At 40.6% G+C, this 248,244-nt stretch overlaps 3 protein-coding genes and 1 non-coding gene across 8 annotated transcripts; 2 read left to right on the forward strand and 2 right to left on the reverse strand.

Moving 5' to 3' along the window:
* Positions 1-1,251: 1,251 nt before the first annotated feature.
* LOC120889828 (equatorin) lies at positions 1,252-26,733 on the reverse strand. The gene is made up of 9 exons (XM_078047727.1): positions 26,386-26,733; positions 23,418-23,567; positions 17,445-17,639; positions 13,998-14,084; positions 12,173-12,226; positions 11,475-11,519; positions 10,465-10,524; positions 8,035-8,188; positions 1,252-3,705 (listed from the first exon to the last, which is right to left on the reverse strand). The coding sequence occupies exons 3-9, from the start codon at positions 17,581-17,583 to the stop codon at positions 3,414-3,416; spliced, it is 831 nt and encodes a 276-aa protein (XP_077903853.1). The 5' UTR covers positions 17,584-17,639; positions 23,418-23,567; positions 26,386-26,733; the 3' UTR covers positions 1,252-3,413.
* A 17,110-nt stretch (positions 26,734-43,843) lies between these two features.
* Positions 43,844-230,742, reverse strand: Mob3b (MOB kinase activator 3B). 5 transcript variants are annotated; one of them, XM_021732350.3, is made up of 4 exons: positions 230,514-230,742; positions 162,406-163,021; positions 73,275-73,477; positions 43,844-45,698 (listed from the first exon to the last, which is right to left on the reverse strand). In XM_021732350.3, exons 2-4 carry the CDS (start codon positions 162,821-162,823, stop codon positions 45,669-45,671), a joined length of 651 nt encoding a protein of 216 aa, XP_021588025.1. In that variant the 5' UTR covers positions 162,824-163,021; positions 230,514-230,742; the 3' UTR covers positions 43,844-45,668. The 5 variants fall into 5 exon arrangements, with proteins under 5 accessions (XP_021588025.1, XP_005334251.2, XP_077903855.1 ...); XM_005334194.5 differs by having other exon boundaries at positions 230,501-230,742; XM_078047729.1 differs by lacking the exon at positions 230,514-230,742 and adding an exon at positions 230,102-230,239.
* Positions 158,839-158,911, forward strand: Trnae-uuc (transfer RNA glutamic acid (anticodon UUC)). The gene has a single exon. It is a non-coding gene; the product is annotated as a tRNA-Glu (tRNA).
* On the forward strand, positions 224,568-225,167 carry Ifnk (interferon kappa). The gene has a single exon (XM_040283807.1). It carries the CDS (start codon positions 224,568-224,570, stop codon positions 225,165-225,167), a length of 600 nt encoding a protein of 199 aa, XP_040139741.1.
* Positions 230,743-248,244: the final 17,502 nt, after the last annotated feature.

The following is a 248,244-nucleotide window of genomic DNA, read 5'->3' on the forward strand; positions in this document are numbered from 1 at the left end:
GGAGAACAAAAGAAGGCATGGACATATAATAAGGGCAGAACACCTCCCCTCTTGGGATAGCATGATACCAGCTATGGCCCCCCCCTTCCCTTTTCCCTCCCGGGAGAAGTCTAAGTTATCCCTTTTTTAGTAAACCCTGCTACATATGCTTGCCTTGGCGTGCTTCTCTAATGTTCAAACTTCAACACGTGGGGAAGCAGGATTCGTCACTGGTAACCGGTGGTATCACAATGATGGGAGCTGCTTTGTGGAAAAAGAATGATACTGAGCTGAATATACTGTAGTGATACTGCATAAGGCACTAGAAGTCCATGCTCTCCTGATCAGCACATGTACACAAAAAGCCAAATTATTGCATTCACTAGAGCTTTACAGTTGTCACAAGGAAAACAAGTACACATCTATACTGACTCCAAATATGCCTTTATGATAGTATACACACATAGAACTACTTGGAAGGAGAAAAGGTTATTAACTTCAGGAAATAAGGACATCAAACATCTGATGGAAATTCTGGCTCTAATAAAGGCAACTGCTTTCCCATCCCAATGGGCTATTAGGTACTGCCCACGACACCAAAATGGTGATCCCCACATGACTAGAGAAAATCAGAATTCCGATAGAACTGCTAAAGAAGTCCAAGAATGTGTCTTCACTGATATGAATTCACACTTAACTGTGGAAAATTAATAACCACAGGATCAGTTTAGTCCCTGAAGGTCTGGCATATTCAATTTTAAAACACCTTCATGAAGGGACAGATTATGGCAGAAATGTACTGATGGATTTAATAGGGCCTTATTTGAAAGGTCCACACCTATAAGATCCTTGCTTAGCATCTAGATGGCCATCTTAAGTGACAGCCACCATTTTAAGGAAAAAGTTTCACTTTCCCACCCAAGGGCATTTCTGAGAAAGGCTCACCACTCCCTCATAAAACCCAACCCCTAACCACAGGCATTAGGACTTGCCCTGCTCTTTGATTCCTGAGCCTCCCGCATATTTGTCATCTTTGACAAATAAATTCTTGTTTGTATGTCTGCCTGGTCTCCATCTTTCATTTCTTGCTTACCTCTGTCTCGTTCCTTACTTTCTCTTCAACATCTGCACGAGACAGTTGATAAGGTCACGCAATGATATCATTTATGTGCTAAAAATAATCCAAAGACTGAACACATCTCATATCGGAAGTAGATGGAATAGTGAATATGATATAAAGGGTTATGTCCCTTTGAACGCAGGCAAATAGACTTTGAGTCTTTTAAAAATTTTATTAGTATTTATGGATACATTATCAGGCAGGGTACAAGCATATCCTATTAAAACTAAGACGACAACTAAGGAGATTAAATTTTTGCTCAAGTAAATCATTCCCAGGTTTGGACTTCCCAAGCTAATTCAAAGTAAAAATGGACCATCGTTTGCCTCTAAAGTCACCCCAAAAGTGAGTAAAGGTTTACAAATAACTTGGAAACAATATTCATTATGGAGACTGTAATCCACAGAGAAAAACAGAAAAAGGACTTGGTCTAAACTTTGTCAATAGACTCATTTAAAATGGGATAAGGTTTTACCTATTTCTTTGTTCCAAATTAAGGCAGCACACTGATGTGGGCCTAAACTAAGCCCTTTAAAATTCTGTATATGAGTTCTTTTCTAACCTTTATGGTAGGTGCCTCATCTTTTAAGTTAGAAAATGAATCTGGGATTAAACAATATGTAGGACGGCTGGGGCAGATATTAATGACCTCACGTCACTTTGGTCTTTCAAGATTTGCCCACCTAATGGATCAGCCATTCTGCCCCTTCCATCCTGGAGGCAAGCTTGTAGGAGTAAAGCCTTGGGGTCCATCGCTCTAGAGTCAAGTGAGCTCTGCCAATGGAAAGTACATCTGCCCCTTTTCTCCATATCCTGCCTGGAACTACACCTTGGCAGAGAATCTTAAAATACATATTCAAAGAACAATATAATTAAGATAAGTGATGATGAGTATATTGCTAACTTAAAGGAATCTGATGATTCCTTGGTAAAAGAATGATAAAGTTGTGGACAGGGATGCTGGAAAATTGTGAATACATTCTGTTGCTTATACATTGATATTTCATCCTAAGTAGAAATGAGCATTGATAAAATTAGATGACAGGCCACTTGACTACCAAAGACTTTAGAATATGAAACTCCTTTTCTACAAGGAGTAGACTTGTTTTCAAATTTATTTTCTTAGATGCCATCTGAGAACAGATCCATCCTTGAAGAATGTTTAACACCCCTAATAATAATAATGGGAGCCTACATAAGGATTTATTGTATTATACTACAAAAAGTATGCAAATGAATGCCTCGTACAGAACCACCCTTTCCCTAAGGAAAAATAAATGAGAACAAAAATTATGTATTTCACCATGTCAAAGCCTTCTATTCCAAAAATCTCCATTCCTCTGCATTTCAGCAGGAAGTAACCAGAATTGAGTCAAAGGCCTACTTTCCATAGAAATGTAATGAAGGATCTACAGTGGGAAATCATAACAGTGATCACTCCTTTGGGAATTGTCCTTGACAGTTACTTTTGCTTACTCTCTCTGATTTTTTTTTTGCAAGGTTATCTTCCCCTCTTTAATTCTTTTGACATCTCATCCTTTTCCCCTGGCACTCTAAATTCTAAAGAATAACCCCAACTAAATGAGGTTAAGATGTTAACTACTATATAATCTTGTTTTTAGATTTACAGAGACCAGAACATCTGGTTACCTTCAGATAATAGGAAAATATACAATGCCACTCCTGGTTCTTTTAATTCTATGCATCAACTAAAGCAAAGCATATATACACGGTTATAAGGACTAATTTGCATAAAAGAAATATTTGTCTAAAAAGAGTTGTAAGAATTAGCCCCTAGGAGTTTGAGGTCCTTTGCAATGTTTCAGAGAAGAAGGAAAAAGAGAACACATGCCCTGGATAATAAAAACCTCACTCAGGCTGGGGTTGTAACTCTATGGTAGAGCACTTGCTTAGCACAAGTGAGGCACTAGGTTTGATCCTCAACATCACATAAAAATAAATAAAGGTATTGTGCCCATTTACAACTAAGAATAGTTTTTAAAAAAGGACCTCACTCAACATTTCTGCCCCTGCCTGCCTTTTCCTTCTTATAAAAGTACTTTATTCCCTGGATCCCCTAAGATGGAGCTTTGAGGACAGTAGGCCCCACCATCTTTCAAAGTGCTGGACATCTAGTAAACCTGATTCATTTCAACCAACTCTCACCAAATAAAAATTGGTTTTCAAGTGGTGAGCAGCCCAGATCTCAGTCTGATAAAATGGAAAAACAAATTAAATGTCTCAGCAATTTCAAAATGATGACATTAATGTGAGACACAAAGATCTTTTTTTATGACAAAAGAATTAAAGTTATCTATTTCTCTTCATGGCTGTCCTCACACAACTCTTCACGGTTAATTAGTAAACATGATGCCTCAATTAAGCCTGCATCTTTTGAGCATGTGGAAACCTCATCTGTTACGGTTTTAGATTTTGATATCCTTGTTCTTGATGGTTTCAGCTCTGGAGAAGTGGCATACAAATATGTGCTGCTGTCTTCTGCACTCTTAGAAAAAGATGTATCTGATACACCTTCTGACGGATGAAAGTAAGATAGGGTTGCCAGCTCTGGGTTGATGGAGTATTGACTGTCATAAGTTTTATAACTGAAAAAAAAAAAAGAACAGATAACAAAAATTGTGTTTAAGTGTGCACATGTGTAACTAATTCAATATAATTCAATTATATTTTATTTATAAGAAATAAAATATAATTGAATTGTAATATAATTGTCCAATGTACTAGATCATTAATAACAGTATGTAAATGATATAGCTTTTCTTTAATACTAATCTTATTATATTTAAAGCCTATGTAGATGAAGCATTTTTAAACCTTAAGACTAGAATGTAGGGACTGGGGATGTGGCTCAAGCGGTAGTGCGCTCGCCTGGCACGCGTGCGGCCCGGATTCGATTCTCAGCACCACATACAAAGATGTTGTGTCCGCCTATAACTAAAAAATAAATATTAAAATTCTCTCTCTCCCTCTCTCATTCTCTCTTAAAAAAAAAAGACTAGAATGTAGAAACCTATTTACTGAAACAATGAAGTTTAATAAGATGGAAATGGTGCTGTGTGCTTGCAATTCCAGCTATTTGGGAGGCTGAGGCAGGAGGATAACAAGTTTGGAGCCAGCAAGACTCTGTTCCAAAATACAAAATAAAAATGGCTGGGGTATGGCTCAGTGGTAAAGTGCCCCTGGGTTGAATTACCAGTACAACTAAATAAAAGAAAAAATGTGTTTTTTTTAATTAAAGAGTAATAAGAAACATGTAAAATGACATGGAATTAGAGGGACTAAATACTTAGCATCAGAGTTTTAATGGACTAAAGAAATATATGTGAAAGACCTAAGCAACCACATTTTACTTGGGACCTCATTTTTCTCTGAAACTTAACCCCTGACCTATGCAGTCCTAAAGTCAGGAAATACCACAGAAAGCTCTGTGCAAACAGTTCTGTCTCGAAAAAAGCCACAGACAGTGACTGCCTAAGATAGGCCAAGATATCGAAATATCTGAAATTCCAGACGCCCCCCCCCACCTAGGTGGGGTGACCAATATCTAAACCAGAAGCCCTTCAGCTTGGCATGTACCCCCTTGGGACACCCTCATGGTTTAAACCAATCATTTTTAAGAGCATCAACCCCTTGAACTAACCAATAATCCTTTCCAGCTTCTTTCCCGCCACTTGGTACGCTAATCATGTTTTAGAGTTGTTTTATGATTTTCCAGGCGGTGTGTGATGATTTGCTAAGAGATGCTCTGATGTATGTAAAGTCCCTGCCTTCCCCAAAGAGTGTATAAAACTGCTGCAAACCCTGGCCTCTCAGCATCACCAGCTGTTGTGTGCGAGGAGGACCGAGCTAGCTCACAATAAACACCTCTTTGCTGCTTACATGGATCTTGGCATGGAAAAGACCACCAGAGGGGTCCTGAATGCGAGCATATCATCTTTCCCTTTCTTCCGTGGTGAAGAGGATGCGGAGCAATTTTGGGCAATCATCCCAGGTAGGCTGGTGAGTAAACATAACACTATCCAGGAGAGAGATTAAACTCTTTGGGCTGTCAGAGTAATGGGGGGTTTTGATTCTTCCAGTTGTATAAATCACTAGTGGAGAAGGGCCAATACTGAAGTCTAGGGTTCTCGTCTTGTCAGGGGGCCCTATCTCCCTGAGGGGCAAGATCACGGTGGTGTCAGGATGTTGGGCTCCCCCTGGAGTTCCCACTGCTGGTCTTTCCAGTGCCCCGGCTGCTCTGCTCTTCCTGCTCCTCCCTCTGCACCCCCCTCATCGGGCTGGTTGTGGGGGCACATAGGGAGGGGGCGCAGATTCCGAGAGAAGCGGGTCCTTGCCCCCTTGGAGGACTGGATACAGGGGGGCTGACGGTTGGATAGGTACCGGGGTTCGTGGCCTAGAATCAACCTCTTTTGCCACAAATATGTCGGCCTCATGTGCCACATGTAAAAAGGGAGTTAGCCCAATTAGGGGGGGTCCTCGAGTAAGTCCATCCACCCTAAGATGTAAGGGATCTGTTATGGATGTCCCTCTCTTCTCAGGCGAAAAATCATGTTCTTCACTCGAAGGACTGCACTTTTGTCAAAGGTCCCCTCTGGTGGCCACCCTACCCCAAAGTAACTAGCTTTCTTTCCTTTATCTCTAGTCCCAAATTATGTCCTCTTTCCCTAACTTCTGTGAAATGGTCAGTCAGTACGGTCAAAGGAGTAGTCTGAGTTTGTCCCATGTCTAAGTGGAAAGAGAAAACAGCTACAACTATTCCTCAAATCAAGATTATAACAGACAGATAGACAGCAAATGCCTCGCATAGCGTTTCAAAGAGGATTTCAGAAGGCAGAGTAGATCTTCCACTGGACTCCCCTGGTGGCTTATGACCTGCAAGAATTCTGAGGGGGATTAGTTCCCTTGCCAGGGTGTCAAGGTGGAGGCAGACAGGACAATAGAAACAGACACAGGTAACACAGGGCTGTGTGGATTGCTAAACTGAGACTAAAAGCGGAGGCAGATGGAGGATCTGTCAGCTACAAAATACAGACACCTTTAGTAAAGGGTGATCCACTCAGAATCCAGAAAGGGCTAAGGACGTCTCCCACAATCCCCTGTCAGCGGCCCTATAGTGCGTCCACCAGGACCTTTTGCCGACCAGAAAATACAGAACCTAAAACTGCAGGCAACCAGAGTACAGAAAATTACACATCGGCAATGCCTTAATTTACTGGCTGGGTTTTCATCACCTGTCGATCAAGACGTCTGGGTAGGCTTATAAGGGGGATCCTGGACGAGCCCCCAATGATATGCTTGAGTTCTGGACCCCCGCAAAAGACCACCAGAGACCAAGATCCATGTAAGCAGCAAAGAGGTGTTTATTGCGAGCTAGCTCAGTCCTCCACACACACAACAGCTGGTGATGCTGAGAGGCCCTGAGCCCAGGGTTTGCAGCAATTTTATACACTCTTTGGGGAAGGCAGGGACTTTACATACATCATAGCATCTCTTAGCAAATCATCACACACTGCGGGAAAATGATAAAACAACTCTAAAACATGATTAGCCTATCAAGTGGCGGGAAAGAAGCTGGAAAGGATTATTGGTTAGTTCAAGGGGCTGATGCTCTTAAAAATGATTGGTTTAAACCATGAGGGTGTCCCAAGGGGGGGGGGGTACATGCCAAGCTGAAGGGCTTCTGGTTTAGATATTGGTCACCCCACCTAGGTGGGGTGGGGGGGCGTCTGGAATTTCAGATATTTCGATATCTTGGTCTATCTTAGGCAGTCACTGTCTGGGGCTTTTTTTTGAGAGAACTGTTTGCACAGAGCTTTCTGTGGTATTTCCTGACTTTAGGACTGCAGTAGGTCAGGGGTTAAGTTTCAGAGCAAAATGAGGTCCCAAGTAAAATGAGGTTGCTTAGGTCTTTCAATATGATTTGTTAAAAATACAACAATCAAAAGAATTACTGTAAACTGTGAACATGAAGCAGTTCTATTAGGATTTTTGAAAATAATCGGTCACACTGTATAAATGAAAATTTAAAAAACAAGCCCCTTATTCAGGTTTCAGTTGATTTTTTTTTTTAAATTTTAGTTGTAGAAGGACACAACATCTTTATTTATTTATTTTTATATGGAGCTAGAATCAAACCCAGTGCCCTAGGCTTTCAAGGCAAGTGCTCTGCCACTGAGCTGCAACTCCAGCCCCAGGTTTTAGTTGATTTTTTTTTTTATGAGAAAGAACAAATGGATAAACTTCAAAGTATAAATGAGACAGAGGATCTGCTTTTCCTAAGAGTATCAGGCAAGGCTTGCTTTGGTGAAAAATGTAATACCCTAAGAAGATCTGCTATTAAGGGAAAATATATATTCCTTGTAAGTTCCTTGCTTAGCTTCTGGGTGGTCATTTTAAGTGATAGCTGCTATTTTAAGAAAAATTTCCCTTTCCCGCCCAAAGGGACTTTCTGAGAAAGGCTCACCACTCCTTCATATCAACCCCACCCTTAACCTCCTATATTATGACCCACCTGGCTCTCCTCCCTGAATGTGCCCCATAAAAGTCCCAGAACTCAAGCCTGTGTTGCCTCTCTCCATCTATGGAGAGATGACCTTTATTTGTCAGCTCTGATAAATTCTCCTATGTATCTCTGCCTGGTCTCCGTCTTTCATTTCTTGCTCGCCCATCTCTCAGTTCCTTGCTTTCTTTTCATCCCTATTGCTGACGATTTAAAATATTGGGGAAAAGTTCAAGTAGGATGATGCCTGAGATGGCCCCATGCTCCTTGGAAATAGAGGAAATGGAGTCACACTGAAAGACTGACAGCTCCATTATTCAGGCATTACAATCTGCTAACAATTTACCCAGGACAGGAGGGACTGAGCTTGACAGCATGCATCGGTTATAAACACTGCAGAGGTTGGTGGGCTTACCTTAGCTGCTTCAGTTTGTATAGTGTGGCACTACAGAATGCCAAGAGAGCGACAAATAGGAAAAGGGTCATCAATGAGATACCCAGCATTAATTTGATCTTGATATCCTCTAGATCATCTGTTTTGCTTATTTTTGTAGTGTTGACATCAGATTCTGACAGGAAAGAAAAAAAAGGCAATGGAGAAGAGTGGATTCTTGATGTTTTCCTGGAGATTGAGGATGGTAGAAGATGCAGAGAAGCCCCACGCCCGCCTCAGTGTCCACTGCTCATTCTCCTACCACAGGCAATGCAGAGAGAGGGCTACTTCCCACGCCAAGCACTCCTTCCTCTTTACCCTTCACAGCACTCTTGGAGGAGCTGTCCTTAGCTCCATTTTACAGGATCTCAGCAGTTCATGAATTTTCCCCTTGCACACAGCTAGTAAGTGGCAGAGTCTGACTTTAAACCCAGGTTACCAGATGTCAAAATGTGTATGTAGCAGACTTTCTCCCTGACTTTCCTAGAAACCAGTTAAAGTAATTGATCATCTCTGTAGAGGTGACTATTAATATGATCAATGTACACACAAGGCACCAGTGTTTCAGAAGAGAAGGGTGATGTTCTGATGTTGCAACATGTACTGGTTGTTCTTTGAAATAAAAGGATGGTGTGTGCAAGCTCTCTCCATGAGGTTAAAGGGCTAAGCTTGCCTTTAATTACTGAGATGACTAAATCTAGTGTACTTGACATTGCATCGAGAAATGCAAACATTTTTTAACTCTTAAAAATAAGTTAAATCAAAAAGTGATGCCTGGATCCAGAGACATGAAGAAAGTTATTAAAACTAGTAATAAAAAATGACTCTTTACTGACAGATCTGACCTTTTCCTGAATATTCATCTGACTTAATAAACTTGGTTATCACTTCCTTTTTTCACAGTTCCTCCCACCCCCATTCCAAATGGTCCAAAGATCTTTCTTTTATGTAATAGTTCATAAGCAATAACAAATTCCCATGTCTGAGCTCTGATAAAACTTAAAATGGTCAAAGTGTGATCTTCTTCCCTGTGGAAGGAGATGTAGAGAGCAGTCAAGGGCTGTTAGCTGACTCTGAGACCAATTGTTTGGAGAATAATCCAACAAATTGTTAAAATGGAAAATTCTCCTAAGTTGCTTTTCTGCCTCCTTAAAGAGTCATTCTAAAGAGGCTTGTTCATAGTGCATTTATCAAGGTCATGGTCAGAACCAGAGAAGAGTTTGGAATTCCTAATCACTGAAATAGCCAGTTATAGGTATGGGCAGGTTTTTGCTCTAAGTCTCAGTTTCTTTCTCTATAAAATGGAGATAAATCCAACTTCATGGAGTTGCTGTGAGGATTGACATAATAATGCAACTAAAGTAACAGAATACTCTTTGTGTGCTCAGCAAATGACAGAAAATCAATCAAGCCACATTTAATCACTTCAGTTAAAGAAACAATAAAGCATTTCTAAAATGACCCAGCATTAGTGATCCCTGTGGATAGCATTTCAAAACAAAAAAGACTCACTCCATTTTCTTGAAGCACCACAAGGCAAATGGCGACATTCTTCAAATAATTCAGTACAGAACTGGGGTGACAGGTCTTGGATATATCACCAGATATATTTCTTTTTCCATCATTTTTTGTAGGACAGGCATTTGGGGGAAAATTAACACATTGCTTTTTCATGAAAGTGTCCATTCAAATTAGGAGTTGTTTTTAAAATGCAATTACTCCATTAAGGTAAAGTGTATTCAGCAACAGGAACTCACATTCATTACTGGTGAGAGTGTGCCATAGTACAGCCACTCTGGAGGACAGTTTGGTAGTTTCTTAAAAAGCTAACGTGTGTATTATATTTTAATGATGGGCACATGAAATTATGCATTTTTCAAAACCCAAAGAACTGTAAAATACAAAGTGTGAACCTTAATGTAAACAATGGACTTTAGCCAATCATACTCTTATTTCATAAATTTTAACAAATGTGACACACCCATGCAAGATGTTAATAATAGGGGAAAATAAAGAGGCGTAGGATGTGGGACCCCTATGTACTTTAAATTTTTCCCTAATCCTAAAATTCCTCCGCAATTAAAGCTTTTCTTTTTCTTTCTTTCTTTTCTTTCTTTCTTTTTTTTTTTTTTTAAAAAGACTGCCTTCTCTGTATTTCCACTCACCTACCACTCTATTTTGTTTCTCTGGGTCAGGAATAGAAGCTATGAAGCATTCGTCTGCAAATTGGTAACTGAAGAAGAATATTCAGGAATCATTACTCTTCTAAAACAGGAAATGTCCTCTTTCATGTGATGTTGGCCACCAGGAAACCTTCCTGCCTGCACTACACTTTACTAGGAAAATGGTATCACCAAGGGACAATAAACATGTGAGTATTTATGTATCTATTAACTGAAGTACTCTTCTTACCTGGAATTGGTTGAAATAATTGATCTCTATCATCCATGCTCACTGTTGTTCCATTTATAGCTGTTAAAACAATAAATTGATGGTCATGGCAAATAACATTCTCTAGGTAAAATTAATATATGTGTATGATCATGTGTTTACAGAGGGTGTAGGTCCTGTTCTCAATATTCATGGTAATTATGTTCTGCACAGTAAACAGCAGAATAACTCTGGCTTGAAGAAAGCTTACCCACTACATACATTTTCTCCATTAGACACATCACTGCCTTCTTGCATTAAAGAAAATTAACCAGCTAGTTTAACACCACACTTGGGGGCCAGCTGAAGGGATGACTGAGTGTACTTATCAGGACATTAAAAATATATGAAGTTCTGCTGATGTCTAAATGGCCTTGAAGATGCTGAAAGCATTGATTTTGAGTGACAAAGGTATCATGGTGAGTAGATGATACAGAGTATAAATACAGAATGCACAAACAGTGAGGATTGACTGAATATTGTATATATTTCACCTTTAGCATGCATGTATATCTGTGTGGTACATGTATATATACATAACTACATGTACACATACATACATTTATTTATACATACATGCATATACTGATTTGGACAGGTGTGCATATATATTTATGATACATATAAATTTTGTGCATGTATATATCTTGATAAATATTTTGCATGTTTACAAGCATCTCTGTATGTTTATGTGCACCCTGTTGCAAACACTAGAGGGCCTATATTGTGTAAGAACCTTATTTAAAAGTTTTAATCATGAATTAAATTGAATAACTAGATTTTAACATCTACATGAGAATAAGCCTTTGGGGGAGTGGATTAAAAACTCTCTTTAGCACCTCTCTGGGTTTGTTTGGCATCTGCTATTACAAATGGCAACAAAATATTGACTTATTCTTATCACTGTACGTATTTAGACTAATCATGGCTTTCTAATACAAGATTTTAGAGAACCAAATCTTTTTTCCCAGCTGCCTATGATATGAATTTACCTCTAGCTAACATTGTCCAAAAATCTGGAACATTTGGAGTTGTTTCTGTAGGGAAAAAAATGACAAGTAAGAATACATTGTCTTAAATTAGACACCTAGTTCAAGACTTTAGAGTAGACCTATCCTGTATTGTTATTATTTTACAAATATTTCTTAAGGAACAATAATCTTGGCAGAAAAGTAAAGTAGTGGTGTTGATTTTATAAACTTTCACTCACAATCCCTTTTCCTTTAATAATTTAGGAAGCCTGTATCACTGACTCTATCATATATATATTATTCCTCAAGCAGGTAAATTTTTACATTATTATTAAGTTACATTTAAATATATCTAATACATTGATATGTATATAAATAAAAACTCAGATATATATGTAAATATTTTAAGTTGGTAAATGTTTTCTTTTATACAATATAAATATACGTTCATTTAGCAGTATGTAATTTATGTAGATACAAACATAACACTTTTTGAAAATAAAATTTATAAAAATCCCAGTACCTACTCCTTGCCAGAAATATCTGAAATTTGATTCAAGACATTTACCACTTAAAAGATTTTATAGTGACTTTAAAATGTAGTAGTATAAATTCTTTAAGCATATTATTCCTTTACATAATGCTCAGAGTGGTGAATATTATAATTTTAAATCATACGACATGATCCAGATATGAATACAATATAGTAGTTTTAATACTTGGCCTTTTGCGACGAAAGTGTTTTTCTTCAGTTGTTATCCTGGAAATTTTACCTAGGAAGAGAGATAAAGAATTATCAATATATGAAAATATTGGATAAACATCTACGATATTAAACATATTTTGAAGCAAAAATACAACACAGATAAGGAGAGAGAAGAGATGGAAGAGAAAGATGAAGTTTTCCTGAAATAACTTACAGAGGAGAAAGGACCAGGCACTGAAGAATAAGATTTGGGGATGATGGGCTGTCTGAGGTGAGGTTAACATGCCTATAACTTGAGAGAGAGGAAAAGTAGGGCACAGGGGGCCAGGCTCCTCTGGAGGTCTGGGAGATCACTGGCTAAGACACTTGGTTTCAAAGGTCAAGGCACAACCTTAAAATGACAGCTGCAGTCCAGAGCAGCCTGGTTGTTGTTCAATGTGATGACATGAAGAGGAGGCACCAAGAGTGTCCTTGTCAATTGGAAACAGTTTGGAATGTAAGGATTTGGGATTGCACATTGGATGGGCAGGCCTCATTCAGCACCCATCTCAGTCTATAATGTGTCTGTCTGGAGGTACATCACTGAGACAGGTGTGGGAACAATTGAGACTGGAGGCCCATTTCCCCCATGTAGTTGGCAATCCTAGTTAACTGCTGAATGCAGGAGCCAGTGCAAGTTCCACATGGAGTTCAGACCTTCCCAGGAGTGGGGAGTTGAACACAGAGGCAGAATAAATCCAGACTGAGCCCACAAACCCCTTTCAGGTATCTTGCTGACAAGGAAGGATGCAAAGGGAAACCCATTACTAGAGTTGATGCTGACTCAGGGGAGACTCAAATGAATGGTAAGGAATCTTTAAACTCTGCTAGACAATCATTTTCTTCTTGGGAGAGGAGCATCTGCTGGCACCAGCTCATTCCCTTTCTCTGCCAGCATTGGGGACTCTACTTCAGCCAGTGATCTTCAAAGTTATCAGGGACATCTCCATTGCCTCCAGGGACTCTCCTCTAGGGCATCCCTCCCATGACAGAGTGTCTCCTCTGTCACAATCCCCTTGAACACTGCAGGAATTCCTTATCCCTATCCAACTTTTGTGACAGTCCCTTGGGGGCCTGGATTGTGGGGATACAATTTAGTTTTGGATAGCTTTTTCTTGTTGCCTGTGGCTCTCAGTAGCACACATCCTGAGGGGTTGTGAGGTACCTGCACTGCTTGAGAGCTGGGTATCTGGTTCTTATCCCACATACTTCAAGATGTTTGCTATGCACAAGCCAGATTCCTATAAGGGAGTATCTAATTAATGTTTGCCTAAGATATGTCACTGTCTCACAAAGAATTTGGAAATTGCTCAGAAATATTCCATGATTGCCAATGCCTAATTATAATTGGGCATTTTTCAGTCTGGGTTTTCCCAGTGTTGAAACTGCCATAGCTAGGATCCTTCTCTCCTCTCTGTTGAAAGCTTTTGAAGGTCTACAAAGTAGAAAGGAGCAAAAATGTAGGTTGAAGAAAGTTGCATCATTTCCTAGAATCCTCAATTCAGTTATTTGATTTGCCTTTCCCTGCAGACCCAAAATATGAGGTTTAGAATTGTAAGAGCATCTCTGCCTTTTGAAATTTTCAGGGCAATGGACCTGAGCCTCAAGGGTATAGAGTGGGAGGAAGAATGAGAAAAACCTAAAGGATAACCCAGAAGTAGCTGGATCCCTGCATCATAGCATCTACTTTAGCGGGAGAATTTTAGTCTGTTTAGGAACAAAGACTTCTTTCCTACACACCAGTGTCTTGTAGTGCTTTAAGAGCTTTCACATGTTTAACAGTGCCTTTCAGGACTTACGGTGCTTTACGGCAAATCTCAGACCGGTTGTTGCTGTGACATTTATTTCAGATTCTGTACCATTTGGATTTTTTGTGGTGAACACGTCTGAAAACATAAAATCAAAAGTCTTCAGCAAACAGATAAGTCACTTATTCATTAAATTTTTTCTCACAGGAATTTTTTCTTTAAAAAAATTATAAAATATTTGAGTCATTTTTCATCTTCAAGAAAGATAGTAAGAAAGGAAGGAAGGATGGATGAGGGGAGGAATACACAGGGCACAGTAATACACTGCAGGAATCCCAGCTACTTGGGAGACTGAGGTGTGAGAATTACATTTTGAAGTCAACATGTGCTACTTAATGAGATCATGTTTCAACATAAATCAAACAGGAATGGAAAATGAGCTCAGTGATAGAGCACCTGCTTCACATTTACAAGGCCCTGCGTTCAATCCCAAGAATTACAAAAAACAAAAACAAAATGAAAGTGGGCCAGGGTCAAACAGAAAATTCATAAAAAAAAAAGTCAAACTAGTATGCTTAAGCTGAACGTCTTTAAGAAACAATTATTGAGGAAATTCTTGGGAAAAAATATGTTGTTACAGAAGAGATGCCAAAATAAATTTGTACACCTGCAATATAATCATTATTTGTACTGATATTATCAAAAAACAAGGAAGAAACATTCATTTGTATCTTCTGTGAGACTATAAAACACTTTAGCTTAAAAACCAAGTGGATCAACAACAAATAAGGTCTCCCACATATACTTCCGTTTCCCCATGAACATAAAGAATGCTATCCTAAGTGTCATTGTCAGGTTGGTTACAGTTCAAAGCTCATGAACATATTCACTCAACCAAGGGGTAAAAAGAATTTAGGGCAAAATTGCAAACTGAACATATATAAACATGTGATTCTTCTTTCCAAAATATCATGGATGACAGAAATTTTGAGCACACATAAATACATGTGTATGTTTAATATTTACATAATGTATTAATTTCTTTAAGCACATAACATTAAAAAGATAGTACCATTAACATACATAATTTGTTATAAAATTTCTGAGGTAGATCTATGGGGAAAAATCACAGGCCAACATTCATATTATGAGTTAGAAAAATTTAAAAATTGAAATACTTTGGTATTTTTGTGCAGAGAATTCAGATAAAGAACAATAAATAGAGCAACAATGGACCCAATTTCACATGACCATGGGATCATATTAAATATGAGACTCACATAAGGAGAGAATCAGTGTTAGATAATTAGCTCTTCTCTTTGAAAAGTATGTCTTAACATATATTATGCCATATTAAAAAATTATTAGATTTAAGTTAAAAACAAAAGTTGGAAATTATTATAAAAAGTTAGGAAAATATAACATCTTTGATTGGATAAAGCCTGTCGCAGCAAGACAGAAAATGCAGGAATTATAAGGGAATTAACAGAATTGATTTTATAAAACTCAAAATTTTCCCTATGATACTCAATTTTGAAGATAAGCAGTAGACTGGGAGAAAATTGTTAATACTTATATCATAGAAACAAGGTTAATATACTATATATTGAAAGAGCCCTTGCAAATCAATAAAGATCCATACTAAGAAAAATGGACAAAATACTAACAGGTTAAGTCACAGATGTGTAAATTTAAAATACCCACTAAGGATTAAGGAAAATACCAATCACACAAATAATTAGAGTGCAAATTACAAAAGCAAAGAAAATATATTTGTCACTTATCACAGTCAAATATTATAATTGATGCTCTTCATTGTGGAGAATTTTGGGGATGTAAACTGGTGAATAATTTTTTGCAGAGCAATTTGGGGTAAATACCAATATTTAAAAGATAAGACATTTATATTCAACAATTTCAGTATATAGCTTTTAGCCAAAGAGAATTATAATCAAGAATATTAGGGGGGAATTGAACATAATCTAAGTGTTCTCTAATGAGATAATTGATATATTAATGAACATCATTTTATTGAATACTGTGTATCCATTAAAAATAATGAGGTAGATGTTAAAAGAGCCAAAACTTATTAAAATAAAAAAAGTACTTTGAATAAGCTCATTTGTGTTTTGTGTATATTATGTATAAAATTTCAGAGTTTTTAAAATCAAAGTAATTGTCAATTAGTTGCCAATTGTCAAATTGATTTATAGATCCTGTTTGGTACAAAAAGAGGTACATCCTGAAGAGGATGTATTTGAACTTTTCTGTTCTGCATATCTATATGCAGAGGTGTTCCAGAGGTCACCTAGAACTACTCCTGCCTCTGTTCCTGCTATCACACCTCTGTGATTAGGGATGTATTTTCACCTACAGAAGAGGGATACTGATTAATAAAAGAGAAAACAATAATACAACTTATTGATTATAATTTCGAAAGCACTGGAATGTATATACAAACACACACACACACACACACACACACACATATATCTTCATTATTTTTTCTGTTGTTCTTTGGTTCATGTTAATAAGGATCCCATAATAATTAAATTTGATCTTAGTCTTTAGTTTTAGTAATAATTTCTTATGAACTTTTTTACTTTTTAGAATAGTACACCTCGTAACGAATTTCGGAAAGGAAATCCATATAAAGGAATAGTGAATTATAAAACTGAATTTCAGTGGAACTTTCAAACATCTAGAGTAATGTTGTTATAGGTTGAATTGTGTCCACCCTTCCCAGCCCCTCCGAAAACAGCTTATGTTGAAGTCTTAACTCCTGGTACCTCACAATGTGGCCTTATTTGGAAACAGCTTTGTTGCAGATGTAATTAAGATGAAGACAACTGCAGTAGCGTGAGCTCTTACTCAGATGGCTGATGTCCTTACAAGGAGGAGGAAGTGTGGACACAGAGGCACAGGAAGAACACCCTGTGAAGAGGGTAAGGCAGAGACTGAAGAGAGACTTCCTGCCACAAGCCAAGGCACACCTGGGCTGCAGAAGCTGGAAGAAAGGAAGGATCCTCCCCCTCATGGCTTTGGGGAGAGCCTTTACTTGATCCACTAATATTTGGATTTTGGACTTCCAGCCTCCAGAACTGTGAGAGAAGAGATTTCCACTGTTTTGAGCCTATGAGTACTCACTGTGGTACTTTGTTTCACAAGCCTTATGGAACCAACACTCCCCTTTGGATACATTTTGCTTAACTAACCATCAAATGAGGTAAGTAGCCACAATGCTGTGATGAACCACAGTCATTAGAATAATCTCCAGGAGAACCCTGCTAAAGTTTCAACATCTCAGGAAATAAACTGTAGGAAAATAAGGATTTCATTTTACATGCTGAAAAGTTATATGGTAAATCAGAATTTAAGAAGTAGGCAACCAAAAGATTATGGGCATTTAGAAAAGAGAGTTAAGGTAAATCAAAGCTGTTAAAATCTATTGTTGTTGCAGCTTTTTTTTATACAATGCTATTAACTTAAAAGTCTTACATTGTTTTATATCTTTGTAATAATTGCCAGTTTTCTCATTAGCAGGAGTAGTATCCATATGTATTTCTTCTTCATGTTGTATAAAAGGAATACTTTCAGCATTGTTTCCTTCATCACTTATGGAAATATTATTATCCATATTTTCATCTTCTTTATAATAATAATCTCCATCAGAAGAATTCACTTCAGGAAGCTCTAAAAAACATACAAAACGCCATGGATCAGAAATATGTTGCTTTCCTTTGCAACTTTCTGCTTTCCACCTCAATGTTTCATAAACAATTTGAGTAAGTGATTTAAAATCTAAGTAATGCCATGTCCCCCAATAAACTTTACACCATCCTGTACAAAGCTGCCACATACCAGTGTTCCATGGTCAAGGATCATCCTTCACATTTACCATTCTGTAATATTTGAAAGGTCTACTCACCTTCCATGTTCATTTTTAGGTTGCTAATCCCTGAGGGAAAAAACCCAGATAAAAAAATAAAAAATATAAAACTCATTGGGAAATTGTTGTGATTTATCCAGCGATCTGTGACTTCTCCTCAGATCTTCCTTCCTGTGTCACAGGAGGTCTTAAGACTAAGTAGGACATTATGATATCACTGCCCGTGGGAGTCAGAATGCTGGGGAGCGTTCCCCAGAGCTTTGTGACTCCATCTCCATACTATTTCATCTTTGGCACTAAAATGGGTTTTAGTATTTTTTTCTAAATAAACCATTATGAGAGTTTCTCTGAAAGTTAATAAATAATGGTTTCAAGAAATAATGTTAATTATTGGTTTCTGAGTTTTAAAGAATCATTGATATTCTATGTAGTAAAACTAAAAGCGACCATTTTGGTTTTAATACAATTACAATATGTTCTTTGGGGTAAGTGCAATCAAAATATGTGCTAAAAACTAGTCAGAGAAAGCAAGATTCAATCCAAATGCCCTGCAAGTTCTGGTTTATGGATTGTTTAACTATAATTCTTGGAGAAAATTTTATGGAACTCTCATTTTGGGATTCTAAAACCTAGATCCTATATAAAATATCTTTGTTTTGTTTCATATATTTCTATTCACAAGGTCCATGTTTTACTTCACATACCAGATTGAAAAATGAATATAAAGTTTAAGTGGTCATAAGAGTACTCAGGAATAAATAGTAATATTTCATGGATTATTGATATAATATTACCATAGATTATTCATATACTATCTGAAGTAATAAGCCATAAAGACAGGAAAGTAAATGGACTCAATTTTTTCTTCATGGTATTAAAGGCTCACCTACTTTCCCATCTCAGTTTTAGCTATAGTTCTTCATAGCCTCTCAACACTAAGAGACAGTGGTAATCAAAATACCACAAGCATCAGGAAAGTGCAGGATGACTGTGAAAGGACTTAAAGTTTTCCAGTGCAGAGAAAGCTCACAAATTAAGTCCAACCTTTGGTTCTATCCTGAACATGACCTTGAGAAATGGACTCAACAGAGTTCAATTGCCTAAGGCGAGGAAGAAGCAGAGAAGACTCACCAAACGGAAAAGATGTCAGGCTAGCAAGCCTCAGCATGGGAGCCTTAGTCAACCAAAGGCAAGTGGACCCATATATAGCACTGGTTTTCTTTTGGACCCATTAGCTCATTGTCAAGCGAAAGCTGGGAGGGGGGAAAGAATGTGAATGAATAAAGAGCTGACAGATCTTTGGAGGCCTTTCCTTTGGTATCTTTCTAACAGTCTGCAACATAAGAGAGAAACCTGAAGCAAGCATACCCCATGGGGCTACAAACCACCACAGGGCTTTGGAGGACACAGCCATGAGGAAGCTTGGTAAAGCACCGAATTTCACAGGAGGAGGAGTGGCGTCTCATGGAACCACTAGCTGGACCTGGATGATACCCAGGAGACAGAGCTAGCCAGAGACATCTCAACCACTGTGTGCCCCAAATCTGTCAAGGATGTGCCCCAAATCTGTCAATGAGTGCTCAGTTCAGGAAGCGCTCAAGTGCCAAAAGTCAGCTTTGCATTTTTGAACACAAAAGAGAATTTTCTCGTTTCACCATATATTCCTCTCTCTGCTGAGTCCTCTTCTAGTCCCAGGACAGTTATTTTTATTTGCTGATATGACAAATGCTCTCCACAAGGTAATTGCCTTGGTAGAGCCCAACTGTGCTAGACTTATTTTAAAAATAACGTTAGATTTCATGAAACTATTTCAGTTAATTTGAATATGGATTCTAATTTTCCTCTGTGCATTGATTCGTCCTCCTTCTGAAATGTCTCAATAGTATGCTCCCAAATTCCTGTGTTGAAGCTCGAACCCCCATACTTCAAAATGTGGCCATGCTTGGAGATGTGGTTGCTTCGGATACAATTTGTTAAGATGGGATTATCCTTCAGTAGTATGGGGCCCTAAAACATAAGTGGTGTTCTTATGAACCGTGTGATTTGCACAGAGGGACACACAAAGAAAATGAGATGTCATGTGAAAATAAAATAAAGACAGAGACGAGGGGATGCAGCAGAAGCCAAGGAAAACCAGGTGGCCAGCAAGCCACCAGAAGGTGGAAGAGGCCTGGGACAGGTGCTTCTTCTCAGTCTTCAGAGGAAACCCACCTGCAGACACTTGATCTAGGACTTCAGGCCTCCCAAACCATGAGATGATACATTGGTGCAGGTTAAGACACTCAGTTTGTGGAACTTTTCTCTGGCCGCTCTAACCTACTAATACAATATAGAAACGTTTTTACTTACTGGGAAGAGATTATGGAAACAAAAATTGAATGTTTCCTCCCTGAAGGTTATAATTTTGGGCTGTAATTAGTTTTTCAATAAAAGTAGATAGTCTATTACTCAATATGTTAGAAACTTCCCTTTACAGGAGTGTGTTCATTTTCTTTATATTAAATAATATTTTAATTCTTTAACAAAAACCTTAAGAAGCCTTCATTGTTAGTGCCAAGAATGTTATTGGATTATATTATCTATGACTTGATTATTTTATGTATGATTTCATGTTTCTTGACCACATCTGTATTATAAACTCCCTCTTATTTTTGTATCTTCTTCTACAAGATCATTGGGTTCAGAGTAAGATGGCTTATATTTGAGTTCAGCTCCATTACCTTTATCCATACGATCATGAGCTAATTATCTTTTCTCTGACTCTGAATTTGCTAAACTGGAAATTTGGAAAATTAAATTTCACAGAAAGTAGATTCTTTAAATAAATCTATTGGGTTGAATATCTATTGGGTTGAACCTATCTGAATTTGCCAAGTACATATGGACTAAGAGTGGCCAGATTTTCATTTCTTTTGGGTTGAATTTACTTACTGAACTTTCCATGTATGTAATGATTAGGAGTGGTAAGATTTTCACATATCCTTTTTTAAAAAATATATGTATACTGAGGATTGAATTCAGGGGTGCTGTACCACTGATCTACATATCCAGCTGTTTTAAAAGTTTTCAGTTTTGAGCCAGGTTCTCACTAAATTATTGAGGATAGCCCTGCAACCATCCACTGACTCTAAAAACAGATTCCAAGATGGCCCCTCATGATCCCCTCCTAGTTACTCTTGCTTTTGTGATAATTTCCTCTTTGTAAGCATGAGTGAAACATGTAACTTGCTTCTAACCACTAGAGCATGGCAACAGTGATGGGATGCCACTTTTATGACTGCATCAAACCGGATTGTAACTTGCATTTTATAAATGGATTATCCCCTTTGCTGACTTTGGTCAAGTAAGCTGCTATTTGGGCAGATCCATGTGGCAAGACAAAGAGTGTTCCCCAGAGCCATTAGCTAATAAGCAGCTGAGGTTCTCAGTCCAATAGCCCTCCAGGAACTGAATCCTGCCAACAGCTACATGGGTTTAGAAATGAATCCTTTCCCAGATGATACCTTCATTGTAGCCCTTGTAAGAGATCCTGAAACAGGGTACACCTACATCATGGCCAGCTTCCTCAATTCCAAAAGCTATGAGATACTAAATCTGTATTGTTTTAGGCCAATAAATCTATTATGACTTATTACATAGCCATACAGAACTGAAACCCACCTGCAGACACTCAAAGATGGATGTAAATAGGGCCTACAGTGGTCAAAGTCAAGGGAGTGCATTAGGTGCTCTAATAAATACAAATTTCTAAATCTCACTCTCTGGATTCTGATTTAGTAATTCTTGAGCAAGGCCCAGCAACCTGCTATCACCAGCCACCTGTGGGCTGTGTGTGGACTGTCACAGTAGCCTCCTGAGGGGATAAGTGGCATTGGGAACTTCCTGTGGCACCCCCCACAGGGATTGACCACCTGATGCAGGTGAACTTCTCCTTCAAGGTCTGCCAAAGATCCCACACAGCACCTGAGATGGGTTTGATCTGCCAAGATGTCAGTCAACCTGCTGACTGCAAGACTTTATGAAGCAAGACTCCATCCTTGAATCCTTATCCCTGTCTTTGGTGGATCCCCTTAAATAAACCACCAGAGCTATTTTCCCTTTGTCTAGTTCCAGAACCCATGTGGACTAGATACATAAGGGGCTTCATTTCCTGTAAATATATTTTTGAGTATTTGTGCTTTGTTATTTGCTAATTATCTGAGATTGTAAGTTTTAGGATGGCTTGTATTCCCATGGGAAGAAAGAACCCTGCAAAGAGACGCCGGCTATTGTTCCCTCCAAAAACCTACCTCTTTAACTAGCACCCCTGGGATTTTGAGACAGGTAGCCAGCCCTCTCACTGCATCTTGAGAAAAATTCATATAATTATTATGGTTATACTATATGGAATTTGACTGTTTATAAACAAATATTTTTTAAAAACAAAGAATATCATTTGGGATCCATCCATACATGAGGGTAAGATTCATTATTCCTGATTCTTCAGAAATCCAATGAAGATTATTATTTAAGTCAGCCTTTGTACTGCTGTGACCAAAAGACCTGACAAGAACAATTTCAGAGGAGGAAAAGTTCACTTGGGGTCTCATGCTTTCAGAGTTTCTCAGTTCACAGATGGCTGGCTCTACTGCTCTGGGTCAAAGGTGTGGCAGAATATCATGGTGAAAGTGTGTCAGGGGAAGGTAGTGGCTCTGGACATGGCCACCAGGAAGCAGAGAGAGAGACTCCACTTGCCAGGTACAAAATACATACTCTAAAGGCACACCCCCAATGACCCACAGCTACACCCTACCTGCCTATAGCTACCACCCAGTTAATCCCTATCAGTGATCAACATACTGATTAGGTTAAGGCTGTCACAATCTAATAATTTCACCTCTAAACCCTGTTGCATTGTCTGACACATGAGTTTTGGGGAACACCTTACTTTAAACCATAACAATGGTATTCCCAAAGTGTGTTCCATCAACTGTAGTAAAAAGCTTCCACAATTAGCTAGTTTGGAAAACACTTCCCTTGACATATGACAGTAATGGTGCATGTTAGAGCCCACAAAGTTTCAAAAGTTCTCTAGTAGGAAATCTTTTTCTAATGTTTTGCGAAAAATGTTACAAGCTTATTTGACCATAAAAATTGTGAAATCTGTGGAATTCTAACATTTGCAGGTGGATTATTATAACTGACCAAGAGCCTAGAAAGAGTGCTCAGCCACAGCAGGGGCGAAAATGTTAACTGAGTCAGGTTGGATTTTTCCACGTTTTCCAGTTTTGAATATTTGCACAACCAGATCTGAGGAGAAAAATCTTTACTTTCTCTCCTCAATATCTAATAGTCTTCCCTGGAAGGCAATAGTCTAGCCAGGAACAAGACTGTTTTGTGGGGCCCTTGGGTGACATGAACCCCTCTGATAGGGACCAAAGGGGCAAGAGCTCCCCTGGACTCTTGACTGTATGGAGCGTGTAGGGGCTGAGCTTCCCTCCTGCCTTGCTTGGTTAGCAACCTCTGCAACGGGAGCAATGAGCCCACATGTTCCTCTCCCTCAATGATTTTAAGTTTCAGTAACTGTTTTTTATCAGACTCACCCTTTTTTTATACTGTGAAGGAGGGATTCACTACGCCTTGTGAATTTTCCTCATCTTTGCTTCCCAAGCTTTGTGGGCTTTTGAGGGATAATTTATTTTATGATCTTCATGGTGTAAGAAGCTCTGTCATCAGCTTAACAAGCAAACAAGCTGAAAGGAAGAATAATCTGTTGTCGCGACCCCTTGCCCGCAAGGAAGACGCAACTCGGGAATCTTCTTTCAGCGGTTTATTCAGGCCCTTGATATTTCTTCTACTCATCCCTCGGATGCCCCTCCCAGCCTTAATAAAGCATCTCAAGCCCCAATGCGAAGCTGCCACGTGGAACTTTCTCATAGGGTGCTGAAAAACCATGCGCCAACTCTCCCAAATAAGGAGTTGTTTGTCACATACCACAGCGGAGCCAGCGCCATCTTGTAATGGCGACCATAATCTGCATAAGCAGCAGAGGCGGCTCACCACAGTTCCCCCTTTCTGTTTTTTTAAAACAATACAGGTGAGAGTAGAGGTCCTATCCCACTGTGCAGAATGGCTGCATAGTATGGCTCAGCCCTAAGGAGGGCCCTTCCCCAGATCTGACTCCATATCAGCCGACGCCTTTTTTTGTGGGGGGGGGGGCGTGGACACGTCAAACCCGCCTGCAATAGGACATGCTCTCCTTGAGGTCCCGGTCCACTGCGGGATCACTCAAGTGCAGTGCCTTGCCTCGCATCCTGTATCGTGACGATGGTGAACAAAAGGGAGTAGCTGGGACTACCTCTGTAGGACAACCACAATTAAGTTGGTGACACCCTGAGAGAAAGGCACGGGCTTTAAAGCCATAGCTAAAGACCAGTGTGGAAACTCTTCTGCGTGCAATGGCAACAAGACCTGCAGAGTGCAAGGGCTTTCCAGCACTAGAAGAAAGACAAAAGAAGGACATGTCGAACCCAGTGCAATGTTAGAATAACTTGGGGTGCAACGACCATGTCAAAGGCACTAGTGTGGAAACCCATCTGCGTGCAATGGTAGCAAGACCGGCAGAGTGCAAGGGCTTTCCAACACTAAAAGAATAACGAGGAAAGACATGTCAATCCCAGTGCAATGTTATAATAACTTGGGGTGCAATGGCCATGTCAAAGATTTACTGTTTAAGATGTGCAAGCCAGACTTGAGGTGAGTTGCCATTTTCTAAAGCTGCAAGAGCTTGTATGATCATAGCCTTATCGTGAGCACTGCGGGCCTTGAGGCGACAGAGAAGCCACAAACAAAGAATCACACCAAAGCAACACATAGTACCAAAAATGCCTACTCCCACCCACTCCTTAAAAAAGGAAAAAGTAGAAGATATCCAATTAGTGAATTGACCCAAAGTCACGGGATCAACACGGGTGTTATTCAAGACAGCTATCTGAGTCAGTTGAGACTGGATCATGTCTTCCGCCGCCATGGACCAATTCCAGGCCAAATAGTCACCGATGATGCGGGAAGCATTCCTGGAATCATTAAATCTGACAGAGGTTATACACAAATGCGCACGTTGATCAACACAACCCAAAAGTACCAGGTCAGACAATTTTTTTAGCTGAGCTTGACGTATATCTATTCTTTGGTTAGCAGCTAAAATCCCTGACAAAATATGTTGATTAATTTTGTTTTGAGATTCGAGTATGGTGGAAGTTTGTTGAACAACTTCATTAATGGTGGCAGCAGTTTGTACCTGACTGGCCATGGCTACTCCGGCCGTAACTGCTGCAGCAGCAGACACTGCTACGGCTGTCACTATAGCTGCTGTGATTTTGAGCAGCCTGTTCTACTGCACCCTCTAACATGAATGCTCTCCAATCTAGATATTTTCCCGGGGAGACACAGGCTCGGACTAAGCCAGCCCAATTTGAAGGAGTCATACAGAATCTAGTTAGGCCCTCCACCTGAGTAAGAGTGAAAGCAGCGTCTATACCATAAGTACAGATGGATTCAGCCAAAGTCTTAATTATTTTAAAATCTAAAGGCTCATGGTACCTTCTCCTATTATTGTCCTGAAAAACTGGGTATGCTAGTCCCATGTCTGTATTAACTGTTCTCCAAACTTGAGAATGAAAAGTCCTCCCGGAGCCTTGGACTCCACCCACATACAGGGGCGGAACTACTGGAGGCGCCGGGAAGGGTGGAGCAGCATCAAGTACTGGCTCCTCCTCTAGATTTTCCACCTCGCCAGAACTAGATTTATTACCCTTCTCACAGCAGGCTTTTACATCTGTTGCTTCCCGTTTTTTCTTTTTTATCTTAGTCTTACGTAATTGTTGTAATAACTTGTCCAATTCCTCAGAACTGTCTGAGCTACTTGTGTCCTTGGGAGTTTTTAACTCAGTCAAGTCCGGATAGAGCCTTCTCCTCTGTTTAACTTCAGACTCCCTTGTCTGTTCACCACTCTTACTCCTAATACTTTCTGCTACCTCGCTATGTGACCCCTCCGATTTTTCTTCATGCAATTGCTCAAGATCGGCCTGACCCTCGCTCACAGCTTTCTGGCATTTACCATCCATTATACACCCCCTCACTAATTTCCAAAGCAGAATGGTACCGCCCTTTAAAGTTCCTTGTTTGTAAGCGAAATGCAGATCTTTCCCTAATTTGTCCCAACTGGGAATCGTGAGACTCCCTGAAAAAGCAAACCAAGGAGCTACAGAGTCAGTCTCTTCTAAAAACCTCTGTAATGTGCTCCACTTCACTTTAAGTCCCTTGGAACGCAGTAAGCCTTCCAAGGCCAGCAAAATTGGGCTTGAGGAAGTAGCACCCATACTGTTCCAAGCAGTGTAAAGAAAGTGAAAGTACAAACCCCGTTCTCTCCTTATTTACAGAGGAGCGTCTTATTTTATTATTTTTCCCCGCTCTCTCTTTATCTACAGAGGAGCGTCTTATTTATTATTTTTTCCCGCTCTCTCTTTAATTACCGAGGAGTGCCCCACTTTGATCGCGGATCCCACTTACCTGGGACTAACTGGTGCACCACCCCTGACTGCTGAAAGTTCTGGTTCCCGGGTTTCGGCACCACTTGTCGCGACCCCTTGCCCGCAAGGAAGACGCAACTCGGGAATCTTCTTTCAGCGGTTTATTCAGGCCCTTAATATTTCTTCTACTCATCCCTCGGATGCCCCTCCCAGCCTTAATAAAGCATCTCAAGCCCCAATGCAAAGCTGCCACGTGGAACTTTCTCATAGGGTGCTGAAAAACCATGCGCCAACTCTCCCAAATAAGGAGTTGTTTGTCACAAACCACAGCGGAGCCAGCGCCATCTTGTAATGGCGACCATAGTCTGCATAAGCGGCAGAGGCGGCTCACCACAATCTGTGTGTGTGTGTGTGTGTGTGTGTGTGTGTGTGTGTGTGTATAACACAGTGATTAAGAAGCTCTGGAGATAAACTGTTAGGGTATGTATCCCAGCTTCACCACTAACCAGCTACATGACCTTGGGTAAGACTCTTACCCGAACCCTCAATATCCTCACCTGTAAAATGGAAATAGTAACAGGACCTGCTTCCTAGGATTGTGACGAGAATTAGTTTATATACTCTAAATAAAATGCATGATGCATAGCTCTACATGAGGACAGGGATTTCCCCTGTGTGAGCTACCACTGTCCCAGCATGCAATCAGGACCCAGGTTCTACTTTCACAGACTAGTGAAAGTAGAACCTGGGTCCTGATTGCATGCTGATTGCTAGTGTCACCAATACTTCCCTCCATAAATGTTACAAAGATGGGATGAGACATAATACATCCAGAGTCAAGCACAGTGCTTGGCACCAAATTAATCCTCAGTAAATAAATTCTGAGCCTTTCTTTCCCCTAAAATGCCTTTCTAATTCCTAATGAGGCACTTAGCATACTCATCTGCTCTGTTCCAAGTCCTTTCTTCTTCTTTTCCCCACATTTTTTAATGGTACATTAGAGTTGTACATAATGCTGGGATTTGTTGTGACATATTCATACATATACACAATATAACAATATAATTTGACCAATATCACTCCCCAGAATTTCCCCTAGTTCTCCCACCTCCCACTTCTTGGACCCTTTCCTCTATTGGTCTCCTTTTGATTTTTTTGAGATTCCCACATCTCCCCCAACTTTCTTTTCCTTTTTCCTCTCTAACTTTCACATAAGAGAGAAAAATATGACCTTTGGCCTTCTGAATTTGGCTTATTTTGCTTAGCATAATGATCTTAAATTTCATCCATTTTCCTGCAAATAGCATGATTTCATTTTTCTTTATTGTTGAATAGAACTCCAGTGTGTACACACACACACACACACACACACACACACATCACATCACATTTTCTTTATCATCCATGGACACCTAGGATGATTCCTTAGTTTGGCTATTGTGAATTTTGCTTCTATAAACATGGATATACATGTATCCCTGTAGTAAGATGATTCTTTTTAATTTTTTTTTCAAATATTATTTTTCAGTTGTAGTTGGACACAATGTCTTTATTGTATTTCTATGTGGTGCTGAGGATAGAACCCAGGGCCTCATATGTGCTAGGCGAGTGCTCCACCGCTGAGCCACAACCCCAGCCCCAAGATGATTTTAATTCTTCAGGATAAATACCGAGTGCATCAATATTTAGCTGCATCATATTGTCTTTCTTGCCTAGGCTTTTGAGGAAATGCCATATTTTTTTCCATACTGGCTATACTAACTCACAATCCCATCAACAGTGTAAAAGAATTCATTTTCTCTACATCCTCTCCAGCTTTTATTATTATTTGTATTCTTGAAGACTCCCATTCTGACTGGTGTGAGATGAAATTTCACTGTAGTTTTGATTTACATTCCCCTAATTGTTAATGATATCGAACATTTTTTTTTCATGCATTTGTTGGCATTTGTATTTCTTCTTTTGCCCATTTATTAATTAGATTTTGGGTTTAAAGATTTTTTGAGTTCTTTATTTTTTTATATTAATAAAAAGTAGCTAGCAAAAATTTTCTCCCATTCTTCACATTCCTGATTGTTTCCTTTGCTGTGTAGAAGCTTTCTAATTTTATGCCATCCCACTTATTAACTCTTGGCATTATTTCCTGAGCTGTAGGGGTCCTATTGAGAAAGTCATTGCCTGTGCCTATATAATGGAGTGTTGACCTTGTTTTCTTCTAGAAGTTGCATAGTTTCTGGTCTTATTCCTAGGTCTTTGATCCATTTTTAGTCTGATCTTTGTGCAAGGTGACAAATAGGGTCTAGTTTCATTCTTTTACATTCCCAGCACCATTTGTTTAAAAGGCTGGTTTTCTCCAATGTACATTGGCATTTTTGTCAAGGATCAGACTGTAGTTATATGGGTTTGTTTTTTTTATTCTGCACCATTGGTCTATGTGTCTGTTTTTATGCTGTACCATGCAGTTTTTTGTTACAAAAGCTCTTTAGTATAATTTGATGTCAGGTGTTATGATACTTCCAGCATCACTTTTTTGGGGGGGGGCTTGGAATTGCTGTGGCTATTCTGATCTTTTATTCTTCCAGATGAATTTTAGGACTATTTTCTTCTGGTTCTGTGAAGAATGTCATTGTTATTTTGATAGGGATTTAATTGAATATGTATATTGCTTTTGGTAGCATGGCCATTTTTACAATATTAATTCTGCCTATCCATGAACAATATTAATTTTGTCTATCCTTCTTTCTACTGAGATCTTTTCATTTTCTGAGTTCTTCAATTTTTTTCTTCAGTGTTCTATAGTTTTTATTGTAAGAGACATTTCTCCTCTTTGATTAGATTATTCACAGTTTTTATTTTTATTTTTTTAGGCTATTGTGAATGGAATTGTTTTCCTGATTTATTTCTCAACAGATTCATTGTTTGTTTTTATTATAAGAGATATTTCTCCTCCTTGGTTAGATTATTCCTAGTTTTTATTTTTTTAGGCTCTTGTGAATGGAATTGTCTTCCTGATTTCTTTCTCAATAGATTCATTGTTGGTATATAGAAAAGCTAATTTTTTGTATGTTGATTTTATAACCTGCTACATTGCTAAGTTTGTTTCTAAGTTCTAGCAATCTTTTGGTGGAGTTTTTTGGATTTTCTAGGTATAGGTATATCATCTGCAAATAGTATAATTTGACTTCTTCTTTCCCTGTTTTCATACACTTTTATTTCCTTCTCTTGCCTAATTGCTCTAGCTAGAATTTCTAGCATTATATTCAACAGAGTGGTTAAAGTGGACATCCTTGCCTTGTTCCAGATTTTAAAGTAAATGCTTTCAGTTTTTCCCCATCTGCTATGAGATTGGCTTTGGGTTTTTTCACATATAGCCTTTATGATGTTAAGGTAGGTTCTTTCTATCCCTAGTCTCTTCAGTGTTTTTATCATGATTGGGTGCTGAATTTTGTCAAAGGCCTTCTTTCATGTATTAGATGACTAAGTGATTTTTGTCTTTAATTCTGTTTGTGTAATGAATCACATTTATTGATTTGTGTATGTTGAACCATCCTTGCATTTCTGGAATAAAACCAACTTGATTGTGATATACACTATTCTTAATATATGGTTGAAAACAATTTGCTAATATTTTATAAAGATTTTTGCATCTACTCATCAGGAATATTGGTCTCTAGTTTTCTTTCCTTGAGGTGTCCTTTTCTGGTTTTGCTGTGTGATTCTGGCTTCATAGAACAAATTGGGAAATGTTCCATCCATTTTTATTTCATAGAATAATTTGAAGAGTTTTGGCATCCGTTCTTTCAAGGTTTGATAGAGTTCATCTGAGAATTCATCCTGGCCTCTTCTTTGTTGAAAGACTCTTTATTACTGCTTCTATCTCATTACAAGTATTAGTCTATTTTTTTAATGTCTTCTTGATTGAGTTTTGAAGACTGTATTTTTGTAGAAATGTATCAATTTCTTTAGGTTTTCCAATTTATTGGAGTGTAAGTTTTCAAAATAGTCCCTATTGATCCACTGAATTTCTTTGATGTCTGTAGTGATTTCTCTTTTTTCATATCTAATTTTATTAATTTGTGTATTCTATCTTTTGTATTGTGGTTAGTTTGGCCAAGAACTTATCAATCTTATTTATCTTTTCAGAGACACAAGTCTTCATGTCATTAATTTTTTGTATTGTTTTTTATTCTCAAGCTCATTGATTTGGGTTCTGATCTTAATTATATCCTTCTTTCTACTGAATTGGTTTGTTCTTCTCTTTCAAGGGCCTTGAGATTCATCATCATGTTATTTATTTGGGATCTTTCTGATTTCCTTATGCAAGCACTCATACCTCTAAACTTTTTTCTTGGAACTGCCTTCAAAGTGTCCCAGAAGTTCTTGTATGTTGTATCACTATCCTCATTTAAATCTAAGAATTTTAAAATTTCTCCATTGATTTATTCTGTCACTAATCATTTAAAAGTGTATTGTTTAATCTCTATATGTTTATATAATTTCTGTAGGGTTTTGTTGTGTTGATTTCTGATTTTATTCCATTGTGATCTGATAAGATGCAAGGAATTATGCCCTTTATTTTCTGTATTGGCTAAGGTTGCTTTTTGGCCTAAAACATGGTGTGTTTTGAAGAAGGTTCATGAACTACTTAGAAGAAAGTGTATTTGGCTATAGTTCAACGAAACATTCTATAGATGTCTGTTAAGTCCATTTGATTTATAATTACAAATTTTGGGGGCCCAAAGAGTCTTACTGAGTTTATGTCTGGAGGACCTGTCTATCTAATGGTAAGAGAACTGTGTTGAAGTCACCTGGAGTCTACTTGAGGCTTCACTTTGAGTAGTGTCTCTTTTATGTAATTAGTTACACCCACATTTGGATCATAAATATTTGTTATTGCTCTATCTTCTTGTTGGATTGTTCTCTTTATGAGTGAGAGTTGACATTCTTTGTCTCTTCTGGTAAATTATGAGTTGAAGTGTGCTTTGTCAGATATGAGAGTACTACTTTTGTTTGTTTTAGAGCTCCATTCATGTGGTATATCAATTTCTATACTTTCGGTTTCAGCCTGTGGCTGCCTTTGCCTGTAAGGTACAGTTCTTGCAAACAACATATAGTTGGGACATGTTTTTTTATTCATTCTGAGAATCTGTCTTTTAATTGGAGAGATGAGACCATTTACATTCAATGTTATAGAGAGATGTTTATTAATTTCTGCCATTTTGATTTATTGATGTTTAATTTGGTCCCATTTCTCATTTTCTTAGCTCCTCTTCAAATGACATTTGTTATTTCTGAGCTCTTGAATTTGAATTTGAGCTCTTTCATGTCGAGTATTTCTTTAAGTTCTGTAGTCCTGTTTTAGTAGTCATGAAGTATTTTGGCTTCTGCTTATCTTGGAAGATTTTTATTTCTTATTCAATTTTTAAGAATATCTTTGCAGGATATAGCAATCTTGGTTGAGTTATCCTTTGAAGACTTAGGATACATCATTCTAAGCTCTCCTTACTTTTAGAGTTTGTGCTAAGAAATTGGAAGTGATTCTGATTAGCTTGCCTCTAACTATGACTTGATGTTTTTCTCTTGAGGCTTCTAAAATTCTAACTGTGTTTTGTATATTGACATTTTAATTATAATGTGACATAAAGAGGTTCTTGTAAATGGTGTTCTGAATGCTTCCTGTATCCATCTCATTCTCACAGTTTGGAAAATTTTCTGATAATATTTCCCTGAGGAAGTTATCCATTTCATTAGCCTGCATCTCCCAACCCTCTTCAATTGCAATGATTGTCAAATTTGGTCTATTAATATTGTCCCAGAGTTCTTTTATATTCTTGTCATGGTTACTTGTTTTATTTAAAGTCTGACTGTTCAAGACTGACCAGTTGTCTTTCAGCTCTAAGATTCTGTCTATAGCATGATGTAATCTATTAGAGAGACTTTCAACTAAATATTTATTTGATTTATTGTCTTTAATTACCATAATTTTTGTTTGATTCTTTTTCAATATTTCTATCTCCTTATTGAATTTCTCATTCATATCCTGTAGTGATTTCTTCATTCGTTCAATTGTTTTTTCTGTTCTATTGGAAATTAATTGATCAATTTTATAATCATTCTTTTGAATTATTTATCTGTTATTTCATCCACTTCAACATCTTTTGGGTCAGTGGCTGGTGAATTATGAACTTTAGGAGGTGTCATGTTACCTTGTTTTTTCATGTTTTGTATCCCTGTGTTGAGTTTCATGCATCTGTTGGGAGAGGGATTTCTCTTCCACTCATGTGTGGCCCTGTTTAGGGCAGAGTCTTCATTTGCCAATATGTCTTAGCGTGATCTAGATTGAGATCCCTTTGTGTTAATTCTCTCTGTTTTTGCTAAAACAGTGGATGCCATGGGTAGAACCTGAGGCCCCACCCCTAACCATTTCTATTTGGGGTCTGGTTTTTAATTTGTGTTTTTCTCTTTTCTATTCTTTATATTACAGTATACTAAAGATTGAGTCTCACCACTTTGTGGAGCAAGGTGTGCTATATTTTGGTTGCGTTGATCTCAACAACAGAGTTAGTACCTTATAAACTTTTCCTGTCTCTAAAGGTTCCCAGAACCTCATAGTAGGGGGAACCAAATAATAGCAACAAACAATGCAAACAATATATAGTTTTAAAGTAAATACTTGGTTCCTACTATGACATCTACAATGCTAATTACCACAAAAAACAGAAGTTTTAGGTTCAACAATTGCCAACAGCAAAAATAATAAGTAACCATAAACTGGATCCTACATTAAAGTCAACAACAGGTGTCAATGCTGTCATCTACAGCAGCAATAATTGCAACAGTATAAATGATGGGAACAGGAGTTGTATAAATGCATCAGTTCCAAAAAATGATAAAAATGCAGTTAATTAAAAGAAAATAAAATGTGATAGGAGTTTATAATTTCAAAAAGTGAACAGAGACTGCAGAAGAGAGGTATTAGGTGATAGTTTGAAGAAAGGAGGAGAAAATAGGAAAAAAAAGGGAGAGAGAAAGAGAGAAAGAACCAGGATATCTGGCTATTAGCAGGAGAAGAAAAGAGAGTGAGACAAGAGAAATAAATAAATAAAAACCAAACCAAACAACCCAAAATACACAAACTAAAAACCCTAACTCTCAAACAACAAGGAAAAATAACATCATTAAAAAAATGCTATACATGAGAAAAAAGAAAAAATACGTATATGTCCATGAACCAATCAGCACAGCAAGAAAACACACACACACACACACACACACACACACACACACACACAGAAAAAGATTCTTAATGAATGAAGGAATCATTTCCACTGAGGTGGTCAAAAATAGTACAGGAGAATGGATTGTCATAGTCTATGCCCAAATGTCTTTCTTCCGGTTTCCTCTTGGGTTATGTACTAAGGAGGGGGGGGCAGTTTAGGGAAATGGTAACCACTTCTTTTTGTGTTGCTCACCAGGATGCCCCAGTGTAGTGGCCCAAGGCTGAAGGTGGTTGAAATGTTTCAGTTTCCCTTATCATCAGTATGAGGTAGGATGGGATGACAGGTACTGTCAATTGGGATTTTGTCTTCGCAGACTAGATCTATGCACTTCCAGGGTGGGGCTGTTACAGAGTTCTGTGAGAGGAGTTCTGTGGCTGGAGTTTAGTCTAGTCAGCCTTTGGGACTTAGTTGAGTGGTGTCAGAGAGATGAGATCAATATACCCCCAGGGCCTGGCAGTTGCTGAGCTCAGTCAGAAGTCTGAATCTCTTGAGCCTCATGGAACAGGGGAGCCAATCCTTCACACATACTGCTGCCCATAAACAAGGCCTTTTCAGTCTTATTCCCTGAATATATTCACACTTACCGGTTCAGATTCCTAGACTTCTTTGGCTGGTCACATGAGCCAAGACTCAGAAAAGCAAGCTGGGTTCCCCTTCACCTTTCTGACTGAAATCCCCTTGGGTACAATCTTCTCTGTTCCTTTTTCACTCCCATTCTGCTAGGTACACCCTGGGCCACAGGACAGGTACTTGCCTATCAATGTTTGTTCTGATCTTCTTGCTCCCTTGCAGCTACAGCATGGCCGCCTCAAGATGGCTCCCGTCTTAGCTCTCGGCAGCCAGCTGAGAAACAGAGCACTTTTCAAATACTAGTTGGCGATGCAGCCTCTGGATCAGCTAAGTTCAGGCTGCTTTTCTGATCTCAGTTTCTTCCTCCCTCTGTGGTGAACCAGCACCACTACCACTGTCACAATTGCCTTGGCTCCAATGTACACTTTCTTCTTTATTTAGTGTACCCAAATTTCTGAGTCTCCAAGACACTCTGACTGTCCAATAATAAATTTTAGTGAAATCCATCTTTCACCCACCTCGATGGGAAGCAGTACTCCTGCTGCTTAAATCCTGAGCCACAGAGTGACTGGGAATGCAGGCTTCTTCTAGCCTGCATCTCGAATCTCCCCTAGACTTTCTAAAGCAGTAACTCTGGAATGCATAAGCAGCAAGGATGTTTATTTTAAAATTACTCATCTTTCTGTCCTTTTTACAACAGGTGAGGGGCTTGAGTACCTTCCTGTCATATTTCTCCATCCAAGTGACACAGAAGTTTTTTGAAGTCACTTAGGAGAGATAATTTGAATTCCAATTAAATATTATGAGACCAAAGGCTTACCTTCTTATGAATGCAGACAGGACAGGGAAATGATTGGTTTATGATTCTTAGGGTCTTCTGGAGTTGGATTTTTTTTTTAATTTCAAACCTGTAAGATCACAGGGTTTTTCTGAATTCATGGTCCAGATTATTTCCTGCTAGTGCTTATACTAACACTATACTTCATGCCATCTGTACAATCTCATGCTGAAATTGGGTTTGTACTACAAATTGCTCCTTAGACGTGTGAGGTGAAGCTTACTTTTTTGAATGAATTTTCCTTACTTTCATGCAGCATTTGCTTATCTAATGATTTAATATATTATGTATATATGTGATTTTATGATATGATTTGTGTTTATTGACTTAAATCATTATATGTTATATTCTATCCGTTATCTGTTCATCTCTTGATGAATGCTTCCTCCTTTGATGTTCTGTGGTTGAATTCTTTTGTGAATAATATCAATGAAGCCCTAGGAATGGACATATTTATTTCATCCAGCATATTTATTTTCATCACAGCATATTTATTTCATCTAGCCTTAAAACCTAAGCTTGAATTGCTTCCTGACATATTAAAGATCTCCCATTGGAACCAGGAACCAGAGAACATTTATGGTCTGCGTAACTTCCAGTGACCTCAAAGGAAGTTTGAGTGAATCAAATTGCTGCTTTTAGCATATGATGAATCCCTATTTATTTCTGAATTAAGTAAATGGAATATATGCAATAATAATCTTACTGCCTCTCAGTTACATATTTCTGATGGTTCATGTACCCACATATATTATAACTGAAGAAGTAATGCCACTTAATTTCTTTAGTGGAAGAGGAAAATTAGCAAAAATTAACTGTGATAGTTTTTCAAATTATTGATTATAAAGATAACATCTCGTGCTTTGGGTATTTCTTTTTATTAATTTTTAAGAGCCTGCTTGGATTCCTGTGAGTGAAATGTATGTTTCGCTTACATTTTAGAGGCAAGGAGCAAGACCCAGAAATTTCTTATGTACCTTTCAAATTGTCATAGCAATACCTTGAACCCACCTTGGGAGATTCTTTATAGACTTTTTAAATTGGTTTCCACCTCCTGCTCACCTGGGAACCCCCCTTTAGCCTTTAGTCTTCCCCTCACATCACCAATGAACAAGTCATTCTGACAAAATTGGTTTCCCTATCTGATCCATTTTCCCATCTTATTTTTGATTCAGGGTCTCCTTTATAGTCTTGAATACCTGTTGTATGAAAAAAATGTACACTCTGATCTCAGATGGACTGATCATAGAAATGCCAATGCAACCATAGAACGTATGACCAGGAAAGAGCCTGAAGACTGGATCGCTAACGACATGGAGTGTGTGTCCAGAGAGGGGACCAGTCTGAAAGAGTGTCCATGCCAAATGGGTGAAGGTATCCCTTGTAGTGTTAAGAATGTGGGTACTTGAGGCTGGGGATGTAGCTCCGTGGTAGTGCACTTGCCTACCATGTGGAAGGCCCCGGGTTCAATCCCCAGCCCTGAAAACAGAAAAAGAATGTGACTCCTCTGGAGAATTGTGTGAATCAAATCCTGCTTCATCATTTTCTTGCTTGTGACCTTAGATGAATTTCTTAGTAACCTTGACTATAAGGCGAGGATATGCATGGAGAAGCAAATTCATGTCACTGCCACAACCATGCTTAGTGTGTACTTGGTTTATAAAAAGCACTCGATAGCACTTAGTTGATATATAACTTTGGTGTTACAGCATCAAATTGATGTCATCATTATTATATATATTGTTTTGGATTAATCTTTCTCTAGTAGATCTTAATTAGGCATTTATCTCCCATGGGAATTTATTTATCTGCCAAATGTTTGTTGAGTATGTACTATGTGACAGACTATATTCCAGGTGATACATATCTATACACAATATAGCGATCCCGGATGTCATGGAGTTTATATTCTAGTGGGAGGAGGTAGTGTACAACAAATCTAATTTAAAAAATGGTATAAGTGTTGTGGGGGAAAAGTGAAGGAATGCGAAGAAAGGGGGATGGTGAGTGCTGCAAGGTGTGATCAGCAGAGTTGTCACTGAGAAGGTGGCATCTTAGAGAGCTTGAAGGCGAGACATTAGAGAAGGGGATTTGGGGGATAAATGTCCAAGGCAAGTGAGTGACCAGTGTGTGTGCCCAGCCTGACTGAGCCCAGCAAGGAGGGCTCAGGTTGAAGAAGTGAGTAGGGGGCAGCTGGAGCCCAGGCTTATAGTCTGAGTGAAAGGGGGTCATATTGCAGGGTTTGGAGGATGGGCTGCATTTGGATTCACAGACAGGTAAGGAACTGTGGTTGTCGGCTTTTGGTTTCTGTGATCAAAATACCTGACAAAGACATCTTAGAGCAAGCTTATTTGGTTCCTAATTTCAGGGGTTAAGTCCACAGTCGGCCAGGCCCATTGCTCTGGGTCTAAGATAAGGCAGAACATCATGGCAGAAAGGCTGGCAGAGAAAAGCTCCTGGGTAGGGCAGCCAGAAAACAGAGGGCAGGGGAGAAGGGCCAGAGGGAAAATGAACCCTTCCAGGGCACTTCACAGTGACCCACCTCCTCCAGCCATGCCTCACCTACCTACAGTTACCAAAGCCTGTATTTCCAGTGGCTCTGGAGGCTGAGACAGGAGAATCAGGAGTTCAAAATCAGCCTCAGCAACAGTGAGGTGCTAAGCAACTCAGCGAGGCCCTGTCTCTAAAATAAAATACAAAACAGGGCTGGGGATGTGGCCCAGTGGTTGAGTATCCCTGAGTTCACTCCCTGGTACCAAAAAAAAAAAAAAAAAAAAAAAAAAAAAAAGTCAGTCCATTCAAACCAGGATGGACTGATAAGATTACAGCTCTCACAATCCAGTCATTCTACCTCTGAATATTTCTTCATTAACACAGGAACTTGGGGATGGGGGGCACCTATATCCAGAGCATAACAGAAACTCAGCTCCTTATTTTCCAGCCAATGTGACCTTCTCCAACTTGACTTTATCCTGACTAAAAGTTCTAAGCATAACAAGGTTTTGCCTTCATATAGACTCATGTGGACCAAATATCTCTGTTGTACCTTTACATAATTATACTCCTGATCAAGACGGTCCTAAGTGAAATTGGGTATGGTAGTGTATGCTGTAATCCCAGTGGCTCAGAGGCTGAGGCAGGAGGATCACAAGTTCAAAGACAACCTCAGCAACTTAGTGAGGTCCTAAGCAACTTAGCAAGAGGCTGTCTCAAAATAAAAAAATAAAAAGGGCTGGGGATTTGGCTCAGTGATTAAGTACACCTGGGTTCAATCTCTGGTACAAAAAAAAAAAAAAAGAAAAGAAAAAGAAAAAGAAAAGAAAAGGAAGAGCCCTAAGTGAGATAGTTTAATTTTAGATAAATAAATCAGAATCTGTCAGTTCACTAAAGGCTTCTGCCACCTGTGAATATCAGCTATCAAGAAGTTTTTGGCAATACAAAATGCAAAGACATATATCATAGAATGATATGCACAGTTGTGGGGAATGTGGAATGTTATCCCAATAAACACAGAATCTTATTCATACTCATTGTCCTGTATGTTCTATATATTTCTTGAAAATGTGTAGATTGTTCTCAATTGCTGATTTGATAATATGTGAAGACAGATCTCAAACATATGATATCATCTGCTGTAGAACAGATATTAAACTTAGTCTAATAGCCACATATAAAAACAAAGTTTAATTAGGTTGACTTCCTAATTTAGCTTTTTTTTTTTCTTGTACTAGAGATTGAATTCAAAGGCACTAAACCACTGAGCCACTTCCCCAGCACCCCCCGTCTTTTTTGTATTTTTTATTTAGAGACAGGATCTCACTGAGTTGCATAGGGCCTCACTAAATTGCTGAGGCTGGCTTTGAACTTGCGATCCTCCTGCCTTAGCCTCCTGAGTTACTGGGATTACAGGCATATGCCACTGAGCTGGCTTCATTTAGCTTTTAATCTATTAAATACTAGAAATTTTTGCTTGGTTTTGTCTTCATGAAAACTCAATAAGATGATGAATGCAACATTAAAACAATGAGCTGTTTTTAACTAAAACATCTCATTTTAGTTAAAACCATGAGATGTTTTAGTTAAAACATCATATTCTACCAAAATCTGTTTAGTGAAAGTAAACCTAGATAAAATATATAAATAATACTCCCACTTCTTTTCAATGACATTTATTTATCATTTGGGTCAATATAGTGAAGAAGCTTATTTGAAAGTAGAGTTGAAGGTTTAACATTTATGATAATTAAAAGACTAGACAGATTTAATTACCACTTTAATTTCTACAAAGGCACTGAGTTTCTATGGGAGTATTGATTTTTGTTGGGTGGTTTGAATTTATTTTCTTCTATGGCTTTTTCATTTGTCATCATTAATACAGTGTTGTTGCTAGAAAAAAAATTAAGAATATGGCAGATATTCAATGGGGGTGAGTTCAAAAATTAATAGGTGATCTTTGCAGACAGGCTGTAATATGGGTTGCAACTTGAGATGTAAATGAGAGCAAACTCGTAGTGAAAGGAGAAACACTAACTGCCAGTCAGCCTCACAGCTGGGAGACAAGTACAGGTGGGACTGGGCTAAATTGAAGAGCATATATGCTGTCTCAGTGATTCAGCCACCTTTCAGCCAATTTCTGTCCCATGAGAAAAAAAGCTTGGTATTGCCAAATCTGATTTTACAAGAGAAGCCCAAATTTCTGATTTTTTACATGTCAAATTTCCCAGTTTTTAAATGGCAACAAACTTAAAAATAAACACTTTTTTTCCCAGACATATATAAAAAAGATACAAGAAAACTCTGGAATCAGAACACAAGAAGCTAGTATGACAGGCTTAATTGTTTTGATAAGAAATGGACTCTGCTTCTCCCTATGTTAGACAAATCCTTATATCCCTGAAAAAATATATATATTTACTACCAGTTTTTCAAATATGTTTCCTTATTCTCCTAAACTAAGTTATTATATGAACAAATCTATAATCCCGGTGTACAGTTCAGGCATGGGACAATCAAACTACCTAAAAAACAAGTAACATACTGGCCAGCCAGAGATTAAAAATAGAGTTTGCATGCCCCGATCAATGAACTTTTTCTATGATCTGGTTTTATTATCTTTATATACTGGGTTATCATCAAATTAATATTAAATCCTACTACAAGAAAAAAAGTATGTCTAACACAATCTGTTGAGAAACTAAACTATATGCTTGATGCCTCTTAGAAAATTCTATAATAGGATAAAGATACTTCTGCTAAATACAAATATGTACATATGTGTTTTCAAATAAATTTTGAATTATGTTTTGTAGAATTTTTACTTTTCCTCTTATTCAACTATTCCAGGACAGTTTTAAGATGAAGAAATTAAATAAAATAGATATTAATTAAATATTATTAAATAAAATAAATAAGTCAAGCATTAAAGAAAGGCAGACCAGATGATGGTTACATGTCTTTTATTTATGACATTTGAATTTCTAAGCCCACATAGAACTGATTTTATAAATATCCTTTAGTTTTATCTTGCTTTTCTAATTGATTTAATTGTGTTAGTCTATCTTTCTTATAGCCAAACCCTTAACTTAATAACAAATGGAACTAAAAATATAGTCAACATTTTTTTTTTCCAGAAGTAGGTAAAAAAGATACAAGAAAACTCTGGAATCAGTACACAAGAAGCTGGTATGACAGATTAATTGTTTGATTAGAACTGGACTCTTCCCTCTATATTATACAAATCCTTACATAATGTCACTGAAAATTCTTACCCAGAGTTAATACCTGCCCAGAAGGAAAGAGTCTATTATAAAAGTGTTTTGCTGATATATTTTTTTAAAGCAGGAAAGCAATCATTATTTCAAAACACACTTTGTTTGGCTAATTCTAAGAATCACCAGTTTCTTCAAACCAAAGTGATCACAGCAAGAGGAACAACGCTATTATCCAGATGACATCTCCCTCTCCCCTTATTAATTGTGCCTTTCTACCATTTCTTGAAGACATGGCCATACTTTTCCTACAACTTTTTTTTTTCCCTTACAGCATGATACTCATCGAGTATGGAAGAGACACCAGGTTAGAGACCATAGGAAGTGATGTGCTTCTATCACTGATAGATTGGCATAAACCACCACAAAGAGATGAGTGGAACTCTAGTTCCTTCATGTTTTCCCTGTTAAAGAGGCGATTGAAAACAACAACCCAACCCAAGCAGTGTAATCTAATGTTAAAAATAGGAAGAAAGAAAATTCAGGGAGGATAGCCAAAATGGTTGGTTATAACATAGGGAAGAGTTTTGTATGGATACTTAATTTCTTTTAAAATTCTATAAGTGTATAAAAAGAAAGTCAGGACTTAACAAAGACACAACAGAGTTTCTAGAAGGCATGAACTAATTTCTTATCAGGTTTATTATAGTTGGTGGCATTCATAATGCAAACTTGGGAAGAGCTTTGGGAAGCTTTCTTAGTTGAACAATAGAAATGGGTACCAACAGGTCAGCCAAGAAGGTGCTGTCGTTGGGAGAACTCTAAAGGAAACAAGATTGAAGGACCATTGGAAACAATCTTGAAAAACTTCACAGATGTGCAAAGGAAGTTCTCTTTATTATGTAATTACTAATGCTGAACTGTCCCTGGATTTTTTAAAGATGGGACACAGAAAAGATGTGCTGAAATTCAAACAGTACTTTGCTGGAATCAAAGTGGAAGGATTTCAGATATTGTGGAGTTTCAGTAGGTTCTACCAGAGGATGCTGCAGAGTTTCTATGCCTGGAGATCTGTGAGAGGAGAACAGATTTTCAATGGGAATGTCACTGACATGGCCTGGGAGGTAGAAGGAATGGATTAAGAAATCTCTCAAAGCTCCTCCCATTCATCCTGAATCTAAGACTCTGGGTCCTAAGAAATCAGAAAATACTCAGGGAAGAAAAAATTGACAACCCAAGGAGCAGGAATGACTCTAGATGAGTGTTTCTTAATCTACTTTTTTTTCCCCCCATTATTTTTCTACTGAGGAACTTTTTTGGCATTTTACTCCTACTCATGTCCTCCCACCCCTTATTCCATCCTTCATAAGATTTTAATACCACATAAATACTTCGTATCTGATTATGTGCTGTGGTACTTTGGAGGGCTACAACATATTATAAGATCTAAGATTCTCCCTCCGAGAAACATTTGGAAATCCCTCTCAACAAGAAGGTTCTCTGAATAAACCATGGGTCTGAGTGGGAGGTCACTAAGGACAGGAGGATACAATGTTACACGTATTTCAACTCTGGCTATATGACCATACAAATTCTCATCAGCCAGGATGCCCACATATTGCCCACATGACAGGCCACTGTCCTGTTTCTCTTCCTTCTGTTAAATGGAAAGATGTGAATCTTTTGCCACTGGTATATCATCTAACTGCAGTGGGTACTCTCTTTGGGGATCATGGACTCTGGTTATTAAGAAATGGATGCTTACATGTATAGCTTCACCCTCTATAAAAACTAGGCTTAGTGAATTTCAGAGCTTAATAATGAATCATAGACGTTGATAACGGTTGGACCAGATAGATAGTACCTGCAGCCGCTGATCCTTCTTAATATTATGAAGAGATGTTAGACATGTGCTTCCTGATGTGATATAATAGGAAGAAACAACCTGACTTACATAGTATTCTTGCAAAAAAAAAAAAAAAAGAGCATAATCAGGAAACCAACCAAACAAAATCCTCCAGATTGTGGGACTTCCACGAGTAAAGTGGCTCGAATTCTTTAATAATGTCAGTCAGCTGGGTACAGTGGTGCATGCCTGCAATCTCAGCAAGTTGCAAGGCTGGCATGGGAGAATCACAATTTCAAGGTCAGCCTCAGCAATTTAACAAGACCCCGTCTCAACATAAAAAGATTTTAAATATGAACTGAGGATGTTGTTCAGTGGTAAAGTGTCCCTGGGTTCAACACCCAGTAGGAAAAATGATAATAATGTTCATAATGATGATGATGTCAGAGTCATGAACTGATGGACACACTGCACCATATACACATAACACAACACAGTGCCCCACAAACACACCTCACCACACGTATGCACAAAAGGGAAACTCTGGTCCATTATCTAGAGAGAAAAGCAATAAAAGGCAAAGTGTTATTCTTGATTGAATCCTAGATTTAAAAAAATAAACCATAAAGAATATTTTGAGTCAATTGAAGAATTTCAAACAGGGATTGTGTTGATGTTCAGTTTCTTGGAGGTGATAATGACACTGAAGATGATCAGGGCAAGGGTCATATTAAGAGGAGCTTGATGAAGAATCTTAAAGTTTTATGATGTCTACATCTTATTTTCAAATGATTGAGCACTCAGAACATGTATTTATGGTAAGAAAGAAAATGGAGCAAAATGTTAATTGATGCATTTAAGGGCATAAGGATGGATACTCATTATTATCTTTTAACTTTGAAATTTTCACTCCCCCTACTCCCACCCAAGTGGGAAAACAAGGAGGAGAGGGGACCAGGTTGGGAGAAAGAAGCAGGGTTGCCTGTCTCTGACCCCGAGGAATGGAGAAATCTGAGCCTTCCAGAAGCTCAGATTCTCCATTTGCAGTAAGAGATTTGTGGAAGACAAAATCAGGCCAAAGAGTTAAATTTTTTTTTCTATGAAGACTTTCCTTAGAATTTGCCAAACAAAGTTCTGTGGGAATAGGAACATCCTGTAATTAAAAAAATACAAGAGCAGTTTTTACTCTAGAAGAGTTGATTAGTGCAATTAGCAACATAGCCATGAGGAGAATGTTTCAAGAAGTACAAAAAATGTTTGGATGTTTAAATTTATTTCATACAGTTAGTAGACAACAACTTTATTAATGACAAATGTCTTCAGATTCTAGCCTTCCATTACACATTTCAGGAATTAGGGGCTCTTGTTTCCTCTGTATCCTTAAGACAGTTTCCCTCCACCCCAGTTAAAAGTTAGAATGAGAAGAATTTTTGCCTATCTTGGCCTCTCAAAGTTACTTAAGAGAAAAAAGAAAGTTTATTGTTGACCAGCGTGAACAACATGGAGAGAGGTAGCAGCATTTGGGTTCCATGAGACAATGTTTATAAGATAGGAAGCAAGGATCTGTGGTTGGGTCAGTGTCGAAGGCCACTGTGCACACAGTCAGCCCTTTCTTGGTTTGGACAGAAATTTCATGCCCTCTAGGCTTTTGTGACAGCCACAAATGATGTTAACACATTATGTATAATAAAAGGAAACCAGAGTCGCTCATTTCTCTTTTAATTGTTATTATATTAAGTGTGCTAATACATTCTTATCTACTTCCCTCCACCAACAGATAATTCATTACACTCAAATATCACTGGAAGTATTATTACCCCCTCGTCACAGGCTGGGCTGACAGGACCACAGTTTTTGTGAATGAATCAGAGAAGTCAACATTTCATCAATTACAACTATGTTAGGTTTCAAAAGGCAGGGCACAGTGCAGACGGTGTTATTCTGTCTACTGAAAGAGAAAAATTGGGGGAAAAATGGAATAATGCAGTTAGCTCCAGCTCTACTGCCACCTTGGTAACTGGGCACAATCAATGGGACTTTCCAGAAGTTAATTTTGTGCCATAACATAACATGGCAGAGGAGAAAGACTGGTTGAGTTTCAAGCTCAGAGAGCCAGTGAGTAAGGTGACAAATCAACAGAGAAGGGTGTATCATTGACATACACCAAATAACCAATTGTCCAGCCAGGACTCCCTGCTCTTTACAGAACAAACACTGCACTATTGTGGCTCAGGGATCTTACTGACCATTCTTGGTCATTTGTAACTTTCTTTCATTTCTCTTTTCTGGGAAACAGGAAAGAATATCAATAGGAGAGTCAAGGAATGATGCTTACTAAAAAAAAAAAAAGTACATTCTGATCAGGGCAAACTGGTAACTTGTTAGCTTTCTGCGAGTGGCCAGTCTCTTCCCTGGAGTTAGATTGTGAAGACCCTGTTTGGAACAGAGACAAGCCAGGCCCTGGAGTGGTCCCTGATAGAACTGCTTCTTAGGGAAATGGCATGGATGCTGCCAGATGGGCTTCAGATCTCACAGCTCCACAGCCCTGCAGAATGTGAAGCCACAGGATCAGAGTGGGAGCTTTCGGAGACCCAAAAGGAAGGCTTGTTATAGAAAAACTTGCTGTGTATCCAAAGTTCCCAAATTTACTTGGTACTTAAGAAAGCAAATGACCGAAAAGTCAACCGGCTGACAAGACAGGTAAGTGGAAAGGTCCTAATAAACATCTCAGTCTTAAAACCTGAATTCCAGTAAAGCTTAGGCGGCAGGTCACAGGCAGAACCATGACATGCACGGAAGTGCAGAGGCCCCTCCTGGACGATTCCTGAGCCGGAAGGGTCAAGGGCTGGTCCTTCTTCCATGTTGTGGTCTTCTGGTCCACAGGTCTGGTCTAGCAGCACTCAGAGGGTTAAGAGCACATGAAGTGAGTGGGGAACGTGTCTCTCAGGGGTCACTGATCGACTCCACCTCTTCTGCTCCGGGAAGTAGGTGCACCATTTCATCCAGGGAGGTCCGCTTTCTGTCCACCTGGGGCTCCAGGAGGAAACGGCTTTCCTTTCTTCCGAAGGACGAGATGGAGCATTAGTGACACATCCTGCTCGTCATCTCTTTCTGGAAAGCAAGGAAAGAAGGGTGGTTAGAAGAAACTATAAGCACAGCAATGATGGGATGAGGATTCTGAACTCTCAGGACCTGCAGGTTGCAAGCATGGCCCATGAATAAGGTTCAGCATGAGGATGTGTTCCATTCAGTCCACAGACTTATTTATTTATGTATTTTCTTTAATTAAGGTACTGTTTAAAGAGTTTTACTGTCTTGCCAAAAATCCAAGTTGCTTGCTTTTTCTGAAACTTTGAAAGATCTGGAGCCACTGAGAAGCTGGAGTTGAAGAATGTCTGTCCTCTTCAGACAGAAAAAAATGCTCTCCAGATTGCCCCAGTCCTCCCCCACATTCTCAGTTGTGTCCCCAAGGGAAGTATCACTTGCCAACCGATATGATAAGTGGATTTGGACAGCTATTGTTAGAGAACAACTTCTCTTTAGCTAAGTTTCAGTCAAAGTTGGAAAAATGAATAATTTCAATATGTAGAAGTCAATAAAAAGCAGGAGAGAGGACATTCTTCATGGAAATGAAGACTGTACCAAAAGTGTCTGACGTGCAGTCACCTGACATTCACCCATAGACATCGTGAACCTGGCCTTTGCGGACATTCACGGATCCCAAATGTGCTATCCTTTCTCTTCCTCTGGGATTCTGCATGGGCTGAACCCCTTGCCTATGACCAGTTCCTGCCACATCCCACCTACCCCTCTTTAACTTGGTTAATTGACATTCATTTTCCCAACTCAGAAAAGATGACTTCCACCTTCCTGAAAGAACTTCTGGCACTCGATACCAACCACAGGGGAAACATCCATTCCCTCCACCTGTGCACACCTGGTCCTTGCATAGGGTGTACTGTTTGGAACCTTTGTGAGTGTGTGTGGGTTCTGGGCATGTCTGTGGGCCCTACTGGACTGCACATTAATAAGGGTCCAGAAGAGGAAACACTTCTCATATCACAACACATGCTTCCACCTTTGTATCCCCCACCCCTAGCACAAGACTGGGCACCAGCTAGGGACTCCTCTTTCATCTCCAAGGATAGTGTGGGTAGCAAGCTGAAAATGAGCTCTGTGCCATTCAACATTTCAGGAGGACAAGGACAATGTTATTTTAATTAGATGAGTGAGTGGTTTCCAAGTTGCATCCAATCACCTTGGCCTACAAAGCAGGCAACATCTGAATCAAAGGAGCTCGACATGGAAGGGCCCAGGTGCTCAGAGAGAGTTATGTTCTAAAACCATACAAATGTGTTGGTTAAAGAAACAATATACAGCGCAGAATCTAGGCACTTTTGCATCCCTATAATACTATTAAATCTGGAAAATGACATACAAATGCATATATTGAAAAATTAAGCAACCATTTACTTATACATATTACTCATATTGCGTAGATGCCTGGGAGACAAGACTGCTGTATTCATGGAGCTGCAATCCATTGAGGAGAAAGAGGTGTGGATCACAAGCCAAAGCACCATGACATCAATGTAAGAATTTATCAGAGGAGAGGCTATGAAGCACAGAGCTACCAAGCTCACCTGGATTTCAGTCCTATTTCTGTCACACACTGCCCACCTGTGTGATCTCCCCAAACCTCCAGATCTTAATGCCCGGTTTTAGGCACACTTTCTCTAACCCCAGAGATGGGGCATATTCCCCTCTTCCACCCTTTCATAGCACCCGTCTTCACAATTGGACTCATCTATTATTTTCCTTCCTCCTCTTGGATTCATCCTTTGTAAAATCCTGTGGATCTGAGAGAAAAGGTTGTGTCTGTTGTTTGCTGTTGCATTCCCAGAGCTTGGCAATATTTTGTTTGATCAAGGAGTGAACAGATCTTCTATGTCCTCATCTGTAATGCAGAGAGTAATACTGACTTGAAAAGGTCACAGCAAGGTCAAGTGTATTAACATATGCTCAAAATACCTTAATTCTTTTTCTGATCTCTTCCTACAGAAAGATGTGGTTCAGAAGCATGAACATGGAGGCAGTCTTTCTTGCTGTGGGGAGGAGGCCTTGGAGACTTCTCTGATTACCACTAGAGAGATGCAAACTTTAGAAGGGAGGACCAATGGGGGTGGAGAGATGATACCTGAGTAAGTATCTGGTGTTGTTATGGTTGAAGCAGAGGGAGCTGTGACCATAGCAGGATGTGGATAGGTGAGTGCATAACTGTGCAAAAGAAAGACCCATGCTTCTGGTGAGAGGAATAGATAAACACCATGGCAACTCTGCAACAAATTTGCTGTTCCTTTTTAAGAGGCTCTTGTGGGTTTTTTTTTTTTGTTGTTGTTGTTTGTTTGTTTTTTGAGAAATAGGGCCTCACTAAGTTTCTAGGCTGGCCTCAAACTTATGATCCCTCCTGGCTCTGCCTCCCAAGTCTCTGGGATTATAGGCATGTGCCACCCCACTTGGCAATTGAATTGAAATGTCAGGTGTGTTAACTTTTGATGAAAAAGACAGGAAAAATAAGGTGGGAATGTAACAAGGGTATGTGTGTACATTTGAAAGAAAAATAAAGGAAGATAGTAAATATGGGATGGACACAATTTTAGCTTTATATCAAATATTATAATTATTCGCAATGGGTTAGCACTTTCAGAAAGAAAGACACTAGTGTTTGTTAAACACCCATAAAGTGCCAGGTGCTTTGGGGTGGTTATGTCTTTGCATCTGTATAACCTTAAGAATGAATTATGATCTTCATTTGGCAGAAGAGTCCTGGTCTCTGGGCAGGATGATTTGCTGAAGATAAATAGGAAAACTGCAGAGACGAAACAGGAGCAGTTGCATCCATTAAACAGAGGCATCTGCGTATCAGTCCCAGTGACTGCTGTTCCGCAGGTGTTATGTCACGTAACCCTGACTCTGACACATGAAAGATGTGCCATCTCTATGGAATTATGAGGAGGCAAGTTCAGGGAAGGAGAGTAAATTATCAAAGTCACACAGAATATGGCAGGTGTGGGATTTAAATTTAGGCCTATCTGGCTGCAAAGGTCAGCTCTTTCTACTATGCAATTTTAGTTTAAAGTTTTTCAGACATTCTTAAAAATATGTATTCAAGAGCTGTTGATGTATAAATTAATGACAGGTAGCTGTAAATCATTTTCTGAAGTTTGAAGATGCCAGAAATATTTTTTTTCTCCACCTGGACTTATGCCAATTTGAATCATAAATTGCAATGAAGAAATACTAAAACAATTGTGCCACTGAAAAACTGTGGATACTAAAAATATGAAAGTATTTTTTTTTTTTTTAAGATGGGTGAAGGTGAACAAACAGTTTCAGAGAGGATCTAGACTTATCCAAGGTCACTGAGTTAGTTTGTGAAAACTTAGGATTGAGGCTTTCCTCACAGTGTGCTGCCTCAACATGAAGAAGAAAAAACAAAAATAAAAACAAAACCCTGTTTCCTGGGATGGCTGTTAAACTTTACAGGGAAAGAATGGTGGGAACGGCAGATCAGAAACTTGACATTTCAATTGGACCCCCTTCAAAAATCTACAAGTCCCCAAGTTGTATTCTAGCACTTGTCCACTGGATGGCGCCAATCCGCCGTTTAAATAAAGCTAGTCTGCGGTGTGGGCTGCGGGGGCGGGGGAATCCAGCGGCCGTCCCCATCAGAGCCCTCCTGCAGGCGTCCAGCAGGGCCAAACGCATTCCTTCCTCCAGGGGACAGAGGTTCAAACTACTTCTAAGTAGAGCGCTAAGACGATTTTGCCATTGTTGGAGTCATAGAACGCCAGAAGTATTAAGACAGACCACTGAAAGAATTCCAAAAGGTGCTTTTGATTTCCGCAGATGATGAGAATTTTCGGAGAAATGTTCATAGAGCCTTACTCGACTAGTATATCAAGATTTTTTTTTCTTTTAAACACCAGTTTTTTTTTTTTTTTTTTCAGTGTGTCCAGGAATAAAGCAGAGGTTTGGTTGAGCCACTCAGTATGGTTTGGTACCTGGTTCTCCACTGCCAACAGCTTGACAAAGGCTGTGGGTAGCCAGGTCCCTCCACCCTCTGCTGACCTGCTAATCCCCATCATTCACCACCCCAGCCAGGCCAACAGGGCTTCTAGCAGTTTCTGGGAGGCTGTTTCTTCTCCCTGGTAAATCCTTTCTGCTTTTCTATGCCTGGCAAATGTTCATATCCTTCAAGTTTCAACTTCAGCTCCCAGAAAGCTACTAATGCCCCTTGTGGGTTGCCCCAAGGCCTTGCTCACATGCCTTACATCACTTTCTATTAGAGTGGGAATTCATTTCATTTTTGCCTCAGTCCTAGAAAACTCTTAAAACTCTTTGTTTTATATTAATGTATGATGAGGGATATTTCTTTCCAAGTCACCTGCAGCATAGATGGTTTGAGGGATCCAGCTATTTTAGGGACAAAATAGAAATTATGGGTCTAACATGAGTTTTTTTTTTTCCCTGTCTAAATGTAATTATGCACGTTTTCTATTTCTGATGTTTTGAGTTTTGCATAGTCTCTGCATTTTTATTTTAATACTCATACTTTTTTCTAAAAAAAACAAGTTATAGTAATTTAGAGAGAAATGAACACGGAAGTAGGTGCAGACTCCAGATTGAATCATATTTGGTTTTAGAAATGAAGTTACAGTGACCTTTGCCCCTAGCTTTTGTGGGGAACTTCTTCAATGTATATAACCTCTTTTTAAATTGAAACTGTTCTCCATTTGTTAGCCATTTCAAGAAGTCTTGGTATCCACAGACCAAACTTCCGGGAACTCTATGAGTCAGATGTTACTCTTATCTCTCAGCTTACCTATTTTTATAACTAAAGCAGAATAAATGGTCAAAAGAAATGCAATCACTTGAATGAACAATTTCTGACCCAGTCAAGACTACAAAGAAGACAACTCTTAACTCCTATTTTACAGCACTATGCCATTGCACATTTTATCAATCTATTTTTTACGTAAAATGCATATAGAAAAAATATTTACTAGGTGTTGGCCATCATGCCAGCATAACAATTTCAATAGGTTGACTTTAAGCATTATGAAACAGGTTCTGAAAAACTGACATCGCCATAGTAGACTCATAGACCACTGCTCAGGCAGGGAGGAAACAGGGACATCATCTAGTCCAATGCCTTCACTTTAGAGATGCAGAAACTCAGATTGTCAGAGAGCAAGTGTCCTCCCCACTCTGTGGATCTGGAAGAGGAAACCTGTGTCAAGGAGTCCTCAGATTGGGCTTGGTATGCTTCTGTTAAAACCCAGTGTCACAGGATGGCACCCCTTAGCCTAACCTGCTGTCAGGGCTCTCCACGACTTTCCTGTTAATTCCCAACTGCAGCATCCACTGCATTTCCTGAGCGGGGCTCCTCATACCCAGCCTCACCCCTGCACTCCCCATCACTCCTCCTCTCTTGACGCACCCATAGCCATTCCCCTACGGATGCTTTCACTTGTGCCTTTCTTCCCAGAACATCCTTCTCTCAACTCCATCACCCTTCAGTTCTCTCAGTCTGTTGTCACCTCCTCAGGGACATCTCTTACCCTACGTCACTCCCCTACCATCTGCAATAGGTCTCAGACGCTCCTTGTCCAGTTTCCCTTCATGCTTGTAGCACCTTCCAAATCATTCTGTGACCATTTATTACTTTTGTTCTAGCATGAGGCTACTCTCAAAGAGATGGATCAGATCTCATTTTCGCTTGAACCTTGGTACAAAGCACATATCAGGTGCTTTGAAAATATTTATTAGACTACAATTAATTGAAAAGCAATAATCAGGCCAAATAACATGAGAAGTGGGGGTGGGGGGTGCAACATGCACTGAGTACCTCCCAAGGTAGAGGGATTTACACTTAACTCTGTGCACTTCTTTCTCACCCTGCGGACAAACTAATTTACAGATGAGGAGTCACAGGCTCAGAGAATTGGGATATTGAGTCACTTTCCCAAGTTCACCTGACTTGTAAGTACAAGAATAAGGACCTGAACCCAGACCTTGTTGAATCCAAAACAAGCAAACAAATAAAAACCATGCTGTTCCCACTACTTGGTGAGGGGAGGAATAGTATCTTAAAAAAATATATATATATATAAATACTAGTGCTGCAACAACAGCATCTTGAGACCCATGTCTTCCTTTTGTTCACCCATTTTCTACTAATTCTCAGAAACAATAAGGAGAAAATGACTATGTACTTGAGCTCCTCCCCTCATCAGCCCCCTCCCCTCACTAAAAATCTCATGGCTTAAAATAGGTAGTGAAAAGTATACAACATAATGCTAGATTTGGATCTAATAGGGGTACAGGACACACATTCTATCTCTATCTGTATCTGTATCTCCATTTCAAAGAAAAAGGAGACAGAAAACAGGAGAGTTTCACTGCCCGGAGCACTTTCCCAATCAACACATTTTAAGGGTTATGCAAGATGATGGCTGCTGAAAACAGTGAAATTGAGTCCACCAGTAAAAGCTGTGGAGGCAGCAGCACAGCCTCTGGGGATCCCTTCCCAGACCCCATGCTGGAGTCTGGTCTCCTCTCTTCTCCCCTCTTCACCTCTGTTCTCCTCTCCTCTCCTCTCCTCAGGCCCATGCTCCACTAGAAAGAGATGGATCTAGAATGGGCTTGCACAGAAGCTAAGGGTGGACATTTCTGCTGGGCTGGATGTGTATCACCAACATCCTATAACTGGGAAGGTTAGGCACTTTGTCTGTAGAGGCCAGGTCAGAAAGATGGTGTTAGGTGGTGCCTTTCACCTTACATTCAGACTCTCCATATTGTATTCATATTATATCTATTTGTTTCTTGAACTATGAGCTATGTTTTTCCCCTCTTCCAGAAGTGTATGGAATAAAAATGTTGGCCATCTCAAAAATCCCATTTCTCCCACAGGGGTCCTCCTTTCCTCCATTCTGAAGAGCTGTGCTGGTGAGATCTTTGCCAAGGTTTCACCCATCCTCCCTGCCCACCCTGTCTCCTGCCAACACCCATCTCTCCCTCAGGCCAGATTTCTACACTCAAATTCACATGGGTATTTTGCTCTTTTCTCCATCTCCAGATCTAACCCCTTACGCAAAAGCAAGTCCTTTGGTCCGGGCAGTGTTCTTGAAGGAGTGATGAGGAAGAGAACTAAGAAATGTGGATTGTCCTCAGCAAGGAATGCTGGGGAACTCGGCTGGTCTGAGATAATTCCTGTCAGCAGACAGCAGCAAGGATCAGTGAGGTTCCTTCTGTCATCATGGCCCCAGGAGAGGCATGGTGATGCTGATGTCAAGGGTATTCCAGCATTGGGCCAGCATGGTCTGAGGGACTGTGAAATCAGAAGAAGTAGCTATAAAAATAAAAATCAACTGATCTCTCTTCCTCTAGCTAAAGGACTCAGAAGTTCCCACCACAACGCACAACCATGCCATGATACCAGTGTGTGGCCCAGGTGGAGAAGACGACTCTAAATCCTGCTGGTATCTTCAACCGTGCTGCCTAGAAAGATGAGGCTGAAGATACAAAGAGGTTTAATCTGGTCCTTACATCTCCATCTCGTCCCAGATAAAGTACCAGCAACTTCATGTGACCTTTATAATGTTAGGACCTGCCTCCCTCCCTTGGGCAGCCCAGAACCCAACCAGCTTCTGTATGTTTCTGTACTGTTCTGCATGGAGTGACCAGAACACTCCACAGCTCACACTTTTATGTCTATAAAGCCACCTAGCAATTTCAAGGAAGGGCACAGGACTCTAGTGTGAGGAAAGAGAAAGAAAAGCCCAGTAGCTGGTTGCTAAGGACATAGCCTGGCAGCTGGCCCTCCCTCAGACAGGGGCACAGTGCATTGCAAGGGAGATCCAGGACAATTATCGGGCTGTTTGCTGTAGGGAAATCCCTAGAAAAACAAAAGAAGGAAAAAAGTTAAGAAAAACAAACAAGCAAAATATAAAACATCCCAAACAACTCTTTGGCCCGTTCCCTGTGGGGAAGCTGGAACTGTTGACGGGTAGAGATGGTCTGTGAGCAGCTCTCTCGTGGCCTTGGGGCTCAGGGAAGCTTTGTCACAGGGCCACAGCTGTCCAAATTAGGATGACTTCCACTCTCAGTGGTGAGGGATTCCCCTCTCATTTTCTAGAATCCAAAGAGCTTATTGAATCAGAGGTGGTAATGCTGGCCTTCTCCTAAATACCTTGACAATTCCAGGGACAGGAATCTTCCCACCCCAACTCTTGTGAATGTGCAGGGAACCCCACCGGTGGGGCCTCCTGGGCAGGACCTTCTAAGGAGTCTTCAGTTCCATCGGGGCAGTATGAGGATGCAGCCTGGCTACACAGAATGCTCTCCTGTACCATTCCTAGCTGCTTCCCAGGATCCCGTGGGGGGAATGCTGCAGGTGGGGAGCTCTGTGTGCCGCCAGGGAGAATCTTCATGACCCACACTCGCCCTGGACTCAGAGCTCTTCACTGTGGCCCTGGGGCCTCTGAAGCAAGGAGCATCTAGCTCCTCTGCAGCTGTCAAGAGGGCAGGGCCTCTCAGCTGGAAGCTTCTGTTCAGAGGAGGCCAAACTGACCATCGAGTTAAGAGCACATTCCTTGCCAGGGGTCAGGAATGAGGCCTTAACATTATTTTCAAAACTATTTTTGTCATTTAGTTGTCATTTGGCAGGAACTGAGGAAGAATTCCAGTAGGAGACTGACCGTAGTGACCCTAAATTGTTGGAACAAGGCTTTATACATACATACATACATACATACATGTGTGCACACACACATTTAAAAGTAGCTTGATACATGGCTGGATGGAAGAACGAATAAAGTAGTAGCAGGCCACAGGAGAGTGAGCAAGATAGAGCCATGATAACAGAACCCTAACTGATAAACAAAAGTGTCTTCCTCTCCTCATAGAGAACTGTCATTCCCTGTGTCTCTCCTGTGTGCCAGGCACTGTGTTTGGTGTCGCACATTCATTATTCTTCCAATCAGTCCTTATAGCAGTCCTGGGTGGCAAGAGGTCTTGTCCTTACTCTAGAGAGGGGGATCTGAGGGTAAGCACCTTGGCCAAGGTCACATAAGTAGTCGTTAGGGTCACCAGGATTGAAACTTGCCCATCTGTATCCCAAGGCATCCTGCTGAACACCTTCATTTGTATCTTCACATCTCTCAGCTGGGTGTCTGAGCCAGCAGCCCCGCCACACCCACACGGGCCACAGACATGGGGAGGTGCAAGCAGTAATGGGGACATGCTGCAGGGAGGTCCACAGGCAGGGATACTGTCTTTCCTCGCTGGCTAGCAAGGAAAGTCTGAACTTGAAAAGGAAGGCAGGGCGGCCAGATTAAAAAAAAAAAATTAAAGTTCTCCAAACTCTATAAATAAATGTGAGCTCCAGCTAGCACATAGGAAATGAAAATGTTCTTTCTGCTGTCTTTTAGGAATGTGGGTGGCAAATAAGCCAAATGAAATAAAAATAGAAACACTCCAGGCCAGACCTCCCTAAACTGGAAAGAACAATATTTATTTGATTAATTCTGTTCCTAAACAGAAGCCCACATTACTGACACGAAGGGTGTTTCCACAATGTGTGTGTGTGTGTGTGTGTGTGTGTGTGTGCATGCTCGCACATGCACGTGCCAACAAATATGCAGGCTCTCAAGTACATGTATACATGTGAATGGATAAACACATACCCGCCACCCACGGAGAATATTTATCCATACTGGTGTAAGAATCAAACTGCTCTTTTTCCAAACCCTACGAACATTAGAAATAAGTCACCAGAGGGTAAACATATCCAGCCTCTGGATTTGCACTGGTTCATAGAAGGCAGAGCTGCACATTTCTTAAGTCCTCTCATTGAACCACGAGAGATGAGTGACAGACAGGTGGGGCTGCCTCCGTGCCTGAGGAGAGCCAGAGTGTGAGTCAAAACTGCTTCTCAAAATCCCCTCCCTGGAGCCCTGCAGGGACCTCATGCTTTTGAGCACCCTGACTGGCTCTGCAGATAGACCCACTGTGCCTTGCCATGCTGGTGCCCTGTTACCCCGACTAGGACAGTACAGTGGTGCAACATGATTTCTGCATCAAGTGATGCGACCTGTGACCCAGCATGGTAGCCCTCTCTGACTTTCACTGCTGCTTTCTCCCACTAACACCCAGCTGGCCTCATTAGCCCCCTAGGAGGTCTGGGCAGTTATAAGGGTCTAGCCCCTCACTCCCACAACTGCATTCATCAGCACAGCTGGATGGGTGGCTGGCAGAAGCTCCTTGTGCCCTTATTTGGGGATGAGCCACATCTTCTCTGAGGGACGGAAGATCTAAACATGGCCCACTACCCACCTGTGCCTGACTCTTTGAAAGCTGGGTGTGGGAGGGCAGGGTAAGGAATCCTGACCTTGACTTTCATCAGGGATAGGCAGAGGTGAGGCTACAGGACCAGGCTTTCACCAAATGTCAGACAAGCTGAATGGGCCTAGCTTTAATGATATTTAAGAAGCCCTGAAGAAACATGATTTGTCATTTTGGCGGTTTTCTGAATTTCAGGGCATGGGTTCCTGAAGGAAGAATTTACCTCCCCCTGGGAAAACAAAGAATCCCATAGAAGCTGCCAGCTCTGCTGAACTTCACTGTGGGGCAGAGCTGCCATCACTTCATAAGACCTCTATTGTGTGTCTGATGAAAACATATGGGGAATTTTCATCCTCAGTGAGCCTGGAATTTAGGAAGTTTTGTCATTTCTTAGAAGGCTCATTACTTTGATAGAAACAAAGTATTACTTTGATGAAGTAAATAGACCTGGAATAAACTGGAAATTTTGTTTTAATAAAATCAGATCCATAGATGCTTCTCGACTTGCAATGGGATTATGTCCCGATAAAGCCATCACAAGTTGAAAACAGTGTAAGTCGAAATGCATCTAATACTCTAACCTACCAACCGACCGTCCCAGCTGAGCAGCACAGAGCCCTGCAGAGTGAGGTCGGTTCCCCCAAGCATTGACACGGCTGACGGGAGCTGAGGCCCACGGCTGCAATATGGCATCTTGACAGAGCATCTTAGCACATTGCTAGCCTGGGAAAAGGTCAAATCTCAAAATCCAAAGTGTGGTTTCTACTAAATGTGTGTGTTACTTTTGCATTATCATAAAGAAAAAAAAATGAAAAATAAAAAGTTGGACCATCATAAATTGAGCCGTTATAAGTTGAGCTGTTGTAGTTATTTGAATACCACCAGCTGAAATGTTCTCCAGCTCCCAGAGAGAAAAAAATCGAGGCTCCTCAGAGCTTGAGCAGCTGAATCACGATTTTGTGTCCTACTTCAGCACTGACTCTCCTCTCTGTGAGGTGGCCAATGGTGTTCCCCCTGCAGAGAAGCTGAAACTTGGTTTGGTGACTTGCCCAAGGTTATGTGATTAATACTTGGCAGAGAAAGAACCTGAACCAGGACTACCATTCAGATCTTGTCAACAGGCCTTGGAATCCTGTTTTCCCTAATTTATATCAGGGACCAGAAAAGTACAGCTCATGAGACAAATCCAGGCTTTACCTGTTTTCATGTGACTTATAAACTAGGAATGGTGATTGCATTTTCAAACAGTTGAAAAAAAAATCAAAAGACTATTTCTGACATGTGCATATCATATGAAATTAAAATTTCAATGTCCATAAACAAATCTTACAGGAACACAGTCACATCCAAGGGCTCTGTATTGTTTGTGAATGCTCCCATACCTCAACAACAGAGCTGAGGAGTGGTGACGGAGACCATATGGCTCATATGCCCAAACTTTCAGCACTGGGCCCTCTTCAGAAAATGTTTGCTGAGCCTTGCCTGCACCAGGCCAACACCACAACCAGAGGGGCTCTATAAAGTCCACATGGTTACAAATGGATGCCCAATCTTTCTTTCCAAAATTGATCTGGCAATAAAAAGCCCATTATTTCTCCTATCTCAGGAGACCAGTCATGCCACACCAGTAAGTTCCTACACACCTGAGGCAAGAAAGGAGAGAGCTCAGCATGCCTGCAGTCCTTGACAGGTAGATGCCTAAGGGTTCAGAGGAAGCGAGAGGGGAAAGTCCTTGTATTTCCTTATTCTCAGACTCATGAATATGAAACACGAAAATGATATGAGCTGTACCTTTAAGAAATCTGCCTACCAGGCTAAAGTGATTTTTACCTAGTGGAGTTCCTTATTCATTTGTTCTTCTGATATCTTACTATGAAAATGGAATTTTAGAATTTTTAGCAATAGGGAACATTATGGGCTATTGTGATTATTCTGTGTTTTACTCTCAATAGAAAAGGGAGATTGCCTAATGTATTGGTAGGTAGCAGTTTGTAGCAGCACTACCTCAGTCCAAAAGAAATAAAAGATGTCCTTTTTCTTTGCATACTTTTGGTTCCCAGTTCTGGCCTCAATTGTATCTCCTAAGACCTGCTCATATGAGAGAAAGAGGAACAATAAAAATAAAAATTACAGGCCTCAAGAAGGAAAGATCTAGAGCTGGATCTTAGTAATGGTTGCACAACAAGGTTAGTAAAATTAATACCACTGACCTGTGCATGTTACATAGTTGATAAATTTTATCTTATATATATTTTATCACAATTAAAAAACATTTTGAAAGCTTCATAGCTATCGATTTTGGAAAAAATTAAATCTTCAAAAAGGAAAATTTTTACATACAATTCCATTAGCAAAATTTTTTTTAAAAAGTTCTCAGAGAAGGAGTTTTGGAAGATTTGAAAATTTATTTGTATAAAATGAACACTACGCATATGTGCTTGTGACAGTATGCCCTTATGCATGTACATGTGTATACCAGAAAATATCCATTTCCAACTAATTTAATTCCCTCTGTTCCTGCTGCCTGTCTTGGAATTAAAAATGTTTTCTAAAACTCTTCCATTTAGAATGATCTCTATCAGTGCAAAATGCCAAGTACCCTTTCACCAGCAACAGAAACCAAAATAGAATAACTACGTTTGAGAACTGCTTAGAACTGCGCCATCATACACCAGTGACACCACAGGCAACCAGCACAATCCCTGAGCACCTCCTGAGAGTCCCCTGTAGTGCACAGAGGCAGGCTGTTAAAAGAGTGAGTTCCAAAGAAAGAAAAAAACCACAATAGAAAACCTTAAGCTGAAAATGGAGTTCAGCCATGGGCAGGAGTGCCAACCTTAATGAGAAGTCTTCATCTTTAATCACTGGGCTGTAAAGCTAAAGCTGAATGTGCATGTGGTCAAACATCATAACCATTTCCCGTCAATTTGCCAAGTTTTCCAAAGATCCATAGGTTAAAACCTCTCAGCGTGTGCTGCGAGCACCCTGGTGCTTTCCACCAGCTCCTCAGAGCGCGGGGGTGTGGGGTTGGTTCTGAAGACTCTTCTGTGTGGAGCGCACACAATAGCAACAGCTGCTCACTGCCCGGGCCTGGCAGCGACGGGGTCAACACTCTCAATGCCAACTGGCAGTGACACTGGTCTTGTCAAGTGAAGCTGATGACAAAGGAACAGCCATGCTCTGTATCCCTTGGTGCCTTCAGCAAGACAGTCACTGCAGACCAGCAGTACCACTCCAGTACAAGGCAACATGCTATGAAGTTGACACTAACTCCATCAAATGACCTGTCTTGTCTGCTTCATCCAAGCCCTATGCAACCCAGTTGTCCCCTCGGTTCCCAGCAGACACACAAATACTTCACTTCATCTGCTTGCAAATTCTGGATTTTCAAGATCAAGAAAATTTCTTAAAACAGTACTGTAAGTGTAGACACTGTACATGTGTAGCCAGGTTGTAATGGGCCAGAACCTGTCTTGCTTCCCACGGGCTCCATCTGAGGGCAAATGGATAACTCCTGAGCAAATCTGCACTCCAGGAAGGAACATTTTATGCCTGAGATTTGGAAATAAAATAATTGCTCTAATTAATTGCCACCACTTAAAATTCTTCACCTAAAATGTTCTAATTGCCTTTGGTTTGGAAACACTGGGTGTCCATGTCCACAATGAAACCATTAGCTGGAGATGCATGGTGGATGCTCCCTGAGGGTCTGACCTGTTAAGTCATATTCATTATCTATCTGGCTTCTGTAGGCGAAGGGTTTGGGTCTTTGGATTCACAGCCATTAAATGTGCTGAGGGCAGGGGTCATCATGTCTTTTGAGCGGCCTCAGCACTTGGCGCCAGCTCTTTACACACCATTATCTCATTTGAGTCCCTCAACCATGAGCAACGCATTGGCTCAGCTGAAGTGACTTGACCATGGTCTCACAGCTAGACACTGCTGAGAGAGGGACAGAACCTCTGTTTTTGGACCTGGAGGCCCCTGGAAATCATCTAGCTGTTTTAGTCATCAGAACCCATTGGGGTAAGTATGTCCCTGAGGGAAAATCCTCTTCAGATGTATTTCATTAGCAGAGTATTGAATTTAAATAACTCAATAATTAAATAAATGAATTTAAAGTGGCATTTATAGAATTGTGTATAGATTTGACTCGTAGAATTGTGTGTAGATTATGTTCTGCCTGTGGGTGGCCCTTAAGATTCACATGTAGGAACCGAATACCCAATGTCATAGTATTAAGAAGTAACTTTTGGGAAGTGATTAAGTTATGAGGGCTTTGCTCTTACAAAAAAAAAAAAAAAAAGTTCCAGAAATTCCCCTGGCCTTCTACCACGTGAGGATGCAGCTAGCATGAGCCATTTTAGAAGCGGATAGATAGCAAGCTGTTATGGCTTGGATGTGAGGTGTCCCCCACAAGCTCATGTGTGAGACAATGCAAGAGGTTTGGAAGAGAAATAACAGAATTATGGATGCCTTAAACCAATCCTTGAATTAATTCCCATGATGGGATTAATTGAGTGGTAACTGAAGGCAGGTGGGTTGTGACTGGAGGAAGTGGGACATATCGGGGTGTGGATTTGAGGTATATATTTGTATCTGTCAAGTGTACTCTTTCTCTCTGCTCTCTGATCATCATGCGAGCTGCTTCCCTCCACCACACTCTTCTATCAAGATGTTCTGCCTCCCCTGGAGCCCCAGAGAATGGAGCTTGCTGTCTGTGGATTGGATTGAGAGCTCTAGAACCACGAGCCCCCAAATAAACTTTTCCTCCTCTACAGTTGTGCTGCTCAGGACTTTTAGTCACAGCAGCTAAAAAGCTGACTAACACAAGCCTTTACCAGACACAGAATCTGCCAGGGCAGGGATCTCAGACTCCTAAGCCTCCAGAGCAGTGAACAATAAATTTCTTTTGTCTCTAAATTTCCCAGCCTAAGATCTCTTGTTCTAGCAGCCTGAAAACACTAAGACTGGCCACTTTTGGGGTCTGAAGTAAAAATGAACTTGCTTAATTCCAGGTTCTATAAAGCTATGTGACATTGGACAAATGACATCACCTCCTTATCTGATTTCCTTCCTTTCTGAAACGGAGTATTTCAGAAATAAAAAGAGTATTTATCTCACAGAATTGTGTGCAGATTAATGGGTAATACATAAATATATTTCCTGTAGTACCTGGCTTATAGCTTTACTCAAAAATTCTCCATTATTATATCAAGGATTAAACAGAGCTAATAGAAAACATTTAGTGAGCTGGGCACAGTGGCGCATGCCTGTAATTCCAGTGGCTTTGGAGGCTGAGGCAGGAGGATCATGAGTTCAAAGCCAACGTCAGCAAAACAGTGAGTCACTAAGCAACTCAGTGAGACCCTGTAATATTTGTATTTTGTAAATAAAATACAAAATAGGGCTGGGGATGTGGCTCAGTGGTCGAGTACTCCTGAGTTTAATCTAAGTACAAAAAAAAAAAGAAAAGAAAACATTTAATGAGGTCTGGAGTCTAAGGTATGGTGATGATAGCTGCCCACAGGGGTTGAGAGAAACATCATTATGGTCTAGACAAGGTGCTGGGTGTAAGGTTGACTCGTGGGGAAGGACTAGGGTGGGAAAGAAATTCTGAGCTTAGAAATAAAAGGAGAGGGCTACATGCATCTAAAAAAAAAAAAAATCAAAGTGAAGAGGTCACCCTCTGGCTCAGGAATCTTGTTGACCTCTAATTCTTCCCAGACATTTGAGAACAGAAAATTTGGTATTAGTTTCAAAATGCGATGCCTGGATTACCAGCATCCGAATTACCTGGGTGCCTATTAAAAATGCAGATCCATGAGCCACATACTGAGGCATCATAGGTAGTGGCACAGCCCATGCATCCAGGTCCCTCACAAGCTCCCCAGATGTGTACAGGAAGGAGTCAGTCAAACCGCTCATCTCTACAGGAAAAAGTTTGAAAAGCCCCACAGTGTCCATGAGAACCATCTGGAGAGCTTTATGTTATCTTGGAGATTCTGATTTAGGGCTGGGATAGAGCCTGAGAATTGGTATACCTGAAATTGCCTCAGGTGATGTGAAGCAAGGAGAGAGAGAAACTGACTTGTAAACACCTGTTTGCATACCTGGAACAGCTATGGTGTATGGGGACTTAGGTCACGGGCCTGGGAGACAGATGCATTTCTCAGTCATGGCATCCATTGGGGCCAGTAAGAAGGCTGAGAGATGAGCGGTTTGACTGACTCCTCTGGGCACCCTCTGAAGAACCCCACACAGGCCTTTCCATCCAGCTGCTTTGGAGCCTGATGTTTAGGTCTGCTGCTTTTAACTTTAAAATTTATAGTAAGAGACTGACAAAGAGCTAAACGAAAAGTTTCCTGCCAGTGGGTTCCTCATGTCTTTCTCTGTGACGTGGATCACTTTTTGGTTATTATAACCAACTGAAATGCAGATATTCTAATGGACCCTTAGAGATGAATGGCTACTTTTTTTAGTTTTGTCTTACTAATTACCCAGGCAGCAAGGAAGTCAAAAGTTTTCAGCAAAGACTTGTCAAAACATTGATCTTCTGAATACTGAAGGTGTTTTAAAAATATGTTGGGGGCATTTCCTAAGAATACTTTTTAAAATAAAATTTATTGAGGTATATTTTGTCTTCAGTAATATGCTTTTATTTAAATGCACATTTTGATGAGTTTTGACAGATGTTTGGTCCCATGTAACTAACACCATAATTAAGGTACAGTGTTTCTATCACTCCTGAAGATTCTCCCTTGCCCCTTTTGCAGTCAAGCCCCTTGACCTGTCTGGGGCCCCTGCCAACCACTGATCTGCTTTCTGACACACTGGATTAGACTGTTCTAGAATTTGACATAAACAGAATCAAACTGTATGGGCCTTTTGCAACTGGTATCTTTTACTCAGTACAATATTTTTAAGAACTCTCCATAGCATGAATTATCAGTGAAATAATATTTTGGTTGCTTCTTTCATGTACCGGGCGTAAGTGTACGAGGGCCACAGGATCCTACTTCAATGGAAAGAGCAGGTTTCTGGAGTGGGCAGCAGGTTACAGTGAATTGAAAGGGAAGTGAGAAAGCAGAGACAACTGGCTAGATTGGCTTCTTCCCAGGAAGGGGAAGAAACAGAGATCACAATGAGGTAATGGGAGTTTTCACTGAGGCTGGGGATTTCTAAGTGAATAGATAAGGGTGGAAAGTATGCTTTACCATTTCGGACACTAGTCCATAAAAGATGATGGCTTCCATCTTGGTTACCCTCTCTGGAATCAGGGCATCCAGGGAGTGAGCAGGGAACTAACTTGTAGAGTGAAGATTAGTCATCCCCAAGGAAGGGGCAGGTAAGCTGAGACCTGCAGAATTGGCAGGACTTAGAGAACACGGAGGTGGAGTGTTTTGTATACAGAATGGCTTGGAGGTGACAACACATGGCCCATCATTCAAAGAATGCTGGCAAGTTCCTTTTGGAATAGACTATATCTCTTTTCATTTAAATCTACCTGCATGCATTTATTTTTATTTGTTTTTCCAGTTAGATTCATGCTCTAATTGGAATCTATTAGCACTAACATGGTGGAGCTAGTATTGATTCGTACTCTGTCCCACTACTACATATAGCTGTACCTTTGCCAATGGCTTGCATATCTGACCTTCATACATAAGATTACATCATGAGAAAAGGTTCTAAGACCATACAAGTGGCCATGTGAGACCCTAGATGGGAGCTTGACTGTAATCTTATCCTCATGCCTTTATCTTGGTGGGACAGATGGGTGATGAGAGAAGAAATAGTGTTACATTTCAATAAGTAAATCCTTCCTTCCTTCAAGCCAAAAGTTAATACTCATTTGATGGTTTTTGGAGCCAGAGAATCTGGTCTTATCTGGCCGGGAAATTTGAACTAGTCTAGACCACACATAGCAGCCAAAATTTGGCAGGCTTGCATTTGGGCACCAAGCCATACTGACTATTCATTCACATTTTCATATAAATGCTCAGGAAGATGAATTAATCCCTATTGCGATTGATATTTTGAAGCAGTTTCCAACACTGTAGAACACAGAAAGGGGGGGGGAATTCAATAAAGAATTGGTATCCCAGAGACCAACAGCACTCCTAATATTTTAAGCTCTTTCCTGACATGGAAGGTCTGATGTGAGTCCTGCGGAGAAATGTTGAGCTGACAGCTTTGAGTTTTATCTATTCTGTACCTGTAAAGTGGGAGAGAAGTGGCTTAGCAAAGAGAAGCAGATCATACCAGAGGCTTAAAGAACAAAATGGAAATGGCCCATTCAGGTAGCATGGGAACAATTTAGAATACATGGGCAGCCATCAGTGGTATGAGGGTATCCCTAGTGTGTTGTGGGAAGGACCTCTTGAAGAGAACATTTGATCTGGAAATGTTGGACAGAATGTTCCATGATGATGAAAATGTCCAATAGATGTGACATGCAGCGCAACAGCCCTAGTCGTCACATGTGGCTTTTGGGCATTTGAAATGTGGCTAGCAAGATTGAGAAATTATATTTTACTTTCATTAATTTTAGTTTAAATGGCCACATATGGCTAGTGGCTACCATATTAGGTGGTACAATTCTAAGAATTAGACAAAAAGGTATCATTCTTTGAAAATGTGAGCTTCTTACAGAATGGAGATGTGTGTTACTTGACTGTTACTCTGTGCTCAGCACAGTGTCTGACATACAAACGTATTCTTTAATAGACACCCAGAAGCCCTAAGAGGGGCTTACGGTACAGAAGGTAGATCATATAAGACCGTATAGTCAGAATTTCCCAAATGGTATTTCAGAGCTTCAGACTTACAGAATGCTTGGTGGAAGAGATTCCTTGATCAAAGAAATGCTGCACATTCTATGTCTTTCTTAGAGAGTCAGGATGCACATTAGCAAATTGAAGAGATCTGAATTGCAGCATTAACTCAGTGTTTCCCATAGTTACCTGACCATGGAACTCCCTTTTCATATAATTTCTTTTGACCTCCCTTCGATCTAGTAGGTTCTGGGGAAAATACTTTGGGTAACAATGAGTAACGATGGGAGTAGAAGGAAAACTTCCAGTTAATTCCTAGAAGATAGGAACACTTGATTTTCAGCACATGGCCAGCAGCAAGTAATAAAGGTTTACTGAATGGTGTAAAAGGCACTCTGCTCCAGGCCAAATCAGAGGCAGCCCATAAACCATTTCCCCAGCTGAGGTCAGAGAGAGGACGGAAGTGTGCATGCAATTCTAAACATTCTCAGGCTGCCATAATGGGCACCTGCAGAGCACCACAATAATCCAGCACCTGAGAACTAGATGCAATAGCAATTCAAAACAGAAAAAGAGAGTTTTGGGAATATATTAATTGTTTTTAAGCCTGCATTTTAAAATCTAAACAAAATGGCTAAATATTGAGAATTTGTTGTAATTAGAATATCAACCCCCATATAAAGGAAGGATCAATCAGAGATATCGGATGGTGTAAAGCAGGAGGGGGCATAGACATTAGTAGAAAAGAAAAATGATAAAATGGAAATCTGATTGAGACTAGGACAGAGGTTTGTTCCTTAGTACTTTCTAAGGCTTAAGTTTTGCTAATATTTTAATAAGGAAGGATTGGAGTTAAACATAATTAACTATAGTTTCAGCTAAATATTATTTCTAGTTATTGTGCATGCACTTATCCTTAAATGTAATCAATTGTGTAAAGGCCATTACTTGGTAGGGATTAATTTCTTTTTAACAAATCCCTTTTTTTTCTCTTTCAAAACTTAAAGTTAGAAAAATATAAATATAAACAAATCTCTTCAGATCAAGTTAAAGAATCTGAGCCTTTTATTTTCACTGAGATAGGAGAGAGCCAACATAGTTCTCAGTCCTGGACCTACAGGCCTCTTGTCCTGTGAGCTCCAGTCTTTGTTGTAAAGGCCTTTTACATGCATGAGGGTTACTGATTACAAAAATGATACGTGTATGTGATGGAAAACCTGAAAAGCCCCAGAAAGTATCAAAAAGAAGCATTGCCCATAATTCCATCCAGAGAGAACCACAATTGACATTTTTTGCTATATTTTCTTTTTCCACTATAAACATATGATTAGTGATTCTCCAATACAGCGCTGGAACCTGCTTTTATTTCTTAACATTAAGTGCTGACAACTTCCTGTGGGCACCATTTTCAACCCTAATTGATTATATTTTTAGGCCAGGGAATTAATTGACCCATATCTTACCCCTGACCTGATTAAATACAAACAACAACAACAACAAAAAAAAAAACCAAAATAAGCAAACAATAAAGAGCAGAAAAATGAAACCCCAAACCAATCACCTACCATACTATAAAACAGAAGTAAAAGCTCCCTGGACATCAACAGGGATGAAAAAATAGAACTGGCAAAGACACTCGGCTGAGTTTGCACAATGCAGCTCCCTGAGAATAATGACATATTTCTTTGCTATTTTTCAAATTGACACATTTGAGTTTATCTGCCAAAGCTCCTAAAATAATCTCTGGCAGGCTCTCCATCTCACCTCTGGGCTTTTGGGTTGCCCTAAGCAACCAACCACCAGCTGATACCAACACACACACACACACACACACACACACACACACACACACACACATGCACATCATCCAAAGAGAAAAAGTCCTGTGGATGCAGACTGTAGCTACTGACTGTACCATGACGGGCTTTAATCCATGAAAATCCACAAAGGCCTCTCTAAGCAGAGAGAGGTTAGCTTGGATAGAAGATAACAAGCCTTGGGACATGTCAAAGATTGTAATCTCAGTCAGTCAACATGGGGGACTCTAGAGATTATTTCTTTTACAGATGGGAAAACAGAGGCCCAGAGACATTACAAACCTTGCTCCAGATCAGACAACTAATGTGGTAACTTAATAGTGGGAATGCCATTGTAAAGGCCAAATTTGCCAGGCTCATGGGCTGAAGATCTTTCTTCTACAAAGACTGTGTCCATGTTTGAGCCATTTGGCTGAAAGTCAAGGAACCTGCCTAACAAAAAGCAGTCTGCAGGCTTTTGTACAGATGATGTTTCAAAAGAAAAGGTCTTTTCAAAGGCCCCACAATGGCTTTTCATTGCCAGCTATTATGGAGAGCTGCTTGGCTCATGTGAGAGGCTCTGCTTCTTTTCACAGCCCTGACCTGATCTTGCCACTGCAGGCCAGTCTTGGCTACTGCACTCACCCAAGTTTCTCCAAGGGAAGTGCAGGCACAATCTGGCCATGTCTTAAGGGAACACAAGGTCTGCTTTTGCTTAGGCTCAGATGTGGGGGGGGGGGGTTCATGAGATGAGGCTTTCTACATCTTTGGTCTTCAAATGTCTAGTCCTCAAACTGCTTTAAAAAGTTTCCATCCTAAAGTGATGAAGCCTAGTATGAAGGTCAATCATTCGTCAAGAGTTGCCAATCTTGTGGGTGGGGTGGGACCTGTGCCCCAGTGTGACAAAATATCTGAATGAGGGATGGAGAAGAATGTGACTCACATGTTTAAAAACTGCCCATCACACCTCTCTGAAGTAATGGCGACACGTGTGAGGGTAAGAAATAGCAGAAGTAGAGTTAACAAAGTATTTGGAAGTCAAGAAAGGGAGCCACTGCTTATTTCTTGAAGACACTTGCACGTGGTGAGAACACAACCATGGGTGTCACACCACGTGGGAAGACTGAAGAGAAAGAACCAGTAGGACTGGGCTGTGAAGCCCTCTCAGATGGAGCTTCTCTTCCCTCCTCTTTCTTGCTGGCTTTCCCTCTTCCCCACAGGCTTTTTGAGGAGTACTCCTGGCAAATACTGATCTTTAGATGTTTCTCCTTTGTTTCACTTTCCTGCCCCACTGAACTAACTCCCAATCCTAGAGGAGAAAAGACAATGTGCCAAAAATTGTATTTCTCAAATTTGAGGATAATTTTCCTCTCAGGTCTTTTTCTTTAAAGCGTGGTCTGCAAACCAGCAGCACCACTGTCACCTGGGAGCAAAATGAACACTCTCTCAAGTCTCATCCTGCCAGATGTATGGAATCAGGATTTGCATTTTGGCAGATGATTCCAATGCACCATACAGTTTTGAGATGTACACTGAGGGTGCTTGGTATTAGGCACTAAACCAGATGATTCTGATTTGCATATCCTGGATGAAGCTCAGATCTGCATGTTTAAAAACCCCATCCTCAGGGGATTCTGACGCAGGTAGTGTGTGGACTCCTACAAGGAAACACTGACTGAACCACAGATCTGTGGCCCAACCACCCAGCCAGAAGTAACAGAATAGCCCTGCTGTAACCCTTGGTTTCACAGCAGCACCTCTACAAAGTGGGTGACGGTATAATCATTTTCCTGGTTAGCAATAAGGAATGGGGTCTGGGAGAAAGAATGGGAAGGTCACTCAAGGGTCAGCGGCTATATTAGGGTGTACCTTCCTGTCTGTTCTTCCCACCTTGCCAATCTTTCCCTTCCAGCCCTAACCAGCTCTTCATTCACAGCTACTGCATTGCTAACAGCCCTCATTGAGTCTGATCTTGTTTTTAGTGAAAGGCCAACAAAATACTGCTAGCTGTTTGTGCTTCTTCAATCAGGGCCTGGCCCATTTTCCAATTACCAGCATCATTTGGGCTCCTTTCCTCCAACTCTGAACTTGCTTGAGTTCGGGTCATCTTTAGCTGATACATTTACATGAGAAACGGATGATCTGTCACATCTGTCACTGTGCCAGCCTCCCCCTCCCTGTCAGATAGCAAGTGAAATGGCAAGTGTTTCCCTGGGTTCCCAGGCTGCTGGCTGCAGAGGTGGAGCAGCAGGTCCCAATGGGAGCCACAGTGCAAGCCCTGGAGGCTGACAGACATGCTGGCCTTCACTGTGCTGGCCAGTGTGACCTTTTCTCAGTTTCTGAATTCCAAACTGTATTCCCACTAAGAGGACTGAGAGGGGTGACCAACTATCACAATTTGCCTGGGACCAAGGTTTTTCCCATGACATGGAATTTTCAGTGCTAGAATTGGTAGGGTTGGTCACCCTGTTTGGCATACCAGGACACAAAGGCAGTGTGGGAGCATTCGACATTTCCTGGGTGATCCATCTGGAATCTGGGACAGAGATCATTGAGGGCTGTGGCCACCTTTTTCTCTGTCATGTCTGAAGCTTACAGTGCTTCCCTTCACTCATTTATGCCTTATTTTGTTTTTAATCTCTGTTACAAATTGGATAGGGTAAAGTATTATTTCCAAAAAGTAAATGGCTAAGTGAATATCTGCAGGCATGTTCTGAGGTAAGGAAGGTACAAAGGAATGGCGGGGGGTGTAATCCCTTTGTCCCTAAAGTACTCTTCCCAATTCAAAAACATATTAGGTATTTATGATGAACTAGGGACCATGGAGGTTTATGTCCTGCTTATTCCCAGTCCTCAGAGAGCTGACAGCCCCATGGGAGAGACTGATTTAAGTACAATTAATTACATTTGCTTCAAGGCTACCTAGGGGTTCATTAAGATGGAGAAAAGGCCGAGAAACCTAGGGAAGAATTAGGGTAATTCTTCCATACTATGTGCTAAGTACATTTCTTACATTCATGATGTCATTTAACAGCTAATATTTCTTAAGCATTTACCATGTGACTAACCCATTTCATTTTTAGAACTCTATATATACTTATTCCATGAATGAAGAAAATGGGGCTTTGAAAAGCTAAGTATCTTACTTAAGGTTGCAAATTAATAAATGGAGGGTCCAGGGTTGGAACCCAGAGAGTCTGAGTCTTGTCTCCTGCTTTGTATGACACTGAATCTCCTACCCTTCAGTGTGCTGGATCCTCAAAGTAACCACATGCCAGATACTCAGTCAACGTCACAAGAAAGCAGCTGGTTGGTCTCTGGGAGCAGAGGGTGGCTGTGCGTGGTGGAAGCACAGAGGAAAGAACGTGGTGGGTCTCTGAGTTCTACACTGGAATCCCAAGGCGCACTCCAGGAGCGCACCACGGGTGGTGTGAAACCTCTGGGAATGCTAATTTTCTAAAGAAAACTGTCTGGACAAAGGCTGCCCTTCTGGCCCCTGGCTCTAGTAGAGTCTAAAGAATGTATGAACAGAATGTGAAGGCACAGACTGATTTCTTCCTCATCCTTCCAGGGCTGAAGTTGGGAGAGATTCATTATATTTTATTTCCCAGCCTGCTTTATAAGCTTCTGGAGAGCCTATCTTTCTTACGCATATAGAATATTTGAGCAACTTGCTTTGTGCAAAGAGAGTTCTTGAAATAGGCAAATCAGACAAAAATGCATTGATTTGATATGCCACATCTGATCATAACGTGTTCACTGCAACAGCAGACTCAGAAGTCCGATATTCCAGTACCATCAACTTACATAAGTTTTAGCAATAATGATCCACAAGTGTAGTACTCTTCCTAGACATCAGATTAAGCATCCAGAGCCTGACATCATAACACATCCTCAAAAACTGTCACAGCATCTATTCTTGTGCTTTATAGGTTTTGGTTTGGGTGAAGCAAATATATTATTTCAGAAAAATTAAGTATTAAAAAATACTAACATTAATTTCCCTATAACTATAATTAATAAAACATAAGGGTAGGAAGAATATTGTTCCTACGAAATTTATAGAAATAACAAACTTCTGGGGAAAAACTGATATTTTCTTGCCCACTTCCACTGTTAATAATTCCTGGTTAATATAATCATAGTTTTTCTCTCAGACCCCAAAGTGGGCCTGTTCAGGGCCTGCCTGTGACTATGAGACTTCAAGTCAGCTCCTGGCACTGCAAGGTGCTAGAATTCCTGGGGCCGTTCTTCTTCAGTTAGAGAGAAAACAAGATGATTTTTTCTTTTTTCTTTTCTTTTCTTTTCTTTTTTTTTTTTTTTGATGGCAAAGAAAGGCTTTCTCTACTTGCTGATTTATACTCAGCTTTATCCTTCAATGGTCTTTATGCTTCTGTGCATAAAGGAGAAATTGACTTTCTGCTCTATCCATCTGAAATTCTGTTCCTTTAGCTCAGCAACACTGAACAAGTGGGCACTCAGGATAGGCCTTCTTTAAGGCGTGCCTTTGGGGAAGGTGTTTTTCTTCCACCTGTTGATACTCACTAAAGGGAACTGAACTCAAACCCTCAGACGCAGAACCATGTCCCCCACCTCTTCATTGACATAGCCCCTCTCCAATCGTTCTTTTGTCCTTGACATTTTATGAAATTAGCTTTATCAATGGTTTCCACTCTTTTAACTTCCCTGAGTTATTTGCACAACCTTTTCTTCTTGTGGTGGCTGTTTACCCTCAACAGCCTTTATAAAGGACAAACTAGTAAAACTCCACCATCAATGAATTTCAGTTTATTTCTATTTGAGTTGTCCAACTATGTACAGAGATAACTCAGTTTCTGCCCTCACCCAAAGCTTTCTAGAAAACTGTTGAGAAAGAAAATGAAGAAGGTTAGCTCTTCTTTAGCCAATGATATAACTTTTTTTTTTTTTTTTTTTTTTTTGGTATCAGTGATCGAATTCAGGGGTGCTTAACTAGTGAGCCACATCTGCAAATCTTTTTTTATTTTCAGACAGGGTCTTGGTAAGTTTCTTAGGGAGGGCCTTGCTAAGTTCCTGAGGCTGGCTTTGAACCTGTGATCCCCCTTCCTCAGCCTCCCTACCTGCTAGGATTACAGGTATGCACCAGGCTGATATATCTCAATTGTATGCAAAAAGTCTTGCTATATTTCAGAAGAGTTTAGTGATGCAAAGAAAAATATTTTTTTTGCCACGTACTCCCACAGCACGATCATAGATTGTGAATTGAGAAATTCTAAAGGTGACATAAAGTTCATCAATATCTTCTTTGCCAAATACAGGTGCTGTACTATATTAAACATGTCTTTTATTTTTTGTATTTTGGTTCTTTTACATCTGGGCCCTATTGATCCTGGAGGCGCTGCCCCTCCCAGCAGCACTGGCTAATTCCTAGAAATAGTAAACAGCTCTTACCCAGACTGTTCACACAACAGCCAACACAAACCAGCCAATCCAGAGCCCACCTCCTCCATCAGCCTCTCACACCAACAGCCCCAGGGCCGGGACCAGACAAGTAGGAACAGCTCCTGTGCCCCAGAATCTGCTGAGATTATTCAAACTGGTGAACCCTAAACCTGTTTATCCTGCCATTCCCATTCCTTCTCATGGAAACTCCAGAAAAGGCTCTTGCCCATTTTTTCCTTGTTCCCTTGGTCTCCTGGCTGACCCTTATTTTTGGGTTGTGTGAGTATAACAAAGTCTTTTCAATGGCAATTGTCTGACCTGTCAACCTAGATGTACCTACATCATAAAAAACCTATAATTTAAAACATGTAAATAAGGAGATTCGTGGTGGCAAAAACAGATATCCTGTCCCCAGCATTCTGGACGTCAGTCAAATAAATTTAGATGAAACTTTGGTTGCTCTGTGAGCTGTACTAACCAAAACTACCACTTTAACTGTTTTAAAAAAAGAGACATTGATTTTAATACAAAGCCAAGTATGCTACTGGATAAGAAAGTACTCAATCAAGTGGAAATTGCTATGATTAAAGTGTTCACATTAAAGTACCTACCGATTCCAAAGGGGATGGGATTTTTAGGGTCCTAGAATTCCAAAGCACCCCTTGAATCCAATGGTGAAAGTAGCTTAGAAAGAAAGTGAAAATAAGCCTCACTCACCTATACACAAATCCTAATGCTTCATCTTCAGTGTTCTGAATTCTAACACATTCACTATAATTTCACTATAGTGGATTCACTGTGAAGGGCAGAGTCTCTATGGCACTAATTCTTGTTTAAGGCTTACTTCCACTCTTTCTCAAAGGCAATTTTACTTAACTTTGTATGCCCAGCAGCTGGCACAGAGTAGGTGTTAAAATATTCATTTACTGATAGAGAAAATAATTCTGAAACATCCTTGTGAATAATGTAAGCAATACCATAAGAGATCCAAGATGCCCCTTTAGGATATTAAGTAAGTAAGTGAATGGTTTCAGAGTTGAGAATTAAAGCTACTTCCTCCAGCCCAAACCACCATACCCCACCCCCCCTACATTATGCCACCTCTCAGGGAACAATCTCAGACACTTAATGGCAACAGTGGACATCTTGGAGTCTCTGGGCTCAGCTGACTACTGAGCCCTCTTGTTCTGCGACTCTCCAGCTAACATTGTAGGCATTTTCCATGGGCCTGGCAATGCACTGTGGCAAATGGCTGAGCTCCTGGGGGTGATTTGGGTAACACTTACCAAGGGCTCTAGCTCCTTTCGGTCTATGAGGTTCATCTCTGTGACGAAGTAATAGAAGTGTTTGTAGCAGGTGTTGACGTGAGCCTCTGCGCCCATCACAATGACCCGGTCAAAGTGGTGGATGTAGACATGGACGAAGACTCGGAAAAGGCGGCACAGGATCTTCTTGCAGATCTGAAGAAAGTTCTTTGGGAAGGGAACACCTAGAGAAGCAAAGAGGGAAAGGCATGAAACCACAGTGGTAGGAGGGAGTCGTGGGGAGGTGGCAAGTTAGGAAGCGCTTTTCTGCTTCTGTCCAAGGGGCAGCTGCTGCACTTTAGCCCAAGAGGCCAGAAGGGGATGGAGGATCAGGGTTATTAGAGCTTATGATTTCTCAAGATAATTCAGAAACCTGCTGTTTTATGTGAGTCTGCTGTGTTTTATGTGATTCTGCTATTTTTTTTTTTTAATGTTAAGTGGAAGTTTAAGAAAAAAAAATACAAGACTAAATAGATGATAAAACAGAACATCTCTCTAGGTTAGGTTTGGTCTGCAAGCCAGCTTGTTTGCACATTCTGGTCCAAAACCTCTCCCAAGGTACATTGTTTCTGAGGTAGGCAAATTCAGCAAACTCCCCAGATACTATGCATTGGTAAGAGTTAGGGGTTATGTTTCCTAAAACAGAAAGGGGGAACGACTGGAGAGTTACTCAGATTTCCACTGCTCTCAACTTGGCCAAAGCAGCACCGGGCAGAGTGGCAAGCCCACCTCCTTCCTCCCTCTCAAACACTATTTAAACTCTTATTATTTACACTGTCTTTAAGTGGCAGCACGTTGTAATGGATTCCTAAGTGAAACAGACTTTGTTTGAATTCTTATCTTCTCCTTTTCCAGCTGTTTAACTGTGGGCAAGTTATTGAACCTCTGTTTTCTCGTCTGTAAAGAGAAATGGAAACAAAACAAAACAGTCATAGTAAGACCCTCCATGCAGTTGGGAGGATGTTACCATGAGTAAGAGCCTCTACAGTGCCTAGAACACTACAGGAACTCACTCAGTGGGACTCCCTACTCTTCTCTCTGCAAGGTAAGGTCCGGAGCACGTAGCTTCTGGAAAACTTCCTCATCAAGAAAAGACAGACAATGACCAGACTTTCAGCAGAATTGCAGAGCTCTGCTCAGGGAATGCCCCAGGTTCCCAGAATGCCCAGAGTTTTGCTGTCCTTGCCTCCATGGGGACCTGGGGCAGTTGCCTGCTGTGAGACTCTGTAAAGGGATCACCTGGGTCCCCCAGGGCAGGATGACAGAGACAGGACACAGCTGGCAGTCGGCAGTGACAGGATCTGCCTTCCACAGGGTCCCCGCACTGATATTGGCTTTTCTTTAAAAACAAAATGGCAATATATCAAATGAACCCAGGGAGAGTCTCAGGCAAGGCTTGGCATCTGACTCTCTGGGTAACAGATGCTGGGGTGTGGGCGTAAGGGTGAGGTAAAGCCAGGGGGAAGGTGGAGGGCAGCTACTTGCACAGCCTATGGGCTTTCTCTGCTGGACCAGGGCCGCTGAACCCCTGCTGCAGGTTAGGGAGGGTCTGGAGCCTTCCACAAAGCCCAAGTCCCAGAGGAGATGGGATCCCTGCTAAGATAGGTGTGTTGACTTCGGAAGGTGAGTGCTGTAACTCTCGCCAGATGGTTAAAAATGTTTATCTTCACAACGCATCTGTGAAGTAGATCTTATTAGTCCCATTTCATAAGATGACCAACTCTGAGACTCTGAAGCATGACTCAACTTGCTAAAAAGTGGCAGGGCTGGGATTTAAACCAAGTCAGTCTGATTCTCAAATCCAAAGTGTGAGTACATCAGGAGTGTGACTGGCTTTCTTGCCTGGGTTAGAGGCACCACACAAAGGGGTCCCTGAGGCTTACTCCTGGGTTTTTTTGTTGTTGTTGTTATTTCTTTGGTACCAGGGATTGAACCCAGAGGAACTTAACTACTGAGTCAAATCCCCAGCCTCTTTTTATTTCTTGTTTTGAGACATGGCCTTCCTAAGTTGCATAGACTTCCTAAATTGCTGAATCTGCTTTGAACTAGCGATCCTCCTGCATCAGCCTCCTGAGTCACTGGGATAACAGGTGCACCACATTGCACCCAGCTGAGGTGGTGCAGAAACATAAGTATGCATAAGAAAAGGGATGGAGAAAGAAGGGCCCAGAAAAAGTCCACAGGATTGGAAACCACATCTGGAGGCAATAGAAAGTCAGCTAATGTACTCTGCTGCCTACAAGGAAAAATGTGCTTTTCTTTCCCAGGCCTTACAACCATGGACCTGGGACTAAGAGTGAAAGCTAATATTTACTGAGCACTTAATATGTTCTAGGGCCCATGCCAAGAGCCTGGTAAGTGCTGATAGAGCTCTCAGAACAGCCCTTAAATTATTATTTCCATCTCAAATTATTATTTCCATCTCACAGATGAGTAAATAGACTCAGGAAAATTAAGCAGCAGCTCAAGGTCACCTAGCAGGCAAACAGAGGAGGTATTTGGACCCAGGTAGCCTGACTTCAAAGGCATGAGCCCCTGGTAGCCTGAAACCCAGTGATGCTGCTCTAGGGCTCTACCCTCACCTCCAGCTCCACAGACCTTCCTTTCTGGACTCCTTCAGCTTACCATTCCCTCCCAGGCTCTAGTCTGGTGGAGGTTCACCAGTGGGGAGTTCCAGCTGTGCCAGTTTCTCTTCCTGGCCCTAAAGGCAGTGCCTGCACCCTATGTGCTAACCACAGTGAGGCAAAATCAAGGACAAACAGAGGATGTTCACAGCAATTTCTGCATCCCTCCACCTTATTCCCAGGCGGCTTTTCTCCATCCTGCCTCTGCTCAGCTCTGAACCCCTGGGCTCTGTCCTCTGTTTCTTACCTGGTCTCTGGCCTTGTCTCTGGCCTTGATGGCATTTGCCCTTGTCACTTCCCTTTGGATTATAGCTTTAGTGTGATGGAGAGAAATTGATTTGAGTCTGGAAGACCTAGTTTCATATCCTAGCCCTTGTGTTCACTGGCTGAATCAGCAAGTCATATAATCAATCTAGTTTATTATTAAATTGATAAACATATTTACTTTATAGCATTCTTGTAACAATACATATGCTGTGCCTAGACCTTTGTAGGAACTTTGGAACTAAGCTTTACTTTGTTATTTTCTATCTGAATTCCTTGGGTAGATAGGTATTCTGGTTTGGATCTAAAAATGTCCCCCAAGGAGCTCATATGTTAGGTAATGCAGCAATGTTCAGAGGTGAAAAGACTGGATTATGAGAGTTGTAACCTCATCAGTGGATTAATCCCATTTGATGGGTTAATAATTTGAATGGACTATTGGGTAGTAACTGTAGGCAGGTGAAATGGTGCTGGAGGAGTAGGCCACTCGGGGGATGCCCTTGGACTATAAGTGTCATGGCCCCTCTTCCTTTCTCTTATTTTTGGACACCATGAGCTGAGTAGCTTTCCTTTGTCATGACGTTCTGCCTCACCTCAGTCAAGAGCAATGCTATCGACCAACCATGGACGGAACCTCTGAAACTGTGATCCTAAAGCGAACTTTTCCTTCTCTAAGGTGTTCTTCTCTGGTATTTTGGTCACAGCAGTAAAAAGTGTAGGACCCCAGGCTCGGAATCTCTTGGTTCTGGCTACACAGTTGGGCCTGACGTGAACTATTCCTTCCCTTGTGTGTGCTTTGTTCTCCAAGAGTGAAAACGGGCTCAAGTCAAGACAAGCTCAGCAGGCATGACTTATCACCCCAGGCCAGTTCTGAAAGCTGAGCAGCAGTTGGGCATTCTAGGGCGTCTGGAGCCAAGGGGGGGTTTCCCACTAAGCTAGAGATAAGATGCAGGCCACAGAATGTGGGGTTCAAAATAGGAGAGCTACAGGCATTTGAGAAACTTGTTTGATTACTCAGGAGCCAGTTCTGTAGTCCGTACACTATGTTAAGCCTTTCCTCCCTTTCTCTCCTGCCTTCCAGACATTCAGATGTGTGTGTGTGTGTGTGTGTGTGTGTGTGTGTGTGTGTGCGCACGCACACACATGCTTGTATTTTAAATAAACCTTCAAAAGATGGGAAGTAAAAAGGATCATTCCCCTAGATATAAAGAACCTGTATGAACCTCCTCTTTGAAAGATTCTGGAATTTCTCATCCTGTGTAACTGGCCTTAGGGCAGCAAGATAAGGCCAGAGTAATCCACTGACCCCAATCCCTTCAGTGATAGAATACTGACTGATTATTTTCTTCTTGGTGCTGCGAGGAAGTATCTAGTCTGCATTAAACAGTCACAAAAAAAAAAAAAAAGGGAACCCTGAGTGATCCTGAGATATGCATGGATGTCAGTTAATTCCAGAAACAACCTGAGCAGTGGTATTGTTATTTCTGTATGTCAAAACATTTGCTTCGTGCCACACAACCAAAGGAGATGGAATAGAGATCAGAGCCCAAGCTCATGTGCATCCTGTGCCTTCTGGTGCCAAGAGACAGATGATTGAGTGTCACTTAGCTTACTTGCAGAAGAAGCTCAAAAAAATTTTTTTGTTGTTCTTTAAAAAAATATAGTAAGAAGAATGAAAGGCTAATGGATTATCTGAAATGGACGCCTGGCTACTGACAGGGGCAGCTTGAATATGAGGAGTGTATTCATGGTGCAGTCTGAGCCAAAGGCAGTGTGTGGTCCACAGGGCACCAATCGCTTTCCTCCTGACCACAGCCAAGCCCCTCCTTCCACCCTTTCCACCTCTTTTGAGTATATAATAAACTATGTGCCCTTTACTTCAGGATTTTTCAAGATGTATTTTTTAAAAAATCATAATCCTGGGAAATTCTTGACTGAAAAGACAAGGCCATGAGTTCAAACATATTTGCAAAAATGCCACTTTGATAAAAGTTTATAATACAGCCAAGTGTAGTAAAGGATCTCAGAATACCTGTAGCAAAAAATCCCTTTCCTCATAATACCTGTTGGTTTAAAACAGTCTGTAATCAGTCTGCTCAGGTTTCATTTCTGGCTTTACCACATAATAACAATGTAGCCATATGCAAATGGTTTAGTCATCCTAAACCTCAGTGTCCTCATCCCAAAAAACCCAGGATATAGTAATGTTACCTGTCACTCAAGAGGTTCTTGTGAGGATTGAATACATATGCATATAAAAAGCTTTCCTTAATGCCTTGCAGATGGTAAGCACTGTATTGTGAGCTAGTTTAATATCCCATTGACCAAATGTTCTTTGCAACATACTTTGGGATTAAATTCCCTGTATGTTTATTTTTAGGAGAGCAGTCTTGGTATTAATACATCAATTCTGAACTTGCAGGAACTTAAGAGTGGCAGATACTCAATTAAACACTAGGTTATACTCTGCTTTACATTATTTTCTCATACATATGTACTTATATATTGCTGTAAGTACTGGGGGGAAAAGATTGTCTCATATTTTGATTCTACTCTTTAAAAATACCTGGTATGAACAAGGCAGGTGATATGTCATATCGAAATTGAATCAGAAAAGACCAGTGGCATTATTTAGTCAAGACATGAATCCCTCATCTCCTATTTGGGAGAGGAAAAAAAGCCCACAGCAGAAATGATACCTTTTTTTTTTTTTTTTGCCTGTCTTGATATAGTCCTGGCTTGGAAGGCTGCACACTACTTTTGGGAGAACTCTGTGATGCAGAATATTTTTGATCCAGTTTTGGGGTGGCAAGAAGGAATCTGAAACTCCTCTTTTTATTGTTCAAACCGCCTTTCTCTATTCAGTCCAGTTTTTCAGGTGATGAGAGTTAATTTTCAGTCACTGTACTCCACTAGAAAGTTAATGCCAGACAATATTAACTGAAATTATTTCAGTCTTAACTGAAATAATATATCTTAAGGGTTTGGAGTTAGACTTTGACCAGACTTTGCATTCAGACTTTGAACTCTTAATTACACAGATAGATTGATGACAATAATTCCTGACAGGTAGACATGAATCAATAATATAGAAAGCATCTAACCAGAAGTCTTTAAGTGACTTGTAGTCACTCATTAGAATCTTGGAGCATATTCTTCGCCCTTCCTTTTTCTCACCCTCAGGACATCCTGTGACTCTCAGATTAAAGCTGGGAAATTTCAGACTCCAAGAAGTTGGCCTGAAATGAGAAAATGAGTCTAGACGGGTGCTCCACAAAGAAATGGTAGGCATCCAGGTGTGGGAAGATGACCTGAGGCTCGGATGACCCTAGGTCACGTGGAGTGGCTTGGTCTGGTGGGTAGGTCAGTACTGAAATGGAGTTAGTGAACCTGAAACAGAGCCAGGTTGAGCTCGGATTTCAGAATGGGACCAGGCAACCAACACGCCTGGGCAGAGGTCAGGATCCAAACCAGTCACTCATATGAGATTCCGGCAGGAAATTGCTTAACAATTAGACCCAAGGCAGGACTAGAGATTGCAAGGAGGAGGCTGGCCCTGGAGCTGGGTCGGAGGGGGAGGGGGAGGTGAGTGCAGGCCTGGGGACTCTCTGGAAGCAGGAGAATTTGGTCCTCAGTCAAGAAGCCAGCATCTGACAGAGCCCTGCAGAGTTTATGCGGTGTCTAACCACAGCTTTCTGATCTCTAAGCCGAATTCAGTGAGAGAGCTAAATGGAGCATGGAATACAATATTTCTCTGGGGCCCGCCTGTGGATTTGCTCTCATCTCTGACTTAGCAAATCTCCTTTTTCCTAAATAAAATTCAATAAAAATTCCAGCAATTTCTCAGCTTCAAGCCATTTTTCTTGCTTCTTCTATCTCTCCTCTTCCCTCCTTTTCACTAAGTCCTCACGTGCCCCATTCAATTCTTCCTTTTGGGGCGCTCCAGAGAGGAAATAAGTTGTCCATGTGGCTTGTGTTATTCTTTTTATCCTGTTACGAAGACCACAAAGGGAGAGTCCCTTACACAATGTGGAAATGCTTTGGATGAAAAAGCCAGACAAGATCTGGGGGGTGTTTCTGAGCGATGGGCTGCTCAGTCCTGTTTTCATGGTTCTCTCTTTGCTTCTGAAGAGGAAGGCTGATGCTTGCCAATGAGACTCTATCCTGTGGTCAGTGCTAGGCTGAACTTGGGCTTTGGAGGTATGGAGCTTAGGACTTGTCTCTATGGACCCCAGAAAACTGCCCTCAAATACCTCAAGTTCTGCAAGCAGTTCGAAGATATTTCACCCTTTCTCTTTCCTTAATCAATGTCTCTTCTTTCTTTAGACCTTAGCTCAATCTTCCCTTATCCCACATTCAGGGTCTCTGGCATCTGCTGCCCTGCTCCTGAAATTTTCCTGAGCACAGATCACAAGTGGTGACTCCACAGTATCTGTGCGCATCCTTGCCTCAGGTCTGTGCCCAACCCCGTATCCCCCATCCCACCCCCCACCTTCAATCTCCCTGAGCATAGGGGCTGGGTCAGTCTCAAAATTGTCTCCTTAATGCCTAGCATGAAGCCTGGAGTGGGATGGGTGTGAAATCAAAACTTGATACCTCTTGGAATGAGAGTCAAACTCCTCTGACATCTGCTTACCTGAAATCAAAGCTCAGAAAGATCATGGGGCAAACTTTTAGGACTTACAGAGTTAAGTTATGATAGAAAGGGATCTGAATTCAAGTCTGTCTTAATTCCAAAGCCTCTACTCTTTCCACTCTGCCAGGAAACTTTGCAGAGTCCACATGGCTCCTTTTATCTTGCTCCAATCCATTTGTCAGAATTAGGGAAACAAAACTTATTAAAAGATGAAGGTAGAAAAGGGTTGTCTGGTTCTTACTTCCCCAAAGTTTTGTGCCAGGGTTAAGGACACTGGTTAAGGATTTGGCTCTGGAATGCTCCTACTTGGGTTTAGATTCCAGCTGTGAACTTCCATGCTTGCTTGTCCTTGAGCAAATCTGCTAACTTCCAAAAGGTTCACTTTCCTTATCTGAGGAATAGTGACACTGACACTAGCTGTGCAGGTGATTGAAGCCCTATGCCACAGACACACGGAGGAATCCAGTGAATGGCAGCTGAATCTTAGAGATGGTTCTTCCTCATCATGGCACCAGGTGAGAACAAGTAGAACAGGAAGTGAAGCTGCCTTTTCCCCCAAAGGACAAACTCTTTCCTGGAAATCCGATTGGAAGAAATGCAATATATGGGAACTTCCATGTGACACATGACAAAAGCCAATGGCTGGCCAATCTTTTGGGCACTCCTGATGGCACATCATAACAGTGACGGGAAACATCCACTTTTATCCTTTAAACTGCTATTCATTCCTGAGAACATTGGCATTGTTCTTTCTGTCTTTGGAGTCCAGGAACAGGGTGCCACATGTGAAAATCCCTCTACAAGTCATAAAAATCACTCATTTTCAATAGCTCATGAATAAAAACAACATCCCACACACGTGGGAAAAGAAAACAGACCTCCTCTGGCAGCGTGGCTGAGAACACACTATTTCCAAAATCTTGCAAAACAAAATGCAATTGGATCATGAGGGGTAAAAATGAATACAGATGTTTCTTAAAAATATGCAGTCCCCTCCTCTTAGTTTACTTTCCTCCTCCTTCATATGAATATTCCCATTCCCCACCTCTTGCAAAATGTAACTATCTACATGTATATATTTATCAAAAGAAGCCTCATGCTCTTGCCGATGCTGATGAATTCAGCTGCCGAGGACCGATTCCTGCTAGCAGATGTTTTGTGTTATCTCAATATGTTCCTCAAGAAAGTGTCTGTTCATCATGCCAAAGAAAACAATCCCATGCTGCAAGACTTTGTTCCTCTGCCTTTATATATATATTTTTTTAAAAAGTCCCCAAACAAACTGACAGCTGCAAATGGTTAGAAATAAACTGGTTACTACTCTGTTCTCCACCTCCCTTTCTCTGCCCTTCCTTAGCTCCCTTGTGCAACCCTCCAACCTATCATGGTGGTTAGACTCAAAGAAAGGAAAAGAGACTAACCTGTGATTATCTGTTCTAAACGGATTGTTAATTCTTCCAGACATGCTATTTTCCAGGGACAGGAAGTGCTGTTTCAGCCACCCAAAGGAGTGACTGTAAATACAGTTTGCCTGCTTGTCACACTTCCTGCTGGTCCCTCAGTGCCACTTCTCAGCCACCAGAGGCTCCCCTCATGCTCCTCTCTGGAATGGCTGCCTTCGCCATCTTGCCCTCTCTCACATGGCATGCACATGGGTGGAAGTCAATATTAAGAAAACTTGAGAAAAGTGTCTACTGTGGACAGACAACAAAAGCCACTGAAAACAATCCCTCACTCGTGCAAACCTGCCCAGTTTCCTGAAAATTAAATGGTCCCAATGCATGAGATGGAACAGGCAGAGAACAAGATGTTAGTGAACTTCAAGTTAGGTTAGAGAACCACCAGTTTGATCATGAGCCCCAGAATTTGAAAATGACCTAGATTCCTTATCTTGGATGTGATATTGCGAGTTTATTCATAAATAAAACTTCTTTATTCACCAGCAAAATCTTTCTCCCATTATGTGAAGGTCAATTAGTACTAAGTCTTACTTGAATAGTTTCTAGTTCATAAATTTTCTTCCAACCCCAATAGCCTCTTCTCTAGCTTAATCTACCATCACCTCCTGCCTGGCTTATGTGGCTCTCCAGAAACCGAGCTTCCTTCTTCTAATCCAATTTCTAATTTCCAATATCCATGTGGCAAGAATGGGATCTTGCTAATATGCAAATCTAACCAGGAAATCTGTCTTGCTGCATAAAACAATAAAGCAGTTTCCTACTTCCTCCAAGGTGAAATCAAAGCGATTTAACATACATTCATTCACACGCATGTATCTCTCCATCCTCATTTTCTGAATCCTCTCAACTTGCATGCAGAACTCCAGACACTTGGAGCTAAGATGCTCTGGCTTGTTCCCTTCTGGGTGTCTTCACATGCAGGAGGATTGGCAGCTGGAAACCTCTTCCTAATTTCTCTTTTTTTGTGTGGCTAACTCCCACTTGTTATTCAAACCTCAACTAAGCTATCACTTCCCCAAGAATTTCCTCCTTGCCCACCACACCTTCAGTCAAGTTAGGCATGTCGTAACACCCTGTACTTGTCCTACGATTATACTTAACTTTGTATTTTATTTAGAGACAGGGTCTCACTGAGTTGCTTAGCACCTTACTTTTGCTGAGGCTGGCTTTGAACCAGCCATCCTCCTGCCTCAGCCTCCCAGCCCACTGGGTTTACAGGCATACACCACTGTGCCTGGCCAAGAACTGGAGAATTTTGAGGAATGCTGCTCAGATGCTTCGCAAAATGTTCCTCATTTGGGTTTTGTCTGATGTTTTAATCTTGATAGTCAGATAGCATTGGTATGTTCTGGAGACAAACACCACAGAAACAAAGTGGCTTTTCCTCCCATGGTATCAAAGTTATGTGCTATGAACCTGATTTACCTGCACTAGTGTTAGCTGTGACACTAACATTTTATTTAAAAATTTGAAAATAATAATATGAAGTTCAAGAATTCTAGCTTTCCTCAGAAAACCTGGCATATCTGGGAACTAAAATTCCCACACGGTGATAGTAGTGTCTGTTCCCTATGTATGGGAGATACTGTACTTACCTGGGCAGCTCCATTCATGTATTCAAAAGATTGAAAGGATTACAAAGAATCATCTTATAGTCTTTTCTGTTTGTTTCCCAGTGGATAAAAATTTTGTAATGTCAAGGAATGAATCTGTTCACAGTTACATCTCTGGCATCTCATGCAGGCCAGAACATGGTGGTTCTCAATAAGTATTTGCTGGGTGAAAGAAATGGACTGGATGTTCATAATCCTCCTCAATTTTGTGTTTGAAATTCTAAACCACAAGCTGATGATATCAAGGAGGTAGGAGCTTTGGGAGATGATTAGGTCACAAAAGCAGAAATTTTACAAATGGTATTAGTGTCGCTATAAATGAGATCCCTTTTCCATCTCCCATGTGACATTCTGGAAAAAAGACTGCCATCTTGAACCAGGAAGAGGTCCCTCACCAGACACTGAACCTGCCAGTGCTTTGATCTTAGACTCACCAGAACTACAGAAATAAATACCTGTTGTATCTAAGCCACACAAGTTTAAGCTATTTTTGTTGTAGTGGCCCAAGTGGTCTAAGACAGTGAATAAATGAACAAATGACTACACAATTCACAGTAATGTGGGGGTGATGAGGAATTTTATCTGTTTGGGTTCCCATTACTTTTTCCAACTCCCAGCAGTGGCCCTTAAGTCACAGTTTGTAACCATTGCTCTGTAGAAAGATTCCCAGGAAATTGTAATAGGCTCATGTTTACCTTGATATGCAGTGAAAATTAATGCACATTTATCTCTTAATAGCTCTGAGAGACATGCATCTTTTCATCAGGTTTTTAACTGATATTGAGGATAAAACTTCTCCTTCCACAAGTTGCATTGCATATTTATTAATATTCAAGTGCCTACTTTCATCTAAATAGAAAGGTGTGGAATGTGGCTTTCCAGAGTTTATAAAGTTTACAACAAGCCAGGATTGATGGAAAAATAACCCTGAAATACACAATGAAGAGAGAACATAGGAAAAGTAATTGATCCTCTTTAGTGAGGTGGGAGGATCTAGTAAGAATGATGATTGGAACCCAATTTGAGGGGTGCTTTGCAGAGCCAGAAGAAAACAGTGACAGGGAGAAGTTCATCTGAAGCTGGAATACAACTATTGGGGGGATCTTCTGCAGACAGAAGGGGTCTAACAAAGGGAAACTTGACAAAGAAGTTCAAGGCAGACTCTGCCTGCTTACACATGTAAGATCCAAGGAAGGTAAAGTTGATTGGATCCAAATGAAACCAGAAATGTTCTAAATTCTGATCATGGGTCAGCGTTGACCTACATTCATGGACTAAACTATGTCATTTAAGTAAATTATTTACTTGAACATGTTTGAACCAGGAATCCTGTATTCCAAAGATTTAAGATATTACAAAGGAACATAAATGAGTCAAGTAGGCTGGGTTTAATATGATAAGGAGTGGCATATACTTTGACAATCTACAGAGTACACAGAAATTATACAGGAAAGAGTATCTAGTGTGATACAGGAAAGGAACAAAGCCTCTCAGCCTTAGCTAATTGTTACACAGCAGGAAAATGGGTCCAGGATCGCCAGACCCCCTGGTCTTCAAGAGAATCCAGAAGTCTAGACATGTCTATGAAATCTTCTCATAGTTGAGTTGGTTAACTCAAAAATATTAGACCATTTTTCCAACATTTTACTTGACATGATTTTTATATGTTTAACTCATCCTGGAAGTCAACTACAAGATGACGAGGGAATGTCAAAGAACAGTGGAGACAAATATGAAGGAGAATGGCCCAAGCTAGGACCATCGGAGCAACTAAAGAAACACAGTAGCACTAGATTATAACCCAAGAATGTTAAAACTAGATTACAACATTCATGAACCTACACTGATATAAATAAATGGTTGAATAATAAATGGGAAGTTGACAAGTTTCCTGTGCAGCAGAATTTCAAATAATGTATGTACATACTGTCCTCTGCAGGAGAAGGGGTCCTTGAGAGTGGGCTACACATGATGACTTGCTTTCAATGGGGAGAAACCTGACAAACAGGACCTCAGCCAAGCGGTCACAGCTAACACCAGTACAGGTAAATCAGGTTCATAGCACATAACTGTGATACCATGTGAGGAAAAGCTACTTTGCTTCTGTGCTGTTTGTCCCCAGAACACACCCGTGCTGTCTAACTATCAAGATTAAAACATCAGACAAACCCCAAATGAGGAACGTTCTGCGAAGCATCTGAGCAGCATTCCTTGAAATTCTCCAGTTCTTGGCTGGGCACAGTGGTGTATGCCTGTAAATCCAATGGACTAAGAGGCTGAGGCAGGAGGATGGCTGGTTCAAAGCCAGCCTCAGCAAAAGCAAGGTGCTAAACAACTCAGTGAGACCCTATCTCTAAATAAAATACAAAATAGGGCTGGGGATGTGGCTCAGTTTCAATCCCCAGTACCTGCCCAAAATTCTCATTCAGTTCTTCAAAAAAATAAGGAAAAACAAGGAATGTCTGAGAAAAATATCATAGTAGAGGAGCCCAGGGAGACATGGTGACTAAATGTAAAGTCCTAAGTATCCTGGATGGAGCATGAACTGTAAAGGCATTAGGGGAAAACTAGGAAAATCTGAACACAATGAAATTTGGTCATAGTGACATTCCAATGTCAGTTCCCTAATTGTGACAAATGTAAATGTAACATAAGATGTAACCAATATAGGGAACTGGGTAAGGGAGACATGGATCTTCCTCAAATATCTTTGCAATTTTTCCATAAATCTAAAACTATTCTAAATTAAAAGCTTATTTATATGGGTGGGGTGGGGGGGAGGCACTTTGTGGGTCAAAAATATTTGACTGGTTCCAGGGGCTGTTGAGTTTGTCCCTCTGATGTATGTGCTGATATTTCTGTGTTTTACTGACAAAAATCTCTGATCAGGACTGTCTGCATAATTTGAAGAGCCCCTTGTTCAAAAATTATTAAGAATTTCAAGACAGTGACAACAGGGAATTAAACCAAGCACAGGTTCCGTCTGAGTGCTGGTGCTGTGTGTTAGTGCAGGGTGTACACGGGTGAAGACGGTGCTGTCTCCCTTTGTACCAAGATCCCAACAGAGCTGTCCTGCCAAGAGGCATCCTTGCCAGATGAAATCCCACCACATGTGCTAGATACTGGGAAATTAGCAATAGGCAAAAAAGTTAAATTGGGTGATAAGTCATCTGGCACTGAAAGTGACCCCAAGACCCCCCCTCAGGTGCAGATACCCCTCAGGTTCATCCCCTCACCCTCTCTATTTTCTCCCTTCTCAACTGCAACATGATCTATTACGACGGAACTTCTAAAGAAAGTGTATTTTTTAAATTCTAAAATTAAATACATAAAAGATTCTTAGGGTTGTTTTACAACATTTATGATTAAATGTTTTAATTACATTTGCTTCCAAGAGAAACTTTTACTTTCTGAGAATCTAATAGTATGAGATATTAATATATGTTACTATCTTTACCCAAATCCAACCTATCAGTGACCTAGGGCAAGTTATTTCTCCCATTTTGCAGATGAGAAAATGGGAAGCTCACAGAGGTTATCACTTGTCTAAATGATACAGGTAATGGAGCTGGAATTTTAACCCTGATATAGCCTGCTCCAAAGCATCAATTTCCCAAAGAATATACCATTTATCCCTCAAAAATCAAGGCAGTTTCTTTACAATCATCTTTTAAATTAACTTCATCATCAAGAAAGTACCTCTCAATAGTTAGTCAGAGTTTTGAAATCTCAATTGAAATAAATTACCAATTAGGCCATTAGGGAATTTTAAGGTCCTTATGAAACATGAACTTTGAGAAGAATCTACGAGTTCAGGAAATTTGTCTTTTAGAATTTGGAGGACTGCGAGGATGCAGATGACCAAACCAATTGCCCCTGAGATTCCAAGGCAGAAGTGAGACACGGAGGGCTCTAGCCTACGTCAGCCAGCAGGAGTGTTTTCTTTGGACTACATAGTTTTGAAATGCTGCCAACATTTAAAAATTGGGAAACATAATATGAAGTTCAAGAATTCTAGCTTTCAGAAAAACTCAGAAAACCTGGGATATCTAGGAACTAAAATTCCCACATGGCGACAGCAGTGTCTGCTCCCTATGCATGGGAGAAGCTGGACTCACCTGGGCAGCCCCATTCATGCCACTCTTTTGTTTTACCTAGCCTGGACCTTTAAAGAAAACAATGCCTGTGGCTACAAATTGACTGTACAAATGGTAGGCACTGCTGTCTTTTTTTGAATTTGCCTCAGCCTCAGCCTCCTGAGTTGCTGGGATTACAGGTGTATATCACCATGATCGGCCTAAGTATTCTTTAAGAACTCATAAAACTTAACATCAAAACAAGTAATCCACTAAAAAATTGGGCAAATAATCTGAACAGACACTTCTCAAAAAAAGGAAAGAAAGAAATACAAATGATTTGGTATGGTGTGACACACCTATAATCCCAATTATTTGGGAGCCTGAGATAGGAGGATTGTAAGTTCAAGTCCAGTCTGGGAAACTTAGTGAGACCCTGTCTCAAAATAAAAAGTAAAAAGGAGCTAGGATGTAGTTTAGTGGTAGAAGTCTGGGTTCAACCCCAAGTACCACCAAAAAAAAAAAAAAAAAAAAACTCAATATATTTAGTTATCAGGGAAATACAAATCAAAAGTACATTGAGATTCCACCTCATTTTATTCAGAATGGTTATCATAGATGGCTATTCATATTATGTAGAAAAATGATAGAACTGGGCCCAACATGGTGGTGTACATCTGTAATACCAGCAACTCAGGAGGCTGAGGCAGGAGGATCTCAGGTTCAAAGCCAGCCTCAGCAACTTAGCAAGGCTATAAACAACCTAGCAAGACCCTGTCTCTAAATAAAAAAAAAATAAATAAAAAGGGCTGGGGATGTGGCTCAGTGATTAAACATCCTGGTACCAACAAAAAAAAAAAAAAAGAGGAAGAAGAAGAAGAAAGAAAGAAAGAAAGATAGATGGATGATAAAAGTGAAAGACATCATGCTACATGAAATAAGCCAGACACAGAACAACAAGTATTGCATGTTTTGCATGTTTTCTCTCATATGGGAAAACTGAGAGAGAGAGAGAGAGAGAGAGAGAGAGAGAGAGAGAGAGAGAGAGAGATCCAAATGTATAAAAGGGAGTATTAAGGAAATAGAAGGGCAGTGGTAAGAGATGGAAGGGAGGGTGGAAATGATTAAAGCAAGATATACACATGTATGCAAATATCTCAGTGAAACCTATTGCTTTGCATAATTAATAAGAATTAGTATTTATTGCAACAATAAAAAGAACACAAGTATTCTTATTGTATATTTCTCTCTGTAAGAAACACATTGTTGCTCTACAAATTCAAAAAAATTAAAATTAAAATCAACAAGGATGGAGAAGGTGGGGATTAAAGGCTGACTGAAACCAATGAGCCCAAGCACATTTCAAATGAACACCAACCACACGAAAGCAGTCTGGGTGGTAGGAGGACTGCAAACAAATCCTGAAGTTCTCTTAGGAGGTTTGTTTTTGTGGTGGTTGGAGCAAAGTAATTCTAAAAGTATTTTGGATATACTATGAGAAGAGTAAATGACGACATGTACTAATGTTGCTGAAAGCCAGGGTTCTTATGTGGAAGAAGGAATGAAGGGAGGCAAGAAAGAACTGAAGGGGATGGACGGGAATACTGAGGAGACTGTGTGACTTTAAAATACATAAAGCTGGCCGTCCTTATCCTTGGATTTCGCATCCAACATTGAGCAACCACAGATCAAAAATAAACTTTTAAAAATTACTCTTTAATGAAAAATTAATAAGTATTCTTTGAACAATGAATCATCATAACCCATCACATAGATTCAATAATTATTAGGACAAAGTAATGTCTAGAAGACACTACTATCTTTGGCAGTTAGTCTTTGATGATTTTCCTTGACTAGACTCCTAGGAGTGGGTTGTATCCCACGCTTTATTATTAAAAGTTCATTCACATTTTATATTATACTCCATGAAAGATCTGTTTGTTTTATAGAAAATATTAAAATTTTCCCAAATCCTGAATAAAATCAGGTAGCATTATTGATCTTGCTATGTTCACACTCCCTGGCACACCACTGAGCTCCCTGGATGTGTGCACACCCCAGTTGGAGAAATACGAATATGGACTCAAAAGCCGAAGTCCTAAACAGCAGTTAGAGCGATCAGTACTCTTCCTTTGAGTACAACAGTGGTTCTCAACCCTAGCTGTGTGTTTGAGTTATCAAGGAGGTAAAAAAGAAAGAAAACTGAAATGCAGTGTCCTACTCTAGAGCAACTGAGTCAGAAATTCTCCAGAACTTCCCAGCCTAGAGCAGAGATCCTTAAAAGTGTGGTCCCTTGACCAGTAGCACCAGTAGTATCTGGGAACTAGTCAGAATACAGCACTGAGTCAAACACTTCTGGAATAGGGTCCACCAACCTATCCTAAAATGTCCTCCAGCAATCCAGATCCATGCTAAATTTAAAAATCATAGGCCTAGAATGTTCCTTTTTGTGTAATCCTGGCTTAAGGAGACAGTCTTCTTAACCATGTAATAAGATTGGTTGGAAATTCACAGAATCTGGTGCCAGACAGACTTGATTTCATGCCCTAGCCTGCTAGTTACTGGTCATGTGACCTTGAGTATGACATCCTCTCTGAGGCTCAGCTTTACCAGGTAAGGCATTGAGTATCTACCGCCTCGGGTTGTTGTGAAAATAAAATGAAAAATAAAATAGTGAAAGGTATTTTCCAATGTAGGTGGAGCTTGCTAAGTTTTGGCTATTATGACACATCAGAGAGTCATTACCAGTGGCCTAGGGATCTTGAAGTAAGCTCTGGAGGTGGAAGAAGCCACTGATCTAGAAACAGATGTTTTTATCCTGACTTCTCTGGACCTAAGTTTAAATTGAGATGACACCTGCCATAGGCATACACAAATGAGTCTTCTGGAACAGCTGTAAGTCACTCCCTTAGGTGCTGTCTCTAACCTGTGGAAGTGCTGGCAATACAAGGCTAGAGAGCCATGAGTGCTCACCTGGACCTAAAAACTGCCAAGGGTAAAGAAGGGAGAGAGCACCCTCCTAACACTTAGACCAGCATTCTCCAACGGGAGCCATGAGAAGCTCCGAGAAGGCTTGTTTAAACATAGACTGCTGGGCTGTACCACCAGGGGTTAAGTGGTTCTGGGATGGGGTGGGGGTCCAAGGATTTGCACTTTTAACAAGTTCTCAGATGATTCTCCTACTGACCTGACCACACTGACTATGCTGAACTGAAAACACTATCTGAGAGTTTTATGAAACTGGGAGACAACTGAACTGAGACTATAATCAAAGCTTAAGAAGTGGAAGTTGGTTTTGGGGACTTTCACATTTCTTCTGTTAAATTCAAATTTCCTTTGACATGCTATTTAGACTTGCTCGAGAATAAGTCTGGCAAGTTTACAGAGTCAGGGTTGGCAACATGTATATGGGAACTGCAGGTCCCATGGAGGTTGGTGGAGTGGGGTGATGGGGAAGGCTGGCTGCTCTGCCCTCATGGGTGGTAGGGAAAGAACTCAATCATTCACTAGCAGACCACCACACCAGTTAGGACCTCCTCCCAAGAGGCTGACACGTATCAATCCTTTAGGATGTTAAGTGTCATCTAATCCTTCCGGCAATCCTATGATGTTTTACTTGTATGCTCATTTTAGAGAAGTAGGAACTGATGCTCAGAGAGGAAACAGACTTTGGGAAGTCATGTGCCTAGTAATAGGGATCCTCAAGTTGAAACATCAGATCTCAAAACCTTTGCATTTGTCTTTCGGATCCAGACAATGGGAGAAGATTCCTTACTCCTAGACTGAAATGACCAATGCCTGACGATGAACCAGGCACAGTTGGTGGGGACATCCTGCATCTGAGCTAGATCAGCTAATAAGGATAGACTCTGTACCTGTGCCTGAGTAAGCAGGGTGCAGCCCTCATTCCTGCCTCACTACCTTCCACCATGCTCTGATCTCAGCATCTGACCAGGAGGGAGAGTTGGCTTGGACCCCATTCAGTGTCCTCAGGAATGTGGCTAGGATGACTCCATCCCCTCTTAGTCCTAACTTCAAAGAAACACAGCCAGGGTTTAATCCAAGAACTCTTAAGAATCAGAGGTCAGCTTGGCCAAATGATCATGCTGGTGAAGGATGAGAATTTGGTGTGCCCAGAGACTGTTCACCTCCCTCTCCTATGGCTCACTCCTTGGATTTTTGGTGTATTCTCCCAGCCCTGGCTGGCCCTGATGCATTCCCTGGCACAGAACCACTCCTGGGGCACCGGCAGAGTCTGGGCATGTGGCTGAAGTGTAAGGGGAGTTGAGGTCTTAGATAAGGAGGGTAGAAGAAGACTGGAAGGATAGGAAGGATAGTCATTTGGAAGATGAAAGGGAGAAGAAAATAGCAAGCCACTTGCCCAGAGTCACAAAGCTAACAGGTGCTAGACTGGACTTTAAGGTTATTTCTTTCTGACTTTAAGACTTGTCCTCTTTCTACTACTTTATCCTGCCTCCTTATTGCCCAAGGCAACCTCTTCATTTTTAGATCAATGTGAAAACAACCTTCCATATTGCCTGAAGGATCCACAAGGGGATGTCTCCAGTGATGGTAAGCTTTCCAGGAGGTGTTCAAGGAGAAGCCTGGAAATCACTCGCTGAGGCTGGAGAGAGGATTCAGACAAGAGAAGATGAGGTTACACATGATACCTGTCTGTGTTGCTTGTTAACAGAACTGATTCCCAGACTCCTCTCTGATTCACATGTTTTTGAGGGCAGTTAGAAATATGGAATTTTATAAGGCACCATCAGGGATTCTAATATGTTTTTATGAATCATTGTGCTTTCCTTTAACTCTGAAATACTGACTCTAGAGTGTTCCTGTTGGTGATAACAATGTCAACAACACCTGCTATAAGTCCTGAGTGTTAACTCCAGGCCAGGACCAGCAAGTAGCTCATGAAGTCCTCACAATGACACCTACTGCCCACCCCTAACCCCAGGCACTTTTTAAGAAGAGGACACAGGCAGAGGAAGAGTATGTTTCCTGCCCAAAGTCACAACACAAGGTACTAGAGGAGCCAGGCTATGAGTACAAGCAGTCTGAAATGATCCAAAGCTATCAGGTCCAAGAAAAGTTCTGAATGAAAGCCAGCAGAACCTAACCTCCCAAATAACAAAAACTACACCAGGAAAGTGAAATAGACTCTTAGGCTGTTTAGGGTGAATTATGCCTTAATTATGTCGTAAGTTTTAAACAGACTTAGAGATGACTATGAGTTTAAATTGTTGCCAAGCTCTCAAGGCATAAAGAATTTTATTTTAGGGGCTGGGGATGTGGCTCAAGCGGTAGCGCGCTCGCCTGGCATGCGTGCAGCCTGGGTTCGATCCTCAGCACCACATACAAACAAAGATGTTGTGTCCTCCGAGAACTAAAAAATAAATATTAAAAATTCTCTCTCTCTCTCTCTCTCTCACTTTCTCTTAAAAAAAAAGAATTTTATTTTAGAATGTGGTCTAAATGTATTGTATTTGTTTTTCAATTTAAACATTCCAGCATTATCTAAAGTGTACTCAGGTGATTCCTACTTCCATTTCTTCATTTAAAAATAAAACTTGCTGCCAGGTGAAGTAGAACACACCTGTAATCCCAGCTATTCAGGAAGCTGAGGAAGGAAAATCCCAAGCTTGAGGTCAGCCTGGATAATTTAGCAAGATCCTGTCTCAAAAAAGGGGTGGGGTGGTGGTGGGGAGCAGGATGTATAGCTCAGTGGTAGAACATCTCGGCCCCCAATCCCCAATACCATGAAAAAAAACCAAACCAAACAAAAAAATAATTAAAAATGGTTTTATCCTCTCATGGAATTTTCAAACAAAGTTTCATTAAGTTTATTGACACAATGGTTAAAACATTAACCCCAGTGAAACCTCCTGATGTGTTAATTCAATAGAAACTCCCATGCCTTTCTGGGAAAAGCCGGGTCAATACCTGTACCTTACAAGATGTGTCCCAGCCCTCACCCACCAGTGGGTCTGGAGGCCATACCAGGAGAGCAGCATTTTCTCAACCAAATGTGTTCTTATTTTCCTCTCTCAGGGTGACTCTTAAAGTTCTAGATGGAACTAGAGCAAGCATGGAGAAAGACGAGAGATTTCTATATTATGAGGGCTAAAGCCAACAGTGACTTTCTCAGTTAAGTGCCTTATCAAATTAACGCTGTCACTAAAGTAGATTCTGGGCAAAATGGGAACTGGGGGAGATGGTCCATCTCCTGACCCTCACCACACAGTGCAAATCTCCCTTGTGCCTGCTTTCAGCCCAAGGCTCTGAAACTATTCTAATTATTTAAGGTTATTTCTCTCTAATTATATATCTACTTAGGACTATGAACTCCAAGGTTGTTTCAAAATCTGATGAGTAGGAAAAGAAGCCCCCGCCCCCCCCACACACACAAAATAAATTAAGTCCAGGGGCTTCGTCAAAGTCACCCAGTTGTGTGGGACACCCTTTGCTTCAGACATCAGATCAATACTCTTTCAACATGAACTTTTCTGCCTCAAGCCCCAGGCTTCCCATAATACAGTAGGATCAACCTAATTATTCCCTGACTCACTCACCCAGAAACCAGAAAGGATGTGTTTTTTCAGAAGATCTGTGCCAACCCTCTCCTCTCTTCCCTCCACCCCCATGGCTTAAGGCAGAAAAAAAAACACGTAATAAATCAAGGCGCATGATAAGTTCCTCATGCTGACTCAGGTCCATGGCTCCTTGGTTCCTACCTGGGCTGAGTAAAGACAAAACCAAGAATTCCCGGAAACTTGGCTTAGCAAGACATAATAAAAACCTAATAAATGTGAACTTGTAGTGAGATACTAAGGCTCTCTGTGTCATGAAAGATGAAGGGATATATGCAGGGGCCAATCATGGTGTTGCTACAGAGCAGAACTGGTAGAAACAGGGTGCTACCTACAGTTCCTCCAAGGGGAGAGAAATGACCAAAACTCCTTTCTCCCGGTGTCCTATTCAAAGTCCCATAACACTGTCATGAACTTCAAAACTTGGTGCTATGTGGTCTTTACAGGTGAAACATACAAATGACTCAGCAAATAAAAACTTACTGAGAAAGAAGGTATGGGGTGGGGGAGAATAAACTGGATAATAAAAAATGAGAGCTACCTAGGGGGAAAGGATGTAGAGAGAGAAGAAAATGTTCAGTACACACCTACCATGTGCTGGGCATGATACAGACTTTTTATATAAAAAAATTAAAGCAGTCAAGAGTGTTTAATCTGGGACCACAGATTATTATTATGTCTTGCCTGAGTTCACACTGTGGCACATGGGTGCTTGCACACGTGGCCCCTCCTCATGTGCCTTGGAGGTAGTACCAGAATTCACCCACAGGGTTATGAAGACAGAATGAATTCACTTATATTGGAGTCCTTATGAAAAAGCCTGATAGTAGGAAGTGCTATAGAAGGAACTACTAACATGCACAGGGGTTCTCATTTACTCTCTCCAACTCACTTTGATTTTTATGAGGGAGTTAGGGTCCAGGCCTTATAGTTGGAGAAACTGAGGCACACAGAACTTTAATCTAGAGTCATGTGAATAGAAAGTGGAGGTTCAAACTCATTTGAACCTAAGTTCAATTAAATAAATAACACAGACTCATGAAGGTGACATGAAAAAAAAAAAGTTAACTTTTTTTGTTAAAGAGTTGACAGATGGGCTAGGGTGGGTCCTGCATCAAGTCCAGAGGAGCATCGGAGCTGTTCATATGTGCTTGTGAGTAGAGAGGGGAACCTTTCCTGGAAGCAGATTATTTTCCCTTTAAATCAGGGCGGAAATACTCTGGGAACCCAGTAGGCTGGTGCCTTTGAAGTGTGTCATATATGTAGGTACATTTCCTGCTTGGGTAATAGTGGACTGCGACCTTCATTTGATATTTATACTGCATTCCATCGTAAACATCGTGGGCACTTGATAATGATTGGGATTGCCCTTACCTACTCCTCTGTGTTGGCATGAGATTAAATTTACATGTATTATCCAGATTTCTCAAAGTCTGTTGTGATAATACAAGATGTTCCTTAAAAAATAACGGCAATCAGAGTTAAATAAAATGCTTTTACTTTAGTTCTCCAGAAAATTTCCTGGTGTGTATGTATATGTATTCTAAAGATTGTGAGAAATTTCACAGTAAAGAAAACTGCTTACTTTTAAAGCAATGTTGCCTAAACCTATTTAGCCATAGAACTCCTTTATATGTAATAGAAACTTTGGGGAAACTGAAACCAGCTGATTGAACTTTGACAACCCTACAAAGGAGGAATTATTAGTCTCATCTTCCAGGTAAACAAATTGAAGCTCATCCAGTAGACGGCAGAGTCATGGCTAAGACACCCACATCTCTGCCTCTGGAACAGAGGTTAGCCTTAACTTTTTTTTGTTAACTTTTTTTTGTTTGTATGTTTTTTATCCTGCAAACATGAAGAAACAAGCAGCCATCATTGATAAGAATGGTTTGCACATACTCTAGCCTGAAGCTAAGACTTGGACCAGCAGCTGACCTCTGCTGGCATTGAGGATTAGCTCCATGAAAGGGACTGGGAAGACTGTTATTTCGAAACTCAACAGCTCAAACAATCCCAATCCATTTGTCTTAGCAACTCTGTGGCCTTATTGACTGATGAAAAATAGCTGGTCATTTGGCTGGCCAAATCACTCTCATTAAAATGATTATTCTGCAGTGATTCTTATTCTTCCAGAGAAAACAGCAGTGGAGGCAAACTCACTTTAGATCTGGAACTTACACAGAGCAACATTCTTTCCAGCATTTCCCTGGCACATTTGAGTATTGGACAGGATCATCCCTGTCCCTGAGTCCTGCCAAATGCCCTGTAGCCCAGGCCCCCCGCTGATCTGCCAGAAAGTAACATCAGCGACCAAGACAAGTCCTTCTGTCAAAGTGGCATCTCCATACCCAGGGAAATGAGCTTGGGTGAGGATGAGGAGCTGAACCTGGTCCTTGACTAGCAGCCCCAGTCTACAGCCCCTCGGCTGGGATGCAGATAGTTTCTCCTAAGGCACATAGTTGTTAAGCAGGACCCATCAAGAGGAAGCAGGGTGAGCTCCTGGGGACAGCTAAGGGTGGAGATGGGCATCTTTCCCTGGAAATTAGCATGAAGTCAAAACTGTTTAATTTCTGCTCCATAGTCCTGCAATGGGACAGGAAGCAGGAGGACTAGAAAGGAGAAAAAGGAGGATCTTCAGAGGAAGTTTCTCCAAAGGTGTTTTCCGGTTGAGACTTTTCCATGGGGTTTAATGTGCTCCCCTGAAGCCTTACATTCAACTAACACTTTTTAAAAAACAAAGCAGGACACGAAAGAACTGTGCTATTTCCCTAAGTCATATCAACCCAATCTAATATAATGAACACTTCAGAGGGTCAGGTCCTGTGCTAGGTAAGGTGAGATACAGTGGCAATAAGATACAGAAGAAAGTAGGCCAGAATAGACCAGTGGTCTTAAAACTGTGTTCTGCTAGTTTTACATAGGCACCTAAGAGGCCTTCAAGTAATGTGGGGGTGGTGAGGGGCTGACGGTGTGGGGTCCTTTTCCTGCCCACCTGCCCTCTCTCTCTCTCATTCTCTTTCCCCACCAACTTAAGCAGCTCTTTTGTTATCTGTTCTGTGTTTTTCCCTGTAGGAGAGCTGCTGGGAGGTTTAATTTATTGATGTCTGAAAAGCCTTTGGGAATTTTTGATGGTTTTCTGCTGGACTGGCCTGGGAGCAGGATTCTTATTAAGCATGCAAAGGCAGATGCCAATATTGATTGCCCTAATGGGTTCTGGCACAGGAAACACACTTAGAGTTCAGTGTTGGCTGAGTCCTTTCAAGTGAGCACAAGCACCAGTCAGGCCTGGCACTTACTCAAGCATCTGCTTGCTCCCTTCCACAGTTGCTTGTGGCAGCTGCTGGCATAAAACTCTGAGCACCCTGAGGTTTGGACACGTCTCATGCAAACAGCTTGGAGAAGGACACCCTCCACACCTTGTGCATAGGAAATGAAGAAAGTTCTCAGATGCTTTCCCCATCAGACATGTCTAGGAGTGGTTTGCAACCTGGTGATCTCTGGACACCTGGATATCTGTACAGAAATGTGCAAGAGGCACAAGGACAATTCATCCTGCTGCCTTTTTTCCTTGGGCTATGGTGCTCAAAGGCGAAAGCATGTGGAAAGCACTAGGTGCCTAAGAATGGGTCCAAGGTTCGAGTCCTGGCCTATGACTGTCTTACTTGTGATCTTGGGCAAGTGACTCCTGTCATTATGCCTGTATTTTTTCATTTGTAAATCATGGGACTGTGACTGTTCTTATCTCATGGAATTTAGGGGTTAATGTCTCCACATAAAATAAGTGCATGGTAAGTGCCCCATACATTTTAGCCATTTTTAATATCATTGTTATTATTATCAACATATCCAAGAGGAACAACTCAACAAGATCAAAGGAAACGTCCAATAACAGCAATAACTCATTTGATGATGTTGGTCTGGAAGCGACGCTTGTCAAACCAAAAACGAAAGCACATTGAAGAAACTGCTTTGTTGATGGCAATTTTCTTTCTCTTCAAGAATGGCATGAAGAACTTCTTATTTTTTTCAGATGCTAAAATGAATAAATCCAAGAAGCTTCTCTCCTTACAGAAATTTACCAGATGGAAGCTTTTTTTCAAAGGAATTTCAAAATCTATATATGTAGCACAACAGGGTCATGTGGAACGCTGTACTGGCTGTCATCACATTTCTTGATGGCCCTTATGGCTCAGGCAGCCTGAGTTCATTGATATTTTATTAGCTACAGGAATTGCATTTAGAGCAGGTTTTGAAGGAAAGCATCACAAGCTTATCTTTCCAGGGGCTAAGGCAGCCATCAAAGTATCACCTCGGGGCTTTGTGTTATATCCCTCGTCCAAGTACACACCCCTCTGTCATCTATCTGAGGAGTGTCACGAAAAATTGTGAGCTTTCATCCCTGCAAACCAGAGACTCTGCACACCTGTAATCTTACAGCTACCTGCGGTTGCCACATGATACAAATATCTGTGTTGACTTCTCCGTATGATCTGGAAATAGCAGCAAAATGAGGCAGAGTTGCTTCTGGGTTCCAAAAATAACAGTTACAAGTCACAATCACTGTGACTTAATTGAAGTCTTTGCCCTAAATGTGGCTTGCTACAAAAGCTAAAGGTGGATGCCCCCTTTAAACAGAATGGAAGGAGAGAGATGAATGAATGAATGAATGAATGAATGAAATGCCCATTTAAAATATCATTGGTGGGAATCAACTATTTCTAAAATTCTACAGAATTTTTTTTTACTGAAAGGACTTTTAAATTTAGAAATATGAGTCAGGATTGTAGGTAATGAGTCTTAGCAAGAAGAAGATTTTACATACTCATACTCTCTCCCATCAGATGCCTGCCCCTCCTTTGGAAACACAGAAGGTAAGACCCTATATCTGCTGTTACTTAACTATCTGTGTGATCTTGGGTAAGTCACTGCACCTCAGTTTCCTCACTTTATTTTTTTAAGAGAGAGAGAGAGAGAGAGAGAGAGAGAGAGAGAGAATTTTTTAATATTTATTTTTCAGTTTTTGGCGGACACAACATCATTGTTGGTATGTGGTGTTGAGGATCGAACCTGGGCTGCACGCATGCCAGGCGAGCACGCTACCGCTTGAGCCACATCCCCAGCCCACTTTCCTCACTTTAAAATGGGAATGATAATAACAGTACCAAAGGCATATCATTGTTGTGAGGATTCCATGAATTAACAGTTTTGAAATGTTTGGATCTATGTATGGCACACTGGCCTATATAAATGTTAACCACCACAACTACTGTTATACCATCATGATCTTCACCAGATTCTCCTGTTACATGCTTCCTCCTCCAAATGCCCTGAAGTTCCTTGTATCAGCAATATCGACAGGACCATTTTAAGGCTTTTAAGGATAATGGTGTCCTCACCAAAAGGTCATTACGAACTCATTAATCAGTGATCTGGGTGGACATTTCAAGTGGATTGAAAGTCAACTTGGAAGACTGGGAGGCTGGCAATGAAAACAATCACATTAAATGAGGAAGAGTTTGTCTTTGGGGCGAGAGGTACCACCAAAAGGTTGAAATGTCCTCTTAGGGACATACTTCTCAATTGTCCTCCTGCAGGGGATGTTTGTAAAGTCTGGAGACACTTTTTTGATGGCACATTTGGGAAGGGGTGTTATTGGCATCTGGAAGGCAGAGACCACAGATTCTTCTAAACATTTCACAATGCACAGGATAGTTTGCCACTGCAAAGAATTATCCCATTCAAATGTCAATAGTGCCAAAGCTGAAAAGACTATTAGGTAAACTTTGGTGCAAAAGCCCCCTGGACCCACAGATGCTGGGATATATTGTTAACTTCCAGCTGCCAAGTGCTAACCAAAGGTGCCTGGCCCAATTCTAAAATGGTGCACATGAGGTGCTACTCCTGTAGTGTAGCAGCAATTTATTTCAGATCAAAGACTTATGATTTCACTTGGCCCCCCCAAATCCATATAGTTCTCATTTTAGCACTGACCAGGAGACTATTTATTTCCTTCAATACTTTTAGTTCATGTACTGAAGCTTCTATACATTCTAGGCTCTGATCCTTCAGAGATGGTTCTTCAAATGTGACCTGTCTAAAAATATCCAATTTAATCTTTTCCTCTACCTCCTACGCATGCTCCTGCCCCAATATTACCCATCTTAATAAATGCTTTGACCCTCTTTCTTGTTTCTCAAGTCAAAAACCCAGGCATGTAATATCCTCCACTTCCTGTTGCACACATCACATTAGATGTAGATCACATTGTCTCCACCTCCTAAATTCATCTTGAATGCTTCCTCTTTTCTCTGCAGCCATTGCCCTCTCCTGAACACTGCAGATAACTTTCTAAATCATCTCCTCACTTTTATTCTTGATAATTTCTAACTCATTCTCTACACAATGGTCCAAGTCATTGTTTTAATAATAATAAATTAAAGGTTATCACTCTTGACTCCTTTGATGGCTTCCCATTAATGCTTCAAAGGAAATTCAAACCTCTTATATGGCCTTATAGCGGAGTTCTCAAACAGCTGCATCACCTGGAGCTTGTCAGAAATACAAATCTCTTTTCACCTCACTCAAGTCAGAATGGCAATTATCAAGAATACAAGTAACAATAAATGTTGGCAAGGATGTTGTTGGGGAAAAGGTACACTCATATGTTGCCAATGAGCCTGCAAATTGGTGTAACCACTCTAGAAAGCATGGAGATTCTTCAGAAAACTTGGAATGGAACCACCATTTGATCCAGTTATCCCACTCCTCGATCTATACCCCAAGGACATAAAATCAGCATACTACAGTGACCATATAAATGTTTATAGCCACTCAGTTCACAATAGGTAAGTTATGGAAACAATCTAGGTACCCTCCAGCAGATGAATGGATAAAGAAAATGTGGTATATATATATATTACTTAGTCACATAAAAGAATGACTTTGTGACTTTTGGGGGTAAATGGATGGATCCGGACACTATCATGCTAAGTGAAATAAGCCAATCCCAAAAACCAAAGGTCAAATGTTCTCTCTGATATGCAGATGCTAACACACAAAAAGGGGTGGGAGGAAGAAAAGAAGTTCAGTGATTTAGACAAAGGAGAATATAAAAAAGGGAGGGGAGATGGGAATAGGAAAGAGTAAAATGAATTGGATAGAATTTTTTATGTTCAAATATGAATATACCATCAGTGAAACTCCACATTATGTACAACCACAAGAATGGATCCTTATTAGAATAAGTTATACTCCATGCATGTACAATATGTCAAAATACAGTCTACTGTCATGTATATCTAAAAAAGGAATGTAAATCTCAGGCTCCTCCCCAGACCTACTGATTCACCAACTCAAGGGGTGCAGCAGCAATCCATGTTTAACAAACTCTCTGTGTGCTTCTAATACATACTCAATTTTGAGAACAGCTGCTTCATGTGCTGTGGTTCCTGGCTCCCCATCCCTGATCACTTGGTTTCACTCTTTTTTCTGATTACACACAGCCAGACAGAACTCTTTCCAATTCCTTGAATATACCAAGTTCTTGTCTACTTCAGGTCCTCACACAGGCTGCTCTTGCTGCTGGGGCACATTTCACATCTCTCTTCTCATGCTGCAGGTCCAACTGAGATGTCTTCCCTGACCCCTCTCTTGTGGTAGTTTTCCACCTTTGATTTTTCTGTAGCTAAAACCAATGGCTTTCTTCACACATTCCCATGATTCATTATATGCTATCTTTATTTTCTAGTTTACTATTCTCTGGTTCCTTGATCAGTCCATAGGGGTTGGTGGTTATTATATGAGGTGTCCCCCAAAAGTTTCTGTTAATGCAGGAATATTCAGAGGTAAAATGATTAGATTATGAGAGTTGTAGTTTGAATGACTAGGTGATAACTATAGGCAAGTGAAGAATGGCTAGAGGAGGTGGGTTACACCCTAGAAGGATGCATCTTCCCTGTGGCCCCTTCCCCGTTTCTCTCCTTGCTTCCTGACCCTGCCATGAGCTGAGCAGCTTTCCTCTGTTATGGCCTGTCCCCATGACGTGCTGCCTCACCTGGGGATCAGAGTAATGGAGTCCAGCCATTCTGTGGACTGAGATCTCTGAAGTTGTGAGCCTTAAAAAAACATTCCCTTCTCTAAGTTGTTCTTGTTGGGTATTTTGGTCACAGTGATGGAAAAGCTGACTAAAACAGTAGGCTAAGTCTATATACAATAGATATAATACAGGGCTTAATTAATAATTGGTGATCAATAAATAAACTCAAGAATGAATTGACAGTCTTAAGGCACTTTCAGGCAGGTGCAAAAAGAGAAAATACATGGCATGGTGCTCCAGCTCTCAACCTTGACGAAGGCAGACATCATTACTTGATTTCCACAGTCATCATGGCCTAGAAATTTTTTAAGCATCAACTCAAAAAAAAAAAAAAGGTAAAAAGTTAAAAAATTACTTAAAACAGAAGTGGAAGTGACAAGTACATTAATTTCCTAAAATCATAATTTTAAAAGTCTATTTTGTGTGTGTGTGTGTGTGTGTGTGTGTGTGCGCGCGCGCGCGCGCGCGCGCCATGTACTGCTAACATTTCATAACCATTAGTTCCCACACAGGGTAACTGACAGAGCGGGGATCTGAAGCCATTTGCCTGAGCTCATCCCTGAATCCTTTCACTACAGTGAGAAAAACAGATAATAGTTAGATACTGATAGGGAAGCACTTCACCCACTTCAAGGTGTCAGAGGGTGGTGTAGTCTGAATGTGTGTCCCCTCAAAATTATTATGTTGACATCTTAACCCCCAAGATGATGGTATAGTAGATGGAGTCTTTGGGGGGTGATTAGAAAGTGATTTGGGAGGTGATTTGGGAGGGAGGAGTCCTCAGGAATGGGATTAGTATCCTTATAGAAGTGACCCCAGAGAGCTCTCTCTCCACTTCCATCCTGAGGACACAGGAAGAAGTTGGCAGTCTGCGACCTGGAAGATATCCCTTACCAGAACCGACCATGTTGGCACCCTGATTGTGGACTTCCAACGTCCAGAACTGTGAGAAACAAATTTGTGTTATTTATATAAGCCACTCCAGTCTATGGGATTTTGTTATAGTATCCTGAATGGACTAAGCCAGAGGAAATCCTGGAGCTCTAAGGCTTGAGGTAGTCAGGCAAAGAAGTTCAGAAGCAAAAGCATGAGCCTTTTACTTAAAAAAGACATCTTAGTTGGAAAGAGGAAAGCTTTGGTAAAATGCACCACATTCATAGGTGGATGTTTGAGTATGTTCTATTCAGAAGTAATGTTGCTACCTGCCTGTCACCTTAGCACATTTTTCACTGAAAATGTTTTTTGTTTTTTTTTAATACTGGCAGCATATCTGATCTTAGTAAAGTTTATTTATGTAAGTGAACAGTAGGATGGGGTGCAAAGTGCTTAGAGGGTCTTTTGGAGAAGGGGCACAGCTTTTCAAGTTATTCTTGTGCTGTGGATAAATTGAGCACCTGTCCTGTGTTAATAATCCCTTTATAACGAGTTGTTATTATCAGAAATATTCTGTTCATATCAGAAATGTGACAGCAGAACATGTTTGGAAACCATAGACATAGATTTTTAAAGCAATTTTAATGGAAGTGTTTATACTAAATATCTTCTCTGAATGTAATTAAAAAGCAGAAATAATTCTTAGCTGATTTGCAATAAAGGGAAACTGCATGGAGGTGGGATTTGTAGCATAGCTCTCTCTTTCATGGCAACCCGCTGATGTTACAAGCAGGACTGAGACTTTCCCAGTGGATCCAAGATTCAGTTTGGAAGGTTCTTCTGTGTAATTAAGCATAAAAATGTCTACAAATTTTAGGTAACCTTCTTTTTAAAAAAGATTAACTTTACTTAAGTTGAATTTGGAAGGAAGTGCTTAAAGCAAATCAAATAGTTCTGCTCTAACATTTTAACAAGACATGGATGTAGATATGTCATATAACTCACAAATCTGAGTTTGATGTGATGTCATGCCTCTGTTTCTCTATGGAAATAATACAGAATTCTCCATGCAGAAGAGAGATCACTTCCTATAACACCCAATGCCTTTATATTAGAGTTCCTGAAATTATTATCCTCATAGAAGCTGCATCCGAATCCACTCAGAGGCTTGCTAAAAATTCCAGAACAGCTGGATCAGTCTTTGAGAGTGAGGCTCTGGGGTGTGAAATTTTAATATTTTTCAGAGATTTCTTATTTGAAACCATTTTTTTTGGGGGGGGACTGAATAAAGGAACAAGAAAACATTCTTTTATCACATACAGAGACATGTAATTCATGAAAATTATCAATACTTAATAGGCCGTAGCACATACTGGATCCCCAGGCTGTGGGCAGCACCCCACAGGTCAAGCAGGGGCACGGAAAACACTGGCAAGGATGGAAGGAAACAAGATGTTGTGGCCTGGTAGTACCAGACTGCTGGGTTTCAGAATACTGCCAAAGTGTTAAAATTAAAGTAAGTTGTCTACTTGTACTTTGTCAACAAGGTCAATTATAAAACTCTCACCAATTCTCACTCTCATTTCATAAAAGAAAAGGCATTTAACAATAACAACCAAAAGAAAGAAAAGAGAAAAAAGCTGGAAAGATAAAATATCAGAATAAAGGACATCCCTCCACGTGGATAAATGCAGGAATAAAGATGGGCATTTGAAGTGTGCCCTGTTATCCTCATTTACTGATAGCATCACAACACTGATATTTAGGAAGCTCTCAGGTATTGGAAAGACCTGCATTTAGTAAATAAAGTTCTAAGTTCTGGCCTGGCTATGATATGACTTGAACAGCACTAATAAAACTGATGTGTCTTGGTTTTCTTACCTATCAAGTAGGGATAATCCATCATAGGGACTGTTAATGACCTTACAGGGATTGATCGACTGGCATATAGAAGGGACTCAAATAATGGAAAAAAAAATGTCCTCCAACTGGGTGCAGTAGGGCACTCTTGTAATCCCAGTTAGTTGGGAGGCTGAGGCAGGATGATTGCAAAGTCAAAGCCAGCCTGGGCAAGTCAGCAAGACTATCTCAAAATTTAAAACAGGGCAGGGAATGTAGCTCAGAGGTAGAATGCTCCTGGTTTCAATACCTAGCGTGGAAATAAAAAATCCTTCTTTCCTGGATTCCTCTTCTAATGGATTTACAATCTACTAAGAATCTTGTTGGACTAGACATCAAAAGACTTGAGAGAGAGAGAGAGAGAGAGAGAGAGAGAGAGAGAGAGAGAGAGAGAGAGAGACAGAGACAGAGAGAGAGAGACAGAGAGAGAGAGACAGAGAGAGAGAGATGCTTAGGATAAAAAGGAAGATAAAATGCTGGATGGACCCCAGCATTTTATTTGCAGCTCCTCTCTTGCTTTAGATTCTGATGGAGTTCCTCATTAGAGCAATCTTGGCACCTTCTACTGAGTGTCTGAAACAGCACTTCTCTGCCTAGTTTGTCACATGACGCATGGGGAATAATTAAATAGCTGTCACACATGTTTACAATGCTTTTTCTCTTATGCCTCTTCACAAATGAGTTGCTTCCCCAAAGTAAATACAGGCCAGGTAATCATTTGTACAGGATGAAGAGATGTGTGTATATGCATACCTGTGTGCTTCTATGTATGTATGGGTGTGTGGGTGTTGTGGGAGGCAGGCAAGAAGGGGGTTGCTCAATTGTGCAACTCCAGGGGCACCATTCATACTCTATTCTAAGGGAACAACGTCCCATTGTTAATCATGACCCTAGGAATTGAGCAAGATAGTGGATGAGGTGGAGAAAGGCATATAGATAAATATTATTTCACAAAGACCTCAACATGAACTCCAGGAATTTGTTAAGATAATTTCAGAGCCAACATTTTTTGAGTGCTTATGTGTTGAACACCATCCTAAGCACTTTATGTGCATTGTCACGTTTTTATCCCTCACAAAACCCTGTGGTTATTATCCCCACATTCTAAGTAAGGAAACCAAGTCTTTAGTAGTCACTTGCTCAAAATCACTCATGCTTGTCGGTGGCAAAGGCAGAATTTGAAACCAGGTGTCTGGAACCAGAGTCCAAACTATACCACTTTTCTGAACCATCCGCCAAGTAGAAAACACAGGGAGAATGGAGATCTTGTTTCGTATTCATAAACTCTCATGGAGGATTGTTTTCCCTTCTTTCCTTCCTCTTAGAAGGCAGTTGGCTAGGTCTGGCTCCTGTTTTACCTGTGCCATGATAGGAAATAACTGCTTTGTTCAATAACCTGTTCAACAGTCCCTCTAGCAATGGTATCTCTGTTTCATTGGGGCAGGGACACTTAAGCATTCAAGGGTCTCTCAGAATAAGTTGGTCATTGTACGCACAACCCCCTTTCTTCCAGAAGGAACCACAGACGCTCTGCTGAACTGGAAGAAAGTAGTAGCCAAGCATCCTGTCATTGAGCCTCCTCCACGATCCCTCTGGTCAGTGGTTATTCTGGAAGTGGCTCTAATCTGTCATGGTAAGCGGCTTTTGGAAGACGCGCTTTATTAGCTACCACCAAGAGCTAATAGACCATGTCAGGAAGTCTCCGTAAGCTGTAAAAACATTTCCAAAGGTCACTGCCAACACTCCGGACTTCAATTACTTTTTAAAGGAAAAGCAAACAAAAGCGGAGGTCTAGAATTCCAAAACACAGAACTCCCAAGTGAAGCGTTCTCAAGTGAGCTGTCCAGGCTTACAAAGCCATCCTCCACCAGCCAGTGAGCAAGCCCTGTCCAGAAGCTGTCTTGAAGTCAAGGAGTAAAAGCCCCAACCCAGCAGTGGGGATGATGGTGAAGAAGGAAAGAGGACACAGTTGTCCCTGGGTATCCACAATGGATTGATTTCAGGAACTGGCAGTTACCAAAATCTGAAGATGCTCAAGCCCCTTAAAATAGCACAATATTTACATCTAGTCTGGGCATATCCTCCAGTACACTTTAAATCAATTTGAGATTACTTACAACACTTAATACAACAGAAATGCATGTAAATAATTGCTATGCTGTATTGTTTAAGGAATAACTACAGGAAAAAAGCCTGTACATGTTCAGTATAGAAGGAGCCACCAGAGGCCCGACTTTTTGATCCACAGTTGGATGAAACTACAAACACAGAGGGGGCCAAATGATTTCTCTTGGTTATTTAGATTTGGTGCATGAGGCATCTAACCCTCATCCCTACTCACACTTCCAGCACCTAACATGGACTCCTTTGTAAGCAATGGTAGAGAAGTGATTAATTTGAAATTAACCCCAGTATATTAGGCACTCTTCTTTGTAAATTACATTTTTCTATTCTAATAGTAAACAGACATCCTATTTTTTAAAAAAAAAAAAAGTAGTAAAATACATAAAGAAGAATGAATTACATCACCTTAAAACCTGACAGTCGAGTTTGATGCCCACTGGATATTTCTTGCATCAGGAGGTTTGCTTTGATTTGGGGATATCTCAAGGCAAGTGAGTGTAAGTCAGGGGTCCTACTAGATTGGAAACACTAATAAGCACTGGGATTTCCATTCACTGCTGTTCTGAGGTCCAGCCACAGAGGAGACAATAACGTTTCATTCTGGCTCAGGATAAGAAATTTAGTCTTGAAATCCATATTTTGGGGTTGAGGGAAAGGTCATCTGTAGAGTTATTAAGTCAAGGTGTCATATTGGAAAAGCATCCAAAAACTGTTGAGTAGGGAGATGTTGGTCAAAGGGTATCAAGTTTCAGTTAAAAGGAATAAGCTCTAAAGATCTACTGTACTGCATGCTGGCTAGAATTGATAATAATGTATTGCACTCTTAAAAGATTGCTAAGAGGTTTGAAATGTTCTCACAACAAGAACGTATGAGCAGTGAAATATAAGTTAATTAGCTTGAGTAATCATTCCATAGTGTATACACAAGTCAATACACCATGTTGTACACATTAAGTATATATAATTTTTTTCAGTTTGAAATTTTAATTAACTAATTAAAAACAAAACAACAATAACAACAACAACAAACAAACAAACATTGATACGCTGGTTTATCCCAAATGGAGAGAGACAGGTTCTATCCTGCTTCAGAGCAGTTCCTGGCCTGTTCTGAAGCGCACATTGTACATGCTGTCCTCAGTGATTTATTGCAGGTGTTCAATAGGAAGCAAACGTGATTCAAACCCTAAACATTCCAATGTGCAGTGATCTAGTCAATAATGGGAGATCCCGCAGGGCTGAGCTGCTCCTTCCACTCTGCAGTTCCTGTTTTCTTTCTCCTTTCTTATTTTTTAATAAAGACAATCAAAGTATTAAAAGAATCTAGGCCTGGGGCAGGGATGTAGCTCAGTGGTAAAGCTAGTGCCCAGCACCAGGCCTAGTTCAATCCCCAGTGAAGGAGGAGGAGCCGCTGCCTAGGCCTCACCGTCCCTGCTCGGCCCTGTGTGCTTCTCTCTGTGGGTCCTTGGGCTGCTCCACTCAGCTGCATCTTCACCAGGGACATCACAACAGGAAGAGTCTTGGGTGCACTTATAGGGTTAAATGAGACATGCTCTTAAGGCAAGAAGCTTGGCACCTCATAGGCATTATAAAAAGTGAAGAATCATTGTGTTGCTAGATGAGGAGCTCTGAGAATAGGGGTCATGTTCTCTCTTTTGGAGTCTGAGCACAAGGTGCCTTGGACACCCATGGGAGGGGGAGGGGCTCTAAAATGTTCAAGAGTAAATTAATTTGGCTGCATTTATTTCACTTCCTTTCCTGGTACATTTGTGTGTGTGTGTGTGTGTGTGCACATATGTATGTACACACACACACACACACACACACACACACACACGTATACATACATATATATATATATTTTTTTCTTTTCCAAAACAGTAAACTACATTTTCTCCTGCTTCAAACAGTTGTATCATCAATAGTATGGGTAAGGTTATCCAATTCTCTCTTATTCTTATTCTAGAAATATTTATATTTCTCATATTATTTTTTTCTATCCAGCCCTCTTTTCCCCTCTCTTTTTGTAGCTTTCCTCCCCAGTCACTGGAGTTCCAGCAAGCGCACCATTTTTTACCCACACCCCCATGCCTGTGCACCCTGGTCTCCACATACCCATAATCATCAGTGACTCTGATAAATCCTCTTATCTATTCAGGTTAGGCAATCAATTCCTGTTGCTTGCAACCACAGGGCCCTACCTGACACAACTCTTGTTTTTAATTCCTTTCCAGTCATGTTTCTTTTCTACTTCATGGATGGCTTCCCATACCATTCTTTGACCATCCCCCACCAAATTGAACCTCCTCCACTGAACCTGGCTGAATTTATTACATTCTGTGAATGAGAGGGGCAGCTGTTCTCTTCTAGTATGTTCAGCCGTCCTCTTAACTGTAGAGTAGTTCCACAAAATTCAGTTACCCACAGGCAGTCTGAATTTTTTCCCCAATTTTTTTTTCCCTATGTGCCAGAGGGTTTGGCCCTAACCATTCCAAAATGGTAATGCACAAGAAGTAGCTACCATTTGCTTTGACTTTCCATTTTACCCTGAGGAAAAAGGAGGAGAACCTTTTAATGACTTGAGCAAGGCCAAATCACTAAGGGACACATTAGAACAATCTCATGGTATTAGGTTTTATCAAATCTTATTAAGAAACTTACAAGAAAATAGTATTTTAAGAACTGTCTAAGCAAATGTCTTTGTAAAGTTGTAACATCTACAAAATAATCTTAAAATACAAACAGCTAAATATTGTTCAAAATAAAGGGAGGTCAGGGAAGAAAGAAATGTAGGAAGAGAGAGAGGTGTCAGGAAAAAAATGCTTGGTATTATTTCTTAGGTAGTGCAGAAATCTTAAAAAACTGATAACTCTAAGTCATGTGGCAGGCTAGGATGAGATGTTGTGACTATGAGAGGGGAGGGCTGGATAGAAAAAAAATAATACAAGAAATATAAATATTCCTAGAATAAGTAAATAAGAGAGAATTAGATAACCTTACCCTACTATTGATGATACAACTGTTTGAAGCAGGAGAAAAATGTAGACTGCTTAAAAAAAAAAAAAAAAAAAAAGATCAAGATTGCCATGTTAACAACTCCTTTTAAAAATAATTAATTAATTGATCGATTTTATTGGTGAACTACAATTATAAAAATAGTGGGATTCATTGTGACCTATTTGTACACGCACATAACAAAATTTGGTCAATGTCATTCCTTTGAATTCAAGGTTTTTCTTCGATTGAGCCATAGACTAGAGTTGGTACAAACATCTGAAAGCATTACCCAAATAAATGCAAATCAATCAGCTCTTCACTGATGATTCCATAAAGCGATATATTACAAAGGAATACATCAACCTGCCTTAGTATTTTGAAGTTTTCACTAATTCCAGGTGGCTACCTCCTCCCTTTGCTCTGATGAGTACAAACTATGAAAAGGATTACATCTCTTTCCTTACTAAAATATAACTTTTGGAGTTCAAAGACTCTAATAATGATGATAGAGCCTCCCTTTTGAGGACCTATGTCATGATTAGTTTATAGTTCATAATTCGTAGTCATTGTCTATGTGTGTGCAAAGAAGCGCTTCCAAAATTCTTGAGAGTTCACAAAACCGATCGGTTCTCTTAGACCAGGTGAATGGTTTAACAGGCAAGTGCTCTTTAGACCAGGATGTCCTCACCTAACTCAATGCACATTTGGGGCAGGATAATTGTGTGAGAATCTGTCCTGTACACTGCAGGGTGTTTAGTCGTAACTGCCCACTAGATGCCAAATGTAACAATGAAAGCCTATCTAGACATGGCTAAAAGTTCCCCGCAAAGCAAAAATCACTCCCTGTTGGGAACTTGTGCTGTAGGCCATCACCAGTTGCTTATTAACTTCTCCTTTGTCTTGATAGAAAATCCAAAGATAAATTTTATGGTGTACTCCCTCCCCAGCCCAAAGATTGCCCTTCTGGCTATCTGAGTAGACACTGAAGTGGTTTTACCTTTAACTACACAGCATCCCTAGGAGGAGCTCATGTGTTATCTTCATTTCATTGTTGAGAAAAAAAAAAAAAAAACTGGGAGTCAGAGATATACAGTGTGTCCTGAAATGCTCCCCCCACACCCCGTCACCTCACCCAGTTGCCTTCTTCCGTTAGGGATATAAAATTTGCCCTGCAGGATTTCATGGTCAGAGAAAGAAATAACCAATGACAACCATTTCTTAGGTAATGTAGGGCAAGTTATCTCATCTCTTAGAGCCTCAGTTTTCATAGCTATAACAATGAAGACAATGATTATACCTCTAAAGGTTGTTGCTTGGAATTGAAACACATGGCTTACATAAAGCAGAGTCCAGTACACAGTAGTTGAGCACAATGTTAGGTCTTTCATTCCCTCCATATGGGGAACCTCAAATCAGGATTATGATATGATCTAATTAGGAAGTCAGGATTAAGACTAAAAAGGCTGAGTGGAAAAGCAAGCAGAGCATGTACCATCTACCACAGACTGGAAGAAAGGGGAGACTCAGCAATTATGGAAGAAAGCATCTCTGAGCATCTTAGTATTGACTGTGTAATACTGCCAAGTCTTTCTAAAAATGCAGCAAATTATTCAAAAGGTACATAAAATTTCTCTCACTTTCACCTCACAATCTTCATTCTTAGCTGTTTCTAAGTTGGAGCAACCAAGCATATGAAACTGCTGAGGGTGGACTCTATTTTATCTGCAAATGGCAATTAGTTAGGGGTCAACTTAAATTGGTAGGGGGATGGTAAACTCATATATTTGAAATATTAAGTCTCTAAATGGAGATCAAATAATTTCTTATTTGTGGGAGAAAAATGCTGAGGAAACCATGCCTATATTAGATCTATCAGGATGTGTAAAAATTCCATTGTTCCCCATCTTTCTTTCATAAACCAAAGATGTAAATTTATAGAGCTCTCTTAAGATCCTACAACCAAACTGGGCGTGGTGGCGCACACCTATAATCCCAGTGGCTCAGGAGGCTGAGACAGGGGAATTGCAAGTTCAAAACCAGCTCAGCAATGGGGAGGCGCTAAGCAACTCAGTTAGACCCTGTCTCAAAATAAAATACAAAATAGGGCTGGGGAAGTGGCTCAGGGGCTGAGTGTCTCTGCCTTTAAGTTAAATTCCTGGCACCACCCCATCCCCCACAAAAAAAAAAAAAAAAAAAGATCCTATAACCAAAGAGGCAGGAGGCAGGTGCTTGATATCAATTCCCAGCAGCACGCTGAATTAATCATGGGGGACTGGTGCATACTAGGCAAGTAATCTATTACTGAACTACACCCCCAACCATCCAAAAAGTGGTTTTAAAACCTTTACATTGGGTGGACATTGTCCACATCACACATCTGTGGCATTTATTTAAGTGAGAATATACATATAAATTATTTACTTTGCCTTTGATAGAGAATAATAAATAACACTTATAATAATTATTAACTGCATTGCTAATTATCTTTATATATATATATATATATATATATATAAATTTATATTTATATATATAAATTTTTCAAAATCTGGTCCCACCAAACCTTTTTCTTGCCTCTCATGGGAACACCTACTTTTCCAAGGACACAGACTTCCTCCCAGTTCCATGAATTCAACAAGCTGTTGTATATCTTCCTGCCTTTGAACATTCTGTCCCTGTACCTTGAGGGCCTGCTCCATCCTACCTTTCCAAACCACGCTTTAGGAGTCCTTCCCTTCTCAGATGAACATTTTCTTATCTTTACTATAGTAGCTCCCATATTGTAAGTTGACTCATTTGGTTACTTGCCTCTGTGTTAGACTGTGAATACTTAAGAACAGGTGAGACATTACTCATATCTGTCTGCCTATACCTAGCAAGGAACCTGAAGGGGTGGCTGGAGACCTGGGTGCAGTGATGGTTCTTCTAAGGTTACATTAAGTACTTACTTAAAAGGGACAGCTTTTCCTACCTCCTTCCCATTCCTTCTCACTGTGATACACATTACCTGTTACAGAATGTGCATTTTGATCTATCTGTGACAAGGAACAGAAATCCACTCAAGCTATTTAAGTCAATTCCGGGGGGAGGATTGTTGTGATAGAGCACAGTAACACAGGACAGAAGATGAAGCACAGAGGTGGAACTGGGTCAAGGACCAAAAGGGTGGGGACTAGAATCTCTTTTTTACCCACAGGCTATGTGGCCTCCCTTCTATGCCTCAGTCCAGTCCCTGGAGCCCTTCTCTTCTCATTTTCGTTCTTTGAGACTGTACTCCCTCTTCATGGGACATAAAGTGAGCTGTGAATGGCAGCCTTGGCCTGGTTCCCATTGCCTTCCAACTTAATGGCTAGCACTGGACTAATGACTTCCCATTGGGCCTTAGCACAGAGGTCCTGAGAGAGGGCTCTAGTTGACTCAGCTCTCCTTCTGGATGGCACACAAATCACATGGCACAAGCCAAACCATTGGTGAACGTAGGTGACTCAGATCAGGTGTCCACCCTGGTCCAGTCACCTATGTTAAGAAGGGGTGGGATCAAAGGCATAGATGCCCTCTCATCTGGGACTCTGAGCAAGCACAGATGATCTGAGAGGGGTACAGGCAGCACAAACACCTCCAATGGTGCGTTCTTCCCCACCCCAAAGAAACTTGCCCTACATGTTTTTCCTCACCCCCTCATTCCTGGCAGCTCTGCTAGTATCCAAGGGCTAGATAGAGCACATCCAGCTGCCAAAAGTTAAATCCTCCTAATATAGTAATGAGAATTCAAACCATTAAAGAAACTTCAAAGCAAGGAAAGTACAAGACAAACACAGGTAAGCCCAAAGCCAGAAACATGTGGCGAAGGTAGCAATCCATCTCCTATCTCAAAACAGCCTTTGAAACATGAGCATCCACAATGATTCAGGGAACTAAACGTTATTTCATCTATGACTCTACATAAAAGGTGGGCATTATACATCCACTGACCCTCTACAACAGCATGGCCCATAACATGAAGCTATTTCTGGACTTGTGACCAAGGGAAATTCATCTAACTTCTCAGTTCCAGTTTCTTTATCAAGTGGAAGTAATAAAATCAACCCTGTAGGGTTCTAGTGCATGTTAACTGTGACAATTATGAGGCTCATATTCTAATGCCTCGTGCACGGGAATCTGTCACTAAACAGGAAGTATTAGATTGAACCATATGGGGTTGACATTTTGGTAGATCAAGCTCATATTGTATGTTTCCTCTGTCAGGGGACTTATTCTCTTTATTATTATTCTGTGTTCATATTTTTCTACTGCTAAATGGTCAGCTCTATGTGACCCTGAACTCTGCCCATCTTGCTTCCCACACAATGCCTGCTACAGAGTTGGCAGATAGCAAGTGTTTTATCTGTATTTATTGAATGAATGAGCGCTGATCATAAGATTGATGCCAATACACCTGGGGACAACTATTAACAATATAGGACTTTACCCCATTGCCTGGTATATATTAGGGCACAATAAATGTCTTAAAAGAATTAATGAGTGAGCAAGGTAGTATAGCAATAAAATTTCAAGACCATAATAAAAGGCCAAAGAGACCATCAAGTCAGTAACCACTGCTATGACACTGGTTTCTGGGTATCACCATCAAAAAGCACTGAGTAGCCTACCTTTGTTTTCACATTTCCGGCAGGTTCTCTGGTGTCATGTCAATACTATCAGCGTGCACTGAACCCTGTGAGCCTCTAGGTAAATGAGAGAGGCAGCGTGTGAACTGCTGCCTGATGAGCCAGGGGAATTTAGGGCTGTTGTGTGTAGATTCAGAAGCCTGCTGGGTTTTGTCTGCCCAGAGACAGCTGACAGTTTTCTACCCTGCAGTGAGCCTTTGGATGGAAAAGACCAGTCCAAGGGACTGTGAGTGGCTCATGCTACTTAACCAGTTTTATCCTAAGGGCCTGCTGGGTTGATTCCCTGCATCTCTTACCAAACTTCCAACTCTCTAGAGAGGAACAGATCAGAAGGGGAACAGTTTAAACAAAACTAAAAAACAACAAACCAAAAAAACAAGCCAAGTGTGGTGGGGCATATCTGTCATCTCAGCAACTCCAGCAACTCTGAAGGCTGAGGTAGAAGATTGCAAACTAGAGGCTAGCCTGGGCAACTGAGCAAGAGCCTATCTCAAAATTAAAAAGTAAAAAGGGCTGGGTATGTAGTTTAGTTGTAGAGTGCTTCTGGGTTCAAGTCCCAGTTCTGTTTAAAAAAAAATGAATATAAATATAAATATAAATAAATGAATAATCTAGTATCTGGTCCTAATGACCACCAGGAAAACAGGAGAGGGCCTGGAATCAAGAAAACAGGAAAAAGAATTACAGTAAAAAAGGAAGACTAAACCCATCCATACATGTCTTTAACATTTCAGGTATTGGCCAGTTTATGTCTCTGCATTTAACAATGGAGTCACATTTAGGTTGGGTGTGATAGAACACTCCCATAATCCCAGCTACTTGGGAGGATGAAGCAGGAGGATTGCAAATTGGAGGCCAGCCTAGGCAATTTAGCAAGAGCATCTCTCAAAATAAAAAATTAAAAGGGCTGGGAATATAGCTCAATGGTAGTGCATTTGCTCCATATATGTGAGACGTTGGGTTCAATTTCCAGTCTCTCTCTCTCTCTCTCTCTCTCTCTCTCTCTCTCTCTCTCTCTCTCTCTCTCTCTCTCTCTCTCTCTCTCTCACACACACACACACACACACACACACACACACAGTCACATTTTAAAAAGGGGAATGATTTTTCTGGTTCTGACAACACATAAAGGAGAAAAATGTATCAAAGGCAGAACATACTTACATTTAGAAGAAAATCAATCACTTTATATGAACTTCAGAACATAAGTATACACATATAGAGAGAAGGGGGAAGAAGAATCACTGAGGTCTACAAAGATGAACATGTTGAAGTTCTGTCCAAGTATCTCCAACACAGCTCAATGCTTGGCCCCAATCCTTGTGCTCTCTGTACCTTCTGGGTTTAGAAAAAAATCTCAGAGCAGAACATCAAGGACTCATTTCCAAATGAGGCTGAGGTTGCTGCCATTTCTCAGGGTTCTGGAGCTGCTCTTTTCAACTCAAGCTTCTGTTTACAGAAGCATTACCACAGGATTATAATTATGGGTTTCGCTTAGGTATAAAGAAGGCCTGAGTCCTCCATCAAAGGAAGAGGAAACAACTCACTCAGACATGTGGAGTGAATCTTTCACACTCACTGCCCCATGGAATTCCAGTGGTCTGCAGGGATTGGGGCCAAAGCATGAGCCCCTGAGGCATGGAGAGCTTCAGCTCATGCTGAACTGGAGGGTCCCTCTGGAGAAGTTGTGGAGCTGGGGGAGGCTAGGAAGCTCTGGGCTCCTGCGGGGCCGACTCTCCCACCTGTCAGACTTTCTTCTGCTCTGGGGAAGTGCGGTATTCTCATTTCTCCTGTAAAACTTGAAACCAGAAGTTTCCTCATGCTCTGAGGGAAGGCTATCTTGGCTCCAGGAAGGTGGGGAGAGGCTTAAGGGGTTTTCTCTGGCAAGACAGTAAGGATCTCCAAAACACCTATTTGCACCCAATATTGCTTCCTTTCAACTTTTTTTTCTTCTTCTTTTTCTCTCAATTTTGGCCTTGACCCTGAAACTTGGTCACTACATTCTTAGATAACCCATCACATCTTTGACACCTAGAACCCAAGCCCTGATCCTTTTTCACCCAAGCTGGTAGCTGCACTGAGTACTCACAAGCCTCTCTATCTCTAGTGGCTGTTTTTGGCCACTGAGCCTGGAGCCCACAATGCTAAGGGCTCACTGATATCCTAGGGTCTCCTGCTGACCTCTGACCAAAGGATTACACAGCAGGTTCACAAAAAAACCCTGTGCCTTCAAAAGAATGTGGTGAGCAAAGAGTAGAATCTTCTGGCTTCATACCTCATGAAAGCTGCACAGATTAACATCACAGGTGACTCAGCCACTGGAATAATGAAGGCACTGCTCTGAAACACCCAATAGGCTCTTGTCAAATTGATGAGACAGGGAGAATCTGGGGGTGAAAGTGAGAAACATTCTCTTCCTCAGAGAAATCTGCTTGACACTATCCAGCATCCATACTGGACAGGGAGCAGACAGTCTTCAGCCCATCTGTGTTCCCAAGAACCTACATTTTTGCATTCAGGTGAGAGAGAGAGATATTTCTATCAACTCTGAGCAAAGGAGAAATCCACAGCCTTTTCAGTCTACTTCCTCCTGGGGCCTGGGACATTTGCATTCCATTAACATTCCGTTACATAAAGCTAATTTTCCCAGCGCATTGTTATGCATCTTGAAAGAATGTGGTAGCTGTATGCACAAGACCTACCATCAATCACTGGTCATTAATCCTCATTGAATGTGACTCCTCCTGCCACCTATCCTGCCTGTTTTGGCTTCAGGTTCCATGGCTGGGCCAACTGAGAGCATGCCTCCTGGTTCTCCTCCTTCTGACTCCCCCATCACCGACCCCCCAGCATCATTGTCAGGGAGTGCACTGGCTCTGGGGAGCTCTAGGCTTAATGGATTTTGCAGAATTTCCCTTTCCTTCCTGCTACAAAGCTCCAGCTTGATGTGAAAGCTGCCATGATCCTGAACCCACGGCACCTTGTGTCGTGAGGAACTCACTACATTGCCTCAACCTATAGAAGCAGCTCCCAGCTTAGAAGTAACAAGTATACTTTATGGAGTGCTTACTGTGTGTCAGGATGATGTCACATATACAATCATCACATGACCTTGACAGAGGGCATGACTTTATAGTTGAGGACACTGAAACAGGTTATTAAATTAGGTCAGGCCACATAGCTAGTAAGTGATGGACAGGAACTCATCCATTCAACAGGTATTATTATTTTAGGGGGAGAATTGAATTCAGGGGCACTCAACCATTGAGCCACATCCCCAGCCCTATTTTGTATTTTGTTTTATTTTATTGGTTGTTCACAACATTACAAAGCTCTTGACATATCATATTTCATACATTAGATTCAAGTGGGTTATGAACTCCCAATTTTTACCCCAAATGCAAATTGCAGAATCACGTCGGTTACACATCCACAATTTTACATAATGCCCTATTAGTAACTGTTGTATTCTGATACCTTTTCTATCCTCTACTATCCCCCCTCCCCTTTGTATTTGATTTAGAGACAAGGTTTCACTGAGTTGCTTAGCACCTTACTTTTGCTGAGGCTGGCTTTGAACTTGTGACCCTCCTGCCTCAGCCTACAGGGCTGCTGGGATTATAGCAAAGGAGAAATCCACAGCCTTTTCACTCTACTTCCTCCTATGCACCATGGTACCTGGCCATTCAACAAATATTATTAACCCCTTACTATGTGTCAATTCTAGAGCTTGGGGAGACTTTAGTGATCCAAAACAGGCTTCCCACATAGAGCTGACGTCCTACTGGGTTTAAATCCAAAGCTACCTCATCTCAAAACTGTACCTTATAACCATTTATTTCATGGCACTCCCTAGTTCAAGGAAGGCCACAACCCCACAAAGATTCACTTAAAAATGTTTGATCATAACCACAATGAGATATCACTTCACATCTATGAGACTGGCTACTAGCAAAAAAAAAAAAAAAAAAGCTAAGTAACAAGTATTGGCAACAATACAGGAAATTGGAACCCTGTGCATTGCTAATGAGAATGTATAATGATGCAGCTGCTGTGGAAAACAGTTTGGCAGTTCCTCAAAAATTTAAACATAGAATTATTGTAAGCTTGGGCAATTCCTCTTCTAGATATATCCCCCAAAGAACTGCAGGCAGGGACTTGAACACATACTTGTATGGCAGTGTTCATAGCAGCATTATTCATAATAGCCAAAAGGTGAAAATAACTCAAATGTTCATCAAGAAGTGAATGGATAGTGAATGTGAAATATTCATATGATTAAAAAATTATTCAGTCTTTAAAAAGGAAGGAAATTCTGACACTTGCTATGACATGGATGAACCTTGAAAATATTATGCTAAGTGAAATAAGCCAGACACACAAGAACAAATGTTATATGATTCCACTTACACGAGGTATCTAGACCTTGCAAGCTCATAGAGACAGAAAGCAGACACTGAGCGAGGAGGAAAAGAGGTAACTATTAATAGGTACAGAATTTCAGTTGAGGGTGATGAAAAAGTTCCAGAAAGGGATAGTGGTGATGACTGAACAACATTATGAATGTGTTTAATGTTACTGGATCATACACTTAAAATGGTGAAGATAGTAAATTTTATGTTGTACACGTACTACAACTAAATAAATAAATAAATAAATAAATAAATAAATAAATAAATAAATAAATAAATAAAGTTTGATCATAGTGGAAATCAGCCCAAGAACAAGAAGTCAGCACCAATCTTAAGAATCTTGGGAGTCTGGAGCACATACCTATTCTTTGTCATTTGTTTTAAAAATGAACAAACATTTCTGACGAGGACACTTAGGGAAGTAAAAATGTCAGCTCTTTACAACCTCAAGCTCATCTCCTATCCAGTGTGTCATTTACTCTGAATGTAGTCGGCATAGTACAAATATAATGAATAAGCCTGATGAGGAGGGTGGCATGGGAATATTGGCACCTTTGAATCACCCAGTTCAAAAGAATTTTTAGAAGCGCCTATAAGAGTATTGCACCTGATCGGGAAAGTGCTTAGAAAAGAGGAAATTTTGCCTTGTGTTTCTGGAAAGCCCTTCATTTTAAGAGCTCAGATGCTTTTAAGATGGGTGTAAGATTTTGCATTTTTCTGGAGTGAAGCGCAGGCATACTGACTGCTCATGGATTACAGTTCTAACCAGGGCTTTGCATCTCCACTACTCCCAATCAGACTTACTATGGAAAAGGAGGGTGCCTGTTGGGCTTTAGGCTAAGCACATTGCCCCCAAATAGCACATAGACCAGTACTGCTTACTTTAAAAATAAAGTTATTATGTTTCTTTTCCTGATTTATAGAATTAACAATGCTCACCACAGAAAATTTGGAAAATGTGAAAACAAACAAACAAAAAAGATTCTAACCCATCAAAAATGTTGCCCCATATTTAAAATATTCCATAAAAATATGATTTTATGGATGTCTAAAATTGTATAGTATGTGTGATTCAATATTATGAAGGAGAAGACAGAGCTTGGTACAAACTTGGTATTATTGAGAGTCTGTGAGGAAAAGATCCTCTTATTACTCTATGCATGCAATTCTATTATATGGATATTATGTTTGTAACAGGGTTTGCTATGGCCATTACTAAGGCATGCATTAGGGACAGGATCTGAAACTAGCAGGAGAGGTTTTCCCTAACTAGTGGCTTCTTTCCTGGCATCCTTTTTTTTTTTTTTTTTTTTTTTTTTAGGAACTCAGCACATTGCTTTCTCAGTCTGAAATCCAGTTTCTGGGAAAGTCTCAGGATTTGAGAGAAAGGTATTACTATTGAGGGAAGGACTCCAGTTCTTTCTCAAATTTTCTGAGAATGAGCAAAATTTCATAGTAAATCAATGTTCTCTAGTTTTTCCATCAAGTCACTTGAGGTTTCTACTAACCTCTTGGAATTTGTGTGGAGCTCACAAGCCAGTTGTGAAGTCATGGATGGTTAAGAGAGCTTGGAGGAGCAAGACAGTCACTATCAGAGCACCCATGTTGCCTCTTTTGGACCTTTAAATCGTCTGTGAATTTCTATCTGATCTCCCTTAGGGTTTGGCAGAACTTTTAGAAAATTTGAAGCAGCAGTAGGTATACTAAATGAACCAAGAGAAAGAATCCTGCTCACACTTGAGGAATGACAAAGAAATAAATAAACAATACAAATGATAAAGAAGAGAATGAAGAGGGGAGCCCAGGGGGATTTTATGGCAGTGGAATTATTCTTATGTGATATGGCACTGGTGGATATGCATTTGACAAAACTCACAGAATCGTACAACCCAAAGACTGAACCACTTCAGTTCATAATGAGTCAATTTTCATTCACCATGTATACAAATGTACCACACTAATGCAAAAATATTAATAGGGGAAATTGTGAGGGGGAAGACACACATGAGGACACTCTGTTCAATTTTCTATAAACTTAAAACTGCTCTAAAAATAATTTGCAAATTAAGAAGGGAGGAAGATACTTGTTAGCCCCAAATCACTTCTTATTGGTGATATTTTATCCAGTTTTAATCAAGTGAACTGATATAATTTACGTAGTGTGTGGCGAGATAACATGGGGCAATAATTTTTAATAAGCCAGTCTTATCTAGAAATCTGCCTTTAAGGTAATAAAGTAAATAAAAAATAATACAAATTTAAAAAGGAAGAGCAGCATGCCTGCCCCTGTCAACAGTAGTGGTTACAGAGTGGCTGCCAATCATTCAGGCAAAACCAGGCTTGGCCAGATTCCTTTGCTAACTGGAGATTCTTCCCCAAAGCAACATCTTAAAAATTCCTAGTTGACCCCTAATAAAGGCGAGGGATTCCAAGATGAAGCCCTCATCTTTCCAGGTTCAAAGGGTCACTGTCACACAACAACCTCATTCATACTGTTTATTTTTTATACTTGCATGTCAGGAAATACTCAATACTAGGAGTTGATATTCTTGTCACTTCTGCAGTTATGAGCTTAATTTTTTCTTTTGTTTTGCTAGTTTTCCTTCCTGATTTCTAAATCAAAGCATTGAGTTTCACTTTCCCCAGAGTAAGTCTTCTGGATTTAGAGCCATAAATCAAAAATAAAGCAAACATTCTTATTTCGGTCTCAGGGAGGATAATGGAATTCAGTGCTGAGGGCTAATGCAGCATCAACTCTGAGGAAGAGGAAGGCTGTGCCCCTTCCAGTTTTAAACAGAAGCAGTGGCCCTGGCAAGGTAGTTAGCTTATTATAAAGGGTCATTTAAGTTGATAGACCATAGCTGCCTATGTTGCAGTTAACTTCTAAAGACCTACTCACATCCCAGTGGTGGATATGCTCCATGGCAGTGCTACCTATGGGATATTACCCCTGCAAGGCTGCACAGCCAATGGAAATGTGGACCAAGCTGATGGACCAATCTGGACAGTCAATTCATATGAATTCTCCCGTGAAAGGCTCCCTTTAAAAACTTAGCTTTAGCCCTCTATGGGGCCAGACTACACAAAGCTACCCAACGAAGTAATAATGGTCCAACCCTCTGTTTCCGGCTCCCTTCCCATGCTTTGTACCCCAAGCAGGGTACAAAACAGCAGTGAATAGTGGGAGAAGGAGGAAATGGAATCCTGCATATTTCTATTGCTCCATTCCCCTAAGGCAAATGGCTCAACAATAAATCTTAGTGCAGCAGAGAAAAGAGGGGCAAGGGTGAGAAAGGCATCTTATCTTTGGAATGTTATTTTCATGGGTTGGGCTCATTCTCTTTACTGAATTGGTACTCATGTGTGTGTGTGTGTGATGTGTGTGTGTATGTGTGTGTGTGTGTGTGTACATGCGCACATGTGTGTCTTAAAGTCACATAAGACCATTATTTCCTGTGAGTGATTAGGAAAGCTATGTCCTACATGAAAGTTATCCAGGAACCAGAGGACTACTGCATTGAACAAGCTATCTCAGAGGAGACAAAGAATAAAGTTGTGTTTTGGTTGGTAACACTGGTCATACCCACTAATGAGTCAATTATATACATGACCAGACTTTGTTTTAAAAGCTTACTCTTGGCTATTCTGAAGAGAGTAGATCCACAGAAGGGCAAAGGTAAAGTTGGGAATCAGATTCCTGGTATTCCTATTGAGAGATGATTACAGAAATGACAATGAAGAAAAACCAAATCCAACACGCATTAGAAGGTACAAGCCACAGGATTTGACGATGGATTGAAAGTGAGGAGGGGAAAGAACTTTTCTAAGTTTCTGTCCTGAGCAACTGGGCAGAAGATCTCAGCAGAACCCGTAGCTGGAGAACCCTGCAGGAGGAGCAAGTTTGGCATAGGCAAGAGAAAGCACCCCTAGTAAAGCCAAGCCTTAGCAAATCATTGAGGCTCTTATAAAAGAAGTCTTCCTAACAGTTTTGGCTTCCTTGGGGTTCCTCAATGAACAGAAGGCAAATGCTGGACATATGTGCTGGCTGGAGTTAAGCTTTCATTCAGCTTGGGAGCAACAAAGTATCCCGTAACATCTCCACACCAAGCCTCACTCTGTAAATCTGGACTGAGTTCTGATGGAGAAATACATGTGATCTCTTTCACTGCTGCTTACCAAGGGAAGGGCTTGCTTTTCAAAGAAGAAAACGTTTGCCTGCTCTTGTCAACACATGACAACTCCTACAAGTACCTTTAAATGGCTTCAGAAGACATGGGAGCATGGCTGTGAGTAACCATCATTCCTGGCAACAAAAAGAGAAACCGCACATTCATTTCCCAATGTCCAGAGCAGAAACATCTGTCTGAAGCCACAAGGCCTTGGGGGACGCAAGCATCTGGAACGCGGGGGGCTCATTCATCTCAACACCAGACTGTTCCAGATGTTTGCAGCTGCCGGGAACCCATTCTGAAACTCATGGCCTCCATTCGGCTAGGGCTGGCCAGTGGGATGACCCTGAGGATTCCCCACATGAGGCAAAACCCACTTCTTGCCTCAGCAAAGCAAATAGGAGGATTAACTTTAAAACATCAGTGTTTTGAATGAAAGGGAGTTTTTCTTGGCTCCCACTACTGAGGTTACATTCCCTGTGGCCCCAGATTTGGTGATAAAGAATGGGTTACACGTGGTGTGATTTTCAAAGTGCTGCCTCACTACTTAAATCAGCAACGTAATAACTATGAGGTGAAGTGGGAACAGGATTATTTTTTTTTCCTCCCCAACAAGTCAAATGCATATGGTTCTTCCAAGCAGCTGTTTGTAGAAATTGCTGTTCAGATCTTCACAATTCTCACAATTCATTTTTTTTTTAAGATTGTCACAATTCTTATACACAATAAGGAAAAAAATCCTGTTGAGAGTCAGGTTGTACTGTTCTCTAGGTATGGTTTTAAAATACTTTGGAATGAAGGAAATTTTAGAAGATGGCTTTATGCATGTGTACAATTTGTAAAGACAAAAACTGCCATTTCCCCCCCTCCCTTAAAGGTAGTTCTACTATTTGCTTCCAAAGAAATTACTTAAAATTTTAATGTAATATATATCCATTTCTTTGGTTTGAAAATGGCTGTAAGGTTCTGTAATATGTTAACAATAGGAGAAGCTGGGTGAATGGTATATGGGAATTCCATGTTGTATTTCTGCAACCTAGGGGTTTAAAGTTATTTTGACTTACGAAATAAAAATTAAGAATTGGTTCTGTGGTCTCCGGGTTTTTGTATCTATTATCTCCCTCTCTCTGAAAATTTTCTTTCCCATGGATGAAACATTAATCTGCTCAATTGTGGATGGGATCACTAAGAAACAAACAAGAGTGGCACGAATTTTATATCAGTCTAAACTTTCCAGTAATTGTCCCCAACTTGCTAGCAGCACACCATCAGCTAACTATGTGAGAAAAATCCTCATCTTTCACTTCAAATGGAAGAGGTCCTGGCTGATTCAAATGGATTTGGCTTTAGATCTAAAAACAACTGCATGCTCTGGGAATAACCAAACAGATGTGTGTCTGCTTAACTGAAAAGCTGTCTTGCTGAAGAAAACACAATTCATCACATCTGGTCCTCAACTGCAAGATGAGTGGATTCTATCACTCATCCAGATTTTAATATGGAGCTTGGTGCAACAATCTATTTAGCTAATTCATGCGCATATAGGATTCTATTTGTTTTTCATACACTGCCACACCAGGATGACCTGTGGATGATCTTAAAGGAAAAAACATTTAAACTCTGTTGATAATTGGATTTGCAACATGTTTTTGTCCTGTCATAACATGTTCAAAAATGCATTTGTGGGCTGGAAATGTGGCTCAGTGGCTAAGTACCCCTAGGTTCAATCCCTAGTACCAAAAAAAGAAAAATGCATTTGGGATTAATACAATATTCTGACTGAAAAACTATATGTACCATATACAGGGATTATTGAGTTCTATTCAGAAATTAATTAATTAATTTGATTTGTTAGGATTTAATAAATTGCACTTGTGGAAATCAAGCTTTGAAATTTCCCTTCGTGGCTGGCTGCAGTGGTACATGTCTGTAATCCCATTGACTTGAGAGGCTGAGGCAGAAGAATCACAGGTTTGAGGCTGGCCTCAACAACTTAGTGAGACCCTGTCTCAAAATAGAATTTTAAAAAGGCTGGGGTTGTAGGTCAGTGGCAGAGCTCCCCTGGGTTCATACCCAATACAAGATGCACACACACACATACAACACACATACACACACATATACACACACACACACACATACACACACACACACACTTCCTTCATGATCTTGAAATCCCTCAAGACTTTACAGGAATGCTTAAAGATCAGTTAGCAAGAGAAATCCAGTAAGTGGCATATTGAAAAAAAAAAAGCTTTTCTTAGACTTGAATATAATAAGTAAGCCTGGTAAAATAGGAGAGGAATAGGAGAGGAACCTCAGAGAACATCTAGTCTAATCCCCATATTTGGGGATGCGTTATCAACTTTATATATAATTTAGAGGGTTTTTACAGGACACTTGAGTCAGTTTTCTCCTCCTCCTCCTCTCCTCCTCCTTCTTCTAATTGTTGTTGTAAAACAAAGGCAAAAGACAACCACCATGAGTCTGTAAATATGGTAGCACACGCCTGTAATCCCAGCAGCTCTGGAGGCTGAAGTCAAGTTCTCAGCTAGGCTCAGCAACTTAGTGAGACCCTAAGAAACTTGATGAGCCCCTGTTTCAAAATACAAAATAAAAAGGGCTGGGGATGTGGCTCTGTGGTTAAATGTCCCTGGGTTCAATCCCGGGTACCAAAAGAAGTGTTTGTGGATGTTAGCATAATCCTGGACAAACGGATGAAAGAGGTGCACACACAAGTTGTTCTCTTTAGTTACAAGGTGGGGTGTGGAATTGGAATGGGATGGAACACAGGAAAGTTTAGGCAGTTCATTGCTTAAATTGTTGCTATGAGGATACAGGATGAAATCCTTTTATAAAGAAAAATGCCTGAATAAATATAGCAGAGAGGAGGTGGAAGAGAAGGAGAGAGACTGACATTGCTTGAAACTGAACAATAAAGTTGCTTTGGAGTGCTCTGGCTGCAGCTTCTCTGCTCCTAATCTCCTGCCCCCAAGCCTCAGGAATCAACTAATTCTCTTTCCTAGGATACCCTCTTAGCTTCACCTGTGCTCAGTGTCCCCAGGGAGAAGAAAAACACCAGTACTTGGGTCTTCAGGAGCCAAGGGATGGCAACAGGGACGATGCTTACTGAATGCCTGAAAGGCACTTACATAGACCATCTCACAGGCCCCTTGCATCAGCCCTCTGAGGTGAGAACATGGGAAGGTCACAGCGTAGTCACTGCCCCAGAGCTCATCCTGATGATAGTCACTGTCTCTGTGCCATGCAGAGCAGCCTTGCACCCATCTTCTTCTACAGGGATGGGGAGCAGAGGCCTTCTCACCTGCTTCAAGGTGAGGCATGAGGGGCCCAGGTGAGAGAGGAAAAAAAAATTCAGTGCCCATCTCTGCTCATCCCAGTTCTCCTCTTAAACCATGATGCCCTCTACCAGCTGCTGGAGTCATTCTTTTAAAACACAAAGGGACAGTTTCACGTTTCTGCTTAAAACCCACCTCCAGTTTCCCATTGACCTCAGAATAAAATCCAAAAACCTCACAGAGGCCTTTCATGCTTTGATTTTCTCCAACTTTCCCCATTTCCCACTCTAGCACTCAAACATTCCAAATACATTCCCACCTCCAGTGCCTGACATTCGCTCTCCCCTGTGCTGTAAGAAGCTTTCCCGAGGTTCCAGACTCCCTCCCTTATGATGTTCAGGAATTGCTCAATATTGGTTTCTCAGAGTGGTTTTTCTGCCCTCCCTGTATAACAAAGCCCCTCTCTCTCTGGTTTTCTTCCTAGCACAACTCAGATGCAGGTGCAAGAGAGTAAGGACTTAGTCTTTATTATTTTCTGCAGTATCCCCAGAAAGTATGGAAACACTGCTTGGAAACTCGTAGGGGCTCCCTCCAAGTTTGCTGGGTGAATTAGTGAATGAAAACAAGAACAAGTGAACGAATGCTACCTCTCCTCGGGGCAATATGCTACAAGTGAAAAATGGTAAAGATAAATAATTCAGGTCACAAATCTGGGGCAGATCCTGCTTTCTGAATAGGTGGCTGGCTCAGCAGTTTCACTTCAGATTTCATTTCCCAGTCTTTCCTGAGTTCACTCACTTCATCTTCCCCCCATTAAAATAAATCAATCATCCACCATTTCCATGCATAAATTAAGTTCTGTCCAACTTAAATCCTTGCTTTGGAAAGGGTGAAAAATGCCAATCAACTACCTTGGTGGCATTTTTCTCATTTTGCTGATTTGGTCAGACCTAGGTTAGCGTTAGGTACTTTGGAGATGTTCAAGTTATTGATGAAATATAACCAAGGTGTCACACTGCATTGAGACAACTGAAGACAGATTTTATCTTTCTGTTTTCAAGCATTTGCAATATGTAGCATTATAGCTTGCCAACAAATTCAGGCGAGTGCTGTACTTCTTAAGCTTTTTGTATGACAATCCTTGTGAGATCGGGCTCTGATGAATATTAATGGCTTTGAAAAGATCCTATCTGGAGGAGATAATCCTAGGGCTGGTTGAAGCATGTCTACCACTAATTCTACTTTGGTTATAAATTTCAGCTCCAGAAATAATTTGTCAGGCACTTTTGTATTGTGATATTTAAAAAAAATTATTAAATGTATGTGTAAAAATTTAAAAGACGATCTTGAAAATTAATTTTCTCTGTCCTGAATCCAGACAGGAAGTAGGTGGGAATATAGATCTGTTAGGTCTAGTTAGGAGAAAAGTGCTGCTCAACTGTCATCTGAAAAGAAGTTGAATACTAGGTGGATCAGCCCAATTGTAATGAACATGAAACCTGAGAACATAACAGAGTAGAGGTTTTGTTTGTGTTCCCCAGGGAGAACCAGAAAGGATATTCCCTACCTGGATGTCAGGACACCCAGATGCTGTTCATATTCATGAACATTGCTGGTGCTAATTATGCATCAGGTACTGGCCCTGCCTGAGGGTGTCATTTTGCTTCTTTAGAAACCTCAGGGGCTGGGGATGTGGCTCAAGCGGTAGCGCGCTCGCCTGGCATGCGTGTGGCCCAGGTTCGATCCTCAGCACCACATACAAACAAAGATGTTGTGTCCGCCGAAAACTAAAAAATAAATATTAAAAAAATTCTCTCTCTCTCTCTCTCTCTCTCTCACACACACACACACACAAAGAAAGAAAGAAAGAAAGAAACCTCAGGTTCCTTATCTGAAAATTAAGGATAAACCCTACCTTGCTGATTGTTATGACTATCAAGGGTGAAGAATAAAACTAGTAAGCATTACAAGTCTTTTGGTTATTACTAAGATAATTGCTGCAAGTAAATATAATGCTTCATCTTTTATGTGTTATAAACATGTTTATATGTTTCATATATGTCATATATATATCACATATACATGCAGATAGATAGATAGAAATGTTATAAACATCTTTGACCCCCACATGTAAGGTTCTAAGGGTAAGCTGCACATGGTGGTACACACCTACATATAATTCTAGCAACTCAGGAGGCAGTGGCAGGAGAATTCTAAATTGAAGGCCAGCCTGGGCTACTTAGCAAGACCCTGTCTCAAAATAAATAATAAAATGGGATGAGGATGTAGCTCAGTGGTAGAGCACCCCTGGGTTCAATTCCCAGTACTGAAAAAAAGAAGATTATAAAGGCAATAATTTTTTCTCTCTCTTTAAAAATTTACCAAAGATTTAATTTTCCTCAAGTAAACAACTATTGATATGACTGAAATAACTTGTTTAATATCTGCCTTCACCACTAAACTAGAAGATAGGTGACTTGCTCATTCTTTTTCAAACACTGTGCTTTCACTGTGCCTTTACACAGTAGGTACAAAACACACACACACATGAATAGACTGACTCCATTTTCATTAGAAGAAAGTATCAAATATCTAGCTAGAAATTGTTTTCAGCCAAGGGCTTTCCAATTGCTTTTATATATATTAACTCATTTTATCCTCAGAGCAATTACACGAAGGAGGTACTAGTAGGCCCACATTATAGGTGAAGAAATGAGAACCAGAGAAGTTAAGGTACTTTATGGAGGTGAGATAGCTAGCATGGGGTGGAACTAGACTGGCTCTAGATTCTGCACCCTTAAGCTCAACCCTAATCCAGTGTGAAACTTCTGTGTATGCTTTCTATATACTTGGCTCAAAACTCTACCTTGCTGATAGCTAATCATCACCAATGTTGTATTCGTCTCCTGATATACCTTAGGCTTAAGGGGAAAAGACATTTAGAGATGTTTCTGTGGCTTCATAATGACAGGAAGAACAAAAATAATGTGCTTAGAAGAAATAATTAGGTTAATTTACAGGTTCATCACAAATATCCCAATAGCCATGGTCAAGCGAAACCAGGTCTTCAAACCTGCTGACCAGAGACAGAAAACTTAGTAGAGTTCAAACTGAAGGAGGGGCAGGACAGGACCTGAGTGAGGGCTGCATTTCAAACAAATTGCCTTTTGCCATCTTCCTCCTATTTTACTTCATTTCTCACATGTTCATATGTGAATCAAATCCCAGAACTACAGGAAAGACCAAGTGTGGGTGAATCCTGCTATTGTAAAACACAGTGGAGGTAACATTGGAGGCCAATCACAAGTCTCCTGGAACCCCAGACTACACAGTCAACATGCTGCTTAACCCAGTGGGAGCTCGGCAGAGCCTCTGAAAACCACCATAAAAGAAGTTCTAAAGAAGGCAAATTCTGATGGTGAAGTTAAGAAAAAAGGGCGATTTTTACTGACCACAAATCAAAATACATAAGACTGGAAAGCCAATCTGCCAATCAAGATATGCACATTAAGTTTCTACCACTTGCCATAAATGATTAGGTCACAAGGGTTTCATTAATGCAACAATGGCTGTCATCCATCTTCCATGGTCATGCTATCCTTCAGAACTTAAATATCCCCAAGGGTCTCCATGTGTTAAAGGCTTAGTTCCCAGGAAGGTGCTACTGAGAGATAGTGAAATTTTGGAGGTAGGTTCTAGTGGGAGGTCCTTAGGTCACCGAGGACATGCCTCAGAAGACAATTGTGGGACACCGAATTTTTGTGAGACACCTTCCCTTTTCTCTCCTTTTTGTTCTCTGGCTCAGTTTTGTTCTGCCACATGCTCCTAGCATGATGTGCTGCTTTGCAACAGGCTCCCAAACAATGGGCCAATGGACCATGGACTGGAACCTCCAAAACTATGTGCCAAAATTTTCTCTTTATGAGTTAATTATCTCAGGTATTTTGTTATAGCTATAGAAAACTAACACAAACCAGAATTCTAGAGAGTGGGTCCTTGATAACCCTGGCCTGCTTCCATCCCCTTCTGAAAACAGCTGCATTTATGCTCTGGGGTTCTGTAAAATATGCCAGCAATCTCTGAAATAAAGTTTCCCCTATTACCCTTAATTTATTATTTGTTTGCTTAAACTATGAGTTTATGTTACAGAAAATTCCTTCTTCAAAGTCATTGGAGACAGATCTATTTCTAGAACTCAGTGATTTTCAGAAAGTAGAATGGTTTTATGGTGTATATACAGCCCATTACATAACACCCCCAGCAGGACCTGGAGCAGCACTCTGGAATCAAGAACATTAATATCCTTGCTGGGAAACATAAGGATGTTCATAATAAGTTAAATAAAGAAAAATATAATTAGCCCCATGCCAGATAAAAACACTTGTGGTTTTCAGATCTTTTCTTGACTTTAGAATGGCTGATAGTAGATTGTCTGCAATTATAACATAAAGTTCCATAGAGTGGACTTTAGGAATTTGGAAGGGGTCAGGGTGGGATGGAAGGCAGGGTCAGTGTGCTCATCAGAAAGCCTGCAGCTCCTTCATCAGCCCTGTCTTCACTTCATTTATCTTTTCCTAGCAGACCCTTCCCCAAGGTCTTTCCAAATGTGATGTACTTTAAGCACACATTTTACCATCTATTCATTGACCATATCACAGAAAGCCCAAAATTTAGGACTGGCAAAGTCCTAGGGAAGGAAGGAAGGGAGAGAGAGACTGGAAACTGACAGATCCATGAAACTTTACACATCGTAATCCCAATTCCTCCAATAGAGAGAGGAGGGTAACCTGCTTCTCCCTGGGAAAGGGGAGTGGGAAAGTCCAGTACTTCCTCAGTCAGTGCTCACTACAGCAGAGTGCTGTGCTCCTTTGCATAGAAAGTCTCACTTCCTCCTCTTAGCAAATCTCAAGAGGCAGGTGCTGTCCTTTAACCTGATTTTACCCATGACGTCACAGAGACTCAGCAAGGATGAGCAACTTGCCTGTAAGGGCAGGCTGAGAGTTCAACTTAGATTATGAATGCCAGAGCCCACACTGATAACTGTTTAATTTGTTATAGATAAAGTCACCTACGTTGAGTGTTACTTGAAATGAATTTTCTCGGAGTTGCAGGCACCACTTAGGAAAGAAAGAAGGTCATATGTTGGTGATGGTTCTGTTTTTGTTTCTGCTTGGCGTGAGCAGGACAAGTAGGCATCGTGGAACCCAACCCCATTTTTTTTGGCTCCACCAAGTAGTGCCCAGCCCACTTCCATCCCCAACTTGTTCCAATTTTGTATCTTCTGGGTCACAGTGCAGGCACAATCCTTCCTCTAACAGTAGTCACAGCAAACTGAACGTTCCGTCTATGTCATTACTATAGGTAGGAATGTATTGGGGGGCGGGGGTAGTCTTAGGGAAGAAGAGAGTTTTTCAAGTCAGCATCTGTTGAGATACCATGTTGGCAGAGATCATGCACATGGAGCTCCAGGCAAGTGACCAAGCCACTGTGAAGCAGGTTTTTTTTTTTGTCTGGGCACACATTCCACTCCTGCGGGGATTTCTGAAGCTGACTTCAGAACGTAATTGTCATTGCTTGTCCGGGAACTCTAGTTCGTGTCTAGGTGGCAGCTGCTATTTCTTCCAAGGAAGTCCAGGCTCAGTTGATCTCTAATCTCAGAATAATACATGATACTCTACCCCATAAATGAAGGGGAAATGAAATCCTCCAGGTTTCCCAGGACTCATTTCCCTCACTTGTACTTCTTCATTCTCTGCAGCCTTACTGCCTAGACCTGGAGGACTGACTTCCATCAGAACAACCTCCCTCACCTCTGTATGCTTTAGAGCAAGCTCTAAGAGTCCACTGCAAGCACAGAGAGGTGAAGGGGAATGGATTGGGCAGGACACTTGATCTTTCTTGCAGAATTCCATGCTGGTGTAGGCAAGATGGAATTTGCAAGCACATACTGGATTATTATTATTCTAGATGCCAACTTTGCAGAGGATGTGCAAGTTTGCCATGAGCAAAGGCAGAGTGAGGTCTACGTGCTCTCCTGAAAGCAGAACCTGGCATTCCAGGGCAGGGAGTACAGAAAGCCCCAGAAGCCTGACTCCTCCCTGGTATGCAGTAGAGTTCTGAACCCCTTGATGCAATCCTAAGGTGGCACAAGTTTATTCTTCTCTCCTATCATAAGTCCAGTGCCTCCTTGGAGTTAACGTTCAGCCAAAGGAGAATTTCAATATCTCATGGGAAATCAATGTGCACACCTCCTCAGGGAGCATCTGGTTATCTCTGGGGAAAAGGAAATGCCAGCAGACATGAACCACTTCACCCACCAGACAATTTCCTCACAGCTGATGCCAAACACTCTTTCAGAGTGACCAATTTGAAGAGGGGCATCTGCACCAATAAAATCTTTCCACATCAGCCACCTCACCTCTCTGTCTTACTCTAATGGTGCCTTGATGTCAGTCCAGGTGGTCGTGTCTTTGGAATAAGTAGGTATTATAAAAGTCACTACTTAAAGTCTCAGATTTTCTAAGCAGCTTGAGTGATGGATTTAATCGCTTTTTTGGCTCATCTCCCCCCTACCCCCAAGATCAAATAAATAAAAGGAATGTGCTGAACCTGAACAATGAAGATTTTGTTCATATGTTTTGCCTTGTCTTTGATCTAGTGGGAATTTGTGTTTTAATATTAGTGGGAAATAATTGCCTTTGAAATTTCAGTGTACCTGTCCCAATTTATTTCCCAGCATGTCCTTATGAACCCTCACAGAGGCTGTACCACTTCCTGGCTTTTCTGGTTCTGTCTTTGCTCCCCCTGTTCTGGGTCAGGCTCCCCAGCAGGCTGGCCAAATAAGCCCACCTGGTTCCATCTTCCCAACTAACTTGGTAGTTAAACCTGTGGACCTAGCCTGAGCCCAGCCCAACACTTCCAGTTCTACTGAGTGGTGCACATCCCACTTCCATCCCCAAGTGTTCCAGTTTTGTACCTTCTGGGTCACATGTTAGGAATAATCCCACCTCTAACAGAAATCACTGCAACGTGAATGCTGGTCTGTGTCTTTTTTATAGGTGATTCATGCATTCATGGCTATTTATTGAGGGGCTGCCATGACATAGGCACTGAGGCACTGTCAAAGGGGTCAGATGGTAGCAAACAAACAAACCAACCAACCAACCACTGTTCTTGTCATCAGAACTCATGAAGTGGATGAAAGTTGAGAACATTATGTTAAGTGAAATAAGCCAAACTCAGAAACACAAGGGTCATACTTTTTCTCTCATATAGGGAACTAGAGGGGAAAAAGGAAAAGAAAGGTGGAAAGGGACATCTCATAAAAATCTAAGGGAGACCAGCACAACAGAGGAAAAGGACCCAGGGAGAGGGAGGAGGAGGATTGGGAAAGGAGTAACACTGGGGAATGACGTTGGCCAGATTATATTGTTATATCGTGTGTATGCACAGATATGTGACAACAAATTCCACCATTATGCAGGACTATAATGCACCAATAGAAAATATGGAAAAAGAAGCTCATGATTTAGTAAGTTGTGCCTCCAACAGGCACATGGATTGCTTGAGGATAGTGTTAAAATGCAGATTCTTTCCCAGTAATATGATCTCAGGTGGGGCCTGATATTCTCTTTTTAATAATTTTCCAGGTGACCCCCAACACAAATCAGGCTTGGAGTAGAAGGTAGGAGAAGAGTGGACCAGAAAGTAGAGAGGGCTGAGAGTGGCCACACAGATATCCATGATACTGTAGCCAAAGACCCACAGGATGGGACAATTTGTTCTCAAGAAATAAAGAGTGGCAGAGGTGAAAGGTGAAACAAAGTAAAAATGTAGACTTTCTATTCACCAAAGTCCCCAAACCTAAACAGAAGGAAGTATTTCAAGATAATGTATTGACAGGGAAGACAACTCATCAAAAGTGATGGCTGCAGGATGGCCGGATATAGGCACCAGGGCCCCCAGCTGTACTCAAGATTCCTGTGCCCATTAATTAGCACAGATGCAGCACACTCAAGGGGACCAAGTGGGCTGGGACAACAGAAGCCAGTGTAGATAAAAGACCAGGTGGGCTGGTTTATATTTTGGCACTGAGTCAAGTCCTGGGAGCTTTGCCAAATTCTGAGGAATAGTAAAGTCTAAGCAATGTATGAGCCTGGGTCCACCACCACCTACCTGGTAGATTGGGGACAGTACTCAGGCAAAGTTAAAGAAAAGAAACATGACATTCTGTTTATAGTCAAAAAAAAAGTGTTCCCCCTTGATTCATGTATACTTCAGGAACTCAAAGTGTTAAATCTGTATGTGACACCCACAGTCTTTAGGAGATACTCTGACTTGAGGTTCACATGGTGTATGTCACCACACATAGGAAAAGGCCCAGACCAAGACTTCCAAAATTTCCAATGCTTCTCACCAACCCTAGGAACGTCCTTTTTTTTTTTTTAAGTTGTAGTCAGACACAAAACCTTAATTTTATTTATATGTGGTGCTAAGAATCGAACCAAGTGCCTCACACATGCTAGACCAGTGCTCTACCACTGAGCCACAACCCCAGCCCCTAGGAATGTCCTTTTTACACTCATTTCAACCAGTAAGTCTCATAATAACAGTCTCAGATGAGCCATTTGGAAAGTCCAATTAGGCAGGACAGTCAATAAACCAGCCACTGCATAGCCCCACACAGAAAAGCATGATATTTGGAGATATCTTCATGGAGGGACGTGAAGAATGAGCACTAGTATCTAATAGCAGGCATCAGCTGAAATCCTATGATCTCTGAAATCATAGGAAAGGATAAAAGGGGGGACAAAACTGTCCTAAAAATATTCTAATCACACTGGTCACAGTGGCACACACTTGTAATCCCAGCAGCTCAGGAGGCTGAGGCAGGAGGATCATGAGTTCAAAGCCAGCCTCAGCAAAAGCAAGGTGCTAAGTAACTTGGTGAAACCCTGTCTCTAAATCAAATTCAAAATAGGGCTTTGGATGTGGCTCGAGTGCCCCTGAGTTCAATCTCTGGTACAAAAAAAAAAAAAAAAAAAAAAAAACTGAGTTCAATCCCCAGAATTTTAATCACATTTAGAGCAATTCAGAATGAGAAAAAGAAAAAAAAAATCTGAAAATAAACAGAGGAAGTATTCTTGGGGGAAAAAAAAAACAGTCATATTCTTAAGTTTGCTGCAGCAGTTTCTTTATGGCAAGAGGGAAAACTGGGTTTAGCACTAGAGTTAGGAATCTGGGGAAAGGAATGCACACATGCTGTGGCTGTCACACGGATGGGGAGCTTAAGCCAGACCACTAACAGTGCTGGTAGAAGTTGTGCAGTTTCACGGTTCCCATTCAACGTCATGAAGCTGAAGTCTCATAATAGTGACTTTCAAGAGTACCAGTCAAGGAGTAAGCACCATAGCCAGGTGAAAGCACAGATGACGTCTCTAATGACTACTGTGAAGCTGGGTGTGTGTGGGTGCAGGGGTGGGGGGATGTGCTAAGGATTAGAAGATCCAAGACAGTGTTTAAGACAGCAAGGTCAGAGGCTGCTGCTCAGGAGTGAAGCAGCAAAGCTCTGAGGAGCTCCAATGGAGTCCACCAGTGGGCCCTGGAGGGACACAGACTGCCTGGTCAGAACTTCCCAGAGCTTTTGCTCAAATGGATCAACTTCTATAGTTTTAAGAGGACATCTCTGCTCCTTCAGCATGTGAAGCAACACATGCCCGTCTTCTGCCGGGCACACCTTCTCAGGATAGAGAAGCATGGAGGAGATGCTAAGACCTTGAAGGTGGGCATCTGAGCTCACAGACTCTTCTATCCCGTGCTGCATGGTCTCAGCCAGCCTCTCGCGGTCTGGGATACCTCCCTGACTCTCTCAAACAACAAGGGAAGAAGTTTCCAAGGAAAATCATAAATGGCAAACGTTTATGGATCCATGGTGTTCAAAAGTGGGCTCTCTAAACATTGGAGTTCTGCCTCCAGAGTGAGGGAGACCACTTCACCTGGGAGGAGGGGATAGCATGGGTGGTACACTGCAGCCAGTGCAGATCCAATTTTACTTATTTTATTTAAGTTTCTGTGTCTTTGAAAAACATAAAAAGGTTTGAAACCACCAAAATGGTATGTCTGCAACAGTAACATGACACCACATTTTGATAGTTAACACAGTATAAGAATTGAAGCTAAGGTGGAATTCAAAGGAGACGGAAAATTCTTAAAACAGGTAATCGTGCAACGCAAAAGCTCACTGGGCCACTTGTCTTGCCTATTCAGTGAGGATTTCTGTGGTTGCTGTTTCTAAGCCTATTCTGTAAAGTAGGCACAGCTCCTGGTTCTTACCGCAACACTAACCCTACTGAACTTTCTCCTTCAGACCATTAAGCACATGGGTTTCTGTGGCAGTTTGTTAGCCAGTATCCTGCCTGACAGAAGGGGGAAAAAAAAAGAATTTCCCAGTTAAGGATCAGATTTCACTTGAGACTCCTTAACCTCAAGAATTTGGTCACTGCTAATTTAACCTTTCTTTAAACAGGTCCCTCCACTTGGCAATGTGCATAGCTAGAAAAACTGACTTCTGTGATTGGGAAAATTCCCCCCTTTCTTAAGATTTTTTTTTTTTTCAGCACTGGGGCTTTAACTCAGGACTTCACATATTTGTTAGGTAAACACTCTACCGCTGAGCTATATCCCTAGCCCTTTTTATTTTTTTATTTTAAGACAGGGTCATGCCCAGGCTGTCCTGAGCTTGGAATCCTCAGTCTCCCAAGCAGTGGGGGGTTACAGCAGTGTGCCACCATGCTGAGCAGAAATTTTCACTTTTTAAAACTGATTTTTCCACCCTTGAAAGGTCATTTTCTATATTCTCCAAGGAGATGCTAACTCACGCTACAACTGAAAAACATACAAACGAACCCCATGAGTCACCTCCAAAGAATGAAAAGTTAAGCGAACGAAACGACATTATTTTTCTCATTTAACTAGAGATACAACATGCAGCTTTATTTTAGTTGTTAAATCGCAACTCCTAACCTCCCTCCAAGCATGTCTAGTGCCTTTATTACCATATTTGAGAGGAAAGCCAGGAAAGAAAATGGAGACAAGGAAAGACAGGGAGGCATCTTCTTGGAGGCTCCTTACCCTGTCTTCACAAGTATCAGAGGGAGTCGGACCCCATCAGGAGAAGAACCTTAAGCACCTTCTAGAAAAACAAGGCCTCCCTTGGGAAGGCCAGCTTGACCTCAAGTGGCAACGGGAGCTGACTACTACAGACAGAACACAAGGGCCTCCATAAATCTTGCTTGAAAACCAAAGCACAGCACAGATAGGGGTCAGCCTCAGAACACTGGCCTCTCCCCTCCCCACCCCCATCTTCTTTCAGGACCCCTTCTAGTCTGCTTTTAAAGTTTCAGGGTTGGGTGATTGAGGAGGTGTGAAGCTGGGAATGTAGGGATTTTGAAATGCAAAACTCTGAGGCAGCCCCAGAGGAAGAAAGAAGGAACATTCTGTCCCCAATGACACCAAGCCGACTTAAATAAGTTTATTTGTTCAGAAAAGGTCAGGAAAGTCGTGCTTTTCCCATTAAAACCGTATACAACCAATCAACACAAAGGATAAACACAACTCCATGTACCAGGAGACCCACGGCTTGCTAAAAATTCCCCCAGTCTCTCTAGCACAGGATGCTCGTGTACCCCACACAGATGAGCTGACTTCGCAGGCACCCGATGCAGGTGAAATGGAAGCGAAGCCAAAGACACCTTTGAGGGCGGGAATAAATGAAAATCAGCCCAGGAAAAAGGTTCAACATCCATTAGACGGTGTGCTTCAGAAAAGCAAAAGGCATGGGACAAGCGACTGGTACTTTCAGAAAAAGAAAGCAGTGGCGTGTACGGCCAAGAGAGAAATTAATGGATGGGAAGAAGGCAGCCTGTTGTTCAGGTGGTCAAGGGAAAGAGTAAGGGACCCAAGGTTTCAATTCCAGTCATTTCCATAAAATCTATTTCAATCATCCAACCACTTCTTTTATAATTCCATTTTTTTCCCTCTCTGTTCATCCCTCACCCTTCCTTCCTCCCTTCCTTCCCTCTTTCTCTCCTTTCTCTCTCGTCTCTCCTCTTTCTCAGTTTTTGAGTTTCTTCCCTGGGTAGTACAGGCAGTTCTAGCTCCTTTGTAGAATCATTGCCAAAGGATAAGTTGGAATAATCTTCAAATTTAGAAATTCTTAGTATTTTCCTATTGAAATATGAATTTCCTATTGGTAAATAGTATTTTCCTTTTGTTTTTACTAATCTTTTTTCATCTGGAGATGGTAAGCTTAAAGACCGGGAACACTTTTTTGTTTTGTTTTGTTCTAATTAGTTATACATGACAGTAGAATGCATTTTGACACACTGTACACAAATGGAGCATAACTTCTCATTCCTCTGGCTGTTCATGGTGCTGAGTCACACCAGTAATGTAATCATACATGTATATATGGTAATAACGTCTGTCTCATTCTACCTTCCCATCTCCACTGCCCACCCCTCCCCTCACTCCAAAGTTCCTTCATCCCCAACCCTGCCCCTGGCCCCACTACTATGAGTTAGCATCTGATAATCAGAGAAAACATTTGGCCTTTGGTTTTTGGAGATTGGCTTATTTCACTTAGCATGATATTCTCTAGTTCCATTCATTTACCTGCAAATACCATAATTTCATTTTTCTTTAAGGCTGAGTAATATTCCATTGTGTATATGTACCACATTTTCTTTATCCATTTCCCTGTTGAAGGGCATCTAGGTTGGTTCCATAGTTTAGCTATTGTGAATTGAGCTGCTTTTATAAACATTGATGTGGCTGTATCACTCTAGTATGTTGATTTTAAGTCCTTTAGATATAAAACGAGGAGTGGGACAGCTGGGTCCCATGGTGGTTCCATTCCCTGTTTTCTGAGGAATCTCCAAACTGCTGTAAGGGAACATTTTTGTTGTTCTTTCTATGTCCTGCAATGCTTCCCCCATGCCCAGGGCATGGCAGGCATTCCATAGGTCTCTTCTGAATTGAAATGAATCTCCCCTAGGGTTGCATACCACCCCCAACCTTTTCTTACCCTCAGAATAGGGACCTTAATGGAGGATCCTTTCCCATAATGGAATGTTAGCACTTGAGAGAACCTTGGAAGTCTTCTAGTCGCATCCCTTCCTATCCAAAAATGGCACTGGGTAAATACAGCATTCTTAATTTTTAAATGCACGTGGGGTTTAATTCTAAGTTCTCCGTGTCCTGGAGGATATACTTGCTTTGCCCTCTTCTTGATTCTATACCCGTGTGTGTGTGTGTGTGTGTGTGTGTGTGTGTGTGTGTTGTGGGGGCAGGAGGATGAGGAGAGTAAGGCTCCAAGGATGAAGTGAAACTGGGAGAAAGGAAATTGTTTCCCCTCTTTTGGTGAAAACACAAAAATATTCCCCAATTATATGGAATGGTCAGTTTATCTGAAAGACAGACAATAATGCTAAGATTAGATTCAGGGACATCTTTTCCTGTTCTCTGAGAATACTCTCTTTTAAGAAAGTCAACATTTTTCCTTTTTTACTAATCAGATTTGCTGATTTTCAACCAGGGAATCCCCAGAGTTTTAAATCAGAAGTTGTATTCCCTTTCTCCCCTCTTTTCTAGCTCCAAACATATTTTCCACCTACATCTGTCCCATACTATAGCTGTTCCCATCACCCATCTTAAGTAGTAAGATGGTTTTAAACTGAGAGGCAGCCAGGAATCAAGCCACATGCATAGAATGAAATCACTGCTGGGTGTTCAGTGGATATAGGGTGCAAATCCCTCACAAAAATCAGAGTTGCAAAAGGTCTCGAGCTAGACCAATTTGGTGCCTTCTACCTTAAAAATAGAATTATGTCTCTATGTTTTTCATAGAGCCAAGGATACTAAAGGAGCCTCCAAAGCACTATCTCCACCCTTCCAGTTAATCAAGTCTGAAAAAAATTCCTGGAAGCAGAACAACGAAGGGAGGTTGCACTGTGAATTGTCAAGGCCTTCAGAATTCCTGTGATTTATAGACGAGAACAAAGCTTTTCCGTGCATGTTGAAGGTGCACGAGGTTCTTAATTTATGGGTTCAGAGTTGCAGGCTATAGCAGTAAACCTGCTAAGCCATTGAATCACTGCCAAGGCTGACCTTCATGCAGCCTGCAGAGGTCAGACAGTCTTCTCTCTGCGAGTCAAAGAGTTCTTGGCAAACCCAACACTCTTTTGGTTAAAGCAAAGAGCAAAGCACTTGAACCAACAGAAGCTCAACCTAGGCAGTCCGTTGGAAAGCAACAAGAACAGGAAACACTGCCCAGCATCATGAAGGAAGGGAAACAACTGGAAAGTCAAGACCCTGGGTGTAGGTTCACCTTCTGGGAAGATGTGGTACCCTTATGTTTTGCGCCTTCTCCTACAGAATAACATCCTCTGCTTTGGAACTGGGAAGGGGAGGTGCTGGTGGGGCTCTGTTAGGCACTAAAGTAGACCAAAAGGTCTTTGGGAAGACAAATGCTGCCTGATACATGTTTTGCCTCCTCTAGACTGTTCCTAGTCCCTTTCTCTGTGTTTACTACCATGCATTTGTCTTTTCTGTCCTCGTGTTACTTAACCTTTCAACACCTTCTTCCCAGCAGCAAACTCTTCCCTCTGCTCATGGGGATACCATTCTTTCCTGGTTTTCCTCCTCCGACTCCTCTTCAAACTCCAATGATTCTCCCTTCTTCTCTATCCTCACTAAATGTGTCGACCCAGAGCTCTGTCCTTGGCTTTTGCCCTTTATTCATTAAATTACCCACTGAAGTGATCTCTCGGCAACCCCAGGACTTTAGCACCACGTACATGGTGTAGCCGAGAGCTTTTACCTGAGCCCATATATACAGAGGGCTCAGGTACATATTGTATATACACCAGACTGGTCTGTATTTTTCCATAGGTATCTCAGGAGCACCTCAAACTCAACTCATTCAAACTTTTTACCCGCTAACAACCCTTCCTCTAAGATCTTCAGCCTCTGGAAAATGATTGCTCAGTTGCTCCAGGTGGACACCTCGGAGTTGCCCTTTATTGCTCCTGGGCCGTGCTTACCTCATATATTCCTCACCAACTCATCTCCTGAAGCCTCTCTGACCCACTGATTCTCTCCAGAGGTGCCCATCATCTCCTATCCAGACCACTGCAGTGGTCTGGCCACCACCTATCACCTACACTCATATATCCCAATATACCCCAAAATACAAGTGTAGATCAGATCCCCCCAAAATACGCCTCTTTGACATATTGTTTCAAGATGATTATTTGGAGAAACTGCAGACATAAGAGTTCTCTAAAGTCCGCTTTTCAAAAGAGAAATTCACACCTACAAAGGAAATGCCATTTGTAAGGGGGTCTCCTCTGTACCAGGAAGAAAGGGAGGGCTGAATGAGGGGAACATGGACTGATATCTGCATAATAAGCCCTGGTTTGTTATGGTTTGAATATGAGGTGTCCCTCTCCAAAGCTCTTATGCTAATGCAGGAATGTTCAGAGGCCAAGTGATGAGATTATGAGAGCTGTAATCTAATCGGTAGGTTAATCTATTTGCTGGATTAATCATTTGAGTGGACTAACTGGATGGTAAATGTAGGCTCATGCAACATGACTGGAGGAAGTGGCTCTCTGGGGACATGCCTTAGGGATTATATCCCCCCCCTCCTGCACCTAGCGTATTCTCTCTCTCTCTCTCTCTCTCCCCACCTCCACCCCCAACAGGCCCTGCTTCCTGACTGATAAGCTGACAGCTTTCCTCTACCGTGACTTGCTGCCATTATGCCTCACCTTGGGTCCAGAGCAACAGCATCAGTGACCCTGGACGGAACCTCTAATAAAGCCCAAATAAACTTTTCCTTCTCCAGGTTGTTCTTTTGAAGTATTTTGGTCACAGCAATGCAAAGTGGAATAACACACCCTTATTTTCCCTGCTTTTTCTAGCCACCTCCTGTCACCAGGGTTCCCGATGTCCTTTTATTCTTTGTTTCATCAAATGACAGTATTTAAGCCTGAACTTTAAACTCTCTTTCTTTGAAATTTACTATAGAGATTTCTTCCTTTCTCCAGGTTTTCTCCCATGCATAGCATGTGACATACATGTTAATAAACTTCAGTTTTATTTCTTTTGGTTAATTTGGTTTTTGCTATTGCAGTACTGGGGATTAAACCAAAGGCCTTACACAAGATAGACAAGCACTCTACCACTGAATCCCAGCTCTTTTTAAAATTCTGAGACAGGGTCTCACCAAGTTGCCCAGGCTTACCTTGAACTGTGATCCTCCTGCCTCAGCCTCCCAAGTAGCTAGGATTATATACAAGTGTGTGCCCCAGCACCCAGCACTAGTCTTTGTTGTTGTTACAAGGATTCCCTGTTAGCAACTATAAAAGATTCGGAGAAATTTATTTGTCCCCTATTTTGATGTCTGCATCCTTTCTTGCCCTTCTCCAATCTGGGTCCAAACCAATCCTTTTAACATTCAAATCTTATCACTCACTCACTTCTTAGAGGCTTAAAGTCTCCAGAGAACAAACATACTCTCTTGCAAGGTCTCCAAGACCCTGCTATCTTTCAAGCTCCTTATCTATCACTCATATGTGCCTTCTTTTAGTTTTCAAGAATGCCACACTTTGCTCACCTCAGGGCCTTTGCATCTATGGTTCTGTCCCTCTGCCCAGAACTCCTCCATTCTACCCTGATGTATCCCACTCACCCTTCCATCTTACCTTAAATATTACTTCTGAGGCACTCTGTTAAAGACTTTGTGTATGTGTGTGTGTGTGTGTGTGTGTGTGTGTGTGTGTGTGTGTGTGTTTATACAGAAGTAATTGTGGGTGGTTTTTGCACTTTGCATATTTGGCACATTGCATTTTCTTCTACTAAACTTTTCACACTTGTCACTGTTTATTTCACCTGTTCCTTCATCACTTTGTACCAAGCACTTGCATGTGCCAGCCCCTACTTGAGGCCTGAGTTTGCAACACTGAACAAGAGGGACTCCTATATTCATTGAGCTTCCACCCTTTATAATATCTCACTCCACTACATGGTTTTAAGTTTCATGAGGAGAAGGGTATGTGAAATATTTAATAAATATCTGCTGACCAATTGAATGGCCTCCTGAAGTAACCACTGTACTGGGCACATTGTAAATAAATACATATTGAGTTGGACAACTGCTTCCAGGCTGTCATGTTTGCAGAAAAAAAAATATTTCAGATTAATTATGACAATTTTCATTTGATTATTTGATTTTTATTAAGAAGTTATTTGTCCTCTTATCTCTGTTGCAATTACTACAAATAATAAATGTGCAAAACAATTTCAGAGTGAAAAATAATGAGAAGAAAATTAAGGGATGGGAGTACGGTCTGGTGGTAGAATACTTGGCAAGTGTGTGTAAGGCTTTGAGTTTGAAACCCAGCACTGGGGAAAAAAGAAAGAGGAAACAAAAAGAAGAAATAAAAGGAAGTTAGACCAATTATCTAATAAAGTAAAGGGATTTAAGTTACATTATACTGAATGTTTAAAGAAGTCCTCTCCAAGGAAGGGAAATTTGAGCTGAGACCTGAATTATCAAGAAACCCGCTACACATAAATCCAGGGCCAAGTGTTACAGACCTAAGGGACAAGAAGGGCAAAGGCTTAGGGGTGAGGAGTGGAAGGAAGAACTAATTTGGGGGCGGGTGGTGGTTGAGAAGCATAAAGAAGGCTGGGGTGGCTAAAATCTGGTGGGCAGGGGGAAAAGAAGCAAGAGAAGGTCAGAGAAATAGCCAGGGGCTTGCTCAGGAAGAGGTCCAGCAGGCCATGGTATGGATTTAGGATTTTATTCTGGTTGCAGTAGGAAGATATTGAGTTGCGTTTTTGGTTGTATTTATTTATTTATTTTTTAAATTTTAGCAGAGAAGTAATATGATTGGTGGTTTCAAAGAAAATAATTATCTGCTATGTTTGGAACAGGCTGAAGAGTTATGCCCCTGTTGGCACTAAGATCTCTTAGAAAGTCAAAGATAACTAAAAGAAAAAGTAAAAGGAGATCTGATATTCAAAATAGTTCACTTCCCTTCGGCTATCATATAAAGTTTTCCATATACTTCAGTCCTTTTGGTAATTTTTAAGTCTTCAACTTAAACAACTGCCTTCAACTACGACCAACGGCAGAACGTGGTCATCCGAGCTCTGCCTTTTGAAACTCACTGATGCATCTTACATTTGTCAAGCTCATTATTTATGAGCAGCGAGCTATATAGTGACGTGAGAGTCATCCTCAGGGACACATCTGCCTGTCTTAGACTTGCCACGGCTTATCTCCAAGGAAAGAAGAAGGCTTCAGTTTTTTATCATGTCATTAAAGAAACATGCTGTGGTATTTTTAGACTGGACCCTTCTTAAAGCATGGGATAATGACTTTGCTGACTCCTATTGGTAACAAAAACACATCCAGGAGTTACAGAAACAGTGATGCCAAGGTACTATTTCTCAAATTAAGAAGGGCTGCTGAAGTGGATGAATAGGGACCTCTCTGCATTTTTTCCTTCTTCTATTTAGTTGTAACACTATTAAGACAGATACAACTAGTTTACCTTGCAGAAGCTGGATTCACAGACAGCAGCCACAATAAATAATCAAAAAACGGTGAGAATTCTTTGTTATTGTTTTTTGAGTCAGGCCCTTGTCACATTGCCAAGCTGACCTCAAATGCAAGACCCTCCTGTCTTGGCCTCCTGAGTGGTTGGGGTTACATGCGTGCACCACCATGCCCAGCTCCGAGAATTCCTTTAAGGAAAAAGGCAACAGCAGTTTTACTCACTCCCCCATACGGCTGCTTCCACTTCAGCAAAAGAGCATTAACTTTAGAAAAAGTACTACCAGGAAATTCAGGCACTAGCAGCCAGAAGAGAACTTGTGTAGAGTTCTGAGCTCCCTGTTGAGAGTGCTGTGCCCAGCCAATGCTGTGGCTGACTTTAAAACATTTTTTTTTGGGGGGGGGGGGGGTACTGAGAATTAAATCCGTAAGTGCTTTACCACTGAATTACATCTCCAGCCCTTTTTAAAAACTATTGTTTTTTATTTTAAGACAGGGTTTTTCTGAGTTGCTAAGGCTGGCCTCCAATTTACCATCCTCTTGCCTCAGTCTCTAGAGTCACAGGGATTATAGGCATGCACCACTGGCTGTGGCTGACTTCAGAACTGCTGTTTCTGAATAGAAAGTAGAGGCCCCTTCAGTGGAAGGAAGTTCAAGACCCCTGGTAGATCCAAGAGGATAAGGGAGGTGCTTGGTGCAATCTCAGCAGGCAGCAACTGAGGGAGCCCTACTGGATTCGCAGAATGCTGGGGCAAGAGGACTAGATACTGGCAAGGGAATTAGAGATTGGCCAATGTTCTGCATGGAAAGGATTGGCATTAAGGAAGGGGGACTCTACCATTGGTCTGGATATCAGTGGTAGGACTCCATTATGGAAAAACTGGGCAGAACTTAAATAGATCTAGTGGGTCTATTTATTGGGTAACTTTAAAAGTTCACTTTGAATAGTATGAAGTTTCCTCAGAAAATGAAAGATTAGAACTACAAAAGATCTAGCTATACTGCTCCTGGGTATTTTTCTGAAGGAAATAAAGTCAGCATACAAAAGAAATAACTGCATACTATTCATAATAGCCAATACATGGAATCAGCTTAGGTGCCTGTCAACAGATGAATGAATATGGTATCTATCACAACGGAGAATTATTCAGCCATAAAGAATGAAATCCTGTCTTTTGCAGGAAAATAGATGCAACTGGAAGACCGCATGTCAAGTGAATAAGCCAGATATAGAAAGATAAGCAGCACTAGTTTTCTCTCATATGTGAAAACTAAAATTAAAAAAAAAAAAAAAGATCTGGGAGTAGAAGAAGAACTATTAGAGAAGTGGGGAGTGGGTGGGGGCAGGCAAGAGAAAATAGAAGGGAGGGTACATGACCAAAGCACAACATATGTAGGTATGGAAATGTCAGTGAAATCCACTAATTTGTTCAATTAATATACATTATTAATAATTATTCTTAAAAGACTAAAAAAGAAAAGTTCACTTTGACAATGTCTTCTTGTCAGATTGTCCTGGAAAAGGCTATGATACTTTATCTGAAAACCCTGAGCCACGGGTGTTGGTCACATTGCCCCTGGGCCAACAGAGTGCCACAGGGGCCCTTCCTCAAAGGCCAGCTGCTGTATAACACAAGATGGGGGGGTGGGGTGATAAGGGGCTGTCAGAGATGAAATGCACACCTGTGGCACCGGAAATAACATCAAGTCCAGTCAGCCCATGTGTCATCCTAGACTGATAAGTACAGCCAGGTTCCACACTTAAAGAGTCAACGTGCTTTAGTCAACATGGGCCAAGTGAGAAATGACTAAGAAACCAGGGCTGAAATGTCCACAGAAGAAAGTACAGAAAACTACCTATAGGGTCCTTATTTCTGGAACTCTGAATGGTTTATTGGTATGTGCAGCTGCTAATATAGAAGAAAACCACAGCAATTCTTGGCAGAAATACAGTACTGACAATATTATTCATAATAACATTAGCTGATATTTACTGAACATTTTCTACATACAAAGGCCCCACGCATTATCTTATGAATACCTTGCAGCAACCTTAAGCTCCAGGGATCCTGGTGTTAAAGAGCAGGAAAGAGGGTCAACAGACTAGGAAGTAAAAATGAAAAGCAGACAGATAGTCAGAATCCATACTCTGTGTTGAATATTAAAAATTGCAAGCACCAAATTGTATCGGTTCTCTCATTTGTTAGCTGTGAAACTATAGGCCATAACATGCAGCAAGCTGGCATACCTTCATCTTCTTCCCCCTCCCCCCCCTTCCCTTTCTTCCTAGCCAGGAGACTTTTATCTTTAAAAGACACCCATACAATCAACCCTCAGCACACACACACAAAATTATTGAAACATCTGTCTCATCTTATTAATGGTAGGTTTAGACAACTGGCATAGGTCTTGCTAGTTTCAAAAGGCCTTGAGTCAAACTCCATGTATTCCAGGTACAACGAAAAATTATCAAAGCCATGAGTTGAAACCTTTTATCTATGTAGAATCTCTTCTGTCAGGGCCTCATGCCTTAGTGTCATCGAGGAGCTAAACATTCTGCTCCTTCAAATTATCCTTTCATTTTTCATCCTTCACTTTACATCCCCCTCTCAAGCAGTCTTTGAACGTATTTATGTTTGTAGATTATGCAAAGGCATGCAAGTACGTGCCAAGAATGCTCATCTCACAGATGCTCCTGGCATAGTGGGGAAAAAAAAACCACAAAGGAGTCAGAAACACCAGCAGGTCTCAGCACACGTGACCCCTGTCACCCCTCTGAGCCTCATTCCCCTTATCTAGAAAATAGGCAAAGCCCACCTTTTTTAAAAGATTGTCATGAAAAGTAATGAGCAATGAAATGTGTCTAATCTACAGTAGAAACTCAATGAATGGTAGACACCATTATTTTAGTGTCTGCATAAAATGAAAGCTAGATAGGGCCTAACCTGCTTAGCAAAGCAGGTATGAGATTGGCCTCTGACACGAACACTGAAATCACATTTCTTGGGGCATAAAATATTTTCTAAACCCCATTCAGAAACTAGTCTGTCCATAGAGGATCACTCAGAGCTGCTCCTCTGCAGGGTGAAGCAATGCAGCCATGTCTGGCTTATGCTAACCAATGGCTGTCTCCCTCATGGTACCGTCTATTATTAAATTCAGTTAATGCTGAATTGAATTATCTATGGAAAGGGCAGGGTCCCAGATAATCCAAAAGAGCATGTACTGTGCTTTCTAAATCATTAATTCAATTTCTTTTCCATAATAACTACTTTATAATATTAATAAAATCCTGGCTAATGCTTGGCATTCTATAAAAATCCACATCCTTTGATGATGGAAAGAAACTCATGACCTCTCTGAGTCAGACAGAAAGCCCTCCTGAACTTCAATAGCTGTTGTGTACAATTTGCAAGGTAGGTAAGAGAGGTAGTCTCTAATGACATTCTCATGTAATGTATGAGACAATAATGATATCATAGCAATGCCATTCAAATTTTATAATACTTCCTACATGCACATGAAGTACCACCAGTTAAATGCCTAGTCTGAATTAGTTCATTAGATCAGTGTGAATGTAGTGCTGAAGAAATCAGAGAGCTAATTTTTTTTTTTCAGAGACCAATTAGCATCTTTCTTTTTGGGGTTCCCCAAGAGTGTGTGATAGGGACACCGCAGTGACTAGGTAGAGTGAGGTGAAAAGTCATCAGCTCTCCTGGATAAATACCACAAAGCATGTGTCTTACTAATCAATGGGCCCTCTGAACCTTGCTTTCTAAGAGGTTTATATTCCTATGATACTATGATGTACCTTTAATCAGAGACATACTGTGAAATTCTCAATGCAACCTCAATTTGTATTCGTTCAATCAACATTGCCAAGTGCATACTGCGTGCAGAGGACTGCCTCCGCAATTGCTTTATCTATAGCAGGGGTCCTCCAAGCATGTATGGATCCTTGGGAGTCCTTTTGGCAACAAGTATTCAAGTTCAGGAGAGCTTTCACTCTGGGTCAGGGCGGTCATGGGTTTCTTCACAACATCAATTGTTACATAGCTATGAATCCCTGGGGTTCCTTTGAGAGGTACACAGAGTCTTCCCCTTTCCAACCACATATCTGTGTGAGCCTGAACTTGAAGCAAAACAACATATCAGAATCCACTGTTGTGCAGAAGCAGATGTGAGAATCCCTTAGTCTACTATAAAATCACAAGTTAAAGAGACTTGTAAAAGGTAATATCATGCCACTCTTCTTCCTCAAAAAATTTACTTTGTTTTGGGAAATGCAATTATTTTTCATTTAAAGATATTATTTGATACATATACATTAAGTTTATTATTTTTAATGAGTTAATTAATATTTCTAAAATGTCCTAAGTTTAATTTCTAATATGATAATTACTAATACATATAACCCACATAAACAAAAGATTTCTCTGGGATTTTCAATAATTTTTAAGAGTAGGAAGAGGTTCTGAGACCAAAAGAGTTTTGAGAACCGCTGTTCTAAATCTCTCTCATTTGAATTTACAGCATTTCAAGTCCCTTTGTCCACGTTGTCTTGGAAGAATTTATTGCTATCTAAAATGATCAGTCATCCATCTTCCTATTATTTTAGCCTGCGCCACTCTGGAAATACCAAGTTTCTAAGCATCCATATCTACATAAACTATTTCTCTCTTTCTTTTATCATTCTAACACTGAACCTCTTCAAGCACTAAATGGTGTGTTACAGTTGGATGTGCTGGCACATGACTGTAATCCCAGCAACTGGGAGGCTGAGGCAGGAGGATTGAACATTCAAGGCCAGTCTTAGCAAAATGATGAGATTCTCAGCAAAACACCATCTAAAAAAATGAAAAGGACTGGGGAATGTAGTTTAGTGGTTAAAAAAAATATTAAGGATTTAGCAGGGGAAAAAAATCAACTACATCTGTGATTTTACAGATTTCATCTTTTATTTTCTCTTTCTGAGGAGTTCAAGTTAATCCAAACAGGCATCCCAACTCTTCAGTGCCTTCATCATTAGAGAGGCCACTCTCTGGACCATCTTCTACTCTTATACACTCTTCTGAGTTGACTCAAAAGCCAGGCACTCGGACTTCAAGAACAACCACCAGGGTTTTTGATAAGACGGTGACAATTTAGTTTGCTTTTAGGACACTTCCTGACCATGCTCAGAATTTCATTAGCATTGGCACTAGGTTGGACTTCAAGGTACCAATGTGTGCATGTCTGGTCTCTTCCATTGAGTTGTCAATGGTCAACTTTAAATAATTAAAAGAGGAATAGCATATATATGAAACACATTCTTTTTTTGCACTTATGCAAAATCACTAATCAAACACAGCATTTCGTCTCATGAAAGAATATTCTGAGAGAACACAGCCATTGTACTTATTTCATGTCCTTAGTGATTTGATTCAGTTTCCAGTAAACGGAAATGTCTGCCATTTACTTCACTCATCTTCAAGTTGAGGAGTAGGGAATAAAAAGAAAGAAAACATAAAATATCCCACATAAACCTACTTTTTTTTTTCCTTTATCCTTTTAGATGTCACCTGTAAATGGGGCTTGGATATTGGGAAGAAAGGAAACAAACTCTTTCAAGGTAATCATGAAGGTATTTTCACAAGCACATTGGAACTTTAAACAGAAACATATGAAAAAGCCAATCTAAATCTTTCAACTTGAAAAGAAATGTTTTATCTCTACTTAATCTCTATCATTTTAAGAAAATGAAGAGTTATAGACATTGCTTTCCTCTTATTTGTTTTTAAGTTATTCTGTTTTTGGAGAGGGGAAACATCGTAATTTCACTGAAGGCAGCTTAAAAAAAAGCTCTATAGATTTGTAGTTAGGCAAGTCTGGATGCTAAGCCTGGATCAACCACCTATTATACAGGTGACTTTGGGAGTAAAAATGTACTGTTTCCTTATTTCAAAATAGGATTAGCAATAATAATAGTCAATCAGGGATTCTGTGTGATTAGAAAAAAAATATACATATTTGGGGGTGAACACAGTGCTCGCCCCCAAAATAGGTAATTAAAGTTAAAATATAACTATATTTTTTGAACTTTGAAATTACTGCCTTACACACACAAAAAAATGGAATCTATGGAATTTATTCAGCTGATATTCAAGTTTTGATTAATTGATAGCCTAATGGATATGGAAAAAAAATTTTCCATGATTATAGTAACTGACATTATCTATGGCTTTTCTCAATTTTTACTTCAACTGGGAGATAAATGGACATAGAATACTTTAGGTAAAATTCTATAAACCAGGCAGTATAAAGTACAATAAATCAGAGGTCTTCCCTTTTTATGTCACCGTGAAAAGGAAATTAAGCTAAAATTTATTCAGCACTTAACAAGAACAGGCCAAGTGCTTGACTTGCATGATGTCACTTAATTCTCGTTGCCTTACAAAGAAGGTTTTATTATTCTTACCCACTTTTCAGATAAGGAGAGAGTCTCGGAGAGGTTCAGGGATCACCAAGTTTACATAGCACACAGGGAAAGGAGAAGATCTAAATCAGAACTGAACATGAGCCCTTAACCTTGACACTAATTCTGGAACACAGAAATCAAGTGGGTCATTATTCCACATGCTTCCATAGCTACTGCCCTCAGATGTGTCCTGGGACCTGGGACCAATTGTTGACATATTTGCTCACATTTCTCTTCAGAGACATGGAAGACAGCTGGCCTTAGTGGTAAGCTCTTTTTCCCCACTATGGGATGGCCACATATCGGATGGCCATAACAGTGAATCTCCAATATTCAACAACACTCTTCCTTCTGCTGCAGGTGGCTATGGCAGGTTCCCTAGCTAGGCCAGGCAATCACAGTGATGTTGAGAGAAGGGTTAGTGATCGCCCAGTGCTGAGGCCAATTTGTGCTGTCCCATTAGGCATTAGGGCTCCATCACTTCAGCTAGACCAGAGGCCAGGTGGGAAGCCTGCCATTGCCTGCAGGTTGCCAGGGGATGTGACACAGGAAGTGGGCAATAAACCAACATCCAATTATTGCCTGAAGCTTCTCCCTTAAATCATCACTGCTCTCCAATGCTGGTGACCTGGGCAGCGTGATGGGAATCACTAAAAGCCTACTGTTTTGTCAAAGAACATTTTTTTCCCCCTTAGAAATAGCTAAGACATCAGTTTGTCTCCTGAGAAGGCATCTTAATTTCTAAAGGATCCATTAAACGTATCACTATAAGATGTATTCAGGATTCTTTGCCAAGCTTTCTTTCAATATAAAACTTTACCTGAGAACTAAAAATACTGGCCAAGTGACACAACGAGGTAGCCACCTCAGGACTTTCAGGAATACATTTGTTCTTTAATATACATTATACAGTGGCATCAATCGATTTATATTTGCACAATAGCAACCACTTCACCAGGCTCTACTTTCTACAGTGTCAAGCTGGGTGCTGCTGCCTACAGCAAAAACAAGAAGTGAAAGTGACTTTGTGTAGGCCACATTTGCTGCACATGTGAAATGTCCTCTCCAGTTCTATTGTGCACCCCTTCCTGCTTCTAGCTGTCAATGCCAAGGGAAATCAGTCTCATCCCTGCAATGTTTACTGTTCCTTCCACTGGCTCCACAAGATAGAGCAAAAGATGAGGGGAACATGAATGATCAACTGCACGCGCAAAGGCTAGATCTAATTATGAATTTTCCCCTGAGGTTCCTTCCTTTCTCAGTTCCGTTCATCTGATCAGTCTACTTCATCACACTGAGACTGTGTGATATGGAGGAAACTAACATTTCAACCTTAGCCACTCTATGTCCCAACATTGTGCCAGGTGTTTTACATGTAGCATGCTATTTAATACTCTCAACAGTCCCACCAAGTATGTACTTTCCAATGCATCTGCAGATAAGGAAACAGGCTCAGAGAGACTAAACATTTGCTAATAAAAGTTGATGACTAGGATCACACTCAGGTCTTACAGGGACTAGTATGTCTATTCCCTTTAACCACCCCTCCTCCCTTCCCAAACTGGCTTGTCTTCCCAGATCATCCCTTTCACTAGAAGACTGAAGGGGAAAACTTGATTATGTGAGGGGAAACACAGATAGAATTATCAATTAGAATTTGAAATTAGCATGAAGTTTTAAAGAATGGTTTCCTCTGCAGAGGCCTCTACAGGTAAGACCTCTCTAGGCCTACAAAGGTACTTGGTCAATCCAAAGGGGAGGCAGGGCACTGGTGGGGAGCAGAGAGAAGGCCTCTGGGGTCAGGGCCCTGCTGCTACGTCCCCTCACACTTGGTGCTGAGCTGGCCTGCCTCCCCAAGCACCACTAGCTTGCAGGACTCAGCCTTTGTTGATGCCATGGCTACAAGTGACCAGCCACTAATGGAGCAGCAGATGCCACCTTCCCTACTCAATTATGGCCTTTATTTTTTTAATCGCTGGCCTCCACTGAATATCACATGTCCCAATTTCCCTTCCCAGCTGGTGCTGAGATGTAACAACTTGTCACCTGAGATATGGCCCATTAAAATTACATTGCACAGGTAATGGAGAACCCAGAGCAAGTCGGGACAGCAGGTGATTAGCCTTAACTTACAGGACTGTCTTCAAGCCTCTGTCTCCACTGAGGCTTACTCTGCTTCTTAGCATATTGGAGGCTCTTTCAAGGGGTATCTCTTGGGATTTGTTGAGAAGGGATGGTTATTTAACACTGTCCTCATTAACTCAGCCAACAAGTCACTAAAGTATCGGGTCGCAATATAAGGGTAGAATTGTGACCCTCCACAATGAACCATCAATTCTCCAGTGGCAGTGGTGGAGGTTTGGGGGAGGGGAGTAGATTCAGCTGTCTCTGCATGTTTTCCACAAACAAGCAACTGAACAAAGTTGGGTACTATCAGATTTTAGAAGAGGCAAGTTCTTGAAAGACACAGAGTCTTAGACTTCCCACCTGCAATAATTTGCATCAAATGTAGGAGCCTGTTGCAAGGCCCTCCTGTGACTGCTGGTTTTCTCTTAGGATGTTCTTTAGAGAGGATTCAACAACTGAGGCAATAGGCAGGGGAAATCCAAGGGCAATGCTTACTCTGGGGTAAGAACACCATGGACTTGGGAGGTTGGTGTAGTGAGAACAGGGCTTTGGAGCCCAGCTGTGTTCTCTGTGCTGCCTGTGTGATCCTCGGCAAGTTATTTATTTATTTTTTTTTTTAAAGAGAGAGTGAGAGAGGGGAGAGAGAGAGAATTTTTAATATTTATTTTTTAGTTCTCGGCGGACACAACATCTTTGTTGGTATGTGGTGCTGAGGATCGAACCCGGGTCACACGCATGCCAGGCGAGCGCGCTACCGCTTGAGCCACATCCCCAGCCCCTCTGCAAGTTATATTTTTGAGTCTCACTTTTCTGGTCTGTGAAATGGAAATCATACTACTACTGCCTGATGAACTTGTTTTACAGATTAAATGATGTACCATACATAAAATATTAAAGTAGTATGAATTCAGAAAGTGGCAAATTTCCTTTTATGCCCTCCCAACTAGTAAATTCCTAGGAACCAAACAATTTACCAGATTCCAAAAGCAAATCCTGTTTCCAGAGCCTTGGAAACACTTCCCAGTTCACAAGCCTATTCAGGGGAGGCAGGGAAGAGGGGGCTCCACTCCTGGCAGTAATGGTCTGAGGACCCTTACTCTATTTTTGAGATATATAATCCAAGTAACCTTACCCAACATTGGTTTTAATAAGCAGAATTGCCCTAGATGGGACTAGTGGGCACTCCCTGACTTCTCTAGCTAATCTGCACTCACTCTCTGCTGTGGTTAGCTGATTTGATATTGAACATGAGCAGATTTAGCACTCTTGTCTTTTGAAAACCAACAATAAAGACCCTTCCTAGTGGCTGTCTCTCTAAAGATTTAGGTGGTCATCCCTGAAGCAAGGATTTGGTCTAGCCCCCCCAAAAAAACAGTAGAATTTTCCAAAGCCTATGAAAGATGACAACCTGAAGAATTTGTGATTTCCATCACAGAGTGATTCAGCAAGGAAGTCTGATACTTTTTGTAAAATCTTATTGAGTCTTAAAATAATACAGTTTATTATTCTGCAGAAATTGTCTAGTATTCTCCATGCATTTTGGCTAATAGTTATATAGAAATGCCTGGGGGTGGAGGGGAGAACACTAACATATATTACTTTTAGTAACTCATGTCTCAAACTCTGGGATATGTGTTTACACTCATATTGTCTCATTTAATCCTTACAATGGCATGATAAAGTCAGGATTATAATCCTTAGTTAACAAACAGAAAAATGGAAACTTAAGAGATAACATCACATAGCAGCTCATAAAGGGCAGAGCTAATTAATTAAACCCAAATCTGTGTTATGAGTCTACAGTGCTAGTTCTACCATACTGTAAATACATTTTGTTGAATGCACATTTTTGTCTTGCCAGAGTTAAGTGGATTTATATCTAAACTTAAAAATATAAGGGAGACACACAGCAGAAAATTTAAAAGTTAAAACATACACGCTAATTATAAACTGAACCCTTCACTATCCCAAGTCTGAGAAGCCCATCCCTAGGGGCATTTTTACATTCTCACATTCCTTGCCACAATATTTTGAAGGAGGATGAAATCAGATGTGGTCTCATGAGAGAGATTGCCAAAGGGATACAGCCATTTCCACAGTGCATCTGACCACTGGATAAACTACTCATGTTAGAAAAATGTGCAGAGTGATTTTAGCAACCAGCCATCTGGACATTATACAAACTGCTCAAAGACAGGGACTCTGGATGCTTTGCTCTGTTGGTAACTAAACCAAGACCTGATCCTGCACAGCAAACACTCATTGAATGGGTGAGTGAGTGAATGAATGAATGAATAGTAGCAGCAGGGAATGGTGGACTAGCAATGGGTTTTTATGAGACTAAAGAATCTTCTGCCCCATCTCAGAAGGGAACACAGAAGTTACAGTACCTGGACACATTCCCGAGGCATTTTGGTGGTGATTTTTTTTTTCTTAGAGGAGCAAAAACCAAAACCAAAACCATATATTTAAAAGTTCTAGGGGGGAAAAAATGAAAATTTCTCCATCCTACACGTCTAGCTAAAACCATTCATTGAAAAGCCTCCAACCATTGAAGGAAGATCTGTGAAATAATGATACACACTATGAACCATAGTAGAGTGTGATGACAGCACAGATTTTTGACTAAACTCAAACTCTTGACTCCTAAATTCTGTAGTAGCAGTGCAAGAGTAAGAAAGCCCTTTATCTTGTTTAAATGTCTGCTTTCTCACTGGTAAAACAGAAGGTTAACTTCATTTTTACTCCATTTGAGCTACTGTAGGAATTAAGAAAGACTAAGTAGCAGGTACTGTCTAGTGTTCAGCAGGCTCCATAGAGGTGAATTCACTTCCCCTCTTCCTTTCCCTGATCTTTCCTGACACAAGACTATTTGGGGGAGGCAGGGAAGAGGGGGCTCCACTCCTGGCTCCCATTTTATTAAAAAAAAAACAAACCAACAACAACAACAACATCACACACACGCACACACAGAGGTGGATGAGCTTATGTAATTGTGTTTTATGTGTTCTTATTCCTCCTTTTCAAAGACTTTCAAAAAACAAATGAGTCAGAGAAGTTCTAAGCTTTCTACCCAATTTTTTCCCTGAGTTTCAGAACTAAAATATTACCTTATTATATAACAGAAAAACAGGGACGCCAGAGAGGCAAGAACACAGAACTTATTCTAATTAGACAGCAACAGAATTTTTTTTTTTTTAAATGTCTGTGGTTTTCTGTTTTTCTGTCTTGGCTGTTATCTCTGAAGGTGGTTACAGAGAGAATCCAGGAGATAGCCCTTGCTTCTGAAGTTTGCGCTGTTTTAAGGACTTCCCAGAAACATCTGTTGAGTTCCTTACCAAGGAAGCCCTAGGCGTTCAAGGGAAAGTGGAGGAGACTGTGGTTTACAAGGGAGCCACATCTGTTTGGTATTCTCCCATCGGGGAAAGCTGGACTTCTGGACCGGCATGGGTCTCCTTGTTAAACTTGAATCTAGCAACAGATGAAAGCCTTTCTTAGTGTTTCAATGGCAGAGACCAACAGCCGTTTATATCCTGTAATTCCTAATTCAGGGTGAAGCCTTCACAGCTGTTGGTATTTTCCGGTTCCATTTCCTTGGATCACAGTGGCGAGGAAGTGAAGTTTGACCCCCCCCTCCCAGTCCCCAGGCAGGAACACAGAAAGATGCCCAGGATTGAAAGCTGAAAATTCTAAGCAGAAGTCCCCGTTTCTTGCCCTCCCAGAGATCTGCTGTTTGCCTAGAATTCTTTTTAACATTATCTGGACAGACATCTTGATGGTTTCCATGATAATGAGTCATGACAGCGCAAAGATCAAAAGGAATAAAAGTAGGCTAGAATCAGGGGGAGGAAGAAGAGGCTGAAATGGAGTGTAGAAGAGAAAGTGGCTCCTAAAAGTAGGTCCAAAAGACACCAACAACATCTGAGAGCAAATCACAGAGATATGTGGGATGCTGATGAATGTCTTCATAGTGATGGGGGATGCTGGTCCTTTTTAATCGACTCCTAACATTTCACCTTGGAAAAGCTAAACAGAAAACGAAACAAGGTAGAAACAAGGTGCAGAAAGTAACCAGGAATGTTGACAAAGAGATTCAGAGACATGTGTTACACTTGCTTTGTCCATCAGTGCCATATACATATTGGGACTTGAAAAGATTATTTTGCATCCACCTGTCCATCCATCCAATCATTTATACAGTAAGAGGACTGGACTTTGTGCTGGGATATTCAAATGCATAGGACGTTTCCTAAAATTTTAAGGGATTCACATTCTAATGGGTGAAAGCTTCAATGGAGGACATAGCTCTCAGCTGGGCCTCCAAGGATGCACAAGGATTGCCTAGACAGAGAAGTGGATGGTTATAGAGAGAGCATGGGGCAAAAACCAGAATAGGAAACTGAATGCTTCCGTGGGAAGAACAAGAATTCTGGGTGGTTACAATTAACAGAAGAGTGGTGTGTGTTTATGAAAACTGAAGGTTCATAAGGAACTCAAACAGCTCATCAGAAATAACCCAATTAAAGGGCTGGGGATATAGCTCAGTTGGTAGAGTGCTTGCCTTTCATGCACAAGGCCCTGGGTTCAATCCCCAGCACCACCAAAAAAAAAAAAAAAAAAAAAAAAACTCAATTAAAAATACCCAAAGGAGCCTGTAGTCCCAGCAACTAAGAAGGGCACAGGATGAGGATCACAAGTCCAAAACCAACCTCAGCAACTTAGCAAGTCCCTAAACAACTTAGAGAGACCCTGTCTCAAAATTTTTAAAAAAGGGCTGGGGATGTGGCTCATTGGTTAAGTACCCTGGATTCAATTCCCAGTACCAAATAAATAAATAAATAAATAGAAATTTTAAAAATAATAAATAAAAATACACAAAGGATCTGTCTGAATAAACTCTTCTCAAAACAAGACTTGCAAATGGCCAACAGGTATATGAGTGGATAATGAAAACCATGGTGTATACATAAAGTTGTATATATCCAGTAGATGAATGGATAAAAAAAGTGTAGCATATATACACAATGGAATACTATTCGGTCTTTGAAAGGAAGAAAATCCTGTCATTTATGGATGAACCTAGTCATTATGTTAAGTAAAAAAAAAAAAAAGTCAGGCTCAGAAAGACAAATAACATATATCTTATTTATATATGAAATCCAAAAAAGTTTAATTTGTAAGAGTAGAGTAGAATGGGTGCTACCAGGGGTTGGGGAAGGGGTAGCTGGGGAGATGTTTGTCAAGGGACACAAAATTTCAGTTAGCTAAAAGGATTAAGTTCTTGAGATCACTTGTACCACACAGTGACTATAGTCTTTTTTTGTTGTTGTTCTAATTAATTACACATGACAATAAATGCATTTTGACACAATGTATACAAATGGAGCACAACTTCTCATTCCTCTGGCTGTACGAGGTACTGAATCACACCACTAATATGATCATACATGCATATGGCCTAATAATGTCTGTCTTATTCTACTGTCCTTCCCATCCCCACTACCCCATCCCTTCCCTCACTCCCCTCTGCACAATCCAAGTGTTTTTTTCTGTGTTTTGTTTTTTCTTTTTTCCTTTTTTTAAATTAATTTATTTATTTTTTATTATTTCTTACTTACATCACAATACAGTGCATTACATTCCTAATTTTTTTGCATTGCAATTCTTAATACACCTTTATACACAATTTATCAAATCTCTGTTTTGTTTTTTTAAATACAGGTTTTTAGGTCTCACCTAAGAGATTCTGACTTAGTTGTTAAAGGGAAGGATCAAGAATTTGTATTTTGAACAGAAGGCCCAAGTAATTCTGACATAATAAAAGTTTGATGACTCTAACTTATATAGCTTAATGTTTCCGAAAAGGTGATGACAATCTTTCTTCTGTTTTTTAAAATAAAGATACTGGGTCAAATTAGGAAACACCACATACTAAAGTATTCTCTTCTTGGAAATTTATAACGCACAGCGACATATTAAAAGTCCTGTGGTAAAGAAATCAATTTCACTCAGTATTTCCCAGATGTATTTTTCCATGGGGGTGGGGTGGGGGAATCATAGTAAAAGCTCTCAGAATACTAGTGTGCTATGGAGCACGGACTAGACAGAACTGAAACAGAGGAGTCGACTTGTTCCCTGAGCATACTGAATAAGGAAATGTCTAGAAAAAGAAAGCAAAGTCAGTGACTCTGGGGGACATGGAGGCATCCACCCATTTCCTCCAAAGTCTAAAACCTCCTATGATGCCCTGTTTTCCAAGCAGACAGCCAGAAGCTGCTTTGCTCTCAAGTAACACACATGGCTCTTCATTGCAATTCCTGTTCAGCAATGCTATCTGGTAACCACAGCTGCCAGGGGGAAGGAGTGCCCAGAGTTCAAAGTATCCAGGAGCAGGCACAGGGGAAGGACCAAAGAGAAGGTATCTTTGTGCACATTTATCTATCTTTATTATTATCATATGTTCTGCTCAGAGCTTTGCCCATTGTTTCTAAGTTTTCTGGAAGAGGAAAATTCCTCCCGGCACTCTAAGTAGCCTCTGGCAGTCAATGAAAGTGCAAAAAGACAAGAGCCTGAGGAATTCCCATCCCTCCCAGGTGCCCAGAGGAGTTTTTTTTTAATCTACCTTCTGTGCCTCTATGCACACTACCATACAGTCCACCTCCTTCCTGCTTACGAGAGACAAGAGATAAAGAGGGAATTGGAAAAGCCACAGCAACAGGATTCTGACAAATCGGTTTGTGTGCTGAATATTTCAAGATGTACCATACGACACCAATCAATTTATACACTTTTTTTTTTTGGTATAAACTTAATTACTTCCATGTGGCCCTTCTCAACTTTCCACATGCCTCATGGGGACACCCCCCATCTAAAAGTGATTTCAACAGTATGCTTCAAATACTTTTTTTTAAAAAAAATGCCTCAGTCATCTCAGAGCTTTTCAAGAAGGCTTTCTAATAGCACAATATTTATTCACTCATTCCAGAAATATTTCCTGAGAGCCCCCACAGGCTTCAGGACACTGTACTAGGCACTGCAGATATGACAATGGAAGTAGAGTATTGTTCATTCCTGTTGAGCCCCAGGAATAAAACACTGAATTTTAAATTTAGCCCACCAATGTTCCACAGCAGAAAGAAATGCAAGAGACAGAGAAGGTTTGGTCCTTCCTCTTAAGTTTCATGGCTTATAGTACAAAACAAACCAAAGCATTTGCATTTCAAGAGTTCTGGCAGGTCCAGCAGCTACACAAAGGTTGGAGTTAACAGTGCAGCTTGGAATAGAATGCCAGGATCTTCATTTCCCCAAAATGTGAACCCCTATTTGTTTGCTCCCCAAACAAATTCATGGATTCCCACACTGGAGCTTATTAATCCTAAAAGATAATATTGCCAGTAATGCACCAGAATCAATATAACCTTAAGTAGTCAATCAATCAAGAAACAAAAATCTTACCAAGATTACTGGATAAGTGTGGAGTCTAGACCTAAGAAAGCCAATAAGATCAAATCTAACATTGGATCAGTGTTCTCCAGCATGTGACGCAAGTACCACTGGGGGCCACACAATAATCGTCAGTGCTTCATAAATGATTTTTTAAAATTTCAATAAGGTTCTTAGGTATGGAGAAAAAAATTACAGGTAGAATTTGAGAAGTTGGGCATCATGGTGAGTGCCAATTTCAATAAGGTTCTTAGGTATGGAGAAAAAAAATTACAGGTTTATGACTGATAGAATTCGAGAAGCTGGGCATCATGGTGAGTGCCGTAATCCCAGTGACTTGAGAGGCTGAGGCAGAAGGATCACAAGTTCAAGGCCAGCTTCAGCAATTTAGTGAGGCCCTATGCAACTTAGTGAGACCCTATCTCAAAACCAAAGCTAAAAAGGGCTGGGGATATGACTCAGAGCCCCTGGGTTCAATCTCCAAACAGAAAAAAGAAAAGATAAAAATAGAATTGGGGGAAACACTGCCATGGGTATTGTCCAGCATCACAGGCAGCTGGGGAGAATCCCCTTCTGCACACTTTTTGAGCTTGGGTAGGGATAAGTATCAAAAAAATAAACAAATAAAGCCCAAGAAGCTGGTCATGGACTTACCCACACATGTTGGAAATATATCCTCATTATTGATCTGGACCTCGATCCAATCCATAAGAAGGTTCATGTACTGGGGAGCTGGCAATGCAGTCGGTTTCTTATACTTAAGGTCATCCTGCCACCGATACTCGTATTTGGGGCCTCCTGACATCACAGGGCAGGTCTGCTCCGTACAGAATTCACAGATGGTGCCATAGATGAGGTTGATACGATTGAAGAAGTCCACCACGTGCACCGCCACCCAGTCATTCTGGTCTTCCCCACTAGGCAGCTGCACGGCTGCCTTCAGGTCCACGCCTGAGTTGAGGGATGCCTGAGCCCGCTTGTGCAGCTCAAACCTCTGTGTGCCAGGTTCAAATTTTCTCTTGGGCCGAAAGGTCTTGTCCTTGTTGAACACCTGCTTCAGGGCTATAGACATGGTTTCCTCCTTCTCTTCCTTTCTTTGACAGGAAGCAAAAAGGCACTTGGAACTTTTCAGAGAGAGATCACAGCCCAACAGCGTTTTCCACTGCCAGCCTTCTGGCCCCAGCCTTGCAGCCTCCAACTTATAATCTCTCTTAAATGGCCCCTCCCATCTTCTTCTTCAGTGATATCCAAGGGAACTTCATGTTCCTTCCTAAAGGCAGAAGAGAAGGGAATTTGTGAGTGGTCTGTTTGCATTTAAGAAATCACAGAGCAGGGCATGTTGGCACACATCCGTAATTCCAGTGACTCAGGAGGCTGAGGCAGGAGGATCACGAGTTCAAAGCCAGCCTCAGCAACTTAGCAAGACCCTAAGCAACTAAGTGAGACCCTGTCTCAAAATTAAAAATAAAAAGGGCTGGATATGTGGCTCTTTGATTAAGCACCCCTGGGTTCAATCCCTGGAAAGAGAGAAAGAAAGAAAGGAGGAAGGAAAGGGGAGAGAAGGAGGGAAGGAAGGAAGAACGGATGAACGAACAGAGGCTTAGGCACCATTTCCTGGCTGTGGGGCTTCTATTTAGGTATTTAGACAGGAAGTTAAACCTGTAAATCTGCACTGGTGCAGTGAACCATACAAATGACTACAGAAGAAAAGGCATCACTTTCTTCCTTCTCCACCTTTGTCAAATCTCTGCTGGCTCTTCTCTGGGTGATCACAGCTCAATGGGCCTCTCTAAGGTAGCAAGGGCAAGTGTGTGGGCCAATGACCTTTATAGTCTCCTTTTCAGAGTTTCCTCCATTGCCCCTCCTGAGTAAGTATATCATTACTCCTCCTTTTCCAGGAAGAGATGATCAGAGCAGGAGTGGCTATCTCACCTAGCTGGCTAAACAGAATTTCTCTCCAGGGAATTTGGAATCAAATTACAAATTACAAATTCCAACTTTTGTTGGATATGATTCATGAAAGGTAATGAAAACTGGGCCTGGTTGAGCCCTATTTGGACCATGTGTAGTGAAGTTGAGAAAGATGAACTGTAAAACCAAAGAGGAAGAAATCAGAGAAGAGAAGGAAGGAAGAGGGGGAGGAGGTGGTGAGAGAAATAGTTATTAACACTCAGAGAAACAGATAAAAGATCAAAAGGACTTAGGGAGAAGAGAAAAAGGAGACAGACAATGAGAAAGGAAAAGTGGTTTCTTTAGTCTCAAATAATCTAGGAAGTGGTTCTAAATCCTCTTGAAGCTTAGCTGTGCTTCCTGCCTTTGGGATCCATTTGTTTTTCCTACATTAGTCAAATAAATCCCTTATTTTAATTCATCTAACTTGAGTGAATTTTGTTTTTCTCCAACAATTCTTAATTATGACAGGATGTCACCCCTACAATATGCCACTTTTTTATATTCTTAATATCATAGCCTAGCTAGCACTTTGCCACAGAGTTGTCCAATAGAACTTTCAGTGATAGTGTGCAAATGTTATACACACACACACACACACACACACACACACACACACACACACATATATATATTTGTGCAATACGGTATAGCCAATAGTCGCATGTGTCTAATGAGTAATTGGATTGTGGCTGTGTTACCTTTTACTGCATCTTAATTAGCTTAAATGTAAACAGGCACATGTGGCTACTGGCTACCATATTGGATGGAACAACTTTTAAGTATTCAAGGTTCTCTTCTCCAATTGTCTCATTTGACCCTCAAAAAATTAAGTGAAGTTTATCGATTTATAGCAGCTACAGTAAATTTAGAGCAGGTATTCTTCCTGAATCTCTAAGAAATAAAATTACTTGCCTAACGAGGTTCTACAACTAGAAGAGGACAGAGTTGGGACTGAAATTCTTTCATTGACCCCCTAGGAAATGCTCTTTCCATGTGACCTGATTTTATAAAAAGTGATATCTTTCTTTTTCTTTTATTAGTTTCTCATGACAATACAATGATCTTGACATATCATACATTTGATTCAAATGGGGTATGAATTCTCATTTTTCCATGTAAAGTGATATCTTTCAACCTGCCTTCAACCTGCCGGTTCATGAATATCCCTTTAGCCAGAGCTTTATCTCTTTTTACCTTTTATTCACACATTCCCCCCAAAGACTACTAGTTTAAAGTGCTGGAGGTGAGAGCTCCCACCCACAGGTCATACTCTTAACAGATTCAGAAGAGCCCATCATGGAATCTATTTAAAAGGACTTGAAGCACAATCCCACTGAACTGCTTTATTCCCACCTGGAATGGATTCTGTTGTCCCATAATCAAGTGGCTTGGTGATGCATTTGATCTTAAGTTATTAAGGCAAAAAAAAAATATTCCTGAGAAATCTCCATTCCCTCCTACAGATGCTGCTCTTTGCTCAGAACTGCTGGCCAGACTGCTGAGTGGCTCCCTGCACTCTCTCTGCCTGCTCACTTCCTCTCTCCCCACCCTGCCATCTTGCTAAGAAGGTTTTCACTGAAATACCCTATCTGGGAGGTGGTTCTTTTCCCTCCTTCTCAAAGTCATTGAGCATTCAGTGCCTCCCCCAACAAAGAGATCCATGTGGAAAAGCAGGTCACAAGGCTCGCTGCCTGAGGCAGTCTGTAAAATCACACTCCAGGGAAACTGCTGTGGACTCTAGGGAAAGGAAGGGGCAATCTCAGCCCAAAAGAATAACTTCCCAAACGCTTAGCCTGCTTGAAAACAGGCCTGAGAAAAATGGAGGGTCTTAAAAGGGCATTTCCAAAATAAAAGGGTGAGCTAGAGGTTGGGAAGATAGAGAGAGAATGGTGAGGATTTAAAAAAAAAAAGACAATAGTCCCTCTATGTCTCCAATGCTTAATTGCTGAGAGTGAAGCAGTCACAACCCAGCAGCTGCCTTTCCAACGTCTCCAGTAAAGAGGACTGGCTGTTCTGTTATTCTGATAATGAGGGTACCATCCATTCCCACGGCCCTCAGAGCATCTTCTTTCATGGCTTTATATGATTCTGCTGTCTCCTGTGGCCTGGAGTGTCCACTTGTGTGGACACCATTACATGTGCCAGGTTCTCGTGCACACCACAAAGTTTATTTGTCACCTCAGATGGGAGCATGTGAATGGGACAGAATGATCATGGCAAATCTTCAAAATCTTTCAGTGGCTGGTACTCGGAAATTTTTTTTTTAATGTTAAATCTCGTTTGAAATTTCGAGATTTTTTTTCTTCTAGACATACTTAAATAACAAACTTCAAGATATCAGTCTCTTGAACTAGATGGGTGTTTACTCAAAACTTAACCAGCTTTAAAGTGACCTTCTCATTTTGTCTCCATTTAACAGGCTTCCTTGGGGGGAAAGACATCTTTGAAGGCTTATTTCCCAGCTGAGTCTCTTAACTGTAGCTCTTGGCCACCATTTATTAAATTCCACGTATATCACTAACATTCCTGATCCTCCCCACACATTGTATGGTTGAAGTTATGACCATTTATTTTTTAAATGGAGGTTCAACTAGATGGAATAATTGCTAGGAATCACAAGGTTATGAGATGGGAAGGCTAAATTTTGAACCCATATCTCTGTCACTGAAACACACATGAAGGTTTCTCACTGAAGCAGTTTTCACCTTATGAACCTTATGTTTTCAAAGTTCCTGCTCCTGTTTTCAATTTCCTCACAAATAAGGCTATAAGGGAAACCAGAATGGGCAGTATCATCATCCCCATTCTATAGATGAGCACAGAGAAGCTCTGATCTCCTAGTGCTGGATTGAACCTGTGAATCATTCTGATGTGGCTGATCATGAGGTTGACTCTTCTGGGGAAAACTTTTCCTCTACAAGGAAGTTCTTAGGGAAATGGTTGGTCAGGTGGGCCCCTATGCTTAAAGACAACAGCAATCAGGATGGGTAAGAACAGATTCATCATGCCACCAAATGACTGAACAAAGAGGCATCATTTGTGTCTTGTGCTAAGTGTCAGGCATAGATTTTGAAATGAAAAAGGGAACACGGAGCACTCCTGGCCTTACTTTCCATCCCCTATCCCAACTAGGACCCTATCTGTGATTGATTCTGACAGCTAATTAAATGGTTAGAGCAATGTTTGTCACATGTTAATGTGAGACTCCTGTTAAAATGAAGGTTCGGATTCAACTGGTCTGGATGGCAGCTAAAAGTCCACATTTCTAACAAGCTCCCAGGTGATGCCAAATCTATTGGTCCATGGATGACACTTGAAGTATCAAGGCCTGACCTAACTAAAGGATTTTGTTAGAAATGCACTCTCAGGCTGCACCCCAGACCTAGTAGATCTAAATGTGCACTTTAACAAAGTCTTAGAAGAATATGCTTTGAGAAGCTTGCAGTTGGAGGGATGCCTGCCTGGAATAAACAAATAAACTTTCAGTTGTTTTGCTGACAGTTTGCTTCAACTCTTCAGTTGAATGTGCATATAATTGGTGGGAGGGGGTGAAGAGAGACTCACTGTTTTGAATACAACTGCCTTGGCAGATGGTGACAATGACCCCGTTTTTTGATCTGGATCGATTTGGATAGCACAGCACCCAGCACCTAGGAAGTCCCCAGTGTATACCTTTTCATAATGCCAGATGGGAAGCAGCTGCTGCTACTGCAGTCACATGTGTGGAAGTTTCTTGGGCTCAGTAAAATGTAGCACTAGCAACAACACAGTGATTATTCTCTGTCCTTGTCTAGTGTCCAGAAAGAAAATGAAAAGTTCTAAGTTTTGCACCCTGGGTACAAAATCTAAGCAAATTTTGTTAGGAATAGTACCTATTAAAAGGCTGATTCTCAAGAAACATTTGAAACTAATTGCTCATTCAAACAATAAACATCTACTAAAGACCTTTTATTTGCCAGGGTTAAGCACTAAGGACACAGGGTTAATTAATTAATATTTGGGTCCTGTCTATGAAGAGCTCATAATTTTGTGTCTAGAGTTGAGGTGAAGCTGAGATTTTGCTTTTTAATGCTATAATCTTAATGCACCAGAGTGGATACCATGGATACCACCAACATGACTCTCTGGGCTTATTACTTAGGTTAGGAATGAAAAGGACAACAAGAAGTAAGATCTTAGGAAACAGAAAACGGAAGTCCAAATAAACAACATAAAACTGACAGAAACTCCATGCATTCTCCATATTTTATGCTTAATAGGTCAATTTTAGCAATAAACCATAATGCATTACAAAATATGCCAAGAGAATTCAGCCGGGCTACAAGGGAATGTTGATGAGGTAACTAAGCAACACTGGCAACATAAGTTCTTATTTTTCTTTTCCTATTGATGTCTTCTGCCTCATTAGCTGAAAATCAGAGTCCTTGCCAAGGATAAGGAAGAAATGAAACAACTCCCACTCACTCCGGAGAACTCCATCTTCTTCAGCTGTGACCACCTCTGAGACACCTTGGTGGAGTAGAAAGGGTAAAAAGGACCAGGAACAACAGGGACCAAAGTTGACACATGGTGGAGGAAAAAAAAAAAGTTCAAAATCTCATCTGTGGGGAAGGAAGGACCAGCTGGCACAGCAATTCACTACAAGAAGATCATAAGAGAAATTCCCCAAGCAGTGTAGTGGTGCACGCCTTTATAATCTCAGGGACTTGGGAGGTTAAGGCAGGAGAACCACAAGTTCAAGTCCATCCTGGATAACTTAGCAAAGACTGTTTCAAAATAATAAGGGCTGAGGGTATAGCTCAGTGGTACAGCTCCTGGGTTCAATCCCCAGTATTGTAAGAATAAATAAAAGCCCCAGAAACATCCTACACAAAGAAGGTACAATGTCATCTTTGTGATCAGAGCCCCCAGGAGCAGGAACAATGCTGGCACAGAGCCAACTTCACTGAATATTTGCTGAATGAATTAATAAAAGACAGTGGATAAAGAATACTTTACATTAAAGTGAAACCACAAAAGTGAAACCAAATCAGACCTCCTGAGTATAGTTATTTGGTGATTCTACTTCAACCTGAAGCTCACTGCCAACTCACTGAGTATGAATATGTGAACTTCTGGGCTGCTCTGCAGCTACATGCCCACCCCCTGAAGGAACAAGTCCGTCTCCCTTTCAAAGGGACTATTTCTTTCCTCTGTGCTATCTAAAATTCCTGTTCTTCAGAACCAAAGAATGACAACTGTGATTTCTCATCCTCCCCCTCTATTTTTCTCTTTATGGCTAGAATAGCCTTGGAACTTTCCTCCTACACTTCAAATATTGAATTAAAGTAGATTAGGTTTTTATTTTAGACTTGTGTGTGTGCGAATAAAATGAACATCATCTGACTACCCCATGCTCTTCTTAAAGGATGTGCCTAATGCTGCCTTTCTGTCCACCCTTGTGCACTGTTTTATTCCTAATCTCAGTAGATGCTATATTTGCTGACAAGACAACCCTCAAATTGAAGAAGATTCCTGTCTGATAAGCAGTTTTATTTTCTTTTCTCCCAACTAACCCACCTCCTCAACTTAGTGCTGCTGTATCGTTGCACTTTGTTAAATCAGTTGGGGGAAACAGGGCTGCCTCACATGAATCTTTAAAGACATGCACAATTTCAGAGTTTCAAAATACCCATGTTATTTCTAAACACAGACGAAGTTAGGAGGAACAGCCCTACACAAGTATGAATGTTGACCCTCACTCCCCATCATTTTCTAGCACTTCAATACCCAACTGAGTTGCATGCTCGCTGTCTCATCTGCTTCTTTATTTGTGATGAATGCAAACATTCTAGCATTAAAAGTATGAGTAAGAATTCCAAAAATGAAAATATTTTATGCCACTTACATGCTACTGCAACAGCAATAGCAGAAATGGGTGAAGGCACAGGTAGTTTTGGCAAAGGCCCATAATAGTTTACCATGTCCCACCAGAGGAGGACTGTTACATCTTCATTGCTGTGACCAAAACGCCAGGCCAGAACAATTTAGAGGAGGAAAAATTTATTTTTGCTCAGTTTTAGAGGTTCAGTCCATGGCAGGCCAACTCCATTGCTCTGGGCCCAAGGCAGAATATCACGGTGGAAGGATGTCGTGAAATGAAGCTGCTCCACTCATGGTGGCCAGGAGGCAGAGAGAAGGGAAGGGGCTGCAGGGAAGAGGAACCCTTCGAGGGCATGTACACAGTGACCCACCTCTTGTAGCCACACCCCACTGGCCTGATGCTGCCTAGTTAGTTCAGTTAAACTAGGAAGGACTGATTAGGCTACAGGTCTCATAATCTAATCATTTCATTTTTGAATATTCTTTCATTAACCTAGACTTTTGAGGGACACCTCATATCCAAACTGTAACATTCTGCCCCTAGTCCCCAGAAGTTCATGTCTATCTCACAATGCAAAAGGCATTTAGTTGATTTCCAAGAGTTCCACAGTCTTAATAGTTCCAGCGTTTCCCAAAATTCTAATTCCAAAGTCTCATCTGAGACTCAAGGCAAACTCTTGGCTGTGAGCCTTTGTAATAATCAAAAGTGAGTTACATTCATACAGTATGTCATGGCACAGAGTAAACATTTCCGTTCCAAAAGGGAGGAACAGGGCATGAAAGGAAAGGATGGAACCAAAACAAAATCAAAACCCAGCCAGGCAAATGGGTCCTGTAACTCTGCATACTGCATTTAGGTCACATGCCTGTAAGATGTGCTCTCCAAAAGACTTGGGCAGCCCTGCTCCTTTGGCCCAGCATTCATGACCTTTCTCAGCCTGGCCTTTCCATAGCCAGCATCTTTTCTCAGAAGACAGTCCACATTACTGGCATCTTTTGGTTCCTAGAGTCTCCACTCCAGTTTTGGCTTCACATTCACAGCTTCATGCATCCCACCTGGGGAGCACCCCCAGGGACTCCGATTTTGCTGCACTTAGTCTGGCTTTCCAGACCTGCCACTGAAATCTCCAAGGAAACCTCCATGACTCCTTAACTCCAACCTTCTGCATTCCTGCAGAATCAGCACCATGTGGCTGGCACCAAGGACTGAACTCAGCTGCCCCAGTAGTTAGGTCCCATGGCATCATGGCTAAAGTGGCCTCTGAGTGCCTAGGTGACTGAAAAAGAGGAAACAACTCCCTAAGACCATATATATATATATGGTGCTGAGAATCAAACCCAGTGCCTTGCACATGGTAGGCAAGTGCTCTACAGCAGAACCACAACCCCACCCCACCCCATGGTCTCTTAAAGGAGTTTTGCTTTTAAACCCTTGAGCCTCAAGCCATCTTTTCTATTATTTCTGTGCAAAGTACTTGACTTCTCTTTAGTGGTGGTAACATCTTCAACAATAAACCTTCCTTGTCATCAGTATTTACAGGCACTATTTTTCTGGCCAAACTGCAATTTTAAAATTCTCCTCTGCTTTCTGCTCCCAATTATTTCAGTAAACCTGACTAAAAGATGTTAGCAATACTCATGACACTGACTGAATAATGTACTGCCTTGAAATTTTCTCCACTAGATTAATTAGTCCATCACCTTTGGCCTCACACAAAGTCTCAGCACATGGTCAAAATATACACAATTCTTTTGCCAAAAAACAACACAAATGTCTTCTAGTCCAATTCACAACAGAATCCTCATTCCCCTCTGAAACCTCACAATGAGCACAATCTTTACTCTCAGCATTCCTTATTAGCATTCTAGTCTTTGAAGCTCCAAGTAGAATTGCCCACTAAACTCCGCTATCAACACTCTAAGGCTTCCCCAGCCTGCATCTCCAAACTTTTCTAAACTGTTTCTACAAAACAGATCCAAAGGCTGCTGAACCACAGGGTTAGGTTAGTCACAGCAATGATCCCACTCTTGGTAGCAATTTTTGTGTTAGTCAGATTTTCATCACAGTGGCCAAAATACCAGACTAGAACAATTTAGAAGAGAAAAAGGTTATTGTGGCCCATGGTTTCAGAGGTTCAGTCCATGGTGGGCTGACTCCATTGCTCTGGGCCCAAGCTGAAGCAGAACATCATGGTGGAAGGGTGTAATGGAGGATAGCTGCTCCATTCATGATGGCCAGGAAGCAAAGAGTGATGAAGAGTAAGAGACCTCAGGGAAAATGAACCTTTTCAGGGTATATTCCTAGTGACCCACCCCTTTCAGCCATGACCCACCTGCCAACAGTTACCACCCAGTTAAGTCTACTTAAATTAGGATGGACTGATTAGGTTACAGCTCTCATGATCTAATCACTTCATTTCTGAATAGTCTTACGTTAACCCAGGAGCTTTTGGGGGAATGTCTCATATACAAACCATAATAGGGATCTTCAGTAGCAAGAGTAGAAAGGGCGGAAGATAAGGAAAGAGAGGAATTTACTTGGTGTGTTTTAATGACACCACATACTCACAATCCATAAAAGAAAGAAATACCTTTTAAGATTTTTTTTCTTTTTCTTAAAAAAAAGAAAATAAATGTTCTCTTAAAGGCTTTTTAGATACCAGTACAGACTGGCTTGGTTTGCTAGCAATAAGGACAAAGGAGAATCTTTGGCCCAAACTTGGGATGGGATTGATCTAACCTTACCACCGTTTTAAAAATAGATAGTGAAGGCAAAATTATTATAAGAGCTCAGTTGACCCATTTAATCTTTATAATAGACATTTTAATAATTTTATCGACATTTTAAAAGTAACAAGAGAAAAGGTAAAACACTTCTTCAATTCAATAGAAATTTGTGATATTATTTCCAGATCTTTTGACCAGTTAGAAAATATTCATTTTCTAATATGGTGGTTAAAAAAAAAACATGATTTGAGAAACATAATATCTATGTCAGGTGAGGTAGGAGAAAGGTAGATGAGTAGGGAACTAGAGACAATGCTAATATAACAACTGAAATAAAGAATTAAGACAGATCAACCAATACCAGGAAAAAGATCATTGTCAATTAACATTTTCTTTCTTGTTTCTTTAAGTTAGGGTATGACCAAACATTCTTGGAAAAGTTTTCCTTTAAAGGAAAAATGTTTGAATTCAAGGAAGTTGGCTCCTATAACTGTCAACAGACTGATTTACCCTTAGCCATTCTGAGTGAATTTGAGACCCAGAGGCTGGAAATTTTTTTATCCCTGGCTCTAGGGGAACTTATGTGTGACACATTGAGAGATCTTTGCACGGAGATGAAGAAGCCAAAATGGGCTGGCAGATTGGAAATTGGAAAATAGAGTTCTAGTTTTCAAAAGTGTACAATTTTAAGCTTTCGGGGACCAGGGATGGTTAAAATTGACGCCAATCACAGGCAAAACTTAGAGCCAATCAAGCCCAGTGACCACAAGCACAGCTTCTGCAGGGTTGCTATGAGAATTCAAGAGGTTATATGCAAAATGTTTGGCACATAGCAGGTACTGGGGGAAAAAATGTTGCTATCCCATCTTCATCATTTGGATTTCATGATTGTGAAAGTTTTAACAGAAAATCAGATTCTCGAGAAACCAAACAGCTACTCAGATTCTATCTTAGGAAGCTTAAAATTCTATTCAACCTAATTATATAATAGTAACAGTATAAACTGACATTTATTGAGGACTTGATATTTATTTCAGTCTTCACAATGTTATGCATAGGTATTATTATCCCTATTTTATACTTCAACTGACAGTAAGATAAAAACTTTGTTCTAGGTCATAGAAGCAGTTAATAGCTCAACTGACTCCAAACCTCTTCACACTGCCTCTTTAGACTCTTTAGACAGTTGGATGATTCAAAAAACATAGGATCAGAGAAGTTCTGGGGCACATCTAAGGGGGTCAGAGAAGGAAACGGGAGCAACACAGATATAGCCCTACATCAGAAGACATCTTTCTTGAACTTTTGTGGTCTGGAGTCAGAAGACTGGAATTCAAATCTTAACAATGACTTCCACTGGCAACATCTTTGGACCAAACACCCTTTACTATCCTCAATTTTGTCTTCTTTCAAGATAGTGACACTTATGTCTCAAGGTTATTGTGAAAACTAATAGAGATCAGGCCTGTAAAAACACTTTGTAAATGGAAAACAGCTATGTGGTTGGTATGGTGACTGGTACAAAAGAGAACTAATATTAATCTTAGTGATCTGATGGTAAGTCAGCATTCCCCAGCATTTATAAATCATTTAGGGCATTCCAGTATTTTTTTCTGCATGTAATAAAATCTAGTGCACACAGTTTATTTCATGAATTTGGACATACCATGGCAAATTATATCCCTCAAGTTCTCCCACTAATTCTTCAATGCTTTTCAGAATGAAGCACCAAATCTTGTCACGCTAAGGTTTAAAATGCTCTACTGTTAGCATACACATTAGGTTATACTCCAGATATAATCTCTGTATTCTAATATGAGGAATAACTTTTTAAACTATTTACAAAGTTACTAGGAATACAGAGATCTTGCTGGAAGATTAAGGCTGCATCCTTAGAAGCTCTCAGGAGAGAACAGACCAGCCATGAGTATCTACCTCAGAGCTTTTCACACTGTCTAGATGCAAATAGGAACTGTGGCACACACTTGTAATCCCCAGTGATTCTGGAGGCTGGGGCAGGAGGACCTCAAGTTCAAAGTCAACCTCAACAACAGCAAGGTGCTAAGCAACTCAGTAAGACCCTATCTCTAAATAAAATACAAATAAGGGTTGGGGATGTGGCTCAGTGGTTGAGTGTCCCTGAGTTCAATCCCCATTGTTTTCCCCCAGAAAGAAATAAAACTGAGATAAAAACTAAGACAAGTAATTAATGATGTTATCAGCTCTACCCTTGGAAAGATATTCACAAGTAAAACAAAAAGATTGAAATAAAAATGAGTCAAATGAGCAATGGCAAACCCTGTGCCCACCTTAGAGACTAGAAAATATCCTACCTTTAGAGCCACAATACGTGGGCTTAAGTCCATGGTCTGTCCATCAACTCATTCCCTCTAAGGCTAGGTAGCTAAATGAGACATTACTACCAACAGTATATTTGTGGGACAAGTGAGGTAATATAACTAAAGACAGGCAAACATCAAGTATTAAGTTTATTGGTCCGTATTTCTCATATTGTCGGGTTTCAGGCTTCATGAACAATGGGGATTCCCAACCATCATTATTAGGTCTAATCTTTACTTCTTCCCCACAAGATCTTAGCACCTGAGCCTCACAATGTACAATATCTCAGAATCTGTATGAGTGAAGCATCATTTCCCCACGCCTGATCTTTATGAAGAAGAGTTTTCCTAAGCACAATACTGGATTATCTTTGTCCTTTTACTAATGTTGTCCCAGGAGAAGAAAAGGAACTAATTTATCTAACTGATAAATTCAAGAATAACTTGGACATGCTCAAGTGCTTTAGCCTTCCCTTTTTTCCTCTGGAGAAGTTTCTACTCCTTGAGAGTAGTATGCTATTTGCTGCTTCCTCAATTTCCTATCCCTGTGAATGGAGGAGGCCTGAGTTCTCCAGTACTGCATGGAAAAAAAAAAAGGTGGGTACATTTTGGGGTTAGAGTTAACAGACCCATTTGCTACAGACCTATGGCTATATCCTCCAGTCTGGCTTCTAGAAGTAAAGTCAATGTCTGTTTCTGTGGTTTTGTTTTAATCAACTTCTTAAAGCTATTTATAGAAGAGTAATAATACTTGTTTTTTGGGCATCCCTCTTGGAAATTCTATTAGAGATTGTGCAGACTGGCTTGCCAGTGCAAAGCAGTAAAAAGTTAGCTGTTTGGGGGCTTTGTTGTTGTTGTTGTTGTTGTTGTTGTTGTTGCAGAGACTTGTGACAGCAGTTCTTAAAGAACCCTGCTTGAGACATAACTCATTCACTGCAGAAGGTCTGTGGTTACACACCAGGAAGGCCTGGGAGAGACTCCAGTCACAGGGTGCATTTAGCCCAGATGCTGCCCAATTGCTGGCACAAAGAGTGAGACTACTTAGAACAGAGCACCTCCTATCTGAGAGTGAGCTTTGGCCTGGCAGTCCCTTGTTCCCGTATGTGGCTACCATCCAGGACAGATGATATCAGAAGTGTGCTCTACAGGGAATTTAAAAACTTTCCAGCCACCCAGATAAGGCTTCTCCCTTGCCCAGTTTCAATTTCATCAAACTTCTTCCTGGTTCAATTCCAACCCATGGTAGGAGGGGTAGGAGGGAGGAGGTAGAGAACCAAGGAGGAAATAGCAAATCATCTCAGTCCTGTGCCTTCTGTATCTTGTATGCATCTCTGACATGCAAACCCCATGACCTCACACTACACTGTGTTCTTGTGCCCACATGGCTAGTCCCTTCATCAGTCTGTGAGTAGACTCCATTGCAGCACTAGGACCTAAGGCAGGACTGGCAGGAACAGAAGGTCAAGAACCTTTGTGGTTAAAATGTTCATCTAAATGACTGCTAATCAAATACAACACAGATAAACAGTGCTTCCTCCTGCTAAGAGTCCCATACCTCCATAATCATGATGAGACATGATCTACCTAAGAAACATTTTCAGAAAATAGCTACTCAACTCAAAGAACCACCACAGCTACTGGACATGCTGTTTCCCAGGCCAATGTAAACAGCTGGCATATTTTCCTTTTGTAGCATTCAGTGAAAAGTCAGCTCCTTTGGAAGCATGCCCAACCTTAAAAGAATGTTTAAAAACTCAGGATGAATCCTTTGTATAGACCTTTGCATGGTGCTACAAAGACTTCTACCTGTGTACTCTGTTTAAAAATAAGTTTTAAAAATATATTTTGAAGGAAAAAATAATGGAGAAGAAATGAATTAGCTTAAGGATTTTTTTTTCCTATTATAAAAAGAAGAGGTAACGTATTTCCTTTGGGGCAAGCTCAACTTTGTACATAGATGCAAATATGGAACTAAATTCCATCATTATGTATAATTATAATGCACCAACAAAAATAAATAAATAAATAAAGCGGCATAAGACTTGCTGTATAGTAAAAAAAAAAAAAAAAAAAAAAACTCTACTTTTAAATTACCCTTTCCCAAGTTGTCTCTGCTGATGCGTCCACCCTAGTCCTACTGTCTCTTTACAGTTTGTAACCCAATAAAATACCATGCACCAGTTTTCCTCATGCTCTGACCTTTTAAACATCTTTATGTGTCTACTGGGGAAATCTGACAGCAAAATCGTTGCTGATAAGATTTCACAGCAGAAAGAACTCTTGAAGCATCACTTAATTCAATTCAACCTCTTATTTTGTTAAAAACAAAACCAAACACACCTAATGCCCAGAAAAGTGGAATGAATTTTTTAAGCCCACAGTTAGCAAAGGCCTGGGCTGAAAGTGAATCTCCATGCCAATGTTCTTCCCACTGAGCAACGGCTCTCCTGAACACTTGAGCAAGGCAGATGCTTTACTGCCCTTGGAAACTGCCCCAACTTGACTTCTCTTTAGGTAGGCAGGTTTTTTTAAGCCCCTGGTGGTTTTTTTAAAAAGACACATAACTCTAACATTTCCCCCCCAACAAAGTTTTACACAGGTTTAATAAATTTATAAAATTAGACCAACATCCTCTCTTCTTTAGTGAAGTTGGGAGAGTCTATCCTATTCCCAAGTCACTTACACCTTTGAGAACCTGCAGGTTTGAGTTTATCAGACAACTCAGAAGATCCCTAATGCCCACTGTGCTTGTCAATGACAAAATCTCTGCCTCTGTCCCTTTCCCCAGCCTGCCACCCACCATGATCCTCCACTGGCCTTCCAGGCCCAATTGGTGCCTCCTTCAAGTGACCTTTCCTTACCACACTGTTAGGAAGCAGCTGTTGTCTCTGCTTTGTTCCAGAGCTCTGAATCTGTTACCTTTCCTTTGTATCAAAACAGTTTGAACCATTTGCTATTCTCATGCCTCCCTCCCAGCTATGACAGAGCCCACACACCCATCTGTCAGTCACTGTGAGTCCATCAAAGCAGGTTCAAACATGGAGTGCCCCTTGGGTGGAGGTTCAGCCCGCTCCTTCCTTTCTCTCCTGACCCTTCCCTAACCTGCCTTTGTTTCTGCTTACTCGTATTGCACTCATTTTGATCTCTTGCCTCTTAGCAAATATTTATGGGTTTGACTCTTCCTATACTCTTTCCCCAGCACTGCCTCCCATTTATCCTTTTTCTCTTTCACTTTTCTTCTTTTGACCTCAAAGTCCTCAGGACTCTAGTCGAACGGTGGCTGCTGAATTTAAAACAAAAACCAAAAAAACTCCTATTCATCCTGAGCCATCTGTCTACTGACTGACTATGGAATTGCCACTGGGTCTCCTGGGAACCCTCAGAAATGAAGGAAGACCAAGATCACTTGAGGTACATGTTTAAAAGGTAGGCTATTGGGTCCCAGCCCTCACCTTTGAATGTGTTGGCTCAGATGCACTCTAATGTTTCAGAATATTATGTTTCCCTAATGTTTCCCTCCTAAGCCAGGGAATCTGCTACACCTGCTCTGGCATATTCAGGGGTCACTGGACCCGAAGTTATTTGCCCAACAGAATGGACATGATAGAAATGTGGTCATCTGAAGAGCTGAATTTCCTGCAATAAGAATGACAGAAAAAGTCCTTGGAGGACTAACCTGAACTACACTGGGGATAGAGATGGCCCTTCCTCTGCCAGCTACACCACCCATGGAGAGGATAGCTTCCCCAGTGTTCTGTGTCTGTTGGTCCCTGAATCTTAAAGTCTGGTGGTTAAGGATAAATTAATCTGAGATCAAACTGCCGAGTATGACTCCCAGGTTTACCATTTTCACATCTGCTGCGTTCTGGATCTTATCATAATACATCACTACATTTTATTTTCCTCTTCCATAAAATGGAGATAATAAAATAATGATCTACCTCATAGTGCTATGGTCAGAATTAAATGACATTATCCAAATAAAGCACTGGACAAGGAATAAGGTAAGTATGTGATTATAAACATTAGCTTCAATATATTCAGATATATATGTGCCCCTCCTTCTGGGCAGGGAATTTCTTAAAGCAGATCCCATAGGCTTCCTCCTTTCCTCCTTCCCTGTCACAGAATACACTCTTAGTGGACTGTCCCTTGCAACACTGTAGTGGTGTTCAAACAGGACAGTAGGCGAGAAGGGGTTAGCATCATCAGACCTAATTCACAGTAGGCATTTAATAATTGCCACTGATTATTGAAGAGTGTGACCCATCTTGACCCCTTTCAGAGAGAGAGGAACAGCAGAACTATCCTCTATCAGGCCTAAGGCACTGGCTTCTCATCCAGCCACTGAGCAGACCTGCCTTTCCCCAGGGTGGAGCACAGGTCAGGAGGCTGCTCCAGGGACTGCATGGGAGGCTGGCTAGAAAGCTTGTGTTGACTGGACACTTAGGCCTATTATTTTGTTGTGAATCCAAGCTCTCCTAGCAGTGCCAGAGAAACTCCTCCTCAGTTAACGGATGCTTTTTTAATACCAAGTATCTTAATTCTGATTTTCTTATGTAACCACAATGTGTAGACTTGCCAAAAAATGTTAAAAATAGAAGGAACCCAAAATCAAAGAGAAAAGCTTCTCATAGTTTCTAAACCAACTTGCATGGAAACTGTTGCCTCACAAAAGCATGATGGATGTGATTTTCTTCACTCATTTGGGGGTGCTGTATTTGTTTTCCTGCTTTATTCTTGGGGTAGTTTTATTTCTTTTTTTCCCACACTAAAACAATAAAACCTACATGAGGGGAGAAAAAGCCCTCAAAAATCTCCAAAGCCCTTACGAACTTTTGCCAGGAGAAATGCCCGCTTAGGCAAGCCCATGGAAAACAACTGCCCTTGCAGGCACTGGGCTGAGCCAAATCCCTGCAAGGAGGACTTGCTTTATTTTTGGTCCAAGCAGAGTCCAGGAAGCCACATCCACTGACTTCTTATTCATTTAAGAGTCTACATTCATCGATAAGTCCTGATGAGTAAGCCCCCATTAGAGAGTCCTCTATTTGCAAGAAAAAAGAGGAAAGAGAAATGTTTACTTACTATTCCTAGGAAAATGGTCTCTGTCCAGCAAGAGACCCAAACAGGTGTTTGGTAACAGCTCTTTCTCTATTACCTTCAAATTGTACTGTATTCTACGGAAAGAAAAAAAAGAAAGAAAAAGAAAAGCAAATTCCTTTTGAAAACAACATGGTGGGTGGTGTAGAATTCTATAAAAATTCTGATAACCATAAGCATTTCTTCCACCAACTTTAGTTACTTAAAAAAAAATTCAAAAGCCTAATATAAGTGAAAACTGAAAAATACAGAGTTCCACAAAGACAACTAAGAATGTCATTTAAAAAAAAAAATCTAAAAACCACGTTAGTACATGTAAAATGCAGACCTTACAAACATTCGTATTTTAAACAACAGATACCTGTTCCAAGATTCTAAAGATTTTATGTGCTTATACAATGAACTGGTCCTCAGGTGGTCTCCTCTAATTTGTCCTAACATAGAGCAGCTTCTAGAAAAAGACAAAACCTGACAGAACAGGGCAGTATAGCCAAGGAGCTCTGATTTATTTCAGCTTTGAAAGGCCTCTACAATTGGATTCTCATTTTTGCAGGGAATGCAATCCACAGGACTGAGTTTGCTGTCCTGAATAAAGTACACGTTTTTCTCATCTAGCAGAGTAATCTTATGAAATGTGAGCACAACCTGCCAGGTTGTCTGCAGAAGGCACAGGGGGAGGGTGGGGTCATGCTGGGACAAGGAAGGAGGAGTCACTCCAGGTTTGGAAAGCCTAGCTCCCAGGGCACCAAGCTCACAGGAGGGTCCTGACTTCCAAGGTACCCAGCTTTCCAAGCAGGAATCACAAGAGGAGATGGAGCTGCAGCCCCGAAGGCTAGGTCCCTAAGCTAATCCACCTGACCCTCTTGTGGGGAGCAACACAGGAAGGTAGAGACAGAGGGTGGGGAAAATCCCAGTTCCTCTCCACCTAAGGCTAGCACAAACAGTGAATGTTGATGATAGACCCCATCAAGACCTCCCCCAGGCTCATCATAGGTCATGTACTCCCCCTAGATCCACATCCCACCCAACTTTGCTCGTAACAGGAAGGTACCTTGGATTTCCTTAGGAAAGTTACCAGGACAATCTAAGCTTTCAATGGGGCACGTAACCTAATAGCAGACATAGGGCCATGGACTGAATGATTATGGTCCTCTAAAATCTATACACTGAAATTCTAACCCCCAATTTGGTGATATTTGGAGTTGGGGCTTTTGGGGAAGTAATTAGGTCAGATGGACTCCACCTTCATGAATAGAATTAGTTTTCTTATAAAAGGAACATTGAGAGCTCTCCAGCCCTCAAGAGGGTCCACACCAGAACTCAAACATGCTGGGATCCTGATCTTGGACACCCAGACAACAGAACTGTGAGAAATAAATACCTGTTGTTTATGCGCCACCCAGTTTATTATACTTCATTATAGCAGACTGAACTGAGATACATACGCACTTGGAACACTAATTATTTCATTTCTATAGTAGTCTAGGCTTCAGATGTATTTAGTTTTCTAAAGCCACCTCAGATTGTGTGAGAAGGAGATGAAGTAATTCTTATAATAATTCACATTTCTGCCAACCATCATGGTAAAATATGAGGGCCCTTTTATATAAAAGAACTTTCAGACTAACAATGAAATAAAAGCTCATTGTTCCAAGTCCTACTAGAAGAACCTGAATTCTGAAGATGTAAAAGAAATGATTCAAGTGGATCTTCCCTAGACATCGAGGGCCCAAGCTTATTTTTTTCATCTCTCTTACCAAGATTGGCCGAATAAACCTTACCCTTGCCAGCAAACAAGTAAAGGCAATGGCAATTTTTAATGGCACAACCCAGGTCATCATACACTTAACCAGTGACTATGATGACAGGGATCGAAGGAGCCTGCTGGTTAGAACATTTGTATCATTTGTGATGAGACACATAGTTATTTCCTGTTCTAGGAAATTTCAGATGGTGGATAAGAAGAAAGCCAGGAAGGGAAGAGACATTCTGACAAAATCTGGCAAAGTCTCTTGAGGATCTACAACCTCTCCCCATCTGGCGTAGCAAATAACCCCATTAAGATGAACTTTGAAATCTAGTACTAGAAATTAAATTTTAAATATGCAAACTCACCTTTAACAGTCTATCACAAATTGGGTTACAGTGGTAAAAGATTTCTAAGATGGCTCGCAATGACCTCTGCCTGCCGGTATCCATGCTGTTGCATAATCCTCTCTGCTTTACTGAGGGCTAAAACTAGTGACTTACTTCTAATGAATGGAATACAGCAAAAGGAATGGGGAACACTTCAAACATCAGGTTATAAGGGACTGTGACTTTTTCTTGCTGGACTATTTTTACAAAGTTAGTCTTTTATAACTATGAGATAATAATGTTGTTTTTAAGCCATTAAGTTGGTAGGGGGATATTTTGTTATGAAGCAATAGATAAATAATAAGGTTGTTTAAGCATCATTGTTTACAATCATGCACATGAAAAGAAAATGACCCAAAAGTCCATTCAGAAGGAACTAGTTCCAGAGTGATACATTCATACAAACAATACTGTGTAGCCCTCAAAACACTCTGAGGTCAATATCTGATTTGAAATGGAAAGAAGTCCATGAAAATGCAAAACAAGTAGCAAAACAACATGAGACTTCTAAAATATGACAGATACCTATACTTTCACTCCTGTAAAATCCGGACAAGCTCTTTACCCAGTGTTCCCATGTCAGAAAAAGATTCTAGTTGCCTAGTTGCTCTATTATAATATAAAACATTTCTCACCTAAGCCATCATTCTCTCTTTCTTTACAGTTGCCATGGACCAGACTGGTTGCCCTGCTCCTACTTATGCTCCTCTTCAATCTATTTCTAGACAATAGCCAGAGTAGGACTTTAAAAATATAAGTGAATCAGGCCACTACTCTCTCCGAACCCTATAACGGCTTCCCATCACACTAAGAATAAAAACCAAAGTCGCCATGTTTGTTCACAAAGCCATAATGTACAGAACTAGCCCTTGGATACTTCTTCCCCTACAATTTTTCTCTCACTCACCTGCTCCATCCACATTGGCCTCCTTGAAGTTTCTACAACTCACCGAAGCTGCTATAACCTCAGGACTATTAATTTGCAAGGATGTCTGTAACACAATATCTAAAACTAGGTGACTTAAAAAATAGAAATGTATTATCTGTTTTGGAGAACGGAAATCTGAAATCAAGGTACTGGCATTGCATTGCCATGTTCTCTGAAGAGTGCCAGGTAAGGATCTGCCCAGTCCCTCTCTCCTTGCTTCTGGTAGTTTTCTGGCTATCTCCAGTACTTCTTGGCTTGCAAATTCACCATCCCAATCTGCACCTTCATTTTCATCTGATGTTCTGGTGTGCATGTGTACCTCAAATTTTCCTTTTTTGTGAAGACAGTAGTCATTTGGTGTTAGAGATCTTGCCTATTCCAGTAGGACCTCAACTTAATGAATTATACCTGTAAGGATCCTATTTCCAAATAATGTCATATTCAAAGGAGGTAAGAACTTCAATATGTGAATTTTGGATGAGAAACATAATTCAACTCATAACAAGAGACTTTGCAATTGTCGTTCCCTCTCCCTAAATAGAGAAACTCTTCCAGCCAGTGCAGCTGCCATGAGAATGTCTTATAGACATTCAGCTTACAGGGAGATTAATTGTCCAGGAGTTAGTTACAACTGTCTTGCTTTGAAATCCTTCTCTTGAGTTTGTGCCAAAGCCATGCTTCCCACCGACTACTCCTAATGAGTCCCCAAGAAAAGCAGGGATACCAAGGCAATCCTGTTCCTAGGAGATGAAAACTCACATGACACATGGCTTCAGCTCAAAGACCCCCCCAGCAGCCTCACCAAACTCTCTCAGAATGGCACAGCACTCTAGGATGTTTCCCTCCACGTTTATCCCATTGCTTCTTCACCTGGGATCAAACTTGCATCACAATCTGATGAGCTTCCCAGGGTCCCACCAGCTCCCTTCCCCTTTTTCCCTTACAGTCAGAGTACTCAAAATGATTGCACTTGAATGCTCTGCTATAGCCATCTTGAAATTCTTTTTCTTTTTTTAAAAATTTGCAATAAGGAGCCCCATATTTTCATTCCGCACTGGCCTCTGATCTTATAGGAGTTGCCTTAATAGATCTCTTGCATAGATAATCCTGTCTTGACATCTGCTTCTCAGATTACCCAAATGGAAATCCCAGATATCAGCATGACTCTTCATCACATTACATAAGCCTCTGATCAAAGGTCCCTTGCTGTTCTCCACAAAGCACATTCATCTGACCTGTTCCTTCTTTGTCCTCACTTATCTTGCTTTAACTTTCTTCATAACTCCATTTGATTTTACAGTATTTCTCTTTGTTGTCTGTTTTGTCTTTCCTTTGAGAATGTAACTATGGAGGGGGTAAAGATTTTGAGTTGCTTATTTTTGTACCCTAGATATATAACAAAGCCAGAAACATGAGAGTCAATAAAGAGTGTGTGAATGTTGTACTGAACTCACTCAAATACACCTTTAGTTTCAAACATATATAAAATATAACCCAATGTGACCATGATAGGAATGTACCATATAGACTTATACAACGTAACTGTTCTTTTTTATAAAAGCCAGACATTTGAAAACCTTCATCTATGTGGGAAAAAAAAAGACTAGAAAAAGTACCATTGTCCCCTAAGTAGATCAGGGAAGGCAAGGAAGTCTGCATTCTGATCTTCTTGGGGTAAAAAAATATATACCTAAAGGAAAAAAAGGATAAAAAGAACAACACCAAGCCTGTGCCATGCACAAGTGTATTGCCCCAACTCACATTGCTTAGATTCTGCAATAAATCTGAGCCAATAAAACTTGAACCACAAAACACCATTAAAGTGTTCCCAGAATCAGGGAAAATTCTGCAGAACCAAACTCAAATTGCTAGATAGAAATATTTTCATAACTTAGGACACACAAGCCTCCCCCACAGTAAACTCTTTGCTGATCAAACCAAAGAACCAAACCACTCAGAAGGAGGAGCCAGCTATACATCATGAAGAATTAGCACTCAAGAACCCATGGTAATAGAATAACTTGATAGGTCTATAAACTATGTTTTAAAGTATTTTTTAATAAAAGAAGGAAAAAATAATGAAAGAACCATCCTCTATGAAAAAAGAAAGGATAGATTTGAAATAAAAAATGAAAAAAAAATACAGTAAGTCAAATCCTAGTTATGCTGAAAAAAGAATTATTATTGTGAAAAATGGATTTGCAAAACTATTCTGAATGGAACAGAGAAAAAAGATTAAATGTCAAAGAGAGGTTATAAGACATGGAATTAAATCAAGAAAGTAAAACATTTTTTGGGCTGGGGATGTGGCTCAGTGGTAAAGTGGTCACCTAGCATGCATGAGGCGCTGGGTTCGATCCTCAGCACCACATAAAAATAAAATAAAGATTGGCAGCCACTATGAAGTCAAACAACAACAAGTGCTGGCGAGGATGTGGAGAAAAGGGTACTCTTGTACATTGCTGGTGGGACTGCAAATTGGTGCAGCCAATTTGGAAAGCAGTTTGGAGATTCCTGGGAAAGCTGGGAATGGAACCACCATTTGACCCTGCTATTGCCCTTCTCGGACTATTTCCTGAAGACCTTAAAAGAGCATGCTACAGGGATGCTGCCATATCGATGTTCACAGCAGCACAATTCACAATAGCTAGACTGTGGAACCAACCCAGATGCCCTTCAATAGATGAATGGATAAAAAAAATGTGGCATCTATACACAATGGAGTACTATGCAGCAATAAAAAATGACAAAATCATAGAATTTGCAGGGAAATGGATGGCACTAGAGCAGATTATGCTTAGTGAAGCTAGTCAATCCCTAAAAAACAAATACCAAATGTCTTCTTTGATATAATGAGAGCAACTATGAACAGAGCAAGGAGGAAGAGCAGGAAGAAAAGACTAACATTTAACAGAGTCATGAGATGGGAGGGAAAGGGAGAGAAAAGGGAAATTGCATGGAAATGAAGGGAGACCCTCATTGTTATACAAAATTACATATAAGAGGTTGTGAGGGGAATGGGAAAATAAACAAGGAGAGTAATGAATTACAGTAGATGGGGTAGAGAGAGAAGATGGGAGGGGAGGGGAGGGGGGATAGTAGGGGATAGGAAAGGTAGCAGAATACAACAATTACTAATTGGGCATTATGTAAAATTGTAGATGTGTAACCGACGTGATTCTGCAATCTGCATTTGGGGTAAAATTGGGAGTTCATAACCCACTTCAATCTAATGTATGAAATATGATATGTCAAGAGCTTTGTAATGTTGTGAACTACCAATAAAAAAAATAAAAAATTAAGATGTTGTGTCCACCGAAAACTAAAAAATAAATATTAAATCTCTCTCTCTCTCTCTCTCTCTCTCTCTCTCTCTCTCTCTCTCTCTCTCTTTCTCTCTCTCTCTCTTTAAAAAAAAAAAGAAAAAAAAAGAAAGAAAGTAAAACATTTAAATGGAGTTCGAGCACTTTTATACCGATGTTGGTATTGTAATTAGTGCAACCACTATGGAAATCAGTATGGAGGTTCCTCAAAAGACTGGGAATGGAACCACCATATGACCCAGCTATACCACTCCTCAGTATTTATTCTAAAGAATTAAAGTCAGCATACTATAGCAATACATGCACACCTTTGTTTATAGCAACACAATTCACATCAACCAAACTACGAAACTAGCCTAGGTATCTGTTAATAGATGAATGGGTAAAGAAAATGTGTTACATATACAAAAAGGAGTTTTATTCAGCTACAGTGAAGTTTTATTTAGTCATATTCAGGAAAATGGATGGAACTTTAGAACATTATTATGTCAAGTGAAATGCGCCAATCTCTGAAAGTCAATGGTTCTATGTTTTCTCTTATGTGGAAGCTAGTGAGGAAAAAGGAAAAGAAAGGTGTATGAAAGGATCTCATAAAATTAGAAGGGAGATCAGTAGAGTAGAGGAAGAAGACCAGGAGGGAGGAAACAGGAGAGGGAAAGGGGAGATACTGGGAAATGATATTGGCCAAGTTATATTATTATATCTGTGCACATACAAATATGTAACAATGAATCCCACCATTATGTATACTTATAATGCACCAATAAAAATGTGGAAAACTTTAAAAAATAAATGGAGTTCTGGGAGGAAGGAAAAAGAAATTGTGAGAGAGGCAATATTGAAATGATAAAGCTAATAACTCAGCAGAAATAAAGCAATACATGTGTCCTTGAGCTAAAAAATTGCAAATTCCAAGCAGGATTTAAAACACCACACACACACATATTTAAGAAATTGCAGAACATTAAAGTCAAATAGAAAGTCATAAAAACTACCAGAGATAAAATGGTAAATTACCAACCTAATAATGGTAGTCAGATTGGCAGTTTATTTGTCATCAACAATACAAAGGCCGGAAGATTAAATAATAACATATTCAAAATGGCACAAGAACATAAAAACTGTCAAACTAATATTCTATATCTAACTAAAATATTGCCCAAAACATGGGGGTGAAATAAAAATATATTCATACAAAAAAAGAGGAGGATATCCAATTTGCAGACCCTCCTTGAAAGAAATACCAAACAATAATAATGTATTTCAGTATAAAGTAAACTGAGAAAAAGAAACGATAAACAACAAGGAAAGAAGATAATAATCATGTTAATAAATTTATAAATACCTGTACTTAAAAATCTTTATCAAATGAACAGGGAGAGGAGTTATAAACTTGAAACTAAAATATTTACAGCAATAATATGGAAGGGCAATTATGTAAAATATTACAAATTCTTTGTACTATTTTATAGGGGAACGGCAATTTTGAATAATTTAATTTTTTTTAAAAAGCTAAGCATGCATATTATAATGGGGGGATGAGGAAGTAGGTGAGAGGATAAGAAATAGAGTGTAACTTCTAAGGTAGTAGAAGGAAAGAAAAAAGAAAAAGAACACTCAAATGAGACATGTGCAAACAAATAAAGCCACATAAATTTGCCATCAGCAGATCATCATTAAAAGAAATTCTAAAAAATGCCTTTCAGGCAAAAGAAAATTGACCACAGATGGAAGTCACATAAGAGGAGTTGACCGAGTAATTTCTATGACATAGAAAGATAAATGTTTCTGAGATACTAGAAAAAAAGTAAAAAAACAAGAAGTGGTAAAAACATAGGTAAATGAATGTAGACAGTGACTCTAAAAGAATAAGAGAAGCCCGGCACCGTGTTGCACACCTGTAATCCCAGCAGCTCAGGAGGCTAAGCCAGGAAGTCTGTGAGTTCAAGGTCAGCCTCAGCAACTGCCAGGCACTAAACAACTCAGTGAGACCTTGTCTCTAAATGAAATACAAAATAGGGATGGGACTGTGGCTCAGTGATTGAGTACCTCTGAGTTCAATCCCCAGTACCCTCCTCCCATAAAAAGAATAAAATAAATTTAAAAGAACACAGACTTAAAATACTCAAAAACTAGCATAGGGATTGGAGGTATAAATGGGAAAGGTGTTGCTCAGAGGAAGATAAAGGTATTGATCACTTTGGGATTTAGTAAGCTCAAGATGAGTGCTGTCATTCAGGGATCATAGGACAAACAGCATGAAAGACTCCAGCAGATGTATATTAAAATATATCGGCTAATATAACAAATGTCAATCAACTGAACACTTCAGCTAAAAGATAGTCACAAATAGCAGTGCTAACTGGGGCAGAGCAGGTCTTATCAATGAGTAAGCAGGGACAGGAAGGCAACAGCTCCCAGCAAATGGCCACCTCAGGGTCCAGGTTGGGTCGAAGTGCTGGGAGTGTCTGTCTAAAGGGGGCAGTTCTCACAGACCACAGCCATGCGGGAACACAGGCCAGGGCCATATAGGCCAACTTCCCTGCAAGGCGGGAAATTCAGCATTTTATGGGAAATCTGACTGCTAAAGATTGATCTCTAATTTTTTTAAAAAAGCAAACATGCATAAAGAAGAAGAAGAAAAGATTAATCTAGGTGACAGAGCAAGAAAATAAAGTGAAACTAATGGGGGGGAAGCATGGTAAATACAATGCAAAAGCATATGGCAAAAGAGAAATTGAAAAAAGAAGAATGCCTCGCAATATGCATGGAAGTGATGGCTGGTACTAAAGCATACTGTGATCCACCCTGTAATTTCCACCCTGTTCAACCTTATCATTTGGCTGAAGACACCTAACATTAAAGAACGGGAAAAACACTGAATAGTCCAAACAGGAGACACATGGAGCCCCAGTGGTCACTCTAAACTCAAAATAATGTCTGGATGTTTATTCCGTCAGTTCTGCTTACACCCAGTCTCCGTGAGGCCTACTGGATACCTGGGTTTGTCTAGCTGTTAAAAAAAGTCATGATATTGAAGAAAATCATGATGTTAAATGGAATGGTTCATGTCTGAAAAGATGAAGAAAGAGGAAAAGAAAATCAATGGTGTTCTCCTTAAGTTACTCTTTGAATCTGCGACTTGAGCCTGTTCCTGGGATGTCACTTCTTTTCCCCCAAAAGTTTAGTGTGGCTGCCAAAGCCTTTTGGACCTAGCCTACCTGTGTCCCAGTCCCTGACTCCACATGTTTGTCTATGCGGGATCCTCTGTCAGGATGCACTTCAAACCAAATCCACTCCCAGGAGAAGCATTCTCTAACGGCTGCTTGAGGTTCCTGATGAAATAGCTCTGTATGAGAATGTACCAGGTGACTATTTTCAAACTTAGTTGAGCTCTGTGAAAATATGTGCAATGAGGGTTGGGGATGTAGTTCAGCGGTAGAGGACTTGTCTCTGCCTGGGTTTGCAAACATATATATATATTTGGAGAGAGAGAGAGAGAGAGAGAGAGAGAGAGAGAGAGAGAGAGAGAGAGAGAGAGGTTGTTTTCATTGCAGTTCTGAAAGGCATGGAATAAATGGGCTGACCTGATGAGGCTGCTCCCGGCAAGGAATGCACACCCTATGGGGACAGACTCCTAGGGGGGTCTTGCCTATGGACAGGCTTCCTGTTCAGCTGCCTTAGACACTGAAAGCATAGCTTCAATGCATACTGCTCACTCTTTTTTCAGGGTGCATATAGAGATTTGATGGCTTAAAAGAGATTATTGTCTCTAGAACATAAAGAGAAAAATAGAAAATCTGTAAACATTTAAGTAAGTATCCATAAAAATAGGATGCTTATTTCTTCTTTGTTAAATTTATTATTTGAAAATATTTTATTACCTATGAAAACAATTGTAGGTTAAATTTTCTTAACTTTAAAGAAGAGAACTGTACTACTCCTGAGAAATCTGAGTCAATCACAAATTGAATGAGTTACTTATAGTCAAATGATTCCAAAAAGCAAATTATAAACACATTTTTCATTGCTTGAAGCAAAAATAATGTTTAATATGGGGTGTGGGTGCACATTGATATGTTTGGTATGTGTGTGGGCAGAAAAGGACCTAGGGCCTCAGAATGTCTCAAAGATCTGGTCCCTTATGCAGCTGGAAGGTGCAGGGGATGCTGGGGGAATATGAAGCAATCCAAGGGGAATGGCATTGAAATCTTTAATAAAATTACAGGCCCAGGACAATGCTGAATTCCACTGGATTTCTTGTAGGACTGTATACAGGATAAGGCTTTGAGTCCAGGTAGGAATCTGTGGAAGTGAGGAGCTAATAAATTCTGGAGCAGGAACAGAGAGACAGAGGAAGGCCTGAGGGCAGAGGTGCCATGCTGAGCTCAGAGAGCTGATCATCATGGTTCAAGACAAGTTCTACCTATGTTTTTTGAGAGGCAGGGATGCACCCAATGAAAAATGTTACTGCATTTCATAAGGTATGCTCTTTTGAAAATGCAGGGCTTGTTAAAATTGTCTGGAACTAAAATAGAAGTGGTCAGAAGTTTTTTATAAGGGCTTCCAATCAGAGGTTCACATTAATTTCAGAGAAAAAGGTGTTAGGGCTAAGAAAGTTCTGCCACAGGAGACCCTGATCCAACAAGGTCTGCCGGAGTCTCCATGGTAGCTTCCTGTCCACAGAGTCCTTCCAGTTATAGTAGACTTCTGTTAAAAATGAAGAAAACCAAACCAAACAAAACAACCCAGGTCAGGCAGCAAGCCATCACAAGAAGTGACTACATCTCTGTATAAAACTGATGGGTGGAAAGTAATACGCAGAGAACGCAGTAAAGTCTATTATATTAAGCTGACTTGTACTTTTAATAAAAATATGTAGAACTTGAAAAATATCAAATCTCCAATAGAGTCACACCAACCTATCAACATTGAAGGACCACCATGAAGGTTCCATGGGGAGTAATCCCAGGATAATTCCCTCCTGTTTGCTCCAGACCATCTGCTCATCCCCATACTATCTCACTGCCCCACTGCCTACCCACAACCTCTTTTTCTCTTCCCTTCTCTCTCTCCCTCCCTCTCAGAACTCAGAGACTTTTACTCCATCCATCCTCAGACTTTTTCTGCAAGCTCTTATATCCAGGCATGGGCTCACCAGAGTACCAGCTAATGAAGTAGTTCCACACAGTCAGATTGGGTAACCCATTTTGGAAGGGGACTCTGGGCCACACACAGATATAGGGCCTATTACACCTCAGTTAGTGGAAGTGTGACACCTACCCTTTAATCTTGACAACATATGAGCCGCCCAGGAAAATTAGCCTTTTTACTATTTTAAACAAGCACTCAGCCAAGCTCAGAATGAGCATTTTCCAGTGCCAGGTGGACAGTTTCAGCTGAACATTTCATTGGCATCCAGTCTACACACTGATAAAAATATCAGTAACAACAGAGATCATAGCAAATTACTTTTTTTTAGTATTTTTTTTTTAGTTTTAGGTGAACACAATTTTATTTTTATGTGGTGCTGAGGATTGAACCCAGCGCCTCATGCATGCTAGGTGACCACTCTACCACTGAGCCACAACCCCAGCCCCAGCAAATTACTTTTATATATGACTTATTTTAAAATGTGAACTCTTTTAATCCTCATAACAATCTATAAAGTAAGACTTCTTATCATTTCCATGTTATAGATGAGGACACTGAAAAAGATTAATTTATTTACCCAAGATTGCATAGCTAGGAAGCAGCAGAGCTGAGATTCAAACCTAAACAATCTATTTCCATAGTATAGACTTAGCTTCTCAACCATGCCAAACAAAACCAAGCACATTGCTGCCACAAGATCAGTCATTCTCCTACTCTTCCTAATGTTAACAAGGTCTTTTTTGTTTGTTCATTTCTGTTTTTGTTGTGTTTTGTGATACTGAGGATTGAACCCAGGGGCACTTTACCCAACTAAGCTACATCCCCAATCCTTTTTATTTTTTGTTTTGTCCTGGCTGATCTCAAACTTATGATCTTCCTGTCTCAGCCTCCCAAGTGGCTAGGATCACAGGCAGGCACGGTGGAGATGAGTTTTTGCAGAAGATAGCCATATACAGAGTCCAAAGGGATTCAGGATAGCACTATTAGAGGCAAGGCAGAGTAGGAAAAGCTCCCACTGGAGGAAGTCTGCCTAGCAAGAGAAGAATCCTGACAGGAGCACGGAATTCTTCTGTAAGCCTTTAAAACACTACAGAAGGTGGTGGTATCTAACTCATTCCTTCACCATCAGTCTAGTTCTTTCAGATCCTCTTCTCACACCTTCATCATCTTAGGTCCTAAAAAGTAAGCTGCGTTTATCCACAGAAATGCTTAATAACCACTACTAAAACTAATTCAGGTAGTTTTTAAAAAAACCTAGTGACGAATAACTGTGGTCAATATTTTAACTTGCCAGTCCTTTTAGAGAGCAATGTAACCCCCAGATCAACGTAAAAAAAAAAAAGAATATATATAAAGTAAATATTATTATATACTAGTTTTAAAATTGTTATATTAAGTTTTATTATATGTAAATATGTATTTAAATATATATATGTGTGTATATATATATATATATATATATAAAATATATATATAATTTTTTTTTCAGTGCCAGAGATTAAACCCAGGGCCTTGAACAAGCTAAGCAACTGCTCTACTATTGAGCCATATCTGCCCCACCTTTCCCCTAAACAGCAGATTTCAACAGATTCCAATTGTGTTTATATTTCTTTCTTGTGTGTAGATCTGTGAGCCAAGCTTTATCTTTTATAAGCATCAAAGTTTCATTTAATTAAATGGATCCAGACTTTTGAAAGAAGATCTGGAACAAGAAAGCCTGTAATAGTAACTATAGGAAGGAAAACATATGACTTCTAACTCTAATTCAAATTCCATGCTAGGTTAATAACACATGAAGGCAACAGATAGAAAGGATTCCCTGTGAGTTAGTCAGTCACATCTCACATGAACAGAAACAGAGTGGAAGCTGGTCATGTGGCAACCAAGTTTCAGAGTTTCACATGTGATTAGATGAGAAGTTCAGAAGCAGCCTTTCTGTGAAGAACAATTGTGTACAAAGTAGAGAAATATGCAACTATGTGACCACCTCTATGTAACAAAAATTTGTTTAAATTTTGTTAATTTAAAAATCAAAACCAAAACTTTTACCTAGCATTTGACATTTTAACCACCATCTAATCCCCCAGCTTTGTATTAATTCTGGCCTTCTATAAGTGAGAAGCAGAAACCCACCCAGGCTGGTGTGAGTAATGAGAGGAGTGGTGCTTTTAAGAGTGTAATATTGCAAGAAAGAAAATGTGGGCTTCATGTTAATTCAAATAGGAGACGAGGTAGAATTTGGCTTCATGGGAACTGGGAGACTCAAGGCAATTTCATAGTTCTCAGTGCTAGAAGATAATTCTTCATGATGTTTCTAAAAGTTTTACTCCAGACTATCTTTTCTGGAATATCTGCATGGCAAACAGCCTGGGAAGCCAGGGGGTAGGATTCCCTGCAGATCAGAGGGGCAGGTTTGTTTTCCTGATCAGCCTAATAAAGACAGAACATCCTCTGCCCAAGGATGTGTTTATTTTCCAGGGTAATAAAGATAATGTTACTGTCTCTAGTAGGGAGGATGGGCAGGTCCCCTTATAAAATTGGGAGTTTCCTAAACCCAGTGTTACTCAGATCTGAAATGGACCCCAGTGCTCACAGAATGCACTTGGCCCACCTCCATATCACCCCTGTGGGAACTGGGGATCAAGGGAGGATGGATGTCAACCTGATGCTCAAGCTACCTGCTGTGCCCTGAGTCATAAACAGAAAAGACTGTGTTTGGGCTCATTGTTTCCTTACCAGCAATTTAGTATCACTAAATCACTCTATGCTGCCACGTGATACTGCTTGGCCACTAACTCTTAGAAGCAAAAGTCTATAGATCTTCACCTTTGTGTCTGCTATTAAAACAACTCAGCTTTCCCGACAGAATTCTCAAATAAGTATTTCTCACCCTGATGCTACATGTCTTTCCTCTCCCTATTGATTCTACTAAAATATCATGATTTCTTTCTTCTCATAACTTTGGTTCATTCATAGCCTATCATTTGCATCCTTTCAGCTTCCATGGCTAACGATCTGACATTGTTTACCTCTAAAATCAGATTTCTGAGGGAAATCAATTATTGCAGCAACTGTCTGTGGGGACAGAGATTTTTGAAGTCAGGTGGGTCCACAGGTCTGCCAATATTCAGACTGGCTCCCCTTGAGTTGGGGGACCACCCATGATGATTGCTTATCTGTTGTCCTGAGCCTCACACCTGGCCTACCATCTTCTGCTTTGTGTTGCCCCTAAGGCTGGAAGTCTACAAGCAACTTTTTTCCCAAGCTCCTTTGTCCACTCATTCCCTGTTGTATTGAATTCAAGAAAGGTGGAGGAGGGTGAGCTTCAGGGGAATTCTCTTGGACTGAATCGTTTCAGTGTGGCAACTGGTGTAGCAGTAGCAAGAGTGAGGTGATTCAGAACACAATGTCTAGCTCAGAGCCACGTCCAGCCTTGTAGATACAATGGAACATTGCAAACATAATTTCTTACAGAGAAACTCAGATTGGTGTCTTATCTCTGAAGTACTCATGCCACACCCATCAAGTAGCACTGATTTGATCCTGTGGAATACCCTTTGCCTCCCCAGCAGAACACCATGATATCTCGGTCAACACACAAAGGGACAGTGGCTGCCATGATGTATGAATTTCAAGGCTGCCTGTGGTCACTTATCTGGTGCTATCTGGTGCGGGGTCTGAGAGAAGGGCAGGTATGGAGTTATAAACATTTCATGGCAGGGGCCCAGAATTACTCCTACATATTCTGGAAAGATTGGTAGCTTGCACAGACTAAAAGCAGGGGGTTTGATGATGCCGGTGGGAACCTTAGATAATTATGGTTCTCACCTTGGTATTGGAAAATTTGGATGCCACTGCCAAGTTTGTTTTTTGTTGCCATTTTGGGCTCATTTTCCAGGTTTTCTCACATGTGCCTTTTGTCAACTGTATTCCCTTTTACTTTTCCTAGTCCATCCTCCTCTTTCACTAGCTGTTTTCTTCCCTTGTCATTTAAGCTTTCTCAGCTATGCATAGAAATCCAACAGAAGCCTTTTGTGTGTGACTTTGCCTTGCTCCCAGGCAGTTCTGAAAGCAGCAGGTGCCTTCTAGGCAAAGGCTTCTATTAGACCTCAGACTGCAAATCCTGGGCTCTCACTCTCAAAAGCAGTAAGATGAACTTAAGTCAAAAACAGGTCTGGTTGGGGTTTACTTGCACATCTTGAACTAAAGTCACTTGCCTTGACATATTCCAAAAACACACTAAAACTTATTTCTCTCATCATGGGAAGAGAGAAAGACTATGCTTCTGGTATAAAATGTATAGAATATATCACACAGGAGGAGGCAAGGCATGCACTTCCCTAAGCAAGCAATAAAATAAAGCAATAAAATAAACTGTGTGTATGTGGGTGGGGCTGGCCTATGGGGTACTAGAACTACAAGTGGAATAACAAACTTCCCTAGCTGGGAATAGGCACTGGAAATGGAAATATCACACCAGATAGGGAAAGAATCTACTTCTTTTTGCTCAGCAAGGCACTAAAGTTCAATAACATATGAATAATGTCCACCTGTATAACCATATACAAAGCATGTTCTCTCCACTCTCAGTCCAGATGCATCTCTGAAATAGGCAAGCTGAAAAGGAAAACAATGATAAAACATGGCTTGATGTTGTTTATTGATTCATTCGTGTGTGTTTGTGTGAGAGAGATAGTAAAAGAAAAGACACAAAGTACCAATGGTTTCTAACTGCAGGGTAGTGGTCAAGTCTAGAGAGAAGAATAGTGAAAGAGAATGGGGAATGCCTAGGACGGTTTATTTCTTGAATAAGAAAGGAGGGATCTAAAGCTTTTGTAGAAAACTGTATCTGCTAGATCTGGGTGGTGTGCATTTAGGAGTATAACCTATCATTTTTTTATTTCTGCTTATTTAAAATGCTTCATGGTGTAAACACTTACAATATAAAAATGGGAATGGTGTCATAGGATTCTTCAAGTCATAGTTCTTACTTTAAGCCATCACAGATGGGTTAGACAGAGAAACTTTGGAAATCACATTCACTAAAATGTATCAGAGGAGAAAAAAAAAGACAAATACACACACATCTGTTTCCAAATTATTTTAGGAATGATCCCATCCATCCCACAAACACAGCAGCCAAAGTGATCCTTCTGAAGCCCATATGTGATCAAAGTCCCATGCTCAGAGCCCCCAGGGCACTCCAGTGCCTTCACAGCATAGGAAAAACACCTGGTCCCAGCCTCAAAGATCCCTCTGGATCTGGACCTTGCTTAGTCCTTTGAATTCAATGTTCCAGTCAGAATATGCTTCCTGGGTGCCCCGAGGGCTGCATTCTCTGACTTCTGGGCTTTGTGAATGCCATATCTGTTTGCCTTGTGTACTGTCCTCCTTTGGCACTTCCTGGCCTTGCCTGTGGCTCCCTCCTCCTTTCCTTCAGATCTGAGATTAGACAGGCTTCTGGGAAGCTGTCCCTGCCTGCCTGGATCTGGATTAGGTGTCCTCCCTCCGCACTTCCCATGTCATAACTCTTGCCATAAGGAAAGCCAGTCTCCTGGTCCTCTCTTTCCCAACAAGAGAGTGAGCTTGTGTTAGCAGGAACTGCTTTGTGACCTCTGTGTGCCTGGTATATGGCATAATGCCTGTGGCTCAGCAACGTTCAGTAAACATCTACTCGTAAGTGGAGAGTGCCTGCGTGACTGGATGAATGGATAGCTCCAGAACCAGCACTGACCAGCTTCCCTAGTTACTTCTAGTCCAGGGTCAAGAGGCCCAATAACTTATTTTCTGAAATACATTAAAAAAAAATGAAAATCTTTCAAGCAGTGTTCGATTTATTAAAATGGTCACTTTTCACTTAACTAACCAAATTCAACAGGCCAATGTGCCGCACTTACAGATGAGAAAGGCTTATTCAAAACTGTTAGAGACTGGGGGAGAGAATAATGTAATAATTTATAAATTTATCATAACAAACTCCGGGTAATTACACTATCAATTCTTGAAGGCAGTGTATTCAGACATCAGGACCAATAGCACAGTTCATTAGAGCTCTGAGGAGGTCATTTGCTTCTTGAGCTCACCAATGTGAAATGGCAACCCAACAAACTTCTTCTGACACTGACAAGCTTTCCCTCTGTGCTGCACACACAAATCCTCACCTGGCTGACTTTCTGCACATCTGAGTCCTCTTGTTCAAGGTCTCTGTCTAAACACAGAATTCCATAACACTGTTATAACACCATCAGCCCAATCCCCAGCTGCACATAGGAAACTGAGGCCCATGCCTTCAGTAAGCCAACAGGTAGCAAGCACTTAAAATGCATCAGGGAAAGCCCTAGGCCCTGGGGAGACAATTAAGTTATAGTTCCTGTGTTAAGGGTGCTTATGACTTTGGGAAGGAGGTTCTGACAGCCCCCACCACACACTTACCATGAAATGCTGAAAGTGTTATCCTGTTTGCAGAATTATGATATTCTCAAACAGGAAGAAGCAAGTGGGAGTATTTAGGAGAGGGTCTTAAGAAAAGAGGTCTTAAGACCCTCGTTTAAATACTACCATCTCTGGGAGATGAGATTTGAAGTTGGTCTTTTAAAGATAAGTAGGAGTTTGGTGGGAGATAAGAAACAGCATCCAGGGAAGAAGGAATAGCATGTGCAAAAGCCCGTGTGAAAGCACTTGACCTACTGGGGAGGAAGCTGGTGTGGCCCAGGACTTAGCAGTGGCAGGGGCAGTCTAGACAGTCTCCTGACCTGCACAGAGGTTCCCTGGACCACTGCCCACCTAGCCAGGTTTCTTTCTTTCTTTTTTTTTTTTTTTTTTTAATATTTCTTAGTTGTCAATGGAACTTTGTTTTATTTATTTATATGCTGTGCTGAGAATCAAACCCAGTGCCTTTCACCTGCTAGGCAAGCTCTCTACCACGGTGCCACCACCCCAGCCCCTAGCCAGGTTTCTTGACTCTTACTCCAGGGCTCTTTTCACTAGACCCCAATGCCTTTATTATCAATAAAATGCAGGCATGTGAAAGGACAATTTTTTTTTAATAAATGCATCAAATGCTGTGGGCATAATGGGAAACTCAAGAGGAGGCCTGAAGGAATTCCAGAAAAGCAAATTGGAAAGGGAAATATAGCAAGGATGACAATCAGAATAAATAAGATGCCAAATAGCACATCACAGAAACTTTGTTTAATTTAGAAAATAAGATATACCAGGAAGAGGAAGATGATAATAATAGGGATAAAAATTGCATCAAATGTTCCTAGTACTTTTGCTTTTAAAATCCTCCCTCACATAGTACATTATTTCTTCATAAGAATAAAAGAAATTATATATGTGTGCATGTAATATATGTATTACATATATGCATAACACATGTAATTTTGTGGCCAAAATTAACTGTAATCCATAACTATAAAGAACAAGATATATCATTTGAGGATATCACTGGAATTTAAATATAAAATAGATACCTTCATGATAAGGGTTTTTTGTTTTGTTTTGTTTTGTTTTGGGTACCAGGAATTGAACTTAGGGGCATTGGACCACTGAGTCACATCCCCAGCCCTATTTTGTATTTTATTTAGAGACAGGGTCTCACTGAGTTGCTTAGCACCTTGCTTTTTCTGAGGCTGGCTTTGAACTTGCGATCCTGCTGCCTTAGCCTCCAAAATTGCTGGGATTACAGGCATGCACCACCACGCCCAGCATGATAACGGATTTAACACCAGTTCCATACAAGCCAGATGGTTAGAGAAACAAAGTAGAAGCGCATTCATACTGTTTCTTAGGGAAGAAAATGTTTTCCTCACAAATGATGGGAGGCTTTGAAGTTGTGCAAGGAGCAAAGCCACAGGCGAGGAGAAAGGAACGAAATGTTCTTTCAAGGCATTTGGGGCCCTCAATAATTTTGCCAGAATAAGTGATGTCTCTCTCTAAAAATCATCAAACTGCTTAATTTTGGAGAGTGAGAGAAATGATGTTAATATCAGCCCCTCTTGTCCATACATATTTTTGTACATCCTAGGCACCTTTGATATCACTACCTGTGAAGGCCTCCCTCCTCAAACTCCAGCCTGAGATGCCTAAACTGAAAATAATTTCTTACTTCCTTATGCAAATTGAGAATCTTTGTAGTGAAGAAAAAAGAATATCACAAATGAAATTTGACAGTAGATGGAGTGTTGTCCATGACAAGAGTGAACTGCGGACTATGTTTTTATAAAACTGAAAACCCTATATGTGCAAGTATTGGCAGATGTTGGTATGAAGCAGGAGAAAGGGTAGAACTTTGGACATTGCTTACCACTGTGGGGTAGAAGGGAAGGGGCTAGGGGACACATTAACTCTTTCCTCAAATAGCCTCATAATGTTCACGTTTGTTACAGTGATCAAAAAATGTTACATTTCCCCTTTAATCGAACAGGAGGAAAATGAATAGTAAAGAACCCAAAAAAGGAAAATAAATCCCATGAATGAAGATATCTTTTTAAAATTGATTCAATGAAAGCATTCTCTGAGAGGCTGGGGTTGTGGCTCAGTGGTAGAGGGCTCACCTCAAAGGTGCGGGGCCCTGGGTTCGATCCTCAGCACCATATAAAAATAAGTAAGTGAAATAGAGGTATCATGTCCAACTAAACTAAAAAATAAATATTAAAAAAGCATTCTCTGAGTAAAATATATTCCATAGCAAAGAAATATATTCCATATATTCTATAGAAATATATCCCAGGTAACTAACAGTCTCACAAATGACAGCCAAAGTGAAGTATATCTGAAGATTTACAGAAAAGTAATTCACCAAATATCCAGCACTACCAATTAGGAGACAGATAGTATTCAACCACTTACTAAAATTGCCTCTGGGAACCAGCAGTGGCCAGGCATCATGCCAGCAATTTGAGAGCAATTATGAATTTTATCAGAGCAGAAAATAATTAACTCCAGTTTTGGAACTGTTTAGGTTTTAATTTGATAAATTTCTATCATGAAACAGACAGATAAAAGGAAACTAACTGAGTGTTAACAAGTGTGAAAAGGAAACTAACCCAGTATAAACAAGTGTGCAGGGATTGTGCTCCAATATTTGGAGGTCTAAGGGGAACTGAAGTGGAATGAGCAAAGCTTTGGAACCAAGAAGTCCTAAGTTCAAATTCTGGCTTGGTTACTACTTGCTGTGTGGCCTGAACACATCTCTGAACTTCTGTGAACTTCTATTTTCTAAGGGGCAAGATGAGGATGAGTATTTCTCACTCTTTTCCCTCCCCTACCCCAGTACTGGGTATTGAACTCAGGCATTCTCTACCACTGACCTTCATCCAGTCCTTTTTATTTTGAGATAGGGTCTTGCTCATTTGTCCAGACTGGTCTCAAACTTGTGATCCTCCTGCCTCAGCCTCCCGAGTCACTGAGATTAAAGACAGGCACTACCACCCCCGGCTAAGGATGAATATTTCTATCTAGCAAATTGTACAGGGGGGAAAGAGTAAAATCATATATTTAAGCAGCCACACCTGGAAAGCAATAGACACCCAATAAAGGAAGCTATTATTACTAAATTTCTGCAGTACCTATTGATCAAGACTGAGCTCTCTGCTCACTCTTCTAAGAACATATATTTGTAATCTTCTGCCATTCTATTTATGAGGAGTTTTGTTCAGGTGACAAAATTTGGATCCTGGAGATCTTATTAAAATGCAAATTATAATTCAACAAGTTTGAATAGGGCCAGAGATGATGCATTTCTAACAAACTGCTGTTGCTGCTGGTCTGTGGGCCACAAGCTAAATGGCAAGGTTCTGGGGTACAACAGCTATAAGTTAATTTTTTTTTTAAATGGGGGCTGGAGATATAGCTCAGTTGGTAGAGTGCTTGCCTCGCATGCACAAAGCCCTGGGTTCAATCCCCAGCACCACCAAAAAAACTGGGCTCACAGCTCCTTGAGGTCCAACAGCCCATTCATCCCCATAGCACTCAATTCAGACACTCAATTAAAGATAAAAGTCAGTAAGTGAAGGGAAGAATGGGTCCATGAATGGCTTGAAAAGTGAAGTTCAGGGAAATTGTTGTCAATTAGCATTTAAAAGTATAAATGAGTTCACAACTTTATATTTCTTGATTATAGAGTTAGCTTCACTTATCACTGAAGCCAAAGGAATGGGTTAACCTGCTCCTAGCACTAGCAAGTCTTATTCACAGTTTCTCTTTTGCCTCACTCCACTAAACCTCTTTCCCCAAATAATTAACCAATAAACTCACCCTGCCTGAAAAGAAGAATCAGGAAAATATCAGAAATCAACACCAGTCACATGTCCACCTAATCAGTAATTTTTCTTTTGATTTACAGGAACCAGGACGTCTGGAATGCCTGCTGACCTGTGGACAACGTGTCAAGAGAACCGATTACTGTGAGAATTAATGACTACTCCAGTGCCCACCTGGCTATGGCTGAAATGAAATGCTCTAGAAACCCCACAGAAGCTTTTGTGTCTGACCCCTGGCAAGACGGAATTTTGGAAGAAGCTCTCCATCTTCCAACTTGCTGGCTTGTTGCCAATAAAGCTGTTTTTTTCTCCTGTCACTCTTGTCTCTTGAGTCATTGGCTTTATCAGGGAGCAGCGGAACCATGGTTACATTACTAGTGTTGTTGGTGTTGAGTGCTTTATTGAGCTTGATAACAACCATCTGAAAAGCTCAATAGTGGACTTTCACTTTAGAAATATAACATTTCAAGAATTCACTCTACTGTAACATAAAAAGAAAGATCTAGAACCTCCTTCTTTCCAGGAAAGCCTCCCCACTTCAGGGAACAGTAACTACATGTCCCAGTACACCAATGTAACAACAACTCTTACAAAACAATCATATTGACAGTGTATTATAATTAGCATAGCTTCTCTTCTAAGGCATTTAACAGGTTCATCTCTCTATGCTCTTCCAATTTATAGATTTTTCTAAGTGATTAAGGATCACTTAAAACAAAGAAGCAAATATCCATCATCACACCTATGACAAAATGGAGCACGTTTTCCAACTGAGTTTTCCCATTATAGAATCAACCTGTACAATGAAGTCATTGTACTTTTACTTAATGCTGCTGCAGGAATAAGTGGAGATCAAATGTGCCAAGTAAACCACTGAAGCAGAATCTGGTTTTATTGCTAGGAGTTAGAAACCTGTTAAACTCAGAAAGACCATTGAAAATTCCATATTAGACAATATTAAGAAACAACTGTCCAAATGTGATCTATTTACACAGCATGAGTCTTCTGATTGGAGCCTCTAGTTGCAGTCAATTGTTCAGTTTGAGGCCTACCTTCCTATGGCTCTTTTGTTGCAAATTAAAGATACTACACACATGGATAGTAGCGTGGCAACTACTCAGCTTCACCAGGTATGTTTGAAAGTTTCCTTCTATAGTCTAAGTGTTCAAAAACATGGGTGTGGCTAACCGTGGCTAATCTTCTCAATAGAATAATAGGGCTCTAATAAATAGTATGCATCCCATTTGTAATAAGGGACTGTAATTAGGTATATTTTAAAATCTAGCTCTGATTTAAACAAGCCACCCCAGGCAGTCATATATTAGTAATTGTCAGTAAAGGAATCCATCCTTTCTGAACTCTAAAGCTTCCAGAGAACTTTAAAACCTCATTGTGCAGTTGTTATAAAGCATTTTATTTTCTTGGTCCCAAAGGTTTTCAAAGCAAATGCATGTTCCCCAGCAGACTTTTATGTTTTCTTACATAAGAGTCAGTTTTCCACTGATAATCTAAAACAAATGTTAATTAAAGTGATGGTTAAGATGGCCCACACTTTCCCCAAACATTTCCATAGCAGGCACACTCCACTTTCCTCTTCCCATATTCTAAGAAACTCTAGCAAGTGTTAATTTTCTTCTTTGGATAAAAATACCTAGAACAAAGCAGTCAAAGAATATTCAGACCTGCTTCCTGGAAAGACTGTCTTAAGCAGCTCACTGTTTGGGGCTGTCACACAATGCCGTGGGAAGGTTCAATTCCTATAGTCTTTCTGGAGGTCACTTTAAAGCCCAACTATCCTTTGATTCACAAATCACTCTGAGAATGTTTCCTAAAGAAAAACTGTGGATTTACACAAAACTTGGATGCAAGAGTTTAAGCACGTGGTTATCACAACACTGTTTATCGTTCTAATTTGCAAAACACAACTATCTAAATTTCACGGAGTATCCAAATAATGAAATTCTACCTAGATATTAAAAATGCTTTCATAAGACACTTAGATATGAAGATATTTATGATTAAGTCATCTAATGAAATAATATGTCTATAATTCTGTTTCCTAAAAAAAATTAGGACTTGACTGAAAGTCAAGTTCATGATAATTACCTTTAGATAGGATGATTTTAAATGTCTTCTTTGTACTTTTTGGTAGTTTTACTCTGTAATTAGGATAGAAACTGTTTTCCTCATTTTTTCTTCTTATCAACATGAAAACAGTCTTTACGTATGTGGAGCCAATCACTAGATTAGTAGGAAATTAATGGATTTAACTAATGATGGGTGAACATAAAATCCACTTACCATATAGATTTGGTTTTAACTTCTTATATTTAAATAAATTCTTCCCAGTAGATTCTCTACCACCTAGTTCCAGTTTCAACTAGCTGCTCCTTTCTCTGAAACAGTTCAGTAATTCCTAGTAAATCAAAATGAAACTCCAAGACAGATAAGGAAATAAAATGTGCCCAGGGAGCTGGCCTGGATGCTGTGCGGAGGGACGGCAGCCATGCCAGTGAATGGATGAAGCGCTTAGACAGCAGGATAATGGAAGAGGGAACGGCTATTCAGATGACAGCTGCCAACTCCCTCTCCTGTCACTCTGCTGCCCACCCCCTTCTCCGGGCCTTGATTCCCAGCCCACAGGAACACTGTGGTGCATGTGGCCTTCATGGTGTTCTCACACTCCAAAAGCACAGAGGATAAAAGGCTGCTGTGTTGAAAGCTTGTGCCTCATAGAGTAACAAGGATGCTAAAAGTGCATAAAAATACGTGGCTCCTTTTCATATCAATCACAGCGTTTGCCAGGCTACTCCCCAATCTGCTGGGAGGTACAAGGGTGAGCATTGTTTAATTGGCTTTGGGAATCTGAGCTGTGCTAGACCTTTAATTAGAAGTTGTTAGAGTAAGCGTGTGTTGTGTGTGCCAGGGAGGGGCAGGCCGGCTCTGCCCTGGTCTTAGTAATGTGCACTTAAAAGAAAAAATTCACTTCTTATTAAAACAAAGTTCAAGGTAGCAGGACCCTAAGCTTTTATTCATGACCTTAATCTCTTTGTATACAAATATGGCTTCATATAATGCTTCAATTGTTTTATTCTTCAATTGTTTATCCTCAATTTCAGAATTTTCTTATCTAGGCCAACAAAGAAAACTCAGATTTTCAGAATTGGAGTTTCATGCTCAAATGTGTTTAGCTGCCAGGTAGATACAAGAAAGATGCACCATTGAAAAAGGGTAGTTCCTCAGCACCAGCTGTGTGGAATCCATGGCTGGATCTCCTGATTTTTTTTAGAGTAACCGAAAATCCATATTTTCATGTGAAACCTACGTATTTTTACACAAATAAAAATCATTGTTCCTCATGAGCAAAACAAAACATCTCTGAGGGTCAAAATAGGCCTACGAACTATACATTTGTAACCTCTAATTCAAGAAGAAAAAGATCTTAACATAGGATTTTCAAATACACTAAATTTATCTGTTCATGCATATAAAGAGACTAGGAAAAAAATCATAAATTTAAATTCTAAACTGCCTGACCAATTTATCCTAGGTAAGTTCCTAAAATCATTTGGGGTCTGTTTTCCTCCATTAATTAAAATAAGAATAATGTGCTAGGGTTTTAGAATTTAAATATTTTACCCAAGGACTTAATAGGGAAAATGCATTTATTTTTGCACTCAGAGATACTGCTGATTTGTCTCTTTTATGTGTGAAAAGAAACGAGGAACAAAGAAAAGTCATGTATAAGGTAGAGCATGAGGCTGGAACACAAAGTCCTATCTCTTTATGATTCAGTGATGAAATAAAAACTTCTCTAAAGGATGACCAAGAACACAAGCCTATTAACCCTTTAGGTTCCTGAAGCAAGTCATCATGCAAACAAATTACTTTTATGGTAGTCCCAGTAAGACAAACTCAGGTTCTCACTTCAAACTCTTGGAAAGGAGAACTGCGAGGTGATACATCTTTGTATGTCTTTAACAAGTGGACTATTAATCACATTTACAACCATGTACATTTTAAGATTAGTAACTCAGATGGTCACAGGGATGTCCAATTTAATGAACATTCCTAGAGTCCTAGAACTGACACTTCAATATTCACTAATTTGCTTTCTACACTTGGCATTTCTTGATTAAATGGCATCTTCCGTTTTATGATAATAGATAATATTTGCAACTTTCAGAACCCTGTCTATCAATGAAAATAGCAAGAATTCAATTTTTTCCATGAAGTTTTAAGTTGAAATAATATGTTATAAATAAGATACTAATATAGATACCAATTTCACTTTAAATGAGTCTAGTTCACCCTGTTAGTGTCTTTCTTTTGGAGTCTCAAATTTCCTGTACTAGGAAAAAAGAAAAATAAAACTGTGATCTATAGATATAAGATAGATTGTGAGAAATACAAAATTCCTTTGCAAAGCTGCCTTATTTGCTATCCAAATTACAGAAAGAACAAATAAGAGTCCTTACTTAAGGGCTGCAACCAGGCATCCTTTAAAACTCCAGATGCAACAATAGAACCTTTAAAAAGACACAATTTGTGAGACAGTCATATACATGGAATGATGTAATGAACTTCCATCAAGGAAAAGAATCCAAGAATTGATATAATTAGGGCAGCCTCTGGTTTGTTTGCTCAACAAGAAGAAGTTACTGGGCAAAAAGAAATTTTAAAATAACAGCTGAAGTTTTACCCTTGACACTCTTTTGGGAAAAGATATCCTCAATAAAAAAAAAAAAAAAAAAAAAAAAAGGGCAAAGAATGGAATCTGACCCAGTTTGTCCCTGTCTTCTGCCACCAGGTTAGCCCTCTTATTTCTTCCATGTACACACCATCCCTCTTCCCAGTTCTGCAGATCTCCAGTTTCTAATTGTGATTTCCTAAGCAAAGTGTTGCAAGCTCTGTTTTCATATTTCAACTTCTTACTATCAGATAAATAAAATAATGAGAGAATTCTCCTTTATATCAGCACGCCCAGCCATGCAGGACCTAGAACTATCCTAGTAAGGTCAGTCATTGACCTATATCTCCTATACCATATCAAAACCAAATAATAATATTTACATACTCGAATCCAACTCTGTCTTTACTATTTGAGTACTTGCTATAAGATTTATCTTTTACCCTTCCCCTAGAGTCCAGGGGCTACATAACTAACTCTTTAACTTGTCATTGTATATTCATCATTTTATCTCTAAATAACTAAAAAATTCCAGTACATCCCACACTGGATTAAAGATGTTCATTTAATATAATCTTGAAAAGTGAAACACCTTTGGCCAACTGAGAGCAGTTATGTGGAGACTACAGTCCAGAGATGGCTAAACATGTGTCAGGTGCCACTCCTTCCTGGATATACAACTGTCCCCCAGTCAGACAAGGGCTTTAGCTGACTTCAGAATCTTTCTCCAGGCAGCCACTACCTAAGGGTCATACTTGGTTCTTCAGATGAAAAGTCTTTATCATGTGGCCTCCAAACCCTCTGTCCACCAGGATGTCAAAACTAAATTCTTATAGACGGCAGTATCTTCCTTCTTTCTTAAGAGAATATCAGAAGGAAGTAGGCAGGATTCTCTTTTTATCTGGTATTTAGCCTAAGCCTTAAGATCAGCAATTCTAAAACACAGCTGTCAGCTCTCTGTGACAAAGTCCTCTATTATCCTGTTTATCTCCCTGCTGAATTCTTAGCAACCACCCTCAGAGGTCTGCTGACCCTTTTTGGAGGGTGGGGGTAGAGAAAAGTTTCTCAAAGCCATAAGTGCCAGCAGATCAGTCACTTCAGAGCATGAGAGGTGCTGACCCCATTGTTTCACAATTCAGTGACATTGGAGCCAGACTTCAGGCATGTAATTCTTCATGAATAAAGACCTGAAGGTGGCTAACAGGAGGTAGAACATGATGGGTGCTGGGGGGGTCTAATAAAAAAAAAAAAGAAAAGAAAATAGGGGAGGGACAGGGAGATTAAAAAAAAAAAATGTTCTCTTGTTTTTACATCACACCTGTATTTTACTAGAGGAAAAAAAGCCCAGAAATGTCAAACCTAGCAACTATTTATTTCAAGTTCTTGTCACTGTCTACATCTACTCCAATTCAGAGCCCAAGTTCCCTAAAAAGACAAGATTAGACCAAGTAACAAGACCTCCACGTTCCTTCATATTATCAAGTTGCAGTAACTGAAAGCCAAGGTGGAGGCTGATCAATCCACCATGTTGAGGCTACTGTTTTCTCTGGGGAGGGGAGGCTGCCACTCAGCCTAGAAGGCAGCCTTGCCTTCTTCCTCCAGCAGTTCTGACCTGCCTGGGTTCAGCACCCTGTCAGCTCCCCTCTGCTCCTGTCTCTTCTCCCTGATTACAGTGCCCAGATTCTGACTTGGGCCTCGATAGAAATACTGATTGGATCTCTGTAAAGTTTAGCTGGACAAGTAGCACCAGAACCATGGAAAAATCAGTGTATTGGACCCTTAATGTGCTGTCCAGATTTCTTTTAGATAAGTGTCTGTATGCTCCCAGTATTTGGGAGCATTGGAGTCTGATGGCTCTCAAGGAATCACACTTGGTTAGACAGAGACCCCTCAGGAGGAAGCTTACCCCATGGGGGATAGGCAACCTGCATCCACTAACTGGCTGATGGAGGCACCCTTGCCTTGATGAGCAACAATTCTTCAGGCTGTCTGACCTCCACAGTCCCCTGTTTATCGCAGTCAACTTCTCCCTTTGCCCAGTTCTGCTCCTTTATTTATCTTCTGGGTGTTGTTGCCATCAGCTGTCCACAGTAAACCTCCCACAGGCAAATCTCAGGGTCTCAGAGACTGATTCCTGAAGAACTGAACTATAACCCTCAGAAACAAGGTACAAATAATGCTTCATTATTGTTTGCTCAACTTTAAGTCCATGGATTGTTTACTGAAATCCCCAACACTTGTATCACCCAAATTTAGTCTTTGGTATTCAGCATATGCATGAGGGCACCGCCAGCCTGTCCCCTAGTCCTGTTAGACCAACTGTACTGTTGGACTTATGCCATAATTTTAATATACACAGTACTTATCCTGCATGATTCTGATATGCTTCATTTCAGTGCCTACAGGGTATTTTATTAGTAACTGAATGAAGTATATATTCAGTGGCAAGTTCTTCAGTTCACAAATTATTACCTAAATAAAAGATGTACCTCACAGCTAGTGACCAAGCACATCACTTTTTTCAAAGTCTGTTGGTGACTCATTTGGTCACTGTAAATCTGAACAGTGAGCATGAGCCAAGGTGATGGCTGTTTCCTGGAGTTTGAGGACGTAAGGAAAGGTCAGCAAGAAAGCAGGACCCCTAGGCCAGATGCTGGGAGCAGGGTATTAGAAAAGTCCTAGGAGTGTGTTAATTCATCCACCCATTGCCTTCAAGCACAGAAAAAGTGGGACCAATATCAATGTCAGTTTTCTGTTGCTTCCCTAACAAATTATCACAAATCAGTGGCCTAAAACAACACGAATTCATTATCTTACAGTGTAGAGGTCAGGAAGCTAGAACAGGTGGCAGGGTTAGGTTCCTGCTGGGTCCTATAGGAGAGAACCCATTTCCTCACTTTTCTTGCTTGCAGAGGCTGCCTGCATTTCTTGATTCATGGTCCTGCAAACTCGGCCCTCTGCTTCTGTCACTGTGTCTCCTCAGACTCTGACCTGCCAACCTCCCTCTTATAAGGACCCAATGATTACATTGCAATTACCCATTTCAATGGCTTTAACATAACCCCTATGAAAAATCCCTCTTGACTTGTAAGAAGTAAATTCATAGGCTTTATGGTTTAGAATACGGACATCTTTGGAGGAATATGAAGTCCCCCACACCCCATCAGTTTTTCCCAATGACTGGTGCTCTTTGGACAGTGTCTGGCTTTAGGCTGTCAGAAAGACAAAGCTGCCTGCAAACATCTGTCTACAGAAAAGCTCTCTTGTTTCTGACAAAAAGCAATCAAAATTGTCAAATGACCAATGCAATTTTTTTAGTGCTCATTATTTTATGTAAGACACAAATTCATTCATTCAATAAAATAGTATAAACAGAAACCTTAAGTTTCATAGTTCTAAAGCCAAATATTAGTATCAACATATATTTGCTACAGGAAGAAGGGAAGGAGAAAAAAAAGGAAGGAGAGAGTGAGGAAGGAAGGAAAGAGGGAGAAAGCTCCCCGTACACTTCAAGTTCCTCAAATTTAAAGTTTTCAGTCCAATAAAAATATCCAATACTTTCAGTGACAAGATGTACTTTATTTACAACTTTATTTCCTTTCAACAGAATTTTAACACATCTTCTGAAAAAGAAACATAACTTTAAGTGGCTCATTTAATGAAAGTAAGGCGTTTATGTGGTAATAGAAAAAGAGAAAGAGAAAGAAGATAAAAGAGGAGCAAAAGGCATTTACAACATAAAAGATGAGTTTCTCAAGCTTTTCTTTTGTTTAAAATCAAAGGAAACAATGATATTATGTGGTGATCATTACTGCTGCTTATGTTGCCCAAGTAAAAGAATAATTTTGTAATCTTCCATGGAGATGGCCATCAGATTTTAGATATTGGATTTCTTTCCTAACATTGTCTTCTTGGTCCACTCTATTTAGATCAGTGTGTCAGAGTTGGTTCTCCAAAACACTAGACCCTCAGGATGTTAAGTATGATTTTTTTTTTTAAAGTATGTAGTCACATAAATTTAAAATGTCATGGGTTAAAAGTTGAACGTTGAGTCTACACTTACCGTTTGGTTTTCTAGATTTCTTTAACTACAAAATCCTTTTGTGGTGTTTCTGGCAAAACGAGAATTTCAGGGAATCAACTCTTGGAAAATGGATACTTTCTTTGTGGTGGTGCTCGGGGATTGAACCAAGGATCTTGAGCATGTAGAACAAGCACTCTACCAACTGAACTACATCCCCAGCACCCCTCAGGATGCTTTCTGAAAATCCTTCCATTCCCTCCTTTAACTGCCTGATGCTTCTGGTCCTTCCTGCGGCCTGTCTCAGTAGTTCCACACAGTACAGCTCCTGGGATACTCATCACATCTGCTGCTATGCAGAGACCTTGGCAGACCCAGGCTTTTGCCTCTTATCCCAGGAGCAGCAGTGTCTCTTGCTCCTTCTACCACAGAAGCCAGAAACAAATTCCAGCCACACCCTGGAATCAAGTAGGCCTGGTCCCCGAGGTTAGTCAAACTGCAGAGACTCATAAACAGCTTCCAAGCATCTAAACTGACCACATAAACAGGGAAAGGACTGCACACTCCAGAGGCAGAAAAAGAGACCCGAGTGTGTTTAACTCATCTTATCAGAGCCAGAAAGACTTTACCAGTCTGTTTTTTAAAAGCTATTTTTGAGAGGTTAGGGTTGTAATGTTATTAGGTGACAAATTTTCTTCTTTATTTAAAAAAAAAAAAAAAAAGGAAAACATGACGTGCTCAAGACAACTATTTTTGACATAAATAACATTTTAATGGAAGATGATGCAGACTTTAGTTTTATGTGACACTTACCAAGACGTACAACTTTTTTGTAGCCCTCATCCTTTAACTATAAAATGAGGATAAAAATATCCATCTTGCAGCATTCTTTGGGTGACAAAGTGAAATAACAGATGCAAGCTAGCAATGCTATGCCCACTGCAGTACTAACTGGCGATGGTACTCAGGGATCTTCTGTGTGTTGATCCCTATGGGAAACAAGCTCCATGAGGTCTGGTCACCCCACCCCCACCCCCAGTTTGCTATTTTATTTATTTATTTGTTGTTGTTGTCATCTTACTATTTTATTCTTTAATTGACAAATAAAATTCTTATGTATTTGTCAGGTACAACATAATGTTCTGAAAGGTATTGTAAAATAATTAAATCTAGCTTATAACATGGGTTCTGGTTTTTAAAGAAAGCCAGTGATGATATCTTTCTACCAACATAGTTTTTTTGTTTTTGTTTTTCTTTTCTTTTTTTTTTTTTTGTAAAGAAAGCATGTTTCTTTTTAAGATGGCAAAGTAATCATTTATCTTGTTATCTGTATAACCTTGAAAAGAAATGTTAAGTCTTTTACTTTAAAAGTATTACTTCTACTCTTTCAAAAAAGAAAGTAACCCTGCTAGAAAATTAACTATGGCTGACAACTCCAATTCCCTCCAGGTGGGTTTTAAAACATCTCTATTGGACATCTACAGTGTGCCCCATCATGCCAGGCCAGCACCGTGGGAGCTAACTTATAATAGTGCAAGTACATTTTGATTGATAGACTGTTTTTCCAATGGATCAGGAGCATGGCAAAGGTGAGCTAAGTGTTCCTCAAACTGTTCTCTCTCTTTTCTGGGCATGTGACATTTCCTGGAATCCCCTGAACTTAGCTGTGACCATGTGAGTAAGTGCCAGCCCCTGTAATGTGAGTGGAAGTGGTATGTGTCCCTCTGCACCTAGCACATGTAGCCCTCCATGCACACTTCTCTGTGCTCTTGCCCCTGGACCCCAACTTGATGAGGATAAGCCTTGCAACTTGGGAAGCCACATGGAAGATGGCAGAGCCACAAGATCCAATGTCTCTATCCCTGATTACTGCTTGGAAAGGGCCCGGGCAGTTCACATACCCCAGTTCCAAAGAGAGGAGCCAGCAATGTTCTCTCATGTTTGAGCCATTATATATTTTTAGATGCATTTTTTTTTTTACACTAGTGAGTATCTGGAAGTCCTGAAATTTTTACAGAATATTATGAGATTATTTGTAAAAATATGTACTAATCGGTGGGTACCAAATCAGACACTATGTCATAAAATAACTAATCTAAACCTAAGAGATCATTGCAGACTAGGTTCTACTAGGTAAACCATCAGAGGCACCAAAAGTTTAAGAAAAATGTTGAAAATTTATTTGAAATGTAGAAACCTCTTTTATTTAATTTTTCTATGACACAAGAAAGGCTGTTCAGTTTCAGGGACAAGAACATCTTGATCCACCCTATTAAGCACCAGTGTTTCAGGGAAGTAAAGTTTGAGTCAGAGCATTAGTACTGGGAGACATTTATGTGAGTTAAAAAAAAAAAAATCAGAAAGAGATGGCATTGCATTTATCTATATTTCATAAATAACAGATTAGGATCACTTTCTTTAAAACTTCATTATTTCTTAAGTTATGATTTTTGTGTGTTTATATAACTATAAACTATACACACATATCCATAAAACTATAGTTATCTGTGATTTAAGTAGATCATGAAACATTATTTAATTAAATGTAGGAAATACAGGGATACTCACTATGTCCTGTGTGCACACAGGAACTACATCAGGAGATACTTTCAGAAATTTAAGCCTCAAGCCAAACCTGTGAAATTCAAACCCTAACCCCAACCTAAGTAAACCAATTAAGTAAATTATTTATGCCATTATCTAACAAATAAGGACCTAACCTAGTTTAAGGCCATGGAGTTAAAGATCTAATGCTAAATGTGATTACTTACTTACTGGTTACAAAAAAAAACTATCATGTTTAATTTGGTACAGACCTTATAATCAAATGGATAATCAGTGGCACTTTTGGAAACTGCCTTTGGTGATAACAACAAAATGTTAGCCTGGACTCAAAAGGCATCATAAGCAATTTACTAAATCATGTCTCAGATCAGTCTCTCACCTCATGCTCCTGACTTTGCCTAGACCACCAGAGTTCTCACCTGTCTGCTGAAATACCACTCTCAATCTGGTCTCCTTGCTTCCATGCTTGACCCTTTTCCAAACTGTCCCACCACAGGGCCACCAACATGTCTCTTCAAAGCACATGTCACATCCTACCACTCTCATTTAAAACTCTTTCATGTATTTTCATTAGTCAAATAATCAATTTGGAATGCCATCATGGCCTACCATAGCATATTCAATCTCAACCATCCCAGTAGCTGCCTCTCTGTTCCCTTGACTCTAACTCAATTAATCTTTGTGTTTAGATATCCCAGGCTCTCTTGCATCAGGGTCTCTGAACTGGCTGTTCTCTTGGGCCTAAATGCTCTCCTACAGATCTCAGTTCATCTATCACCTCACTCAACCACTCTCTGGTGCTATTTATTTCCTTCAGAGCACTTATCCAACCTTATAATTTTACTTTTATTTCCTGAAATTCTGGACACTTTATGAAGATACTAACCTTCTCCCATCTGCTTTTTTTACCATGTTGTAGCAGGCATCATATCCTCAGAAATGGATGATGGATAGAATGTAGTAGGTTCTTTCACTATTGTTGACCTAGCAGCTGGGACCAACCATGAGAATCTATATTGCCATATTTAGCAATACGCATTACTGTCCTGTCCTGATGCAGATGTTACAGGGCAATCCCAATTTCTGTTCTCTTAACTTCATCTCCACTGAGAATATAAAGAAACTTTGGTTCTGTGACCATTCACATAGTTCTTTCCACATAATGAGTTTTACTCTTAAAGGAAAAATACTCAATTATACAATATTGATAATCCCAAGGGGATGTGTTAATACTTGGATGTAACATTTGGAGACTCGAGGCTAGCCTGGCTTTAAATTTTAAACCATACAACTTATGAAGATGTTCTTTCAGGGAAAATAAAAATTCACTTCAAGGTAGAATGAACCCCCAGGCTGCCTCCTTAGGTGGTTGCTGCATCTAGTTCCTTGGAGCAGCGCTCAGCAACTCAACCTGTGACTGACTGTGTGGACATCCAGTATGCGCTTTCCCTTGTTCATGGCACAGAACCATCCCACAGGATAGCTTGTTTCCTCAGTCCTGACCAAATGGGAGAGAGCGGTGCCTATAACTTCTTTTCCCAAAAGCTCCTCTGTACATTTAATACGAAGTACTGGAAGGACTGGATCTGGGCAACAGCTCTGGAAATGCCACAGCAGTCTGTGGAGAGACTGCCAACTCGTGTGACCACAATTTTCCCCACTTTAGATGATGGGGAGGAAACACTAGCTCAGGCCAACTGCACAGCAAAATGACTTCCTGTAGCTTGACATGAGGAACCCACTGAACCCCTGCAGAGTGCCTGCCACAGAACAGCACACTGGCAAGGAGACATCTGCCCACCCAAGGGAGGTTACAAGATTCAGGCCTGCCATGCACACAGTGGTGGTTACTCCTGTGAGGTTGTTGCACAGGGTATCCCACAGTTATCGCTTTGAAGGTCTATGGGGGAAACTCCTCCTAGAACTTGGCACCAAGGAAAGCTCTGCTTCTACTGAGGACAGTCTTGTTGTTGCTTTGTTGGATCTTTTGGACACTGTGAAACTTTTAACTGATCACATTTTCTATGCCTGCAGAAAACACAGGTCAAAATATGAAAGTCTCTGCAATAATTACCCTGGACTTTATGACATGCATTCTTATGTACTAATTGTACCCCTGACGTCCCATTTTCTTCCTCTTATTTTTCCCTTAACTCTGATTTATTACTCTTTACTCCCTTGTATATCTTTAAGTAACTTTCAAATCATTCCTCCTCCTCTTTACTGAGGATAAGAACACTTCATTGTACAGTGGCTGTAAGAATTAGAGAAAATGTATCTAAAGAGTTGGCACTTGAGGGCTAGGGATGTGGCTCAAGCAGTAGTGCACTCGCCTGGCATGCACGGCACGCTGGGTTTGATCCCCAGCGCCACATAAAAATAAAATAAAGATGTTGTGTCCACCGAAAACTAAAAAAATAAATATTAAAAAAAAGAGTTGGCACTTGAGTAATTGTTATCTTTTGTTATTATTAAAAATCTATGCAGATTATTACTAAAGAAAACTTAAAGATGATCCCTGGGCTAATCATGTTGGTAGATTTTTGAGAACTAACATCACCTAGTGGCTAACTCCTAATAACATTGTGCAGCACATTTCTTTCTAACAAAGACCTACAGTTAAACAACTTTCAGGTGAACTCATTGTCTGTCGATTTTTACAACATACTATTTTTTACAACATACTGGAAATTGTGCAAGAACTGTCCCTTTAGGCCTTCCTGCAGCATATCTCCTACTATAGATTGACTGTGTCCTCCAAAAAGACATATTCAAGTCCTAACCAGCAACACCTATAACGTGACCTTATTTGGTAAGCGGTCTTTACAGACTGAATGAGGTGAAGATGAGGTTATACTGGATCATACTGGATTAGGGCGGGTGCTAAATTCAGTGAGCAATGTCCTCATCAGCAGGCCATGTGCAGGGGCCTGTAAAGGAACACATAGGCACATGGAGAATGCCATGTAACTATGGAAACAAAAACAGCAGATCTAGAAACCAAGGATCACCAGCAGTTACCAGAAGCTAGAAGAGATAAGGAAGGGTTCTTGCCTAGAAGCTTTGGAAGGATCATGGCCATCATGACTCCAGAATTATAAGAGAATAAATTGTTATAAGCATCTACTAATACATTCCCCTACCCCTGCAGCCCCAAGTGGCCAAAGTCGAGCAACCAAATCAACCTTCAGTCTAGCTGACTTTGCCAAAAACTCACAGATACGTATTTGGCAATAGGATGTTTTTCATGGGCGGTATTTTCTAGAATGGCCCAAAGAGCTTGACCTTAGGATATAATGGATTACTTTCTCTTTAATCTTCAGATATCTCATATGTAAGATGGTGTAATCTATAATGTTAGGTGTAAGTCAACAGCGGAAAACAGGGCTTATTGGGAAGGGCTGCATTCAAGTGTGGTACTGAGGACAATTCTGCAGCCATCTGGGCAAAGTGGTAGAGACAGATAAACAGTTGAAGTATTCCCTCTCCATTCTCCTGGTGCTTCTGGCACTATACTCCTTGGTAATTGTCCTCTTTTGCTGCCTACTCTTTAAACACAGGAGATTTTCAGGGTTCTGACCCAGTTTCACTTCTTTTCATTCCATATCTATTTTCCTTAGCTGTACTCACTAATTGTTATGGTCTGAATTAGGATCTATGGCTGCTAATACTTTCAAATCCTCTCCCCGGATCTCCTGATCAGTCTCCTGTCCTAGCCTAGACCCATATGTCCACCGGAGAAATTACCAGCAACATCTGCAGGCCTGCTCACCCTTCATATGCAATCACATGTGAAGCTAGTAAACTTGCACTGGTAAACTGGCACTTCTCCCTAGTTTCCCTTGGCCTCTCTTTCACTCTCCTCCTATTCCAAATAAATTATCTAGATCTGCCATTCTTACCTCCCAAGTAATTAATTCATTTCCATATCTACCTACATTGTCATAATTCAAACTTTTACCTTTTAAAACTGAGCTCAGGTACCACTGCCTCTGTGAACTCCTGCAAGGGATGACATCTGTCTTGTCTGCCCTGGTATCCTTAGAATTTAGCATTGACTAAAACCATAGGCAACTGAGGATGATGAAGATGACAACAGTGAGGACAGCTATCATGCACTGACCACTTACTATGTACCTGGCACTCCTGTCAACACTGAACATCTCCACAGCATGATTTAGCTAGGTATTCTATATCATCCCTATTTACAGAGGAGCACATAAAGTTTCAGTGACTTTCTCAAAGCTGCACGGTTTAACAAAGAGAGTTGTTGAACTGATCAGAAATTCCATTTCCATTATAATATATTCATAGGTTAAAAATACTGAAATGTATTTATTCACCAAATGTTTATTGAATGCATGCTATTACTCAGTACACAGAGTGCCTGCATTGATACAGTCCTAGGCACAATTTGATGCATTTGATGTATCTGATGAATGTGTTTGATGTTGTATTCAATGAATACCTAAAAAAATTAATTTCAGATACAGGGACAAAGTCCAGTATTGCTCAGGAAACCCATTACAAGCCACTTTTCCAGGAGAATGACTTTAGGCCTGCACTGACCTAGGAGGCGGAGAAAATGGAGTCTTTATTCATATAATGATAAATAACTTTCTACAAACAGTAGAGGTGTCAGACTGAAATCAGGGTTTTCTCCTTTGCTAGGCTTCTTACTAGAGCTGAGAAGCCCTTGTCAAAGTCCAGTAAGAGCCTGAGTTATGGCTACTCTGTCTGGCCTTCCAGTAGAGACAAAATATCTCTGGATAGGGGAGCTGCTCCTCTGGAAAGAGTCAGAGGGAAGGAGCTCTCTACATAACACTGACAGACTTACATTTTTGGAGTCAAGGTGAAGGGCCCTGGATCTCCACCCAACTTTGGGCCCAAGTAGCAGTGTGCCTTAAGCAAGCCACCACTCTCACCTTCGTAGCTGATGTTTAAATAAATCCTCTGAACTCTACTTCCTATAATTAGAGTCTCCATGTCACAGGCTTCTTAGGGCAGGGGTATTACCAGAAAGAAAAATATCCCCTCTGGCTCTAGATTGTTCCTAGACACCGTTCCCAATCGCAGGCATTGAGGGATACTAAAGAAATTCAAAAAGTTGCAGCACATGAATCTTCTTCCTAGAGAAAGATCATTTGATTTTTTTCCCTTAAAAATGCCTTTCTACGCTCTTCATGAATGTCAGGAAACATTATGATCACATATGAGCTCAACAGTAATTAGGTAAGTGGATGGAGTGGGAGAATATTATGCTAAGTGAAGTAAGCCAATCTCAAAAAAACCAAAGGCCAAATGTTCTCTCTGGTAAGTGGATGCTGATCCAAAATGGGGAGGGGGAGGCATGGGAAAAATGGAGAAACTTTGATTGGGCAAAAGGAAGGAGAGTGAGAGGGGTGCACAGGGTAGGAAAGACAGTGGAATGTGATGGTCATCATTACCCTAGGTACATGTAAAGACTACACATAGGATGTGATGCTATATCGTATACAACCAGAGAAATTAAAAGTTGTGTTGAAATTGTGTATAATGAATCAAAATGCATTTTGCTGTCATATATACCTAATTAAAACAAATTTAGGGCTAGAGTAGTGACTCAGTAGAGCACTTGCCTAGCATGTATTAGACACTGGGTTCAATTCTCAGCACCATATATAAATAAATAAAATAAAGGTCCATTGATCCTGTAATAGCCTGATCCTGTAATAGAATAGCACTCTGCACATAGTGCTATGCTAAATAAATAAGATTTTAAAATTTTTTTTAAAAAGAAACATCATGACCACATAGGAGCTCAACAGTAATTAGGAGAAGACACTTCTCTCATCTCTGCACCACCAACTCCTTAGATTTTTATCTGTCCATCGCCCACTCTGGTCATTTCTTCCCAACTACAGGCACTCTCAGAGGTTGTCCGGGAAGAAGTCCACATCTGCTCAGTGAATAAAGGGAAGGATTATCTTGGATGGTGACATCTTTCATTGTCACCATCTGAAAGTCCTACTACTACTACTCCAGAAGTGAAAGCCCTATTGGGGTTCAAAAACACACAGAGAAGCCTACAGTGGAGTAAAAATGTGGATAGAATCTCTGCTGGTAACCCCAAAACAGAGAATACATTTTACTAATGGCGCATATTTATTTACTTAAGTACTTATTCCTCATGGTGAATTACTTTTTGTCCAGGATCATTTTCTAATGATTCAAAATTATTTCTGTGTAAGAAGTTACTATGTGCATAGTTTCCGGCAGGGCTATAAGAGAGAAATGGGTGTTTGTTTGTCCAGGAGCCTCCCTAATGGTGATAAGATAAAGTGACCACTATTGGGAGTATCTGGGACAAAGAACTGGCCATGTGGAGGACGGTCTTAGAACTCAGCAGTGTTGCCCACAGTGATTAATATCCATCAGACTTGAGAACCACAAGAAATCACGTCAGCCATTTGATTCAACCCTTAATGTCTATATGTAACAGCTGCCCACGGATAAAAAACTGAATAAGTCACTCTTCTAGTCTGGAGGGGAAGATAGAGGAATCAACCAAACAATACACAAGTGCTTGATATCACTAGAGTAGATACAATACAAAGTGCTTATGACTTACACAGCCCCAGGAAATTTCAAAACAGAAGCATCAGAAGTAATAGATGACATAAAATGGATACTTGAGTTGCCCTCTATCATTCTGTGAACTCCTCAGTCCACCCCAAACACCTGACTTGTCCTCCTTACATCCCTACACAAAAAGAACTAAATGAAGAACTAACTTCCCTGTTGAGACATGGCTTCGTTATCTTCATTGAATCATCCAACAAATTGTAACCGAGCACCTACTATGTGCAGAGTGCTATGCTCTTACAGGATCAGGTTTCAAAGCATATTGCAGTTTTTATAATAGTATTTTGACAACTGAATAAATACATGTACTAGTCCTCCCATCCCCACCCATGGAAGTGATCCAAGCCTCTCAATCTTTGAGGGTCCTACTGAACATTCAGGAGGGAGCAACAAACAAGCCAACAACTGTATGTGCTATCAGAAAAATTTGTGTATCATGGGGAGAAGAAAATGAGGTCACATATCAAACTGTTAACTAAGTTACGGCTTGAGAGGAGAGGACCATGATGTGAGGCTCAGCTTTCAGGCAGCCTTCACTTCCTCTGAAGGGTTTGAATTTTTGCAGTATGGACGCATCTGTGTATTATTTGAGTAGTTGTTATAAACCGCTGTACCAGGTAGAGAATTCAAAGAAATACAACCAAGAAAGGGACAGAGGACCCTGTGAGATGCTGGACCCCATGAGGAGGCAGTGAGATTCAGTTGATAGAGCTTACATGGTTGGTCCAGACTGTAACAGCTACAACTTTGGGGAGACCATGGTCTATACACCCTGAGGGAAGTTCTGCCTGGCCTGGATGCAAACCTCCTATCCCTGGGCTCTCTCCCCGGCTCAGTCACCTTCTGATCTCCCAAATAGAATGACTCATGTTAATGTACCAAGTAACAAGATGATCAACAAGATACTCTCGTCCTGATCTGAAACCTGCCTCTTCATGGGAAGCAATAAATCTTAATAGCAGATGCCATGTGCCTCTGAGCTGAATCAAAGCTAGCTTGTCTAGACTGAAATGTCTCATTTCTCCATTTTGACAAATAAGGTGCACCTTGTTCCCCACTGTTAGCCTTATAATCCCCACAGACTTAACATAGCTCCACGAATAACAGGGCAGCCCCTGCTAATCAGCTTCCCCTCTGAGGTCAGTCTGACTACACAGAGATCACTCCAGGTCACGCTAAGGAACTAAGAACTTAATATTACCAATCACATCCTGTTAATGACACACTGGGCAGTTGTGACAGACACATTCCAAGGATAAAGGTGTTTTCTTAAACCAACATTCAATTTTCTGATCATCTTTTGAGATACAATCAGGTGACAGGGCTTCAACAGAACACAGGCAAGACCAAGTAACTAAGCATTCCAAAATGTTTCTCATCGCAGTGATCTATGAATGCATCCATATGTGTATACAGTGTTCTCTTTGGGGTATGTGCTGTTCTTAGAAACATGTGCACAAGTAAAGCCAGCATAGAGAATGAAATCAAATGCAATTCTGTAGGAGAGAGGGAGGAAGGAAGGGAAAAAAGGGAGAGAAGGTGGGGGAGGGAGGGAGAGAGGGCACACAGAGGAAAGGCTTCCAGTAAAGTCGGTATCATTTTCAAACTCTGCTCAGAGAGCTTGCATGGTGAAGAGACTGGCCAGATAAAATAAATTTGAATTTTGGATAAACAAAGAATGTGGGTTTTTTTTTTTCGTGTGTGTAACAGTTTATATCAAATATTGCATGGCTGTTCAGTAATTTTATTTGCTAAATCAGACAATCCCAATGGTGGAAGAGGGGCAGACATGCATGCCAACCATCTTTCCATCTTTGTCACAAATATTGTCAATATCATCATCAATTAACATTTACAGAACATGGGGAAGGAGGTCCATGCTACAGGAAGGCCTAAAGTTTTATCCTCCTACTTGAAACATTCCAAAGGTGCCTATTTCTTCAACTGTGAATTCCATGAGATCATGCACTAAGCTTTATTCCTCCTTATGTGCCACTTGGCCATGATTTATATGTGATAAGTGCTTTAAAATTTTTTTTTCAATAAGTGAGGATATGGAATGGCAGTAAAGGGAGGAAATTTTGGGATGAGAGTGTAAAAATGACAACCATGCATAGCGGAAAAATACGGGAACTTCAAAATGGTTGAAAAAAGCCAAATATGTTGCCACTTCCATCACCTATGAGCAGAAACTCCTTGTCATAGTAAGGCTATTGAACAACCTGAGTTTGGTTATTATTGCTGAACTATCTAAACAAGTATAAACCATACTGATCACCATGGGCAAGTTGGGGTGTGGGGTGGAGAAATAGATTAGATTAGGAGAGCAAAACTTACACAATTACTTGTTTCAAACTTATAATTAAAGAAGACAAGGCACTGCAAAAGCTCAAAAGAGGAGAAAGCAAGTCTAACTGAGACTAGACAAGAAGATTTTAGGTAGAAGATGTATGAGCTATGTAAGAATGCATGGTCCTCCCTGGGCACAGTAGGAACACACCTGTCTGTAATCCCAGTGACTTGGGAGACTGAGGCAGAAGGACTGCATGTTCAAGGCCAGCCTCAGAAACTTAGCAAGAACCAGTCTCAAAAAGAAAAACAAAAAAATAAAAAGGTAAATAAAAGGTCTGGGGATATATCCCAGTGATAGAGCACCACTGGGTTCAATTCCCAGTGATGGAAAGAAAGAAAAAAGGGGGGCGGGGGCAAGGAGGGAGGAAGGAAAGAAGAAAGAAAAGAGAAGGGAAGGGATGGGAATGAGGGAATAAAGGAGAAAAAAAGAAAGCGTAACCCATGATCCTTAGGGGTACTTTGCATTTTATAGATGGTGTGTACATGTGTGCATGTTTAAATGAGTGTGTGATCATAAATGTATATATTCATACATACACATGTATTTTTCAAATCAAAAGCTTCAAGAATAGTATATTGAACTCCCACATAACTCTACATTGCTCATATCAACTGAATTTGGAATTGAACCTTGGGGGAAACTGACATTTCCTTTTGAAATACTCCAGAATGGACAAGTTTAAGTAAACATATAGAGATTCCATTTCAGATATATAATAATTTTATTTTTAAGTGTATCTTCTTCTAAAAAATATAGTCTTGTCTTTTACTGATCACAGAAAATTTTAAACTTTAGATAAATAAAAATATAAGAATAAAAATTACTCATTATTCTTCCAGTCAGAGATAACAACTCAAAAATTTTAGCATTTATACCTCAAGATTTTTTTCCTGTACATCTATGCATATATCTATATTTAACAAAAAACAGCATCAGAATCTACCATTGAGGATCTTGTTTTTAAGCTACAAAGTGTATTCTACCCAAGGGACCAAATATAGTAGCATACATAATTTTTAGTGCTTGCACAGAAGTCTTTATTGACAGTTTACTGAACCAATTACCCATTGCTATACATATAAATTGTCTTCCATGCTTTAGCTGTGATGAACTTCCTAAGAGCCTAGTCTTTAAGGACGTCATGATTATTCCTTGGAGATAAATTCCTAGAGGGCAAATTGCCAAGTCAAAGATTATATACATTTTTAAGGCTTTTGATCCATAGCCTCCACTATTTTACCCTCTATGAAGGTTGTGTCAATTTATAATCTGATAAAAAGGGTCCATTTTCCTAATTCCTTTTCAAACTTAGTCACCCCAAGAAATCTGCCTAAGAAATCAGGTTTTATGTAGCTAGAAAATATAGAGTAATATATGCAGTAAGTTTTTTATTCATAAGACACCAGTCCAAAAAGACAAGATTTTAAGAAATCTCATTTATCCACAATGAGACTTTGATAAAGCCAACTGATTAAGACAAGAATTTTTAAGCCATTTTTTCAATCAATGACCGTGGTTGTTGTGGAATTTTGGCTGTTTACCATGTTTAAATGACTATGTTGAAAACCAGTGTATTTCTTTTTTTAGAAAAATGATAAAATAAGCTAGAGTCATTTAATGACATCCCGTTTTATTTTCTTAGGGAAAGGAATCCATGTGCTTTGACCATGATCAGAAGATTATTTGGTCAAACAAGTTAAAGGAGGATAACCATCATTACCATACTGGTCCACATGTGAATTAGCTTGGCTAAAATGGGTGGTATTCTACCCTTTATCCTCCTTAGAGAAAAACAAACACAAGAACAAACAAAAATCTTTATAGTCCAGAACCAACAAGCAAAAGTTTTAAAACTATCTAAACTATATCTAAAAAAAGAAAGAAAGAAAATGTATAATACCACAAAAAAGAAACGTTTGAAAGCAGAAAAATATTCTCCAATATACAACTAACTGGAAGATTTCTAAGGCATATGAAATGCAAGCAAGGCATGGATTTAACTGAAGGAAAGAGCAGTTGTGCAATACCAACCTCTTCTAATGGCAATAGAAAACTAAACTATGTCAGTCTTTTATTTGATAAATGCCACGCTAAATTGACCAACTTTGTTCAGCTTTTTTTTGAGACTCAGAAAAAACAAATAAAAAGAAAATATTCAAGTATTGAAACTTAATTTATCAAGACTGAAAAAAACCTAAATCAGATTATGCTCTGGTGACCTTACTGTCATCACAGTTATCAATGTCCATGATTAACTCAAGGAGAGAAGATTTTTGACTATAGGGCCAGGCATGAAAATATATTTTCTGATGCATCAATCTCTATTATGTAACAGAGTAGTAACTTTTTTAATTTAAAAAAAAATTATTTTTCTTTTCCAGTTCTGAGGATCAAACCCAGGGCCTCCTGTGTTAGTCAAGTGCTCTACCACTGAGCTACATTCCCAGCCCCTCTGTATCAGTTTTATATGGAGATTCTTTAGTGCTAGGATAGGCCAGATAGGCTATCTAGGCATCTAAGGTAAAGCAATGGTAATGCTGTGCTCACTTTTCTTAAAAAAGAAAAAAAAAAACTGTTTTGTCGACCAAAGGTAAAATAGCCTGAGGGGCAAAAGAAAGGGGTTACAACCCAGACAACCATCAAATGAGAAATGAGAAAACTCCTCCCCCTAAAGAAATTCAGGTATATAGAGTCCCCTGAAAGAGAACTTAAAACAGCATTGTCAACCTTGGGTGTGGAGATTTTTTGGCTTGGAGGAAAAAATATCAAGGTTGACATGACCCCAAAGTACATCAGGCTTGCTCTCCTAGTGGATCTGTTTATGACCCACATCCTCTGTCAGGAGTGTAACTTACTAGAAGTTCATTTGGACATGTCCACCTCGGAAAACCTGATGCTTCTGACCAATCTGAGCAATTCAATTCCTGTACAATGTTTCAGAGAAATCCACAATTTTGAGTTGCCCGAAGAGATCCTATCATCCACCCAGCCTGAGAAGACAAACATCAAGTATGTTTTCTATGAAACGTACACACAGGCCATCAATATCTTCAGCCAAAACACCTTCAACTCCAGTTGGGACGAGGAACAACTGGTACAACTCCAAAGCAACCTTTATGAGCAAGTGGAGTACCTGAAACAATGCTGGGGAAAAGAGAATAAAGAAAAGGAAGATGTGAAAGCTGATGAGAAGAAACATTCAGAAGCTGGGGTGCTCCCTCTGGGCAACCTCAAACTGAGGAGATACTTCAGCAGAATATACAATTTCCTGAAAGATAAAACATACAGTCGCTGTGCATGGGAGATCGTCCGAGTGGAAATCACAAGATATTTCCTCTACCTTAAAAAATTCATCACACTCCATACTAGGAAATAAGGTATATTTTTTAGAATGAAATTCTTATTTCCTCCAAAAATCTTCCCTTTGTCCTCCGTCTTCCTCTTCCTTTTAAGGATGTTTGTACTATCCTAGAATTAATCCTGTCTTCGGTCAGACTGCTGGCAGTTCATGAAAGGTTTGTTGTCTCTAACTGAAGCCTGAGCTTAGCACATCAGCCACATTTGCCTCTTAGAAAGTCCTGATGACAGATTTAAAGGATGAGATTTCCTCTCCATCTTATTCTACTTTTTCTTCCTTTTTCCTTTGGCCATTTTGTTTAGCTTTGCTCTACCACTTTCAAAAGTCACCAGAATAATAACTAGAAGATATGGAGTAGAGAATGCTGCAGAATATAACATCCCAACGACCTACCCCTCTGGTGACCAAGGTTGTTTATTCCATGAAAGTTCAGCACATTTTTAAAAAAGTTTATAGAAGCTCTGTAGAGCCAACCCCTCACTCCTTTCCCAGAGGAAAGAGGTTGACATTTCTGGACATTTGCTTGGCAGCCTGGTTGGTTTTAAATGATGTAGTTTGAAGAATGGTATTCATAGTGATACTTAGATGGAGGATTGAATTCGATGACCATTAAGCTTTCATTTAACCCTTGGGAATTTATGACTCTGAACAGAGTGCTCATCATGCCAGATGCATACTGTCTGATTCCTACATCTAAAGGCAGAGAAAATGCTAGAGAAAGTAAAATATGAATTTTCACTGTTTATAAATATATATATATATATGCCTAAAATGAATGACTTAGAGTCATTTTATGAAAGAATTTTACGTTGGATTTTTCCAGTTACAAGACTACTGCCTATCAGTCAAGTAAAGTAGCCTTCCTGATAATATATACTACTTAGATTTCATCTTTTATCTTTTTAAAAAATTATTTTATAACCAGATTACCTAGATTATTTACTTAACTCTTCTCATATGGCTTCTTGTCTATTTTAATTTGCCACCTACATGAATGAATTTTCTCTTTCTCTTTCTCCTCTATTCCATTTCAGAATCCTCTACCTTCATTCAAGAATTAAGCCAGAGGACTGGGGATGTGGCTCAAGCTGTAGTGCGCTGGCCTGGCATGCGTGCGGCCCGGGTTCGATCCTCAGCACCACATACCAACAAAGATGTTGTGTCTGCCGAGAACTAAAAAAAAAATAGTTATTAAAAATTCTCTCTCAGGGGAGGGGGGGGATAGTAGAGGATAGGAAAGGTAGCAGAATACAATAGTCACTAATATGGCAGTATGTAAAAATGTGGATGTGTAACCGATGTGATTCTGCAATCTGTATTTGGGGTAAAAATGGGAGTTCATAACCCACTTGATTCTAATGTATGAAATATGATATGTCAAGAGCTTTGTAATGTTGTAAACAACCAATAAAAAAAATTCTTTCTCTCTCTCTCTCTCTCTCTCTCTCTTTAAAAAAAAAAAAAAAAAAAGAATTAAGCCAGAGAAAGTGGTTACACAAATGAGGGTGAAATGTACCTGAGTCAGTTCTTGGAAGACTTCTCCTGCTAATGCTATTAACAACACATTGCTAAAGAGTTCAGACTCAAGATTGTTCCAAGTGCAGGATTCCTGGCCAAAAGAGCCAAAGAAAGTCTTACCCTAAAAGTGAGGCAAATTTCAGCCAAAAATGTAGAAGAGATGTTTAAATGAACAAGAAGCTGTGGATCATAGCAAACAGGTTATCAGCAGAAGGATCAGACAATAAAATGAATTAGTGTAATCCCTTTAACAAAAACAACTCATCAACAGAGTTCTTCCAGATTGGGGGGGAAAAAAAAAAGAAAGAAAGAAAAAGCAGCATGAGCTATAAAGAGTTGGGGCATGCAAACTACTAAGCAGAAAATATATGCTTGATTTTTTTTTCCTATGAATTTCTACTACCTTTACCTGCTCTAATTACTAGGATGATGGTCGTTACTTTAGTAATTTATGGTTGTAGTTTTGCCAAATATTTCCCTGCATGAGGGAGGATAACTGGCAAATAAAGCTGACACTTTCTAATCAATATAGATTGTCTGATTGTGTGGCAGGAACAGCCGTCACAATGGTATGCTTTTATAAAGAACACATCTAACAAAAGAGAAAGCAGAACATCCCCACTGAAATGAATAGTCAAGGACACCAATGGGCATCATCATAAAGGAAGAAGTAGGAAAAGTATTTAATCTCACTTTCAACTTAAGAAATGCAAATAAGGCAGCAATAAAGATCTCTACCCATCTGTATGGCAAAGATGAAAAACAATAATATGGAGTGTAAGTAGAGGGTAGGATATGCAAAACAGATCCTCTTGCATATTGTTAGGGAGATGATAAACAAGACAATATGGCAATCTTAAATATCCTAAAAAGTATATCAACTTCTTTCAGAAAGTTATTTATTAAGGACACAATTGGATAAGATTGTTCCCTGGAATGCTGTTCATAAAACTACCTCCTCCTCCTCTTCTTTTTGTTTCTTTTCAATTTTCACTGTGTTTTCTATTTTTTTCTACAATAATTTTGGGGGGAATTTTTTAAACTCTAAAATTAAAAAAAGATAAGCAAAAACTTATCTTCCCCTATGAGAACCCTGTTTTCCTTATATCCTTTCACATTTTAATAATACTTTGTGGGGGCTGGGGTTGTGGCTCAGTGGTAGAGCACTTGCCTAGCATGTGTGAGGCACTAGATTAGATTCTCAGCACCACATATAAATAAATGAATAAAATAAAGGTCCATCAACATCTAAAAAAGTTTTTTAAAAAATAATATGTTTTGTGGTACTCCTTGAACAAGCAGTACCCAAAGCAGGCCTTCTTATATAAGGCCTTATTGTTGTTTTGCTGCTGTTAAATTTAAAGAATCTTTCCTTGGTGATCGTTTTCATAATGAAACTGAAGTGTCTCCCAGTACTTCAAAGATTTTGCTTTTTTTTTTTTTTTCTTTTGGTGATGCTACTGGTAATATCCATAACTTTCTGGGAAAGTTATCTGTGTGACCATATTCCTGACCTAGCAGTCTCACTTCTCTGTTAAATGAAAGCTCAAAAGTTCTGTTAAGTCAGGAAAGGTAAATCTAGATCTGTGCAGGCCCAGCACAAAAAAATTTCACTAAAAATCTCTGAGTAGGGACTGGGAATGTAGCTCAGGGTCACAGCACTTACTTACCATGCAGCATGCAGTAGATACTGGGTTCCATCACCCAGCATGCCAAAAAAAAAAAAAAAAAAAGTTTGAATGGGTACAAAGTTCACAAAAGTCCCCACATAAGCTTCCTCCTTCTCCTGCACTGGGGAGGGATCAAAAGTCGGAGAGTGGGAGGACAAGGGATGGGGAGGTAGCTCAGTGGTAGAGTGCACAAGGCTCTGGATTAAATCTGCAGTAGGGGGTGGGGAGCAGGAAGAGAAGAAGAATGTAATTGAGTCTCCTTGGGAGAGAGACTGATTGGGACTGGGGGAGGCGGGAGGAACCGGCAACACCGGGTCAACCGCAACGCTAAAGAGAGGTATAGGTTCCAACAGGTGCACAGGCTCAGCCTCCCCTGATAGAAAGCCGGCTCTCCAGAAACCATCTGGGGCACCTTCCTTCTCAGGATGGCTAATTTGCTTTCACCCTAGTTCCTTAGTAAATGGTTCACACTCAATAAGAATCAGTACGAGTTTTGCGCATCTAATTTTTACAGGCAAACAGGGCCACCTGTAACCTACCAGGCGCACCCACAACGGAACTTGAGGGCATCTCACGCCACTGTTCTCAGCGGCTTGGAAGCAGGAATACTGCTCTGGCCCCATCTGCACCATGTGCAGTGGTCTGCGTTTTCTACAATGCAGGGAAAGGACTTAGGGTTTGAACTTGAGCCCTACGAGAAATTAGAACTCTCCATATACTCTAAAGTGAGCCACTACACCACTATTTCCAAGTAGAGTCTTGAGGTACCTAAGTTATCAGCGTCTCCAATCTTGATGGAGAATCACATGCCTTCCTGTCCTGGGAAACTCAAACCCGAGAACCTCGGCCTTATGACTACCAGAGGTGCCCTGGCCCGCTTCCATTGCCCTAGCAGTGGCCCAGCCACAACGTCTTTAGCTAGAGATTGAAATCCTCCTGAACCAACCGCTGGGCACCCTCGATTGGAGCAGAACCTTGCTGCCACTCTTTTCGAAAGCAGCATCCCTCTCGGATTTTCATCCTTTGCGGCGCCCTTGGGATAAGATCTGAGAAATGCGCCCTAGGCCACAGGCAGCAGAGGAGGCGGGGAAAGAACAACTTTCTCTCCGCCCTCTAACCACAAGGCCCGAGTGCAGCCACCTCGGTAGGGTCCGGCTCTTCTCCTTCCCCAGCCGGGATCCCAAACCCGAGCTGGCCCAGGGGCTGGCAATGGAAGGAGGGATAGGGAGGCAAGAGGTGCTTCCTTCTCTCCCCAAGCCCCACCAGATGTTGGAAAAGCAAACAATAGGGGAAACGTGGAGAAACAAAAGGCCATTCGACACGATCTCAGTGGCTCGGTCGCCGGGTCCCTGCGGAAAGGGTTATGGGGGGGGGGTCAGGAATGGGGATTGGAGCGATCTGGAATGGTTTGGGGGTCCCCTGGTAGCGTCGGGCGCCACAAGTCAACCATTCACTCTAATCCCCGCGTAAGGGGTAGGGAAATCAAAGAAAAGTTTAAGGGTTTCCACCTTCATCGTGCAGGGAAAGGCAGGGGCTGTAATTCCCGATGTATGACAGTTGGCCTAAGAAAGAGTTCAGTAGAATTTGTACGTCCTATATACCCTCCTTCCCTCTGTGAAGCATCAACATCCCGTCAGTGGGCGTGGGGGGGGAGGGTCTAGGGAGCCACCCGATTGAGGGTACAGAGTTCCCTACTCATTCCCAAATCGAGCCACTTCACTCAAGATCAAGCCGCCCAAAAGCTGCCCCTCTGCTCATACGCACTTTTGTAAAAGTTTGTCTTCCCGCCATCCACAGCCCAGCGCGCACCCTGCAGGCATAAGCGATTCGGAATGGCATCGGGATGATTTGCACCCTAAAAGGAAGATTTTCTTGGCATATCTTTTAAAATAAAGGCCACTGACCCCGATTAGAAACTGGACCCACGTTCCTGCCCGGGAAGTGCGCACCGGGAGCCGGCCAGAAGCCGAGACGCAGGCACGATTTAAAGAGGGCTCCAGCCCCGGAAGCCCGCGGGAGGCGGCTAGAGAGCGAGTCCACCACCTCCAGGGTGCCTGTTGCACCGGCCCCATGTGCGCCCCACACCTCTGCCGCCTGGACGCAATCCGAATCGAGTTGCTGCGGGATTGTGCCACCTTCCCTCGCTGGGAGCGGGGTTCTTACCGTGGGGTTTTACCTTCAGCCTGGGGCCCTGTCGGCTCCCTTTGCCGGGTCAGCAGTAGCAGGAGCAAGAGAATGGGGGTGAGCTCCAGGAGAAGGGGCGACGTTTGCCGATCCACGCGAGGGACTTTCTGGTCCGCGCGCTGGGCTCAGGCTGCAGTCTCCGCGGCTCCAAAAGCAGCCCCCACTTGCACCCAGCACGCCGCACAACCCTCCGGGCTCTACTATCGCCACGGGGCGCTGAGCAGGGACCTCTGGCGGCCGCCTACGGAAAGGCAGCTACGTGGGGGAGAGAAGTCAAGTCGCCTTTAGAATCACCCTCCCTCCGAAAGATTTGGAACATGGACAGTCTAAGAGAGCTCCCAACCTTGCAGAAAGACACAAACCCTTGTGGCTAGGGCGGCAAGAATGATGTCGGATCCAAAGGATGCGTTCTAGGCCCACGATGGCCATTTCCAAGGCACCCAAAAAGGAGCAAAAGGCTCACCTTTTTTGAGATTTTCTGACTATTGAAAAATGCCACAGACACAGAATGGAGCAGTAATCATTGGGAAATACTTTGGAATTTCAGCAGATTAACTAGAACAAGCTGGGAGCCATGGAAAAAATATGAACTTTGAAGCAAAACCCACACAGCCTTCCACTCTCTATTTGTGTGATTTTGGTCTACCTAGGACCTTTAGGCCTCAGTATTCTTCTGTGTAGGTTGAGGGGAGAGAAATATGTGCTTCCCAGGGCAGACAGGGAAGTGGTTGAGAATAAACTAAATATAAAAAATATTCTTAGTTCATAGAAGTTGTCTAATATGAGCTTCCTGCCTTTCTGAATGAAAGAATTGGATCTTCTATTATCTTTCTATTCTTCTTATGATAGCACCTTAATACATATTTTTACATTTTACAATTTTTACTTTACAGTTTAAGGAGGTGTGGAAACAGTAAGTAGAATCTAAGATATATAGAGAAAATATATGTCCTCCTCTTTTTGAGGAGGCTCAAAAAGATTTTTCCAGGTCTACTAAATGAGAACCTCTAAAATCACTTATTTTGCAATGTCAAGTCATCTCTGATATTGCAAGAATAATTCAATGAGTAATCACAGCCCAGTGAGATCAACCTGGATTAAAGGATTCTATGTAATTCTATGTCATCTGGGCAATAAGATGTTGTTGACTGTGAATATAAAAATCAAACATAATGGAGGAAAACTACCTTTTACAAAAGTGCAGTCACCAAGCAAGGTTTATTCTGTCACTGAGGAAGACAAGCTTATTTACAAGCTGCCCCAGTCTTTACACACACTCAAACCCCCGTCACTGCATTGAAAGTTTTTTTGGGCACTGTGGCAAGCAAAGAGCTTATCCATCATGCAGAACAGTTAGGATGAAACTGTCTCTTAATTACATCACTTAATCCTTTTCAGTCCTTCTGTCACTCATTAGTCCCTAATTCAGAGGAGAAGTTAGCTCCTTGAATTCTCATTACATGATATTTTTTTTCCTGTCAAGAAGAAAGGATAAATAAGATTCTTTGACTCAGAAACTAAAGTAGAACCTTGAGATACAACTTTTGCCCTTAGAGGTAGGGCTCATCCCTCTGGGCACAGATAAGCAGGTCATGGACAGAGCTGAGGGCATTCAATTTGACCAACAAACATGAGCAGAACTGTCTCTGTCTCTCTCCTTGGACTTCATCCTCACCACTAGGGAAAAGAGAGATTTTTATCCCACTTCTATCCCTGTAGTAACTCCTTTCCTAGGGAGGACTGGCAACTGGGAGAAGTCTTTGGTGTTCCCTGGCTAACTTTCACCTCACCCATTCTTGGATCCAGCTGCTCTGCCTGTGACCACGTGACTGGAGGAGGAGGATGGCTCTACCTTCAGCATCTGCTCTGAAGGGCCATAATTCTATATTTAAGCCCTCCTTGGTCCCTGTGGGCTACATCTCTATCCATGCTACGAAATGCTCCTAGGCTCCCAGAAATGCCAGGGAAGTTTCTACCTTAGACCTTATCATTGTGACCTCTGCTATAGCAGTCTTTCTGATGGCTCAGCTGCTTCATGGCTGATACTCTCTCGCTTCCTTCAGCTCTTTGCTCAAAAGTCACAGAGGCCTCCTGTTTCAATCTTATTTAAAATCACAATCATCCTCTTCTTCTGACACACCCTGGCCACATTCCTTACTCCAGTTTTCTCCATAGAATTTACTGTAATCTGATACACTATATATTTTACTTGTTTTGTTCATTGCCTATATTAGTATTCTGTGGCTGCAGAACAACATACCACAAACTTACTGGCTTAAAACTATGCAAATTTATTACCTTATAGTTCTGGAGGTTAGAAGTGCAACATAGCTCTTATTGAACTAAAATCAGTGTGTCGGCATGGTTGCATTCCATTCTGAAGTCTATAGAAGAGATCCATTTTCTTGTGTTTTTGTTGTTATTGACCAGCTTCTAGAAGGTTGTCCATATCCCTTGCCTCCTTTTTAAAGCCAGCAATGACACGTTGAGTCTTTCTTTTACAGCATCACTATGACTTTTCTGCCTTCCTCTTTCATTTTTAAGGGCTGTTGTTGTTGCCCTGGGTCTGTTGGGTTTCCTTCTCTATGTTAAGGATAGCTGATTAGCAAACTTAATTCCATCTGTGACCTAATTCTCCTTTGCCCTGCAATATAACATATTTGCAGGTTATGGAGATACATTGTGTAGTCTCTAGGCACTGTTATTCTATCTACCCATGCTTACTTTTTCTACTAGAATTAATGTAAACTCTAAGACACAGGGACTTTGGTCTATTTAGTTCATTGCTATATCCACAGATTAGCTCAAAAAATGTATAGACACTTGATATTGACTGAAATGTGTTCCCTTGAAATTGATGTATTAAAGCCCTGACTCCCAGTGCGATGTTTTGGGGGGGATGTAATTAGGGATTGATGAGGTCATTCAAGGTAAGCCCTTATTATAGGATTAGTGGCAGCAACAGCAGAGGGAGGAGAAGGGAAACCGGAGGAGAAGGAGCAAGGGGAAAGGTGAAGAGGAAAGTAGGGAGAAGGAGGAAAAGGAAAAAAGAGCCCTTTTTCCACCATGTGAAGGACACAGGAAGAAGGCAGCCAGCTGCAAGCCAGGAGGAGCCCTCACTAGAAATCAAACTGACTGGCTCCCTGATCGTAGACTTTCCAGACTCCAGAACTGTGAAAAATAAACATCTGTTTAAACCACTCGGCCTGCGGTATTTTGTTATGGCAGAATAAATGAATGAATAAATTATTGAATTAATGAATAAGAGGCCTCACTGTAAGCACTGCAAATGTTTAACATCTACTAGGTTCCCAAAATATGTCAGATGCTTGCTAAATACTTCACATGAAACAGCTCATTTAATTTTCATGAGATCCCATGTGGAAAGTACAGGTGGCTATAGGTGACTATAGGCTAGAAAGTTGAAGTAACTTGCAGTTAGTAAGCACATAGCCAGATTTTACACTTGGCCTTGTGACCTGAACTCATAGCTGTAAGCCTCACACTGCCCTGCCACTGTTGTGTGTCAATGGGCAACCTGGATCTTGCCCTCACAGTGCTTAGGCTGTAAGAACAGCAAGAGAAACACAAAGAGCACTGGTGCAAGAGAAGATGGGGGTGGGTAAGATTTTTTTTTTAAAGCCCAATAAATGTACATGGAACACAGACACAGGAAAACAAAAGGGCTGAAACCATTGTGCAGAGTTTTAGGGTAGATGAAGTATTTGAGCTGACCTTCGACCTTGAAAATGGGGGACATTGCTGGAGTTAGGTTCAGATCATTGAGATAAAGAGAACCACAGAAAAACATACAGAAAGGAAGAAAAAATTGAGACGTATTCTGGAAATAGAGATTAATTTAGTTGGTATGAGGACCAGGCAAGTAGATAGATGATAAGGGCTGGGGTCCCAAATGTTAGGCAAAAGATGAAAAGAAATTTAATGATTCTTGTTAGCAGTTATCAATAGGGAAAAATTACCTGCAGCAACTGCCAAAGTCATGTTCAAGCTGTTAACTCAAAAAGCAATAAGTTGAAGAGAAAAATCTTCTTGCTGGTTAAAATGTTTTTGAAGAATGTTCACACTGTTTTCCAGGAAGACTGAGGCAGAAGAATTGCAAGTTTGAGGCCAGTCTAGGCAACTTAGTGAAACCCTGCCTCAAAATTAAAACTATGTTAAAAAGGGGCTGGAGATGTCTCTCAGTGGTAGAGTTCCCCGAGTTCAAGCTCCAGTTCTGAAAAAAAAAAAAAAAAAGAAGAAGAAGAAAAAAAAGCTGGGGCGGTGGCAATTTTGAACCAATAATTCTGAGTCTAGAGTAAAATCTCATATATCTTAGATTTTAAGGTTCTAAAAGAGCAGAAATGGACAATAAGGGTATGTAGCCCATTCCTGACCTCTGGACAAGCATTTTATTTTCCCGTTTCCACTGCATAAGTGAAGTATCTAGTTGAAACAATTGAATTCTCAAGATTTCAAAACTACCAAGACAGGGGCATTGACTCCAGATCTTATGTACGTAAGTGCTCTGTGTGTTGTATCTTCATAAATATATGGAAAAGGCCACATTTGTCTGAGATGAAGTTGTCAGCATTCAACTGACTTCTTTCCAGGTTCCCATGGAATAAATCTGAGGACTTCATGGATCTTAACTGCAAGTTCTCCCAGGGAAGAGAGGCCAGGTTCATCTGAAAGATTCCAGGGAGACAAGGTAGCGTGGTAATTAAGGGGGTGGCCTTCAGGGTCAGAGAGACCCACAGTAACTGAGTCTAACTTCTCTAAACCTTAATGACCTCATCTTATAAAATGGGGATATCAATAAAAGTAGTTGTATGAATTTAATGAAGTAATGCATAAAATGTGCCTGGCACAGTGCCTGTCCCATGGTAAGGATCAAGGCATGCCACATGTTGTTCTTTCCCACACATAATTCTCACACCACCCATAGGTAGGTCCCCCCTCTTGTGAAGGCAAAAGACCCTAGCACATGCTATAATAGTCACACTGAATCTGGAAACTTCACTGTCCCTTGGGATGTTAGCCTCTGGAATTGAGAACAAAAAGAGAGTATTTCCAGCTAGTTTGGTATTGAATGAATAACATTCACACTTCTCACCCATTTCTATCATTTTCAAATTTTACATTTCCTCTAAAAGGAAAGCCACACTGGTCTTCAATGGTATGTGAGCAAAAACCCCCAAAGATTCTGTTACCAAGCCACTTCCTTACATCTTCCCCTCAAACGGCACTGAAAGAGTAAAAGGGTGCCATCATGGCAAGATCCTAACAGGTGGCAACAGAGTAAGAAGGAAGAAGCATGTTTGCCTCCTCAGTGACAAGCTGAGATCCATCATATGCTCTGGACAGCAGTGCTCAGAGTTCAAGGGCTACTTGATTTTGATGAGAGGCTAATCTTATTCAAATTTGCTGAATCTGATTACCCAATGTTCTGGTGCTCCGAGGTGTACTAATTTTAATGGTTACAGGCAGGTACATAGAAATGGCAGTCATTCTCATGCCTTTGTATCCCGAATGAAGAGACATGACACATCTAAGTAAGTTCCTAGCAAATCTGCAATAGTAAAGCATACTTGTTTTCAAGACCCTGACTAAGCTCAGGGCTCAAGGGATTGTCTCACTGTTTTATGGGAACATCTGTGATAATAGAATTTATATTAATGACCAATGGGTCCTGAAAATGAATGTGCGTTGCTCCTCCTAAAGACAGAAGTAATGGAAATTCAAACAAGAGGATAGACAGATAGATCCTTTTAAGCAAATCCAAGCTGTAACAAGAATCATATATTATCTTAAGGAGTGTTTTATGCTAGCACAATGCTTAACATTTAACAATAATGACACTCTCTGTCTACAGTAATTTCCTCTGAAACCCACATTACGCCAATCACATTTTGCAGAAGTGGAAATGAGGTATAGAAAGGTCAAGTCTGGGAGTGGGGCAGAACCATGACACTGTTCAAAGCTGCACCTGTGACAGCTGTTCTGGACAATGTAGTGTGCAGTTACAACAGCAGGCATTAACCTTCCACTCTATAGAAATGGAATGAATGGGTTTTTCCAAGTAATTTTCAAGATAATTTTATGGAAAAGAGTATATGCTCCTTGCTCCCGCTCCTGCTCTGTTTTTATCATTCATAGTGACCCAATGTTCCTTCAGATCTTCCTACTCGACTATGTGTTTTCCTTCCTTTTTGAAAAAAAAATTTTTTTTCAATTTTTAATGAGTGATTCTCCTGGCATGATGGTGGTCTGCCTCAGTACATATAATGATGCACAGGAATTCTCTCATCATAAAATGGATTGGTCTAGTTATTGTGCAAGAAAGGTTAGTTTCCAGGAGAACCAGTTTCTAAGGTAATCACTCCTAAAGACACCCTAGGCAAAATCCCCCAAATCAGTTCTAGAGTGAAACTTTAGTATTTTATTTTCCCAAACTTTAGTATCTTATTTTTCCCACACGGTGTGTGCTTAGTAGTTTTGGGAACTCATGCTCTCCAAGCAATGAATTCAGAAAAGTATAGGAAGACAAGAAAAGAAGCTGGTATGTCAGGGATGCTTCCAACTTGACACACCCAATCCCATTTTCCAAATAGGAAAATAACCAGGATCTCATGTAACTTTCGAAAGCTGATAAATGTTTTGGGTTTTTTTTAATTGTTTTTGTGATCAGTGCCCTTGACCATCATGAACAAATCAATCATCAGTCTCCAGCCCCCTTGTATGGAAAACAGAGGAGTCCTTTTTTTTTTTTTTTTTTTTTTTTTTAAGTCTCCTCTGCCTTCCTTGAACGCTTTTGAGAAAAAAATAAAGAAATGTTCTACTGTCAGACTGAAGGCAGCTTTTTGAAGAACTGGAAACATCTCCAAACCACCCCCACTACCCTCCTTTCATAAGAAAACAAACAAGACTTTTTAAAATTTCACATCCTAATTAAGGCAAGAAACAAAAGTCAGAGTACCAGTCATTATGATCTTTAGCATCCAGCTGTCCTTAGGACTCACGATCCTATTTTCTCAAGATTCCAATTAGGTTTGATATACCGTTCAATAATCATTTCCTCTTAAGAAGCTATTTCACCAACTGGAAATCCCCTTGGGCTGAAAATTATTGAATTTCTAAATGGCTTCTGACCAGCCTCAGTGGTGATTTTATTTCATGTCCAGCAATACAAAAGACTTGTGTTGTATATTTAACAGCCCTGATGATGCTTTTCAGAGGAAAAACATCTCTCAGAAAAGAGTTTGGTAAAGTTTTAGTTAAAAATTTTCCCATCTTTTTTTGCCTAATGCTCTGTAGACATGAATCCAAAACTAGCTAACTTCCTCCCTCCTTCCCTCCCTTCCTTTATCACTTCCTTTTCCTTCCTTTGTTTTTAATTTTCTCTTCCTTTCTTTGATACCTGTATCAAAGAGCATTACCCTAGGTAATTAATCAGGACCCCAGAAAAACAACTCTTTTTTTTAATAAAATTGAATTACACATTCATCCCCTTTCCTGTATATATATATTTTTTCTTTTTAACATATGGTAACCCAGGTTTTCATTTGAAGTGGCTCCTCATTGCAGCCCCAGAAGCTAAAAGGAAAACATATGGCAGTAAGAGAATCCTGGGGCTGGAAAGGATCTCCACAATCCCGAACCCCTAGGAGAAAGATAGAAACCCAGATGCATCAGCCACCAGTCGAGTCTCAGTTTGTCCGTGGCAGCACCTCTACCAGAACCCAGATCTCTTGGCTTTCAGGCCAGGTGTTTTTCTTGGTTCAGGAGGGGATTCCACTATTGGCATTGACCAGTGATCTTGGCGCTCTCCTGTTTCTCATCCTTGCCTTCTCTCTACATCTTTACTCCACTATCTCCCCAACACCCTGCCCCAGGCTAAAGTTCACTGAACCTTCTTGGCTGATGACATAGGAGTCTGGCATAATCTCTTTAAAAATTCCTTCCTTTTGCGAAGTTTGTTTGCCCAAACCACTTCATTTTTAATCCTACCTTCAATTTCCTCATTCCTTGGTTTAGTTTTGGAGTTTTGAAAGAATACATTGGAACTCATTGCTTTTGCCTTTTTCCTTTTGCCTCACACATAGTCCCCTGAGGCTGACCCCTTTCAGCAGAACTGCCCAGATGACCCATAGTATCGAGCATTGATAAATAATTGGTTATGGTTTTAAGTCACTGAATTTTATTGTTGTTGCTGGTGGCTAGGACTTGAGCAAGGGCCTCACACTCTTCCACTGAGCAGCACCCAGCCCTGAAGTCACTCAATTTTGCAGTGATTTGTTATATAGAATTATTGTGACAAAAATAACTGATACAAATAATGTAGAGGCTGTGACTACTAAGCCTTGGCTTGTAGGCAGACAATAAATGTTTGTCAGTCTAGAATGAACTGGCATATAACTTATTATTCATCAATAATGGCTTGAGGAAATATATTTTGGTAGAGGTCAACAACAGAATATTAAGCAACTACTAAAAACAATGAGTATAAATTCAATGAGCTGTTTAGAACTTATGCATTTTTCTAATGTACCTTAGACATCAGTAAAGAAAGCATGTTATAAAGCAGCATGTAACATATGCTCCCAGTTTTTAATATTTAAAAAGACGACATTGTGGAAATTTGTGGAAAAGGACCTAGGAGTATGTCAAGAAGTCAACAATTGTTTTCTGGGTGAAATCATAACAGGTATTTTTAATTTTTCTTTTCTATACTGCTTTATCTATCTTAAAAGGTTTCAATTTTATTTTTATAATAATGAAGAAAAAAGGTCATAAGAAATATTTTTATGGAGTCCAAGACACCTGGAGTGAGCTACCCTGATACGACATTTCCTATTTACTTCCCTAAAGCACTAGCTGTGTCACTGAGGACCTTGGAGGGCACACAGGGAGAGGGCGACACAGTTAGGCTTTGTTTCACTCCAAATGAATGTGCTGAGTCCTTGCATTGTTCCTGAACAGCTCTGTTTTGAAGCTCAGCATTGGGCCACATTCAGCTCCTGGCTGGAACTCTGCAATTCTGCTGGCATTGGCAGAAGCTATATATGGATCCCGCCTCCCTAGTGTGGTGTGATTATGGGGGCCTACCAGGGTGACTCTCAATCAGAAGTAGCAAGTAATGGCTGGTCTGCCAGGACCTCTTCTGTCCATTTCTGCTTCACTGTGTCCCTCTTCTCACCTTGTCTTAGTGAAGTGTGCCAACACGCAGCCTTTCCCCACATCCTTCCTCGGGCACAGAAACTCTGCCCCAGCCCATGGGATTCCAGCAGGCTCCAGTGACTTCAAGGGCCCCACTTTCTGGGCATTATGTATGTACATGAGCCAAGCAACACCCATCAGAGTAGCCCTTGGGATTTCATACACAGACTCTGAGGTCACCAAGCAAGGATGATATAAGCTGGAGTTCTCCATGTCTAGAACATCCTCCTCTCACCACTCCTGAATAAGGGTGAACCAAGCTATAAGACAGGGAAAAGAAGTAGCAAAAGAAGCAGCTGAGGGGGACATAGAGAGAAGACATCGGTGACATTATTTGAGTTCCTGTACCCAGTTTAATGCCTAAAGCCAATGCTAACCCTGGAATTCCCAGTTACAAGAGTCAGTTAGTTTCCTTTTTTCTTTAGTTTGAGTTGGGCTTCTGTCACTTGCCACAGTGAGAGTCTAATACAATTCATAACTTGTCAGAGAAATCTCAGAAGGATACAGTGAAGAATTGGAAGGACCCTCAGGGCCATTTGATTAAGTATCTAGTGCAGCTCCAGAACATGTATATAAGGTAGAGGGCAGGGAACCAACATCTTCTTGAATATCTATTATTGCTAAAACTGTTCTAGGCACCAGGCATTTTCACATAAACCAGCTCATCCAGTCCTTCCAATGACCTGGGCTGGTAGGTAAAATGTGACTCCCACATTTTAGAGATGGGGGACACTTATCTGAGATTTATACTGTGCTTCTTCAGTGCTCTAAATCATGACCTGGTGTCTTCTCATATCCATCAAGCCTAAAATAACTAATAATAGTGTTTAGGGAGGAGGGCTTGGTGCAGTAGACCAAAGACAGTGCTCTGTCATAGCTTTCAATTTAGTGCATTATGAAGTGGCTAGTTCCTAGACCTCAGGTGCATACCAGGCTTCCTGCTGTAAGACTGTTCCCACAGCTGCAGGAGCTTGTTCAACCCAGGAGCCAACACAGTCTGTGCTGCAGTGAAGGAGGCTGGTCACATTCAATTCCGGGGACAACCAAATGTGGAATGAGACCAGTGAATGAATGCTTGAGGTGGGTGATCATGGGAGGCCTTCTTCATGTTTTTTAGACACTCAAGAAAAATTTAACACCAGTTGCCGGAAGTGGTCACTTGCCAAATTTATTCTTACTTTGGCTTTGCCTTTGTGTTCCAGTCTGCCCGAACTCATAGAATCACTTCCTAGATAAACTCACTGCGCTCCAGTCTCTGTCTCAGGAGGATTTAGGGAAATCCAAACTGAAATACTTGGTTCCTGGTAGGCTGGAAATGAAAACTATCTTGTGTGCTGACCACTAGGGGAAGAGGTTTTTATTGTGAGGCATATAAGAAAAATAAGGAGAGGCCCTGAAACAGACACTGAATTCCAAGCCAGGAACTCTATTATAAAGAAGTACTTCCTATATAGAAATTCCTTTGAGAAACAACACTCAAAGTGTGGATTAAACATGCCCCAAAGGAAATACATTAAAGTATTAACTATTTTTTCCTCCTGAGTAGATCTTCAGTGCAAGTTCCGCAGAGCTTTCTCACTTCTCATGTTATTCAATAGTCTTGATCTGCTTTCTGAGGCATCTTAATTCTTGTCACTGCAGATAATGACCCTTTTTCCTCCTCCTGAAATTAGGTAGAAGCCATATGACTATCATTCTCCATCTGGAAGGCAGCACTGAGTTGGTCTAGGGTCTGGTGTTTGCAATAGAGGAAGGTCAAGTTCTAATCAGCTGGGTGACTTGGTCTCTAATTCAAGTTTTGCTATAGAAACAAATCCCTGATGTGTCAACTTGATTGAGCTATGGGATGCTCAGATAGCATAGCTATCATTATATCTTGGTGTATCTGTGAGGGTGTGTCTGTGAGGGTGTTTCTGGAAGAGTTAGCAGTTTCAGGAGACAAGATATCTTCATCAATGTGTGAGGGCATCATCCAATCTGCTAAGGGCCTGGAACTAACAAAAAAGCAGAGGAAGAGAAAATCTGCTCTTTCTTCTGGTGCTGGGAAATCCTTCCTCACTGTCCTTGAACATTGCCTGGTTAGGACCATCAGTGCCCCCACAACACACACTTCTCAGGCCTTTGAGTAAATCATGTCATTGGCTTCTCCAAATTGTAGAAGGTGGACTGGGATTTCTCAGTCTCCATAAACATGTGAGGCAAATTCCATAATAAATCTCTGTATGGATGGATGCATACAGAGATAATCTCTTATTGGTTCTGCTTTGGTGGAGAATCAAGACTAATAAAACTCTCAAACCCAGTGGCTAAACACTGCAAAACTGAATGTCTTGCTTATGCAACATGCATACCTTTATGGCAGCTGAAACAGAGGTTCTGCTCTAGTATCTTTCTCAGTGAAACCTAGGCTGAAGAGCAGTCACTGTCTAGTTAATGGTCACTGTGGCAAAGTGAAAAGGAGGCAGACCACCTACTTCCATACTGTCTCTTTTAACCATTCATCTAAAAGTGATACTGTTCATGTTTCATTGGCCAGAAAAAGTCATGTGGTCATGTCTGAGTTCTACTGAGAGAGAACACACAATCCAACTTCCAGGTTGAGAAAGGAAACAAGCAGAGTGTGAAAAACTGTCAGTCACATTTGGATAATCATTTACCTGGGATCGGTGTTCTCACGTGCTATGTGTATTTATTTTAGGAGGTTATTATCAGAGTTGAATTCAAAACTGCCTGTAAAGGATATGGCACAAAGCCATTATTCAATAAATGTTGATAATTTAACCATGATTTTTTTTTGTATTCCTTTATATTCCTGAAATAAAATGTTAAGTTTTACCCCTGTCTTTTCACGGATCTCTGAGGATTGAAAATTCATTAACTATATTTTTTCCATAGGTTGCATTTTTCTTTTTCTGTATGGGGGTAGGGGGATTAAACCCAGGGGCATTTTTGTCACTGAGTAACATCCTCGGCCCTTTTAGTTTTTTATTTTGAGATAGGATTTTACTAAAGATATGGAGGCTGGCCTAAAATTTATAATCCTCCTACTCCTGAGTTGCTGAGATTACAGGAGTGCACCACTGTGCCCGGCCACAGGTTGCATTTTCTACCCTTAAAGACAATTATTTGTGCTTTTTCTTTGAATCCTCCAAGTTCTGTTCATTCTAAGATATGGTATCTAGCACAATGTTTTCTACATAAAAAGGATCTGAACACCACTAAGGAATAAGAACCTACTTTGTTTTGAAGGGGAGCTCTACAAATATGAAGTGATAATTGCACTTAAAATCTATAGCAGGTATTACTCTAGTACTCAAACTCAGTATAAGTACATTAGAACAGTATGGGCCTCATTAGAGAGAACATAGTATAGTGGTGCTCAAAAAACTGGGACTGGGTACAAAGTTATTATAATAACATGCACTCTGTTGGCTGAGTATGTTATTACAGTTTCAATGGGACCATTATTTTGTCAACAGAATACATGGTGAAACCTGTAGGGGCTTCCTCTGACTTCATGAGAGTCTGTAGAATCTGGCTTTCCCTGGGGAAGACAGGGGCCTGGTAGAGTCTGAGCCAGAGCCTGAGGCCTAGGCAGTAGCCCCTCCATCCCTCACCATCCTCCTGTTTGATTTGGGAAGCCAGTTTTTCCAGAATTTAGTCCTAAGACTTTCTTACTGTCTGGGTAAGGTCTAGGCTCCTGCCCCCTTCTTGTTTCCACATAAGGTCATTGACCCTTAGTTTTATAAGGTGTTATTTCTGCAGAATTTGGACCAGGGACTCTTTCTATTCAGCAAGTGATTCTGCTCATGTGGACCCTAGGGTTGTTTACATTTTCAGGAACTGCTATTGCGAAATTCTAAAGAAGTTTATTTTGTGTAGTGAGATTGTGTTTGCCAGATGAATACACTTGGTCAAGTTATTTTTAAAACTTTTTTTTCCCCTCAGCTCCTTAGAGAAACTCTAGTCTCCTCTTATTTTGTGACTCTAGGCCAGGAAAAAAAAAATACGCCAATTCTACTGAGGGAAGTCAGAGAAAAATGTCTAGCCAAACTGGATCAAAGAAGGTTCTCAGCTTTGAACAAAACAAAACAAAACAGAAAACCCTCTACCCTGAATGCTGGGATAGGACACTATATGGTGCTAGTTCCAGGGCCTTAAATCTTTGATGCTCCTAGAAGGCCCTGCAAATGTGTCTCAAACTGCTACTACAGATATACAGGGTGGAGGTGGGGGTAACTGGGGGTGGGGCTGGATATTCATCCAGAAGAAACACTGGCTACTGCCAACTGGAACTGCCACAATACAGCAGCAGGGAGACCACTAGAGGCTGGAGGCAGTCAGGGTGTAGAGCCACAAGCCTGACCTGGTCAAAAGCTTCTGGGTCAAAAGGCCTGAAAGGACCCATTAGACTACCTTGCACACATTTTATTTAATAACTGATTTTTAAAAATAATTCTTGGGCTGTAGTTGTAGCTCAGTGATAGAGCACTTACCTAGCATGTGTGAGGTCCAATCCTCAGCATCACGTAAAAATAAATAAATTAAATAAAAGGTACTGTGTCCATCTACAACTACAAATTTAAAAAAAATACATAAAAACATAGATTTTTATCTTTTGGAGCATCAGAGAACTCTTTGGGAATCTGATGAAGGTTATAGAAACAATATCTGAGGAAGGTTTTGGGGGAAAAAAAACCCACCACTCAGGAAAATATATAGACATGCAAATTTTTGCTTATAATTTCAGTGGTATAACTGGGATAACATTCGAGAACCATCAGGAAGATTCATAAATCTCTTTGCTTCAGAATTTGGGGAAACAACAAACCTGAGATTAACAGCATGTACATACTATTCATATACTCACTCAGAACTAAGCTACTATTTCATAGCAGGCACTATGATGGAAGATGGGGAGACAAGGCCTCAGCCATGTGCAGCTCAGTCTAATGGGAGATATAAACAAACTCATAATAATTATGCATGATAATGAGTTAAGTGCTGTTAGAACTGTAAGCATAGGAACTAAGAGCCCCAAGTAGAGAGCAATTAATTCAACATGCGTTTAATAAAATTATTATGTGCCAGGCAATTAGGTAGAAGTTAGTGCATAGAGTAGATCTCTGGCTCAGGGAGGCTTAATGTCTGGAATATTCTAAATCCAAAGTTAAGGGAGGGTCCTAGAATAACATGACACCCACCTAAGGTGAATCCTGACAAGTGAAATTTACCCAAGTTCATGGAGTGACAGATTCCAGATGGTGACAGCAGCATATATGCACAGGTCCAGAAGAGCAAGGTGAGTTAGGGGGAACTACAAAGAGCTTATCAGGACTCCACACATATAAGTGATGAGAAGAAAAAGCAGAGAGGTATGCTGGGGTCTGCTCCTAGAGGCCCCTGTGCTTCACCAGGGTGTATGGGCTTTATCTTCTGTCAAAGGTTGCCACTGAGGGTTTTAAAAGGAAGTTTGTGAAAAGATTAGTTTTCTATTAGAAACATCACTTGGGCTTCTGTGGAGAATATGGATTAGGCAAGGGAGCAAGGGCTGGTGAATGGGTGAAATCCTGGACCAGAAGGAAGGAAGCTGATGAATTAATCAGGATGAGGAATGATGAGTCCTCAGCATGACATTAGAAGTGAAAAGCAAGATAGGGCCTCTAGACAGTGCCTCACATTCACTGCCTCATTCCCTAGAACAAATTTCACCTAAGGCAATGCTCTCTGTTCTGTGCAATGAGGTTGTGATGGGTTCAAACTAATAAACTAATCTTGCTGCTAAGGGAGTATCACCTAGAATCATGACTTTTCTTTCTTTTTTTCTTTTTTCTTTTTTTTTTTTTTGGTACTGGGGATTGAACTCAGGGGCACTCCACCACTGAGCCACATCCCCAGCCCTATTTTATATTTTATTTTAGAGACAGGGTCTCAGTGAGTTGCTTAACACCTTGCTTTTGCTGAGGCTGGCTTTGAACTCACAATCCTCCTGTCTCAGCCTCCTGAGCCGCTGGAATTACAGGCATGTGTCACTGAGCCCAGCATGACTTTTAATACTTGGATGTGGAAACTCTAAATTTAATTGCTTAATGGTGATAATGACAATGGTAATAATAGCTGCAAAACAATTTTATTTGTATTTCCTCTGTCAATTATCTTTCCAAGCACTCTGTATTAAGCCAACTAATATTCAAGCAGCCCTATGATGTAGGCTCTATTCTTATTCCTACTGAATAAATGAGGATACTGAAGCCCCACAGAGAAGTTAAATATTTTGCTTAAAGTCACACAGCGGGTAGCAGAAAAACAGGAAGTTGAACCTTGGTAGTCTCATCCCAGTACCCCTGCTCCCAACAATTCTATTTTTGCCTACAATAACAACCAGAAACTTAGTCTTTCTCCATAGAATTAATATAAGCATTATAAATGACTTGTTTTCCCCATTTGTTCTGAATGTTCTGAACAAGCACAATAAAAAGGTTTCCACATCACTCACATCTCCAGAAACGTCAGAGAGGTACATAAAGCAAAATGCTGGGTGTGAGTGTTTTTTGCAGATTCAAACTCCAAAGAATAGAAAAGCAGAAAAAACAAACAATGGTGTTTTTACACAATGAATGCTGTTTTCCTTTAGACATAAGAGAATTTTAAAACTTGATGAAGCCATTCAGCTTTCAAAGCATTCCACATTCCCCACCCACAGCAAATGCCAGAAAAGTGCCAGTTTGAGCCAACTCTGAGTTCAGGAATGATTTTCTAAATACTGGATCAGATTTCTTGAATGTCCACACTCCACAGACGGATACCTACCATTGTTTTGATTGGTCTGATGAATAGTGCTTAGGAATTGATCAACCAATTTGAAAAGAACATTTCAGCAGGATATGACAGGCACAAATGCAGAAGCAGAAAATGATAAGGCATTACTACTTCAAAAGATCGAACACTGTGGCCTAAGGTCTTTGAAATTTTAAAGCTGGGTTATGCATAGGCTCAATTTCAATGAAGGTCTTTCTGAAAAAAAAGTCTTAATTATGTTCAGAAAGTAATTTCCTCAATTTGTGGGAAATTGTTTTTTTTAAAGAGGAAAAAGAAAATAATGTTTATTATATTCAGTTATTCATTTATTCAACTTATGGTTTCTGGAAGCATGCCCTATGTTCAGCGCCATGTAGACACTGAAATATCCAAATGGAAAAGCATAGATTTTTTTTTTTAATAGATCTGTGTGCTAGCATAGATCTAACACAGCTGGGGAGATGGACAAGCCAGGGAATTGTGTAATAAATGTGACACATATGTACTAGGTGCACCTGCAGAAGGAAGGTCAGAGAGATGAACAGAAATGTGTTGCCAAGAGTTTGGACTTAATTCTGTAAGTGATGAAGACTCATAAAGCAGAAATAATTGATTTAATTTCAGAATAATCATGCTATTATCAATGTGAAAATCAAAGGGGGTGGAAATCAAAGGCAGATTGAGTTCTACCCTTTATAAAAATCATTCCACAATACTTTGGTGCCTCATTTTTTGTTCTCCAATCCATTTCCCCTTGCTCCCAAATATACACAATTTAGATAGTTTCTAAATTTAAAAAGTGCTATTTAATTTCCACGTTTTTGAGGTTTTTCCACATATACCTCATTGGTTTATAATTTAATTCTTCTATGGCTGACAACATACTTTGCATGGCTTGAATCCTTTTAATTTATTGAGACTTGTTTTGTGTTTCTGAATATAGTCTACCTTGGTACATATTCCATGCACTCTTGAAAATAATGTGTGATCTGCTGTGTTTCACAAATGTCACTTAGTTTACTTGGTTGACAGTCTTGTTGAAAACTTTCTATATACTTATTGATTCTATATGCTTATTGACATTATTTAGAATTGCTATGTTCTCTTGGCGGATGACACTTTTATCATGAGTTTACTGTTATGCTCGAATTCGGGACCCCCAAAGACCACCGGAGACCCAAGATCGATGTAAGCAGCAAAGAGGTGTTTATTGCGAGCTAGCTCGGTCCTCCACGCGTGCACACACACAACAACTGGTGACGCTGAGAGGCCCCCAGCCCAGGGTTTGCAGCATTTTTATACATTCTTTGGAGAGGGCACAGACTTCACATACATCATAGCATCTTTTAGCAAATCATCACACACCGCGGGAAAATTAAATAACAACTCTAAAACATGATTAGCACATTCACTGGCGGGAACAAGTTGGGTAGGGGTGATTGGTCAGTACAAAAGGGGTATTCATTTGAACTGATTGGTTTAAGCCAACAGGGGTGCTGAACTACATGGTTTCCCAACTTGTTATCAACTACCATAAACTACTGGAAGGGTCATCTGGCATCCCAGGTATTTCCCTGTCTCATGCTGATTGGTGGCTGCTAGGGGGCTGCTATGTATCCCCCACCTAGCCTGACTGAGTCAGGGACACTTGGCGCAGCAGATCTCTCCTGTTATTTGTAGATAAACAACTTAGCAGGGTGGGAATGTCC

This window comes from Ictidomys tridecemlineatus, chromosome 4 (genome assembly GCF_052094955.1).
Source record: "Ictidomys tridecemlineatus isolate mIctTri1 chromosome 4, mIctTri1.hap1, whole genome shotgun sequence".
NCBI lineage: Eukaryota > Metazoa > Chordata > Mammalia > Rodentia > Sciuridae > Ictidomys > Ictidomys tridecemlineatus.

Excerpts from the sequence above, each read along its gene's own strand:
- LOC120889828 (XM_078047727.1), bottom strand. The coding sequence starts at position 17,583 with ATGGATAATAATATTTCCATAAGTGATGAAGGAAACAATGCTGAAAGT. Across the intron at positions 14,085-17,444 it reads TTACAAAGATATAAAACAAT|ACGTGTTCACCACAAAAAAT; the intron begins GTAAGACTTTTA and ends TTATGTTTTCAG. Across the intron at positions 8,189-10,464 it reads ATTATTTCAACCAATTCCAG|AATCTGATGTCAACACTACA; the intron begins GTAAGAAGAGTA and ends CTTTCCTGTCAG.
- Mob3b (XM_021732350.3), bottom strand. The coding sequence starts at position 162,823 with ATGTCTATAGCCCTGAAGCAGGTGTTCAACAAGGACAAGACCTTTCGG. Across the intron at positions 73,478-162,405 it reads TATATTTCCAACATGTGTGG|GTGTTCCCTTCCCAAAGAAC; the intron begins GTAAGTCCATGA and ends TTGCTTCTCTAG. Across the intron at positions 45,699-73,274 it reads GAAAGGAGCTAGAGCCCTTG|AAAGAGATGACGAGCAGGAT; the intron begins GTAAGTGTTACC and ends CTTGCTTTCCAG.
- Ifnk (XM_040283807.1), top strand. The coding sequence starts at position 224,568 with ATGACCCCAAAGTACATCAGGCTTGCTCTCCTAGTGGATCTGTTTATG.